This window comes from Lynx canadensis, chromosome D4, assembly GCF_007474595.2.
Source record: "Lynx canadensis isolate LIC74 chromosome D4, mLynCan4.pri.v2, whole genome shotgun sequence".
Lineage (NCBI taxonomy): Eukaryota > Metazoa > Chordata > Mammalia > Carnivora > Felidae > Lynx > Lynx canadensis.
This window is the reverse complement of record NC_044315.2, coordinates 73,770,745-74,058,399: the sequence shown is the minus strand read 5'-3', so window position 1 is coordinate 74,058,399 and position 287,655 is coordinate 73,770,745. Positions and strand designations below refer to the sequence as shown.

The 287,655-nt window shown below is 49.4% G+C and overlaps 3 protein-coding genes across 7 annotated transcripts; 2 read left to right on the top strand and 1 right to left on the bottom strand.

Moving 5' to 3' along the window:
* Positions 1-45,636: 45,636 nt before the first annotated feature.
* Positions 45,637-53,429, top strand: KIF12 (kinesin family member 12). 5 transcript variants are annotated; one of them, XM_030293640.2, is made up of 20 exons: positions 45,648-45,821; positions 45,892-45,957; positions 46,066-46,144; positions 46,333-46,460; positions 46,551-46,626; positions 46,991-47,125; positions 47,293-47,428; positions 47,806-47,859; positions 48,502-48,593; positions 48,773-48,920; positions 49,666-49,784; positions 49,872-49,976; positions 50,563-50,665; positions 50,746-50,836; positions 51,046-51,132; positions 51,511-51,601; positions 51,673-51,777; positions 52,377-52,477; positions 52,573-52,691; positions 53,021-53,429. In XM_030293640.2, exons 1-20 carry the CDS (start codon positions 45,796-45,798, stop codon positions 53,146-53,148), a joined length of 1,989 nt encoding a protein of 662 aa, XP_030149500.1. In that variant the 5' UTR covers positions 45,648-45,795; the 3' UTR covers positions 53,149-53,429. The 5 variants fall into 5 exon arrangements, with proteins under 5 accessions (XP_030149502.1, XP_030149496.1, XP_030149500.1 ...); XM_030293639.2 differs by having other exon boundaries at positions 45,654-45,821; positions 53,009-53,429; XM_030293642.2 differs by lacking the exon at positions 47,806-47,859 and having other exon boundaries at positions 45,637-45,821; positions 53,009-53,429.
* A 9,200-nt stretch (positions 53,430-62,629) lies between these two features.
* On the top strand, positions 62,630-76,670 carry LOC115499554 (alpha-1-microglobulin/bikunin precursor). Its single transcript, XM_030293643.1, has 10 exons — positions 62,630-62,867; positions 64,121-64,263; positions 65,960-66,036; positions 66,867-66,983; positions 67,450-67,551; positions 68,299-68,345; positions 74,041-74,122; positions 75,188-75,355; positions 75,677-75,850; positions 76,520-76,670. Exons 1-10 carry the CDS (start codon positions 62,751-62,753, stop codon positions 76,549-76,551), a joined length of 1,059 nt encoding a protein of 352 aa, XP_030149503.1. The 5' UTR covers positions 62,630-62,750; the 3' UTR covers positions 76,552-76,670.
* A 3,322-nt stretch (positions 76,671-79,992) lies between these two features.
* On the bottom strand, positions 79,993-278,620 carry ZNF618 (zinc finger protein 618). The gene is made up of 18 exons (XM_030292839.1): positions 278,524-278,620; positions 265,351-265,433; positions 164,030-164,073; positions 145,624-145,883; positions 136,165-136,260; positions 132,684-132,761; positions 132,031-132,069; positions 126,559-126,648; positions 125,605-125,640; positions 125,435-125,512; positions 118,544-118,603; positions 117,940-118,029; positions 106,613-106,852; positions 102,614-102,697; positions 100,553-100,597; positions 99,497-99,574; positions 88,555-88,656; positions 79,993-87,886 (listed from the first exon to the last, which is right to left on the bottom strand). Exons 1-18 carry the CDS (start codon positions 278,618-278,620, stop codon positions 86,370-86,372), a joined length of 3,117 nt encoding a protein of 1,038 aa, XP_030148699.1. The 3' UTR covers positions 79,993-86,369.
* Positions 278,621-287,655: the final 9,035 nt, after the last annotated feature.

Sequence of the window (287,655 nt, the reverse complement as noted above, 5' to 3'; positions counted from 1 at the left end):
CCCGCACACACGATTCACACGACTTCACGTGCACACATCCCACATACACACCCCAAGTGCACATGCGCGCGCGCGCACCCCCGCTTGCACACTGCTCTCCGCTAGTGCCCACCGCAAGCGTGCACGAATGCACTCACTCCCCACGTGCACCCCCCCTCCCCGTACGCGCGCACCTTTACGAACACACACCGCTACCCCAGAGCTCCAGGAGCCCCGGGGCACTTACTGGGTCCCTAGCTGCGAGGCTGGACGGTCGGTCCTTCCTCGGGCGCCTAACGGCATTTGTATTCATGGGTCCCCGCAGGGGCGGGCGCGGGGGCGGGGGTGCGGGGTCCCTTCCCTAAACTGGGCGCGGGCGCTCGGAGCGCAGCGGCACCGGGAGGGGCATGGGCGCGCGGGGCTGCGCCGCCGGCCCGGTCCGCCTGCGCTCGAACTTCGGCCGCTCTGCGTCCTCGGACTCCGGCGCGGGCTCCGGGCGCGGGGGGCGGCTCATAGGTGCGGGGCCGCGGCGCGCCCGCCGGGCCTTTTGAAGTCTCCGCTGGGGGCGGGGAGGGGGCGCTGAAGGCGGCCTTTTAAACCGTGGCTGCACGCGGGCTTGGTGGAGCAAGGTGTCTGGTTTCAGCAAACTTTAGGAAAAGTCCCAAGCCGAAGCAAGGGAGGAGGGTGGAGGGGGGGGAGCCAGGCAAGAAAGAAAAAGAAGCGGCGTGCTGTGCGCTGCTTCCTGCAGGGGGCAGAGCACCCACGGCTGCCAGGAGGGCGGCCTAGCGGGGTGCTGGGGAACCCGCAGACAGCTGGCCGGCGCGTGGAACCACCCCCCACCCCTGCACCCCCAAGTTGACCCGGCGTTCTTAACCGCCACGTGGACGAGCCCCAGGGGTGCAGGAACACCCCAAAACGGCCCAGATGATGCATGTGGGAGCATTCTTCCGCGTGCGAGGGGCCACCGGTTTCCCTCAGGATTTCGGAAGACCATAGCCCTGGAAGGTTGAGAACTCCCAGTTCACTCACAGCTCATGGTTTTTTTGAGCTGCACACTTTGTGCTAGGAGGATCCTGTCCTCATTTATATTTTTCGATATGTTGTTCATCATGGATTTTTTTTTTTTGGCATTAGTTTTGACATTTTTAAAGTATTGCCTTCATATATTATGTACCTTGATTAGTTAGGGGTTTTCTGGCAGCCCCTTGATTCTAAAACTCCACTTCTGAGACTTGTTTGGGGTCCTGCCAGCATGTGGCCCCGGAACCTGCCTCACCCTAGCCAGGTGCAGCACTGTGCTGGGTGTCACCATTTATGGGAGGCCCTGCTATCAACGTTTACAGGTGAGAAGCTGAGACTCCGAAAGACGAAGTAGCTTTCCTGAGGTCACCAAGCTGGTAGGTGGTGGAGGTGGGATTGGAACTGAGGTTGTCTGATTCCTGTCTTCTGCAGCTGAACGTAATGATCCCGACCTTAGCCTTTAAGGGGTTCGGAGCAGACCCCTGTCAGCCTCCCCGACTTCATGGTGTGCCCCAGAGCTCCAATCTTTCTGATGCCCGGACCCAGGCTCTGGACAAGCTGGGCTACTTCAAGGCCTTGTCTGTGCTGTTTCCTCCCAGTTTCCCTCCCCGCCCCCCCCCTTTGCTGCCTGTTCACGGCCTCTCTGTCTTTCCAGTACAGCTTAAGCTCTGCCCCACACCCAAGTCATAGCACACATCACATGGTGTTGTCATTGTCAGATCCATCTCTGTGTCCCCACACCCAGCATGGAGCCTGCGACACAATAGAGGCTCAAACCATTAATAATTTAAATGAGTTTCTTTAACTCCTACCGTGTACAAACCCCTGTACGAAACTGAGGGAAGAGGGTCTGCCGCCACGGGAGGGAAGACAAAGAACATTGCACATGGTCCTGCTTTCTGGGCACACGTGCATTTGTAATGTGGACAGAAGACATGCCCAGCAGCTTGGGGCAGGTAAAAGGGCCTGCATGGGAGCCATCAGACACTGCCATGCAATCACGTGAAGATAACACAAGGGGGGGGGTGATAAATGCTATCGACTAATTGAGTTGTCAAGCAGAACTAAGGGGTGGGAGGAAACCAGAGAATACTCCCAGGAGGAGGTGGCCTTTGGCTCATGGAGCCATGGGGGAAGACAATTCAAGTGGAAGAGTCGCCAAAAGGCCAGGAGGGTAGGAGTGGATTTCAGGCAGGTTTTAAAGGAAGAGTTGAGGGAGGCTGGTAGAGAAGCTATGTAACTAACTCCCCCCAACCCCCTGCACTGTGTGACTCAGTGGCCACAAAGCCATTTCCAGGCAAGGGGATGCATTTCCTCAAAGGTCAGGCTGTGGGTCAATGGCTGAGCACCAAGGTCTTTCCAAATCTCACTCCCAAATGTGAGTATGCAATGTTGAGCCCCAGGGAACCATGCTCCACTGAGGGCTGCTGGAAAGACCCATGGGAGACCTCTCAGAGCCCATAAAGATCGACGGTATCTTCTTCCAGAACCTCACTCTCTCCATCTGTAAAGTGGACACATCAATCATAGTAATCTGCATGGATCCTTGAGCTTGTGAGTCTGAGACTATTGTTTAACAATAATTCAATTCACTAGATAATTACTGAGGGTTAACTGTTTTGCTAGGTTGGGAGGGAAGGGAGAGTCGTAGTCTTCCAGGAACTCATGGTCAGCTGGAAAGAGAAGTCATGGACACTGATAAGAATTCTTGGGGAGAGACCTTGCTTCCTGCCTCTGCCGCCTCTTCTAGTCTTTCTGCCAAGTAGGTTCCTGGCACCACACCAGTGACTGGGCGTAAACAGCTCGATGGAAGTTGGGTCCAGAAGACACCGGGCCACTGCCTATTCTGTGAACAGAAAAGGGCACTCACCAGCCAGCCAAAAAGGGGCCATCTCTGTGGGGCAGAAGGCAGCGAGACTAGAAATGGGGCGGGCAGTGACCGCCAGGCCCATGTAGCATTTCAGGCACAAGGGAGAAGAACAGAGATTCCTGGCCTGGTGGGGACTCAGAGACCACATGGAATTTACTTCCCCCCAAGCAGATCAGCCATGGACCCATTGCTCTCCAAGGCACATCTGCCTTGAGTAAAACTGTTCATCTAAATGGTTTTGCTGGTGGACACAGAGTAGGTGCTCAGTAAGTATTTGTGAAGGAATCACTAGTGAAGTCTTAGCCTGCTGAACAGAGGTCTGCACACGGCCCAGGTACCAATCCCTGTCCATCTATCCACCAAGCTTTTTCTGAGAACCCACTGGGCGCCAACCTGTGCCTCCTGCCCTCCGCACGTCTGGTAGAGGATACCAGAAGGAGAGACAGGCAGAAAATGCAGGTCAGGAAGGCATGCTTGCTCCCCCGGTCTGCGGAACTGGGAGGAGAACTCAGATCCCTATTCCCCCGATGCCCTGCTCTGCTGGGCACACCAGGACAGGTCTCTCTTTCACACAGCAGGCAGCATAGGATGTGTGCACACGGTACGTGCCTAATAATAGAATCATTTAATACAGTCATTCATTCCCAGGTCACTCGGCCAATCAGGAGATGCCGCTGGACATGGAGCCCTGAGCGGGGCGCTGGTCACAGGCAAACAGAAGCCGTGGTCCTCACTATGCGCACATCTCATTGCCACGCTGGCCTTCGGACACCAGCGTGAAGCACAGGAGGAGTAGCCCGGCACGTAGGAGATAGTCCAAAGGCGCCAAGTGAAGAAAGATGGAATGAAGGAAGGAAGGAATGCATGAGTGAGAGTAAAGTTTGCCTGATTCCACCTAACGGATTAGCTTTCCTGCTACCTGCTCCCTCTCCTGTATCGTGGCCCTCATCCATCAACAAACATTTGTAGGGCACGTGACAGGCCTGATGCGAGGCTGATCCCGCTCCGCCCCACTCATGCCTGTGTTCCCAGCAGCGAGGATAAAGCATTTCACGAAAGGGAATTTCACTGCACATCAGGCTGGAGAGAGAGAGACGGCTTCCCGCTGTATCCCCTCCCACTGCCCCCTCCCGGCAATACCAGCCCGGGGCCTCTCCCCCGGTGAGGTGGCCGGAGCCAGTGCTGGCTGTTAGCATGACCCAGGGCTTGGGCTCTGCCTGTGAGGCCGCGTCACTGTGGCCTGGTGACTGCCAAGGCCCCAGAAACAATCATTTCAGCAAGAGGAGGGAAGGCTGAGGCCAGGGAACCCCCTGGGCCACTATCCAGGAGGGCACATCCTCTGGGCATGTGATCCTCTCATCTGGGCAGCCCAGACCATCTCTCAGGCCTTCTCCTCCAACCCCGGCCTGGCTTTATTTCCTTAGGCCTAGACCAGTGGTAGAGGCCAGTGAGATATCCAAAGTCCACTTTACGGTGCTGAGACTAACCCACATGTGGGGGGCCAAAAGAAATTCAGGCCTAGAAGAGACCCTAGAGCTGCCCAGCCTAAATTCCTCATTTTACAGATGGGGAAACTGAGGCTCAGAGACATTGATGACACAACATCAATGGGGAAGCTGGGGTAAGAAGTCAGGCCTCCCACGTCTATGCCTAACTGCAGAGTCTGACCTATCTCCTCCTTCGATCCATTCAGTCAGCCTTGGAAGAATTAAGCCCATTTTCCAGATGTGAGAGCTATGGCAAGTTAAGATCTCTGGATTCACCCTGAAGATGCGTCTGGAACCAGTGGCTTTACCAAACAGGCTACTAGTAATGGATTTGAGTCACCCTTACAGCCGAGAGTGGAGACAGCAGCTGAGGAGCTCAGAGAGCTCCGGGCCTTCACTCCTGTGACCCCCTCGCTCTGGGATGTCCTTCTTCACTGGCCCCCCTCGTATCCTCACAGCTGTACCGCAGCCTGCCCCCCATCCTGCCTGGCATTTAGCACGCCAGGTCCCATCATGGCATATATCTGCCTTACATGCCTACTCAACTGGACCTCCTCAAGGTCATAGCTATATCTTATCTTTGTAGAATCCCCAGGGGCCTCCCAAGTACCAGCCCACCGTAGGCTCTCAGTAAGTGTGGGATGAATGAGGAGGGAAGGAGGGAAGAAGGGAGGGTATACAGGCAGAGCCGAGGGCTAGCTGACCGTCATCCCGGGATGTCCCCGTGACATGGCAGACCACTGCTGTTTCATCTTTGCTGGCAGAATTCCGTCTTCCTCCACCGTCTTCCAAGTAGTCTCATCCTTCAGTGGAGACTGTGTCCTCCAAGCCTCCAGGACTGGATCCTGCTTAGACTGAGCTCACCGTGGCGGTCTCCTTCCCCTAGCCAGTGAGTGGTTTGGGTGTGGATGTAAGATACAGACCAGCCTCGGAGACGGGAGAGGAATTATATATGCTTGGGCCCTCTGAGAAAGTTTTCCTCACTTTTATAAGCGGACACACACCAGTGATACACCCCATTTTTCTTTCTGAACATTGTTGAATGATGATGTGCTGTTGGAGAGGCTGCAATCATCTTGTCACAATGAAGTGACGATGAGGTCCGTGGCCCACAGACTGAGGATGGCAGAGAGAAAAGGAACTAGGGCCTTTAAGACATTATTGAGATGTAGGGGCGCCTGGGTGGCTCAGTTGGTTGAGCGTCCAACTTCAGCCTCGGTCGTGATCTTGTTGTTCCCAGAGTTCGAGCCTCACATCGGGCTCTGTGCTGACAACTCAGAGCCTGGAGCCTGTTTCATATTCCGTATGTCTCCCTCTCTCTCTGCCCCTCCCCACTCATGCTCTGTCTCTCTCTCTTTCTCTCTCTCAAAAATAAATAAAACATTTTTAAAAATTAAAAAAAAAAAAGACATTATTGAGATGCTAAATCAGGCACTTGGGGACCGCCCTTTCTCAAATCAATAGTGCTTCTCATTGTCAAGGCCACTTTCAGGTGCTCTTCCTGTTACTAGCAGCTGAAAACGTCCCTGCTGATGTAGCAGAGGAATAGGAATTTCGGTCTGTACCAGATAAACCAGGGGGTGGCAATGACAACAACAGTCACAACCCCCTGTCAGTTTCCACTCAGCATCTCTAGTTTGGAGATGAAGAACCAGAAAGGACTTGCCCAAGCTCACCCAGCAGTAAGGACAGAACCAGGGCTAGAACTCTGGTCCCAAATGCTTCTTTCAATACACCAAGCCCCGCGTGTGGGGCAGAGTCAGGGGGAAGTTTCTTCACAGCTCAGGGAGTGGCCAGTCAGAGCCAGCTGATGGAGAGACGCCCCCGCCCAAGCCAAGTAAATTTCAGCAGGTTGAGAATTTGTCCAGTCCAACGCCCGGTTCCACGATGTCCCCAGGTGGTACACGTGTTGTTAGACACAATGGCGAGATAGCCGTGCTGGGAGTCATCATTTCCCCACAATCAGCTAAAACTTGCACTCCAAGCCTAGCTGCCTCAGTACCCCACGCCCAGACCATGTGATATGCTACACTCCTGCTCGTGTGTGGTTCCCGGGAAAGCTAGCCAATGCAATGACTTTGGATGCTTTTCCTTGTCACAAAGTGAGGACAGGGGAGCAGCACACGCACCACTCTGCCTCCCCCATCCGAAAAAACTTTTACAAAGAGCTCTTTACTTGTATCTCCACGGATTACCATGCAAAGCCCCTTTTACAATGGTTATTGAGAACAGCAACTCTGAAATCGTCTAAAGCCTGGCTCTGTGGCTGAAATCTCTCTGAAAGTAACAGCCCCAACCCCAAGGCATCCTTTCTCCAGACCCAGCCGTCTTACTTCCTCTCACCACTGCTCATCTGGTACCTATTTCTTATCTTCCGGCATTGTCTCCTCCAAAGGCTTTGCAGTTTTTCAGTTACCTAACTGATGCCAGTGACCACAGCAAAGCTCAAAGGTTCAGGTGGCATCTGATGAACAGAGAGTGGAGCAGACTCATCATCTCCCCTCATGTATATTCTACGCTCCTGTTAATACAACCTGGGTGCCTATTCGGTTTTTTGGCACTTACATCATAATGTTCACACTAAGTTTATGACCATCAAGAACCCCTAAGACTTTCTCATGTGCCTCCTCTGAGGCAATAAAGGTTTTTTTTTTCTTTTACTGAGTGGAGACCCAGTTAAATATGCTCCACTTTTTCAGCTTCTCTGAATTGTTACTTGTTAGATATGCTTCTCTTGTCTTTAAGGACCCGTAACTACAGGACATTGATCACTAGTCATACTCATAGCCACAATGATTAATGGTGTTGCTCCGTACCCATGGAACTGAGGCATTTCAGGGTAGTTCATACCAAACTGTCAGCATTGTTTATGGTTAACAATGAGTCGAAAGATGGCACCTGCTCTTGGTGAAACCCGCGGAAGCCTCCGCTATTGGGGCTGGTTTCCCAGCAAGACTATGCCTGTGTGACTCACCAGGCATAAGACACCCCAACCGAGTCTCCATTTTGAGTCCCCTGGTTTTGAGGCGTTCTGTGGTCGGTCTCTGATCTGACAGAGGAAGTGAAGCCTGGTACGGCCCTGGAAAGGGATGACAGTTGGAGTTCATACCTGTCCTCTCCAGATCCCTTGCTTTGGCTGAGAAGAACATTCTTACCTGAGCGAGGCTGCTAAAGAGCACCTGCCATGAAGCACAGACGCGTGAGCACTGTCCTTTTGAGTCCTGTGAATCTTCTTTAGCATCAAAACTTCTTTTGATCAAACCCTGTCTAGCCGCTGCCATTCGTGCGGGACCCTACTGCAGGCAGAGGCGTCTGCTCCGGGACATGGGACACCGTGGTCACTGCTCCAGTAGGTCATCAGAGATGGGTAGTTACCACTCTTGTCTTCTGGACATGGGCAATTTATTCACTGAGGGGTACTTTTCCATATTTTCTGTACTTTCTCAACCAGATCCTTGTTTGGGGTCTCGCCTATCTCGATATCTGGGAATGGCTGTGATTTGATATGAACCCCAAGCCTGCCCGGCCCCTGAAGCTGGCTGCCCGGTGTGGCCATGTCGATACCCTGGGACTCATGTCACAGCTCCACCTTATGTGAGCACGGTGGGACTTCATGGATTCTCTTTTCCCTTCAGTGAACTCATCTGTGAACTTGGGGGGGTTGGCATGTGCCTGCTGGGTAACTCCCTTTCTCCCAACCTCATCAGCCCTTGTGACGTGAGCCACCTGGTTACATCCAGCTGGTCTTGGCTTGATGTTCCCCCCAAGTTCACGGGGTGTCCTGCAGTTGCCCTGGGCTGCAAGGACACATTCCTTCTCTCTTGTTGCCCTTGTGAACACGTCGGTAGTGGCTACCAGCAAATCCCAGGTCAGATCCCTAGCCGCGTGGTTTGGGGTATGCCATTTAACCTCTTTGTGCCCACTTTTCTCCACCTTGTGAATTGTGGTAACACTAGCACCCTCATCCTTTAAGTTGGTACAATTCTATTGCCTACCTTGTGCCCCTGATCTGAGAACTGAATGAATGAGCGTGTACAGAGCACAGAGACCAGTGTCTGGAACATGGCAAAAGTGCAATAAATATAAGTTGTTCGTATTACTGTTCTTTTACATGTATTTATACATATGTATTACTGTTATTCTTTTATATTCTCAGGTTAGGTGCCAATGGTTTTATAATAAAACAGCGCTCTTGACGTGACGAGGATGCGGAATGTTGGCCTCGGGCTTTTCTTTTCCCAGGGCAAAAATCTCTCCGAGAATCTTGTTTGCTTTTGACTCTCTCATGTCCCGGGGACTCCTGCCTTATTCCGGGAAGCCCCGTAGGGGCTTGGATCCATGTCCCCGGCCACAGGGGATCGGGACAAAGAGCATCTCATGATAAAGCTGGTCGGGTCTCTCAAGTTGGGAAAGGGAAGCCCAGGAAATCAGGCAGCCCCCATCCCCAGTGAACACGCAGCAAGCCGGGACCAAAATCTCTCCTCCTGGCGGCGTGCTGGAGTGGCCCGTACCTGCTCCTGCTGGCTCATGAGAGCAGATGGTTAAGTTTTCAGGAACTTTGCTGCCATTAAGCCATTATTAAAAATTAAATGGAATAAACTTATAATTGGATAAGTTATATGAAAAGCAAAAGCGGGGCCCCTGGGTGGCTCAGTCAGTTGAGTGTCCGACTTCGGCTCAGGTCATGATCTCGCAGTTGGTGAGTTCGAGCCCCGCATCGGGCTTGCTGCCCTCAGCACATGACTCGCTTCAGATCTTCTGTCCCACTCTCTCTCTGTCCTTACCCAACTTGCACACTCTCTTCTCAAAAATAAATTTTTTAATGTTTTATTTATTTTTGAGAGAGAGACAGATTGTGAGTGGGGGAGGGGCCAGAGAGAGAGAGGGAGACAACAGAATCCGACGCAGGCTCCAGGCTCGAGCTGTCAGCACAGAGCCCGACGCGGGGCTCGAACTCACGGACCGCGAGATCGTGACCCTGAGCCAAGTCGGGCGCTTAACCGACTGAACCACCCAGGCGCCCCGAAACATTAAAAAAATTTTAAAGCAAAAGTAATTAACGCTCAAAACTCACCTCTTTCTAGTTACCCTATTACACTTTACTGTTATCTGTACTCTTGACGTTATTTATTTCTATTGTGAGTGGATGGTGGAGAGGCCGGCTGTACAATGGTGTGCTCGTCAGCATCTCTCCTCAACGTTCAGTTACACCATGTAAGTAGCTTGGGATTGGCCATGGTGGGATTGGCCAATGCTGTAAGTCAGAGCTCTTTCGGCTTAGAAATCCTGTTATGAAACGTTTATGGCCTCACCACTGCTGTCTCTTACCTGGTCTGGTAGTCAGGACCCCGCGGAAGTATGAAGTACCCTCCTCCTACAGATCTGCAGTCTTGTCCCAGAGCAGAGCCCCCGAGCTTGCTCAATCTCAGGGCATCATTTGGTGCCATGGCCTTCTCTGCCTTCTGGAAACTTCCTTCTTCTGCAACATCACTCATTCCAGCTACACTCAGCTCCTTGCTCTGGAGCTTTGCATACTGAGTTCCTCATTTGCAGGATGTCCTTTCTCTTCTTTTCTAGATTCTTATTCTGCAAAATTCAGAAGGCTCTGGGAACTCTTTCTTGAAGGCACTCGCGCCCCAGTGCAGGCTGGGTACAAGGATGCACTGATAAGTATTTAACAACCAGGTCTCCAGAAAGGATGGGGGAAAATCCTGATTTTTAGCATCTGCCCATCACCAGGGTGTAAATATTCCCATCATGGCCAGTTTCAACCTACCAGCATGCAGTCCTGAGCGAGGAGCTGGGAAGAGATGTGCAAGCTGATGTGAGTCAATTTCTGCACACGGCTGGCCGGGTGAGATGCCTGCCTTTCCTGTCACACAACAGCTTGCACACATCCTCATAACACAGTGTCATGCCAAGCCATATCAGAGCCCGAGGCAAAAGGAAAAACTCCGTCATACTGATCCTGTCTTCGTTTGTCCGTGCTTTTCTGGCATTAATTTTTCAGTTTTAAACAGTACTGCAGTAGGGGCACATGGGTGGCTCAGTCGGTTAAGCATCCGACCCTTGATTTCTGCTCAGGTCATGATCCCGCAGTTCGTGTTTTCAAGCCCCATGTCAGGCTCTGCGCTGGCAGTGTGGAGCCTGCTTGGGGTTCTCTCTTCCTCTCTGCCCCTCCCCGGCTCGTGCGTGCGCACACACGCGCACACACACACACACACACACATTCTCTCTCTCTCAAAATAAATAAACTTAAAAAGATCTTAAATAAATAAATAAATAGTATTGCAATCAATTGCTACTTATTTCGGTTGCTGTGTTCTTTGACACTGCATTAAATTTCGTTCCTGAAATTCTGTTCACCTCACCCTGGTCTCGGCCCTGGCATAGAAACACCTATCCCACCGTTGATATAGATGTCTCCTCTACCAGACTATGAGGCTTGGATACAGGAATTCATTTCCGTGTTCCTGAAACTTGGCACACGGTAAGTGCTCAATAACTATCGCCCAGCAAGCGAGTGGATGAACCGATGGATACATCAGTCTCTCGGTTCTTTTGCCCACAAAGTAAGACAAGCGTATGAAGGACACCTTCTGCTCTTTAATTAGGGCGGGTTTTGAGCTTTACATTTTCAGCTCTCCCAGCTCAGTAAAAAACTAACCCCCTGCCCTTGACCTGGTGAGCAGTCTCTGGGCTGGGCATTTTCACCAGACCAACCTGCAGGTGCCTCCCGCCTGGGGCAGAGAGGGAAGGAAGTTGAATCTGGAAAGTGGAGACTGTGCTGGGACCAAGGATGGAAAGTCACCCAGCGGCAGCTGCTCTGAGATCCCGGGAAGGCTTTTCTATTGGTTTGTGTGAGCTACCCTGAGAAGTAGAACGTTCTTGTCTCTGGACACGTCCCAGAAGGACTGTCGTTGGCCGGATCAACCGAAAGGAGATCCAAGCAGTAAATACTTCGGAGTAAACTTCCAGCTCTACAGTTGAGGGGTCATCTGCCATCTGAGGACATCAGGGCTTGTTCCCATATCCAGGCCCTTCTTAGCCTGAGGACCACCAACAAGGGTCTTCTAGGACGTACCCCATAAGTGGCTACTAAGGCATCTCACTGGACTCCCGCTGGGTGGGAGCTGGGGTGGAAATGTGGGCTCTGTTTCTGTGAGATATGGCCATGGCCTTCCATTTTTGAAGCACTTTATATGTGCTAGGCCCACTGCAAAGAGCTTCACATACCTTAAAGCACTGATTACTTACAATCCCCTCTCCCAGAGCTAGGCATTAGTCTCCCCATTTTACAGATGCAAAACAGAGAGGTGTGGCAACTTGCCGAGGTGACACAATGGTAAGTGATGGAAACTGAAATTTTCACCTTGAGCCATCTGATTCTAAGAGGCCAGGATCTTAACACATCTAGGCAAAGAAAGGGAATTTTTAAGATAGGCCCTTTTGAGTACTGGTGTGAGGGAAAGTAAAAAGGGGTGAGGGGATGGGCAGATGTAGCCATTTTTGTCCTTCTTCTGACCCTGGCATTGTTATGCTCAGACATGTTCGCTGATCTTCCAGCCCACCCATCACAGAAGCTCCCATGGCTTTCCACTCACCACCATGTCCTCCTTTCCACTGTCTCCCAAGAGGAGCTGTGTGTTCCAAATGGGGAATCTCTCACTCCAGGACCTCATAAACCCACATCTCCAGGGGGCAGGAGTCGGGGAAACTGAACAAGCAGTGAGTGTCTCTCCATCAGGCTCTATACACACATCATCCACCCGTCTCACTGTGTGTCAAGGGGACAGGTGTTCTCCTAGCTTCACCTTTAAAGGCCTGCACTGTCCACTATGGTGGCACCAGACACATGAGGCTTATTTAAATTGAAATTCCTTGAAAATAAAAGATTGTGTTACATTTCTCAGTCCACGAGCCATATTTCAAGTGTTCGCGGCCACGTGCAGCTGGGGCTACTGCTGTATGGGACGGTGCAGTTATAGAACATTTCCATCCTCAGAGGAAGTTCTGTGGACAGACTGTATCGAGGAAAATGGGGACTCTGAGAATGACTCATGAAGCCACACAGCGAGTTGTAAACGGCAGGGATGGGACCCATATTTCTGCTTCCCAAGTCCTCTAGTCCCAGAGCCTGGATATATTTGCCACTGCCTGGCTCCAGAACAAGGAGGATTGTTTGCCTGGGATGGTAGTCGGCTTGGGAAACCAAATAAGAGATCAGAAAGACTGTGGGTGAATACCAAAGTGGAGAAAAGGAGCCAGCTGTTCTGAGGTGCTATTTTTATCCTGCCCAGATATCCTGGGGAGCTGCCCCCCTCCCTTAAGCTATTTTTATCTCAAGAGCTGGAATCAGAATGCTGTCTCCCTTGGATGGCTGGGGCGATCCACTGACACATAATTCTAGCATCAGGACCTCCCTCTGCCTGCCAATTTCCAAGCGGGGTCACATCCGTTCTCTAATGCCATTCTCCACCAATTTGGGAGGCCAGCACGGTAAATGGGGAGTGCAAGCCCCACATTATAGATGGGGGTAATGAGGTTCTTGGGGGACACAGTGAGCTGTTTCAGCAGCTAGGCATGGTACAGTGGGATTTAAGCTTGGGCGAGTCGGGTCCCCTCCTTCTGAGCGGGTGGTGGGTTTTACACAAGGGCTACCTGCTGAGTGCTGGAAAAAACAGCCCGAATTTGTTGTTGAACCACACACAACACCCTTTTCTGGATGCGTGGGAAAGTGCTCAGCATCTTTGAGTCTCTCCCTGGTCCATGGTATAGGAAGTTCCAGCCTTTTTCCTGCCTCCTCCACAGTCTTGCTGGGAATCTGGCCAGTGAGAAAGCTTTTGTTAAATTGGAAAACACCCCAATGCCCAGAAGAGATGTTTTGTTCTCATCACTCATCACCAGCAGCAGCGCAGTGAAATCTTTAATTGTGTGCAGTCCTCCATCCTGTCCCCCTCTTTGGGCCTCAGTTTCCCTGTCTTGAAACCTGAGCAGTTTGGCCCGGAGGATATCCACGGGGCCTCTCCTTCCAGCTCCGGCTTGCCATTTCTATGACCCATTCATTCAGTCAACAAGTGTTTATTGAGTTCGAGCAGCCTGACACGGTGGGGAAATGAAGGACTGGCTCTCCAGAAGGCTCTCTGCCCAGGCTGTTTCAGCCACATACGCAAATTTCCTTGTGTTTTCAAAAGGCAAATTATGGGAAACATGTATTCACCCTAAACACACGCGCCCCATCTCTCAGGGAAAAAAAATCCCTCCAACCCCACCAAGAACTAAGCTACAGAGGACAGAAACCCACCCTTGTTCCTCTGGGCAACTTTCCAGAAGCTCACGTCCCTGTTGAAAAGGGGAAACTGTATGCGGGCCGCGTCTCTCTGGGACGCTGTAGGCCTTGTAAACAACCTGTGTTTGCCCAGCTCCCTCCATCCTGACAGCATAGCCATGGCCAAGGAAAAAAACAGCCCCATTCTGTGCCTGGCCATCCCCAGAGTGAGGAAAATGTCCATAAATATTTTTATCTTCATGGTCACCAAGGGAGCTGAGAGGAAAGCTTTGATTCTCCAAGCCCCTGGACCACTCCCTTCCTCTAGGGACCCCGTGGTCAAAACTGACCTGGGTGTCCCATCTCCCACCCCCAAATTACAGGCTGCTGCCATGCCGCCTGCCCCCAGGAGGTGGTGGGATTACAAGCGGGACCACATTGTACACCATGGCCAGCCCCGGGGGCTGTTGGGATCGCCTCTCCCAGCCAGCTGGTTTCCTGCCAGGAGCTGGGTGGTCAAGGCAAAGAAAGGCATGGGGTGGGGGCGGGGGTGGGAGAGGGTCCCAGGGCTGGGGCAAAAAAGAGGCCCAAGGTTGACATCTGGATCTGAGTCACCTTGCTCATCACAGGGCTCTTGTGGAAGAGGCCCCCGGAACATTATTGACCCGGAAAGTAGTTGACGGCAAGCAGATCCTTGGAGACGAAGAATTTTCACGACTCAGAGAACGAATGGCGAATGGTAGATTTTTCAAACTCTAAAATGTGATACCGCTGACAAAGACGTCCGGACTAGAAAGCCAAACAAGAACTCCTAAAGTCATCCCACCTGTGTCCCACCAGAAGCCTCCTGTATTCTCCTTCCTCACTGGAAACCCCCACGCCTATCCGAAGAAGACTGTACCTTCTGGAACTTTCTAGAAGAGAACACAGCATCACTGCACTGAGGAGTACATCAGATTCCCTAAGGGCCTAAGGGTCATCCAAGTGCAAGGTCTATGATTCTGTGGTCTAGATCACTTGAGCCATAAAATTTTGTGCCCAAAGTGTCAGGCTTCAAACGCCTTTTGATGCCAAGCTCTGAGGCTCTAAAATCCTGGAATCTACCTGGCACTGACTTTTGGCTTCTATGATTCTATGCTTCTGAAGCTAAGATTTCTGCGATCCTTCAATTCTGTGACCTACTTCAGGACAGACAAGGACCTCACGCAAGGAGGCATTTCATGCCCAGCAGTGATTACATGTGGAGGAGGGCCCTGTGAGGCCAGCTGACCTCTCCTCTGTCTGTCAAGGGCAGCATTCCATGGCTGGAGCCTCCTGGAGCCCAGCTTGCCTTCTGACCTTTCCCTGACCATACGCTCACTTGGCCGCACTTACTCCCACCCCAGCCCCGCACCCAGCCCCTCTCGGTCCTCGTCACCAGGTTGCAGGCAAGGGATGCCACAGTAGCGGGTGCAGTGCCCTCCCGTCAGCCCCCACTTCCATGGGTTAAGAGCAAAGGAGGCAGTACCCATGCTTGCTTGGGAGGTATATCCCCAGGGACTCAGAATCGGAGCGACCCAGAGAAGGGGGCTTGTCCCTAGACCCAGTTCTAGCTGTTTCATCCTGAATTACCAACTTAGCACCAGAATGCAGTGCCTGGGTGACTGGAAGTTCCCATCAGACTCAAAATATGTTTTACCACGGCCTTCCTTTGTTGGAAATCACAACGTTTAGAGATGCTCCCTTAGATGACGGTCTCTGGAAAGAGCGTGCTAGCTGGAGGGAAAGGGGTCCCCTTCATTCCTCTTTCATTGTCCAACATGCACAGAGGATAAATCTCAGTCCGCAACTGAGAGCATAAGAAAGAGGACCTTCCTTTATTTTCTTTGAATACGCTAAATCCAACTTCACCATGCTGGCAGGAAATACAGTGTTTGTCATTACTGAGGCTCCCACATACGTCCCCCCATCCATGGTTCTGGTCATGCAAGAATAACATTCTGAGAGGCCTCTCTGTCCTGCTCTCATCTGTGGCCATTCAGGTACTCACTGTCTGTGCCGGATGTCCCTTTACATCCAGTGACCTGGTGTCATGCTTTGCACACAGGAAGCTGTGACACTGATGTGTGGGGCCCCGCCTCCCTAGGGACACCCTCTTGAGGCTTTATCTGTTCCCCACCAACCTGAGGACTCACTAATGCCGGAGGACTTCGCCTCCTCCTTGCCTTCAGAGGCACTCGCCTCTACCCTTTCCCTCTGGGACCCCGAGCCTCGACCCCTCTCTAAGCTTACACAGGACTTAATATCAAGCAGCCCCAGATCTCAGCTTTTCCAGAAACTTCAGCGACCAGAACGTCTTGAGGGCTGACCACCTTCTTGAACTGGGATGAAGAAGAAGCACACAGACCACAGTGCAAATTGGCACCTCACTGTCTCACACACATTTGTTTGCACCGATCTTGGAAGATTTATTGGAGCAGCTGGCTGACGCTTTGCGACAAAGATTGAGAGTAAAAGCCTGCAGGAAGGACGTGGGTATGGTTGTGAGGTCAGTGAGGAAGGCCCCCCCGAGAAGTTAAGCTGGATGTGGCATGTTGGGAGGGAGGGGTTTGAAAGGAGTATTTGGGGAGGACTCATTGGCTCCGTGCTCCCTTGGTCCTGGAAGGGTCCTGAGAATGGCTGGGGACGAGAGAACAGCCACACCTTATGAGGAGACATCTGGCAGCTGTACAAAAAAAGCCCCTGGCTTGAAATCTGGAGCCCTGACCTCTGGCCCTGGATCTTGTGAGACCTTGAGCAAGCCCGTCCACCCCCCCCCACCTTCAATCCACACCTTGGTTCTCCGTCTGAGAATACGAGCATTGGGCTTTCCCTCCTGTAGGGCCAGGTCCTGAGTAGCTCGTGCGATGACTGCACCATCTCCAACTGTGGGTCTAGAAGCATCCTTGACTTTTGGTCTCCATTGAGCCCCTCCTGCCATCTTGAATACAGCTGGCGGAGGGCTGCTATCTAAGAGGAATCTGGTCTGGAATCACAGCTCAAGATGGTTGGGGATGGGGTGGGGCCCAAACCCATTAGAAGTGACTGCATCTTGGGGCGCCTGGGTGGCTCAGTCAGTTAGGCATCCGACTTCTGCTCAGGTCGTGATCTCACAGTTCGTGAGTTTGAGCCCCCCGATCAGGCTCTGTGCCGACAGCTCAGAGCCTGGAGCCTGTTTCAGATTCTGTGTCTCCTTCTCTCTCTGCCCCTCCCCAGCCCGTGCTCTGTCTCTGTCTCTGTCTCTCTCTCTCAAAAATAAATACAAACATAAAGTTTTTTTTAAAAGAAGTGGCTGCAACTTTGTTGCAGTGGAATATTATTTGGCCACGAGAAAGAAGAAAATCTTGCCATTTGTGGCAACAGAAATAAATCTTGAGGGCATTACGCTGAGTGAAATAAGTCAGAGAAAGACAAATACTGTATGACCTCGCTTACATGTAGAATCCAACCCTCAAAACTCATGGAAAGAGAGAACAGATCGGTGGTTGCCAGAGGTGAGGGGTAGGGGGGCAGAAGCGGGCGAAGGGGGCCAGAAGGTATAAACTTGTAGCTCTAAGATGAGAAAGTTCCGGGGAGGTCATGCACAGCAGGGCGACTATCGTTAACAATGCTGTATTGTATATTTGAAAGTTGAAAAGAGTAAATCCTAACAGTTCTCATCACACACACGCAAACTGGAGCTGTGTGAGGTGATGGATATGTTAACCAAACTGACTGCGGTAATCACGTTGCAATACGTACATCTAGAAAAATCATCACTCTCCACACCTTCAACTTACAGAATGCTATGTGTCGGTTATATCTCAATAAAGATGGAGGGCGGGGGAGAAGTGGCTGCGTCTCCTGGCTCCTTTTTTGCCCAGGAGTGGGGGCCACGCGGTAGTCCCCTCACCTCCACACACACACATGCACCCACATGCGCCCAGAGCCTGGGCCTCCGGGGAAGAACGTACATTGCCTAACAAGGAGGTTAGCCAAGGACATGATGCTATGGAGCCCAGAAGGCCACTGTCAAGGTATCTTGCTCCCCTATGGGCAGCGGGCCCTTGGTAGTCCTGTCACCAGTCCCTGTCTGTGGCTCCTAGCGGCCCAGCCACGCAGGGTCAGGCCCAGCTGGGGGCAGTAACAGGAAAGGAGAGAAAGAGGCAGAGAGGCTGAGAGACAGAGGTAGGAAAAGATAGAATTAGAGAGAGACAGAGACAGAAAGGAAACTGGGAGCAAGGGGAGGGGCAGGGAGAGGGACGCCAGAGTCAGACAGAGAAAAGAGAGAGGGAAATGCATAAAGATAGAGAAAGAGCAAGACAGATGGCCCTGAGACAAGATTTGTTGTGAAGGGAAGAGAGAGAGAGAGAGAGAGAGAGAGACCACAGGAGAGAGCAAGACAGGGGGCAGAGAAACTGAGACACAAGCAGAGAGACTGAAAGAGAGATGGAGATGTGGACAAGGACGGGGAGAGGACACAGTCGTAGATGCACACATATGCACACATACGGGCACACACGTGGTCACATGTACACGCAAACACATAGCCACACACACACACACACACACACACACACACACCCAGGACCGGCCAGGAGAGATGCTGGACGACGCAGGGACTGAATCTCTGGCCGGAGTGCCCTTCGCACTCACCAGACCCTGGATGGCTCCCGGAAGCCCCCGTGGAGCACCAGCCGCTGCAGAGCCCCGTTAGCCCAGATCACCTCACTGCAATGCCGCCCCCTTTTCCTGCTGTGCACCCACCCTAAAGCAACACGAGTCTGCTGGCCTGCTCCAGAGTGCTGTCCTCGGAGGCCAAGCCTGCTCTGCGGCTCCCGCAAAGCCTGTGTGGGCTCCCTGGGCCTCTGAGCCTCAGAGCCCACGTCCGCTCCCCTGGCCCTCTCCCGCTGCCCTCCCTGCCCTCGCTCCACCCCAGGTGTTATCAGTAAACCACACACATCTGAGTCTCTCTCTCTCTCTCTCTCTCAGGTTGAAGACGCTCACCTCTGGGCTTCAGCTCTTTCTGGAAATAGGGATAATCACACTTACTCCTGAGGGTTGTTCTGATAATTAAATGAAAGGTGATATGCAAATCACTAGGTATTTGCATAGCGGAGCCTGCATTGAGTGAGTCCTCGATAAATGCTTTTTGTTAGGGCCCGTATGGTCGGTCATCACCACCACCATCGCCACCACGGAGGGGTGTGGGGAAATGGGGAGACAGGCCGGGCAGGTCCCTCTGTCTCCCACGAACTCCCTACCCATCTTTCCAACTCCCCGCGGGTCTTCCCCAGCTGTCCCTTGGACACCACAAATTCAACCCATCCAAAAAGGAACCGTCACATCTCTCACCCCAACTCGCTCCCCCACAAGTGCTCCTCTCCTACCTTCTGCCCCCATGAAGGATAAACACTTTGTCATTTATTGCTAACTGATGACAAGGACAGGGTCTGGAGCAGAGGTGACAGTCAGTGCATCCGCGCTGAATGAATGAAGCGCGTACAACACAGGAAACGTCAACAAGGAAGGACGTGACCTACCCCCAAACGCACCAGACGTGGTGCAAACGAACCCAGACCCCGGCCTCTTGTCACAGCCTTCCACAGGTAAAGCAGGCAGTAGGAGCTGCCGTGGGCCAGCCTGAGGCAATGTCTGCCCCATCTTGGGCCCTTTGAGGCTCTTCCTGCCAAGGCCCAGCCTCCCAGATTATGGAAATAGTGAGCAGCACCAGCGGAGGCCCAGGAACGCTCACGGGGCTCCCCTAGGGGGCTGGCGGAGCACTTCCAGCCACTTCTGCCTGTTCTACCCGGGCACTGAATGCTCAGGTAGGCTCCCTGCAGGAGGGATGCATCTCCTGTTGTGTGTCCTTGAGGCAGACAGCTGCTGGACCTCACCTCACCGGGGTTCCAGGGCTGGAGGACCCTGGGCCGCTCCCCACCGCGCAGGTAGGAAGACGGAGGCCGGCGGGCTCTCCCAAGATCACCCCACGGGGTGGCACAGTGCTTTGTCAACCACGTGTCAGAAATAACACTGCAATACGGCGCTTTCCCTCCCCCAAGCACCGTGCTCTGGCTGTGAGATCCGTTCCTGGGTGTAGGTCTTATTACCTCCATTTTAAATACAGGGGCAATGTGGCCTTTCAGGCCGAGCGACTCACTCAAGGTCACACGGATTCAGGTTCAGGCTCTGGCAGCTCGGGGAGTCAGCTGTGACACAGGCCCTGCTCCCCGTGGACTTGGCCCTCGCCCTGGGGGCCTGGGCACAGGTACCCAGCTGGTGCTGGGTGCAAAGACTCTCTCTTCCACAGCCCTCACCCACCGGCCCTCAAAGCCCCTTTCATGGGCCTGCTCCACACCCCACTGGGGAGGCCAGACAAAACCGCTAGTGTTGGGATTATTTTTCTATTTCCAGATGGATCTGTTTGCTGGCTCCATCCAGGGCCTCCCATCACTGCGTGGGGGCTGGGGGCCCTGCGCCAGGTTAATATTAGGAGGCAGCAGGAAAAAAGGCAACCCAATGCAGCTCCTCACAGAGTTCTGGGCTGTTCTACCAGGGCAGCCTCTGAGGAATATTCCTGGGGCATTTAAGGGGGCCTGGCAGTCAGGCCGGCCACGAGGAAAAAAAAAAAAAAAAGAATTTTAAAAAAAAAAATGTTTTTCAGGGAAGCTTTTAAATGTCTCATTTTGGGCCGGGGGCCAGCATGGAGTCCCCAGGTGATCTGTGAAGCTGAGCTGGGCTCTCTCCCTACTCGTGCTGAGCTGAGGACAAGATTTTAAAATTCAACCAGTCAGTCATTCACGTAACCAACCCTTTCTGAGCACCCATTATTGTCGGATGATGTGCCACACCCAGAGGAAAACAATAGATTGGACCCGGGGAACTCATTGGACACCATGATCAAAGCCGAGGGTATGAAAAAGTTATCTCCAAAGCTAATGAGCTATTTCTGTCTGTTAATCCCAGTCCCGTCCCCCTCTTGGTCTCCAATGCGCGGGAGCAAAGTCAACAGATGTGGACAGACCAACGAATGTCTGGGTGGGATGTTCGGGCTGTGTGAGGGTCTCTGTTGTCTGGGTGGCCCGAGAGAGATTTCAGTCCTCGCCAGAAAGGAAGTTGTGCAGGTTCAAACAACGAAATGGCAAAAGAGGCAGGTGGTAAAGAACTGGTCCTGGGGTGCAGGGCACGGGAGAGCAGGGAAGGGGGAGCACAAGCAGGAATCGATAACTCCTTGGCAGAGAGGCTTATGGGGAGACTTCTTGGCCTGGTCAGGGGATCAGAATCCAGGGCCAAATGAGGTCTACAGATGTTGTCATACTCAGGATCCTGGCAGGAAACCGTGCACACTAAGGGGGCCAACTGAGACAGCATTTACTGCCCCAGGCAAAAAAGACCTAGTAGCTTATAAATACTGCTACTACCGATGATGATGATAATAAAAAAAGATTAGAACCAAACTTCTCGGTGGAAATACTCAAAGCAAGGCATCTGCAGAGAAGAGGCCGGGAACCAGCCAGGGCTGGTGAAGTCCCTTGGGCTGGGGACAGGGAGAAGTCTCTGCCATCCCAGCCTGAAGGGGCCGGGGAAGGAATAAGTTAGTGGAGCCAGGCAGGAGCTGTGGCCTTAGGAAAACAGCCATCGCTAAAGCAGGGCCGGGCAGGGCAGGAAGAGAACAAACACCCCACCTTCTCTCCCCTCCTGCCCTCCGATCGGCTGGTGCCTCCCACACACCAAACCCATTCAGGGAGAGGGAGCCAAGGGAGCCAGGGTGGAGTCGTCCAGCCCATAAAGGTCAGCTTCCCAGGGCAAAGGGCAGGACAGGAAAGGGCAGAGGGAGGACAGAGGACCCAAGATAGAGAAGAGAATAACAAGAATAAATGTGTTATAATTGGTTGTTCAAACGTGTCCACCTTTAAAAAAAAAAATGCCTAGGGTGGTAGGGTGTGCAATTTCCACTTGGCCACAAGCCTCAGCATGCCCAACTGCCTTCTAGTTCCGTTGGCCCAGTTTGGACATATGCTCCCAGCTGGCTCCTAGGGGTATCTGAGTATGTGACCTCCAAAAAAGACAAACTCAGAGGTGCCTTCCAAGCCCCCTCTGACCTCTTGTTTCTCGGGAGAAAAGAATCACTCATTCAACCTGTACCGAGCCCCGTCTCTGTGTTGGGGGCCTGCTGGGGTTCCAGGGACCCGGTGATTGTCAAAACAGGCCAGTTTTCAACCTCATGGAGCTTACAGTCTGATGGGGAGACATGAATTTCTTCACTGAACAAATACCTGAAGGGCACGGTTAGGTGTTGTGGATACAGCAACAAACCTCGATTCTCCTGACCTTGTATTCTAGTTGGAAGAGACAGAAAATAAATGAGGAAACCCATAAATGTATAATATAATTTTATAATACTGTGGGGAAAAACAAAGCAGGCTAAGTGGTTTGAATAGCACGAGGAAGATGGGGCTTATTAAAGCTATCAATTGCTGTATAAAAAGTGAACTGATCGGGCACCGGGGTGGCTCAGTCGGTTGAGCGTCTGACTTCGGCTCAGGCCATGATCTCACAGTTTGAACCCCGTATCTGGCTCACTGCTGTCAGCTCAGGGCCCGGAGTCTGCTTCAGATCCTCTGTCCCCCTCTCTCTCTGCCCCTTCCCCACTCATGCACTCTTTCTCAAAAATAAACATTAAAAAAAATTTTTTAATAAAAAATTAAAAAAAAATTTTTTTACAATTTTATTTAAATCCAAGATAGTTAACATACACTGTAATAACGGTTTCAGGAGTAGAATTTAGTGATTCGTCACTTACGTATAACACCCAGCGCTCATCCCAACAGGGATGCCCTCAATGCCCCTTGCCCGTTTAGCCACCCCCCCCACCACAACCCCTCCAGCAACCCTAAGTCTGTATTTAAGTGTCTCTTATGTTTCGTTCCCCTCCCTGTTTTTATATTATTTTTGCTTCCCTTCCCCTATGTTCATCTGTTTGGTATTTTAAATTCCACATATGAGTGAAGTCCTATGATATTTGTCTTTCTCTGACTAATTTCTCTTAGCATGATACCCTCAGTTCCATCCACATGGTTGCAAATGGCAAGATATCATTCTTTTTGATTGCCGAGTAATACTCCATTGTATGTATATACCACATCTTCTTTATCTATAGTGCTGCTCTAAACATTGGGGTGATGTGTCCCTTCAAAACAGCACACGGGCATCCTTTGGATAAATGCCTAGTAGTGCAATTGCTGGGCCGTAGGGTAGTTCTAGTTTTAATTTTTTGAGGAACCTCCATACTGTTTTCCAGAGTGGCTGCACCAGTTTGCATTCCCACCAGCAGTGCAAAAAGAGATCCTCTTTCTCCACATCCTCGCCAACATCTGTTGTTGCCTGAGTTGTTAATGTTAGCCATTCTGACTGGTGTGAGGTGATATCTCATTGTGGTTTTGATTTGCAGTTCCCTGATGGTGAGTGATGTTGAGGATTTTTTCGTGTGTCGGTTGGCCATCTGGATGTCTTCTTTTGAAAAGTGTCTGTTCCCATGTCTTCTTCCCATTTCTTCACTGGATTGTTTTTTGGGTGTTGAGTTTGACAAGTTCCTTATAGATTTTGAATACTAACCCTTTATCTGATATGTCATTTGCAAATATCTTCTCCCATTCCATTGGTTGCCTTTCAGTTTTGCCGATTGTTTCCCTCGCTGTGCAGAAGCTTTTTATTTTGATGAGGTCCCAGTAGTTCATTTTTGCTTTTGTTTTCCTTGCCTCCGGAGACGTGTTGAGTAAGAAGTTGCTGTGGCCAAGGTCAAAGAGGTTTTTGCCTGATTTCTCCTCGAGGATTTTGATGGCTTCCTGTCTTACATTTAGGTCTTTCATCAGTTTTGAGTTTATTTTTGTGTATGGTGTAAGAAAGTGGTCCAGGTTCATTCTTCTGCGTGTCGCTGTCCAGTTTTCCCAGCACCACTTGCTGAAGAGGCTGTCTTTATTCCATTGGATATTCTTTCCTGCTTTGTCAAAGATTAGTTGGCCATACGTTTGTGGGTCCATTTCTGGGTTCTCTATTCTGTTCCATTGATCTGAGTGTCTGTTCTTGGGCCAGTACCATACTGTCTTGATGATTACAGCTTTGTAGTATAGCTTGAAGAACGGGATTGTGATGCCTCCTGTTTTAGTTTTCTTTTTCAGGATTGCTTTGGCTATTTGGGGTCTTTTCTGGTTCCATACAAATTTTAGGATTGTTTGTTCTAGCTCTGTGAAGAGTGTTGGTGCTGTTTTGATAGGGATGGCGTTGAATATGTAGACTGCTTTGGGTAGTATCGACATTTTAACAATATTTGTTCTTCCAATCCATGAGCATGGAATATTTTTCCATTTTTTTTGTGTCTCCTTCAATTTCTTTCATAAGCTTTCTATAATTTTCAGTGTATAGATTTTTCACCTCTTGGGTTAGGTTTATTCCTAGGTATTTTATGGGTTTTGGTGCAATTGTAAATGGGATCCATTCCTTAATTTCTCTTTCTGTTGCTTCACTATGGGTGTTTAAAAATGCAACTGATTTCTGTGCGTTGATTTTATATCCTGTGACTTTGTTGAATTCATGGATCAGTTCTGGCAGTTTTTTGGTGGAATCTTCTGGGTTTTCCGTATACAGTATCACATCATCTACAAAGAGTGAAAATTTGACTTCCTCCTGGCCGATTTGGATGCCTTTTATTTTTTGTGTTGTCTGATTGCAGAGGCTAAGACTCAATACTGTGTTGAGTAACACTGGTAAGAGTGGACCTCCTTGTCTTGTTCCTGACCTTTGCGGGAAGCTCTCAGTTTTTCCCCATTGACGATGATCTTAGCGTTGGGTCTTTCATATATGGCTTTTATGATCTTGAGTTATGATCCTTCTATCCTTACTTTCTTGAGGGATTTTATCAAGAAACGATGTGGAATTTTGTCAAATGTTTTCTCTGAATCTATTGGATCATATGGTTCTTGTCCTTTCTTTTGTTGATGTGATGAATCACGTCGATTGTTTTACGGATATTGAACCAGCCCTGCATCCCAGGTGTAAATCCCACTTGATTGTGGTGAATAATTCTTTTAATGTATTGTTGGATCCAGTTGGCTAGTATCTTGTTGAGAATTTTTGCAACCATGTTCATCAGGAAAATTGGTCTGTATTTTTCCTTTTTAGTGGGGTCTTTGTCTGGTTTTGGAATCCAGGTAACGCTGGCTTCATAGAATGAGTTTGGAAGCTTTCCTTCCATTTCTATTTTTTTGGAACAGCTTCAAAAGAATAGGTGTTAACTCTTCTTTAAATGTTTGGTAGAATTCCCCTGGAAAGCCACCTGGCCCTGGACTCTTGATTTTGGGGAGATTTTTGATTACTAATTCTATTTCTTTACTGATTACGGGTCTGTTCAAATTCTCTATTTCTTCCTGTTTCAGTTTTGGTAGTGTATATATTTCTAGGAATTTGTCCATTTCTTCCTGATCGCCCATTTTATTGGCGTATAATTGCTCATAATATTCTCTTGTTATTGTTTTTATTTCTGCTGCGTTGGTTGTGATCTCTCCTCTTTCATTCTTGATTTTATTTATTTGGGTCCTTTCCTTCTTCTTGTTGGTCAAACTGGGTGGGGGGTTATCAATTTTGTTAATTCTTTTCAAAAAATGTGAGCTGCAAGTTTAGTGGCACGGAGCAGCAACCGTTCTGCGCTTGCGGATCCTATGGGCTTGGAATTTGGGCAGAGCACGGAGGGGAGGGCACAGCGGGAGAGGCTTGTCTCAGCTCCGTCAGGTCTGGGGCCTCAGCTGGGAAGATTCAAATGACTACATGGGCACTAGAATCATCTAGAAGTATCTCCATTCACGTGTGGTAGGCAAAAGAATGTGCCTCCACCCCACAAAGACGCCCTCATCCTAGTCCCCAGAATCTCCAGATACGTTATCTTGCCCAGTAAAAAGGATTTGCAGATGTGATGAAACTGAGGATTTTGAAGTGAGGAGAGTATCTTGGACTCTCTAGATGGGGCTGATGGGATCATGGGAGTCTCTATAAGGGAAAAAGGGGAGCACGATAGTCAGAGGAAGAGATGTGACAAAGGAAGCAGGGGTCATAAGCTCAGGGCCTGCTTAGGATTCTCTCTCTCTCTCTCTCTCTCTCTCTCTCTCTCTCTCCTCTCTTTCTCCCCCTCTCAAAATAAATAAATAAAAGCTTTTTTTAAAAAAAAAAGGATGCTACTCTGCTGGCTTTGAAGATGGAAGAAGGTCAAGGAAATGGACTCTCCCCACCCAGGGCTCCCAGAAAGATGGCTGGCCAGCACCTTGTTTTTCGCCCAGTGGGTTTGGGGTAATTTGTTACAGCAGCAATAGGAAGCTCATACAACATGTCTTGTCTGGCGCCTTGGCTGAGGTAAGTGAAAACGGGGCTCAGCCAGGACCACTGACCAGGCGCCCACACGTGGCCCCTCTCTCCGTGTGGCATGGGCTCCCTCACAGCACGAAAGCCTCAGGGTGGTTGGACTTCTCACAGTGGTTCAGGACTCCAAGAACAAACAAGGCAGAGGTTCCACAGCCTTCTACTGTGAACCTCAGAAGTCCTCAGTGTCACTTCCACCATCCACGATTGGTCAAAGCCGCCACAAACCCACCCAGATTCCAGGGGAAGGGACAGAGGCACCGCCTCTTGCTAGATGGAGGGTCGGTGAATTTGCAGCCCTGTTTTAAGAATGACCACAAGGCCAGTTTACATAGGGTGGTCAGGGAAGGCCCCTCTGAGGAGATTTGAAGAGAGTCTGGATGAGGTTAGGAGGCAGAGCAAACCCAGGGGCAGAAAGTCCCAAGGAGAGGAAACGGGCCAGAGCCCAGGGGTGAGCGTGAGGCAGGCAGATATCAGTGACCCATAGGGGCTCAAGGGGCTATGGGAACGCGGGCTCTGGACCCAGCCTGAGAAGGTTCCAGAAGGAAGGGACATGTGAGCAGAAGGCTGGTGACTGAGGCTGAGATGACCCATGAGGGAGAACTTAACAATCCTTCTCAAGAAACTCCCTCCCCACCTGGTGGGGGATGGAAGACCGGCCCAGGAGCTTTTCACTCTGGTCCCACTGGTCCCGGAACCCCCATGAGCCCAAGCAGATCTCGGTAAAAGCCTCTACTCCCTGGGCCTTGGGTCGGCTCTCTTTTTTGTGACCCATGGGCCTGTCTTTCCTCGCAGATGTCCTTTCATTGGCTCGACTACTTAAATTCTTACCCAGGGCTCGACAAGTACACTTTCTCATGAAGGTAAATAGAGCCAGTGGGGAACAGCGTGGCAGCGTGTTCCGGGGGTGCCTGCCTCTGGAACTGGATATCCCCCAGGCCCGCCCAGCCACCCACCTTTCGGGGCCCAATCAAAGCTTTCTGCCCTCTGCGCTGCAGCCGGCGAAGCGGGAGGAGGCCCAGGTCCCGCCAGTCAGGAAGCGGCAGGAGAAAATGTTTCTCTGTCCCTCAGGGTCGGCACCAGGATTCCAGCACACAGCGTGGGACCTGGCACATAGAAGGTGCTCAATAAACAGTCCTCGAGGAAAGGAAAGAAAGGAGGGGTTTCCTCTCTGACACACCACAAAGGTGATGAAAAACACAGGCTCTTGTTTCTTACAGCCTTGCGTTCAAATCTTGGTTCGGCCTTTCACTGATTTACCGCAGGTCATTTTACCTTTCTGGGCCTCAGCTTCCTCACCTGGAAAATGGGGGTAATCGCACCAAGTTACAGGTTAGTGGGAGACGTCAACAAAAAGGACCTCCCAAAAAGGTTAGTGGGAGACAGTCTCCAAAAAGGACTGATGAAGAGGAGGAGGATGGGGGCTAGCGTATCTGAGCCCGCAGCACATGCCAGGCCCAGCTCTGGGACCACCCTACGCATCAGCGTGTCTCACCCTCACGACTCTAGAAAGCTGTTACAGATGAGGGTACTGAGGCACAGAGAGGCTAAGTAACTTGCCAAAGGTCACACAGTTGATGAGCCTAGCGGTGGGAATTCAAACCCAGGTAATGCGGGGTTGAGCCTACGCCTTGGCCGCGTTCTGTGGAGCCCAGTATGCAGAAGGAGCTCGCCAATGGGCCCGTCACTCCTCTGCCTGTTGAGCAGTGGTTTTCTCTCCCTCACTGGGCGCTGAGCGCCTCAAGGCTGCAGATCGCTGCTTTCTGCCTCGCAGCTCCCGGCACTGGGCTAGGCCTGGAGGAGTGTCGCCTGCATGAGGGTGTCGTCAAAACACTGTCGCTCTTTGGTGGGGAAAGAGTGCTCTCGAGTCAGGCTGCCTGGAGTTGAATCCTGGCACCGCCGTTGACTGGCCCTGAGCCTCAGTTTCCCTGATTGCCAGCGGGGAGAATCAGGATGCACGATGCTAAGTAGAACAGGAGCTGAGAGCTCGGGGATGCCGGCCATCCCTGTCATTATCTGGGCTGTTGTTCCACACACCTCGCTGGGCCCCTGGCTCTGCAGGGACCAGGCCACCCTCCCGGGCAAAGAACAGTTAACCAGCCTCTTTCTGGAGACAGGTAACTTAACTCCCATCTCAGAGGCAGAGGCGGAGGCCAACACAGAGGTGAGGCTGGAATGCGAGATGGGCCCCGGGCCGCGTGCTCCCCAGCGAAGTGGCCAGAGCTTTGCCGAAATTCTTTCTTCTCCTGCCTTCCAGAGCAGTGGTCATAGATACAGTGAAACGAGATCCGTCTCCGGTGGGACTGGGGTTGGGAGCGTGTTGGGAGCAGGTGGGCTGAGGGGGTGTAATACGATCCCTCTCCATGTCCGTTCCAGACAACACTGAATCTGCCCTTTGACTTCCCCCAGAGGCCCAGAGAGGTTAAGGTCCCAAGGTGATATCACACAGCTCATTTGGCAGCCAGTTGGACTCTCTGAATCTGGAGGTCCCTAATTCTAAAATTCTGTGACGCCCCCAAACCCAGCCCAGCCTGAGGTCACCTCTTGGGGGACAAGGGGGGGAATGATGGGGGTTCCTGGAGCTTTTCACATGAGTCTCAGACGGGGAGCCGGGCCAGAGCCTCCAGCGTGGGGAGGGTGGGGAGCTGTCAGGCAGCAGGATCGAGTACCGGGCCCCGTTCCTTTTGCTCCCCTGGGAGGATCAGTTGCTCAGAGGATGGGAGGAGGGCTGGGACTCCAGAGATGGGAGGCACTGGAAAGCCATTTCTCTAGCACAGGCTGAGGGCTCTCCCAGCCTCAATATCCTTTGCCCTCTCTACCTTGCTCCTTGCTCTGGCCCTCTCTGTCTTCTAGCCTCCATCTCTGTCCCTGTTTCTGCCTGCCCTGCTCTGCATCCCTCTGTCTCTTTCTGTTTCTCTCTCTCCCTCTCTCTCACTCCTTGTGTCTCCATATCTTATGTCCCTGATCCCCCTTTTTTCTTCTTTCAGCCTCTCTCCGTGTGTCTTTCTGCTTCTGCCTCTCCTTTACTCTGACTCTGCTTTCTTCTCTGTTATCCAAGGTATCTCGCTCCCCTTTCCTGTATCTCTCTTGTTTCTGTCTTTCCTCCTCTCCTTTCCCCTCTGCCTTCACTGTCTACCCTCTGCCCTATCACCCAGCTCATCTGGGTAGAGATAACAGGCTTAGGGGAAGAGAATGGCACACCAGGGCTAGCCCGGGGGCGGGGAAGGCCGGGGCAATGGACAAGAGGCTACTGCAATGGTCCGGGCAAGAGTTGGTAAGGTCTGAGCCCTGTGAAAGCTATGGGGTGAAGAGGACAGGATGGCTGTGACAAAGATAGCAAAGTAGGGGCCATGGTAATGTAGGGCCTGGGAGAAGGGCCAGAGTCCAAGAACACTTCCAGGAGGGGAGACGAAAAAGAGCACCTCAGCGAGAGCATTTGCAAGGGGACTGTTTAGGCTGAACTCAGGCCTGTCAGGAGAAGGTGGAGTGAGGGTGGGCAACAAGGGGCAGATGCTAAGATCTGGAGTTTCAGCTGTGGTCAGCTTGAGGAGAGCCTTGAATGCCGACCCCGAGCCTGGACTTCAGCCCACGGTGTGTTGGCTTTTTATGTGAATGTGACGAAACTCCGGAACTCTCCCCAGACAAATGTATATGCCCAATGTTTGGCATGCCATTCAAGGCTTCTGGGACCCTCTGAAGTTCCCCCATGAACCACAGACACCACAGGGTACAAAGCTGGTTCCAGGCCCCGGGGAGCCATGGAGGGTTTTTGAGCTGAAGAGATAGCAGACTTGGAGCTCACTTCAGTTAGGTGAATCTACAAAGGTGTGGCCTTAATTTTTAGGCATAGAGGCCTCTAGCAGCCTGGCCCCAGGGGCTGAGGCTTCTAAGAGTGTCTTCTGGGTCCTGGAGACCCTCCAGGGCCACTCGGACCTAATGCGAAGGAGCAAGTCTGAGCCCTGAGCCGGGGGAGTGGGGGGGTGCTGCCCTGGACACCCGGCCTCAGAGGGAGGAGCTGAGGCCTTTCCTCACTGCTCTGAAGGACCCTTGATCCTGAGCGCCTGGGCCTGGCCCGAGAGAACTAGTTAGGCCTTCACAGCCTTTTGGATGATCAGCCTGGGGGGCCTGAGACAGTATCCCTGCTCCGCCAGGCCCAGCCCAGCCCCTTCCCTCCCACCCACCCACTCATCCACCTCTTGCCCTGTTTAGGTGGGGAGCAGACCCAGTTTGGGTGCTGTCCTGGCCTTGCCGGCAGGGCCAGCCTGGATTTGCTGCAGTAACCTCAGTCCTGCCACCCCACACCCATTGAACAGATGGGGAACCCGAGTCCTAGAGAGTACCAACACTTGCCCAATTATTCCCTAGCAAGCCGGTGACCCGGGAAGGCCACCAGGCTTCCAGCTCCAGGTTTCTTCTGCCTGTGCTCAAAGGCGGGTCCTCCAGCTCCAGCGGCCTGTGCCCGTTGACTCCAGAGTTCGAGTCCCGTCCCAGCCACGCCCTCCCCTCAGGCTGTCCTAGACAGTTGGAACAGAAATCGTTGCCATTGCTGTAGCTGCCATTTATTTTGTGCCTACGACGCACCAGACACTTGACATCGTGCGATCCTCCCGGTGACCCACCGCGTAGGTGATAACGTTTCATTGTAGAGGTGAGGAAGTCGAGGCTCAGAGAGGTTAAGGAACTTACCTGTGACCATCTCGTCAGTAACTGACCGAACCAAGACTGGGACCCAGATGGATGCGCCCAAGGGCAAAGTTCAGGCCTTTCTCCTAGGCGCCCGGAGGGCCACGCCAGCCCGAGTGCCTGCGATTCCTTGGCTGAAAGGAGATGTCTTGGTGCCCTCTGGGCAGAAGCTTTGCCAAGCGAAGGGTTTGGCATGCCATCTTTGCCTGCTCTGTTCGAGGGTGACTGTCTTATTCCAACAAGGAGCCACCCCCCGGGTGGCCCACTCCAAACCCCAGTGACTCACTTACGGAGTGAGGGGCAGGCAGGCGGGAGCTGTCTCTGTGGCTCTTGGCCTCAGGCTGAGCCCACGGGCCCACGAGCCCACGCCGGGCGGGAACTTGTCAACCACTGGCTCCTATAAATCGCAGGGCTGGGACAAGGTGGGACTGTCAGCCGCCCTCGGAGAGAAAGCTCAGCCTGTGTGCTCTGGGGAGGTGACCCGGGGGGACCCTGGGCCACTGCTCGGGGGCGTTAATGAGAGCTCCATCTGGTGCCATCCTCAACCACGGGCTGACGCTGACACAGCATTTCGGCGGGGGGAGAGAGAGCGTGTGTGTTCCAAGGCTAGCAAGGCTCACTTTTTCCAATCCGGAAAAATCCGTTCAAAGAGAGGAAAATTGAGGATGCAGAGCCGAAGATAGCCCGATTCGTGTTTCCTCGGGCCGGGACTTGAATGGTTCACAGAAGATTATCTCCCTCGAGGTCTAACTGGGGAGACCCAGGCTCAGAGAAGGCCGGGCCGCATGGGCCAAAGTAGAAATGCGACCTCTTACCCCCCCAGCCCGAAGGTCTGACCGTTCCACTGTCCTGCCTCCCTCGGGCAGAAGCCACCTCTGCCCCGGGCCCCAGTGCAACGTACACCCCGACTCCCTGACCCTGATTTGGACTCAAGGTCTCCCCGTCTCTGAGATCACAGCGTTATCCGACATTTTTGCCAGGAGGCACCCCAGGTGGGGCACCCACAAGCCTGCCTTCAGAGGGCATATTGTCCTTTTCAGAAGACGGGGCAGTTTGGAAGTAAAAGCAGATAAATGATGCTTGTCTGGTACTTACTCTGCAGTGGGCACAGTCCTGTTCTAAGGGCTTTTCATGTTTTAACTCAGTTAATCCTCACAATAACCTATCAAGTACCGGCTGGGACCTACGTTACAGATGAGGAAACTGAGGCACCCAGAGGTTAAATAAATTCCCCTCAGTCACAAAGCGAGAGGGTTGTGTACAAAGGCAGCCTGGTTCTTGAGTCCACACCACCAAAGAAGACATCGTGTGGCAGGTGTCAGTACTTCCTCTGTGCCAGGAATCATCTTCGGTATTGGGGATCCAGTGATGGAGAAAGAACAGACAAGGGGCTGCCCTCAAGAAACTTGTCATTCCTCCTTCGTTTACTCATCCATCCGTCCATCCGTCCATCCATCCATCCATCATCTATCCATCATCCATCCATTTATCCATCCATCCAGTCAGCCAGCCAGATGTCTATCTGTCCATCCATCCGTCCGTCCATCTATCCATCCATCCGTCATCTATCCATCACCCATCCATCTATCCATCCATCCAGTCAGCCAGCCAGCTGTCTATGTGTCCATCCGTCCGCCCATCCATCCATCTATCCATCACCTATCCATCACCCATCCATTTATCCATCCATCCATCCATCCACTCATCCATCGTCCCTCAATCAATCGATGAATCCATCCATCCACCTGTGTCTATTTTTACTCACTTTTGGATCCCCCATGCTCAGCACAGCACTTGGCACATAACAAGCCCTGAACCAATATTTGCTGAACGAAGGAAGAAATGAAGACAGATTTGGGCCCTGAGAGCCCTGGGTTCAAGTCCCCTTACCCTCTCCCAGTCTTGGTGCAATGGGCAGTAAACACTGCCCTGGTCACTTCACAGGATTCTCGAGAGGCCCTGATGGTAAGTAGGCAAGTGCTCTGCAGACTGTAAGGGGCTGTGCAGGCACAGTCAGCCATCAGGCCGCTGAGCTGGTGTGCAGCCGCTGAGGCCCGCAGGACTGTGTCTCTCGGGTCTGGCTGGTGAGACCTGTCAGACACTTCCCCTCGGCCTGCCAAGAGGCCCAAAAAGGAAAGGAAATTGACATTTAATGAGCGTCCACGATGTGCCAGGGCCTTCACACACTTTAACTCTCTCTTCTCTTCTCTTGGACAGATCAAAGAAATGGAAGCTCAGAGAGGTCCGTCATTTGCCCAAGGTCACACAGCCAGCGAGGAGCAGACCCTAGCTTTGAACCCTGGTCTGTGAGCCCCAAAGACCACGCTGGTGACCAGACCCGACACCCCCTTCCGTGCGGGCGACTTCCCCTTTCCAAATCTCCTAAAGTCCCCACTGTTCAAAGTCACACAGCAAACTCCTGGCAGAGTCTTTTTAAAAATGTTTCCATTTAGTTTTTGCATTGATTATTTCCTTTTTGCTTTATAGGAATTTTCCCCGCTTTTTATTTGCAAAGAAAAGCCAATGTAAATGTTCTCCCCGCACGCAGGTTAACCCTCGCCTGACAGAGGCGGGTTCTGTGCAGCCATCTGGGGAGCGAATGGAAGGTCAGCTGCTGCCACAGCTGCCTGCAGGGCCTTTTTGCAGACCCTCGTGACAGTTCACACACCCGCGTGGCCGTGCCATCTAATGCCACCGGCGGCAAAAGCCCCTGACCCCCAATTTACCAGCTTCCTATGACCCTCGGCACAGGCCAGACTTCTAGGACCCACGTAGAAACCACCCTCTGAAACCCACAGCTCAGGGAACAGTCTTCCTGGAGACCTTACCCTTGTGCCACAGGCTGGGACAGGAAAAGAAATCCCATGGCCACTGTTCCTGGGCCACCCACCAAGGGCCTGGCACAGCACTGGGCACCTCACCAACACGCTCTCACTGAGTCTTCTCGATGGGAGGGGCTGGTCTTGATGACCCCATTTTACAATGGAAAGAAGAGTTGTGGCTCAGAGAAGCAAAATCACCTGCCTGAGGCCACACAGCTGGCCCGGGGAGGGGTGGGGCGGGGGACAAACTGGTTTAAGACCAGACCCTTACTTATAAGTTGCTCTAAGTCCGGGGCTAAAAATAAGACATCGTGCATGTGAAATGACAAGGTGCTTCCTCTGGGTCAGGCACCGTGCTCAGTCCTGGGGACCTGACCCAACAAGACATTGGTGGGAACAAGTCCCAGTTCTTCTGAAGACTGGCTGAGTGACCTTGGGTTGGTCACTCTCCTTCTCTGAGCAGAGTTTACCCTATGTGAAATGAGTGGAGTTGAGCATCTCAGTCTCTTGTGCTCTTTCTTACCTGTTGTTTGGGCAACAATTTGCAAAACAGAACCTAGCAGCTGAGAGAAGAAGGCTGGGCTTTGGGGAGCGGCACTGTACGCCCGCTGAGAGTCACTACCAAGCCCTCCTACTGCTGCCCAGAGACCCCGTCACCAGCACCCGCAGAGGCAAAATTCGCCCGAGGAGTTAGGGTGCGCTGGGACTAAACGGCCCGGCAGCCTCGCCCTGCTCCCGCCCCGCACCACTGAGTTGGGGGCCAAACCGAGGAATCGCAAGCCCTGGGCCAGACACCACGGAGGGAAGGGGGGGCGGGCACTGGGCCTTCCGCACTGGTGGCCCGGACTCTCTCTGAGCGCCCCTCTCGGGTGGCTCCTCCCCCCAGCCCTTCTCCCTGAGCAGCCCCGTGCCCCCAGCCCCAGCCCCTCCGTGCAGGCTCCTCCTGGACTTGGCTCCAGCAGGCCGGCCATTTAAGGCTCCACCTCACCCCTTTAAATTCTATTTTTTCAAACCACATTCTTGAACTTGGCAGATAACGTGGCAGCCCGACAAGAGCCCTATTTACTCGGAGAGCCGTGAATGGGCCCTTTATAACAAGCTTCATTAATATTTCTACCTATTGGCCAGCTCTGCGTTTCCTCCCCCTATACAAACAGATTCTCCACACAGAAAGACTTTTCAAATGCTCTTGTTGACTTTCCCCAAACGGGGAGGGCAGCCTGGCCGGCCAGGGGTGTGTGAGTGTGTGCGAGTGTGTGCGCAGGGGAGGGGGCGGCCGTGGGTGCGCGCCGCCCGCCCGGCCTGGTGCAGGAAGGAAAGAGGCCCGCTATTCATGGGCAGGGGCGGGCGGTCCGGGTGAGCTCAGGTATGCCGCGCTTCACAAAGGCACACTGAGCCCGGCCTGCGCCGTGGATTCCAGAGCCCTGGCCTAGGGAGTCAGACGTCCCCCCTCAGCCCCTGCTGACCGGCTGGGTGACCCTGGGCCAGTCCCTTAGTCACTCGGGGCCTTCCTGCCCTCCTTTGTCAGTCGGGTCTGCACCCCGTCTGTGCACCGGAAGCAGCTGCAGCACCTGAGAGCCGGCGAGTGGTGCAGACTTTCTGCCCGGATCTGCTGTGCCTGAGTCTGCACCTTAAGATCCCTGGGAGATGCGTGTGCACGATAAGGTTTCAGAAGCATCGGATGTGCCCCGTGGGCCCCCCTATCGCCATCGGGGCTGTTCTGCGGCTCAAAGGCCATCACAGGCCTTAAACATCATCCAGAAGGCAAAGCAAGGCTCTTTCGCTCCGCACCATGCGACCACAGGCCGGGCCCGGGGTTGGTGTTCAGGAAATAGATGAATAAACAGAAAAGCGCGCTGCCAGAGTCTGCAGTCTCACGCTAGTGACAGAAATCCGTCCTCTTCAGCATGCGAGAAACTGTGCAGAACACTCCATTCTGTCGTTCAGAAGGTCACAGGGCTCTGGAAGGGAGCTTGTAACATCGCAACGCATGGAGTGAGCTCCCTGTCCTCGGGAGACAGGCAAGCAGACGCAGAGGACTCGCGAGGGCAGTTGGAGAAGGCGCTGAGCCCCATGTGTGAAGGACATGCCTCTGGGCTGAGGAAGAAACACCGAAGGGAGTGTGGCGTCACCCCTGAGCTTGCTCACAGGGGGCATGGAAGCACCTTTGGAGAAAGGCGGGGCTGCGTTCCGGTGTGGACAGTGCCCCTTTCCACAAGGAGGGTGTGGACGAATGCCTTCATTTTCCTTTCATTTGTTCGTGGGATAGACATTTACTCTATGTGTCAGATTCTCTGCTGGAGCTTGGGGACATGATGGTCAATAAAATAGACTTTGTCCTTTTCCTCATAGGGGAAAGACACAAACAAATAAATTTCAAAAAAAACAAAAACAAAACCAAAACCAAAATGATGGAAAGGAAGCAGAGGAGGGTGACAGAGACAAGGTGTGTGTGTATAGGGGCCCTGGGGAACCTATTAGTCAGGGGAGTCAGGAAAGGCATCACTGAGAGGTGACTTATTAAACTGAAACCTGAAGGCAGAGGAGCCAATCATGTGAAGAGCTGAAGAAAGGGCATGTACAAAGGTCCTGAGGCAGAAAATATTTGATGCTTTGAAAGGCGATCAGTGTGGCAATAGCATTCTTCATACAAGAGGGAAAGGGACCCTTGGGGGCGGTAATTTCCACCTTGCACACTTGCCGGGAGGTAGGATGGCACAAAGTAGGTGCTCAGAGCATAATGTGTTTGCTTTCACCTGATCTTCAGCCCCCTGTGGCTGCATCTGACCCCTATCGGGACAGCTGCCTGCTCTTTCTATCTCTCGGGAGCAGCAGGGGGAGCACCTCAGCCTGGGCCATGGCCCAGGACAGGGTCAGCTGAGCCGGAGGGGGTTGAATGAGCTGCCTGTGTGCATCTTGGCTACCTACATCATACCTTTTTGGGGAGGGGGTGGCCTGCCCTCTCCTGGGACACCCGCCCAGCTTTGGCTAGCCTAGGCGGCTTGGACAGATCCCTGACCCCCTGCCTGGCTCTCATCAGCCATACCCTCTTGGGAGCACAGAGTCCTCTGGCCAGCCCACACCCCACTCCCTGGCCAGCCCTTAAGTACCAGGCTGGAAATAACCAGAGCTCTCCACCCCTAGGGGTTGTGGGCTCGCCCACCACAAGGACCAAGGTGGCTGGGCAGAGTGGGGCAGGAGGGCTGTCCTAACAGAGGCCACTTGGATTCCTCCAGCTGGGAGGCCCCTTCTCTCAGGCCATGGCTGGGGAGGGGGATACTGTATTGGTTCAAATCCTAGATTTGTCACTGACTCCACGGGAGCCCTTCAAAATCTGCCTTAGCAATTTGAGCCTCAGTGATTTGACCTATAAAATGGACTTGATCACCTTTCCTGAGGGGTGTTGAGAAAATGAAATGAACTGTCACTATAAAGTAAATTGTGAAGCCTAAAGTACAACGCACATGCGAGAGTTTGTGGGTGGGGCGGGCGGTTCATGTATTTGAGGTCACGGAAAGACAGTACTGGTGCACAGCCCCATCTCTGCCTCTGGATAGACCACAGCAATTCTGAGAGTCTCAGTTTCCCCCGCCGTAACATGTGGGTCCTCGTCCCGAGCTCGAAAGGTTGTTAGGATCTATTAATTCAAACACTGTATGTACCGAGCACCTATCATGTACACTGCTCATGACATTCTAGACATCTTGCAAAAGTCAGGTCTTCTTTCCTTTTTTTGACCTCAGGGAATCTCTTCCCGAGAACTCGTGATAAGCCGAGATTGTGCTCAGAAAACCAGACAAAGGACAGAGGAGGAGAAGGACTCTGGGTCTCAGGCGTGGACCCGCTTCGGTCTCTTACCGTCCCTATGACTTTGGGCAAGTTACTTAGCTTTTGCAAGCCTCAGTTTCCCCGTCCCTAAAACAGGGAGAGTATTTGTAGCACAGAAGTCTGTTGCTACGATCCCACTGCATCGGTGAACAGAGACAGCTCGGTCCTTGGCTCACTTGTAATTCACAATGTCTGCTGCTATTAGAAGTAGCCACAGACAGTCATTCATCGTGGCTGTAGGAGCAGAAGTATGATTGTAGCTGTGTAAATACCAGGAGCAGCAGTAATGGCGACGGCGGTAGTGGAAGTAATGGGAGTACTAGTTGTCCTAATAAAGAGTGGTAGCGACAGGAGGAGGAGGAGGAGGAGGAGGAGGAGGAGGAGGAGGGGGAGACACACCAGTATGACCACAGTAATAGCGTTGCCAAAGCGGGCACATGAGCCAGGGGCGAGGTAAAGCCAGCAGACTTCAGCCCCTTTTACCACTGGGAAGGAGGGACAGGGTCCTATTCATGGAAGTTGGAAAGGAGAGGGGTCCCCGTAGATGGAGTCGGGAAGAAATGAGAGGGCGCAAAGCCCCAGAAACTGGTACCGACCAAATCCTTCTGGTCTTGGCGAGAATATGACTCTGTCTCTGGGACTGAGCCTTGGGGTTATGGGGGCCGCATCCCCCCCGCAACCTCTCCCAGGGAGGAAGGAACAGTGTTTGCTCCCAAATATCGCAGGGCCCCGGGGCAGGCAGGGTCCTGGGTGCCTCTGGTTCCCCATCCTCCTCACTTACGCACGGGGACACGGAGGCTCTGGGTGTGTGCGTTCCGGGGGTGTCATCCCTGGGTCACAGAACAGGGATGATGACGGACGCTTGGGAGCGTGCTTTCTGTTGCTCCAGCGTGACGAGCTTGGCTTATGTGGAAGCCCCAGCTCCGTGTCCCAGCTCCTCAGCTGCCAGAGGGGCGAGTCAGCAGTGGGGCCTGGCACCCACCCAGGCCTTGGGAACTCAGTGTCCTCTCTGAGGATACAGTGGGCAGGGCTTCCTGGGAAGAGCCTGAATTATCACAAGGAGGGGACAACGGGGCATCCCCAGGCCCTGCTCATCCAAAACAATGACTAAAGACAAGCTCTTAGCCAAGACTGTTGCCAAGACTTCCAAGGAAGCTTCTGTCTTCCTTGGAGTTTGGAGTATGGTCCCACCAATCTTCCTGGCTTTCGATCCCACCAAGCAGGAGTTTACTCCTCAACTTGCTCTGCTCCTGGGCCTTTGCTCATGCCATTCCTTTTGCCTGAAATGCTCTTCCTCTTGCTTCTTTCTGCCCCAATTTCTACCCATCTTTTAAAGCCTGTCCCAATGACACCTCCTCCAGGAAGCCTTCCCAGATTCCCCAGCCCTTGCTCTCTGGTCAGGATTCACTTTCCTTGCTTGTGCTCCCATGCCATTTGGTTCTAGCTGCTATGAGTGTTCACTTTAACACACGTGCCCTGAGCACCTACTCAGATTCACTGGTCAGTCCCTGCCCTCAGAGAGCTTAGAGTTTTCTGAGGCAGACAGATGTTGACACCCCACCCCCACCTTAGCCAAATGGGTAAAGGTCAGGGGGTTGGTAGGTGTGGGAGTCTGTAGGTCCTCAGAGGAGTCCTCCCAATCCAGCTGCATGGAAGAAACCTAGGAGGAAACCTAGGAAGAAACCTGCATGGAAGAAACCTAGGAGGGAAGAAAAGTCTGGAAAACTCTTAACAGATCCCACAGGCCCTGCCTGCAAGGCAGTTCGGCTCTGTTTGGTTTATGATTTCTCAGTGGATCCCAACGTAGAAATGAAAAGAGGGAATCTGAGGACTGCAGCGACAGGGCTCATCAGGCAGTTTGGTCCCAAGAGAAAGGCGGGTGTACTAGAAAAAGCTAACACGAGGTCTCAAAATGCCCATCACAACCCGAGAAATCACTCTATCAGTATATAGGCCGACACACGCATTAGATGGGATGGCTTTGGTCATCGGGAAAAACTGAAAGCAAACTTGTCAACCCTGCTGTGCGTTAGAATAATCGGGGGTGCGCTACGACTGCTGATACTCAGGCCCCACCTGCAAACCAATTAATCCTGGGGGGTGGGGATTCTGATGCCAGGGGCGGAGCTCCCCGGCCCTAAAGTAGCACTTGACCTTCCCCAGGGACGAGGGCAGAGCAGCCTGAGAGCCAATGTGGGAGCGTGTTTCAGCAGAGAGGACTGAACGAAGGCGAGTTGTGTACTTAAAAGGTCAACTTCAGTTATCCAAGTTCAGCTTTGCAAAACAGCTCGAAGGAAGGAAGCTGCAGAGAGCAGAGGGCGGAACGCAAGCTCTGGAGACGGACGGATCCCCGCTACGCCGCTTAGCGGGCACGTGACCGCGGCAAGTTACTGAACATGCCTGAGCCTCAGTTTCCTCATCTGTAGCGCCAGTCCTAGAGGGTCGCTTTGAATCTGAATTATAAACTGAAGTAGAAAAAGTGTCCAGTGTTCAATAAACACTAACTCCCAACCCTCTGACCCAGAAGGTTCCAGACGCATGAGGCATCATTGTGCAACAGATGACACTTAGCGCCCCTTAACACTCTGGCATGTCGACATTACTGTTTTTAGATGAAAACACCCAGCTCATAGGTAAGTCATTCCTGGATGAACAGTGGGGTAGACTGACTCAGGGGAGGCTGTTCGTTGTGTTTCAGGGAGAAGAGCTGGGGTCCTGGAGACGACAGGGCGTTTCAACCACCCTGGGTCCTGGGATTTCACAACTACCAATAGAGGCTCCTCTTCACCAAAAGACAGAGCTTGGTTTCCGGGGGCTTTATTTCCTCTTGCTGGACCCTCATGTGAAGTTTCGGAGGAGAGGAGACAGGTATTTAAGGGGAGAGAGTGGTGGCCCGCGGGTGCCGGGGGGTTACTGTGAGTCTCTGTACCTCGATCTAAAAATCCCCGTTCCTCACAGTGCCTATACTGGCCCCCTCTTCCGTCTTCCCATCTGTACCTGGGGTAGGGGGCCAGATAGAAGTCAATTCAATAACCTCTGAAGGTCCCCGCTTTGGAGACTTTTGTGGAATGAGTCCTATGGCCCACATTCACATCTTAATTAAAGATTACATCAAGCACTGTTTGGAAAATTTCACAACAGGCCTTGGACCCATCTGGCTTTTCCTCCACGGGGGGGGGGGGGGGGGGCGGTTACAGGAGGAACAACGAAAGATGAGTGTGTCATGTGATAAAAGGAGAACTTTCTTCCTCACCATCTTCTCACCTCTGGTCCACCTCCATCCAATGCTGATGCAGGGTGAGCCTCAGACCGGGCCGGGCCGCTTCTACAGGGCCTCAGTCTCTGCACCTGACAAATGGGGATGAGCCCTCCTCCGTGAAATGCGTCAGAAACAGCAGAGGGCGTTGACACTTGGGCTTCCCAGGGCCCAGGGGAGCCTGTCCCCCACCCTCCGGGAATTCTAAATTTGTAGCAGATGGTCGGGTCCGAGAGGCCAGCTTGGCAGGGGCTGAGAGAATGTCACTCGGCTTCTGGGCACATTTGAGAGCAGTTTTGTGGCAGGAGCTGATGATCTCCATGATAAATGAGTCCCTAAATGAATCCTTACATCGTGAAGTAGAGTGTTTGTGGTTAGCCTTGCTAGAAGGACGGGAGACACAGAGGTTAGGGAGAGATGCAGGGATGCACCCAGCAGCCTGTGCACCGGCCTCCCCTCCTCCTTCCCTCCCTTCCACCAACATTTGCTGAGCTCCTCTTGTGGGCAGGGCCCCTGTGCCTGCTCAGAGACCACAGGGGTGAAGCCAATACAGTCCCTGCCCCCCAGCAGAGAGTAGGGACAATCCAATGTGATCAGTACCATAACAGTGGGAAGCCAGACCCAGGAGGCCGTGGGGGACAGGGTGGCTCTAACCTGACCTGGAGGGTAGGGGCTGGGGGAAGGCTTTCTCTGGTAAGACTTGCAGGACAAGCCCACCAGGTAGAAGTGAGCACTCCTGGCAGAGGGAACAGCAGGGGCAAAGGTTTAGAGGAATCAAAGGGAAGTCTAGGGAAGCTTTGGGCTGGAGTGTAGGAGGCAGGGGTGGGGGTGGGGGGGTGGGAGAAGAGGACAGCCAGAGGGGTCAATAGGAGATAGGGCCCGAATGGCCTTACGTCCCAGCCTAGGGAGCTCAGACGTTATTCTGAGGCTCCAGGGAGAGTCAGGGTATTCCCAAAGGGGATGTCTAGGGCTGAAGTGGGGAGAGTGGATCCAAGGGGCTGGTAGGAGGAGTAGGGGTGTGTGGAGGAGGGTCCCTGATTGCTCAACACTGCTTTTATTTACTCCCCCAAGGAGCGCTTCTTGAGGGCCTGCTCACCCCCCTCCATAGCAGCAGGCCGGCTAGCCCCTCCATGGTGCACACGCTCTCTCCCCACCCTGCCCCGCTCCGAGAAACATAGGGAGAGAGCAGGGCCACGCTTGACAGAACTCCTTTGTGATGAGCCCCCCCCCCCCCCCCGCCCCCGGTTGGCACAGTGCTCTGCTGCCCTCTAGCGAGGCCTGGAGCCGCACCCCTGCAGGGTCCCGCCAGCTTCTAAGATACTCTGAGTTCCAACCCCACTACCTCCTACCCCGCCACCCCCACCAGCCACCCGCCAGACCTTCCTTCCCTCTGTCCCTCCCTCAACTGCAAGAGTCCCACTGCTTCTGGGGAAAAGTTACAGTTCAGGACAGGCCCAGGACAGGATGAGGAGGGGAGGGGGACAGAGATAGACTCAGCCCCAGCCGTGGGAACAGGCAGCGCCGTGGTCCGTGAGGGGTACCACTGGGTGGGGGCCAAAGCGTTGTGTCTTTAACTTTCTCAAATGAATAGACCGAGGTGGTATTTCCTCCTGTCACTAGCACGATGGTCACAGCCATGACGACGGTGGTGATGGTGGCGGTGTGGGCGGGGACTGCTATTTCTGCAGCTTTGGGTGATGGTGGTAGAATTTGGGTGGGTGACAGCGACGGTAACGAGGACACCGAGGGAGGCAGGAGCAGTGGTAGTGGTAAGGGAGGTGGTGGCTAATACGGCTGGATGTCCTTGGCCCTGGCCTTGGTGGAGTGTGCACTCAGCTCCATTAGGCACACACCCAGGAGGGGGGGATTCCGGACCACCGGATAAGCACAAGTTTAGCTTACTAGATAAGGCCAGTCTTCAGAAAACTGTTTGTCTTTACACTCTTACCTGTAATGGGTGGGAGTTCCAGATGTCCCAGCTCCCCACAAAAACTTAGCAGTGTCTGTTCACTAATGTATCTCAAGGACTGAGAAGCCTAGTGCATAGAGGAGGCTTTATAAAAATCTGCTAAGGGCTCCTGGGTAGCTCAGTTGGTTAAGTCTCTGACTCGTAATTGCAGCTCAGGTCGTGATCTCAGAGTCATGAGATTGAGCCCCATGTTTATATATATATATATATATATATATATATGCACATATATATATACATGTACGTATATGTATACATATACATACATATATGTATATGTGTATATATATACATACATATACATATACGTATATGTATATGTGTGTGCATATATATATATATATATATATACACACACATATATATAAACCTGCCGAACGAACTCACAATTTAAGGCTAGCCACTGTGCTTACTCACTGTTAGAGAACAGAACTAGAACGTCACTCTTGCTTATGGACACTGAGTGATGTACACATTCTGACCCAGGTTGGGAACCCCTGTGCAAAAGTCACGCCAAACAGCCGATCACACCCCGTCCCGCGCATATCCCTTGTCTTGGCATTTCTCTTAAAATCCCTGCAGTGTGGCTCATCTCTGTCGAGCTTGAAAAGGGATAGCAATTGGATTAAGCCCAAAGCACACGAAAATGTGGAATGACTGGTGGTCCTTAACCCTTTTAGGGACATCTTTTTAAAGTTTGTTTATTTATTTTGAGAGAGAGAGAGAGAGAGCGAGCATGTGCGCAAGCGGGGAAGGGGCAGAGGGAGTGAAGGAGTGAGAGAGAATCCCAAGCAGGCTCTGCACCATGAGGGCAGAGCCCAACACGGGGCTTGAACTCATGAACCACGAGATCATGACCCGAGCTGAAGTTGGGACGCGTAACCAACTGAGCCACCCAGGCGTCCCTTAGGGACACTTAAAGGAACAACTTGTTCACTTACTGCGTTTACAGCAGGAAAAGGCAACCTGTCGTAAAAGGCAACCAGTGCCAGCCAGTGCATAGTTCAGGGTCGTACTCGGTCCCGCCATTCACAGCTGCTTTCCCCTTACACTGCTTCCCCTGCCCCCCTCTCTTCTTCCATTTTCCCATCTGTAAAACAGGAGTAGTCATTCTTTTCCTTTCCACCTCAAGGATTTTCTAAAAATGTAACAGATTAAGGAACTTCACAGTTGATATAAATCTTGGAGATCATCTGGGGACTTTTATTTTTGCTTTTAGATAATTCTTTACAGTTTATGAATCACTTTCATTGACACTGTCTCACTGAAACCTCAGAACAACTGGGGCGTCTGGGTGGCTCAGTGGGTTGAGCGTCTGACTTCGGCTCAGGTCATGATCTCATAGTTCATGAGTTCGAGCCCCACGTCAGGCTCTGTGCTGACAGCTCACAGCTTGGAGCCTGCTTCAGATTCTGTGTGTGTGTCTCTCTCTGCTCCTCCCCTGCTCACACACTGTCTCTCTCTCTCTCTTTCTCGCTCTCTCTCTCAAAAATAAATAAAGATTAAAAAAAAAAAGAAACCTCAGAACAACTATGGGAAATCATCAATCTCTTTTGATAGGGAGGAAACAGGTTAAGAAAGCGGGAATTACCTTTTTTTCTTTTTTTTATGTTTATTTATTTCTTTTTGAGAGCGATCCAGAGCGAGTGAGCACAAGCTGGGAAGAGGCAGAGAGACAGGGAGAGAGAGAATCCCAAGCAGGCTCTGTGCTGTCAGCACAGAGCTTGATCTGAGGCTTGAACTCACCAACTATGCGATCATGACCTGAGCTGCAATCAAGAGTTGGCCGCTTAACTGACTAAACCACCCAGGTGCCCCAAAAGGGGGAATTACTTGCCAAAATAGAGCTGGGGGCAGTCAGTGGCTCTTTGCTCTACCTAAGTCTCCCTATAGATCCAGCTAGAAGGCCCTGTAATCAAAAGGTTGACTAGTTCTTGATTGTACTCCCCCAGTGCATGGGGAGCTAGCTCACTGCCACCCGAAATAAACCGTTCCTTAGTTGGGTGGCATTGATAGCTGGCTATCACTGTGGAACAGAACATGTTATATTGAAAGGAGGGGGTGACTCTTAAGGCTTTCACCCTAACGTGTGCCAGACAGAAGAGAAGTTTACGGAAATAGCCAGAATGGCAATAACAACAATGCCCACCTGATGGTGTCACTTCCCTGGCTATAAGCCCTTCAGTGGCTTCCTGGTTCCCTGCAGAGGGAGTCCGGGCTCCTTGATGTAGCCTCCCTGAGCTTGGCCCAGCCTCAGACCACCTCTACGTGCCTCACACATCTTCCCACCCCACCCCAGCCTTCCTGCAATGTGCTTCCTCTGCCAAGAACACCCTCACCTACCACCTTTACCTCCCTGCTCCTACTGGCCTCTCAACTCCCCAACCCCCAGAATCCCTGCATACTAGATTGTTCTCACTTGCCTCCCTAACAAGACTACGGGATTCCTTTGCGTGGGTGCCCAGCATGGAGACTGTCACTGAACTGGCGATTGCCCCACTCCGGCACCTACGCAGACCCCTCTGCTGCTCCAGACAGCCAGATCAGCAGAGGGTTAAACGACTGCTCTGGCCTTAAATCGGCCTTGGCACTGGAGAAGCAGGTGGCCCAATGGTTAACCAGATTCTTTCTGGGCCTGTTCTCAGTTCTGCTCAGGAACTCAATCCAGCCAGGTCTTCCCGGAGCTGAAACCTGGGCCCCTCTCACCCCTTCAGGAGCGCCCCCCCCCCCACCAGGGCCCTCCGATGCCAAGTAGCTGGAACTGCCAGGGAGGGGAAGCGGGGGAGGCAGAGGACAAAGCTGGAGGAGGCGTAGGTGGACAGTAGGAAGGACCTGGCCCATGCTCTGCCAGGCTTGCCGCTCCCGTCCCTGTCTCCCTAGCCCCATCTGTGTACCCAGGAGGCTGGCCTGGGTGGTCGCTCCTGATAGGAGTGGACAAGAGCAAGGGACCCTCAGACTCCAGAACCCCCTAGCTAGGGGTCCCCTTGCTGGAGAGGGACTTTTTTCCACCACAGGTAGGGGTGGGTAAATCTTTAACTAGTTAGCCCTGGGCAGGCCCAAGCCTTTCCGGATGGCTGGATGCCTGAGAAGGGGAAAGGGGGTGGGGGGTGTAAGGCGTGTATAGCCAGTCCCAGTGTGGTGGAAAAGGGAGGGTAGCGGGAGAGAAAGGAACGAGACTCGGGCGGAGCTAACTCCGGGTGCGAAGCTGGCCATGGAGGAACGCGGGTCTCCCGACGGGTAAGGAGAGATTCTGGGAGGTAAGAGGAGCCGCTGGGCTCAGGGATGGTAACTCACGTTGCGGCCACAGGGACCCCGCGCGGAGCCTGGAGCAGGGGCCAGAGGGGCCAGAAACGCCCATCCAGGTGGTACTCAGGTAGGTATAGGTTGGTTGGGCGGGAGCGAGGAGCGAGGAGCGAGGGCGATCGAGGACGGGGCCGATGGCGTCATCGGGATGGACCTCTGCCTTCCCACCGGACCCCAGAGTGCGTCCCATGAGCGCGGCGGAGCTGCGTCGAGGGGAACAGAGCGCGCTGCACTGCTCGGGGACCCGGACTCTGCAAGTGAGGAATCCCTCCCACCCACTGACCCCCAACCCCCCCCCCCCCCGTCAGAAACCTACCTGGAGACCCCTCGGTCCTTTCCGGGGCAGCTGGGTCCCAGGCCCCAGCCTCTGCACCCCCCCCCGCCCCGCCCCGCCCCGCCCCGCCCGCCCTGGCTCCGCCCCCAGAGTGCCCCGCCCCCTCCCCAGGTGAGCCCCCCTGGCGGCGGCCCCGACGTGGCGTTCCGCTTCGGCGCAGTGCTGGACGGGGCGCGCACGCAGGAGGACGTGTTCCGGGCGTGCGGCGTGCGGCGTCTGGGCGAGCTGGCGCTACGCGGGTGAGTGAGGCCCCGGCACGGCCCCCCGCCCCCCCACCCCCAGCCCTGCGGGCCGCCGCCGGGGTCCAGCCGCGCCTCTGCCGCCCGCAGCTTCTCCTGCACTGTCTTCACCTTCGGCCAGACCGGCTCCGGGAAGACCTACACCCTGACCGGGCCTCCTCCGCAGGTGGGCCGAGCGCAGATGGAGCCCCCGAGGGTCGGGGATGGGGGTCTCGCAGGCGGCGCGGACTTCCAGGGGGAAGGGCCTTCGTGCGGCCCAGCCCCCTTTATTTGCAGACAAGGAAACCGAGGACCGGAGAGGTAGAAGGCGCTTGCCCGATGCGGAGCTACTTTTGTCCTCCTAACTTAGTAGCTCTCGGTTTTCTTCATCTGTAGACGGAGGCGAATCGTTCTGATTCGATATTCTACGGGAACTTGGTTCCTGGCGCAGAGTAGGGCCGTCCTCCACAAAGGGTAGTTATGACTGGTTTTGTGTGGATGTGCCGGGATGATCGTGACCCACCCCCTGGCTCAGCTGTTTCTGCTCCCAGGGCGAGGGGGTGCCCGTACCCCCCAACCTAGCCGGCATCATGCAGAGGACCTTCGCTTGGCTGTTAGACCGGGTGCGGCACCTGGGAGCCCCTGTCACCCTCCGCGCCTCCTACTTGGAGATCTACAATGAGCAGGTGGGGGACTGAGATTGAATAGACAGCCCTCCAGGTAAAAGCAGTATTTCTCTCCAAGGAGCTGGGGACAAGGGACAGAAGAGGCTGGGGGACTGTGTCGGTAAGGTCTGGGGGTTGATGGAGCACGGGCTCAGGGCCCCTGCCCTCACCGGCCACCCTCCTCTCAGGTTCGAGACCTACTGAGCCTGGGAGCTCCTCGGCCTCTCCCTGTTCGCTGGAACAAGACCCAGGGCTTCTATGTGGAGCAGCTGCGAGTGGTGGAGTTCGGGAGTCTGGGGGCCCTGATGGAACTGATGCAAATGGGTGTGTGCTGCTTCAGGGGCGCTTTGGGGTGTGGGGGCGCCCGTTCCTCAGCTGTTCACTGATGGTGCACTCGGAGCCCCTGGCCGGAGCTGTGGGCTGAGAGGACCCTAGTGGGGGAAAAGGGTCAGCAGACCACAATTCAGACACAGCCCAGGGATGTACCCCCGCCCCACCCCAGGCCTGGAGATTCTGCTGTCCGACTGCCGTTCGAACTCTTAGAATCCTGATGATGGGGTCATGATTGGGTAGAGTGGAGTCCGGGTCATGGTCTCCTCTCCAGCCCAGAGTCTCTGCCTCTGTCAAGCCCCATTTTTGCCCCTTGAAGAGGTCTCCCCACCTCAAGGCTCTCCCCTTCCAATCTCTTCCCCTCCACACAGCAAACCACATCCCTCTGCCCCTTCGGACCTCCAGACCCTTCCAGCTTGTTGAAGGTAAAGGTCATATCTCTTAGGCTAGCCTGTGGTGCCCTTCTGTTTCAGCCTCGTTCATTTATTCATCAAATATTTATTGAGCACCTACCCTGTGGCAGGCTGCGGGGACACCGGGACTCTGGGTTCTGGCCCCAGAGTTGTACCATGCCTGGTAGCTGATCTTTCTGCCTGAGTTTCTCTCCCTCCCTCCACACAGCAACAGAAGAGATGTTTATAAAATGTGAACTTGGGGCGCCTGGGTGGCTCGGTCGGTTAAGCGTCCAACTTCGGCTCAGGTCATGATCTCACGGTCCGTGGGTTTGAGCTCCGCGTCGGGCTCTGAGCTGACAGCTCAGAGCCTGGAGCCTGTTTCGGATTCTGTGTCTCCCTCTCTCTGTGACCCTCCCCCGTTCATGCTCTGTCTCTCTCTGTCTCAAATATAAATAAACGTTAAAAAAAAAAAAATTTAAAAAAAATGTGAACCTGATGGACGTTCTTCCCCTCAGTTCTCTCCATCTTTCTTTCACCTGTCCGTGCTGGAGGCAGGCCTGTGTGCCTTTGCATGGGCTGGTCCCTCTCCCAGGATGTCCTCACTGCTTTTTCTTTATTGGTGACCACCTGCTCCTCCTACCAGGTCCAGCTCCTGCTGTTTTCCTCCTCTAGGTCTTAGCCGTCGACGGAGCTCAGCTCACAGCCTGAACCAGGCCTCCAGCCGAAGCCATGCCCTGCTCACGCTCTACATCAGCCGCCAAACCGTGAGTGTCCCCACTGGGGGAAGGAGCTGGCCCAGGACCACCCGGCAAGGGTCTGCCGCCGGGTGTATAAACCGACCGGGGTGTGTGCAGGAGATAATAGTGGAAACCCTTGGCTTTGTGACTCCGATGGGGACAGCCCCTCCCAAGTCCGCATCGACCCTGATCCTCCTACCCCACAGATGCCTCCAGTGGACCCTGGGGAGCCCCCCGTTGGTGGGAAGCTGTGCTTTGTAGACCTGGCCGGCAGTGAGAAGGTGGCGGCCACGGGATCCCGTGGGGAGCTGATGCTTGAGGCAAACAGCATCAATCGCAGCCTGCTGGCCCTGGGTGAGGCCTGGGGCCAGCTGGACTGACTTCCTGAGTCCCTCCTCTGAGTCGGACCCAGAACCGTCCACAGTGGGGGAAGCCAGGGGAGGCGTAGTAAGGGAGGCGTCGGAGAGGCGTAGGACGGGAGAGTCAGGAGCTGTGACCCAGGAGCCACACGCCTCCTCCTGGCCTCAGCTTGCTATTGACTGGAGCCTTCCCTCTTAGCACTTTATTCATGAGTCTATAAATCCTGAGGGTCTGTAAAGGCACATTTTAATTGGGGAGGTAGAAACACTCAGGTGCAGAGTATGAGCCCTCAGACATTCAGCCTGTCCCATGTGCAGTTGGGAAGACTGAGGCCCAGTGAGGGGAAGGGAACTGACCTTCCCACCCCCGCCCCAGGTCACGGGGCCTTGGGAGCCTTCAGGGCTGGGACGCCAGCCTTCCTCTGTGGCATGTGTGGGGAGATTTTCAGGAACTCTTCTTCATTCAGCCCACTTGTCAGATATTTCCTGAGCCCCTGCCGAGCGCCAGGCCTGTTGGTCAGGTTCTCTGGTGGCACTGGGGATCAGGGGCGGACAGGGTCATCTGTGCCCTCAGGAGCCCCAGTCTGGTAGCAGAGGCCAGTCTGACTGAGTGACAAGATCTTGGGAAGGAGAGATTTTCAAGTCACACAGGCCTGGGCGGAGATGCCGGCTCTGTGTGAAGCGGCTGGGTGGCCTTGGGCAACGGGTGTAACCTTGCTAGCCTTGTTGTCCCCACCCAGGTCACTGCATCTCCCTGTTACTGGACCCACAGCGGAAGCAGAGCCACATCCCCTTCCGGGACAGCAAGCTCACCAAGCTGCTGGCGGACTCGCTGGGGGGACACGGGGTCACCCTCATGGTATCCGAGAAGGGCTGGCAGGGAGGGATGGCTCCTGAGGGAGAGGGTCCCAGAGAGGAAGGAACGCTCAGCGGCAGCCCTCCCCAGGTGGCCTGCGTGTCCCCTTCAGTCCAGTGCCTTCCCGAGACTCTCAGCACCCTGCGATATGCAAGCCGAGCTCAGCGGGTCACCACTCGGCCACAGGCCCCCAAGGTGAATGGAGGGAGACCGGGCAGGGGTGTGGGTCGGGGAGATGGTTGGGGATCAGGCAGTAACGGGAGCCTGAGTCGGTGTCGTGGGAAGTCTGGGATGAGTCACAGTTGGGATTAGAGTCAGAGTCCTGATGATGGGGTCGTGATTGGGTGGGGTGGGGTCAGGGGTCATGGTCAGGATTAGGGCATGTCTAGGGGTGTGGTCTGACTTGGAATATGATTCAGGGTATAGCCAGGATCCCAGTTGGTACCGTGATTAAGTCTGAGTTGACTTGGGGTCTGACGTAGTGTCTTGTTTGGGGTCAGAATCTGGGCCATGGCCTGGACAGAACTGAGTTTAAGGTTGGACTTGGAGCAGGCCGCAGCTCAGAGCAGGCCCTCCGGGCACACGGCTAAGGCTTCCTGGTACTTTGACACCATTAGGGCAGGGTGCCTCCTCCAGGTGGATGTCGCCTTGTGCCAGGATGCAAGGCTGGCACGTGAAGCATGGGCTAGATCTCAGGCTCTGCTCACCGCCCCCGGAAGCGCTTGTACAGTGCACAACTTGTACAGCCGTAAACAGCAGTTCTGGGCCTCTTTCTGGGCAGTCACCTATGGCAAAGCAACCCCAGCATTTGGAGATGGAGATACTGCAGCTCCAGGAGGAGAACCGCTGCCTGCGGTCCCAACTGGGCCAAGTACACCCCAAGGGTATGAGCTCCCCAGGGGCAGGGGTGGGGTGTGGCTGGGGCTCCCATGGATCCAGCCACCGTGCCCTTCCCCCCCGACAGCCTCAGGGCTCAGTGGGGCCCGGGTGGCCTGGGCCCAGCGGAACCTCTATGGGATGCTGCAGGAGTTCATGCTGGAGAATGAGAGGCTCCGGTAGGCTCCCCCTCAGCCAGGGGGACTCTGTGCCCCGCCCCTCACTTCTATGCTGCTTCCGCCAAGCTGCCCCCCTCCCCGGGTCCTTGGCTACCCTCTGTCCCCGCTTGTCTCCTGGGGCTTGTACTCCACTGCAAAGAGAAGGGCTGACCCGTCCCCCTACTGGTATCTCTGCCTCCTGTCACCTTCCTGGGGCCTGCTCTTCCCAGGAAAGAAAAGAGCCAGCTGCAGAGTAGCCGGGACCAGGCCCGGGATGAGCAGCGGGTCCTGGCCCAGCAGGTGCACGAGCTGGAGCGGTGAGCACGGCTGCCAGCCTGGAGGCAGGCCTCGGGACACAGGGCAGGTGGGAGGAGGTGGCTCCGTGAAGCGGTCAAGAGTCTGCCCTCTGGGTCCGGACCACCTGGGTTCACAGTCCGGCTCTGCCGCTTACCAGCTGTGAGACCTTGGCTACTTGTTTTACTTCTCCCTGCCCGGCCTTCTTCCTCTTCTATGAAATGGGGCTGATATAGGTCCTACTTGGTAGGGTTGTCTTAAAGTTTGGATTGAACGAGTTCATACGTAAAGCACTGAGAACGGTGCCTGGCACGGCTGAGTGTTGGCTAAAAGGGGGACTCGGGGACCAGCCTCGTGGTTGGTTTTCAGACAGCAGGCATAGACCCCACCATCCTTTCCAGGCGCCTCCTCTGTGCCTGCTCCCTTCACCTGCCAAACCCCGGCCCAGCCCCACCGTGTCCCTGTGTGATGGCACCAGCTCGCCCCTGCCACGTGAGTCTCTGGCCGGCCCGGTGGGGTGAGGAGCAAGAATGTCACAAAGCCTCTGACGTGCCCTGTTGCAGGCCCTGCCGCCCCTCTGCTCCTGCCCCTGCTGTCACCTGTGCCCCTTGTGCCGAGCACCGTTGACCCACTGGGCCTGCCCACACAGGGGGCTCCAGCTGCCACAGGTAGGAAAGGCCAAGGCGGGGGAGGGAAGGCTGGGAGAGCTGGAGACTGTGATCCGGGGGGTCCGTGGCCTGGGAGGCTCCAGAGCTCCAGGGTCCCCGGCTGGATCGTTTGGGTGAGGGGCTGGCTTTGGGCTCCCACCCAGGGTTCAGAAAGTCTGTTTGCTTTGCCCGCCCCCCCCCCCCCGGCCCGCATCCTGCCTTCTTACAGGAACTCACTGTCCTGCTCGCTTATTCATTCACTCGCACGTTACTCATTTCCGTGTTCGCTTACTCACGCGTTCACTCATTCAGTACCTGTCCCCTAAGCTCCTAGCTTCATGCCAGCCTCTGTTCCGGGCACCAAAGATTCAGACATGACATGGGATTCGAACAGACATGGTTCCTGCCCGCAGGGAGTTCCTCATCCCCAGAGAGGACATTACAAGGCCTGCCCACTGCCCGCAGAGAAAGTGACCAAGACCCTGCACTTTGACGCCCACCTGACATTCTTGGTGTCCCGTGGGGCATGTGTGGCAGGGATGGTGGCGCCATGATGGCACCAGGAAGGTGGAGCACATAGAGGCAGGGTCGCCCAGTGCGGGCTCTGGTCTTTCCTGCAGGTGTTTGGCCCTAAGACCCCAGGTGGCCTGGCTCTGTCTGCCCAGCCCCCACCCTGGACACCCCCATGCAATTCTGACTCTGCCGAGTTCCCGAGAGAGAGGTAGGCCCAGCCCTTGGGCACTGGGATGGGGGAGGAGGAGGCTCGCCTGGGGAGTCGAAGGCTCACCTCCCACCGCCCAACCCACCCCGGGCTAGGAGTCATAGCGACTGGACTAGGACCCGAGTCCTGGCGGAGATGTTGATGCGAGAGGAGGTGGTGCCCTCTGCGCCGCCCCTGCCCATGGGGCCTCCAGACGCGTCACCAGTGCTGAGAGGTGAAGGAGAGAGAGAGAGCGGGGCCCCTAGCGTTTTTGGTGGTCTCGGGCCAGAACTCACCCTGTCCAGACCTCAGTCTCCCCCCTTCTGGAACAGGGTGTGTGCTGCGAGGCGATCCGTAAGATCCTTGCAGTTTCCAAACTGGAGTTCTCTTCCTAGGGCCACCTGGTCGTCCACACGCGTGCAGGAGCCCGTGGTGTTGGTTGAGGGGGAGGGGGACCGCCTGAGGCTTCCTCAAAGGGTGTTAGGGCACTGAGGGGTCTGGGTGGGGCGGGCCCGGGGGAGCACAGGCCTCGGGTCTCACTGTGCTCCTTAGGCGGGGCTGCAGTTCCAAACCTGGCCCGGAGACTGGAGGCCCTCAGAGACCAGATTGGCAGCTCCCTGCGACGCGGCCGGAGCCAGCCACCCCCCAGCGAGGGTGCACGGAGCCCCAGCCGAGTCCTCCCTCCCTGCTGAGGGCAGAACACACCCCAGAGACCCCCGTGTGACCCTGGTCTGGGCTCTGCGCTCCTGGGTTTCAACCTCCCCATCTGTGAAATGGGAACAACGGCTGCCGCTTCCCTCTGCGACTGAGCTGGGCAGGGGAGAATTCCTCAGGGCTGCGGGTGGGGGCTGTGGGGCAGTTTGGGGGAGCAAGGGGAGGGTGCCACCCCAGACTGTGAGAAATGTGACTGGATCTTGGAGAAACCAGGCTGCAGGTGGTGAAGTAGACGAATAAAGAGAGGTGTCCGCTCCAAGACTGGTCGGTCATGTCTCCGGGTGGCCAGGCACTTCCGTGTGGGGGGTCACAGAGAGGAGGGGTTCTCAAGAGAATCTGAGGAGGAGGCAAGGACTTGTGGCAGAGGGGTGTGCCCCTCTGATCAGGAATATTCCAGGTTCCCATCCCCTTCATATACAAGTTTTAATTGAGCTGCTACTACATGCTGCTGGGCAGATGTGGGGAAATCGGATGGTGAGTGTCTCCACGAAGGAGGCCTGAGGGACACTGGTTCAGGCTCACTCGGCTGTGTATGTGCCGGTGCTGGAGGGATCCTGAGGTCTGAGTTCTGATGCCATAGACTTGCTGAGACCTTGGGCAGACCCTGAACCCTCCTTGGATCGTTTTCTGGTGTTCAGCCAGTTAGATGGGGCGTGAAGCTCCTTGTCTGTTGAGTTCAAGTGCGGGTTAGGAGGTGAAGGGTATCAGGATTCCTGGCATAAGTACTCAGTAGGATGCAAAGGGGCTCCAGTTAGGGGGAAATCCATTTTATAGTTAGGGAAACTGAGACCCACAGGGCTCATTCCTTCCTTTGTTCGTTCATTCATTCATTCATTCATTCATTCAGCACTACTGGCCTCAAGGCATTTCAAGGTGGTGAACAGGACTGACAAGGGATAAGCCGGCTTTGCCCAGGAAGCTCACAGGGGCCAGATGAAAGGCAAGACGTGTGACTGGGCATTAGGGGTGTTCCACAGTGGAGACTTAGTGGAAGGCCAGCATTCACGGAGGCAGAGTCCAGGACGGGGGGTAATAACCAGATGCCACAGACCCCCCGGGCTCCGCAGGGGGGGCCGTGGTTAGGTTCACGCATAGAACCACACACGTTCAAATCTCGCCTCCTCACTTAACCACGAGTAATCCTGGGCAAATGACTTCACTGCCCTGAGCCCGAGTTGTCTTATCAGCAGAATGAACACGATAATAGGACCTCCTCACTGGACGGTCCTGGGGATTAAGTCCCCTGAGAGATGGCAAGAGTGACAGCACAAGGCTTTGCCTGTTACAGAGCACTTAGCCGAAAACAACTTTCAGTCACTATGGGCATTTGATGAGATGGACACCCTGGGTTTGGAAAAAAATTCGTTCAACAAATACCTACCAAGAACCCACTTTGGGCCAGCCTTGAACAAAGCATAAGAATCCTTACCTTCATAGAACACAGGAAACAAGAAAATGGGCAAAAATGCATGGGAACTCGGTGATCAGTACCACGGAGCACAATATAGCCGGGAGGGCCCTCTACCAGACTGGGTGCCGTTCTAAAAAGGGGGATCAGGAAGGGGCTCGTGCAGGGAACATTCATGCAGAGACCTGAAGGGGGGCGGGAAGGTGAACCTGGTTAATGCCATGAAGTCACTTTTCTCTACTCTAGGTAATTTTGGTGCCACCTCGGCCCCGGGTGGCTCGGCAGGTTCGAGCCCGGGGTTCCTCCCCTCCCCAGAGCCCTTATCTCACTCACTGTATCATCGGGGCCTGCTTGCTGGGAGGCCTTCAGCCCCAGGCGGGGAAGGCCCCTGGCACTGAGCATGAGAACCTTCCTCAGCTGCCTTGGGAGGGTGGACAGGGACCACCCAGGGGGACCCTGGCTGTTGCTGGTTCATTCATGTTTGGATGATTCCTCCTCCTGCTGGAGCCAGCCGCGGTTTTCCAGTCTCCTAGTCCAGCAACCCCCGCACTTCACTTTCCCAGAAATAGGCTCAAGGGGACCAGTGTCCAGCACCCCATCGAATAGGCCACGTATCCGTCTCCCGGTCAGTATCCTCACTCGAGAACTACCACTTGTCCAGAATCCCGAAACCCGGGAGGAATTTCAGAGGACCCCAGTGATGTATCCAGACACGTCACATCCAGGGGTCCTTACTGAGAGCTTGAGGACTCCAGAGGGCACCTCTGGAACCCTGAAAGCTATAGGCCTTCCTCAGGATGCTAGAATTTGGGGGCGGTTCTCTGGCTCCATGAAATAGGGTAGTCATTGTCCAGAAGCTTAGAAGGTCTCTGGTACATCAGAATTGAGAGAAGCTCTTGGAAACCCTGAAGCACTGTAGGAATTTTCCAGAATCCCAAATCCTTAAATGACCCCTTGGAAATTTTAAAACTTTGTGTAGAAATTGGGAGGGATTCTCTGCACTCGTCGGCTTGGGGTGGAGATGTTCAGCAGAGCTGGCAAACCTAGAGATCAATCTAGGTGTCTGGAGCCCTGGTTGAATTCTCCAGGTCCTTGGGGACCCCACCTGTCAGCCAGTGTGGGAACAGGAGCACGGCTGGAGGCATCACTGGAGGACAGGCTTTAGGAAGAACATGCGTGTGGGTCCTTGTGTTTCAAAGGCCGTGAGATCTCCTCTGGGCGATCCACCCCAAGATGGACCCCGAAAGGTGCAGAAGGCCTGAGAGAGTGTGAACGGCTTCTCACTCCTGTCTCTGTCTGCTTTGGCCACACCAGCCTCCCATCACCTCCCAGATGCGTCCTGCCTTGTCTCAGGGTCTTTCTTCCCTTTGTGTAATGACACATTTTCCCCATTCAGCTTTGTAACAGCAGGTTGATGTCGGCCCCTGTGAGGAGGGATATTTTGTGTTCCCGTAGGTGGCTTTTCCCATCGTCCTCTCCTTGTTGAGCTTCCAGAGATTGCTCTTCTTTTGTTTTAATGGTGGGGCAGGGCTGTGCAGGCGGGGGCGGTCTGGCTGTGAGACGAAGAGTGGCAGCCACTGGGAGCTGTAGACAGGCCACGAGCTGGCTCAAGACCAGGACGGGAGTCAGGAGACGGGGTTTGCAAGCCTGCTGTGCAGCAGACCTACTGTGTGAGCCACACGAGCCCCGCCCTGGCCATCGCTGGCATCTGCACTGGCGGGCCAGCAAGGAGGCCCTTTGCAGGTTGGCCAGCAGTGTTGTCCTCGGGAGCCTTCATTCAGCCCGGGGCTCTGATCACACGGTCTCTCACTGGTCACCTTTACTAGGTCCTGCTTCAAGGCCGGGCCTGCTTTACCGGTGGCCAGGGTGGAGGTCCGGGCGGTCTCCAGGCTCCTGAGCATTGGGCAAACCCACCCCCTCTCTCCACTCCAGTCCGCCCAACTCGCAGCTGTGAGAGCCTGGGCAAGGTGGGTGACCTCTCTGGACCTCAGTCTCCTCCTCTGTAAAGTGGGGGTAAGAGTGATTTATCCAGTGAGAAGTTAATGAGTGCTCATAGAGGAAATGATACGAGGACTAAACGAATCCATATAAACTGGGACAGAGCTCGGCACATGGTCAGTGCTATGTAAATGCTAACGATTATTACCGTTATTATTAATAGTGGGTGCTCTCGGCACAAACATGCAGCGTTCCTGTACTTGCAGGAGAGGAATTGTGTCAATATCTGCTCTCTGGTTATTTCAGACTCGTGAACTTGTTGATATTCGTTCTCCTGCCACCTTCTTACAAGGTGACCGATTCTTCTCACGTGGATTCTTGTAGGGAGAGGGTGGCCATTCAGGACCGTTGCCCAGTGCCAGAGCCGGGGAGGAGTCCTTGTTGCCCCTTCCCGGGGGGAATTGAGAGAGATTCATTCGTCTTCATTGAGTAAGGGCCAGAGGGACTTTCCAGAGTTCAGCTTGCCTCGAGGTTTCGGAAGAGAGCTATTTTAGTCCATCTGAGGACATTGGGTGACATCAGCTCAGTCAGCCGGGAGTCGGGGCAGGTCCCTGGAGGTCCTGCTTTAATGGACAGATAAGACCAGCCTCCAAAGAGCAGGAAAATGCCTGTGTCCTCTTCCTGGACACGGGCAGGTCTTTGGAAGTTCACTCCTTTGGGAAAACCCTTTCTTCAGTGGGCAGACAGTGGGCCACAAACAGTCCCCTGGACCTCAAGGACACTCAGCTCCAAAGTGTCTCACTTTGAGAGCCACTTCTCCAGGCTAAGCCCACCTCCTCCACAAACAGGAAGCTAGGCTGACAACATCCGAGGGCTCCCTTCCCTCCGCTCTCTTCATGGAGCGAGAACACCACGTGTCCCCTATTATTTAATCTCCCACACCCCGTGAGCTCTGATCAACCCCATTTAAGGGAGGGAAAAACTCAGGTCCAGAAAGGTGAAGTCACTTAGGACCGAGCAGGGAGGCAGGGGGCGCAGCCGTGACCGGAACCCAGGTCTGTCTGGGAGCACAGTTCACCTGCTTGACCACCACTCTGCTAAACGAAGCTTGGGAGTCCTCCCAGCCATGATACACAGACTCATTCAAAATCGGGGACACAAGGAAAAGCCACCACAGAGCAAAGGCTCTTTGCTTTTTGGACGGTGTCTCCCAGTCACTCATTGCCCATTATTTAAGGACTTGGAGTAGTGATTCCAATTTTCCAGGCTCCCTCAGCTGCCTTCTACTTGGGTGGTCCTTCCTGGGGTCTGACGTACATTCTCCTTCACAGTTTTAAGTGAGCCCCTCGGCATATGTTCACTGAGCCCCTGCTTAGTGGCCAGCATACTGCTAGGCCCCAGGGAGGAGGAGACGGGTCAGGTCTTGGTGTGGCAGGCACGGAGCATGCTCTTGGCTGGAGAAGGGAGAAGCAGGCTCGCGTGGGCCCGACTCCTGCAGTGAGGAGTCCAGTGAAGGGAGATGACCCCACCCCTCTGCTCCAAGGGTCTGAAAGAGCATGGCCCAAGGTCCTATTTATCAGGGGACAGGGTCTGGGAGGCCCTGAGAGTGATGTAGGTGTCAGGGAGACAGATCTGCGTTTGAATCGCTACTCGTTGGCTGGGTGACCTTTGACACCTGTTTACTTGAGCTCTTAGCCTCAGTTTCCCTATCTGTAAAACAGCAACCATTGTCGTAAAATGATGGAACCTGAATAGGATTCGTTAAGATGTGCTCGCGAGGCGCTCAGCATGGGGCCTGCTACCTCCATAGGAATGAAATCAGCCTTTATGGTCTAGAGCAGTGGTACCCAGGCTGGTTCACTGGGAGAATCTTTCAGGAACCGGTTTCTAAAAGGGCCCCACCTAAGCATCCAGCTCTATAGCTAGGCTGGGATGGGCAAGGTAGAAGCTGAATGCTTTACACTCCCCAGGGGGGGTTAAGCGGCCTTGGGGCAAGGCAGGCGGGTTCTGGAGCTAGTTCTGCAACTTCTGTGGGCCTTTGCTCTAGGCCTCTGGCTCCTGGTCTCTATGGAGCACACCAGGGTGGTCTTTCCGGAAGTTCTCTGCTGCCCTCTAGTGGACACGGGGCACTCGTGCCTTCCAGCAGTGTAATTCCTGCCACGTAATTCACTAACGCTGTGCTAAGTGCCTGTGATGACACGGGTCCCTCCAGTGCGTACACTTGGGGAGCAGGAAGGACTTTCACAAATGTCCCTCACTGAGCTCTTATTTCAGCTGTGTCAAGCGAGGTATCATCTCCATTTGCAGGTCTAGATGAGGAAGGTGGGGCCGAGGAAGGAAAGGACTGCCCCACGGTCACCCAAGCAAGTCACAAGGGCTGGGACTCGTCTGTAGGTGGCCCAGCTCTTTGGTGGGGAGGAAATAACAAAGCCTAGAAATGGGTGAGCAGTGAGAACATCCCTTTTCCCGATGGCAGGTTCTGGGGTCCCGGGTGCTGCCCACCTCCAACTTCACCATGAATGGACAGGTTACACTCTGAGTCCAAGGGAACTGGATAGAGTCAAGTATCTGGGAAAAGGTCTGGGGCTGGGTACCTCCTCGTGGGGAAGGAAGGTCACCCTGCCATCCCCTTCCCCCGTTAGCAGAAGAAGGCCCAAACCTTGACCACGCCCTCTGGTCTGAGTCCCAGCCGGCGTCTCTGATGTCCCTGTTGGTCCAGTCACCGGGTCCTTCCTTCTTCCTGGAAAAGCTTGTAGGGAGTTGCTTTCTGGGCCTCCCCCGATTCCAAATCTGACCGGCCATTCCCTCCTGAAAACCTGCCGGCACTCCCCACACGCTCCAGACTGACAAGCAGACCCCTCGGCCAGGCGTCACAGTCCTGCCTGCTGGGCCTCGGCCCCCTCCCCGGCCTCGCTCTCCCCACTTGTCTCTCCCCCCAAGCTCCAGCCCCGTGGTTTTGATGGTTGTGGGTTGGCTGGTTGTGTTTTGTTTTCCAAACGCATCTCTGTTTCTCTCCATTGGCCTCCTCTCTGGCTGTCTTCGTCCCTCTTTCCGGAACACCCTCTTCCCTCCTTGGGCCCCTGTGCGCTTTTGTCTGGCGAACCCCTCTCTGGGTTAGACTCCCCTCCCCTGGCCGCTGCTCCCCGACCCCTGCAGGGACCATCTGTCTCCCCATCCTTTCCTCCCTCCCCCCCCGCCCCCATGGGGAGTGAGCACAGGGAGGTCTGTCATATGCTGCGTCATACCCCCAGCGCCAGGCACAGAGTGCGGACCTGGTGAATGAAGGAGTAAATGAGTAAGTGATGGAGGAAAGCCTGGGCACTAGAGTCAGGCCCATGTGGCCCCCAGCTCAGCCGTAAGCTGGGTGACCTTGAACAAGTCCCACTCCTTCCCTGAGCCCCAATGTGTTCATCTGAAAATGACCTTCCATTCCTGCTGCATGGGGCACATCTGAGGCGCTGAGGCCTCCTACGTGGGTAGGTCCTCCCCCTGGTTCTGGACCCAGGGCTCTTGGGCTGTGTGTGCGCCACAGGAGGGCTCTTGGGTTCTGGGGCCCCAGGAGGGCAGGGGCCCCAGAGCCTCCACCCTCCTACCCTGATGGCCAGAGGCGGAAGAGGGGTCAGCACCCCCAGACCACTGCCGACCTTGCATCCTGTGGCCCAGGGTTAATTTTTAAAAAGCAGCTCAAAGTCCAGATGGGCTCTGGAAGAGTTTGCTCTCTCTATTTGCTGTGGTTAATAATCTCAAGAGGGTAAACATCCCCGGAGGCAGGCGGAGAGATCGACATCCAGGCCTCTGTCCTCCCCCAGGAGAGGCCGTGTGGCTGAATGAACAGTCCCCTCCAAAAGAGACAAGGATTTGTCTCTACCTTTGTGTGCCCCAGCCTTCCCGGGGGGCCTGGAGGGTCGACAACCCTGATGCAGACCTGCTGGGAAGGTCAGATGAGCCGTGATGGTGCTGTGGGCAACCTTCAGGGGAGGGCTCTAGTCCTATCGAGTCACTGTTATTTTTTCATTTTATACCAGCTTGGTTTCTCCAAAAAGACACCTGGAGCCCATCACGCATACAGGGCAGTTTACAGAGCACTTTCACACACTGCCTCACTTGACCTCTTGGCAGACAGAACAGGGACTGTTATCTTCAGTTTACAGATGAGGAAAGTGGGCTTCAGAGAGGGAAAGTCATGCACAAAGCAGAAAAGAAGTTTTGGGTTCCGGAAGCTCAGGGCTTCCGGTTCCCAGTTCTCTGCCTCTGAAGTCAGACTGCCTTCTTACCACCGCCGCTAGCCAAACCATAAAAGACTGAGAAACTTTGTGAACAAGAGGGAAGGTAATTGTCCCAGAAATCTAACCCGAGACGGTTGCTGTGGCTAAACTTGGAACGTGGCTTTGAGCTCCCTGGCAGCTAAAGCAAAAAGGAAATGCCATCAGTAGCCAAGCTGTCAGTGATGGAGCAAAGGAAACACACTCGCTTAGGAAGGGAGACATCCTTGTTCCCGATCCTGGTCAAAGAAGAGGTAGTGAGTGGGTGGCTCTTACAGAGGGACACGACATACCATTTGTCGGTGCTACTGTGCGGGGAAGAATTCCCGGATTCTCACACAAGCGTGGGTCTTGCTTTTGGAACCCCCTGTCTGTAGGGGCCATGCCCAGCTGTAGCAGGGGGCCTAGGGTGAGTATGGAATGTTCTACGCCAAGAACAGGGAGGACGTGAGGACAGCAGCTCTGACTGCTGGGAAAGAGATCTTCAAGGAGAGGACCTATAGTATCACTGGCAAGAGTCTGAGCTTTGGAGACAAACAGACCTGGGTTCTTTAATACTCTCATTTAAATGGTTTCATGAACCCTATATAGTTTCCTAAGGCTGCCGTGAACAAAGTGTCACAACTGGGTGGCTTAAAACAACAGGAGTGTAATCTCTCACAGGTCTGGAAGTTAGAAGTCTTGACACCTGATTGTCAGCGGGGCCATGTTCTTCCTGAAGGTTCAAGAAAAGAATCCTTGCTTGCCTCTCCCTGGCTTCACACGGCCATCTTCCCTGCAGGTCCCTCTGTGTCTGTGTGTCTGAGTCTCCCTCCCATGTCTCTTATGAAGACACCAGTCATTAGATGCAGGGCCCGACCCCACCTTAACTAATCACGTCTGCAAATGAGGTCACGTTCTGAGGTTCCGGACGCACGTGACTTTTGCAGGGGACGCTTGTGTTCAACCTGCTATCAACACATTCAGCTCTTACCATGTGCCAGACATTGCCCTAGTGCTTTGCCAGGCGTAATGCCCACGCCCTCCCAACCGTGCTCTGAGCCAGGACCTGTTCTCTCCGTTCACTGATGAGGAAACCAAGGCGCTGGAAGGGAAAGTCACTTGCCCAAGGCCAGCAGGGATGCAGTCTGCCTCCTGAGTCCGCGCTCTCGACCACCAGCCGCTGCCTCCTGTCCCAGCAGCGCTGCGTCCCAGCAGAGAGGCCCTGGGCAAGGCACCTTACCTCTTGGAGACTCAAGTCCCCCCGTCTTTAAAGGGGAAAAACAGCACCTACTTTCTAGGGCTGCGGTGGGGATTGAGCTCAGTTCTGCGGTGTGTATGAAGTGTTGGAACAAAGACGGCACACAGCAGGTTCTCGGTGAACGGGAGCTGCTGTCATCATCATTCCTTCTGTTATTTGCTCGGGGAAGCCAGGAGTCAGACGGGGAACTCTGGGGACAGGATGCCTGAGTTCTCGTCTGGGCTGTGCCTTAGACCTCCCTGCGGTCTGTGCTACGTCATTTCTTCCCCCTGGGTCTCGTTTCTCACATGAGGAAGGGGCCCAATCAGGCTCATCCTGCCGGCTCACGGGGACGTGAGGTCCAGGTGGGATGAGCGGAATGAACGACCCAGCGGGCGAGGCTCGTCTTCCCCTGTGGCAGGTGGGGAGGTCTCTCCAGGAGCCATTCTGGAGCCTGAGCCCGGCCCTGGGCTGCATCTGGGCCACGTTGTGTTTGGTCAACGCCTCCTCTGAAACAGCCTCCTTGACCCCTTGGGACTACTGACCCCGGGGCAGGGCGCTACAAGGGATCGATCAGACCTGGCCTTGGGGCCCTGATTGGTTCCAGCTGAGCGGGGCAAATACCAAGGTCACCTACAGGCTGCAGGCCCCCTCCCCAGTCTCAGTTCACAGCTGCTGCAGGCAGAGAGACGGTGGCCTCTCTGTCCCCAGACTGAGCTTGTGAGTGACACCGAGGCAGAAGAGCCCAGAACCATGCGGAGCCTCAGGGCTCTGTTTCTGCTGCTGACTGCCTGCCTGGCGGTGAGTGCCAGCCCCGTGCTGACGCCGCCTGATGACATCCAAGTGCAAGAGAACTTCGACATCTCTAGGGTAAGGCTGACCTCTCAGGCGGCGATGCCGGGGTGTCTGAGCAGGTGGGCCTTGCAGGGGGGCCAGTCTCCCAAGCCGAAACTCGGGGGCTGGGTCCCCAAGGGTCCTTCCTGCTCAGACCGCCCGGGATTTGCCGAAACTACAACTTTGTGCACCTGCCATTCTGTTGGGCCTCTCGTCTGACGATCTCTGAGTCAGATGCCCTCACGTGTGAACCTGCCTTCTTGGGGGCGCAAGGGGAATCCGTGCTTCAGTTATAACCCAGCCTGGAAAGGCTTCGTGCTGTCTGCTGCCCCTGCAGCCCCCTCACAGGGCTTAGCTTTTCGTGACCTCCTGCCCCCCTCTCCCCGCCCTTCACCTTTCGGCCCCTTCCCCCCCCCCAACCCCTGTTACCATCCTGGGCCCTCTGCCCTTACGGGCCTGGCTGTGGACAGAGGTCTGGGTGGCACAGGGCAGACGTGAGGGGTAACGGGGAGCAGAGAAACAGGACGGAGATCGGGCCGGTGGAATTAAGAGGGCCGGCTGTTAAGTGCTATGTGGGAGAGCCCCAGGACCACTCTCCGACCCCAGTTCTGTCACCAGTCACCAGGTGACCTTGAACAGGACCTTGCCCACCCAGGGCTCAGTGTCCGCATCGGTATGAGGGGCTCTCAGACCCTTCTGGCTGTGGATTTTGTCTATGCTAGAGACAAGCAAGGGTTGTGGGTGGAGGGGCCCGGAGGAGCAGGGTCCTGGGGTCATCTGGGGTGGCGAAGCATAGGAGGCTCCCCGGGGTCTTCGGGGGTGTGATGGCTCTTTCCACCCTTTGCCATGTGGGCGGGAGAAGGGGCGGCAGGCTTGTCCTGAATTACTAGTTCAAGGAAAGGAGACCGTTTCTAACACAGAGCTACTGGCTGCCTCCAAGGCGCCGAGCTCCCTGTCCCCAGAGGAGTGAAAGACGGGACTGCTCCTCTGGGGGCCGTGGTTAACGATGACCTTCAACCACGGGGATTTGTGCCTCATCCACGTGAGCAGCACAGATCCTGTGCCTAAGCAGGGTAAGGCCTTCCCCCCAAGCAGCGTGGGACCCCGTGCACACACCCCCTTCCTAGGCTTGCCGCGGTAATGTGGGGCCACCGTTAGGCCCCATCCGTCCTCGAAGCTGCGTGGCCTCCGGTTAGCTACTGGACATTAAAGCTTATCCTTGGCGTAGAGAGGAGGGAAGGGAGCAGGTGTCTGAATCCAGATCCTCGGAGCTTGTGGCTCTCTCCTAGATCTACGGGAAGTGGTTCCACGTGGCCATGGGCTCCACCTGCCCGTGGCTGAAGAAGTTCATGGACAGGATGTCCATGAGCACGCTGGTGCTGGGCGAGGGGGCGACGGACAAGGAGATCAGCATGACCAGCACTCGTTGGCGGTGAGAACGGGGATGGGGTGGGAGGGGCGAGGGGGACCAGGGCCCATCTGCCACCCCTGCCCGGCTTCAGTCACCACCCTGTCCCGGAGAGTTAAGGTCTCTACCTCCAGCCGGGACCTTGCCTCCGAGCTCCAGGGCCCTCCGCTGCCCTCCACCACGCAGTGCCCTGACACATGCCTATTTTGCAGCCTGGTTTGCAACTCGATCCTGCGGTGTCCCTTAGCTCAGTCAGGGCCCTGCCAACCCCCAGGACCCAACCTGGAAACGTGGGTGGGAGGGAGGCATTGAGACTCCTCTCTCTGCTGCCACAGGCTGTTCAGTCCACCGTCAAGCCCTGTCCATTCTCCTCCTAAATCCCTCCAAGCTGCCCTCTGCTCCCTTCTTTACCATCCGCACCCTGCCAAGCCACCTGCCTTTCTCTCCTTGCTGTCTACGACACCCCGTCTCTACGCTTCTCCCCACCTCTAATCTCCAACCGTTTACCCAGCAAACAAAAGACCTCTTGAAAACTCGCATCTGCTCAAACTTTTCCATAGCTCCCTACTGCCCTGGGAATAAAGTTCAACTCCATTAATAGGGCCTTCTAGGCCCTTCCCAGGACTCACCAGGTATTCGGTGACCGACCCAAGTAGACTTTCAGCTCCTGAAACCCTCCACCCTCTTGCACCTGATGTTCCTTCTACTGGCGAAACGTCTCCCCACCTCTCTGGGCTAATTCCTATGGATCCTTTAGGACTCAGGTTCTAGGTCACTTCCTCCAGGAAGCCATCCCTGACTGCCACCCTCACCCCCACCCCCACCAAGGTTCAGGTTACATACCTTCCTTTGTGCTCTTGGAGCACCTCATGCTTCTCCCCACTTGGCACACTGATTGCATCTGCCTCTGGTCTGCCCATGGGCCCTGCTCAGTCCTGAGGTCCATGAGGGGACAGAGTCCATCTTGCCCTCCTCTGTATCCTCAGCCTGTCACACAGTGCCTGGCTCGATATAGATGCTGCTCGATAAATGTTGATAAGATAAATAACAATCATCGTAACAACAGCTAGTATGTGCATAGTGCTTACTCTAAGCTGTTGTGGTTTTTTTAATGTTTATTTTTGAGGGAGACAGAGAGCAAATGGGGGAGGGGCAGAGAGATAGGGAGACACAGAATCCAAAGCAGGTTCCAGGCTCTGAGCTGTCAGCACAGAGCCTAACGCGGGGCTCGAACCCACAAACCGCGAGATCACGACCTGAGCTGAAGTCGGGCGCTTAACTGACTGAGCCACCCAGGCGCCCCAAAGCTGTTTAATAGTATCCTGTTGGATCCTGACAACGGCAATTTGAGGTGTCATTATCCCCCTTTCACAGAGGGACCTGGGGCCAGAGAGACACAGAGTAATAAAGGAATTAAAGCATTCATTCATCACTCCCCCCTACCCGTGCGTCAGTCTGATGTGCAGATTTGGTTCAGGAAGCTGATGTTTAGGGCTGGCTTTGCCAAGGGGCAAGATTAGTCCCTTTTTCCTCTGTCCCTCTGTTCCCTTGTATGTGCGTGGGTCTCCTAGGACTGGCATGAGGATTAAACAGGATGTTTGGAAGTGCTACGTTCCAAATGACAAAAGGAAAACATGTGAAGAGGACCCCGCAGGAGAGTGGGTGTGGGGACCACGGTCTCTACCAGCGGTTACCTTTCTTTTGGTTTGTGCATCTCCAGGAGAGGCACCTGCGAGGAGATCTCCGGGGCTTATGAGAAAACAGACACTGACGGGAAGTTCCTCTATCATAAGCCTAGTAAGTTGAATTGGAGGCATCCTCCGCAGCTCTCTCCCCTTTGCTGAAAAAGACCTTGTGGTGTCTTAACCTGTTTTTCCTTCTGCCTCACCTCTCCGTGCCTCCAAAGCCTTCCCTCCCATTTTTCTGAGATGTCCTCTGGGCTTTCTGTATGTATTCCTCCTCTTTCCCTTCTCCCGCCTCCTCTCTCGTGCACTCATGAGCATTCAGAATGAAAGGGGTGTCACTGAATTCTGAGGATGACATCGGGAGTTCGTCAGCATTCATGGTGGCCATCTGCAATCAGTTGATAAAAATTATGCTAAACATCTACCATGTGCAGGGTGCATGGTGCTGTCACAGAAGGAATTTATTCCTTCTGGACGTGAATTTATTCATTCACCCAGCAGATGTTTATTGACTATGCTCTATGTGTCAAATAACTGCGCTGGAAGTGGAACCTATGAATGTTTGGGTAGGTGGATGTTTGAATAAATAAATGAGAAAATAAGCAAATGATTGGTAAACGAGTGCATATATGGATGGCAGATAAGTGAGTTAATCAGTCCTCTAACAGATAAATCGATGGGTTAATGGGTGGAGGAAAGAGGGGGGGAGAGAAGGGAAGGGAGGTAGAAGGGAAGGAAAGAAGGAAGGGAATGGTTTGACGTATGGAAAGGATGGATGGGTGGGATGATGGTGGATGAATTAATGATAAATATATGGAGGAGATGGATGGATAGATAGAAGGATGGATGAACAGATGATGTACGGGTGAATAGGTGAAGGAATTCAGGCTAGAGGAGCCTTCTGACAACCGATGCCTTTGGCCTCCTGCATCGCCCATGCAGGATGGAACATCACCATGGAGTCCTATGTGGTCCACACCAACTATGACGAGTACGCCATCCTTCTGACCAAGAAATTCAGCCACCACCATGGGCCCACCATTACCGCCAAGCTCTATGGTAACGGCGTGGAGCTAGATAAGTCCGCAGGAGTTGGGGGCGGGAGGAGGCCAGTGATTTAGGGACAGTGGAGTGGGGAGGAGTCGGGAGTTCTGCTCCATCCTTCTGATAAAACTGTGGTTGAGGGAAAGGTGGAAACATTTACTCCCCCTGGAGGAGGTGGAGCTCAGTCTCCCGTCTGAGGTAGAATCCTTTTCTTTTGGTTTTTGATTCCAGAGTTTCCGGGTCTGTAACAGAACCAGCAGAAAAAACCACGCGTGGGGATTTGGGAGACCTGGGGTCGGAGGGAGTCTGGGAGGGACGCCTCTTCTTCTTGTGGAGCCAATCTTTCCATAAGTGTATTGAGGAGATCACACTGGGCTGATAGCTTCCAGCTCCTAAATGACAATCACTGGGCAAAATAATCCCAGGCCTTGCTAGCCTAGGCACCTGGGGTTCGAGGCGTCTTCTCTGCTTCCCATTGCAGGGCGACAGCCACAGCTTCGAGAAAGCCTGCTGGAGGAGTTCAGGGAGGTCGCCTTGGGTGTGGGCATCCCCGAGGACTCCATCTTCACGATGGCCGACAAAGGTAAATGCGACCCTGCCCCGCCCCACCCCAGCTTTCTGTCTCCTCCTCATCCTTCACGGTCCTCAGAGAGCATCTTCCCAGGCCCTGGGTCTTTCCTGTAACCCTCTGAGATACATAGGATTATAGTCCCCCTCCCCTCTTTATAGAGAAGGTAGCCGGGGCCCCCAGATTTGTTCCAGGTCACACAGCAAATGTGCTTGGTAGAGCTGAGACTAGAACCAATTCAGCATTCAGCCTCGTGCCACCGTGATAGCCAGAATCCACAGGTAGCTCGCAGAGGGCAATCCAGTATTGGGGTCAAGAGTATGGGCTCAAGGTAGAGTACCGAAATTCAAGTTGAGCTGTGTGGCTTCTGGCTAGTCAACCTTCCGGAGCCTTATTTTCCTCATCTGTAAAATGGGGCATCATACTGCCTCTCTTATAAGTTGCTGTGGGAAGTCAGTGAGAGGAAGCCTTTAAATACGATAGTGCTGTGCCCAGTGTCTAGTAAGTGCTCAGTAAGTGTTAGCCATTGCTGTTCTTCGATGGTGCTGCTGGCGATGATGGTGCGGCCGCCAGCTTGTCGCTTTTCCAACGAATGACCTTCAGCAGGCCACGTGAGTGGAGCCATTCATGAAGTGGGCTAATGCACAAGACAGTTCCCAGCTGAGTGCCCACCCGGCACACAGTCATTAGCATTATGACAGAAACAAAGCCCTCTCTGGGTCTTGGCCCTCTTACTCACCTCTCTCTTCTGTCCTGGCCTAGGTGAGTGTGTCCCTGGGGAGCAGGAACCAGAGCCCTCTCCACTCACGGTGAGCACCTCTTTTTCTCACCCCATCCCCACCCTGCCTGCTTGATTTTTGCTGCCCTTGCTTAGGTCCCCCTGTGGTGGTGGGTGGGGTCATTGAGAGAGGTTGAGAGAAGGCAGTGGTAGGCATGGGGTCTTGAAGTCAGAACCCTCCCCCCACCCCCCGCAGGGCTCAATCTCAGATCTGCCATCTGGGCCAGTTGCTGCCCTATCCAGACCTCACTTTTCCTCATCTGTGAAATGGGGTGGTTACACTTACCTTCCATGGGCTAGAATTCAGTGACATATTGGAAAAATTCTTAGCATAATGCCTAAAGCCAGTGAAATACTCAATAACGAAATGATGATACCCAATACTTAAGAAATAAAAGACAAAGTCAATTGATCTCCAAAAAACCAGCAAACCTGAGAGCAGGCAGCTTCTCAATCAACTGCTCTATCTACTATTCTGCCTTTTGATGTTCTGGGCTTCCTTACTCTTCTGCTTTATTTTCCTGCCTTTACCATATCGATTAAGCTTTCTTCGTTTTTTTTTTTTTTCTGAGATTATTTGGAAATTATATATCCAGATTTATTCTACCAACGTGTGTGTGCATATACATGCGTGTATACATGTATAAATTTTCAAGGCTATGTTTCTGAACAAATATATATTATAAATATATTAGAAACATAGTCTCAAAAATTTTTTTAAAATACAAGAAAGTAAGAAAAGAGTGTCCTTATTCCTACATAGAATCAACACTGTTAACATTGTTTGCTTCTGTGTTTTTAAAGAAAAATTATCATCGATTTTACGAAAACCAACGTGTGCTCGTTATACAGAATTAAAATTAAAAACGATAAAAATAAGATAAATAAATGAAAATAAAGAACTAAAATCATGCTGAAAAGGATACAGAGTAAGAGTTTAAAAAAATGCCACCACCCAAAAACTACCAATATTCACATTAATCCAGCAATTTCGGCACGTGCACATGTGGAGGGAAGGACAGATAGAAGGAATGCACAGATTTATGCACAGATTCAGGCATACTGTTATTAAATGGGATGATATCGCAGATGCTATTTTGAGTTTTAAAAAGCATTCTTTGCAGTTTTTTTTGAATTAAGAAAAAAACAACGTGGTTGGACTTTCTGAACTTCAAATAAGCATCTGTCGCCATCTTTCCCAGTCACTTAGTAAAAGTTCTGGAATGGATTCTACACTCACTCTTGGTGAATATAACCACAGCGTCTCCATTCCTGAGTTACTTATTTCTATCAATCTCTTCATTAGTGCCTTCACCAAGTGGTGTTTACAAGGCGGGTTCATGGGTGTTTTAATCCTTGGATTCTTCCGTTTGAGAAAAGTCTGCCCATTTCCTTCATACTTGAATGGCATTTTGCCTGGGCGTCACATTCTTGGGTCATGTTTCCTTCCCCTCGGAATGTTGTCTGCACTGCTCTGTTCTCAAGCGCTAATCATCACTCTGGGAAAGCCTGAGGCCAGCCTGCTGTTTCTTCTCCTTGTAAGCAATTTGTTTCTTCTGCCCAGATGCCAGGACAAACTTTATCCTTGAACTCTGTATCTTTTTTTTTTTTTCAATTTTTTAAAGTAAGCTTTAAGCCCAATGTGGGGTGTGCACTCACGATCCTGAGATCAAGAGTCACATGCTCTACTGACCGAGTCAGCCAGAACACTCCACAGTCAGTATCTTAACAAGGACATGTCGGGGCGCCTGGGTGGCGCAGTCGGTTAAGCGTCCGACTTCAGCCAGGTCACGATCTCGCGGTCCGTGAGTTCGAGCCCCGCGTCAGGCTCTGGGCTGATGGCTCAGAGCCTGGAGCCTGTTTCCGATTCTGTGTCTCCCTCTCTCTCTGCCCCTCCCCCGTTCATGCTCTGTCTCTCTCTGTCCCAAAAATAAATAAACGTTGAAAAAAAAAATTAAAAAAAAAAAAAAACAAGGACATGTCTTGGTGTTGAGAATTCCATGCCAGAATTTCCTGGAATACAGTGTGCCCTTCCCATCCACAGATTACATTTTTTCTGTGGGGTTTTGCTACTTTGGGAACACTTGTTCTCTCATCCTGCACCATCTTTGTCTTCCACACATGCTAGGTGTTCTCAGTTGCTTTCATCTGTATTCACTGGGCTTCTCCCGGGATTCTCACTCGCCTTTCTTCTGGGACAGTCATTCCATTTAGCAGCATCTATTCTGTTCCTTGCTGTTTCTGACTTATTCACTAGCTCTGAATGTATGTTGTCTTCGTTCTCAATTTTTTATATCTAGGCCTGAATTTTGTCTTTTATTGTATTCTGAATTTTGTCTTTTATTTACCACTTTGTCTTTGAGTCTTGTTTCAATGAATATATGTTTTCATTAAGCAATTCTATAGCTTGAGGCCACTGAAGGATTTCCTTCAGCTTGTTGAGTTGTATTTTCTTCTACATTGGTGTCATAGGTGGGGTTTCCTAGATCAACACCTGTAGAGCAGGTGTGAAGGAGGAACTGGGCAGGAGAAGCGGAACTGTGATGTGGTCATGATGCCTCAGCCAACCCTGTGGGAGCTCTAGAACTGGGGGGGGGGGGACCTTTGGAGTTGTCTCAAGATGGTGCCAAGGGGTGGGGCCTTAATACCCGGATTTTGATCATGTTCTGGGGATCAGCCTGGGGGAGGAAGCATGACCCTGAGTGAGAGGGGTCCCCTTAGCTGAGGCAGTCCCAACGGGCTGACAGCTCAGGCTGGGAATGTAAGCCCACTCCTCAGGGGAGGTCTAGGCAGTTCATGACAGGAGCCACCACAGTCGGGCTCTTTCTATAGTGCGGCCTATTTACTCCTTCATCTCAGAAATGGGTCTGGATAGTCTCTGTGCCATTTCTTTTTATCTTGTTCCTGCTCAGTTTTAGCCTGTCTTCTGTGATATGGTGGGGTGGGGGGTTTCATTTATTCCTTGGTCATTTCCCCCAATAAAATTGAGCTGAGCCCCCTCCTACCCAAATGTAGTCTAAGGCCTGGGTATTTTGTGTTCCGTCGACTTTTCTGAAGCCCAAGGAAAGGGTGGGAAGGAGCAGGGGTGGAAGAGCTTTCCTAAGGCATGCCATCTTGGCTGGAATACCCTTGCTTGCTTTCTCTTTTGAAGAACTACGTGGGGTTCATTCCACCTGGTCAGGGCAGTGACATCTGTCTGCCCCATGTCAATACCCCTGGTGCATTAGATCGTGTAGTCCCAGAACCTTCACTTAGAGAGAGAAGGCCTCTAGTCTGTTTCCTCTTTACTTCCCAGAAGTCGTCTTCACGACTTCTCTGTCAGAAGAGGAAAAAGAAAAGGTCCCTCAATTTCCTTCTCTCAGGATTCGGGAGTCTTAGGGAGAATAATCAGAAATTTAATGACTTGGGAGTTAGAGGGCAGAGTTAGGAGTTGACCATCCTGTTCAGCTCCAAAATACTTGATTTCTTTCCTTGATCAACCATTTTACTTTTTGCTTTCAACTATGCCCCTTTCCTTGACTGAGCCATGCTGATGAACATTTGGAGATTGATATTCTGAATTCATTTTTTTGCTGTTAGGAATTGGAAAAGGCGATTTTGAGGGAAATTTACATCTGCCATCTTCATCCCCATCTCGATGGAATCTGTATTTCTTCGTCACTGTCAAGAATGAAACCATAACTGGTGTCTCCCCTTGCAGAAAAGAAAAATGGAGCACACTTTCCATTTCTTCTTTCCAGGCTTCCCACATGTCTGTTTTTGTGGATGTAATCTGAGGTTGACATTTATATTTTCCACCTTTTGTTAAAATTTTTTTTTAATGTTGATTCTTGAGGTAGAGACAGACAGACTGTGAGTGGGGGGAGGGGCAGAGAGAGAGGGAGACACAGAATCCAAAACAGGCTCCAGGCTCTGAGCTGTCAGCACAGAGGCTGACACGGGCTCGAATTCACGCACTGTGAGATCATGACCTGAGCCGAAGTCGGATGCTTAACCGAGACACCGAGGCACCCCTCCACCTTTTGTTCTGAGAATTACTTTTAACGTTTACATTATGTGACCATTGTAACAACCATTTAACCTCAACTCTGTTTTATTGGCTTTATAGTTTATCATAATTTCTTGCTATTGCATCATCCTTTTTTTTTTTTTTTTTGTACTTAGATTCCTCTCTCAATTGGTGGGAATATTTTTGTAGGTTTAAGATTTTATTTTTAAGTACTCTCTGTACCCCACATGGGGCTCGAACTCACAACCCAAAGATTAAGAGTCACATGGTCCACTGACTGAGCCAGCCAGGTGCCCTGGAATATTTCTATAAGTAGTTTTTTATTTTTGTTTTTTTCTGAATAAACACATGGGTGGCAAACTACTGGATCCTTGCGTGTTTGAAAATGTGTTTATCACATGGTCAACAGCTTAGATGAGTACGGAATCTTTTCTCTCTTATAAACTTCAGATGTTGCTCTGCAGTTTCTGTCATCTAATGCTGCTGTTTACTACACGGTCCGTTAGGCTCTTTATCCTTTGTCTCTAGGAAGCGTCCAGGTGGGGCTCTTCATTAATTTTACCTCATTCCCTTTGACCCCAACTTATAATTGGACAACTCAAGTCTTTCTTCAACTCAGAAAAGTTTTCTTCTATTATTTCTATATTGATTGCCTCTCCTAGAATTCCTACTATGTGAATGTATTTCTTATGATCGTTTAGCCAGTTTATTATCTCTACGGTATGGTTAAATTAAACAAAACCCTTCCCATCTCCAGTAACTTCCTTCTTTCATTCTATTCATTTCCGTAACCGTTGGCCCCTGTGATATTGACGCAGTGTCATCATGAATTCATTGATGGTTTAAGTTTTCTCCTGTTTCCTGCTGTCATCCTGCGTGTGATGGAGGTATTTCTCCTGAGCAGCTGCATTATTTCAATTGTTCCATGATTTTTTCTCTCTTCCTGCATCCTCACCAAGGAAGAAGGCCTATGTGCAACCAGCTTGAGAGACAGTTGGGAGTCCCTGATCATAGCTTTAGTTGCACCTTAAAAGGAGAACGTTGAAAGTTACCACAGATTTACTTTTTCAGATTCTAGTCTCTCCCATCCCTGCTGGCTGGCAGTTTCCCTGCTCATCCCTTTTTTAATGGCCTTGGGATCCTGCCTCAGGGGACTCTACACTTAGCCTTTTGCCAGCTTTGGCTGCCTGCCCCGCTCTTTAGTCCCCACCACTCCCCACCACCACAGCTAAGAGTGTCAGGGTCAGTCTGGGGTCCCTTCTCCATACCTTCTAGGTGGCTTTTCCTTTGCGAGCGACTGACAATGATAGTCTGGTCAGCCCTTCCTGCAAATCATTCACACCCATACTCCACCGTGTAGAAACACCTTCAAGTTTCTGGCACGGAAATGCTTCTCTTCCCCGGTTTCCAATTCAGATGGTTTTTTTTTTCCCCTCACTATTTTATTCCTTTGGGCATTTCAACTAGAATTTGGATACAGGGGTGTTGTTCTACTCCATGGTTCTGATTTTCCTTTCAGACTAGAAACCTATCTTGTGATGCCCATTCTGGGGTTCAGGTTGATACTTTTGGGAAAACCAGTCCATTAACCAGTGTAGTAACTCTGCTTCTATCTGCACCCTGATTCCCAAAGCAAATGGTTTTTATATATTCCAGGGGTACAGGTGAGCAATAGTGGCGAGGTCCCCACAACAGCTTCTCTTTCTCTCCACCCCAGAGAGCCCGGCGGGCTGTGCTGCCCCAGGAAGAGGAAGGATCAGGGGCCGGGCCGCTAGCAACTGATTTCAGCAAGAAGGAAGGTAATGACCGCTCACCTTTCCACCCGCTTCTGTCACACTGCAGAGAGGAAGGGCCCATGGGTGGCACACACAAGCTGCCCTCACCACCACGAAGTCTTTCTTATTTGTCTGTTGGTCAAGGACTGGGACTAGGAAAGGCAAATCAAGGCCTCTGCGTGGTGCCAGGGGTCGTGAGGGGAGAGAGAGGAACATAAGGTGTGGCCCCTGGGCTCAGGAACTCTCCGCTCCATGATGAGAAGCACGTTCTGGCCCTGTCTGTACCACTGTGTGGCCTCCTAGCCTACGTTTCCTCCTCTCCGCAGCGGATAACAGCCTGCTGTGCTCACGATCAGGGCTTCTGTGGGAGCAAGTTGGAGCAGGACGTGAGGTTGCCCTGCGTGGTGGACAGTGTTCACGAATGACTCACCCTCCAGCTTGCTCAGCAGACGCTCAGCCCTGCTCCGCCCTGTGCTGGGTCCTGGGGGTCATCCAGACAAACCCGTGCCTTTTCCGAACTTGTGGTCTGGTAGGGGAGGCAGGCAGAGAAGCTGATGGACCCAAAAGGCAGGGTCAGCTAAGGGGGTGGGGGAGCTCAGAGGAGGGAGGAGTCAGGGGATCTAGGAGGACTTCCTGGATGAAGGGGAATTCGTGCAGTGTCTAGGTATCCAGGCAGGGGTCTATGGAGGAAGGTCCTCCAGGGGCCGGAGCAGTGGGAGAAAAGGCATGGGTGTGGGACTTCAGGGGAGAGGTCAGGCCGGCACGGCTGCTGTCGTCGAGTGCACCGCCACCTGCTATTAGAGTCCCTGGATGGACAAGACCAACACGGGACGGTGGGCCAGTGGGTCGCTGGGTTATGGCGTGGAATGGGCACGGATCTTGGAGCCCACGGGGTTTCGAATCTCAGCACTCTGTGATCCTGGGCAGGTCCCTTTACCTCTCAATTTCCTCATCTATAAAAATGAGTTGACAATCCTTCCTGTGAGTGTGGAGGGGAAAACTAAACTAGATGGTGCATGTTAAGCGTCCAGCCCGGTGACAGGTATACAGGAAGCACTCAGTAAGAGCTGCTGTTCTGCCCCTCTCCAGATGCCTGCCAGCTGGGCCACGCAGAAGGCCCTTGCCTGGGGATGGTCACGAGGTATTTCTATAATGGCTCATCCATGGCCTGTGAGACCTTCCAATATGGCGGCTGCCTGGGCAACGGCAACAACTTCGCCTCAGAGAAGGAGTGTCTGCAGACCTGCCGAACCGTGGGTGAGCACGGGCCCCTCACCTCCATGCATGCTGCACCCCACACCCTGTCCTCCCAACAAGACACCTGCCAGGTGAACAGGGAGCTAAGAGAGAGGCGGTTCCAGGGGTAGAATTCTGGGGCAAGCTTCCTGAAGTCACAGGAAGTGCGCATCTGGATGTGGGTGCCCCAGGCAAGTGACTGGTTTCCATGGGTCCCAGCTTCCCAGTCCGGAGGAACCAAGTGCTCTGGACGAGCAGGGCAACCTGGTTCAGGCCCTTTGCCGGGTGTGCCGGGTCGGCCGCGCAGAAGGACTGACGCTCCGCGCCCCCCCTTCCCCACAGCGGCCTGCAACCTCCCCATAGTGACCGGCCCCTGCCGAGGCTACAGCCAGCTCTGGGCATTCGATGCCGTCCAGGGGAAATGCGTCCTCTTCACCTATGGCGGCTGCCAAGGCAACGGCAACAAGTTCTACTCAGAGAAGGAGTGCAGGGAGTACTGTGGTGTCCCTGGCAACGGTAGGAGGACCCGTGGGTGCTACTGGGTCCAGGCGGGAGAGCCCTGGTAGGGAGTGGGGGTCCGGAGAGGTGAGTTCTAGACTCCACCAGATGACCGGCCCATCTGCTCTCTGGGCCTGTTCCCCATCTGTAAAAGGGGGTAAACCCTTACCCCAGCTGGGACGGGGCACCAGGGAGGCACAGGCCAGACCTGAGCCTGGCAGAGAAGGCCTCTGCTTCTGGGGCTGCCACCTTCGGGCTGGCCACGTTGGGCGAGTACCAGTTTGAGCCTCATTTTGTTTTCTTCTGTAAAATGGGACAAAAGTACCCACTCGGATTTCACAGTGCCTGGATGGTGAGGACTCGGCTGACGGCAGCCGTCACTGGTCCTGATGGTCATGCTGTGATGACAACAGTAATAGCATGCCAGGGGAACAGCAGCCATTTGACTTCTGTGCCGTGTCTCCCCACTGGGAGAAGAGGCCAAAGACCAGATCATTCTGTGGGATGCGCTTTGGAGACACCAGGTCATGCAGCAAGCAAGCAGCAGTTTCTGGCCTCAAGCTCAGGTCCCAAGTCAGCCCAAGCTGCCTTCCCTGCTCCATGAGGCGTCCCCATCCCGACTGTCCCCATCCACAGACGCCCTGGGTGAGCCCCACACCTACTTGCCGAGCTTCTCTGTGTCCACAGGTGACGAGGAGCTGCTGCCCATGGCCAGCTGATCGGCCCGCAGGCCACACGGTGGCGGGGAGGGTGCGGGCCGTGTCTGTTCCGGCGCCCCACGTCAGGCCGGGCCGGGTGACCCGGGTTCAAATAAAAATGAAATTGTGGACTCCTGAAACTCCATGTCGTGACTGTTCATTGTCACGATAAAGCATAAGGGGTAGCAGGGAGAGGGGGGAGACAAAGCCAGGGCAGGCGGGAGTTACCCCAGCTTTCCCCGGAAGTGAAAAGCGTGTTGGAAGTGTAATAGAACTGTCCTCGGGCCATGAAATTGGCTGTGCAGATTGAGACCCAAATCTCAGTTCTGTTTACTCCACAACACTATCAAATGGGCCTGTTGTTTTCAACCCAGAAAAGGAGAGAAGAAACACCTCTGGGGACTTGTTTGTGGGTGAGGTTCGAATAGGGTTCAGAAGAGAGGACCGTGCCCTCTTTGCCCAGGTGCCAGGCGGGTCACGGCCACCGGCCCACCGTGCCTGAAGCAACAACCCCTGCCCTTTGCGGCACCAACACCCACGCCACAACCATGTGGCCGCAGCCATGTCCCCAGCACGAGCTGCCAGGGGCCAGAGAGCCTCGGGCTGCTTCTCCACGAGGCCCTGGAGGTCCTGTCTCCTGGGATCGTCACTCTGACCCTCTGCCCCGGAAGGAGAGGGTTCACTGACCTCTGCATCGTGTCTGGGACCATCAGCGAGGCACTGGACCCGAGCCGGCAGCCCTCGGCCTGGCCTGGCTTGTCCTCCCTTGAGGAAGAGGACAGGTAGGCTGTCCAGGGTGGCTCGGTCACCAACTTAGCAGAACGTGACTCCCAGAGCTTCCGAGAAGAGACACGCTGACACCTGACCTATAAATCTCTCTTGCGCGCTCCATCCACACAGAACCCTGGCCGGTGCTGCTCCCGCTGCTGCCTCTCACACCCTCAGCCCATTTGCTTAAGAGACTCATCAGGAAGGAAGAAGGGAGGGGATGGATCCAGATGCAAGGGCTTGGCTGTAGGAAGACCCCCGGCTTCTCCCCCAAAGTCCCAAGCTTGGGGCTTGCGGGTTCCAACGGAGAGGACCGTCCTGAGGGACGAAGTTTGTGGTCACGGCCCGGACTCTCTGGGCAGGAGTGGGTGGTGCAGGGGCAGGGACACAGGTGACTGTTCAGGGAGAAGGGACAGGCTCTCCGGCCTGGAACGAACCAACGTCATCGCGTCCTATGTCCGTATCTTGCTTCCCTGCACGCGTGCCTCACGTACCAGGGCTGGCCACTCATGGCGGCTTGAAGAGGGCTCTTCTGAAGTGACCTAAAGGACAAATGCCAAAACCAGAGGGAGCAAGCCGCAGGTAGCAAGGCCAGCTGCAGCTGGGGGACGGGATGTGGGCTCATCAAGTTATTTTTTATGAGCCACTTAAAAACAGGCCTCCCGGGGGCGCCTGGGCAGCTCAGTTGGTTGAGCGTCCCACTCCTGATTTCCTCTCGTTTGTGAGAGGGAACCCCATGCCACATTCGTGCCCACGGTGCAGAGCCCGCTTGGGATTCTCTGCCCGCCCCTCCCCCCCCCCCCCCCGGCCCCACTCACAGGCTCTCTCCCTCTCTCTCAAAAATGAACATTAAAAATGACCCTTCCGTTAAAAAATCCAAGATTTCTTGATCCTCTTGAAATCCACCCCAGCAGCTCACCACGGGGCAGGCACTGAGGGGGGACGGTCCCTCGAGATGAGGCCTCCCCTGCAGTGCCCCTGCTGGCCTGCCAGGTCCTAGAGACAGGTGCGACAGATGCGACCAGGTTGAAGCACGTCTGTCACCCTGAGTCAGGAGCCCAGGGTGCTCGTCCCAGACGGCAGCACATTCTCTCTCAAGTGGCTGCCTGGAAAACTCGGGTCTTAAATAGCCTCACCTCAAATTTTCTCCTACTAAAGATCCTGGTCACATCTGTCACGCGATCGACGTGGCTGGTCAGTAAAGAAACATACCCCCCTTTAAAAAAAACTTTAAGGGGGCGCCTGGGTGGCGCAGTCGGTTAAGCGTCCGACTTCAGCCAGGTCACGATCTCGCGGTCCGTGAGTTCGAGCCCCGCGTCAGGCTCTGGGCTGATGGCTCAGAGCCTGGAGCCTGTTTCCGATTCTGTGTCTCCCTCTCTCTCTGCCCCTCCCCCGTTCATGCTCTGTCTCTCTCTGTCCCAAAAATAAATAAACGTTGAAAATGTCACCTGGCATTTTAAAAAATAAAAAAATAAAAAAAATAAAAATAAAAAAAACTTTAAGGGCGCCTGGGTGGCTCAGTCGGTTGAGCATCCGACTTCGGCGCAGGTCACGATCTCGCGGTTCGTGAGTTCGAGCCCCGCGTCTGGCTCTGTGCCTGGAGCCTGCTTCGGATTCTGTGTCTCCCTCTCGCTCTCTCTCTGCCCCTCCCCCACTCACAGTCTGCCTCTCTCTCAAAAATAAACATTAAAAAACAAAACAAAACTTGAAAACCCAGAGACAGGCCCTTGGGCTGTACGAAGGCTCTGGGCCATGCCTGGTCCCTCTGCGACCGTGACATTCAAAGCATGGGGGAGGGCCCTCAGCTACAGTGGACTCAACCAACTTGTTCCAGCCGCACGGAAACTCCTCGATTAAACGTCCATCAGCCCCTCTGGGGAATGCCTACTCGGTACACTTCACAGGCCGCTCCCACGTGACGGTTCATGAGGGCAGGGCCGACGGCCCAGCTCGGCAGCCCACTCGCGATGCTCCACGGGATTCGGGGGGGGATTTGTTCGGCCAATCCGCGCGCCACCTCCTCTTCAAGGGCAGCACCTCGTCATCTGGTTGAGGCAAGGATAAAGCAAGACCGCGTTTGCCTTCGAGCAGACCCCTCACGGCCGCTCACCCTTCTGGCTCACCCAGGCCACGCTGCTGGCCTTCTGCTGGCGTCCTCTCTCCTTCCACTCGCTCGCCCTCCGCCTGACTATTCATGGCGGGCAGATTCTAAGTGTGTGGACAGTCACACATGCCCTCAGGAACTCGGCAAAGCCACGGACACTCTTCCCCAACCTGAGGGTGATACAACACACAGTCACACATGTCCCTGGGGAGGCCGATGTTGCCGGGCTCGGGGTCACAAGAGGCACACAAGTAACCACTGGACAAGGACACCCGGACGTGGCCCTCGGGCACTGGGCTTGTAGGACTCAGATGAAGTCCCTCCTTCTTGTGAGGGACAATGCTCCTTAAAGCAAGGTCCACACGAGCCCCTTCTTTCCCTCATTTATCAACACGTCTGCCGCGCTGGGTCTCGTGCCGGTTACGAGTAACGGACTCAGGTAAGGAGCTGACAGCTGACACCCCGACCTTACTCCGGCTGTGTCACCCCCGGGATCCTGCCTCCGGCCCATCTCTACTCACCAGGGCCCTGCTCCTCACCGGATGACACGGCCCGACGCCAGACCCAAGAAATGACACCACACACCGCCATCTTCCTAAAGGTTGTTTTATTGTAAAACCATAAATACAACACTGACATGAAATCATTTAAGTAACTGATCCTCTCTAACCATTAAAAGGATGTCTTTTTGCCTTGGCATCAACCAACTGGGAAATAATGTTGCAAGAATTCGGGGGTAGGGTGTGAATTCTGGGCGGGGGCTTTTGGCGATTTAAGGAACCAAGTGGAACCTTCCTCTTCTTCCTGGGAATGTCCCACTTTTGGACAAGAACAGACAGGTAAAAACAGCAACATTGAAACAGCTCAGTTTTAAATTTTATTACTTTGTAAAAATCTTTTTTTTTTTTTTTTCCTGTTCCTTTCCTCCATTTCACATCAGAAAAAGTTTTAAACATCACGAAACGGATTTGGCTGTAAATGGAGATACGGTACCAAAACAAAGTGAAACGAAAATCCCAAAGGACGAACAAAAAAACCCTAAATAAACCCTCAAGTTTGGTCTCGGGGGTTTACGTATCACAAGAACCGTCAACTCAACCCCCATGCAACGTGACTCCTTGGAGAGCTGTTGGATCCACACCAACGACACAGGAGACCGCGAACAACGTCTTTTGTTAATTAACACAGCAAGGGTGACACTAGGTAACTTTTTTTTAAATACAGTACATGGTACGCAGGGTCCCAAGATGGCCCTGCATAAACCCCTCGTGGAGACTGGAGCCAAGCACTGGCTGTTTATAAAAATATTGTGTTGCTACAAAAGTATAAATTAATGCTACCGGTATTAAGAAATATTAAACACATAAAACTTATAAGGATTAAGAAAAATATTCATTAATACCTGTAGAAAACTCTGGCCTAAAAAAGATATTTTTTTTGTGTTTGTTTTTTTGTAAATTTTTTTTTTTGTATTTTTTTAAGATGACTTGAGTTTCTTGTACTCGAAGAGAGAGACACAGTCAGATGTGCCTATGGTATTGCCTAGAACGTCTTAACTACTGAGAAAGGATGGGGTGCACGCACGTGGTTACTGAGCGGGGCGCAGGGAGGGAGGGGCACCAAGGCTTTCTCGAGATTTACCTGATGTGAAAGAATCACCGATGCGAAGTTGCAGGGAAAAGAAAAAGGCAGGATCAGAAAACAACTGAAAATAATTTACGCTTCTTAAAAAATATCTCTGCTTCGGGTGGTTGTACAAAATGATTTCCTGATGCTTGGGATCTGAATGGCCCCGGACGCGCTGCCCGGCGGGTCCTCTCTCTCCTGGCTGGCGAGTCCCAGCCCCACGCCAGTCCGCGAGCTGGCTCGCCGCCTGGGAACCCGACCCCCCACCCCCACCCCCCGGCTGGGCGGGAGGAAGGGCCCCAGGCGGGGACCGGCTGGCACCTGGGTTGTGGGAGGAGGCCTCCTTCCGGCTGGCCGCAGACCCCACGGTCTCTGCCGACCTGGACTTCAGGAAGCGCCACAGGGATCCCAGGCCCCTGAGGTTGCGGACAAGGCTGGGCTGTGCCCCTTTAAGGAACTTTGGTTCGAAGAGTCAAGGTGCCCGGTGGGGACGCACGGGTGGGTAGGACCCTCGTGGGTCCTGATGCTGACGCCCAACTGCAGACCTAGCGAATCCTTCTCTGGAACAGGAGCTGGATCTTTAAAGCGACACCCGTGGTGGTGGCCGGTGGCGGCCGTGGGGGCATGAACAGAAGCCAACGGCGACCTAAGGACCTTCCCCCTCATCAAAGCGGGAGCAGGTGCGTCTTCACACAGAACCCACAGGCCCCTTCAGGGAAAGGCAGGCCTCTACTGACCACCGTCCTCAAACCCGAATGAGAGAGGAAGAAAAACAATACCACCACCACCAAATCCTCCAGAAGACCCTGAAGAGGGGAAACTGGGAGGGAAACATAAGAGGACAAGACACTGTATCATTGGTTCACCATAACTGGCCTAGCAAACGTTAGCCACAGTGAAGAGAGGGGCAGGCCCCTTCCCAGTCCTTCCCGCGGCCCAGCTGGATCCGGGGGCCTGGGCTGGGGCCGGCAGGGCTGAGGCGGGAGACCCCACCGAAGGTCTCCAGGGGACAGCCGGAGCCTGACTCAGCCTCTCTGTTCTACCTAAACCAGCAGCCTTTCCGGGAGCTCCCCGTCAGGTACGCCCCGGGGACACACGCCGTGCTGTGAACTCACCCCAGCTCAGCGGGGCGGGAGACCGCTCCCGACGCCCCGTGTTACCTCCTCTTCCGGTCTCTGCGAGCACAGCCATCCTGACGACGGCTCCCAGGTACTGCCCCTGTCCTGGGCGGTCGCTCACAGGAGCCCAGCTCCGTCCGCAACCCAGCTTTCCTTCAAGCCTTTCTCGTGAACGCGTGGCCCCCGAGAGTGCGTGCTGCATCCCTGACGTCTCCCCAGGTTGCCCCTCGCATAAGCACAGGGGCCTGCTGAAGGCGAGATGAGGCTTCACAGTGGAAAACACGCCTTGCAGAGTTTTTCCCTGGTGTTTCTTGAAAGTGCAGGAGATAAAGAGCAAACTCAGGGAGAGATCACTTGCCAGCCAATGGACCAGATGTAAAAAGAAAGTCCTTCCTCGGATGGTTCTCTCACCAGGAAACCTTTGTACCCTTCTCCCAGCCAAGGGCCGGTCCCCGGCAGCCAAGCCAGAGGCCATCAGGTGGGGACGGTGGCAAAGGAACCTCGCTGGCAGGTACGGCCCGCAGCTTTCTGCACCACGAACCCCCAAGGTGAAGCGCAGGCAGGAGCTCTGCTCGCGCGGCCCCTCCGTTTCGCTTCCCGGCTTTCAGCCCCCATCTGAGGGGGGCCTGGCTGGTGGACCCGGGCACAGGGAGGGAGAACGGCGTTGGGACAAGAGCAGCCACGCCCAGGCTACTCCATCGACCACCCGTGAGGCTGCAGTCCTTGGCCCTGGCTTTGGTGGTGAAGCCCAGTGGCCTCACGGGAGGGGAAAACACCCTGCAGAGGGGAGGCGCGTTCTCTCCACCTCCCCCCGGGCTCCATGGATGTCAGCGCCAGACCATTTCTGTCCTGGGAATCGCATGGCTTGAGGCAGGCCGTGTCCGAGTCAGCACACGACCACCTTGAGTGGTCGAGAACATGACAGAAATGGCCCTATTTCCTGCTCTGCCAGCAACCAAGGGCCTGTGGTGGAAAGTCCCAAAGTGGTCACAGAACGGGGGTGCAGAAGACAGAATCTTTCTGAAGGTCGATGCCAGGGGAGGTGCCGGGAGACGAACTGGAAGAGTCTACCTCAGTCCTTTGGCTAAACTAGAATGTGGGTAAGGTGGATATTGCTGGAAACGAGGGGCCAGTGGCTGAGCCTGTGAGATCTTTGGATTTTACTAAGCTGTTCACTGCAGCAAGACGTGCACTACGGGAATGGCCTGCGTGAGAAAGCCGACTGAAGGGGCACCTTGATACAGCCTTTCCTGTTCGCGACCCCAGTTTCTGAGGAACCAGTGGCTGCAAGAGAGAAAGGACCACCTGCCACCTGGTCACCATCCTGGAGGAGGCAGCCCCTGGAGACAGCGTTGAGAGTGTCCAGTGGCATCCACCTTAAACCTGCAGAGCAAGCCAAGCCCGAGGGTTGGAAAAAAGAACAGAACGGGGCGGGGGGGGGGGGGGGCACATAGGACTTCATACCTAAAGTTTAGTTAACTAGACTTCCTCGAATTTTCACTCTGGAGGGCAGATATCCCCATGTTCCAAAGAGAATGTGGAGTGCTCTCAACGCATTATCTGGGCTTGGTCTCTGATGGCTTTGCAAGAGAGTAAAATGTCTGTTTTCTAACTAACTGGCCCAAACACGGGGCAACGGTGTAACCACTCTGCCTTCAGTAGAGGGAGGACGGGCTCCGAGGCCCTGCTCCCACCAACCACACCAAGTGGGCAACTCTGATCCTCCTCGTGCGGTTCAAAGGGCCAGGTCGCGGACCCTCCCCCAGCAGCAAAGCAAAACCGGAGGGGCCTTCTGCTGCAGGATGCATCTGTCACTCTTCAGCAACCCTGCAGCCGCCTTCTGGAATGTCCTCAAAGCTCCGATCGTAAGGTCTGCTGATGCTCCCACGCGCTCTAGAAAGCGCCATCCGGTGACCGTCCAGTGCAGATGGAGGCTCTTCTGGTGATGTGACCCGATTGGAAATGGGGGGGAAATACCCAGAGCTTCTCCAGGAGAGGAAATGGCACATTGGTTCCCGAGACCACGGCTTGCTGGAGCGAAGCTTCGAACGGCCCACTTTGATGCGTTTTAGTACATCCAACACTTGGGAGGGGAAAGCTGGGTTAGTTCTCATGAGGGGACGTGAGTGGGCTCGGCCCCCAGGGACACTGTTCTGGCCTATAATCCTAAGCCTTCTTGAGTCTCTGAACCAACTCGACTTCCCCATCTGCTACGGACCCGGGGATGGGGATGTTGTACAGTGCTTTTTGGAATCGAGGTATCTCACGGCTAAGTAATGCTTTATTAACAGGAAGGGACGGAGTGGAGTCAACCCTCAAAATGGTAAAACGTGCCTTTGCAAAGAGTCCTCCGTGATGGTGGTCGTTCTTCGCCCGAAGCCCTTGGCGTAACCATCTGTATCCTACAGGCGTGGGCACCGGGGGGACAGGCGGCCACCGGCACGTTACTCGTGGAGAGGTGGGGTGGGGGGTGGAGTACTGACCGTGACAGACCACCTCTTGTAAGGGCAAAGGGGCCACCCTCTTGCCATATGGACTGAGTGTGTAAAACGTAAATTCCTCATGGAGAGAAAAGCCATCTTTCACAGCCTCAAGGGGAGTGTGGTCTGATAATGCCATTCTACCTTCAAGACATCAACTGTTAGGCCCACAAGGCACCGTGCTGAACTACTGTCCTGGAAGGAGGGCTGAGGCCCACGTGGGGAACCCCAGGCTGCGGGCAATGGAACCACCGGAATCCCTGGGGTCCTGGGGAGGGGGGAGGGGCCGTGGGTCCGAGGCGAGACAGACGTGAACATGGGTGGACTCAGGAGTCCCTGCGGGGCCGGAAGTGTCAGTGATGGGGCAAGTAGTGTAATGCACTCTGGGTATATAAATCAGACATTCGCAGTACCAGACACAGCGAACCAGGAGGGCGGGCCTTCCGATTACATTCAGGAACACTCCCAAGCCACATGCTTCCCTATGGCTTCCACCGAACCCCACCTCTGTGAAATCCGTGACTCCAACCCCACTCCTGGTTCCCAAACAGCCAAGCCAAGTACGTTCATGGTCTTGGCTGTTCAAATACATGAAAATGGGACTGTACAGGGAGGGCTAATAAAAACCTTAGGATACTGAGTATACCACTGAGATGAGCTAGTTTACAGTGTGATTTGAGGAACAAAAAGGGCAACTGGGGAAAAAAAAAAAAAAAAACCTCCAAAACATAAGTTACAGACATTCAGTGCCTCCTAGCAGAGTCTAAAATCAAATTTGAAAAAAAAAAAAAAAAAAAAGGTAAAAACTGCTAAAATGTTAGGAAAAACAATTATTAAGGAGTGGAGACGGTATCTATACTTCTTTAAAAAATGTTTTTTTTCTATCTTATATTAAAAAGCAAAAAGTCAGCTTTATATTCTTAAAGTCTCCTTTCCTGATTTGGGGAGATAGATAGATGTGTTTCTAAGGCGGCTGCCCTGTGACACCCAAGGGTATCTCGAAGGCAACAGCTCAATGCCCTGAAGGTGAACGAGAACAAAGTCCAGTGCAGAAACTGTCCATCTGATGCAGTCTGGAGAATCCATGGCAGAGCAGCCGGGGAGGGGTGGGTGCATGAGGGTCAGGAGGGCATGGAGGGGGGAGGGGGGAGGGGGGAGGGTCGGGAGGGATGGGTGGGGACCACGGGGTCAAGGACAGAGAGCGTCAAGTCACTTCAGATCTCAGCTGCCTGAACGTTTTACGACATCAGCTTTCTACCAATCTGCACACCTGAAAACGGAGTCTTTAAAGCCCCCTCACTGAGAAAAGGAGGTGAAGCGTCTTCCCTCTTTCCCACTCAGCTTTCCTGACACACCCAGTTTAATGCACACGCGCCCGCGAGCAGGCACGTGCACATGCACCAGGGCTGTGTGTGTGTGCATGCGTGCACAGAGCTGCCGTGGCTGCGCAGACGAGCACGGGGCCCCCACGCCCCACACCCAGGGTGCACGTGCTGGGACACGTCCACATGTGTGCGGGTGTGCACACACATGCACACACACACTGAAAAAGCACTTAAGTTTCCAGGGGGCATTTATAATGAGGTCCACAGTGTTTAGAACTTAAATTCCTTTTCTTTGTTTGCGACAGTGTTGTGTGTGTGTGTGTGTGTGTGTGTGTGTGTGTGTGTGTGTTTTCCTAATGTTTCTCTTCTCTTTTTCTTTTCTTTTCTTTCTTATTTCTTTTTGTTCCGAAGTCAAGTCTTAAAGCATGTTGGATTTCAGAAACATGAGTTTGTTCATATCTTCCGGACTGAGCAGTCGCCTCCTTTTGATTAGAAGCGCTTGCTCACACATATTTACACACCCGCTCCTGGCCCCCACGGCCGGGACCGCGAGCAGCCAGAAGGCCAGCTTGGCGAGTTTCGTGTGCTTTTGGGTAACGCACGACCAGTACTGGAAGAGATCAGGGGTGGCCTGGAAGAGGGGCTCCTGCAGGTAATCGTACACTTCATTTTTCCCAAGCCGATCGTCTTCCTGAGCTGCAGGGTTCTCGCCCGCGGCGGAGCGGGGCTTCTTGGCGGAGGGCTCGAAGTCGGCCTCCTCGGCCCAGGACTCCTTCACCTCGTTGATGAGCTCGCACACCTTGCCGATGATCTCCTCGTGCTGGTAGGGCGGGACGGGCCGCAGCTTCTGCTGCGGGTCCAGGATCATGGCCACCTTGTGCGCCGGGTGCACTTTGAAGTTCTCCTTGAGGGCCTCCAGGAAGAGGTGACACAGCTTGCTGACGGTGCCCGCGTCATTGGCCTTGGCCGTGAACAGCTTCTCCAGCCTGACGTAGGTGGGCAGCACGAGCTGCAGGGTGGGCTGGCTCTCGTTGCTCAGCTCGATGACCGCCTGCTTCACCGGCGTCAGGATGGCCGCCAGGTTGCTGAGCAGGTGCTTGTTGAGGCTCTGGATGAGGTTCATCTTCTTGGCGCGGCTGTAGAACTCGCAGATCTGCTCGTAGCGCTCGTGTACCAGCAGCAGCGAGTCCGTGACCGAGTTCCAGCAGGGCGGCGGCGAGGTCTCCTCGAGGGACCCGAAGGTCTCCTTGGCCAGGCCCGTGGAGCCCGCCAGGTCCTCGCACACGTTGAGCAGCTCGATGACTTCGTGCATGCTGCGGGCCTGCAGCGTCCGCTTGCTCAGCACGCTCTGCACCACCGAGTTCAAGGCACAGGCTGAGCAGCGAAGGCACATGCCGGCCTTGGAGAAAGCGGACGCGCTCACCCGGCAGTCGGTCACGTACACTGTCCTGATCTCGGACATCACGAACTCCGACAGCACGTTCTGCACCCAGTGGTGCACCAGGTCGCCGCTGTCGCGAATGTCCGCGCCCTTCACGCCCAGCACGTAGCTCTTGATGTGGTTGCCCTCGGCCTGGTAGGCTGTGAGGATGTAACAGGAGTCGGGGCCGACGCTCTGCGAGTGGCAGGTGACACCGATGCCCAGGCAGGCGTTGCTGCCCAAGGCACACGTCACCTTCACCTTCACCTGGTTGTACATGCGGGGCAGGTGCTTCAGCGCCAGTGTGTTGAAGTTGCCCAGGATCTCCGTGACCGAGAAGGCCCCGTAGCGGGCACCGCTGTCCACCAGCGTCTGGGCCAGTTTCAAGAACTCCTTCCCACTCACCACGCTCAGTGCGCCCAGGTCGGCGCACATGACCCTCAGCAGCCGCTCTGCGATATTCTGCCGCTCCTTCTCGGGGATCATGCTGTTGGGTGTTAAACCGCCGGTCATGGCTGGCAGGGGACACAAAGAGAGACGAAATTCAACTCGGCATCTGAGGTTCCTTTCCCTGGCAGCAGCCTGCCACTCTAGGCATCTAGTGTTTGGAATTACGAGTAGGTTTGCTCTGGTACACAAACTGGCAGTGCTGGTGGCCTTTGATGTGTGACGGTCTCACGGGAATAATGTTCTAGGATCGATTAGTAATGTCTGCTGTGAGCACGGGAACAGAATACAGCAGCATGTGTATGACACACGTGCTACATGTGTGATTCACCTAGACCTTCGAGGCCAACTAGTCTACCTTCTTCCTCCATACAGGAATTGCCTCCAGTAAAGGGATCTCTAGTGAATAAAAACAAGGAGGCCACGGCATCAGGAAAGAGCAGCCAGCAGAAACTGAGGCGACTGTGATTCCAGTTCTGACTCTTATCGCTATTATGTGCTCTCTGACCACAAAAAGATCACCTCCTCTCCCTGGGCTTCCTTCTGCCCATCCCGTGAGGCCACGATTCCCACAGATGAGGTCTGAGGTGTGTAAGAGCTTCGGATGCGGTCTTGCATCATCAGGAGAGGCACAGGTGGTGGGATGGGGGGGCAGAGGGAAACGATGGGAGCGGGGACTAGGGGTGCCTGGGGCGACCTCTGCGAGCCCCTGGGCTCTGGCCTGGGAGACACCTACTGTTGTTGGCGCTGTTCCTCTGGGCCTGCGGTTTCCACTTCTCTTCCACAACAGCAGGTGGCGATCGAGACTGGTTGGAGGCAATGTTGTTCTCGTTGTCCGCTGCAGGCACAAAAGGGGACAGCGTGTGACCCTGAGGTGCAAGAGGCTCGCCAACTAACAAGAACTACAGCGTGGCGGGTGAAGTAAGTCCAAACCAGGCTTCTAGGACTCAGGCCTGGGTCCAAATCCTGGCTCCTGTCCAGACAATCATCTTGTTGTCCACAGAGCCTCACAAAGCCTCAACTCCGTCACTTGAAAGAAAGAGGATGAGCACAAGGACGTGACCCATGTGCTGGAGGGACTAACCAGAGAAGACGCAGGGAGAGACCTGAGCACAGGGCTGAGGGCACATCAGGTGCACAGTGGGCGGGAGTCTGTCCGGGAGGCCCCACACCCACACACAACACGCATTCGAGCTCAGAAATGTGCGAGGGCAAGGGGGCGCCTGGGGGACTCCGTCAGTTAAGTATCCGACTTCAGCTTAGGACGTGATCTTGCAGTCTATGGGTTCAAGCCCCGTATCAGGCTCTATACTGACAGCTCATGCCTATTCTCCTCCCTTCATGGCTACTCCTTGCCATTTTCATACAATAAATTTTTTTAATGTTTATTTATTTTTGAGAAAGAGAGAGACAGAGCCTGAGTGAGGGAGGGACAGAAAGAGAGAGGGAGACACAGAATCTGAAGCAGGCTCCAGGCTCTGAGCTGTCAGCACAGAGCCCGACGTGGGGCTCAAACCCACGAGCTGTGAGATCATGACGTGAGCCAAAGTCAGATGTTTCGCCGACTGAGCCACTCAGGAGCCCCTATAGGGTAATTTCTGAGTGGAAAAGGTCTGAGTAACATGCCTGTCATTACAAATGGCCACACAGTCTTCTGTCACATGATATACAATAGGTTGCTTAACTACATACCACATGCTGAGTTTCTGGGCTGTTTCCAATATTACTGTTCTGCTATGAACTCACCTGCCTAAACTGATATTCTAATATTGTTTCTCTGTGCTTTTGTTGTTGTTATGGGTTTATTTCCCTGAAATATCATGTTACAGGTAGAATCACAAATCTGAGGATACGAACGGGTCAGTGACACTTGTTCAAGGTTGCCGGACATCTTCCATCCTTCTCAATTAAAGGCATCAGGCCTTGGAGGCCAAGGCCACAATTTTCATACTGAGAGAAGAGGATACCCCAATATCTATGTGTTCAGCCCTGCAGGGCTAATTAGGAAACTCTAGGACATCTACTGGAAGGAGCGTATTACAATCACTAGGGCAGGTGGATGTGAAGACTGTTAACAACAAGGGAAAAATGCATAATGAAAAGGGAAGATCTCATCACAGTTTTGTACACATTATTCATATATGCATTTGAGACTTGCAAGTCAGGTAACAAACAAATCTATGCATCAAAAATAGATGGGGAGGGGACTTTCACTTCCACCCATTAAGGACGACCTGCTGTGGTGGTGGTTCGATACAAGCAACTGTGAATGCTCATACCACTGCTTTCAGACAGGTAAGCCGGAAAAAGAAGAACAACTGTGGTAAAGCAATAGGATGGCCCGGCTTGCCTGAACACCGTTCCCAAGCTGCAGCACAGGGACAGGGAACTGGCACAGAGCCCAGTGGTCTTGTGGATTTGAAGAGGCAAAAATCAATGTTTAGAAGGCCCAAGGGAGCTAGAATTTACAGGGAAAAGTACCAGAGAGGAGGGAGTTACACATAGAAAGCTCCGGAGACCTTCAGTAGGGTTCCCTGGAGTCTGCTCAATACTCACCTGCCCCAGCATAGGGTCAAATTCCGTAAGACTGGGGAAAGAATCACTAGAAAGCAGGGAGTGGGGGGGGGGGGGAGAAGGAAACAAATTGCATTCTCTTAACCAGAAAGGAGACCTCAATGCATAAGGAATAATGAGGGTCCCCTCATTATGGGGCAACATTAGCCATAGATTAAGGGCGCACTAGACCTACCCTAAGACGAGTCAGCCTCCAAAGTACCAAGGTGGTCCTAAGTAACTAAACTGTAAACCAGAACAAAGTTCAGTGCTTCTTCAAAATCTAATGCCTAACAATATAAAAATTCACAGTGTCAATTATCCAATGAAAAAGCATCAAAAAGCATCTGAAACAGCAGGAAAATATGACCTATCGCCAGGAGAAAAACCAATCAGAAGCAGAGCCACAAAGGACAGAGATGGTGGAATCATCCAGTAAGGAGCTTACGGCAGCAGTCACAAATATCAGAACTGTGCTCAAAGTCATGAAGGAGAACATGAATACCATCAGGAGAGCAACGGAAGATGTGAAACACCCCAAACAAAAACTAACCAACCCAAGTGGAACTTGGAGATATACAAATAAACTGTATAGTTAAAAAACGCACAGTATAGGATCGGGGGTGCCTGCATGGCTCAGTCGGTTAAGCGTCCACTTTGGCTCAGGTCATGATCTCGTGGTTCATGAGTTCGAGCCCCACGTTGGGCTCTGTGCTAACAGCTCAGAGCCTGGAGCCTGCTTTGGATTCTGTCTTTCTCTCTGCCCCTCCCCGGCTCACGTTCTGTCTCTGTCTCTCTCTCAAGAATAAATAAGCATTAAAAAAAAAAAAAAAAACCAAACATACAGTAAGAAATAAAAGATCAAGTGCCACAGAAGAAAAACTCAGTGAAGAAAGAGCAAGAGAACTACCCAACATGAAAAACAAAAAGGGTAAAAGGCTTAAAATAAATGAACGGATCATGGACACTATCAGTTTAGTATATATATGTAATTGGGGTTCCTTTTCCTGGGAAAAGGAAAATAGATAAATACAGAAGAGAAAAATAATGAAACTAAAAGCTGATTCTTTGTAAAAATAAAGAAAATGGATAAAATTCTAAGCCAAAAAGGTTAAAAAAAAAAAAGAGGGCACAAATTATTAGTATCAGGAATGAAAGAAAGAGATAGTAATACATACACAGATATCAGAAGCATTAAAATGATTATGAACAAACTTATGCTAATAAATTCGACCACCCAAGTGACACAAACACCCTAAAAGATACAAAATACTCAAGTTCACTCAAGAAGACACAGATAACCTGAAATAGTCCTATATCTATTACAGACATTGAGTTCATAGTTAAATAACCAGTCACAAAGAAAAATCCCATATGGGTTCACTGGAGAATCTGACTAAACATTTAAGGCAAAAGCAATACAAATTCTACACCAATTATTCCAGAAAAAAGATAAGAACATCTCTCAATTCATTCTATGAGGCTGGCATTACCCTGATCCTAAGCTAGAAAAAAACACTGCAGGTGAAGAACTATATATAACCCAATATCCCTCATAAACATACACATAAACATCCTTAACCAAATATTAGCAAACTAAATACAGCAATATAAAAAATAATATATCATGACTAAGTGGAATTTACCCCAGAAACGTAAGCTGAGGTTAAAAAAAGAAATCCAATCAGTGCAATTTTCCACTAAGAGAAAGTAAGAAAAGGGGCGCCTAGGTGGCTCAGTCGGTTAAGCGTACGACTTAAGCTCAGGTCATGATCTGTCTGTGGGTTTGAGTCCCGCATCAGGCTCTGTGCTGACAGCTCAGAGCCTGGAGCCTGCTTGGGGTTCTGTGTTGTCTCCCTCTCTCTCTGCCCCTCCCCTGATTGCATTCTCTCTCTCTCTCTCTCTCTCAAAAATAAATACACATTAAAAAAAATTTTTTTTTAATTTATTTTTGAGACAGAGACAGAGTGTGAGCAGGGGAGGGGCAGAGAGAGAGGGAGACACAGAATCCCAAGCAGGCCCCAGGGTCTGAGCTGTCAGCACAGAGCCTGACATGGGGCTCGAACTCACAAACCATGAGATCATGACCTGAGCTGAAGTCGGATGCTCAACTGACTGAGCCACCCAGGTGCCCCCCAATTTTTTTTTAAAAGAGAAAGTAAGAAGAAAAACAACCTCCATAACCTGGATATACACGCACAGTAAAATGTGACAAAATTTAATACTCCCTCAGGACACAAACTCTTAGGAAACCAGGAAGAGAAGGAAACTTCCTGAACCTTGATAAAGGAAATCTTAAAATAAAAAAAAAAAAGTTTGCTGACTTGATAGATACAAAAAAGATTTTAAGGAAATACTACGAACAATAGTATTCCAACAAATCAAATAACCTGGATGCAACAGACAAATTCTTAGAAAGACTTAAACTACCAAAAACCAACTGAAGAAATAGAAAATCTGAACAGACCTAAAGAAGAAGTTTGATTTATAATCAAAATACTTCCCACAAAAAGAAAGGAAAGCAAAGTCCAGAGTCAGAAGGTTTCACTGGTGAATTCTCATCGTATGTTAAAGGAATTTGTCACAAATTCTTCCCAAAAATAGAAGAGGAGGGGATGTTTCTCAATTCATTCCATGAGGTAAATATTATTCTGATACCCAAATCAGACAAAACAATTACAAGGAAAGAAACCAGAGGCCACTATCTCTTATGACTACAGACACAAACATCTTCAATAAAATAGAGCAGACCAAATCCAGCAATATATATAACAGATTAAACATCATGAACAAGTGGGATTCATTTCAGGAATACAAGGTTGGTTCAGCATACAAAAATGAATGGAATATGCCACATTAATCCTAACAAAAAAACAAAAAAAACCATCATCATCTCGAAAGATGCAGAAAAGGCATTTGACAAATTCACTACCCTTTCACGATAAACATTCAGCAAACTAGGAATCGAAGGAACTTTTTCAACCTGACAAGGGGCATCTATGAATAACCCACTACTAACATCATACTTAATGGTTAAACACTGAACACTTTCCCTCTAAGATCAGGGATGAGACAGGAATATCCATTCTTATCTCTTTAATTCAACATGTATCAGAGATTCCAGACAGAGCAAGTAGGAAAAAATAATAATAATTTAAGAAAGCAGCCAGATTAGGGGCACCTGGGTGGCTCAGTTGGCTGAGCGTCCAACTTTGGCTCAGGTCATGATCTCACAGTGCATGAGTTCAAGCCCCACATAGGGCTCACTGCTGTCAGCGCAGAGCCCCTTCAGATCCTCTGTCCCCTTCTCTCTGCCCCTTTCCTGTTTATGCTTTCTCAAATTAAAAAAAAAAAAAAAAAAACAACAACCAGCATCCAGATTGGAATGAAAGAAAAAAATACATCTCTATCTGCAGATGACGTGATTGTGTGCATAAACAACCCTATGGAATCCGCACACACACAAAACTATTAGAACCAGTAAGTAAGTTTAGCAAGGTTGCAGGCAACAAGATCAACATACGTGAAAAAGAAATCAATTTTATTTCTTTATACTAGCAAATGAGCACCCCCTAAAATTAAATTAAGAAACGAATTCCATTTTGTAATGGCATCTAAAAGAATAAAAGTTAGCAATAAATTACAAAGGAAGTGCAAGATTTGTACACGGAAAACTAAAAACACGATTGAAAGAACTCCAAGATTTAAATAAATAGAAAGACATTCCATGTTCGTAGATTGGAGGATTTAATACTGCGAAAATGGCAATACTCCCCAAACTAATCTAGATTTAACACAATCCCTATCAAAATCCTTGCTGGCTTTTTTTTTTTTTTTTTTTTTACAGAAATTGACAAGCTGAGCCTAAAATTCATGTGGGAATGCAAGAGATGCAGAAGAGCCAAGTCAATCTTGAAAAAGAACAAAGTTGGAGGGCTCACACTTCCTGATTTCCAAACAACTGCAAAGCTACATTATTAATCAAGACAGTGTGGTACTGACACAAGGACATACGGACTGACGGAACAGAATTCGGATTTCAGAAATAAACCCTCACACATACGGTAAACTGATTTTTGATAAAGGGTGCCGGGACAATTTAATGAGGGAAAGAACAGTTAATGGCGGTGGGACAACTGGATATCCACATGCAAAAGAATAAAGCTGGACCCTTCCCCTCATACCACATACAAAAATTAACTCAAAATGAAATATAGTCATAAATGTAAAAGGTAACACTCTGGTTTCTTAGATAAGACACCAATTGCACACACAGTGACAGAAAAAATAAATGGGGGCACCTGAATGCCTCAGTCGGTTAAACGTCTGAGTTTGGCTGAGGTTATGATCTCACGGTTCGTGAGTTTAAGCCCCACATCAGGCTCTGTGCTGACAGCTCAGAACCTGCAGCCTGCGTCGGATTCTGTGTCTCCCTCTCTCTCTGCCCCTCCCCTGCTCTCTCTCTCTCTCAAAAATAAACACACGTTAAAAAAAAAGTGGACTTCACCAAAATTTAAACTTCTGTGCTTCAAAGGACAATATCAAGAAAGTAAAAAGACAACCCACAAAATGGGAGAAAATATTTGCAAATCATGTATCTACAGAGGTCTTGGATCTAGAATAATGCGTAAACGACACTGACAATTCACTACTAAAAAGACAAAAAATTTAAAAATGGGCAAAGGATCTGAATAGGCATTTCTCTACGGAAGATATCCAAATGGCCCATAAGCACGACAGAACGTTCCAGGTCATTAGTCAGCAGGAATATACAAATCAAAATCACAATGAAATACCGCTTCCCACACACTCGGATGGCTAAAACAAGGAGTCAGGTAACTGCAAGTACCTTGAGCGAATGTGGAGAAATCAGACCCCACGGTCTGGCAATTCCCAAACACGAGTGATCATGTGACCCAGAATTTCCACTCCCAGCGATATACCCAATAGAGATAAAAAACACATGTCCACACAGAAACGTGTATTTGAATGTTCACAGCAGGTTTGTTCACAATAGCCCCAAACTGGAGACAACTTCGATGCCCATCAATTGGTGACTGGATAAACAAACTCTGGCATATCTAAACAATGGTGTAGTACTCAGAAATAAAAAGGAATTACTGATAACACAGAACATGGATTGAACTCAAAAGTACGCTGACAGAAGCCAGACACAACAAACGAAATGCCATATAATTCCATTTATATAAAATTCCAGTAAAAGCAAAACTCTGGCAAGAGAAGCAGAGAGTAGTTGCCAGGGCTGGGGTCGGGGAGGAAACTGGCTACAAGGAGGCAGGAGGGAACTTGTGGGGTGGATGGTGAACGTGATACATCTTGATAGATTCAATGGCTACCAGTTGTCAAAATGATCAAACCGCACTCTTAAAACTGGTGAATTCCATTCATGCACATTATATCTTCATAAACCCAGTTTTTAAACGACGTTAAAGAAACCCACTGAAAGAGTAACAACAGCGGTTAAGCTCTGAGTAGTGAGATGATGGCTGATCCTTCACTTGCCAATTTCCCTGCCAGGTTCCCAATTTCTTTTAATGAGCAGATATTGCATTTAAAAGGGGGAAACACAAGTTTGAAAATGGAAACCAGCAGCCGTCCTTGTGGACTCTCTCCACCAGGGGACAGGGGTTTGAAGGCCCCAGGTGTGAACCCGGCTCTGCCACGGCTGTGGGGTGTGAGCTTCAGCTAGTCACTTCAACCCTCTGGGCCTCAGTTTCCCCTCCTCTTCCAAAATGCTGAGGTTGGGGCAAAGCCGCAGGGTGATTTCCTCATTCTCTGCCTTTTTGCAGGACCTGGAATCGAGATTACTCAACCTAGCAGTGGATAACAACGTCTGGTACTAGTTGACTAAAAAAACTTTTTTCTCCATATCCCACCAATACTGCTCCTGACATGGGGGAGGTACTTGGCAAATGCCCCCCCAAAAGCCTTGATTTATAGCTTGAGCTGAAAATAAGGTGGACTCGGTGTGGCTATCCCCTAAGTACCACAGACGCACATGCACATGTGTACCCGCATCTGCTCGCGGCCGGGTGCCAAGCTGGAATCAAGGTCATATCCCGGGGAGGGACCACTGCAGGAAGGAGAAAGCAGTTGTGCCCAGCAGAGGACAGGAAAAGAGACACCTGTGGTTGTTCGGTAGCCGCGAATGTACCACAACCCTCAATATTTGACATATGTCACACCTTCAGAACCCTCATGCAGCCTGTGAAGGCACTGATTAGCCCACTTCACAGATGAGATGCTTGAGGCCCAGGGAGGTGAAACAACTCCAAGGGTTCCAGAAATCAAGGGTAGCCATTCCCAAATCCTAACCCCCCCAACGGCCAACCTGTGTGCTGCCTGGGGACGTCCCCGTGCCTCTTCTGGCTTAGGTCCTCCTGAACTACTTTAAAAAGAGGCTGGCAAAGGTGACCTCTGAGAGGACTTCCATCTCCGGGAACCTTCCACGTACCCGGCTGAAGAGAGTGGTTGTCATGAGTACAGGCTCTGGAGCTCACCGCGAGGGTCACAATCCCTGTCTAACACTGTGGCTGCACAGCTCTGAGTAACTTACTCAGCTCTTCTGTGCCTCGATTTCCAGATCTCTTGAGTGGAGCTAATAGGGACACTTAACTCAGAAGGCTGTTCTGAGGAGTAAATGAGCCAACATGCGTGAAAGTCTTAGAATAAGGTCTGGCACCCAAGGAAGAGCTCAAATGATGTTACATTTTACAAGCTGTTCAACTCTGGGCCGGTGATTATGTTCTGTGAGCCTCAATTTCTTCACCTATATAGTGGGGATGATAACGTCCTCTTGTTCAGGAGATGGGATGAAGTCACCTTTTTGGACACATAGTAATTGCTCACTAAATGTTAGCGATCTCCGGTATTACCACTGCCAAAACATGCTCTTGAACTGTCACCAGGGGCAAGACAAATTTTCCTACAGCACAGAAAAGAAGTTTATTAGGGGGAATTACCCTGTGCCATTCAGCAGGCTCTTAATGAGATTGGTGTTATTCGAGGCTGATCCCCCTTATCAGCGACACCGTGAACTGCACAGATCATGACGCTTAATTTTTCTCTATGGAGTCAATCCTTTAATCCCGACTCAGCCTGGCTGGGATTCAGGCTGGCTTTGCACCGGATTGCCAGCGAGGTATTCTCTGCCAGCACTGGACCAGAACAAAGCAGCCCAAAGCTCTCCCTAGAAAACAAGTCGGGATGCTTGGGAGACACAGGGCCACCGGGCACAGCCTTGATTTGCATTTTAATGGCCTCCACCCAACTGCCTGAGGAATGGGGAAGGGCGGCCTCCCAGACTCTTCTCTAATTAGCCTCAGCTTCCCAAAGCTGGTTGGGGGTGGGGTGGGGGGACAGGTGGAGGGTCTGGGTTTCAGAAGAGGAATACACGGACCCTGGACTGTGGGAGTCTCAGGTCCAAAAGGTACATACTGTTACTGATTTGCACAGGGTCGGGTCTGAAGGCCTTCAGCTGGCACTCAAGACCTTCCACGGCCAAGGACGGTTGATGGCAAAGGCAAACAGGAGACGTGAGGCACCCGAAGACTTCCAGGAAGGCAGCCAGAGATCACAGGTTTGCATGCCCTTGTTTTTGAGATGGAGAAGGCTCAGAGAGGGGGACGAGTTTCCTGCCTGGGTCACGTGGCAAAAGGAGGCACACCAGAGCTTGTAGCTCACGGGTCCTAGCTGCCAATCCAGCTCTGTCTGCTTTTAGAGGAGTTCACCAGAAATAAATAGTAACTCCCCCCACCAGAGAGCATGTGAATGAGCGCCTGGGGGACAGCACACACCCAACGAAGAAGTGAAGAAATGAATGAATGCCAAAAAACGAGAGGTCTCACCAAGAGAACAGTCCCTAGCCGACATGAGAGTCCAGTCCTGTGTTCCTCTGCGCAAGTCAGGCCAGACCTGAGAGATTCTACGAAAGATGTGCAAACCCAAGAGAGGTGCAAGCAACGGTAATAACTGTCGAAACAATAGCAAACTACCATCACTGAAGCGGCACATGTCAGGCACTTTTCTCTCAGCGGTTCCAATGCCTCCCGAGGACTACCTGGGGCAGGGGCGGCAAGGACAGCTGGCTGCCTCCCTCAGGTTCATGTTTCCCTTTGCAGAGCGCCAGGCTGTCCCTGGACAGTGGCTCTGGGCGTGCTCCCGCCTCTGGAATTTGAGCACATATGACATGTGTCACTTGTGATCCAAAGTGGTAAAGGAGGAAGTGTTTCTCTCCCCGCCGCCCAGTCCGAGAGAGAGGCTCTGAGGAGCCAGGGGAGGACAGAGCCATGCGAAGGAAGGAACTCTGCTTCCGTCCCAGAATCACTGTGTTCAAGGCCACCCCACCAGGCCACTTACATTAGGCTGTGATGTGACCCGAGAAGCAAGTGATTATGTTAAACCACTGAGCATCTCCTTAAGACAGGAAGTAGAACAGAAGTGAAGGCGCTACAGTGAAAAAACCCTACAACGGGAGGCTTGGCTTTGAAGGCAGGATGGTTTAGAGAAGGGGGCCAATCCCACGAACTTGGAAGGTGGCAGAAGAGCTGAAAAAACGTCACCTAGACAGCAAGTCACCAGCCTGCAGCCCCGCACCAGTGGTTCTCCATGTACTCCCTGGACACGCGGCCTGAGGACCTGTCACAGGTGCTGAAACCAGGCCCCGCCTGGGACCTGCAGACCCCGAAATCAGGGTGGGGCCTGTCAATGTGCACCCTCCCCGCCCCTCCAGGGGACCGGGGTGTGCCCCATCAGGACGGCGGCCGTCAAGTGTGGGACAGTGTGACGGCGAATGCACCTCTCCTGCCTCTGCTCGCCCGAGATCTCAAACCACACCTTGACGTCTCTCATGGTCAGCTCCTATCTGGCGTTAAGGCTCAGCTCAAGAGCTGCAGCCTCCGGAAAGCCTTCTTCAGCTCGTGCCCCTCTGTGTGCACTCACCTCCCAGGTACACACCTCCCCTGTGAGGCCCCGGGGCCCCCTGAGGGCAGGTCCCATGTCCTGTGGCCACTTCCACTTCCGGGAAAGGGGGCCTTCGGGCAGGCCATGACGGAGGGGACTAACGGGGACAGCACCCGGGGGGAGGCGGCTGCCGGTTCCCTTACCTGCGTGGGACTGCATGTGCTCCAGCAGGTTGTTGTAGAACTGGAACTGGATCCCACAGGCGCCACAGGTGTAGGGCTCTGGGGCGGGAGGGGGAGAAACGAGGCCGTGTTAGGGGCAGAACCACCTAGGATGCCCTGGAAATGGGAACCCAGACACACACTGGGGCTCTGGGCCCCGCCTGCCTGCCCCCGTCACTGACTAGCGAGGGACGGGCTTGGGGGCAGAAGCAATGCCGAGGGGGACTTGCGGATAAACAGACTGTCTAATCCAACCAGGCAGACATTTATTGAGTGCTTACTGTGTGTCAGGCACTGTTCTGGGCACTGGGGACGGGGAGGGGGCGACACTAACGGACCGAGTGCTCTCCGGGGACAGAGACCATGTCTCGCGTGCTCCACAGCCCACCCTCTGCACAGACGTCGCCGTGAGCCAACAAACGAGTATATGAATGAATGAAAACAAGGCAAAGAACACAGAGGGCAGTAAAGGGGGCGGAAAATAAGCGAGAGCCAAAGGCGGAAAGTGGAGAAAGCCACAGAAGAGGCAAGAGCAAACAGGACAGGGTGAGGACCGGGAAGACAGAGCAGGCAGGCGGGAGGGACAACAGCACACGCGGGAACGGGACCACACAGGCGGGGGGGAGGGGGGGGGGAACCTGAGCTTCCACCTCTGTCCCCAGCACTCAAGTCAGCGCCTGACACAGGGAAAAGAGGGAGGAAGAGGAAAGAAGGGGGAAGAAGAAGAGTGACGAAGAGACGCACGGGGAGGCTGAGATGGGCTCGGAAGAGGTGTCCTGAGGCTGCCCCCTGGGTTCCTGCCAGGGCCGGGGTGGCAGAGGCAGGCTGCTCAGGGCTCCGCCCGCCCCCCGTCCAAACTCCCCCTCCCCGCTGGGGCTGGGCCCTCCTCCTGCCTCTGCTGGCTGTCAGGTCTGCCCGAGGGCGGCCTAAGGGGCAGGTGCTCTAGGGAGGTCCGGAGTGTGCAGCTGGGTGCGGCTGGCTGAGATCATTCCCTGCCCTGCCTTGCCCTCTCCAGCCCCCCATGGGACCATCACTTACTCTGTAGGAGAGGGAAAGGATTGGAAATCAGGGGACTTGCAGTTTCTGCAAAAGAGAAACAGTTTAGCTAAGTCTCTTCCCGTCCCAGTGCTCTCAGATAACTGTCATCACTTCTGTTCTTAATAAGCAGTGAGCCACTGGGGCTCTCAGAGGAGGAGGAATATCTGAGAGCCAGGCTCACATTCGGGGCTGGTGCCGGGGCACCGGGCAGGGCAAGGTCAGCCAGGGCCATGCCTCGAGGACGCCCTCAACTCCCAGAAAGTGAGCCCACAGCACGCGAATGAGAAAATGTCCGTATGTGGCTGCTGCAAGACAGGGAGCTGGGAGCTGCTTCTAGATCCTGGCACTGGACACCCGAGGAGCCGCAGGGAGGGCTGTGCCGTGCCTTGAAGGGTTCTGCTTGCTGGAACTTTCCCCTGTTTCCTGGTGTTGTCAGGTGAGCCTCAAACGCAGAGGGCAGCAGGGGAGGGCCAGCGGGACTAGGCCTGGGATCCCAGCACCACCCCTCGCATACTGGGAACCTGGGCCAATGATCAACCTCTCCTGAGCCTCAGTTTCCTCATCCAGAAAATGGGGATCACAATTACACTGACCCTCCTCCCCCAACACCCAGGGCTGTGGTAAGGATGGAAACAGATAAGACACATACAGCTCTGAACACACGCCAGGCACGTAGTAAGCGCTCAATAAATGCTGGCTGCCGGCGGCAGCAATTCACCCTTCAGTCCCCCGCCCCAGTTCTGAGAGACTGTTCTGGAAGACAGAGAGGCAGGGGGTGCAGCCTGACTGCGGAGGAAAGGCTCCCTGGGAGGTGGCAGCTCCAGTCCTGGCTCTACCTCTTCCTGAGTGGCCTGGGGCAAGTCACTCCGTCACTTCTGGGCTCACCTTTTGGAGACTGGAGGCCATGTCCCAAAAGGGTGAGCAGCTCTCCAGGGTTTAGGGGATCACGGTGATCTTCTCGGGCTCCCACAGCACACCCCCCTCCTTCTCCTCGGGGCACCCCACGTACCACCTGGTTCACTGAAGACCACCACCACCATCCCACCCTACCACGTGAGCACGGAATGTCTGTGGGGCACTGACCGTCCGCCACCACAGGGACGTGTGCGCGATTGATTCCGCCTTTACAGCGGAGGAGAAATTAAGAGGCTGGCCCGAGTCACCAGCTCGCAGGTGGTGCAGCTGGGGTTCACACTTGGACTACAGGTCAAAGCTGGAGCTCACTGAACTGTGCAGAAGCCTCCGCGTTCTTCTGGGCTCCTGGCTGTTTCATAAAGGCCCGGACTGACAGTCACCTGGGCCTCGGCGGTGACAGACCAACACCTATTCTGGTGAATTCAACTTCAGCTGTGCAAGAAAGCAAGGAGGTACCCTGCCTTAACGTAACCAAAGGATCAGAATTCTTTTCTCATCTTGCCCTGGTTGTCACTGTGCAGGCCGGCTTGCTGTGCCTTTTTTTGGACAGGGGCTGCTCGTGACCACCCACGGCTCTAGCTAGGCTTCCTGTGGGTCCACTGGGGGAGCCTTTGGCTGCTCTGCTTTAAGGTACTTCGGGGAAGCCACCAGGGGGCGCCAAAACACCACCGGGAACCTCAGACAAACCTCCTCGGGCAGGTTGGGGCCTGAGGGGTACCTCTGGAGGGCCTCTGGTCTAAAATGGGGCCAGAACTCAAGAGTCTCTGGCTCTCAGGCTATAGTTCTAACTGCACCCCCGTTGCCGCTCCTGGAAAGACCACGTTCACCCTAAAAACACAGCAACAGCGGTCTTACTCCTCCGGGGCCATTGGAGCCAAGGCTGTAGTCTCTGGGGTTAGGGGGAGGAGGGAGAGACAAAGAGCCACAGACCCCTGAGATGCTCCTGAGGCCCAGAGGGAGGCCCCTGGAAGAAAAGGTCCTTCCCACTTCTGCCTCACCCTTACCCCCTTCTGATTCCCCACCCCCAATCTCCTCCCAAGAACGCCAGCGTGGACCATGAGGAGCCCAGCCCAGAACACCCGCCGCCACCGTGGGCAGGAGGGTTGGGCGCCACAGTGCGCGACAGCCGTCACAGGGCACACTCACCGCTGGAGTTTTGGGAACTGCTATTTGTCTCTTCGAAGTGGTTTTGTGCTTTGCCTTCTACTCTCCGACTGAAAGCGCTTTCTGCTGGGTAGGGACAGGAGAGAGCAAGAGAAAGCAGCGGTGACTGGTTAGTGCTACGAGGGCCAAAGGGAAGGGCGTGACAGGGGACGTAGAGGCCAGGGTACCTCGGAACCGCCCTGGCACGAGGGCTGGCAGAGCCCGGGGCTTTATGCTGGGAACCTGCACGCTGAGGGGCCCCAGGAGCCCAAACCAGACCCCAGCTCCTCAGGCTCACTTGAGTCGCCTGATCCCTCGTCAGGGCCCCAAGAGACGCCCCCCACACTACCCAGACGGGGCAGAGGGCCAGGCACGGGGGCGTGCGTGCGTGACCCGTCCCAGCGCGCACGGATGAAATCCAGCTGAGCGGGCACATGGCAGGTGGGCCTGGGTCTCCCACCTTTGGCTCCTTAGGAGACGCTCTGGCGACACTGAGTAACTTGGACCTGCCGCCCACCACTCGTTCTGCCAGGTTCTGCTGCCTCAGGCTCCACACACGAGCAGGCAGTGTGACAGACGGTGTCCTGGTGGAGGCCCTGGCAGAGGAGGAGGGCCAGATGGCCGACCCCAGCTCCCCAAGCCAGGCGGAGGGTATCCTTAGAGAGGAGGTGTGTCGGGCAGAGTGGGGGCAGACCCACAGCCTGGGAGCCCAAAGACAGGTGAGGCCTGGTCAGAGTTCATCCCGGGGAAGGGACTGGCTCCTCCAGTGATTCCCGGGGCACCTCCGCGTACAGGTGGCGCCTTTCCGGTGCTGCCTGGACACCCTGGGGTGAAGACACGGGGTCCAACCAGGAGGACACATACCAGAGTCTAGTCCCCAGCCCCACCCCTGAGACAGAGTATCTGAGCCAGAAGGTAGCTCTGCTTTTCCCAGTTGCTCTTGGCACTAGGGCTGCTGGACGTTCCAGGAGATAAAGGCTCCTGAGAGCAAGTCAAGTTGGGACGAGCAGCTGACCCAGTCCTTAAGGGGAAACAACAGAGGCTCTGAGAAAGCTCCACCAGAAAGAGACCCATTTAGTTTTGTTTGACCCAACCTTCCCAAATACATTTAGCCACCGAAGCCCATTAAAAAAATAGCAGGTAGGGGCGCCTGGGTGGCGCAGTCGGTTGGGCGTCCGACTTCAGCCAGGTCACGATCTCGCGGTCCGTGAGTTCGAGCCCCGCGTCGGGCTCTGGGCTGATGGCTTGGAGCCTGGAGCCTGTTTCCGATTCTGTGTCTCCCTCTCTCTCTGCCCCTCCCCCGTTCATGCTCTGCCTCTCTCTGTCCCAAAAATAAATAAACGTAAAAAAATAAAAAATAAAAAAATAAAAAAATAAAAAAATAGCAGGTTTCCTAGAATCCCTCAAAAATGGCGGTCCCCGGAACCCACTTTGGGAAATGCCAGTCACCCAGACCACCCTATGTCAGAAGGGCAAGTGCCCAGACCCTGGGGTCCAGGGTTCCCGAAGATGATGGGGTAATGGGGAAAGAAGCCACAGGTGGCTCCTACAGGCCCTGTCTCCTGAGCCCAACAACACTTCCTGAGATGGCCTCCTTTCTGCGGAGGCTATCGGTAACATCACAAGGGAGACCCACTCTTCAGAAGGTATCTGTAAAATGCCTGGGCTGACAGCTCCCCAGCAGCCCATCTCAAGGTACCATCTGTACATCGGCAAAGACCCTTAAGTCTTTGTCTAGCGGAGCGGGGTGGGGGGGACTCTCATTTACTGAGCACCTGCTACGCACCAGGCATAGTCCGCACACCTTACGCCTGTGGTCTCCCACAGTCCTCCCGACAGCCCTATGAGGTTCACATTGTCATTCCCACGCTATAGATGAAAAGACAGGGAGGTGAGGCCATCCAGTTCCGGGGCTGGGTGTGCTCCTCACTTCTCCGATGGCAGAATAAGGAGAGTTCGTTCCTGAGGCAGATGCATCGTTCTCTTTAAAAAGATCTGGGGGTAAGGAAGTGATTCCTTTCTTCACCTTCACCCTTATGCATTCAATGGCTACCCATCTGTGGAGGAATTTCACGCAGCCTCACCAAGGTTACCCACTCCTACAATTAGTCCCCTTTACCGCTCAGCCCATGCTGCAGATGCAAATTTTGACCAGCGATCCCTGCGTCGGCACCTCTGGCCTGGAAACCAGAGGGTGGCGCTGTGGGTCAAGTCCCACGCACAGGCACGCACGTACACACAGAGCACGGCCTTCTACCATGGTTAAGGGCGAGGACAACTTCCAGCTCTGACATGCAGATTCCTGTTCACAACCTGACCTCCTCTGCTCCGTGACCTCCACTGCAACTGTCCCAGGTCACACGAAGGCAGCCAGAAGCACATGCCATAGCTTGCTGGACACTTATTCTGAGGCGCTGAGGTCTGATGGCCGACACAGACCACGCGGCCCTTGCAGGCAATTTTCTGCAGAAACCGCAGGTGTAAAAACTCCCAGCCACAAGGTCAAGAGCAAAAGCAAGATCTACCAGAAAGCCAGGATCCCATTATTGAGTTGAGCCAATACTTATCATCAATGAGCCCACGACGGCCAGTCTGTTTCCAACCAATTTATGACTACTGTTGCAAAAAATACAATGGCTATTGGCTTTTCTCAGCACTGTACCTGGAAAACCATTACCTTCAAGGTTGACTGACTGCTTACTCCTCTTTTGGATGACCCTAAGCACAATAAGCCTATTTGCAAACGTTTTTAAGAACCAAATCTTTGCCCAAAATTAGCCTCCTGAATCAAAGAGTAAAGGCAAAGGACAACCACTTGGCTATTTCGCTCATCCAAGCTACTGGTTCGCGTAACAAAGTCCTGTTCGGTCGCTTGTGTATTTAACTGATGGCTTTGGTCCTCTTGTGGGCAACGAAAGGCCCATAGTCCCAGAAGGACCACATCATCATTCTATTCTACACCCCACACATTCTGGCAGTCAGTCCAAGGCTCATTCCACCCAGATACGAATCAGGAGTCCTGACAGCCACTACTCAGCATCCAGTGTGTCTTAATCCATTTTCCCGGGAGCAGTGGCTGCTGTGTACCTTTCACTGCCTGTCCACCTTCTGGAGCCAGAGCCCCTCTCTGCATGGACTCAAGAAAACACTGGAGCTGGCATCCACTGGTTTGCTGCCAGGCTATGGCCCAGGGAGGGGCTTCCCAGGTAGTACCAGGCAGGGGGAGGCTAAGAGAACAGAGCTTCTGGTCAACCACTCTGCTTCAAGGAGAGCAGCTCTTCCTAGAAATGAGTTTTTTAGACTGGGTTTTTCAGAAAGTTGGGGGATGCAAATTCATGCCAGGAGGGTCCAGGCAGGCAATGTAGATGGATGAACCGGGCTGAATGCAAGACAGACAACAGTGTGATCACAATGAGGAATGACACCTGCCACGCGGCCACTGTGTTGGGGAGGCAGGAGGGAGTGGTAAGGACTGCGGGATACTGGACAGCTCTATTCAAGGGGGCCGCTGTGGCTCCGCCCAAAGCCAACTGTTGCCCTCCAGGGGAGTGGGTCCAGACCTTCTGGAGGCAGAGCCCCTTTCTGCATGGACTCAAAAACACTGGAGACGGCATCCACTGACCTTCCAATGTCAGCTAGAAATCAACCGCCTTATGTAAAATCTCCTAATGCTCAAATGTTGGCAATTAAAAAACAATTTAACACCTTGGGCCATGACTTTGGGAAAAATATTCTCCTACCCAAAAAAAAAAAAAAAAGCTTGCAAACCATCATATACAAACCCTCTGATTTAGGGTAAAAAAAACCTAGCCTCAGAGAGGCTAGGTGGCTCACCAGGGTGAGAGCCAGCCAGAGGCACAGCTGGAACCCAGATCTGTCCCAGAGAGCTACGGGACCGCCACTCGCTCTTGCAAGGGAACAGTGACCTCGGGCACAGCTGTGGCAGGTGGAGAGAAGGGCAGGGAGTGGAGGAAGTGTGAAGGTAACATAGGCCATTGGTACCTGCAGTTGCCTTGCTTGCCGGAGATCCCGAATTTGGAGTGCGGAACGTCTGGGTTTGGGTGGCTGGAGGGGTGCGGTGTAAGAGGGTGGCGCATCGGACCACGGAGGCCGGAGCTTTTTTCCCCGACTGGTTCGTCTGGGTCTTCGCTGCCACGAAGCGTGGAGATGGGGAGACCTCCGGATGTGAACACTCAGAGCCCGTGTCTGGATCGTCCGGTGGCTCCCACCCAGGGGCGGTACCTGAGAGGGTCATGCTCTCAGTCCCCGTGGGCCCTCGGAGCTGGCTGAGTGAGTGGCCTCTTGGGCCACAGAACCCCACGCTCAAGGTTCAAAACCTCTTCTTCGTCCACAGGGTAGAGGACGTCACTTCTACTCAAAAGCCTAAGAAAGTCCAAGATTCTAGAACCTTCCCCAGCTTCTCCTAGAGGGAAGCCTGATCACCAGCTAACACTCAGAATTTCCCAGAGGCCACTGACCAGCTCAATGGGAAGTTCACCCATACCCTTGACTCACCCAAGGCTCTCAGCGTCTATGAACGCAGCCTATGACCTGTGCTTGGGGGAACGTGAATTAGTCAACCGGGCACGAGAGCATTTTCTAGAACGCTGGCTCCTAAGCCAAGGCAGCCTGGCTCAGAAGTAATGACAGAAAGCGAACAGGCAGGGACATGCTGGAGTTGACTGGTGGTGGGGGGCGAAAGCAGAGGGGCTCAATGTCGCCTCAGGATTTTAGGGGAAGAGGCTCTGTGGTGCCTCCTGGGCACTGACGGTATTGTTGCCTTGGGGACACCGCTTAAGTGTACCCTGCCGCTTTAATTCAAGTAAGGGCAGCAGTTCCCTGGTGGTGTTTTGGGAAGTCTGGGTCACCATTTCCCAGAACCCCTGCCTCCCTCACCTGAATTCTCTGCAGGAGCTGGAGTCACTGAGAACCGGGGGCTGACCCCTCGGTGGCCTCCACAACTGCCCTGGCCGTCCTGGGCGGGCAATGGTCTGCCTCCTTCGCACTGCCCGGGGCCATAAACTACCAGGTGACCAAGCCCTGAACCTGGCCACACCCCCACATTTAAAACGGACAGGAACGGGGGCGGGGGTCTGCTCACTCAACTGCAATTCTTCCTCCAAAGGTGAAAAGGTGACCAGGCAGCATGGGAAGGGACTGCTTTGGTGCTGGCCAGGGGGCTCATAGATCTCACAGGAACTGGTACACACAACATCCCAGCCACAGCAGAGCTGCCCAAGAAGGCCGCTGTCACCACCCCCCTGCATCTGAGGGTGCAGGAGGGGCTTCATTATACCCCTACCCGCAGGACAGTATCCATCCATCCTGGGCTTCAGCCACTCCACCCACTGCTTTCAGAGCCAAAAAATAAAAAGGCACTTCCTGGGCCTCCACCGTCGGCCATTCCTGGCACAGATGAGGAAGCCCAGGCCCAGAGAAGCAGGAAGCAGGAGTTTACCCAAGGTCACAAGGGAAGCCAGTCTTCGGTGCTTCGTTCACCACCCTGAGACACTGAGACGAGCTCAGAGGATGGAGGCTGCCCCCTTGGAGGGTCACCTCCTCCTTCATTCAGTGGTGGCCACATGCCAGGAGCTGGGGGACCCTCCAGTCACAGCCCCCTAAAGCAGGCCCTCACCCGCCCGTCCTAGGAGGAGTCCCCAAGGCCGCAGCCCGCAGAGGACACAGGTCTGTCCACTCTCTGCACTCCCATTCTCCAGAGTCTGGCTTCCTTAATCTCAAACTACAGAGGTCTGGGTGGGGAACGACACTTCTTTATGTTTCCTCCTTCTCTCTCTCCCTTTTGGAGTCAAGGACCCTGGAGGTCCCGGAGTCCAATCAAAAGAGCGGCTCATCTCACGATTCCCAAACAACCTACACATCAGACTCCATGGCATGTGTCCAGAGTCGTATCTCTGAGTTCCCTACTATCTCCCTGAAGCAGTTTGGGGACTAAGTATGGAGCAAAGTGAAGCCCCCTCTGCATCCCAGATCCCTCACCTTTGGCCTCTGAGGTCTTGGGACTCTTTACTTGCCCTCTCTTGACCTTTGTACCCCACCTGTTCCCCTTATGTCCACCAATAAAAGTGAGACACCCACCTCTGTGCGACCAGCCTCACAGAGATTTTGAGAGGATCCAAGAACACCCAAAATCACAGAAGTACCTTGAATGGTAAATGGCTCTTCAAATGTGAACAGCTGTTACTCGCACTTTTTAGGAATAAGGAAACTGAGACCCAGAATGTTTAATAAGTTTACAGTGGCATAGGAAGTCCATGCCAGGATGGGACAGGGGCTCATGTTTGCCAGCTACTTAAGGAGGCCTCTGCACAAGGCCATGTGGTCCCCTTTGGCCTCAACCCACACATGCTGGGAACCTGGACACAAGGAACAGAGAATTTCTGAGCAATACACTTGCCTTCTTTCTTAGGCCCCAGACTGTACCCTGAAGGACTGTTTTTAGGAGACCCTCTGATCAGACCTTTCCATGGTCTACAATTCCTGATGTCAAAATCCTGGCCATTTCTGTGAGAGACCCCTCGTTCCCTGTGGCAGGGAGCTCAGGGACACCCACGAAGCACATGATATAATAAATCTTCAGGCCTGGGACCTGCTCATCTCTTGTTTTCCCATTCTAGGACACCCTCTGTGTCTTCCAAGCCTCATGGCCTTTGCACATGCTATTTCCTCTGCCTGGAATGATCTTCCCTCCAATTTTTGCCTGGGTAACTAGTGCTGGTCCTGCATACTTCCACATGAGCATCACTTCCTCTCGTAACTGTCCCTGACACCTCACCTGGTCATTTTCAGTCCCCTGTCCACTTCCCTTCTAAGAACTGATCACCACCTATGATAATGACACATGCTGTGGTCTTTTGATTGGGGTCTCTTTCCCCATTAGCCTGAATGCTCTGTGAGGACAGAGTCTGACAGTTAGGCCCAACCATGTACTCAGGACCAGGCACATTCCCTGATACACAGGAAGTGCTCAAGAGGTATTATGGAATCAGAGAACCAATGCCTCAATGTCCAGAAAAGCAAAACTCAGAACCACACTTAAACAGACCACAACAAAGAAGGGATGCCCAGGAGGGGACATGAGAAGCTACCTCATGTGTTACCCTCCGGTTGGCCACAGGGGTCTATCTAAGGCAGAGGGGCACACGGAGCTCAGAGAGGTATAGGCACCACTCCAGGGTCATACAGCAGGTACGGACCAAGCAGGATGAACTTCCCAGACTCCTAATTCATTTCACTCAGCAGTTTGCTCCATCTGTTGACCTTGTCACATGGAATGTTATCAGGCTGGAATTCCTACCTGAGCCCTCACTGGGAAAAGAACAAAGAGCTTCAGACAGACTGGCTGACTGCCCTTATGAAGAACACACGTGAGATGTTCATATATAGGAGACATTTAAAAATAACAGCACGGTGGTCTCCCCTTTCTGTAAAATGAAAAATTCAATGGGAACAAAAAAATTAAGAGATTGTAAGGATTCAAGAAAAGTAACCACATAGACCAGGTGGTCTCCCTGAAACCTTCACCAGGCAGAGGAGGGTGAAGATGCATCTGAGGCAAATGGGAAGAGCATGTTCAACGGCCGGAGGCGGGAATGAACGGACGATGTGGTGCAAAAGGAGTCTAGGTTGGAAACGCTTTCTCAGGGATTTCCGTCTTCGAGACAGAACCAGAGAACTTACACTTCCGGCCGTGATGGACTACCTGTGTAGGGCTAGTTGTCCTCCTTCAACTATAAAGCTGGACAAAATACATAAAACAACAGTTTTCAGACGCTGAACAGGAGGCAGTGCAGGGTCGTGATTTACGACAGAAGACCTGATGGGAGATCACTCCAGTCTCTGCCTGGAGACCTTCTGGACCACGGCACAGGGGTGGAGCCCAAAGAAGGCACTGCAGTCTGGGTGAACAGAGGAGACAGTGATCAGGGTTCAGGGATTCTGACAATGGCTGGAATTGGCGGGACAGAATAACAAAAAGGGATGAATTAAAAAAAAAAAAAAAAAAGACCTCCAGAAATATGCAGAGGGGCCTCTTAAAAGCGTCTGATGGGTGCCAAACTGATCTGTACAGAATGAACCTCTGCACAGCCTGGAAGGTAACAGCTTCTAGGGGGGAGTGAGCCGAGAACAGATTCAGAAGTCTCACGAGAGTAGGAGATGTCTGAGTTCCCACCTGCCACAGCAGACAGACCTTGCTGAACACCTCAAGCATTTAGTTGAAACCCAGAAAGCTCAGGCCTTAGGATTACTCTAACCCTAGAATAAGAACACTCTAGACCCACCCTAACAGTTTACACACAAGCCTCTGAAGTACGAAGCTGATCTGTAAGTAAATTAACTGCCTGCCAGAACAAAATTTAACACCTTTCAAAGAAAGATAACAAAATGCAGATGCTCAACAAATATCACAATGTGCAGCACAGAATAAAAAATTACTTGTGAGGCGAAGCAGGAAAATGTGACTAAATACTCAAGAGAAAAATACCAATCAACAGAAACATACAGAAAGGACAGGAATGATGGAATTTGTGGACAAGGACCTTTCAACAGCTTTCATAAATATGCTCAAAGATTTAAAGGATAATATGCACATAATGAGAAAAGACATGATATAAAAAGGAACCAAATGGAAATTACAGAGATGAAAACTAGGATAGCTGAAATGATAAATTCGCTTGATGATTTGCTAATAAAACAGACTGCACACTAGAGAAGAAAAGATCAGTGAACTTGAAGACAGGATACTAGAAACTATCCAAATTGAAGCTCGAAGGGGAAACAGGGATGGTAAGCTGAACAGACCTTCATCACCACACAGTTTAACGTACATGTAAACAAAATCTCAACAACTGAGGAAAGAGAGATTGAGTAATAAGAATATTTGCAGAGGGGCACCTGGGTGGCTCAGCAGTTGAGTGTCCGATTTCATTTAGGCTCAGGTCATGATTCCAGGATCATGGGCTCGATCAAGCCCTTGTGTCAAGCTCCACACTCAGTGTGGAGCCTGCTTAGCATTCTCTTTCTCTCTCCTTCTGTCCCTTTCTCTGACTCATGCTCAATCTCTCTCTAAAATAAAAATTTAAGAAAATATATTTGAAGAAATAATGGCTTTAGTTTTCCAAATTTGATGAAAAATATAAACCCACTGATTCAAAAAATTCAGTGAACCCCAAACAGGATAAACACAAAGAAAACTACACGCCATAATCAAACTGATTAAAAAAAAAAAAAAACAAAAAAAAAAACAGTAATATGTAGATATATTTGAAAGCACCCAGACAGGGGCGCCTGGGTGGCTTAGTCAGTTGAGTGTCCGGCTTCAGTGCAGGTCACGATCTCGTGGTCCATGAGTTCGAGCCCCGCGTTGGGCTCTGGGCTGATGGCTCAGAGCCTGGAGCCTGCTTCTGATTCTGTGTCTCCCTCTCTCTCTGCCCCTCCCCCATTCATGCTCTGTCTCTGTCTCAGAAATAAATAAATGTTAAAAAAAATAAAAATAAAAGCACCCAGACAAAAAGACACATTAAATATAGAATCACAATCAGAATGATCTCTGACTTCTCACCAGAAACATAAACCAGAAGATAAAAGAGTGACACTTTTAAAGTGCTGGAAAAAAAACAAACAAACATCTCAACCTAGAATTTCATATCCAGAGAAAACATCCATCGAAAGAAACAGGTAAAATAAAAACATCTTCAAGTAAGAGAATCTTTCCCCAACAGACCTACAACAGAAAAAATGTTAAAGGAAGTTCTTCAGGGAATAAGGGAAAATGATTATAGGTGGAATTCAGATTTATTATACAAAGAAAGGAAAAGCACAGGAAATGGTAAATGTGTTAGAAAATATAAAAGGCATTTTCTCATTTCTTAATTAACAAATAATAGACTGTTTAAAGCAAAAAAAATTATTGGGCTTATAACTTATGTAGACATAGATGTATGGTAAGAACATAAAGGACAGGAGAGTAGTAAATAGAAGTACACTGTTATAAGGTTCTTACGTTACGTGTGATGTTATGAATTAAATTTATGATAGATTGTAATACATTAAAGATGTATATTATAAACCACAGAGGAACCACTAAAGAAAAAGGGGGTACAGCTAGAAAGCTAACAAAGGAAATTTTTTTGGAAGTTCTTGATTAATATTAAAGAAGGCAAGAAAAGAAGAAAAAATGAACAAGAAGAGATGGGACAACTAGAAAAAAATATGAGGCAAAATATACAAAATATACAAAATATGAACTACAAAACACAAAAATCCAACCATATCCATATATAATATTAAATGTAAATGGATTAAACACTTCATTTAAAAGGCAGGGATTGTCAGCCTAGAGAAAAGAGTGAGAACCAATTATACGTACATACTTCAAATAGAAAGACACAGAAACATTAAAACAAAAAGATCGAAAGAAATACACCATGCAAACACTAATTCTAAGCAAGCTGCAGCAGCTATATCAATATCAGATAAAGAAGATTTCAGGACAACAGGTATTACCTGTTAAAGAACTTAAGAAATAAATAAAGGTACTGAACAATTTTTAAAGGGTCGTCAAAACATAATGGTCCCAAGTGTGTGCACCTAAAAGCAAGGTTTCAAAACACATGAATCAAAAACGGACAGAACTAAAGGGAGACACAGCATATCCACAATTACAGTTGCAGATTTTAATGTCTGTCTCTCAGTACTAGATAGAATGAGTGTATTTTTTTTTTCTAAAGCCTGAAAAGGTGTAGAGATTTGATTAACCAGCTTAACCTAAGTGACACTACACTCAGGGAATATTCTTCCCAACTCATTCTAAGAGGCCAGTTCTACCTTGACACCCAGCTGAGACCAGGACATTACAAAAAAGAAATGTACACTACTGGTTGGAATGTAAACGGCATAACCACTTTGAAAAACAGTTGGGTTCTTTCTTAAAAGTTAAATACACACGTATCATATGATCCAGCTATTCCACTCCTAGGTATTTATTCAAGATTAATGAACGCATTTGTCCATACAAGGACATGTACACCAATGTTGAGAAGCTTTGTTTGTATTAGCTCTAAACTAAAAACAACCCAAATGTCCATCCGTAAGTGAATAAAGGAAACTGTGGTATCTATATCTATCCAATGGAAAGCTACTACTCATCAATTAAAGGGAATGAACTACTGATAACATGTAACCATGGATGAATCTTAAATCAATCCATGGTGAGTGAGACAAGCCAGACCCTCCCCCCACACATAAAAAGGGTACATACTCTAAGATGCCACATATGCAATATGCTAGAAAATGCAAATTAATCTATAGTAACAGAAAGAAAATCAGTGTTTGCCTGGGGATGGGAAAGTGGTGAGTAAGGGATTATACAAAAGCACAAAAAACCTTTAGGGGTGACGAGATGCTCATTATCTTAACGGCAGTGATGGTTTTGTGAGTGCATACATAGGTCAAAACTTATCAAACCATACACTTTAAATACAGGCACTTTAGGGGTGCCTGGCTGGCTCAGTCGGTTGAGCGTCCGACTTCAGCTCAGGTCATGGTCTCGCAGTTCGTGGGTTCAAGCCCTGTGTCGGGCTCTGTGCTAACAAACAACTCAGAGCCTGGATCCTCCTTCAGATTCTGTATCTCTCTCTTCCCCTCCCCTGCTCATGCTCTGCCTCTGTCTCTCAAAAATAAATAAATGTTAAAAAAAATTAAATACAGGCACTGTATTGTGTAACAATATGCCTCAATATTGTTTAAAAAAACTTCACCGGAAGAATTTTATTTTCTTGATTATGATGATGATCATCATCAAACCACTGATTGAACATGGGGCTCTGCTAATTCTAGGACTGTAGCTCCCTATCCTTGAGAAATCAGTTGTGGGAGTGATATTAAAAACCAGGTGAAATCCTAGGGAGTTTTAGATAGGAGTGATCAGAAAATATGTTCTTGAGATCAAATAACTCTACAAACTACCCCAGGTCTTAAAATAATTCAGATGCCTTTCCAAGAAAAATAAGTTTCAAAGAAGAAAATCACTCTCCAAACAAAGAGGAAACATTCCAACATTTTAAGTTTCTTCAGTTCGTTTCAGAGTTGGACTTTCTGATACTCTTAATGTGTTTTAATAAAGTATAGGCATTGTGACTTATTTAAGAACAATGACAATAAATCAATCCATGTAATACACATTATCAGAATAAAAGATGAGAATCATAGAATCATCTCAACAGGTACAGAAAAAAACATAAAACACCTATTTATGACAGAAGAGTTCAGTAAACTAGGAATAAGAGGTAACTTCAACTAATAAAGGGCATTTATAAAAACCTACTTCAGCTAATATAATACTTAATAATGAAAATGATCATCCTTAATGATGAAAAACTGAACCTTATGATTATGAAAAAGGCAGAAATACTCACTGAAGTTTTATACTCAACATTGCACTGGAAGATCCTAACCAGTATAGTGAAACAACAAAAAAAATACAGACTGGAAAGAAGCAAAGTTATTTATTAGTAAATGACATCAGTATGTATATAGAAAGTCCTAAGAAACTCGTAAAAATGTTATTAGAACTAGTAAGTGAATTTAGTAAAACTGCAAGATACAAATTCAATATACAAAAATTATGTCTTTATGTAATAGCAATAAATAATTGGAAAACTGAAAATCATAATAGTGTCAAAAAACATGAAGTACTTAGAGATAATTTCATGAAATATGTACAAGATCTCTACTCTGAAAAATACAAACTACTGCTGAGAGAAAAAGACCTAAATACGTGGAGAGATATACCATATTCATGGATTGGAATTGCCAATATTATGATGATGTCTATTTTCTCTAAATTGGTCTGTAGATTCAGAGTAATCCTAAACAGAATCCCAGTTGGATTTTTTGGTCGAAATTGGGAATCAGAAACTCCCCTAACATTTATATGGAAGAGCAAAGTTCCTAGAATTGACAAATATTCTTTAAAAAGAGCAAAGTCGAAAAACCGAGAGTACCCATATTTAAGGCTATAAAACTCCAGTAAATGAGACTATATTGGCATAAACATAGATAAATAAATCGACAGAACAGAAATAAACTCATACATATTTATGCATTCAACTGATTGTCAATTCAATGCAATGCAATGGGGGAAAGGACAATCCTTTTAACAAATGATGGAACCACCAGATATCTGTATGGGATAAAATTAATCTCAACTCCTACCTCTCACCATTCACAAAAGTTAACTTGAAAAGATCACAGACCTAAATGCAAAGGCTAAAATTTTAAAGCTTCCAAAAGATAATTAAGGATGCTCACAATCTTGAGGTAGTTAAGATATTCTGGGTAGGACCCAGAAAGCACTAGCCATAGAAAAAATTGCTAAATTAGACTTTATAAAAATTAAAAACCACTCATCAAAAGATACTGTATGAAAATCAAAAGGCATGTTGAAGACTGCAAGAAAATATTCATAGTACATATACCTGATACAAGACCTGGCTCTACAATGTATAAAGAACTCTTACAATTTTAAAAAAATTTTTTATTATTATTTTTTGAGAGAGACAGAGAGAGAGAGAGAGAGAGAGACAGAGAGAGAGCAAGCAGGGAAGGGGCAGAGAGAGAGGAAGACACAGAATCTGAAGCAGGCGCCAGGCTCTGAGCTCTCAGGACAGAGCCCAACGGGGGGCTCAAACTCATAGACCGCGAGATCACAATCTGAGCTGTAGTCAGCTGTCCAACTGACTGAGCCACCCAGGTGCCCCAAGAACCCTTACAATTTAATAATACAAACAACCCAACCACAAAATGGGCAAAAGACTTTAGACAATCTCCAGAGTAAAATACACACATGGCCAATATGCAGAAGAAAGCATGCTCAACATCATTGGTCATCAAGGAAATACAAATTAACACCACAATGACCAGTAAGCACTCACCAGAACAGCTAGAATTAAACAGCCCATCGCCTACAAACTCTGGCAAGAATGTGGAGGAAGTGGAACTCCCATATGTGGCTGGCGGGAGCGTAAGATGCTACAGCCATTTTGGAAAATGGTGTGTAAGTTCTTAAAGAGTTAAACACACTCTCCCCTATGACCTAGCAATTTTACTCCTTGGTATTTTACCCATGAAAAATAAACACATATGTCCCCAAAAAGCCTCCTACAAACACTTTCGGAGCAGGTTCAGTCACAAGAGCCTAAAACGGGAAACAACTGAAATGAACAAGCAAATGGCTAAACAGGGGTATTTTCATACAATGGAATACTGCTCAGCAGTAAAAAAAAAGAAAGAATAACTGATACATACAACGTGTATGTGTCTTACAGACATTATGCTAAGTGAAAGCAGCCAGGCGCCAAAGAGTATCATCAGATGAATCCATTTGTAAGGACTTCCTCTGCAGTGAGCACAGACCCTTCTGGATACTCTCACCAGACCCAGGGTCCTCAAGCCCTAGCCCTGGGTACCACCTGATGAAGCCATCCAGTTCAGCCCCTAATTCTACACAGAACCCATCGGCACCCAAATCTCTAGATCCAAAGCCCACTGGAGGGGCTGTTTCAACCTCAGCAAACTAATCCTCTGTTGGATCTAGCCTAAATCTCTCATATCCTCCTAGCCCACATATCTGGGGATCTAAGGATGGTGCCCCCTCTGACATCCAGGAGGGAAGCTGGGAAGTCAATCAGTGGTATCAGGAGAGTTGGAAGGCTGGGATGTCCCAACGGAAGGGCCCTTAGAACTCTTTTCCTCCCAGGCCAAGGGAGAAGGGAGAGATTGAGGGCCAGAAACAGGACGGGGCCCGCCCAAGGTCACGCAACCCTGCAACCCAGCTCATTAAACCCAGGGCTTCTGAGTCTTGACTTAGCATCCCTTCCCCCTTTTTACCTTTTCCACCACCGAGGGCAAAAACGGAACTGTCCTGTCTAGTTGGCCATCGCCTAGCCTGGGTTAGGCCATGTGTTGGTTCAGACTGAAGCTGTATCACGGGTCACTGGCTCCAGAGTGGGGGGGGTCTCAGGAACCACAGGATTCAGAGGTGCTTAGGGGTGGGGCCACTGGAGGACTTGGATGAATGATGCCCACCCTGAGTCTACCGAGGGAGACTCAGGCTTTCCTGGCTGAAGGGTGGGGCTTTCCCAGCTAATCCAGCTACTGCGGTAAGGTGGCCCGGGTCAGGCCTGGACACCTGGAGGCTGCCCCAGGCCAAGCCCACCTGTACCTCCACCCTGCCCTGGCAAAGCCTCGGCCTGTGGCTGGCCCGCCCCTCCCTCCAACTCCTCCAGGCCCCAACCAGAGAAGGTACTCACTGATGGGGGCGTGTAAGGCCACGTGCTCCTGGTAGGGCGTGTAGTACTTGTACTGCTTTCCGCAGAATTCACAGGTGTAATTGCCAGTTTCTGTCCAAGGAGAGGCAAGTGTGGGAATGGGCACGTGACCCCCAGCAAGCAGCAGCAGCATGCTCCCTCCCCTCCGGCTCCCCTCCTCCTGGGACCAACTACAACCCTGAGCCCACTGGAGTCAGCCTGCCTGGGTTCAGCTCCCAGCTCCTCCTCCATGTCCAGCCGTGTGACCTCGGGCAAATCTCTTAACCTCTCTGTGCCTCAGTTTTCCTATCTATAAAACGGGGGTAATAATCGGACCACCTTGTAGGATTGCTGTGAGGATTAAATTTATACGTCAAGTGCTTAGAACAGTACCTGGCACACGCCGTTTCTCCGTCCACACTCCCCCCCCAGACCCTGGTGCTCAGGAAATGTGTGGTGACCAGTGCCAACCTCTCGCTCAGCCCCTCTGCGATGGCCACGCTTGGGTCCCCTCGTCTCCAAGACCTTCCCCGCCCCCAGGCACCCCCATCCCCCCGGCAGAAGGGGTCACGTCTTCCTCTCAGGCCCCACCAGACTTTATCTTTACCTCTCTTTGGGCACTGCCTAACTTCTTTCTTCTTAAAAATTTCTGATGTAATATTGTTCACTGGGGGAAAATTATAAAATACTGATAAATACAAATACAAAACTTAAAGAGTACGAGAAATTTCAATCATCTGTCACCCCCAAACAAAGAGCAGCAGCTGCCCCCTGGGGTGGAGTGTGCAACCTTGCCATCCGCCCCCGGGGCCCACCCCTCACTCCCATCTCCTCCGGAGCGGGCTCCTCTCCCTGACATCAGCTGTCTAGCTCTGGTGGGCCTTGAATTAGCCAGCCCTGATCCGTATCCTCTTTGTAACCTGGTGTATTCAATCGACAATACTTTGTGGACATCTTGCTCAATCAATAAACATCGATCCCTACTGCATTTATTGGCTGTATGGTTCCCTCTGGACTTTGAAATCTGCTGAGCCAGTCTCCTGCACCAGGGGATGTTCAGATCGTTTCAAATTTTTTTCCCTTACCAAAAAAAAAAAAAAAAAAAAAAAAAAAAAAAAAAAATGCAGTGATCCACATCTTTGTAGAAATGTTTGCACATTTGCTCATCATTTGTCACATCATTGCAAAGTAAAGATTATTGTGCATAATCTTTGCTCATTATTTCCCCAGGATAAATTGTGGGCATGCATTTTTAAGGCTTTTGATAACCACAGCACCAACTACATATCAAAAGGTTGGGCCAATTTTTATCCCAATCAGAAAGCTGTGCCTTATCGGGAGAATTCTATTGCACTGCTGGTTTTATTTTCCATTCGTTTTGAGTTCTAAGGAAACTGACTATTTTTCATGTTTAATTAACTGTAGTTTTTCTTTCGTGACTTTCCCATTTGAGTTTACAGCCAATGTTTCCATAGGCGTATTTACATTTTTTAATTGCTAAGAACTCTGCAGATTAAGGATATCAACATTTTGCTCTCTATGTCACAATTTTTCTCAATTTTTTAAAATTGTTTGTGGTCTTTCTCTCTCAATACGGATTTAAACTTTTTCATAAATAACTTTTATAACCGATTCATGAACACTGGAAAAGACAGACGATTTGCTATTTACAGGCTTCAAAGTTGTTAGTTAGGTCAACCGTATTAATTATATTATTCAAGCCCTACATGATCCTGTTTGTCTACCTGCTCTCTCCAAGACGGTCATGATCAACCTTTCCATTTTGTCATATTCCTAAATGTATTTTGTATTTTTAGATGTGATGTTGTCTGCCGCATTTAAGGCTCACGAAATCAAAACTGTCAGTGTTAACTAACTAACTAACTAACATGACACGATTTTCTAACACGGTGCTTCTCAAAGGGTGGTCCCTGAGCCAGCAGCACCGGTATCGTCTGTCAAACCGTTAGAAATGCATATTCTCTGAGACTTATCCAAGACGCTGAAAGCAAAATTCTAGGAATGGGATCTAGCAATCTGGGTTTTAACAGTCCCCCTAGAAAACTGTGATGCAGAGGAAAGTTTAAGAACCACTGCTCAAACTTCTAATTATAGTCTTATATTAGTTTGATGGACATTAATTCCGAATAGTTACTTTCTAGGATCTTTCTTTCTACTTGTCTGCATGTGCCTGAAAACACTTCCCTAAATTGTCTTGGGAAAATTCATTAAAAAGATACTTTGCTAAATGTCAGCCAAAAATGATGAGCAAAAGCAGTCATGGTTCCTGCCTTCAAGGAGCTTACAGTCTGGGAAAGGAGACAGAAAAATCAAATAATCACACAAACTTAACACTGCAACCTCAAGAGGGGCTCTTAAAGGAGACACTTACAGTGCTATGAAAATCCTAACAGGGAACTCAATTTAGTTAAGGAAGTGAGAGCGAGTTCCCTGAGAAAGATAAAAGATGAGGAATTAACTAAGTGTGTTGCTAATAAGCCATTATTTCAAATTAACCTGAGAATCTCTGTCTTCTAATAAAAGAGATTATGCCACTTGCTTTTATTTAAAGCTATAATTGACTTGGTTTTACGTGTTTTATATTTTGTTTCTTTTTTTTCGTGCTCCACCTTTTCTGGTTTCCTTTGTTTCAGTTGTTTGATGAATGAAATCTTCTCTCTGCTTTTCCATTATTCTCCAATATTCCATTATTTTCCAATATTCTCCTTTGTTTTACATAGCATGTAAGATACATCTGTCTGTTACAGTTAAGCAGAAAATGGTATTTTCAAGTCTATTGCCATTGAGAAAGGCAGTTTAACTCCATGCTTCTCACACTTTTGCATGTTTAAGAATCACCTGGAAAGATGGTTACAACACAGATTGCTGGGCTCCACCCCAGAGATTCTGAATCCGTGGCTTGGGGGTGGAGCCTAAGAATTTACATTAAAAAAAATTTTTTTTAATGCTTATTTATTTTTGAGAGAGAGAGAGAGAGAGAGAGAGAGAGAGAGAGCACAAGCGGGGGAGGGGCAGAGAGAGAGGGAGACACAGAATCCAAAGCAGGCTCCAGGCTCTGAAGCTGTCAGCACAGAGCCTGACACAGGGCTCAAGCCCACCAACCACGAGACCATGACCTGAGCTGAAGTAGAACACTTAAGCGACTGAGCCACCAGGCGCCCCAAGAATTTACATTTCTAATAAGCTTCTATGAGATGCTGCTGCTGCTGGTCTAGGGCCCACACCATGGGAAGGGCTGGTTTAACCTACCTCTACTGTATCCTTCACCTATTCCTTCCTTCTCATGTTTTTAAAATTCATTTTTAGTATTTTACAATGATCTTTGTCCTTTGCATTCAATTTTATAATCAGAGTCCAACATTTTAAACTTAGCTTCTAGCTTATCTGGTTTGACCATTTACCACCAGTCCTCCCGAGCTAGGACTTCATTCCCGACAATGGACTCTTCAATGTGCTCTACTGCTTAGTTCCCTGGAGTGTGTTTTTTAAATTTTTGGAAGATGGGTACATAGGAGAAATAGTGGGTTTGGGGGCCCTCACTTTCCCCTTTACTCCTAAACTGTCAGCTGTCTAGATACAAAATTGTTAAGATTACAACCTTTTCCCTTCAAAACGTAGTGTCGTCTTCTGACATTTAGTACCGTACCCAAGTCTGAGGCAAGTCCCCCTTGGGTTCATCTTGGATAACACCTGGCTTTTCTTATGTCTAGATGCCTGTGTATTTCTTCTTTATACTTACAGTTTAAAAAATCACTAAGATCTATTTAGTTATGGGTCTCTTTACATGGAGACAGGTTACACCACAATCATCTGTCATCACCTGAAATACAATGAGCCCTTAAATCTGCACACACAGGTCTTCCTTTAGCAAAATTTTCTTCTGTTGTATCTTTGGAGTATTGCTTCTGTCCCACTGGCACAACACCACTAATTATCTGAAACTGGCTCTCCACGCTCTGTATTTAGCTTGTTTTCCTTTCCCCTGGTTATCTTGATCCGTTCAGGTTTCTCATCCCCATAACTATTCCACTTCTGCAGATCAATTCTGCTCTTTACTATCTAGACTGTAGGTTTTAATTCTGCGCTTCTATTCTCTGTTTCTCTGCAGTCCTTTACGTCACTCTTTTCTCTCTGCCTCTTCGTTCTGTCCTGCTGCTCTGTCACCACACTTCAGGATCCTCTTTCACACGGGTCATGCTGTGGACTGAACCGTGTCCCCCTAGCTCCCCAAATTCAATTGTTGACGCCCCACCTCCCCAGGTGATGGTGTTTGGAGACAGGGCCTGTGGGAGGTAACTGGGTTGAGATGAGGCATGAAGGTGGGGCCCTCACGACTGGATTGGTGCTCTTATTACAAGAGACACCAGGGAGCTTGCTTCCACTGGTCTCCCATCATGTGAGGGCACAGACAGAAGGTGGCCATCTGTGAGCCAGGAAGAGGGTTCTCACCAGAACCATGACCGGGCTGGCACTCTGATCCTGGACTTCTAGCTTCCAGAACCGTGAGAAAATAACTTTGCTGAAGCCATCCAGTCGGGTATTTTGTTAGGACAGCCCAAGGAGAGTAAGGTAAGTCATATTTTCTTATACTTGATTATGGTTGTCACAGAATGTTCTTCTAGATTTTGTAGTAGGGTCATCTTCAGAGGTATGCTTGTCCTCAGAGTCTCCTAAATTCTGTGGAATTTTCACAGATTCATGGTTTGGGGGGTTTTTTTAATTTAAAAAATTTTTCAAGTTACTCTTCCTTATCCACATTTTAAAAAAATCAAGTAAACTGCAGATGAATTCAGACTTACTGTTTTCGATAGACATGAGTGAACTGTCCTTGACCCTCCCATTATCATCGTAGTCATGAGCATGGAAGACCACTGCCATGGTAGTATTTCTCAGATCTGCAGCAGGAGAGCAGCTGACATGCAAGGCCCCTAGGACAAACTGTCTCCTTCTAGAAGGGTTCCTCTGCTCTGTCATAGCTCCAGCTTCTTCCTCCCTAATTCTCCAATTTGCTCAGATGATGCGGATATGGAAGGTGTACTTCCCAGCATGCACTGCTTCAGGGTCCCTCCTCTTCCCGGACCAACAAAACTCTATTCATGGTGCGGTGTGCCTCTCATGGCTCCTCTCACTCTATGCCTTCTCATTTTTAGAGTTCTGTGGCCTTGGCCTGCTTGAAACCCAAGCAGCAGCGTTCTTACCTCATAAGGCAGCTCCTGAGCGGTGACGGGAGATGGTCACACTATTTTGGCAATCTCCACTCCATAACGTCAAGCTGGGAGCATTCAGGGAGCCAAACCCAGTTCCCTTTGCTCAGTGCAATTCCCAACTGCTTATGGTGTGTGACAATTCCACCGGCCGTCTGTCTGACTCAGTTACTGATCTACAGAACAAGTTTCATCTAGTTCTGTACCTTCCTGGGTAATAGGCACCACTTATTTATTAATGCCTTCCGTGTGTGCATAAAAGACTACGCTAATTCCTGTGCAAACATAACCTCATCTCATCTCCACGACAATCCTGAAAGAACTGTCACCACCCCATTCTCGAGTTAAAGAAAGCGTAGATTAGGAGATTATAGAGCATGTACGCCCTCACGCAGGTATTAAATGTAGAGCTGGGGTTCATAGATGGGGTGCTCTAAAGCTCTTACAATTGGCCGTCTCTCGACAACACCACTCATGTGTTAAGCCCTGGATGCGAGCCAGGTGCTGGGCCAAACACTTCCTGCAGGCATCCTCCAACAGCCTTACAGAACAGATAGATGCTCTCGTCCCCAGCTTACAGATGAGTCAAAGGACACTCAGAAGGGGGATAAGTAGCTGGCAAATTGGAGATGGCAGCATTCAAATGTGGGCCGGATTCCAATTCTACTTTCATAATTATGATGCTGCAGACAGAAGGGCAGTGCTACCCCGGGGCGGCTGGCAGACAGTACTAACATGGCAGGTCACAGACCCCACTGTCCCCGTCCTGTATCTGTCTACGAATGTCCATCATAGAACGTGTCTGATTCCCATGTAGGTTTCCCCACGGTTTAACTTATAGCGGTTTCAGTGTTGAGGGTTTCATCATTTTCTGAGGGAAAAAGAAAACGTGTCATATGCACGGTAAACACATGACAAGCGCTATGCTAACCGCTTCGCAAATACTGCTGCCTCTCCCGTTTCTGGAGTGCTTTAAGAGTTCAAACAAAGCAGGCTCATCCTCTACCACGGAGGAGGAAGGAGGGAGAGACAGGATGGGGACCGGACCAACGGCTTCCAAGGGTCAGGGCCAAGCTCCACCCTTTGAAGAGCATCCCCAGCTTCCCTGCTTCAGCTCCTCGACTTTCCTTGCCTTGGATTTCCTCATCCTTTCATTCAGTGTCTGTGTGTCTATTCTGCAAGCTACCTTCAATCCTTATTGTAGCGAGGCAGAGTCGACAAAGGCCTTTTCCTGTTGGGTGGTAAGCAAGGAAGGGGAATGTGAATTCCTGAAGGGCTGGGCCAGACCCCTCTCACTCGTGAGACTCTACTCAATCCATTCTTCTAGAAACAGCCAAAATAGTCTTCCTAAAGTGCAAATCCGATCAAATCCCTTCCCCATGTGGTAAACTCTCAGGCTCCTTGTCCCTCAGAATGAAGTCTAGATGCCTTCCTCTGGCATTCAAGGCTCTCTCTCAAGACTTCAACTCAGAATTGATTTGCCTTTCAATTCCCAGAACAGGCGCTGCTCTCCCACTTCCGCCTATGACGCAAGAGCTCATTCCCCACCCTCGTCCCCAAGCAGAAGCCTCCAGGATTCCCGAGGCTGGCCAGGTACTGCGCCAGCCCCCATGGCTCCTTGCACTTCAGGTTATGCTGGAACTATCTGCTACTGACCCACTGCCCCCTCCCTGTACCCAAGGGCAGGGCCACAAATGCCCCGCCCACTGCTGTGTCCCCACCACACTCAATGCAAGTATGCTGAGAACAGGCAGGCCGCTGTGTGACTCCTGCCCTCAGGGGTTTACTTGGGACAAGGACAGAGTGTCTACATGTGGCTCCCCTGGACAGCTTCATTTGCTGAGGAACCCCTTCAGATGACGAGAGTTATTTTCCGAGCACCTACTATGTACCAGGCACTGTGCTAATAGGTGATTTACATTCACGATCTCATTTAATCCCCCAACAAACCTTCGGGGAAATGTCATCCTCATTGACATGTAAGGAGCCGAGGCTCAGGACGGCTAACAGACTACCAGGGCACCAAGCCTGTGCTACTTTCACTGCCCTGACCATGACCCTGTGCTGTTCTGCTGCTCCTCAAAAGCTAAAGTCCTAAGACTGGCCCATTAGACAGGTGGGCAAGGTGAGGTCTAAGGAGGTCAGTGGTCACTGGCCAGCACCACTGTTTCAGGATAAGTGATGCCACCCTCTTCCAATGGCAAGACTTAGCCCTCAGCCAGTCTCCCCCCACCGGCCCAGCCCAGCCCAACCCCAGAGAGAGGCCCGCATACTTGGCCCGATTTTCTGGAACGGTTCCGGGGGTTCCTCCTTCACTTCGTCAGTGGCCACGACACCTTGGTCAAAGGGGTCTGTGGGAGAACACACAGCCCTTAGCGCCCTGGCAACCAGGTCTTGGGAGTCCAGCTGGGCACAGGGAAGTGGGCAGCCACCAAGGACTTACCTGCCCGATTCTCAGGGGCCCCTTCCACACTAAATACTGCACCCGGGCAGGAGGCAGCAGCCGCAGAAGGAAAGAAGCAAACGGGAGGCCTGTTAGTCCCTGCCCACAGCTGCCTCTGCCCAACGCTCCCAGCCTCTGGGGCCCAGGAGAGCCTACCCTGGCCAGCATGGAGGCCCCGGAAAACCAGGGGCCACAGGAGGGCACATCCCAACTGGGACACAGCCTGTGCCTCCATTCCCCATCCACCCCACGGGCTAGGGTCCAACCCAGAGGCGGGCAATTTCTGCCTGGCCTGTTTCTGGGTCGCCAACAGCTACTTGAGGGGCCAGGCCAGGAGAAAAAAAGGAAGAGACCAGTAGGAAAAAAAAAAGGCGATGTGAAAAGGACAAGGACAAGCCAGCGGGAGTGAGTGGCAGGGCCTGGTTGTCACAGCCTGCGACGGGCTGGGGATGTGGGGCTGGAGTGGGGGCCCCCCTCCATCCTTTCCAGGCCCAAGACCCTATTTCTAGGATTGAGATTCTAAAAATAAATTACCTAAATTTATTGTTCCAATTTCTAACTCTATAACTGAAGACACTAAAATACCATCATTCATTTTAAAAAACTGGTTTAATTTCATCAGAGCATGTGAATACTCAGTATGAAACTGTAAAATGCATCGATATGAAATTGCTAAAATTCGACGGATTTTGACCTACAAAATGCAATTTCACTTGGGTTACCCTAATCAGAAGTATGTATGGAGTAGGACGGGGACCTTCTCTCTCCCAGAATCCTCAGGGTTCGGTCACTGCCCTCCTGGTCTGACTGCCCTCTGACCTTCCTCTGGGTGGGAGGAGGGCAGGGACAGCTGGTGGGTGGGGTGGCAGGGGGACAAGCAGCCCTGGGGGCGGTGGGGGGGGGGTGCTCCTCTTTATCTGACTCTACTTCCCGGCAGTGAGGGGCCTCACTCACCATCCACCGCGTGCAGGTCCCGGTGCTCTTGGAAGCAGCTGTAGTACTTGTATTTCTTCCCACAGATGTCACATGTGTACCTGAAATTGTCTGCGGGGGACAGAGAGACAAGTGTAGTTACCAGGACTTCGGTCACTCGGGTGGGGTTTCTTTGGGCCAGATCATCGGCTTCACGACCCAAACATGAGACTAGCCCAGACTAGCCCCAGCTGGTGAGCCACAGAGAATCAGTGCCGGGACGTTAGGGGTCCTCTCCACAAGGAGACTGGAGGGTGCTGAAGCGACTTTCAAACCAACCTTCAATCCCACTCTGTGAGCTGAGACCTTAAAAGGGCCTGACCCCACCTCCCTTCTCGAGGCTCTGCATGTGCAAGGTGCCAGACCAGGCACTTCCTGTCTTTCCTCCATTGGTTCTTGTGACTGAGGGGGAAGAAGTAAGCCATTAAAAAAAAAAAAAATTTTTTTTAATGTTTATTTATTTTTGAGAGAGAGAGAGAGAGAGAGAGAGAGAGAGACAGAGCATGAGCCAGGGAAGAGCAGAGAGAGAGAGAGGGAGATACTGAATCCAAAGCAGGCTCCAGGCTCTGAGCTGTCAGTACAGAGTCTGATGCGGGGCTTGAACTCAGGGACTGAGAGGTCATGACATGAGCCAAAGTTGGACGCTCAATCGGCTGAGCCACCCAGGCGCCCCAAGAAGTAAGCCATTTAACACACAGGTAGGCTGAGGTTCAGAAGGGACCTGTCTGTCCCAAGCCCCACAGTTAGGAGGTCCTGTGGTAGGCAGCTTCCCAAAGACCCTGGCCTCCTGGCGTTTACCCCCTGTACGATCTCTTCCCCTTGAGTCTGAACCGGATCTAGTGACTTGCTTCTAATAAAGAGAAGGGAATGAAGTGATAAGATGTCACTTCTGAGATCAGGTTACAAAAGCCCGCGACTTCTGTCTCTCTCACACCGCCTGCCTCTTGCTAGCTGCCATGTTGTAAGCTGCCGCAGAGAGAGAGCCACACGGGAGCCTCTGGTGAACAGCCAGGGGGGGGAGTGACACCCTCAGTCCAACAACTTGGGAAGGATCCTGCCAACAGCCATGTGCGTGAGTGCGGAGGTTGGGCCTTTCCCCAGTTGGGCCTTGAGAGGAGACCACAGTCCTGGCCAATGCCTCACGTGCCTCATGAGACCATAAATCAATGTTTGTTTAAGTCATTCAGCCGTGGGGTGGTGTGTTCCACAGCAATAGATAATGCACACAGGGCCAGAGTTCGGATGATCCCTACCTAGGTCTATCCAAATTCTGGGGCGGGACTCCCTCAGGACATTGCTCTCACCACGCACTAGCACAGACATCCTGTGTGTCTTCCTTGGGCAGATCTCGGGATGACCCGCCCACCTCACCTTCCGGACTATGTCCAGCACAGGGAGACAGAGTGGCTTACTCAAGGCTGCACAGTGGGGCGAGGCATAGCCAAGATTCAAATATTCACTCAGCTCCATGCCATAGCTGAATCAGGGCACATGGCCTCTCTCTGCCTGGATAAGCCCACCTTCCGCTCCTGACTGAGGCACCAGCCTTCTGGCCCTCCTTCTGCTCCCCAGCACTCAAATACAGGATTGAGGAGGCTCCCTCCATCCCGACGTTGCAATGCCAGGAAATTCTATGGGAAGGTTCTGGTCCCTGCTTAGCTGAACTCAGGGGCACAGATGACATCGGCCATCTCCCTGCCTCTGCCCCCACCTCTTAGACTGCACCTGTGATCTCCCAAAGTGCCCTGGCATCTGCCACAGAGCCTAACTGGTCCCCAAGTGAGACGCACACAGCGTCAGCACACACAGTCACTCTGAGGGTCTGGGGACCCGGCATGCCACCATCCCACCAGGCCCTACCATTTCTGTGCCCACACCTGAACCAGCCAGGCAGTGGAGGGGAGTGGGGGGAGAACAGGTGGAAAGCAGAGGAGGAGAGGCCTGGTCCTGCTCTGCCTCATCCAGACTGCCAGCAAGGGCTGACCCCACCTCAGGATTCACCTTCGGCTCTTTCCTCCCTAATGTGAGGGGACAGGAAGGTAGTAATGAGCTGATTCCCAGGGCCTCTCCCAGGCCGGCCATTCTAGGATTCCAAGCCTGGCTCAAGTTCCGATCCAGCCTCGACAATAACCTCCCCTCTTCATGTCCCATCTGGACCACAATCCTCTCTCAGTGCTGGATACTGGGGAGCAGGTGGAGAAGTCAAGGGCATCCAGGATCTGCTGGTTCCAGATGGGGCCCCGCCCCAGAAATTCCTCTCCCATACCGGCCAGTGCCAGTGGCACTCCGCAGCCGCCGGCCACACTCGTCTCACATCTGCTCACATGGCCCCTCCTACCACCTCCAATAAACGGTGAACCCCCCAGCTTTCTGCCACTGAGACGCGCCTTCGCCCTGCTCTGTCGAATCCCGTACCGCGACCTCTTCTCAATACGGGTGGGGAACCACAGTGCCAGGCCTACCTAAGACAGGAGTAGATGAGAACCAAAGAGTTATCCCCACAGGAAGAAAGGCAAAATAATTTTCTGTCAATGAAACGACACTTTCAGAGCCTCCAAGAGAGCTCAGAAATGTCTCCCGGAAGGGCACCACGAATCCATCTGGAGAGACAGACTCTGCAGTGGGGCTGCATGACTCCAACCCGACTCGGATGCCAATAAGCACAACTAACGCTGGACACACTCCCTAACCCGGGCGCCTTGGTCTTCTCATCTGCAAAATGGGAATGAGACGGTTCCTTCATCTCCGAGTTGTAACGAAAAATGAACAGAGCACAATGCCCAACCGGCAACAAATACCTGGTAAATGTTGCCTAATATCGTTTTGGAAAGGGAATCAACGTAACGGCTGCAACAGAAGTAGACACGGAGTTAAGCTTTTCTTTTCTTAGTTAGGATACGGGTGAGCGCATATATGCCTCCATTTATGATTATATAATTTTTCTAACAGCTAAATGAAAGACCCCTGGACTAGAAGGCGTGAGGCCTGGTTTCTATGCCCACCTCCATTACTAACAAGCTGCATGAGTTCTCTCTGGGACTCAGTGTCCCCATCTGCAAAATGGGTAGGCTGGACTTGGTATTCTCAACATGATGCTTTTGGCTCCAGGACTCCACGGTCAGGCTCCTGTCACGAGGCTGGTGTTGTGAGGATGCCAGGCTTTCTAAGCAGGCACTGCTGGCTTGGGTCAGGATAGGGGTGCAGGACTGAGAATAAAATAAAGCACAGTGGCCGTGGGGAGAAAATTCCCTTGGGAGGAAGGCAAAAGTAATGGAAGGACTAAAAATACCCTTGGCTACAGAGTCCTCAACAGCCAGGGGGCCTCCGGGAACCACGGAAGCCAGATGGAACACAATGGATCATTGAGGGGCTGCCGGAGAGGCCAGGGGCCCAGAATAGCTAAGGAAGGAAAGACAAATAGAGAAGATCTTTAAATGTGTGGCTGACCACAGGCAGACCATGGGAGCCGGAAGAGAAGGAAGCTTTTGAAGAGGAAGGGAGCCAGGGGCCAGGCTGGGGCAGGGCTCGGAGAGGAGGGACAAGCATTCACTGCCTCCTAGCCGTGACCCTCAGGCAGGTGTCTGACCTACCTGAGCCTCGAATGTCTGGAAAATGGAAGCTTAGCCTCAGCACTGCCTGCCTCTCACGTGCTGTGGGAATCCAAAGAGAGAATGGATGGGAAATGCTTTTTGGACCCAGTGCAATTAAGGCCCTGCTTTAGCTCATACACCTCCTCAAACTGCTTTGTTTTAGACTTTTTTTTGTCATGTCTATAATTTAAAAAAATAACTTTTTTTTTTTTCAACGTTTATTTATTTTTGGGACAGAGAGAGACAGAGCATGAACGGGGGAGGGGCAGAGAGAGAGGGAGACACAGAATGGGAAACAGGCTCCAGGCTCTGAGCCATCAGCCCAGAGCCCGACGCGGGGCTCGAACTCACAGACCGCGAGATCGTGACCTGGCTGAAGTCAGACGCTTAACCGACTGCGCCACCCAGGCGCCCCAAAAAATAACTTTTTTAAGCTGACTTATTTTGAGACACAGAGAGAGCAAGCAGGGGAGGGGCAGAGAGAGAGGGGGAGAGAAAGAATCCCAAGCAGGCTCCGCACTGTCATCGTGGAGCCTGATGCGGGGCTCAAACTCACGAACTGCGAGAACCATGACCTGAACCTAAACCAAGACTCAGCGGCTTAACAGACTGAGCCACCCGGGCGCCCCTGGGCATGTTTATTATTTTTAAAAACCTTTTATGGCAGGAGGAACAGGCTGACGAACTATGGGCTGCCCACCCTCTGTTTTGGTGAAAAATTCATTTCTGTCTGTCTCTGGCTGTGTTCATGCGGCATGGCATAGCTGAGTGGTGGGGACAGAGATGCATGGCCTGCAAAGTCTAAAACATTTACTATCTGGTCCCCACGGAAGGGTCCGCTGACCCCAATGCAGAAACCTGTTCAGCTCCTCCAGTTTTCATAAACCAAAAACACCTGTGCCATGAGCACCCAGAAACCCCTGCCCACGATTTCTTCCAGGACGAATTACTTTCCCGATCTTGTACTGCCCGTGCACAGACGTTAGAGGAGGAACTCTGTGTCGGGCTTCTTTTGCTGACCGTGTTTGTGGGTAATCCGTGTGGCTAGGTGTGGCTCTATGTCTTTCTCCCTCGTTGCTTCACGTGAACACGCCACGACTTATCTGTCCACTCCGAGCACTGGGCACTCGGGGTGGTTTCCAGTGTGGGACTGTTGCAAACACAGCTGCTAAGAATACCCGAGTCACCGTCTTTTGGTGGCCACGTGCACACAGTTCGGTTGGGATACACCTGGGAGGGGAACTGCTGGGTTCTGGAACTCAGGTTTGTTGGCTGGGAAGAGGTTCCGCCCCAGCCTACACTCATCTGGCTTCTTACCAGGCCCGTGGGTTTAGACCTGGGGGCAGGGCGAGCAGGGCCCACGAACAGCAAAGCAGAACACTGTCCTCAGCTGGCGAGGCCCTGTGGCTCCCCAGGCGCTGCTGGGATGGCACACCCCAGAGACGAGTGCCCGTGGGTGTTCGTGAGATAACTCTCCGAAGTAGCATTTCCCAAACATCAGCCATGAAGCCCCAGGCCCATCCAGGAATTGGGAGTCAAAAGAACAGAGGAGGAGATGATGCACACACTGGGTTCCGCACGTGAGTGCTTGCCCGTGAAGGGTCCCGAGAAGTCCACAGCAAAGAAACGTGTTCATCTGAGCGGAACCCAAGGCTGCCCTGGGTTATGTGGCCAGAGAACCCTTTGCTGATCGAACACCTATCTGCCGCCCTAGGACGTGGGCCGTGGGACACACCTTGGGAAAGGTTGTTCTGAGGTTGCTACAATTCCATAAAGACCCTGTGGCCGGCCCCACAGCCTGAACCACAGCAACGTGTCTCCCAGAGGGCAGTCCTGAGGGACAAGAGCGAGGGGAAATACTCACTGCCTTGGGAGGCTCCCTCCCCTGAGGTGGCTTCAGTGTCTATAAGAGAGAGAAAATGAGAGGGAAGTGAGCGGACTGGACCCATGGCTGGGCCGTGCCAAAAGAGCGAGAAGAGCAAGGGCAGGCGGTCCACCCACCACTGTGCCCAGGACGCTCTCTGCGCATTCAGGATGCAGCGCACACAGCCTCACAGCCCTTCTCCGTGCCCCCTGACCCAGCGCCCTTCCTCCTGGACCATCTCTCCCGTCCCCTCAGCCCTCTCATCTTCATAACGGCCACAGCGCCCCGCCCCCGCTCCCGGGGCCGCCTCGAAGAGCACACCAGATGGACCCGCGAGCACCTTCCCTGCAGGGGCCGCCACACCAGGCGGCACTGAAGCATCCTGGGGGGAAGCGGGCCCGCGTGGGGCAGGCAGGGGCACTGGTGACAGAAGTGTGGTGGCATGACCTCCCGTCCCCTCTCCCCCCCCAGCCCTGTGCGCTCTCCCAAGTTAAGGAGGCCTCTCCTGTCCGCCTGGGTCTCCTGCCTGCTGCAGAAAGAGGGAGAGGACTGCAGCTCTGGGGGAGGGGGGTCCGAGGTCATCCCCAAGGGGGCCCAGGGAGAACACCAGACAGAGAACGGAGAGGTGCGGCCCTCAGCCCTGGCCCACTCACCTCGGTGTGCCCGTACGTGGGTCTGGAAACAGTTATAATATTTGTACTTCTTGCCACAGATTCCACACTCATAGGATCCTGGACAACAGAAAAGGAAGGGACAGGTCAGTCGGTACCCAACGTGCAACCATGAGGTCCCAGGACCCGCAGTGATGTCCCCAAGCAGCAGGAACTCTGTGACAAGGGGTCAGGGGTCATCCAACGGGCTGTCTCGTCCCCGGCAGGCAAAGGGGCAACAAGGACCAGCAGAAACAGCACCGAGCTGGAGGTTGGGAAGCCAGGGTCTCGTTCACAAGTTTTTGCCCCAACTCTCTAAGTGAACTTGGGCAAATCACTTCCATCTCTGGGCCTCAGTTTCCAAATCTGTAAGGCGGAGAAGGCAACTCTCATACTTACTCCTTGAGAGGAAAAAGGAAATGAACACAAAAGTGTTCTTTCAGAATAAGGAATAAATGGCATCCACGGAAGGAAATCAACACGCATTCAAGTAACTTCTACCTCCGCTGCCTACCGGGATGGGACAGAGGTTAAGAGGACAGTCTTCGAATCACATGGATCTGGTCTCTGTCCCTCTTCTGCCATCTACCCACACCGCGACCTTGGTAATTCCCTTAGACACACTAAGCCTCAGTCTGCTCACGTGTCAAGGGGCTGGAAGTACCCACCTCACAGGGGTGGCCCCACGATCCCCTTAGGAAGCGCCCAGCCCTCCCACGGATGTGCCCTCCGCATCCGGGGAGAGCACAGAACACCGGGAGGCGGAGCAGCTTTCTTGTTCTCTCGGGCATGCGGAGACCCACACGGCGTGATTGCCTGACTCCAGCCCTCTGCAGGGCCCTTTTCCCGGGAGTGGGTAGACTGAAACGGCCGAGTTGCCAGCAGGCATTTCAGACAGGTTAAGGTGGAGCCCACCCACACGGAGCACGCGGGAAAGGCCCATGGCAGGAAGCTAAGCAGAGCCCCTCAGACCTAGCCTGGCAGGGGCCCCACGAGCAGAGGCCCTGACCAATCCCTCACATAGGCCCGCTAGCACCTGGGCTCAGGCCGCATCCTTCCCAACAGAATGGCCAGGAAGCTCGCACCAGTAGAGGCCCTGGCCCCACTCCGGGTTAAGTGCGCTGGAATGGCTGGGGCTAAGGGCCTAGGAACCTGCCTTTTTCAAAAGGGTCCTCAGAGGATTCTGACTCCCAGCAATGAGGTACGGGAAGCACTGGTTTCAGAGTAAGGCAGGCCTGGGAAGGAATCTCCACTCTACCATTTACTGGCTGAGCCTTAGTGTCCTCCTGGGTAAGGTGTGGACAATGCAACAGCATCGAGTGAAGACTGAAGAAACCTCGAGTGTTCCTGCCGTGAGCCCAGATGTTCGGTGAGTGTAGGCATCACCAGTTCCTATTGTCTTCAGCCCCTCCTGGGGGCAGAGGCCTGTTTACGTGTAAACTCCAGGTATTAAGTCACAAGAGCACTGAGCTTGGAGACTGTCAGCTCCGTTCCGCCACCCCCCCGCCCCCGGCTGATCTCAGGCACATCCCTCTTCTGGTCCGAGCCTCAGCTGCCTCACCTGTAACACAAGACGAAGATTCCTACACCTCATGACTGAGGTCAGGATTAATAAGACACCACATGTGAGACGGCTGCCACACTGACAGCCTCGCCACCGCACTCCTGTGGGTCACTAAAGGGGACGCTGTCATCCCAACACCAGCATGAAACTTAGCAGTCTGTCATCCAGTGGTTTTCTATGTGTTACCCTGGTCTCACAGGGGAAAATACACATATGTGGAGCAAAGATCCAGTTGTGTATTTCTTTGTTTTTAGCCCCGTGATTGGCACACAATGGGGGGGCTCAATAAATTCAGTGTCCTGCTGTTCTCCTCATCTGTCCCTGAGTAATAATGACCCTGACTCCCCTCCTATGGCTGGCTATGACCCACTCTTCAACAGTTTCTGCCAGTTTCCCTTCAACCAACTGAGAATTTATGGAGCATCTTAAACATGCCCGGCACCGGAGCCCCAGCCGTGAGCGAGAGTGTGAGTGATCGCTGCCCTCTGTCTGCCAAGAAGCAGACAGGCCACTAGGCAAGGGGATGGGCAGGGTGATGGGGTTACCATAGTCAAGTGCAGGACGTGGTGGGCCCAGTGCAGGACCCTAGGTCAGGGGAGTGAACAGAAGAGGCGGAAGGAAAGGGGGAGATGGACGAAAGGTGCCCCAGGGAAGGTGGAGTCTCTCCCCAGAGGACTGAGGTCACAGCCTCTGACAAGGAAAGACTTGGTTCAGACTTAACCCGCTTCCAGGTGAGGTCTCTATGCCCCAGCCCTGCCACAGCCCTGGGCCTCAGTTTCTCCAACTGCAGTCAATGACCTAAAGACTTTTTCAAGCTGTGTAATAACTGCAGGCTGCAATGGGTCCCCCCACTTGCCAACCCCCTTGATTCTGTTCACAAGCAGGCCAGGTCCCAACCGGCTTCGTGGGGTTTTCCCTCAACCCACAGAGGGAGCTGAGGATCTGTGCAGCCTTGCTCATGGATCTCAACCCACACAGAGTCACAGCGGGTACGGTCATCAGTCTTACATCCTCGGCTGGCTCCCCAGGGCAGAGCGGGGCCCTCGCCCAGTGCACTCCTACGACTGAGTTCAAGGTCCTGCCTGCCTCCTCACCGCCACTCACCCTAAGACCTCAGGCTTCAGGTGCTGTGTCTGCAGAGGGGCTTGGTGTGCAGACAGCTGGAGGGTGAGGCATGAGGCAAGGGCACCAGAGTGGCAGCCCCACTGGGCAGTGGTGCCAGCAAACCTGGGCTCAAATCCTGGCTGACCACATAAGCAGCAAGAGGTCCCGGACAAGTCATGGAAACACTCACGCCTCGGGCTTCCTCTCTGAACACAGGAAAATGGCACCCACCTCGGGGGGCGGCTATGAGCAATAATACTGTGGCTACTTAGAGCACAGTACCCAGTACAAAGCCAGCATTCAGTACAGAGAAACTGCTGTGACGATCAGCATTTTCCAAAGTTCTTTACAACCCAACTTCCTGAACGCACCCCGGGAAAGAGAGACCCACAGTCAAGCTGGTGGGAGGCATGGCCGTCTTGGGGAGGTGCAGTGCACGGGAACTTGGAGAGGTCCTGCACTAAGCTGACGGTTTAACCCAAGCTCTTCTAACGCATTTGGCCACAGAACTCCTTTATACCCGTGGCCTGTTTCAGAGTTGCAGCCCATAGCAAGTGCAGCCAGAATGTTCCCGATTTCCCGATTTCCACGTGCTCTGTCGTCCCTCTAACGGCCAAGTCTTCCAGGGCCCCTGGCGGGCTCAGATTTGCTGCCCTGTGGCAGCGACAGGGTGGAGGAGGGCGGCCCCTCACGGCCCTGCAGATGCTATAGCAGGTTCAACTTATCAGGGGTCTGCAGGTGGCGGCTATGTCCAGCCGTGCCCCCACCCTCATGCCGGCCCCAGTCAGGTCCTCCTGCCCCTCAGCCCTCACGTACCAGATGCATATCTCAACGCTTGGTCAAAAATCCAGGTCCCTGAATAGCGGCTTCGCACAGATCCACCGTGGGGGCTGCCTTCGGGCGCTTTTCCATCTGAATTACGTAAGAAATCAGAAAGAGCCCTTAAAGTTGGGGGTGCCTGGAAGGGTGGGGAAGGAGCCAGGTGAGGAGGGGCTCCAAGTCTCAGGTCAGCCAGTCACCTGAGCTCCCGGGGCCTTGGCTTCTCCATCTGAACACGGAAGGGTGATCAAGATCGTGCTGTCTACATTTTCACTAAAGAACTTGTCCCGGCAGGGGACATCCACACATTCCGCTGGGAGGCTGGCCTATGGCAGAAAGCAGCGGCTACAGGCCCAAATCCCCCCAAAGTTTTGTTTTCTCTATTCTCTGACTTAATATAACATAACATTATTCACAGTATGGTTATAATGCTTCTCCCCAGAAGCCTTCCAGCAAAATGAGCCTACAGGGAGACCATGCCCCGTGTATGCCGTGGTCTTATGTCCCCCAGCCCACAGCCACTGCATACCCCAGTGTGGCGCATGGGGCCCTGACCAGCCTTCCGGGGGATTCTCAGCTCAGACCGTCCTGGCCAGATGCCTGACTCTCTGCCAGGTAAGCTTCCTCACTCTGCGGGTTCCCCAGCTACCCTTTTGTCGTCACCATCATGGTCTACTAAATGCCAGGTGCTCTAACACTTTTCATTCGAGCCTCTCTCACGTCTCCGCACAGGCTTGGCCTCTGAGCCCAATGCACAGGCGAGGAAGCAGAAGCTGGCCGGGTGTGCGGTGACGTGCGCAGCTCACACAGCCAAAGAGGGCAGGGTGTGGACTCCGTGCCTCGGCACACATCAGCTCAGCTCCCCATCACACACCCAGTAAGACAGGTGATTATCATCCCCACTGTTCAGATGAAGGAAGCGAGGGCTGGAGGGACACATATGGCCAAAGGCTGCCCAGATCGACCTTGATCCAGAACCTACGTGTGTGACCACCACACCTCTGGGAAAGCACCAAAAAGAAATGATGCCTGTTAACATGTACCATTTGCCGACTGCAGTCAGGTCTCATGCCCATCCTCCATCCTTCCAGAAGTCCTCGTGTGGTTGGGACAACTCAATACCCATTTCGGTGATGCACATGAAAATTCTAGGGACCAGATGGCCCACGGTTGGGGCTACCCATAGCTAATGTCTGGCCAGCCTTCAGGCCTCCAGAACCATCCTACTGGCACGACACCAGGTCACCTCCAGACGCCAAGGTGATTCCCCTTCAGTCCCGGGGCTCCCCCCAAGTGCTGCCGGGCAGCAGATCCCGCCCCCACCCCCACCCCGGCGCCATGTCTGGTCCTACCACAGGACCCCTGGCGTCCCCTATCCCCTATCACGGCTGCCAGGAGCAGCTGATAGAGCATGCCAGCACAAGGGAACCAAGCCTCTACCTCTCCCCAACCCTGCTGTTGCTACTGACACAAGAAGCCACAGGTGCTGAATAATAGCACCTTTCCAGCATTTTCCAGAAGCACCTGGCAGAAAGCCTGGCTCCTTTCCCGAGAGGATGGGACAGATCAGGTGAGGCCAGCTGAGACCAGAGGGGTCTCAAGGGGGTGGCAGTGCCAAGGAACACCCAGCCCTCTTGGTTCCGGGACCCAGCATGAGTTGGGCCCACAGCCTACTGGGGGACAAAGGACCTGGAGAGGTAGTAAATCATGGACAAGTGGGTTTCCTGAGCCTCTCAGGGCTTGGACTCAGACCAAATGTCCTTGGGTCCAGGGTCTTCCAAGCAGAGTACAAATCACCTGGGGATACATGAGCAGTCAGTTTTAAGAGAGTCAATACCCCAATCATCAACTTTCAAATGTATTCTTCCCTAAATTCAATGTGCTGGAGACGTGGCAGTGGCTGGGGAGGCCCCACGCAGCTGGCCCTCCTTCCTACTTCCCTCCTGACCCCACCCTTATGCACTACAAACAAGGTGGTTCCTTCGTCCCCCATCCCACCATGGTGCCCCCCCCCATGGGGGCTGCCCACCTCAAGGCTCCAAGCAAAGAGGGAATCCCAAGTTTAAGAGCAGACCTAGAAAGTGGGTGAAATCTAGGGAGCAACGCCTTCAGTGAATCAGGTGATTCCCAATCCTTTGCTCTTAGCAAAACTGAAGAAGCATCTAATGGGGCTGTCAGCAGAGAAACCATGAACAACAGCGTCTGATGACAGACCCCGTGCAATTTTCAGTACACAATTTGGAAAGAGTTCCAAAAATTGAGTGACGCTCAAAACTCCATCCATCCCTGGTGCCTTGTGTATGTGATTAAGCTTTCTAAGTATTTCCGCGCATGGAAACCAAAACAGAGGAGTTAAATGAAAGCTGAATGTTGTCTCGTGCAACAAGAAGAAATACTAATTCACTGAAACAGCAGCCAATTGAAAAGAAATGAAGCCCCATCCATTTCATTAAGAGGTGCATTTTCAATTAATTGTTTATTTTTACATTTACTGTTTATCTGAATTTGTTTTTGACAAACTGTATACTAATAATAACTCGATCGGGGGGGGGGACGTTTTAAAAAGTACAGTTTTATGATCCCAACAAAATTTTTAAGAAATTTCTATTTCAATTTATGTACATCTTGTTGTGGGAGATGACTGTAAAACAGTGATCAATAAAAGACTCTCAAGCATAAAAAATATATTACATTAGGATAAAATCCTGCGAGGGAAGTGGACTGGAAATATGAGTTCAAGGAGAGAAAGGAAAGATGTAAAATTTCTGACTGTTGAAGACGAGCTTGTTCGTATGTTTTTAAAATGGATGATGGCAGATATCAAACCGCAGTGGGTTTGGATTCTCTCGGATACATTTAAAACAATGGTTTCACGGTTATATTTCCAAAATGACACTTTTTTTTTTTACACAATACTCCAGAAATTATATCCTTTGAAATTATCTAAACTCTGGATAAAAATGTGAGACGTCAACTCAAAAATATGAAAGAACGTACGATTTCTCAAAATTCTTCTGGGAGGTAATGAACAAAAAGAAGCTGGAAAGCCGTTGGCCTTTTTGGTTCCTGTCTCTCCAGATGTAACCCCAGATATGTCAATGTCCTGAGGCTTCAGCTAATACTGCTGGTATCTGCTTTGCATTTTGGGTCTCCCGCGTAAAAACGCTTTCATACCTATTACTTCACTCTGCCCCCAACAAGTCTACTGGAAAGACAGGCGGATGTCACTACACCCACCGATCGATGAAGACAGTGTGGCTCAGAGAGGTTAAGGATCCTGTCCAAGACTCCACAGCGGGGCAGGTCCTGGGTCTCCTGGATCATAGTCCGGGGGCCCTTTCCCACGGGGACGCTCTAACTAGGACCCCTGCCCACCTTGAACCAGCAGATGAAGAGCCAGTTGCAGAGATAAGACGTGCCCGGGAGGGCAGCCAGAACTCCCCTACTCTCTGCCCCGCGCTTCCCTGGTGGCTGTGGCAAAGAGCTGAGTGTTGGTTCTGGCAGGCTCAGGTACAAAGCCCTGCCAACAACCTACTGAAACAGGAAACTATCAGCTGGAGCCACGGAGCGGGACCTGGCACCCCTGCCTGGGTTTGTCACAGACCAAAACCCGTATGGCCGTGTCTGAATGATGGCCTGCTCCTTCCAGAGCCGTGGCTGAGCCGCCGCCTCCTTTCCCTGCGCCTCCTCCCCGGGCAACCCTGCACGTGTGCAAACACCTCTACCCCTTGATGCTCAAAGCTCACTGCCTAGAAACATCCATGTAGTCCCCCATCTGAGCCTTCACTGTGTCTCCTGCATCCCGTCCAGAGATTTCCAGGACAGAACTCTCTCCCTCACAGGCCTATATCCAGTTCTAAACAGTTCCCACAGTCACAGACGCCTTCCTTTTTACAGAGCTGAAATCACCTCCTGGTGACGGCCCTGTATCGGTTGGAGCTCAACATTCTAAAGAATGTGTCCGCTCCTTCCCCTCCCTCTCAAATGCTTCAAGTTGTGAATACTTATCCCCCATCATCTCCCCCACACCCCCACTGGCCCTGCTCCCAGTCTCTTCCTCCCCAGGACAAAGAGCCCTTAGCTCTTCTTTGGGGCTCCTCCCCACGCCAAGAATGAACTCTCTGGATATAACCTGGTTGGCCCACACCCCGTATCTGAGGAGAGCCCAGCGGGGTGCTTGTTCCCTTCATGGGCTCCTGCACCTGCTACTCCTCCTGGGCTCCCTCATGTGCAACTTCCCCAGGATTAAGGGCCGATGCTCCCACCCCACAGAGAAGAGCACCCACTGCTTGGTAGTACGTTCTGACCACGAAGATCATGGCCTCTGAGCATCCTTATCTCTCAGGAAATGTTCCGGGGACTGAATGTCCTGACTGTTGTAAACTCCGCTTGCCTCCTCTTTACCATCTAGGACAAGAAGGGCTAGCAGGTTTCCACTTCGTATTTTTCAACTCTGGCTGACTGGCAGTGACGTCTTGGTGAGCACTGTGTTGAGAAGGATTCTGAAGTGCACTGTTACAGTGTGCAGGGACCAATTAGCAATGCCTGCCACGACTGTGGACCGAGGTGTAACAACGGGAATACCTTGTGTTCAGAATTCTCCACGGTGTTCTTGAAACCTCAAGTGTGGCTCTACCATTCCTCGCGCTGCTGTGCAGAGGTCCGCCTGCAGCTTGACAGGTGGAAACGGGAATCTGTTGCCTCACTTCCTTTCACTTCTGGTCTTATCCAATAAAGTCATCAAGTTCAATATTACGATCTCTGCTCTTCTTGCTGAAAACCCCTGAGTTTCCCCACACTGGCTCCAGTGGCAGTGATGTTCTTTCTAAGAGTGAGAGATATCTTTCTCAGCACGGGGAACTTCTGGGCAGCTGGGAAACGGCAGCCGACACTGTAAGCTTGGCAGCCAGCCTCCTGGGCACGGATGCCCCTCCCGACTCTCCCAGCCTGGGAAGCTGCCAAGTGCCACGCACGTGTCCAAGCCCCAGCTCCTCCATGGGAAGTGCCTCAGATGATGTTTGTGTCATTGGGAACACTGTTTGTTTGATGGCAGTTACAGGACCATTGAGGACCCGGGGGTGGGGACAAGGGGGGATGGAGCTCAGAGGAAAGGCAAACGGGAGGTTCCCGCATGGCACAGCACGGAGTGACCAAACAGGGACGCTATTCTATTCGGCTACAGAGGCCGGCTCTGAGCCCCGAGCGCGGCTGGGTGAGCAGGGCGCTCCGGAGGCCCTTGGCTCTGCAGAACCTCATGCTTCTCTGCCAAGTGCCAGGGGAACACGTTAACTCCACGACACCCGGCCACCGGGGCACGGAATGCACACCGTGGCAGGTGCACATTTAAAGGGATGGCTCTAACCGGCATTCTGCCCCTGGCCACATCCCTGAGAGGGCTTTCCCTCCTTGTTTTCCTTCCAGGTGGGAGGGGTTTGCTGTGAGGGGGATGGACCCTTCAGGAAGTGGAAGGAAACATCACTGACTTGCTGTGTGGCCCAGGGCAACTCTTCCTTTCTGTAGAATTGTTTGCCCCTCTATAAAATGAGGGGATAAGGGGGGTCAAATCTATGGCACGTATACCCCACTGACCATCTCCACGTCCATGGCAGACATCAATAATCAATCATGCCACCCTTTAGAATTGTGAACACGGGACTCCTTATAAACAGCAGCAATTACTTGGCCCACAAGACAAAATCTAGTTGTCTTGAGATGAGATGAATTCAAAAAGCTCAATTCTAACTATTTGATTTTTTTTTAATGCTTTTCTTTCCTGGCACTGAGGCCAAACCAGATTTCTCTGAGCCTGACCGTCGGTAGAAACTACACCCTCGAGGAGGAAGGTCTGCCTTGATGGATGTGAGATGAGCCTCCATAATGAGCAGGAAGTGCTCCCAGGCCCTGCGACAGTACAGGCTCCAAAATGGCGGCTCCACTCCCGACTTGCGGGAGTGGCTTTATTCCTTTTTCTCTTTTTTACTCCTCTGACTTGTGACTTTACTCCTTTTTCGTGAAGAGTTTGCCAAAAGCAGGTTACTTAGAAATGTCCCTGGATTCTAGGGAGGGAGGACTAGAAGGGGCCCCAGGGATAGGACAGATTGCCCTGTCCAGTCCTCAGATGAGAAAATGGAGACTCAAATTAGACGCTCAGTTAGAGCCCATGTCTTCTGACACCTCATCCAGGGCCAGCCTTTTTCCCCACCCCATTTTTTTTTTTCTCTACACCACACTGGCTTATTTCTTAGGCTTTAGAAAAAAGCAGAAACTATTACCACTCTTCCCCCTTGAAGTGGTACTTCAAAGAGGTACTCTTCCCCCTTGAAGAGTCACGCTAATACTACTGATAATAATAGCAAATCATTTACGAAGTACAATGCTGAGTGCTTTATGTACATCATCGTATTGAATCTTCACGGAACCCCAGGAATTTGCAACTGTGAGAACTGAGGCACAGAGAGGTCAAGTAGCCTGCCTGAGGTCCGACAGCTATTACGTCAGAGAGCCCGGATTCACTTCCGGACTGAAGACCCAAGCTCATTCTCTCTGCACAATGCTGTCCTCCTCCACCGCCTCTTTTGATTTGCACACCCATGAGGTGGGCAGGACAGGGAGCATGCCTCACTGGATAGAAGAGGACACTAAGGCACAGCAAGGCCAAGGACCCTGCTGCTGAGCAGCCGCTGAGTTGGAAATCACCATCAGAGGCTGGCACGAGGCCGTGGGGCCTCTTGCTGTGCAGGCAGCTGGCCCAGGGAGGACTCCTCCCAACACTTGCCTAGCATGGCTGCTATAGGCCTTCCCCACCAGATCCTGGCTGCTGGCTCCAGCCCAAGATTCAGATACAACTACCCTTCACTGGCCATCTCCAGGTGAAGACACATATATATATATATATATATATATATATATCTACTGGGCCCCATGAGTCTCAAAACACACACCCCAAAGTGAGGAAGGGCACACCCTCTCTTGGGGTAGCTAACACCAGTGGCTAACACTGGCCTTGGCTCTGGGAGAGTGAATACTGAGGGAAGAACGACAGACATGGGCTCCTGATAAGCCCCTTCTTCCACTGGGCACTGAGCTAAGTTACTCCTGCTCTTCACCAAATACTTCTGGTTCATTCCAATTCTGTCATGAGGGATGATGGCATTTCCCGGCCACCTGAGATTGGGAGGGGCCATGTGACTAATGAGGCCAATGACAGAGAACTTAACTTTTCTCCTTTCTGGGCTGTAGCAGGTAATAGCTAGTGTGAATCTCTCCAGAGCTTTCTCTCCCTCTGTCCCTCGGCTGGCAGCATTTCATACAATAGCTGCTTTTAGCCTGGGTCCAGAGCAGAGCCCCCAGATGACCCACAATGGGCACGTAATATGACTTAAGAAATAAACCTTTGTGGTTTTGAGCTACTAAGATCTCATCACTCTCAGGCTCGTTTGTTACGGAGGCATAACTTAGCCCCATCCTGACAGTTATGGCCCCAATGTCAATACCGCTCCCTAGAAGCCAGTCCCTACTAGGCATTGTGGGGTGGCAGCAGGGAGCACAGAGGCACGGGTCAGAAAAGTCCAGGGGCTCCTAGTCTCGTGGCAGAGGTAGGCACAGGCAAGGCCCCTCTAATTTAAAATAGATAATGGGAAAGCCGCCTGGGTGGCTCAGTCGGTTAAGCGTCCGACGTGATCTCGGCTCAGGTCATGATGTCTTAGGTTTGTGGATTCGAGCTCCGCGTCAGGCTCTTCACTGACAGCGCAGAGCCTGCTTGGCATTCTCTCTCCACCTCTCTCTCTCTCTCTCAAAATAAGTAAACTTAAAAAAAATTTTTTTAAATAAATAACGGGAAGTACTCACGTGAGGGGTAGGGTATAAACGGAACTCTGACCAGAAGAGATTAAAGAAAGGTTCTGGAAGGTGGCGGCACAGGAGCCGGCCTTCAAAGATGGGCTGGATTTGGGCATGTGGAAATGGACAAAGGCTTTCCAGGGAGAGGGAACGGTATGAGCAAAGGGCAAGAAATGCTGCATAAAGGCAGAGTGTGCTAGAACGAAAGGTCCAAAAAGATCATAAATAGGAAAGAGGGATCAGGTTACAGAGGATCTTGATACTATGGGCCTTGACCTGACACAGCGGAGTGGGAAACCCCAAGTTTATTAGCAGGAAGTGACATGGTCACAGATTTGTTTTTGCCAAGGCCCCTGGCAGCCAGAGTAGAGGGCAGGTGAGGGCAGAAAGACACACAGGCATGGCTGTCAGTGGGATGCCGCAACGACCCAGATGGGGCTGACAGGGTCACAAGGAAACGCAGAGAACAGCCGGGAAAGGGAACACGAGGTTGAGCCTCGGCAGCTGGGAAGAAAAGGCAACAGGACTGGAGCATAAACTTGGGGACACGCAACAGGGGAATCTCTGCACAAGGCCCTGTGTGCCAGACATGGGACGTGAGCCAGAAGTCAGGAGGAAGCGAGCCAGAGCTGGACCAGGAAGGACAGGCAGAGGGGAGGGGGGGCGGCAGCGTCTAAGAACACACTGAGCACGGGAAACGTGGAGCAGCGAGGATGAGAACGGAAGTCTGGGAACAGGCGAGACAAGTCCTCCATGGCAGGCGAGGCACTCGGACTTCACAGACCAGGGTTTGCAAACCTGTGGCCTCGGAGTGACTCCGACCCACAGACAGGTTTGTTTTGCTTGGCAGATTTCAAAGGTCAGATGAGTTGCCAACATTTAAAGCCAAAAGAATTCACCTCAGATTTCTCACTTCTAGCGTGTGGCACGTCTACACTGAGCCCGTCTCCCACCCAGTTCCGGCAGCAGCTGAGGACCGAGCCCCTCTGTGTGTGTTTTGGGGGAGGCCTTGCGGGCATCTGGGTCTGTGAGCCCCGCCGGGTGCAGGTGGCCCTGAGGGGAATCCCCTGGCTCCCGCTGGAAAGTGAGGGGGGAGAGAGAATTTCTAAGAAACTCATTTCCACAGAGCTCCTCGGAACCTGACCCGGACCAGAAGAGGCAGGGGAAGGTGCCAGTCTGTCATGAGTCCGGTCCCAAGGGGGCCTGTTCCAAGCAGGACGTGCACTGGGAGCTGCTTGCAGGAGCCCGCGGTGAAGCCAAGGAGAAAATAAATGCAGACAGGCATTTAGGACAACGAGCGACGTGGTGGTGCTAGACCTACCTGGGGCACGGGAGCCCACGCCATGAGGGATTTGCCACACCTACAGAAAGTTCCGGGCATCTGACCCGAGCAAGTCTTAAAGCACAGATAGGGCTCTGGCATGTCAGGGAAGGAAAGAAGAGGTCCAGACTACAACTGTCCAAGCAAGAGGCAGGTCTAAGGAGCCTACGTCCTTCCCCGAGGGCAAAGCAGAGCCACCTAAGGTTCTCTCAGCCAAGGACAGGCAGGACTCTTCTCTCCAGGACTCTGACCCCACGCCCGGGTCCCGGCCCTGACCCTCACGGAGAGGCACTCACCGAGGGTCTGCTGGTTACGAACGCCACCGATCACCACGCAGATCTCGGCGGGCACGTCGCCTGGCCCGTCCTTGCTGACCACCTTCTTCTCCTCCTTGGCCTCCCCCTGCCAGATCACCTCCTGGATGTAGTCGTCAGGCAGCTCTGTCTTCACCTTCACCTCCGTCATCGTTCCCTGCTCGGCGCTCAGGGAGGCCTCGGCCGGCGCGGGCTCGGGCCCCTCCACCTTGGTGCTCTTCTGGCTGCGCTTCAAGCGCTCCCTGGGAAAGAAGAGAGTCTGTTCAGCGTGGACCCCGTGCCAGCCCCCAGACCCATCTGGGAGCCCACCAGCCCAGGGGGTTGCAAAATGTTTAGTGACAGACCCATTTCTCCGTGAATCTCACCTTGAAGCACCGGCACCCATGGCGGCCCCTATGGGTCCTCCAGGGAACCCCAGGGCTCCGAGGAACACCGTTTGAAAACCATTGGGCTAGTATGGCTCCAACGCCACTCATTTTACAGATCTAAAGAGGTCTAAACGTGCCCAGTAACTCCTGTAACTGGGGTTAGAAAAGACCTACTAGGGCAGCTACGGGTGGTTGAAATCAGTTCTTCTCCAGGTTTGATACGCACATCAATCAGCTGAGAATCTTGGTAAAATGCAGATTCTGGTTCAGCAGATCTGGGGTTTAGCCTAAAACTCTGCTTTTCTTGCTTTCTTTCTCTCTTTCTCTCTCTCTTTCTTCTTTTCTTTTCTTTCTTTCTTTCTTTTTCTTTCATGTTTATTTATTGTTGAGAGGGAGAGAAGAGCATGAGCAGGGGAGGGACGGAGAGAGAGAGAGAGAGAGAGAGAGAGAGAAACCCAAGCAGGCTCTGAGCTGACAGCAAAGAACCTGACACGGGGCTCAATCTCACAAACCGTGAGCCAGGCGTCCTGAGATTCTGCTTTTCTACCAAGCGTGCAGCAAGGAGGATGCTGCTGGTCTTCGACCTGCACTTTGGACAGCAAGGGTTTAAGTGGCTTAATGGGTACAAAGTGCCCAGTGCTGTTCCCTTCCCTCCTTGGTGGAAGGGCTGAAGATTCATCCAAGCCCCTCCCTGTTCCATCTCACGGACGGGAGACTACAAGCCAAAAGCCTCACTCAGACCTTACCATTCTGGCTTCCACGTGGCTCTGCAAATACCAGAAAACATTCTCAAGGTAATGAGCTCAATACTGAGGTGGGCAGGGAGGGCACAGACCACCGAACCTCCTTTATGGGGGGGCACACTGTGGCCCAGAGCACAACTGGGACTTGCCCAGGGCCACACACAAGACAGGTGGCAGGCCAAGGCATGAAGCCTTGACATCTCTTGAACACAGCGGTTCAACGTGACTCTCTGTGTTATCATAAGGGGGAGCCTTCTGGCAAGGGGATCATCACGATCACTCCCACCTCTGAGGTACTGAGGCCAAGGTGTGCCACACTGGGAGATCACATCACGTGCCAGCCCAGGGATGCCACCCTGTCACATCCGGCCCTCTCCACTGCTTCAGAGAAGCTTCTGGACTGAACTTGAAGGCCCACACTTGAAGCACACTCAGGCAAGCCCACTAGCATGCCAACCGAGCTTCGTGGAGGTGCCAGGCTGGGAGGCAGGGACCCGGGTTCTGACCCTGGATCTGAAGTGGGCTTGTTGTAGGACTTTGGACAAGACTTTTCTCTTCTCTGGGCTTCAACAGCTCCATCTGTCACAGGAGCATGAGTTTTTATCACATTCACTGTCCCTCCCAGCTCTGAACTTTCTCGCAGGTTGGTGACTGAGCAAAGAGAGGAGGAGGGTCCCAGCTAATGAGGAGGGGACAGCAAAAGGCCACTGGGGAGGTCCTAGTATGCACTGAACTGTGTCCCTGACCTGCCCAATTTGTACGGTGAAATCTTTTTTTTTTTTTTAATGTTTATTTATTCTTGAGAAAGACAGAGAGAGAAAGAGAGAGCAGGGGAGGGGCAGAGAGAGAGAGAGAGAGAGAGAGACAGAATCTGAAGCGGGCTCCAGGCTCCGAGCTGTCAGCACAGAGCCCAACGTGGGGCTTGAACCCACGAACTGTGAGATCATGACCTGAGCCAAAGTCGGACACTTAACTGACTGAGCCACCCAGGCGCCCCTGTATGGTGAACTCTTAATCCCCAACACAACTACAGCTGGACACAGGGTCTTTAAGAGATAATTAAGGTTAATAAATAAAGTTATAGGGACCTAATCTGACAGAACAGGAAGAGAAATCTCTGTCTCCCCACCACGTGAGGACACAGAGAGAAGGTGGCTGTCTGTAAGCCAGGAAGAGGGTTCTCACCAGAACCCAACTGTGCTGGCACTGTGATCTCAGACTTCCACTCTTCAGGACCGTGTGACAATATATTTCTGTTGTCCAAGCCACCCGGTCTGTGGTCTTCTGTAATGGCAGCTCGAGCTGACTACTGCTCAGGACTCAGATGGACCAAGCCAGAGTGAAAAGGTAGGCTGGGAGTGGCCCGGGTGACTCAGTCAGTTGGGCGTCTGAGTCCTGATTTCAGTTCAAGTCATGATCTCCTGGTTTGTGTTCAAGCCCCGCATCGGGCTCTGCGCTGATGGCACAGAGCCTGCTTGGGATTCTCTGCCTCTCTCTGCTCGCTCTCTGTCTCTCTCAAAAATAAATAAACGTTAGAAAGAAAATGTCTTAAAAAAAGGCAGGCTTGTGGGGAACCAGCCAGGAGCCAGGGCTGTCCGGTCAGGCACCTCCCTGCTGTGTGACTTGAGCCACCAGCTGCCCAACCTCCACGCCCCAGTTTTCCCATCTGCAAAATGGAGCTAACAGGATTGGCAGGCAGATTTCAATCAACTAACAAAACACTCAGCATAGTGGCTGGCCTGTAACAGCTATCAAGACATGGTCATCATTACTATTCTTAATAATGACGAACTGTTACGGCATCCTTCGCACTCAGTGGGCCCAGTGACGCCTCCTCCCGGCGTGTGCCACATCAGGGCCACCATACACTCTTTGGGTTCTTACCCTTCTCTGCATCAGGAAACACAGATCGGGATGGTTCGATCGCCTCAGTGTTCATTTCTTTTACTTACTGAAGAAACACTGAAGTTGCTTTTTATGTGCCGGGACTGTTCTAATATACGGACTCTTTTCATCTCTTTCATCTCGGTTAACAAATGGTGAAGAAGTCCTGGGATTATCTCTGCTTTACAGATGAGGAAACAGAGGCACTGAGAAAAGTGACTTGATCCAAGTTACACGGGTAGTAAGACATGAAACCAAAATTAGACGTAGGCATCTTGGGTCTTAGCCACGGTGCGCTGAGACTCGGGGAGAAACCTACAGAGGGAAGCCTGCCCAGCTGCCTCTGGCAGCTCCCACACCACCCACTCTTTGACCTTCTGCATCTAGAACAGTCCAAACCGTGGTGCTAGTGGGTAAGCCAGAGGAAGGCAGACTGCCTGACTTTTCTGGCTGCTGCTTCCTCCAAGGGGGTATCTTGAACCAGAGCCCCCTTGCTGAGGACCAGTGCCCCTGGGAAGGGATAAGCCTACCCACTCCCTGCTGTGTTTAAGAGTCATCACAGGACAAGGGCACCTGGGTGGCTCCGTCGGCTAAGCATCCAACTTCAGCTCAGATCATGAGATCATGATTTCACAGTTTGTGGATCTGAGACCTGCGTCGGGCTCTTTGCTGACAGCTCAGAGCCTGGAGCCTGGTTCAGATTCTGCGTCTCCCTCTCTCTCTCTGCCCCTCCCCCGTTTGTACTCGATCTCGGTCTTTCAAAAATAAATAAATGTTAAAAAAAAAAAAAAGTCATCACAGGACAAAAAAGCCTCTTAGTTCAGTGAGGCCCCAGGAGCCACGGGAGCCGCAGGTCTAAGAAGTGACCAGGGAATAGCTATGGCTTCAGGAAGGGAGGACAGTCTGCAGCCAGCCACAACAGAAGGGGATGTCCTGGGAGCGAGGTCTCCCTGGTGCTGGGGCACCAGAGCAGAGGCGGGCAGAGAGCCTGGCAGGAACCCCATGTGACGAACTAAGATGGGAGGTTCTGAAGCTGGATGGTCCCACGGCCAATTTTGGAACCGCCACCACCAAGCTGTGGGTTCCTGCACAAGCGACTCCAATCCCCTAAGCCTCAGTCTTCACACCTGTACGATGGGGATAAACACAGCACCAACCTCACAGCGCTGTGAGGCAGAGACAAGGCAATGTCTGCAAGGTGGCCCCAGTGGAGATGTCCTACACATATCTATGGTCTTATGTAGGGGTGCAGGGGAGGGAAGCATGCAGAGGACACAGGGGAAGGGTCTTACATGGCACAGACGTGCAGGGGCTGTGGAGGTAAATCCACAGGGGTTTAAATCCCATCACCATCACATCCCAGCTGGTGACCCTGAGTGAGCCCCTGACCCTCTCTGAGCCTGTTTCCACATAAGTGATGTGGGGAGCCCCGTATCGGCTCAAAAGGTATTGTGAAGATCAACCACAAAAATGTAAATCCAGGACCTCATCTAGAGTGACTCATACAGCAGAGGTGATCATGCCCATGGGAACCGGTGACAGCTGCTGATGTCGCTGCTCCCTGACAGAGACGGACCACGGGGATGCTAACCACCAATCCTGCTGGCTCACTGGGCACAGGGGTGGAGCTCGGGGACCCTGTCTGAACCCGAATGCCAGCCCGGCAAGAACAAAGCCCGTGGGTCTCAGGGGGGCTGCTAGGCAGGCTGGTAGCTGAGGATTCCCTCTGGCTTGGCCCTGGCTGGTCCTGAACCTGCCTGCACAAAGGGTTAAGCCCCAAGCACAGGGCAGATGTGTTCCCCAGGACAGCAAAGAGGCCCAGTGGAGATGAAGGGTCCAGCCTGCTTGTGCTCCCCACAACTGAGGTCACGGAGAGGGAACAGAACAGACCCTCCCCCTGAAATACCCTCAATTCACTGCCGACACCTGGAAACTCAGCCTGAGAACTACGAATGCTTGTCCACCCACCCAAACAGACTCAGTGTCCTTTCCTGCTCTTAGGCACCCCTGCCAGCATCAGGACGTCCTGGTGGGAGGGAGGAGTTGCTGGAATCAGACAGGCTGGGCATTCACACGCCCTGTGACCTCGGGCTGGGCTCCCCCTCTGAACCTCAGTTTCCTTGTCTGTTAAAGAGGGACCATGATCCTTGCCAATGTGGGGGTGAGAGATGAGCCGGGGAGCTGGGGCAAAGTAGATTTCCATATATGGCACCTGCCATGATGATGACATCACTGATTCATGAGGACATCCTCACCTCTGGGAGGCCTTTCTTATCTGCTGGAAGTGGAGTCAGACCCCCTTTCTGAACGCCCATCCGCCCCCACACAGGAGACTCTTACTCTGCGAGCTACATGAGCTATCCTGTCCCCCAAAAGGCACTCCCTTAAATGGGATATCCCCGAGCCCTGGAGGTACCAAGGACACTGGCAACTTCTCCCGGGGCTCCATGCTGTAGATTTACAAGCCCAAATGTTGCTTTTCTCGGGTGCTTTGCATTTAATTAGGTGTCCTAATAACAATGGAATCACCGAAGTACTTATATCACTTTGAATTAGTGGTGTAGTATCTTCTAACTTCTTTAAAAATTTTTTTTTCATATATCATTTTTTAAAATAGAGCTCATTATTTTAATTATATCCATTTAAATGTACAGTGGAGCCCTTGGATATTCTCAGCACGAATCATTAGGTATATTAGTGAAAAAGCACTCGGAATCTATCTACATGCTGACACTCCATAATCTATTCTATTTGTGTCGCTGTAAAATAGATTTATATATAGATAACTACAAAATAGTTGCTCAAGATATGCTATGAATTTTATATTTAACCTGAGTCACACTTCAACATAAAATCTAAAGTCAGGCACTAAAAGGATATTTCTCGGCAAGAATATACCGTCTGTGGTCACTGGTTACTGCTCATGCCAGAGGCCAAGAGAGAAGCCAGACCAAGTGGCCTCCTTGCCCCCTAAGAACGGTGACCCCTCATTAGAGCAATGGTTCTCAAAGTGTGTTCCTTGGAGGCTTAAGAGTTCCACAGCAATGGTCCAGAGGACTGAATGAGGCCTGAGTGAAAAGAGTGGTGTTGAGTGGGCTCCAAGACCCCTACTCTCTCTTTGATTTTAGCCTGATGTACTACATATACGTGCTTCTTTCTCTCTGTAGTGGGGTAAATGGTGCCCTCCCCCCCCCCCCACCTAAGATATGCCCACATCTTAATCTCCAGAACCTATGAATGTGACCTGACTTGGAAAAAGCCTGTTTGCAGATGGATGTATTTAATTTTAGGACTTTAAGACGGGATCATTGTGAATTACCTTAGGTGGACCCTAAATGCAAGGACCAATGTCCTTGTAAGACAGACAGAAGAAGGGACAGTGCAGACAAGAGAAGGCAACATGACCACCAAGGCAGAGATTAGAGAAACGCAGCCACAGGTCGAGGAAGGCTACAGACACGAGAGCTGCAAGAGGCAAAGAACAGATTGTCCCCTGGAGCCTCCAAAAGTGTGAGAGAACAAGCTTCTGTTTTAAGCTCCCCAGCTTGTGGTAATTTGTTACAGCAGCCGCAGGAGACTAATACCCTCCCTGTGTTAGACTCTGAAGAACCCGCTCCACCGCAATTAAGTCTGCAAACCACCGCCCTCCACCACCCTCAGCCTTCTTCTGCTTCGTTCTTACTCATCCCCAGCGCCGCGTGCGGCCGGTCCAATGTGCCCGCAGAGCCTGCCTGGGAAAGTTTCAGAAACAAATCTCTTCCTCTGGGTTTTGCCAGATGGCTCTTCAAGTGCTTGGGCCCGCCCCACCCCATCTGGCATCCACAAGAGCCCTGCAGCCAGATGCAGACACTGAAGCACAGAACGAGGCCCAGCCCCGGCACCGCCGCCCCGTGCGCCGCAGCAACTCAATCAACACTGTGAACGAAGGGCACGCGCGAGGTCACGCACCTTCCAGTGACCAGAAACAATTTTCCCGACTCCTATCCGGGTGCTGTTCCCACGAAACCCTGCATCAGTGGACCGGGGACCCAAAGGCCATGCCATTTCTGGCCGTGTGGGAGGAGGAGTTTCAGATGACGTCATGTGCCCAGGAGTCAGACAACTTTGCTTGCTTGCGGGTATAATTTCTTCATCATTCCACCAAAAATGCTAATGCCTGAAGCTCTGCCAGGTCACGGTACTTACGAGGGATCCTCAGCACACCGGAGATCAGTCCTACCCCTGCCTGATTCGGTTTTCCCACCTGCATGACGAGGGACTCGGAATCTAAGGCAGCGGTAGAGGCTGGACCTCCACCCAGCAGGGTAAGGGTCTCCTCGCACAGGGCGGGGAGCAGTGAATCCGTGTGCCCTGAGGCTCTGCCTGAGGACCACCCACCTCCTGCAAAGGCCACTGCCTCTTCACTCTGGCACTTGAGCCACCGGAAACAATGTTAAGGGTGGTGGGGGAGGGGGCGGATCTCTAATCAGTGTGTAAATAATGACTTAGTTAACTCCCTCTAGAATAAAACTTCATTAAAAGACTCCACTCATTAGGAATGAGGGTTAAGTAGCCTCAAGCTGAGCTTAAACACACTCTCCACAAATGCACGGGGTGTTAAAAGAATTAATGCACATCCAGCCATGACTTCAGGGTCAGCATTTACCCTGATGCACGGGCTGACCGCTGACCAAGTCCTCCTGCGCTACCCAAGTGCCTACCTACCGATGATCTAAGAGCAAAGGATTCTTCCTATTCGGGAGTCAGCAGGGCCCTCCTTGGCAATGCTTCCAAGTCCAATGAGGCTTCTGCCTCCCCCGTTCCACCAGGGCTGTTCTTCCCAAGGCCCCTGGTGACCTCCATGCTCCTGGAGCCTACGGTCCCTTCCCGTCCTCAGCGACCTTGTCCTCTGTCAGTAGCCCTGGACGAGCTCCTCCCTCTCTCCTCTGTCCAGCTCTTTGTTCCTCTTGGCTCTGTGCTTGCCTGGTGGCCCCTCCTCTATCTTCTGCTAATTCCTCTTCACCAGCCCAACCCTTATATACTGACATGCCCCAAGGATCAGTTCTAGAACCTCTTCCATCTTTATCCACACTCACTCCCTAAAGTGATCTCATCCAGACTCATGTTTTTAAATATTAACAATGCGATGATGAATCTCGAATTCTGTCTCCAGCGTGGACTTCCCCCCAAACTCCAGACCTGCACACACAAAACTGCCTGCTGGACACCTCCTCCTGGATGCCCCACAGGGACCCATATTTAACAGGCCCCAACTGAGCTGTTGTAACATACCTCCCCCCAAGTCAAGACAACTATCCTTCTGACTCCCATCCCACTACAGCTTGCAGTCCACGATGCCACCATCAAATAACTGCAGACTTTATTTCAGTTAGTAGCAATTACATCCCTCCAGCTTCTCGGGCCCCGGCTCTGGAACTAACCTCTACTGGCAGATCCTGTCAACTCCCCCTTTAAGGTATGTCCAGAACCTGGCTACTCTTTCCCAGCACCTGACCACCCCCTGGTCCCAGCTGCCTTCCCCTGCCTCCTGTCTTGCTGCCATAACCACACACAACCACACCCCCATACCTCACAGCCCGTCTCCTGCTCCTACCCCTGCCCAACGCCCCGATGTCGACGTTCAACAGAGCTGCCAAGGCGACCCCGTCCAAACAAGCCAGGTGATGTCACCTCTAGGCCCCAAACCCACTGTGGTTCCACATCTCAGCCGGAATAACAGCCAGAGCCCTCGTCCCAACCCTCAGGGCTCCCTGCGACATGCTCCAAGCGCCCGCTGGCCTCATCTGCTAACACACCCCCTTGCTGGCCACACCGGACTCCCTGCTCTTCTCTGAGCACACGGGGCCTCCAGTTTTGTTGAGATATTGCTAACATAGAAGACATGAAAGTCCAAGGTGCACCAAGTGATGATCTGTCCTGCAAAATGACACCTGCTCTTGAGGCTGCAGGGCCCAAGATGGGGCGCTGGGCTCCCCAGTGGCTGCTCTCTCTGACATCCATCAGGGAGCCTGCAGCCTCAGCCCTGTGGTTTCTGAGAGTGCCCCCTCTGCTTCTAAACGGCTCCTGCTCTGAATGTGCTCTCTGATTCCACGTGCTTGGGAGAGACCTCCAGGGGTAAGGGCTCTACCCCACTGCCATTTTGTATCCCCGTGCCCGGCTCCCAGCAGATGACAGCTAATGTCTGCTGAACGACACAAGCAGACAATCACCGGAGATAGATACGCCAGCGTGAAGGTGGAGGTGAGAACGGCAACGGTACCACAATGAGGGAGTGAGGACAAGGGCCCCTGTGGCGTACTGGGTGGCTGTGACATGCCAGGCATGGTGCTTCACACCGGATCCATGCACCGTCCCACTGATGCCAGGCATATCACAAGCGCCTGACAGGCCGGGTAGTTTTGCTTTAAGATAAGAAAACTGAGAATCAGAGAAACAGAGTGACTTTTTCATGGCCACACAGCTTCCTAGTGACAGAATGGGATTCAATCAGATCTGCCCAACTCTAACGCCTGGGCTTTGAATCACTTGGAGGACTTCTGTTTCTCTTCTCAACATTTATTTATTTTTGGGACAGAGAGAGACAGAGCATGAACGGGGGAGAGGCAGAGAGAGAGGGAGACACAGAATCGGAAACAGGCTCCAGGCTCTGAGCCATCAGCCCAGAGCCTGACGCGGGGCTCGAACTCCCGGACCGCGAGATCGTGACCTGGCTGAAGTCGGACGCTTAACCGACTGCGCCACCCAGGCGCCCCCTGTTTCTCTTCTCAAAAGAAGAGACGACTAAAAACAACGACAACAAAACACCTGTTGAATGAATGAACAAATTAACGACTGATGGACCAGAAATTCCAAGAGACGAGTACATCCCCTCATCTCCTACTGTATCCTCAGCATCCGGACAGACAGGGGTACATGTTAAGATGCTTCAAACAGCAACATAGAAACGCGATAAAATTAAGGAACGAGGAGTTCCACGTCTGCCACAGAGAAATGTGCTTGGGCTTTTTGTTCACTGTTGACCTCTAACTCTCCTTGAAGTCTTCTAAAATGGCTGCTGTTCACATACGGCCTTTGGACACAGGGTCTCCTGCTTTCAGTGACGAGGACAGGAATCGTAACCAGGTTAGAGACTGCGGCTTCCACCAGCCAGGAAGGACCAAGAGAGAGACCCCTAGAGCAAAACCCCAGTTTCCACAAACCCTGATAACGAGGCCCGTGTGTTTACTATTCTACCCGTGTTTCAAATCTTCACATCGCCCATGCCTTAATAACCCTCAGAATTATCTGTGCTTCCATTTGTCATGTATCACTGATATATTTTAATAAATAGTCAAGCAGAAAAGATTAGATTAATAGATTAAAACTATTAACCTATTAAACAACTCTTAACAGTCTAGAAATTCAAAATAACCTACAATGCATAAATATATCATTAGTTTGAGATAATTCGTAGGCACTTAATTTTCTTCAATGTATGTTGTCAGTCAGCCACGACGCTGGGTAATACTGCAGTTCCGAAAGACAGCATGAAGATTTAAATATTAAGAGTTAATTCCCTGGTTAATTTAAACCTAAAATAGAGAAAAGCAGGAGTCTTGAGCAATGCTGTCAAGTCACCAACTCCGACATTTAGCAGGATGGGGCCCTCCGGGGACAGCTGGGAACTTCTTTTACGGGTGTCATGGCACAGGGAAGGTTGGCCCAGGTCATTAAAAAGAATTACTGCTAACAGCATTTTAAAGAGACACGCTGCATTCCTCGTCCAATGGGTGTAGCGATGGTACAATTCGGAACCGTGAGCAAGGTGCACTGCTCTCCCAAGACTCACCTTTCTGAGTTTCTCCTCACCCAACTGTCGGGGACACTGCAGACTCAGGATTTCTTACTCGGACAGCATTCCCTCCGCTGGCAGGTGGGGAAGGGGGGGGGGGGGTCACAGCAGAGTCCCTGCCCGCAGTCCTGCAGAGACCCTCTGGGGCACCTGCAGGGTCCCATGCAGACCCCAGAGAGCAGCCGACTCAACCAGCGATGACCGAGACGACTCCTACGTTGGTCGTCACGCTGGCTGATGTGAGAACAGAGAAAAATTACGCTCCCTCTGGCACCGATATGATTCCCTACTGAGGCCGAGACTTAGCTACTATCTCTCTTTCTCTCTGACGCCGAGCTCCTCTGGCCACTTTCTCCTTGGAATGAAAGGTAAAGAAGCTTCCCAGCAGGACCCCTCTGCTCCAACATCCTGCCCACACTGACAGCTGATGCCCGGAGCTGCCCTTCGGCCGCCAATGTGCCCCTAACGTGGTCCACGTCTTCCCAAGGTGTTCGGGGGTAATAAACTAGACGCTGAGCCGTTGCCAAGCTTTCTAACCTACTTACGCCCTGCTCTCCTCGCATGGAAGCTGGTGAAGTTAATGCAAACCACTAAGAGTTGTTTAGAAGATTCAAGGACAGAGATGTACACGAGGCACCCAACACAACACCTCACACATAGTGGGGCTCCATAAATGTTAGTTCTTTTCTCCCAACCTTACCAAGTACTTGCCAGACAAAAACGTGGAAAGTTTGGCCAAACTATGAAAAATATCAGCTCGTAGGCCAATGATGGAGTACTCCTAACTGAATGCAGAGGGGCGATTTTTCAGCCCCAGAAAACAGAAGAAGTGGTGGGCATGGCCGCCCCCCTCCCCAGGCAGCAGCGATGAGGAGGGGGAGGAGGACACACTGCAGCCCAGTTCACTGCAGGATGCGAAGGCGGCAGTGAGCAGGAAGGTAGGTTTGGAGCATAAGGGCATTCTTAAGCATCACGCTTTGCATGGAAAGCTGGAGGAAGCACAAGCTAAGGGTGAGAATTTTTCTGTTCCGTGAGCAGAGCCAGACAAACGGTGAGGCTGTGGAAACTTCCTGAGCTGTTTTCTCAGATCGAGGGCCTTTGACATCAAGGGGCTCAAGAACCAACCGGGTTGGACGATCCGAGTTACCCTTCTCAAGATGGCGCCTCTTCAGGACGAGGCGAGACTTCTGAATGCCCTGAAAGGGTCGGGTCGGGTCGGGTTGGTGCAGGGGTGCCACTTACTGAATCTGTTCAGGCTCCTTCTGGGTGCGTGCACTGAAAACTCCTGGGTGCATGCACTGAGCACAGGGCTCCCTAGGGACCCCAGTCACCTCCCTCTGCTCGACCACCGCAAGCCATTTGGCAAAAATGATTCACCGTTTTCGATGCGCATTAGTTTGCATTTCTGTGGCTGTCTCCAGAGGGCAACCTAAGGACGTGCCTGAATTTTCCGGAATCTGCCCTATCTGCAGAGCCTAGGTTTAACAGTAACTGATCAGGCAGACAGGAAGCCCTGCCCACCAAAAAAGCACTGGCCTCGTGGAATGGGTCCAGGGTCCCCAGAGTCAGCCTGCAATTTTACGGCATTTTGTGGCCCGACTTCGCCCCAAGTTTGGTATGGTGAGCATACACATTTCTGGAAACCAAATCCGAGCTCCAATAACTGCACCATAACCTAGAATCAAGATAAAGATGTGCCCTGGCTAAAATATACCCAGCATGCTCTAATAATCCATTCTGCTAATATCGTACTGGTCAGGGACCACCATCGGGGCCAACTGCTACTGTGAGTTTTTTGTACAAATGAAGTTAATTTGTTCAGGGATACTTTGATTTTACTGCTGAAAACCAAAATGCGAAACAACAAGAAGGTATTCTTTAAAAAGTAATAATAGGGGCGCCTGGGTGGCGCAGTCGGTTAAGCGTCCGACTTCAGCCAGGTCACGATCTCGCGGTCCGTGAGTTCGAGCCCCGCGTCAGGCTCTGGGCTGATGGCTCAGAGCCTGGAGCCCGTTTCCGATTCTGTGTCTCCCTCTCTCTCTGCCCCTCCCCTGTTCATGCTCTGTTTCTCTCTGTCCCAAAAATAAATAAAAGTTGAAAAAAAAAAATTTTAAAAAGTAATAATAATAATAATTATGCGGCTGCACACACGTGGTGATCCGATTAAGTAATGGTCCACCAGTGAGAAAGCTTGGCCTGAAGGACCGAGACTCAGCTACGTCCAAAGCTATTTTACGACGTGTGTGACCCTGGACAAGCCTATTCCTCAATTCCCTCTGAGGAGGAGGGACAGTATCACTACCTCAGAGGGGAGGACCAAAGGAGATCTGTGCGTGACTGGATGGGGGTCAGCCCTTGACAAATGTGAGCTCCACCCCCACCCTTGTCCCTGACTCCAGTCCTCTCTCCAGGGTCCAGACTCAACAAGAAATCAATCGCCATCCCACTGTCATCTCCTCCTAGGAAGGGAATCCAGCACGGCGGTGATAAAAATAAACGTTTCCTGAACACCTACTATGGGCCAGGCATTGTGCTAGGCATATGCATATTACTATTTCACTGACAACACTATGAGGGAAGGTCTAATATAATTCCCATTTTCCAGATGAGGAAACTGGAGATTGTGTAACTAGCCCAAGGTCACACAACCAGGCAGTGGGTAGCCCTGGGACCTGGACCCAGGCAGTCTGGGCTCCTCAGCACGGTGCTAATGAGCTGCTTGGCCCTCAGCGGGGCTAGAGAGAAGGTGAGGAAGTGACCTGGCAGACCAGCCATGGAGAAGTGTGCATTATCTGGATTCAGAACTCACACAATGCTTTGCTGAACTGGATTCCTCGGGCCTGAGAAGATACAGCCTTCGGAAACTCACTTCCAAGGCTACCTTTTAAGGTCCTGCCTGTCCTGAACTCTTGGCGACACCTCTTTAATCCTGCCTCTTACTGTTTATTCACCTTCTGGCAGCCAGAATGATCCTTTTAAAACCAAATCACATCATACCATCCCTCTGCTCAAACTCTCCAGTGGCTCCCCACACCTCACGTAGGGTAATGGCCAAAGTCGTGATGATAGCCTCCAAAGCGCTATCTGCCATATCAGCTTCCTTGCTCCTGCTCCAACACAATCTATACATCACTGCCCCAGGGCCTTTGCACCTGTTGTTCTCTCTGCCTGAATGTGTTTCTCCCCAGTGACTGCTTGGTTCAGTCCCTCATTTTCTTCAGATCCTTTCAAATGTCACCTTCTGGTGATGCGATACTCCTTCTGGCTCTCCCAATCCCCATTCTGCTTCTCTCTCACTCCCATCACTGTTTAGCCTATGACATACCACACATTGTATGTATTGATTACATCGCCTCCACTCTCACTAGAAAACGAGTTCCACAAGGCCAGGGATTTCTGTTTTGTTCCAGCACCCAGATCAGATCCTGGCCCTTTGTAGGCGCTAAGTATTTGCGGAATGAATGCATGAGATTTGGTCTTATCACCAACCCCCCACTCCCGACCAAATCTCTCTGTTTACAAGATCCTGATTGCTTGTTAGGCAACCGGTCTACACAGCAAGGCAATGAGTCCCTTAACCTCTTCTATCCCTGGTTTCCTTATCTGAAAATGAGACAGTTACTCCAGATTATCTATAGAGCCCTATCAGCTCTAAAAACCTTCAACTGACAAAAAAGGCATAATTCTTCATTACAGCAACCCTGTAGCTACGTTTACTTGGTTACAAAAACTGCATTTTCTTTAGAATTTTCCACAGTTAAGGCCCCACAGCCCCCACGCCTCTCAGAATAAGTGAAGTCTGGCTACAGTTGTGCTATGTGGTTTGTAACCTGCACACCAAGTCAGCCCTGACCTCAAGTGCAGGGATCACCGGTCCTGTAAAATCGACCCAGGTTGGGTTACAGAGAAGTAAACCAAACCACATTCGGCTGTTTCTTAGGATCAGAAACACCACCTCTCCTTGTCCCCCTCAATTTAACACTAATTCCTTAGCAGTCCGTGCTGTTGGTTTTGGGGTTTAGCCAGAGGCCCTCTGGAGAAGTAACAAAATTAGGCGTTCTGGGCCAAAAGACAGGCGCTGGGAAGAAAGCAGACCTTGGCATAATAACCGAGTGCGCCGGGACCCGGCCGGGACCTGGGGGAGGAGGCCCGGGTCAGAGGGCCGGGGCTCCTTCTAGGTCATTCCTGGCCAGGGTGGCATAGCCTAACTCTGACTTCAGGGAGCCTCAGGCCTTTGTTTCTCCATCTGAAACAGGGACTAAATGTGTCTAATGCTCTGCAAAGTGCCGAGGTGTCTAAACCCCACCTGGCCGATCTAACGCAAGGCCAGGGTCAAATTCGCAAGTGGCCTCAGCTATGGCCTGCATTAATATTCTCCTGATATTTAACGCATAATTCACTTCTCAGACTGAATGCTGGGTCACTATACAACAGCACTGTTTGGGTCTCTCAAAGATGCTCTATTAGCTTTAATTATAGAATCAATATAAACTCACTGGTTGAGCTCCTTCAAAGTCCCTGGCTTCTTGACAAGCACCTAGCCAATGGCACAGCCCCCAGCCCCTAACAGGCTCCTCTAACATCTGTTAACTGACCACTTCATCCTCACAAGTGGGAGGGAACAGTGGTTAAGTGTACCTATCAGAGAAGTGAGACCTGGGTGGGCATCCCGGCTCTACTGCTCACTTCCAACTGGGCAGCCTGAGGCCCGTTAAGCACTCCATGCCTCAGTTTCCTCTTCTGTAAAGTGGAAATAATAAGAGTACCTCCTTCATAGGGCTATTATAAAGATTACATCAGTTAACAATAATCTAATATATGTGAATCACTTAGCTCAGAGCCTGACACAGAAGTGCTGAATGAATGCTAGTTGTTACCACTAGAAATTTCTTCTTTAAGTCACACATGACCCTAAGACTTGAGCTGGCCCTTCCTGGTGCATATTCTGGCACTGTGGGGATAGCGCTCTGTCACAGAGTATGTGCAAGCCCAGTCTACTGAGGCCGGGCAAACTGATGGTACACGTGCCATCCCCCCTTCCCCTTACCAGGCCAGGCACCTCTTCTCCTTCTGACGGCAGCCTGAGGCTGGTAAGACTCAATTCAGAACTTCAGGCAGCCACTGCTGCTATGGGGAAACCTGCCTGCGGCCTTCTGACCTGGTGTGGGAGAAACTCATGCATCGGAAAGTGACGGCAAGAGCTACACCTGCATGAAAGTCCTGAGAAACAGATGGAGGCTCGTCCTCTGTCCACACTCAAGAGTCTGCTGGATGACTACTTTAGCATCGAATCCGTCTGAGTTCTGACACACGGCACTGGGCCTAGCAGAACAGCTGCTCAATAAACATGGGGGTCAGTGGGAGAGGCTGGCCAGACCCTCACTCCAGCACAGCACTGTTGAGTGGCGAAAGCACCCTGCTTTAGCAGGTTCGAGGCCTGACATCACTTATTCATCACAAGACCCCGAGCAGGGCCGTCCCTCCCCAAGTGTCCAGGGAGAGGGTGGGACTGGACAAGCTCCGAGGCCCCTTCCAGTCGTGACAATCCAATCCAGGAAGCACTTCCAGGCACCCCCAGTCTAGGGACTGCCGCCGCCCCATGTACTGCTTTTACACGAAATCCCACGACCAGGGGCCCAGCAGCCAAACACAAGGCGCTGGGCAGCTGCCGGCCACAGGTGTCACTGCCAGCGTTCACAGGCCTGAGCCTGGTGGTCTACCCCCCACCCCCACATCATCCCCACATCTCCCATCTCATTCGGGATATCCGTCCCCCAAACACTGAGCGCCTGCTAGGGGTTTCTGCCTATGGATCTGGTACCCTAAGGGGAGAGGCAGAGAAAATTACACAAATACGTGGGATAAATACAGAGCGTGAACAGCCTATGAGGGACACAGGCCACAGGCCACAGGCCCTTGAAGGAGAGGTGCAGGGAAGGTTTCTCCCAGGGGAGGATGGAGTCAAGACGTGAAGGAAGATCAGAGAAAAGTACATTCCAGCCAAAGGGAACAGCAGCTGGAAAGGCTCTCAGGCAGGAGTCAGCTGAGGCCAGGGGTTGGCAAACCACAGACTGGGTATTTATGGATCACCTATGGTGCTTTCACAGGCACTGATGGGACAGAGAAGTTGCCAGAGAGACCTATGGTCTTCAAACTGTAAAAATATTTACTATCTGGCCCTTCACAGGTAAAGCTGGTCGACCCCTGATTTAGGGGGGTAGATAAACTGAGAGGAGGTCAGGGGGAGCAAGGGGGAGCCGGACACATGAGGAGACCGGGGAAGTGGCTGGGAGCCGGGCCGTGCTGGGTGGTGTGGGTCACGGTGACCTCCGGCCCGGTATCTCTGCCTCCATTCTAGCCGCCTCCAATCCACCCTGCACACGGTTGCTGGGGTGATCTTCCCAAACCACAGAGCCAAGCATGTGACTCTTTCTCAAAGAGCAATGGCTCCCCGTCGTTTCCCGAAGTGCGTTCCAAGGAACCCTTGCTCCACAGCCAAACTTTCAATAAAAGGGTTCCACAGTTAAACAACTTGGGAGAAATACGGAATTCTCATCCCAGATGTTGTCAGGCGCACACGTGAGCAGGTGAGAGACTGAAAAGGACCCACAGCAAAGAAATCTGTTGCCTCTGTTGAACCCGCTGTCCTTCACACTCACTTGGCCACAGACCCTCTCTTTTCTACAAAAATCTCTTAACGTTCTAAAGAACCAGTTGTGGACTAAAGGGAAAGTTCCTCTGCCTGGCGTTCATACTCTGACCCCAACTCCAGTAGGTAATCCTAGAGCCCGGTCCAGATCTGGTGTGTGTGGCTTGGAGAGCCAACTCTCGTCAGTCCCTCGCCTTCCTCCTATCTCCAGTGGCCCCCATAAAGGTCATTTGGCCACTCCAGCTCCGCCCTCCCTGAGGGAACACGGCGACAGCAGAAACAGCGCTGACATGTACCAAGTGCCTGCCTGTGCCACCACCAGAGGCAGACATCTGCAGCGTGGGCCTATCCAGCATCTCTTCCCGCCTTCTTCGGGAATGACCGCCCAGCTTTCCTTGAGGGACCCCCCCCCCCCCCGGTCCAAACTCCTGCCAGCTCCCAGGGTGAGGACACAGCCCTGGTCTGGCTACGCAGAGTATCCCCTCCCCCTGCTGTGGGGGGATGGGGGAGCAGTTCAGGGAGAGGAGCACAGGACTCAAGCTGGGCCACGAGTTCCAGACTAGGATGGGATGGGCAGGCTGCTCTGGAGGTCACCGCATGGCAGCCAAGATGGGATTCGAGCCCGGTCCTCTGCCCCAGCTCGAGCGCCCAAAGGCCAGTTCAGAACCCAGTCATCCTTGGTCCATTCGTGGCTGCTCAGAGAGGGTACCGGGGGCTGGGGCGGTGGGGCTCCGAAGTGCTGACCACGACCGCACATCCTCCGGGGAAGTATGGATACTTGCCAGCAAAGGGAGCTGGCCTGGACCACCCACCCCCTTTCAGGGGAAGGGAAGGACCAGAGAGAGGTGGCTGTCAGCTGTGAAACGGGGAGGGGGGGCAGGGAAGGGGACAGCCATGGGCACGGGGAGTGTACCTGCTCGCCGTGCTTTTCCTTCCAGCTGCACTGGCTCCGTCAGCCTGCAAAAGAAACCCAAAACACCTCCATCAGCCATGGGGGAAACCACAGACCCTACCCACTGATGCCCCACCAAGCTCCCCCTCGACACCCGCCTCCAGACGGAAGGGAGAGCTAGCACAAACCCCTGCTCCATTCTTCCAGGTGGGGAAAATCTGCCCCTAGTGGTAAGAGGGAGTCAGACCACCCACCCCACCCCCCGCCCCCACCCCCGGAATTTGCTTGGCCCTTTAAATCCAGAGGAGCACCCATTGCCAACACAAACCCAGCAACCACAGGGCCCTGGGGACTCAGTGAAAAGTAAGTAACCAGCTAAATCTGAGATTGAATTGCACCATTTTTATTTTCATCTGGGATTTCCAATAAAACAGTAGCCGCAGATTTATTCCTACCAACCGGAGGGGGAAAATCCTATTATGTTAAAATATTCTGTCCCCCAACCCTCCTAGCAGGGAGAGACAAGAGAGTACTGGTTCTTAATCTCTTTTTATTTGGGGGTGGGGGTGGGGCAGGGGTGGACAGGGAGATAAGGCTGACCAAATGAAAATTTCAGAAATCATAAAGTTCTGGTTCAGATGGAGAGACCCAGGGCCTGAGCCAGGAGGGAGCTGCCTGAAGTCTCATGAGGACTGAATGACCAATACCTGGGGTTCCTGACCACTAGGCTGGTATTGGGGGGACCTCTATGCAGAAGCTGAAGTAGGCTGCAGATATGGGAAGGACGCACTGGTCGAAGATGCGTTTTCCTGGCTTTGTCAAAGCATTTACAATAATAGTAATCCTACTTAGAATACTGCAGGTTCAAAACTCTGGCACACATGTGTTTCCAAATTCAGAATCCTTCCAAGTTTAGGAAGGTAATGTAGCGCATGTGTTCTGTATTTTGAAACACCCTGGCAGGGTCTGGGGAGACACCCCACCCCCTGACCCCGACTCAAGCACACAGTGATACTTCCAGAGTGAAACGTATGCGGTCAGCCCTACAGAGGCTCAGTGAAGACGCAATGAGTCTCTTCTCCCTTCGGGCCAACTTGTGCCACCTCACCGATTACAAAACATCTTTCTGCTTTCAAGGTTTTTGAATTTCAGGATTGTGGACCTAAAAGAAAGACAACAGCAGCCACCTTTGGATGAGCGTGCTTACTAAGAAGTTGCAAACTGGCAAAACCAGATGGTGGACTTCAATGCGGTCAATATGTAAAAACACCAAGGATTTCACCCAAAGAAGGCTGGATTTCAGCATGTGTAAGCAGCACTCAGGCCCACATGACCACAGCCAGCTAGGGCTGCCATACCTGGTTTTCCACAGTGCCCGCTGCTCCGTCTTGCCTTACGCTCGGCCCTCCTGCCTGGCCCCCAGGGGTGTCCAGACTCCCTCCCCCAGCTAACTTCCCATCAGGCGCCAGTGTCCGCACATTTAATGCTTCTTATTCAGTCCTCCTGATGGGTCCCCCAACATACATACACAGTATCCCCATTTTACAAGTGAGGCAACAAGAGTCCAAGAATGTAAGTCATTTATCCAACATCCCACAGCTACAAGCCTAGGTCTGGGTCACTCCGGTGCCCTCTTTGCTCAGCTCTGGAATATTTTATCTCCCGCCAACATTCAGAAGAAGAGCCAATCGGGAAATGAAGGAAACCCACACAGCCCCCACTGCCCCGACCGGGGAAATGCAAAGATGAAGGACAAGTAAGGAGGTAGAAACGTGAGACCTGGGAGGGAGAAATTAATGGGATGCTGGTGTATTACTTCAGTGGAAGAAACAAGAAAGCGGAAAATGGTTTGCATATTATTTCACTGGGAGCAAAAGAATGGGATCAATTACAGCCTCTTTCCGACATCTTGCATTCCCCAAAACTTCTATGGAAAGTGAATGGGAAGAACTTGTTTTAATCTTCATATCCTAAGAGGCAGAAGTGGTAAAGGGTGGAAATTCTGCCCCAGAGAGCTTTAAAACATTATAAAATCCCAAATGATCTCTCATCTTTCAGACTCAACTCTGGGCCATGTATTTCTAGCATTTCATACATATTTTCATGTTGTCTTTTTTTTTTTTTTTTTTTTTGGTCCTTTTCCTTCCCCGTTTCACCCAGGGTTGATCACATGAGGACAGTGAACATGACACCAGGTAGGAGAAAAGATTCTGTCTCTGGCACACCTTATCATCTCCACCTACGTTTCCCTTTTAATGTTTGTGTTACTTGTGCTTTTGCCACCAATAGCAACTCTCAGTTTTGTTTTCCACCAATTTTTATAAAACAAAGACAAAATGCTAAAAATGTTCAGCGGTCCAAACAAATCCCTGCACAGAAACTCGGGCGGTGCGGCAGAGGAAACGCAGCCGCTGGAGGGCCGAGGGCCACCTGGGCAGATGTGACATGGCCGCTTACCGGAGCTGATGCGGGTGGGCGCATTGGTGGACGACAGGCGCAAGGCAGAGATGTCCGAGAAAGCATGTGTTCATATCACAGCTCCCGTCAATCATGGCACTTGGGCCTGGCTGAGTCCAGACCAGCCGTGAGGGGCCCTCCCAGCCCCAGCGGGAGCCCACAGTGCTGAGGGCGCCCACCTTCAGGTGGAGGGATCTGTGAGATGCCAGGCGAGCTCTTACTGCTTGAATTAAGCTGAACCTCTGAACCTCTGAACCTCTGACAGTCATTTTCCAAATGGTCTAATACCAGCCATTTCCTAAGATTCAACCTAAACCACCAACTAACTCACTTTTACCCAGGGTAACCTGACCTGCTTCTCAATTTGCATTGAAGGTGAATGGCACGGGGTCTGGCGTCAATAGACAGTCTTCAGTTTGGAGCCCCGCTTTTGCCATTTCCGGGCTGTATGATTCTTGGTAAGTCACCTGCACCCTCAAGGCCTCAGTTTCCTCAGGTGCAAAATGGCAATATGCCACCCCCAGGACTATCTCCTAGGACTGGCGAGACTTCTGATAAATAAGGTAACTCGTGTAAAAGTACCTAGCACGGACTAAGTACTGATTGCATGGCAGATGAGCGAGGGGCAGGGCCGACCTGCTCTGCTCCAAGGGTCTACCCGGCCTGTCTCAGGGAGTGATCCAAATCCCATGCTACAAGCCAGCATCTCATTAGCATCCACCAGACCCCACAGCTCTGAGGCTTCCTCTGAAGGGCTGGTCAAAACGATACCAAATACACTGAGTAGTAAGTACTTAGTACTTGTTAAGTACTAGGTACTAAACACAGGCCAGGTATCTGTAGTACCCGCTTGAGCAATGGAAATCCAGCTGCCAACGGACCATGTGCTCCTATAGATGCAGCTTCTGTCTGGCTCCCACCTTGGGCAGGCTCCTTCCTTTTCAATGGACCTGAGGTTCTCATTGGTAGAAACAGGACGGGAGGCATGAGAGTTAAATCAGGTCTCCTGCCACCCTTCATCTCTGTTTCTCTGTATGGAGCTGATCCAATCTTAACCAAGCCCCTCTATGGCAAGTGAAATGGGGCGGGGCACAGTGGGCGCATGAGAGACCCTCCTCCTCACGCTTATAAGGTGGGTACAGGCATCCACACACCCCCCAGCTCTCCACAAGGGCACCTGGCCCCCTTTGCCCACCCCATCCATTCCTTTTACACCAGTTTCTCCTTAGGACCCGGGCAAAGCTATTTTCGGTTTCATTCGACCCTCCTCTTCCCTCCCAAATGAATGTTAAGTTGTTCTTTTCCATTCTCTTATTAAGGATTTTCTTGGAAAGAAAATATTATTCCAAACCCAGAAATTTTATTTCTGAATTTGTGCAAATGTAAGTTGTAGGACATTAGCTGCATTTCACATTTTGTGCAAATGGCAGAAACAGGCAATTCGTGTGCTACGGGATGGGGGCTGGCCAACGATTTCGATAAAATAAACCCTTTTTTAATTTAAATGCTAATGCACTGAATTAAAATTTAATAACTGAGGAAATTGAAAAGCCGAGCAGGAATATTGGAAATAAATCCAAGCAGAAACAGCTGAAATTAAAAATTCTAGAGAGTAGGAGGATAGCAGCTAAGCTGTCTTATATGATTACATTTTTTTTTTCAGAATGAAGCAAAAAAAAAAAAAAAAAAATCCTATCTCTCGCTGGCTCTAGGGCAGTAAATCCACAGTGCTGTGATTTATTGCTCAATTTTCCTGAGGGAAAAAGGCTTTCTTTCATGCTGAAATATTTCATAAATTTCAAGCCAGCATAAATTCTTAATTTAAAAGTTATGGAGGTCACATTTAGTGCACTGGTACGGTTCCAAAATCTTAAAGGAATAGCAGCAACCCAAAAAAAAAAAAAAAGAAAAAAGGCAAAAAGGAGGGGTAGAATTTGCTCCTTTTTTTTTTCTTTTTCTTTTTTTCATTTTGGTTTTAATTCACGAGTTGAAATTTCATTATTAAAGATTCCTCCTGGATGGATAGAACCCAAGCACATGGGGAACTGGTATGTGTTTGGAAATCTGCTGCAAAAGATAAAGAGATAAAGATTTAATTCAATTATAAAAGGGCATTTTTTTTTTTTTAAAGCCACTTGAGGAATTTCTGGTAAAAATTTCCTCCCTTCATTGCCCGGGAAGGGGTGAGGGTGGGGGAGGGTGGCCAACGTAATTGCTTCTCTTAGATCTCCAATCTTTTGTGCACACTGATATATTCATTTGTTATACAGCTGTTCAGCGGCGGAAAGAATGCTGGGGCGCCCATAATTCTAAGCAAATCAATCAAAAATTAATGATTTGTCATGCTTGCACAATGGAGGAAAACAGCTCCTTGGGTCCTGGCTGCCTGATCTCGAAGAATGAAATGCCTTTCTGCGATAAGAGAACCAAGCCAGAGGCTCAGCAAGGCTGAGGTACCACTGCGAATGTGGGTGCTCATGGTCCCCTGAGCCCTGAGAGGATGGAGGAGGGCCGCCATCTTGGAGAGGGCATCTCCAAAATGGTGCCTCAGCCAGTTAAGCCCAAGACAGACCCGATACAGCACATTCCCATGGTGGTATAATTAGGATCTTGCCTTCTCCCTCCCCTACTGCAATGCAAAAACTGCTTCCTCTTGGGAGACATCAATGACTCCCATCTCCCCCGCCAGATGTGACGTGTCCCTATTCACTGTTCCCCCAACACTCCTAACACTCCATCACCAGCACTTCTTACCAACTCTATGGGATGGGATCCACAGTTCCTGGAGCACCAATGTCCCCCAGGCCGGGCGCTCCTTCTGGACAAAGACCATATGCCACACGTGGCCATGACTCCAGCACCCAGCTCGGGGCCTGACACATGGCAAACATTCAGCAAATATGGTTGAATCCATTAGGTTATCTCTCGGGAAACAATGACAATGAAGTTGCTTAGATGAATAAATGATCTGCATTGGCAACTAAGATGAAGTATAACAACTGATCTTAAATAATCACTCACTCCTTTATTCATTCAACAGATATTCCTTGAAAGCCTACTGTGTTCAGCTTTGGGTGGACAAACTCAAATCCACTGATGGACAATTCCAAATACCCAACATTTACTACTTCTTGGCTTTCTCCTCCCTTGGAAGGGAAAAGTGAATGTGAACTCAGGAGAGAAAAGAAGTTCCCCACATGCCCAAATGCCTTTCAAGTCTCATCGTCTCTCTTAATTCACATGAATGTTATATTCACAAGTATCAAATGCACATTACTCCAAAATAAGCCTGTACTTCACACGTGCATATGTTTGAATATAAAAATACTGTTTTATATTACTAACAGGTACAACTGACCCTGTAGGAAGACGTTCAGCCTCAGGACTGAGGGAAGCCAAGTGCACTCAACCTGGAAGCCTGGAGGAGGCACTGCACTTATGAGTGAGAAGCAGACCCTGCCTAGAGGATCATTCTACATCTCCTAACATTCCGGAGGACAGGAGGACAAGTGGGTTCCAAACAACTTGAGCCTCACTTACACACCTCTTTCCTTTCCAGCAGCCGTGGATCCCCAAAATTTAACTTGGAATTTCCTGTCTGTCCCACTGAGGCACAAGACTCAAATCAGGAGAAAGTCATTTGTTCACCCTGTGAGTATTTAATGAGCTCCTTCTATATACACTAGACATTGTTCTAGGCAGTTGGGGTATATCCCTGCCCTCACGGCGATTACATTCAACTCGGAGGAGACAGAAGCATTAAGTGTAATCAATTAGTAAAATATATCATGCTCGAAAGGAATCAGTTCCGTGAGGGGAAAACAGAGAAGGGGAAGGGCAGTCAGAATGCTGGGCCAAGGGAGGGGCCACAGGCTGCAATTTTAAGTAAGGTGAGAAGAGCAGGTGTCATTGGGCAAACAATGGAAGGTAAGGGAGTTGGTATCTGGGGCAAAGGGAATGACCAGTGCAAAGACCCAAGGGCAGGAGTGTGCCTGGTGTGCTCCAGGAACAGCAAGGGTGCCATGAGCAAGGACGAGAGGAGGAGAGGTACGGGAGGCTGGCCCACGTGGGGTCTTGGCGGCCACTGAAGGCCTCTGGCTTTTACCCTAGAGTGCCACCGGAAGGTTTTGGCAAAGTGACATCATTTGACTTCCATTTTTACAAGATCCTTCTGGCTGCTAAGCTGAGAATGGACCAGGGGCAAAGGTCGAAGGAGGCAGGAGGCCAGGTAAAAGACGGTGTGGCTGGGACCAGGGGAGTGGCAGCAAGGGGGTAAGGAAGTGGGTTCTGAATATACTGGAAGGTAGAACCAGCAGGACCTCCTGACGAACTGGACCTAGGCTGTGACAGAAAGTAAGAGTCAGGGAAGACACCAAAAATCTTGGGCCTCCACACCAAGAAAACAGGAATCGTCTCTCCGGTACATGAGAAGATGAGTCACACGCCTGACACGGATCGTCACGCGACACCAAATCCTCCCCCAAACCCTGCTCAGGAGACACTGCAGTTTAACTATCCCCCTTGGCCCAAGAATTAGCCAACGACCCAGAGGGGCCAAGTGACTTGCCCAAGGCCACACAGCAGGTCCCTGACTTGGCCAGGGCTCACACATCTTCTCACCCCAGTCAATGGCCATTTCCTCTACACACTTGGCCCTTCAGGTCTAGAAGCAACAAGGCAAACCTGGCCCAAAACAATGTAGATCAACTATTCACCTCCTGAACCATTAGGCCCCAACTCAAGCAAAGGCCACCCCTGCTTTTTCATTCTTGAAAAACATCTATGAAGGGTGACTGTGCCAACACCAAACAACAGCTTTGCATGTTACAAAGAGGATACCGCTCCCAGGAAACGAAATATATTCTAAATTCCCTAATTAGACCCTGTTTCTGACATCACGTTCAGTGATACACTTCTAGCACGTGATGCCTGGTTTTTAATTCTGTATTTGCTTTCTACCTGAACGTGGTCACTCAAAGCCACAGACCACTCAGGGATCCGAGCTGGAGGGGTGGGAGTTGGCTGCCTGAGAAGGCTCCGAGTTCAAAGAAGTGCATCTTTCAATGGGTATTCATAGAATGCACAGCAAACATGTGATTCTGAGAAAGGCCGTGGGAAACTGATGCCGAATCAGACCTCATTCTTCATCATTCACCCCGATACGAGCTATTAAGTGCCTGTGTGTGCAGGACACCGGGGTTGTTACTGGGGACACAACAGCCACAAGAACGGTCAGGGAGATGGGCAGTGATTGCTTAATTATTTCACACTATCAACTTATAATTCCCAACCGAGATATGTGCTCTCAAGAGAAAGGCCTAGGTTCCCCAAGCATCTTTGACAACAGGATCCAAGGAGACTGCAGGGTCGGAAGAGCTTCCCCAAGGGAGGGAGGCTGGAACAGGGCACACAGAGCTCTGGCTCAATAGGGAGAATGTAGTCTAGATGCAAATGAAGCTAACACAAGTTGAGTGCCAGAGGGCGAAGAGAAGGGTCCCATGTTGCCCAGCAGGGAAGCCTGGGTCACTGAGGCCTGCAGGGCCACAGCCTTCTCTGAAGGCCTTACCCCTGGACAAAGGGACCAGCCCACTGACATGCCCAGGTTCACATAGGGAACTCCTGATTAGACCCCGGTCCGGAGCCCAGAGGCCAAGGGAGGCCCAGACATGTCATCAACTGGCCAAGTTTCCAACCACCAGGGAGAACAAAGAGAAATGACCAATGTCTTTATTCCTCTTCGTTACAATGCCCTTCTGCCCCTCCCCAAGCCCTTGTTGTCTGAAGTCATGTGGTCAAGAAATAAATCAGATTTCCTAGGAATGGAACCAGTACAGTTTTGTTCCTTTCACAGTCACTGCCAGGTGTAGGCAGGTTCTTCTCCCTCTGGTGGACAGCCAGACGGACCAGAGGACCCTAATGCTGACATCGTCATCATCACTGCCACCACCTCGTCATTACTGTCCCCGTCATACCGTCAACAGCTGGTGATTACTGAGCACATGCAGACCAGGCACAGGGGTTTGGGCTTCACTCCAAGGCTCATGGGCTTTCCTGAAGGTTCATGCACCTCCAAAAGCAACCACTGGCTGCAGGATGGAAGCAGGGAGCCCAGCATGGAGGCCACTGTCATCTTCCAGGGAAGAGATGGCAACAGCTGGGGACAGCAGTGGAGGAGAGAAAGCTCTGGGTCAAAGGATTGCTGGGAGCGCCAAGGATCACCTAAGTGTGTGGAGAGCATGTGGGGCAGAGCTGGCACACAGCAGTCACTCAATAAATGGCAGGTTTAAAAACATACAAATAAAGGCAGCTATTGAGGAACCCTGGTCTGTCTTCGACTGTGTGCAGAGGACCTGATCTCTGTGCACAGATCTGGGCACCCGGGAGAGACAGAAGTGGGGTCTGACCCAAGGACCTTAGAAGGAGGGCAGCGTCCTGACGTCAGACAGGACAGGCTGCAGCCTCCCCCAGGCGGCCATGCGGGACTCATGCCGGACCCCAAGACTCGGTCTCATCCCAGGGCACTGGTGCCAGCACAGCTGGGGCCCACAATCCACACATGGATCTAAAGGATCCATGAGAATTCCTGGTTGTTTAATGTATGCAAATTCTATTCGTCCAGCAGGGGCAGATCACAAGTTCTAAGGCCACATCAAAAAAGGTAAAGCTGTTCCTGGGGTCAGGTCCAGCAAGGTTATGGGTTTTTTTAAATAATTTTTATATATGTTTATATTTTTTATATATTTTTTAATTTTTTTATATTAAAATAACCCTGTAGGGGTGCCTGGGTGGTTCAGTCGGTTAAGTGTCCGACTTCGGCTCAGGTCATGACCTCGCAGTTTGTGAGTTCAAGCCCCGCGTCAGGCTCTGTGCTGACAGCTCGGAGCCTGGAGCCTGCTTCCGATTCTGTGTCTCCCTCTCTCTCTGCCCCTCCCCCGCTCACACTCTGTCTGTCTCTCTCTCTCTCTCAAAAACAAATAAACATTAAAAAAATTTTTTAAATAACCCTGTATTTATAGGAAAGTTACAGAGAAACTATGGGGAGTTCCCTTCCACCTCTCACCCAACACAAAGAGCTTTAGGCAGGGAGAAACAGGGTCAGAGTTGTGTCTGCAGAAGGCAGCTAGAGCAGGCAACATGGAGGCATTAAGACCCGACAGGGGGCTGATGCCAGCATCGAGGGAGGGTGAGCTGAGGCCTCAGCCAAGGCCAGTGAGGCCTGGTCTCTCCCCCCAGGACCAGCAGTCAAAAAAAGCCTTCAGGCTCCAAGACTAAATTGTGAAGAAAAACATCAGCAGCGGTGGTGGCGGTCACTGGGAGTCAGGTGGGACACAAGCCCTGCCACTTGCTAGTGGGACCCTCGCCTCTCAGTGACTTGACCTCTCAGTGCCTCAGTTCCCTCCTCCGTAAAATGGGTGTGATGCTGGTGCCCAGCTCATGGGCTATTCTAAGGACTAAGTGAGCTAATCAGTCACATGCTTAGGGGAGGGCCTTCACAGCCACATAGCGCCAGCTTGTACTATTAATCCAGCATAAAGGGCCTCCAACAGGGACAATACTAGTGATCCCGGAGCAGCCAGCGTCTATTGAGCACCTCCTGTATTCCAGCCCTGGGCTCAGGCACGGGGTATACCGTCTTGAGTAATCTCCACAACCACCCTGGGTGGTAGGGACAGTCCCCAGTCCCGTGGGCCAGGTCAGGTCCCAGAGGCTTGCAGGGTGCAGGGACCAGTTGAAAGACGCTCGACCAGGCCCCAACCCAGATGCTCTGATTCCAAGTCCGTGTTCTCAAACCCTATGCCATGCTGCCTCCAAGGCCCGGCGGGGTGACCTTGGCGAGTGACTTCCCCGTCTTTAAGAGTGGACACGCTCCTCTGGGTGCATAAATGCTGCTCTGTTTGTTTTCTTTTCAAAAAAGAAATGCGTCTCAGTTCTTTACAGTCACACAGTTAATCTCTCAATTTACAAAAGAGTGAGTCATGTGACTGGATTCCACAAAAATTCTCTCTCCAGGTTTATGATTTTACAGAAAACTCCAGGGAAAACCGCCTGGAGCGAGTTAAAACCAGATCAGCCATAAACCATGTCCTGGTACAGCCTCACCAAGCCAAGACTCAGATTACTCATTAAATATGTGATAAATATTCGCTTCAGATCAGCAGGAAGTGGTGCGGGGGGGGAGGGGGCAGTTAAAAAAAAAAAAAGAAAAAAGAAAGACTTTTTTGCTTCAAGAGAGGAAAAAAAAAAAAACTATTATAACTAGAGAGAACTGCAAGCTCCAATTATTGAACCCAGAATTGGGGGACAGGGTTTTTCAAAGTCGCCTCCTTAGGTATTTTTAAGTAAGTCAGTAAAGGAAAAGGCTATCCTCAAACCTCTTCAAGGAGGACCAAAGGGCTTGGGCCTCCTGTAACAGGGCCACGGTGACACTGACATGCCCAGAATAGCAGCATCCTCACACCAGGAGACCCCTCCCCCTGAATGCTGGCATGGGCAAATTCTGCCCTCCTCCCTCCGTCCACCTGTCCAGGGAGGCTGCTGGACTGACGGCCTCTCAGAAGCCTTCCAGCTCTCACATCTGGAGGCAGGCAGCCTACGTTCAAATCCTGCCAGGATGTAGCTCCGTGACCGGGCTCAAGAAACATCACCTCACAGCCTCGGTTTCCCCCGATGTAAAACAGAGGAAAAAAATCCCCATGAAACACAACTGCTGGCTGGATAAAAAGGTATAAAGTCTGCAAAATTCTCAGCTAGTGTTAACAAGGCTACCTGAGCCACAGATCTGGATGATGTCATTATGATTACCCTGATGGTGGTGAGTAAAATTAATACATTCAAGAAACAAAGAAACCCAAACATATTCTGATCCCTTCAGCAGAATTTACTTGGCACAGTGCCTCCCTGCATAGAATCTGGAGCTGGATGGCCTGGGTTCAAGTCTCGACTCCACCACTTACAAACCACGTGACAGGGAGGAAGTCACTTAACCCTCTGAGTGAGACTCAGTTTCTTCATCTGCCAAATGGGGATCATGATACTACTCACCACACGAGGACACTTTGGACTAAATCAGTTAACATTTACAAAGCTCCCAAAACAATGCCTGGTAGATAGTAAACGATATATAAATGTTTATAATTAAAATGACTTAGCATGTATTGAACTTTAGGTATCAAATTATCATTTATTAAAATGTGGGCAAGTCCTGTTTTCCTCTGAGCCTTAGTTTCCCTACCTATAAATTGGAGAATTTTGACCAGATGGATTCTGAGAACCCTCCTACTTCTGAAACTTGCTGATTCTGGTGTTTCTGTCTTTGCTCATGCTGTTTCACCACACAGACTGTAGTCCACTGACCAGCTGGGTCCCAGGCCCTGCCCCACGAAGCCATCCTTGGCCACAGGGACAACCTGCCTGAGCACCTGGGAAACATCACTCTCTGCAGCTTTGTTCCCAACCAAAATTTCCACAAGGCAAAACTTCTACAAGGCTAGCTTTTCAAGGCTCCTCTGTGGCTCCACAGCTCCCAGGGCTATGCTGCATACAGAAGGGGCTTAATAAAGGTCAAGCAGTTGGTTTAAAACATAAAGGAAACTTATTGCCAATAATCAGAGAACCGTGGTGATGAATGGGGTCTAGGGAATCATCTAGTCCAAGAATGGCAAACAGGTTGTATTTTCAGTGTCAATTCTATTCAATTAGTAGTGGCCCCTGGGGGGCAACGCGTTGAGGTGGATTCTGGGGCCACATCAGAGCTCAGGTGAAGACAGTACTGTGACTGATTACGGATGTCTGCAGTGAGCATGGTAAAGCTGGGGATGGTAGCTAGCTTGCCCCCCTAAACTATTCCAACACCCTCCCTTTAAAGAGAAGCTGGGGTCTCCTGGCCCCCAAAGCACCCTTTATCGGGTACCACGTTCCCATTTGCAAAACAATCCCTATATGAAGGAGGAGCTGTGGCCTCTTAAAATTCAACGTAAAGGGATACCAAAGAAGACAGAAGACCAGAAACAAAAGAAATACACACAAGAAACTAAGAAGGAAGGAAGGAAGGAAGGAAGGAAGGAAGGAAGGAAGGAAGGAAGGAAGGAAAGAAAAAGAAAGAAGGAAGGAAGGAAGGAAGGAAGGAAGGAAGGAAGGAAGGAAAGAAAGAAAGAAAGAAAGAAAGAAAGAAAGAAAGAAAGAGAAAAAACTGCATAAAACACTGAACTTACTTTGGTTGTGAAACAAAAATAATTATAGGAGGGCAAAGTGGATGCTCCAAGAAAGACTTTTCTCTTTTTAAAGAAAGAGAAGTCTGGAACACATGCTCGAAGTAGAAATCTTACAAATTCCTATTGCAAAATAACTCCTGGTCAGCCAACCACAATCTCTATAAATATATCACAAGATCAACAGCCCAGGCAAATAGGGGGAGGGGGAGAATGACTGCATGAATTTTTCAAAAATCAAAATAGTCCCTCACATAGTTGGAAAGGAAGGAGCTCATGCATTTTCCGACCAAATGAAAGGCCCATGAAGAAAAGAAAGACTGTAATTCCTCACATCCCAGTGGGTGCCTACTGAGAAATCTACACAGCCAGATTATTCTGAAATTATTCTATAATTCTGTTTTCTTTGCAAGGGGAAAAGAAATCTGGTACCCTAAATTCATCAGCACAGCCATGATCTTACAATGGCTTCCATGGGATTATTCAGAGTGGAAACAGTCAAATACTCTAAGGGACCTGATCTGGGTGGTAAGGTAGGTCCTACAGGGTCTGACCTAGAAAAAGAGAAGGCCATCTAGGTATTTAAAATGGAGGCAATTTAATATAGAGATTTGACACAGGTGATGAATGGGCTGAGAAGTCAAACAGGGGACAGGAAGGCAACCAAGGAGTAGCATGGAGAGAGAAAGGGAAGAGATGGTGTTACGGAAGTCGGGGCTGTTCAGCAAGGGCCGCCCAGTGGGAGTGGATCCCAGAGGTAGCTACACAGAAGACACTGCAAGAGGCAAGAGCGAGTGGGGAGAAACAGCCTGGGCTTGGCCCTTCTTCCCACCTTCCAATCTCCTTGCTGGGCATCCTTCTGGCCCAACTACTTGAGGTCCGGAGGGCGAGGGCACCTGGGAAATGCGGCTCCTTATAATTCAGAGCACAGCAGGGGCAAGGCAAGGATGGAGTCCGGGTCAACCCAACAGCGGAGCAGCTCAGATCAGGATGCTCGGGGAGGACACACAGCTCAGCAAGGGGTCTGTCCCTGAGTCTAGCTTCCCATATGGACTGTAACTTCCTCAGGGCAAGGACTGCCTTCCCTTGAGTTGTGTCATCTTCTGCACTAGCCAGCAGAGTCACAACTCAGACCTGAAGGGACCCTGAAAGTCTGAGAAATGGACGTCCAGCCACCCAGTCCCAGACTCCCAACGCGTGGGATGTTTGGGTGGCCTTCCGGCATATTCTTACTTCCAGTCTTTGCTCAGAATCTACAATGGACAGCAAATTTATGATGTGAAGGCTAGTTTTTCCCAGCCCATCACTCAGAAGACCCAAGCAACCAGGAGACACTCCAGAAGCATCTCCTGACCAGATCTGGAACAATGCTCACGGGGGTCAGGAGTGGAGGCTCTGTGGTACCGAAGTCTGAGGCCAGCTGGAGGGCTGAGATGGAAATGCTCCTAGGGCACCAGAACTTTCCACCTTCAGGGCCTCTATTCGAAATCCACACTGGAACTTCATGGTGTTGCTTTCTTAACCATTATCACGAAAGACAAGAGTGCCCCTGTTCCACAGGGCACAGACTCAGCCTTACGAACCTCTTTGTCCTGGCTGTGGCCAAAGGCTTGCTTTCAAAGTACATTCTGCAAAGGAAGAAAGGGCCCTTCCCTTTCATTGATGGCTCCATTCCCGCCTCCCAAGCCACAGGACCAATCTCCCTCCCCTGTTTTCTTAAAGCACTTATTGCCTGGGCCATTCAAATGGTATTGATCAACCAGCTGGTACACTCAGTCATCTTTTTATGACCTGTCTTCCAGGCTGGAGCATACATCTTCTTCGGGTAGGAGCCATGCCTCTGGATTCCCTAGCGCCCAGCACACGGCCCAGCACAGAGAAAACATCTACGCAGCATCCTTAATGGGGAAAATGGCTCAGGTTCCCAGAAGCCTGAGTCTGGGGTGAGGTAGGAATAACACATCCTATCAATGCCTCACATCTGTTTAGTGATCAACAGGATTTTTACATCCATTACTTCATTTAATTCTTTACAATGCAGGAGTCATGATTTCCATTTCAGAGGAGAGGGGGCAGAGGTGAAGGGACTTTGCCCAAAGTCAGTAGTTGCTGGCAGGGTCAGAAGTCAACCCCGTGACTTCTGCTAAGACAAATAGTAAGTTTCTTCCCCCTCCTGGCTCTCATCTCACTTTCCAAGATTCCATGTCTGGCTTCTCTTTCCTGAAATGAATTGATTTAATGAAATCATGAAGTGGTAAAAAGAGGTAATAAATGTAAGGCACTTAGAACAGTGCCTGGCACAGTAAATGCTCCGTAAGTAACGGCTGCCACTGCCTTCATGGTCACTGTCATTTCTCCATCACCACAAGAGTCATCTCAAAAAGTCGATGCACCAGAGTACCAACAGTTAGCAAACCTCACAGCCAAATATGGATATATGGAATATGGAAAATGGAAAATGGAATATGGAAAATGCCTATATTTAGTTAAAACAGAGAAATTCTAGAAAGTCAAATGACTTATCAGTTAAGTGGAGACATGTAAAGATATCGCACAATTCTCAGAAGTCTACCCAAAGCACTGACCTCCCCTATACCAGACAACCACCACCATTTTATTCAGAATTAGGCTAGACTCTCCCTTCCTGACTTCATAGAGAACATCTGCAGTACATAACACACAGTACTTTCTCATCACTGCACAGTCTTTTGAGCCGGAAGTCCTGATATACAGAGGGAAAAGAAAGGTCGGGGTGGAAGGAACAGGTGCAAGGTCACGTGTGTCTGAATACAATCAACAAGCCCCTTTCATGAGTGTTGGTCTTATCGCTCCTTTGTTGGGTCCGGCGTGGGGTTTCGCAATCAAGGGGCTGAATGTGTATTTTAGGCGAGGCACACACAGATCAGTATTCCAGCTTCCAGCTCATGACTCGGCCCAGAGTCTTTGGGCAAACGAAACAAGCAGCAGCTACAAGCCTCGGCTAAGACAGAAGATGCGAAGGCAGCACTGTGCATGTCAACTCTCCCAAATGGGGTTCTTCTACAAGAATCTCCAAAGCAGCCGTGTGCCCTCAGCTGTCACGTCCGCTGCTGCCTTTGTCTAACTGTGTTGCCAACTCTCATATCCTTTGACCCAGTAATCTGCTTTGGGGAACAGATTCTATGAATATCATACAAAAGAAGGAAGAGAATTCATGCCCAAAGAGGTCCACTGCACTATTTATAATAAAACCCGGGAAACGCTCTATACATACAATGTGAAAAGGTAACTATTTACAAAGCCATCAGAACAGATGTTCATGAACGATGGAGAGCTGTAAGAAAGATACTTAGGTACCGAAGCGAAATGCCAAGAATAGAACCAAAACTCTCTGTATAACTTCACATACGCTAACATGACATACATATATGGTACTTCCCAAGGCACTTGCTCTGAGTGGCTCCAAAAGGTTTCCTCCTTTCTGCTTAGCTTTCTATCATCACTGCTTTTGAGGAAAAACTCATCATACTTGACACATGCCGCACATCTATGAAGCAAGGTACTGGGAAAAGGTGGGATGCTATCCTTCCCCAGAATGAAGACGTGCGACTCTGCGAAGACATCGTTTACAGTCTGTCCTCGAGGATGAGATCACTTGCATAGACGTGGTGGCTAAACCCAGGTACACACCCATCCCCTGGGAAGTTCAAGCTCCCCCTGAAGCTGCTCAGCCTACTGCCTCTTTCATAGAGCAGACCCTGAGACTGAGGTTTTTACACTGTACAGAGCTGCAACCACAACACCCCCACGACTGCTGCTGTGTACTGAGATACTATTATGTGCCAGCAACTCTAAAAGGCTTGTTAAGTATGTTTGAACTCCTCCAACATCCTCATTAACTGGGAATTATTCATCTACTTTACAGCTGGGGAAACTGAAGCCCTGAGAAGGGCAGTGATTTGCTAGGCTAGGGAAGGGATCCAAGTGAGAATGTTCAGAGGAGCAGTCCCACCGCACGGCACGGTCTGAAATGTGCGTGTAGGCCACGGATCATTAGTAAACCAACCTGTTTTCTCCTCACCACTTAACTGTGCAGTGAAGAATACTGTTGCCATTTTTCTGGGTCTTTCCCAGAGTTCCTGATACTATTGCGATTTTATACATCAAGACACTGAGGCTCAGAGAGGGGAAGTGACTTGACCAAAATCACACAGCTAGTTTAAGCAACAGGGCCGGTATTCGAAATCAAGCTTTTGTAGCCCCAAAGCCCACACACTCAGCCATCCTGCCGCACCTAACTCTGCCAAAAGGAAATAAAATGAGAGAGCTGTAAGGAGTCAAACCACACCACCATATAAGAAGTATGTTCACAGCCAGAGTTTGCCCAGAAGTGGTGGGCTCCCATGGGGAGGCATGCCATAAGAGGGTGAACAGCCACCTGGTGAAAAAATAATCAGCAGTTATAAGGAAAAGATGGATGAGCTACTGGGGGTGGGGGTGGGAGGGCTGAAAGAGGTGTTCCTCCCCACCAGGAGATTCCAGTTCTGGATCCTTCAGGAAGATACAGCACTTCCTAACACTTCTTCAGACTGGCCTTAATTACCTAGCTTTTTTTGTCCTCCGTATTTAAGGGCCACCATCTTTTAGTGAAAGGTTGAGGACCAAATATTTCATTTCCTTTATTCCCCTCTTCCTGGCTTCACAAGTGTAGTAAAAAGTTAATGAATCTATAAATTGCTCACTGGCTTAAAATGAAAAAGAAAAAAAAAAAAAAACAGTTAATGGAAATTTTAATGAAAACGCCCCATCCGCATAACTGATGGCAAACCCAGGCCCAGAACACCTGGCACTGCATGGCCCAAACCGAGTGCCGCAAAAGCTTGAAAACATTTACTGGAAGAAAGTCTATCAGCACCGGATAGGAGAAAATCAAACAGTCTCCATTTGCACATGACATGAGTTTACATATAGAAAAGCTAAAGACTCCACCAAAACACTACTAGATCTGAATTCAGTAAAGTTCCAGGATACAAAATTAACAGACAGAACTCAGAAGCATTTCAGTAAACTCACAACAAATTTTCTAAAAAAGGAAGAAATCAATCCCATTTATAATAGCATCAAAAACAATGAAGCACTTAGGAGTAAGTGTTAACTATGGCATAAAATAAAAATTTATACTAAGGAATAAATTGAACTAAGGCAGTGAAAAACCTCCATTCTGAAAATGACAAGACATTGACGAAAGAAATCCAAGGAGACACAAATAAATGGAAAGGTATCCTGTGTTCATTGATGCGAAAGAATTGATGTTAAAACTTAACCCACTTTACTGCCAAAAACATTCCACAGATTCAACGCAATCCCTATCAAGATTCTAATGACATTTTTAATAGAAGTAGTAAAAACACTCCCAAATTTTCCACGGAACCACAAAAGACCCCAAATAGCCAAAGAAATCCTGAGAAACAAGAACAAAGCAGGAGCCATCAACTTCCTGTTTTCGAGCTGTATTATAAAGCTATAGTCATCGAAACAGTGTGGCACCAGCATAAAAACAGACAAATAGGCCAATGGAACAGAATCAAGAGCCTAGAAATAAACCCAAGGATGTACAGTCAACTAGTATTTGACCAGAGAACCAAGAATACTGAAGAATAGAAAAAAAGACAGTAGTTTCAATAAATGGTGCTAAGAAAAGTGGATATTCACACATAAAACAAGGAAACCAGACCTGTATCTTATACCACCCACAAAAATTGACTCAAAATGGATTAGACTTAAAAGCAAGACTTAAAACTGTGGATCTTCTAGGAGAAAACATACATAGGATAGGAATAAAGCTCCTTGACACGGGTGCTGGTAATGATTTTTTAGTGAGGATACATAAAGCACAAACAACAAAATCAAAAACAAACAAGTGGGATGACATCAAACTAAAAACCTTCAAAACAGAAAAAAAAAAAAAAAACACCACCAACAAAGTGAAAAGACAACCTACAGAATGGGAAAAAAATCTCTGCAAAACATACATCTGATAAGGGGTTAATATCCAAGACATATAAAGAACTCCTATAATTCAACAGCAAAAAAAATAATAATAATAAATAATAATCCAATTTAAAAATGGGCAAAGGACCTAAGAGACATTTCTCTAGATATACAAAAGGCCAACAGGTCCATGAAAAGATGCTCAACATCACTAGTCATCAGGGAAATGCACATTAAAACCACAATGGGATATCACCTCACATCTGTCCAAATGTCCACCATCGAAAAAGACAAGAGATAACACATGCTGGCAAGGGTGTAGAGAAAATGGAACCCCTGTGCACTGTCGGTGGGGATGTACATTGGTACAACCCCTAAGGAAAGCAAAATGGAAGTTCCTCAAAAAATTAAAAATAGAACCACCATATGACCAGCAATTCCACTTTGGGCAATATATCCAAAGGAAATGAAAACTCTAACTCGAAAAGTTATCGGCACCCCATGTTCATTGTAGCATTATTTACAACAGCCAAGACATGGCAACAACCTAAGTGTCCACTGATGGACGAATGGATAAAGAAGCTGCAGCATATACATACAAGCGAATATTATTTGGCCATTTAAAAAAAAAAGAAATCCTACCATTCATGACAACACAGATAGACCTTGAGGGTATTAAGCTAAGCAAAATAAGTTAGAGAAAGACAATACTGTATGGTTTCATTTATATGTAGAATCTGAAAGAAAGAAAAGGAGGGAGGGAGGGAAAGAAGGAAGGAGAGAGGGAGGAAGGGAAGGAAGAGAGGGAGGGAAGGGAGAGAGGAAGGGAAGGAAGGGACGAAGGGAAGGAAGGGAGGAAGGGGAGGAAGGGGAGGAAGGGAGGGAAGGAAGGGAGGAAGGGAGGGAGGAAGAACCAACCAAACTCAGAAAAAGAGATCAGACTTTTGGTTACCAGAGCTCTGGAGGGGAGGGGGAGAAAGAATTGGAGGAAGAGGGTCAAAAGGTACAAACTTGCACTAGTAAGACAAATAAATACTAGGGATGTAATATACAACATGAGGACTATGGCTGACACTGCTATATGGTATATAGGAAAATGAAGACAATAAATCCTAAGAGTTCTCATCACAAGAAAAAAAGTTATTTTCCTTTTTTTCTTTTTCTCTTTATTGTATCTATGTGAGAAGATGGATGCTGGCTTGAACCTATTGTGGTAATCATTTCACAATGTATGTAAATCACACCATCACGCCATATGCCATAAACTATACAGTGATGTGTGTCAACGGTTTCCCAATAAAATTGGGGAAAAAAAACGAAAAAAAAATTAAGAACGAAGTCAGGTTCCAAGCTCCTGGATGTCTAAAAGATGAGAAAGCCTCCAGGCTTCGAAGTGGCATCGTGAGTTACAATTACCCTAAAGGAAACGTTGTCAGCAGATTCGATCAGCAAACTGGGAAACCCTGTTTCTGAGAAAAAGAAAATGGCACAGATCCACGCTTGTTCTGAGGCGTGAAGCCGGAGCCTGGGACTCAACTCCAAAGATGGAAAAAGTCATATAACTGAAAAGCCACCTCCTATTGCTGGGATTCCCAAGAGAAGTCCATCAACGCAGGACCGCCGGAGGTCCCCTCCTCGGTGACTTGCTAGAGTTGACAGGAGAAGGTACTGTCTGTTTTGGAAAAAGGGTGCCCGGCCATCCAGGTTCATGTTCCCTATTCAAAAGTACTGTTTTGATGTCTGTTCTATGTCGGGCACTGGGCCAGACCTTTACACGTTTTGCTTCTGATATGCCCCCTACAACGTGGAATATAACTATGACCATCCACACTTTACTCTGGTAAGGAAAGGGGGCTCAGAGAAGTCAAGTGACCACCTTGAAGTCACACAGCTAGTCCATCTGTATCTTGACAGGCAGACCCTCAGGCAGTCAGCACTCCTGAAAAGCCTCCAAACAGACCTCCATCCAGCCTCTATTCGAGGCCCTCGGACCAAAGAACCCCCACCCATAGCCTATTTGGTCTTTCTAGGATACAAGTCTGACCCTATCATTCCTCTCTTTTGACCCTTCACTGACTCCCCTCCTCCTGCAAAGGTAAAAACCATGCTCCTTCTCAGCTCCCGTTACCTACTGCTCCGGCCACACCAGGGCTCCCTTGCTCACTGCCTGTTCACTCTCCTCCCCATCTGCTGGGGCCCATCTTAGAATCACTTGCACCCAGGAAACTTCCTGACATCCCCAGCCACCCTCCTCCACCTCCCAGCTCCACCCAGCTACCCAAGGCAGAGTCGGATCCCCTCTGAGGTCCCCCGCTGCCCAATGGCCCCACTGTTCAATTACCTTCCTGTCTCCTTCCCCAGGCCGTGGGTGGCCCCGAGGCAGGGACGGAGACCTGTTCACCAAGCACAGGGCCTGGCCCAGAGAAGAGACTTAGAAAACACTGAGAACAGGCAGGGTGGCAGGAGATGTCTCCCTGCAGCACCCTTGTCGCAAAACACCCTCGAACCCCGGGAACAGGTCCGGCTCTGCCCAGCCTTCCCCAGCACCCCCCACCCCCGAGGGAGAATCACACGGACCAGAAGCCACGTCACTTCCTCTAACGCTTTCGACCTCCTCGCCTGTTCCCTCTTCTCTCAGCGGCTCTACCAGGATAAACGTGGTTGAGACACGGAGTCAGAGAAATGAGGCCCAGAAGCAGCACAGAGGGACAAGGAGCCACGGCACAGGAACGGGAGGGCCACAAGCACGTGCTCAGGGGAGCGGAGACGGGCCCGCGTCTGTCCGACGGGCGGTCTCGGTCAACGGCAAAGCCACACGGATGCTGACGCCAGCCCGCCAGCCACCCGGGCCCTCGGGGACAAGAAATACCTGGAAACTGTAAAAGCCGCTTTTCGTTTCCAGAGATTTTTGAAGCCTCTTTCTCTTTGTTTTTCCCCTAAACCAGTTACAATTAGCATTGAGGGATATAATTACGTTGTTAGTCTAATTGCCTGTTTGAAGCAGGATCTACGGGGGTTTAATGGAAGATTTGAGGGGGAGGGCAGATAAAATAAAAAGTCGGGATAATCACAGAAGAGATGTGTCATGTGACTTTCTTCCCAGGTAGAGACGAGGCCTGAACTGCGTCAGAGGCCGGGGAATTGCCTCCTGCGCCAACTCCCTCGCACGGCTGGGCGGGCAACGGCACTACCAGGCGGCGCGACTCGACTGGAAATTGATTTTGGAGACGCTGACCTAATTAATCAGGAAACGATCCTAGAAAGGCCCTCGGATGTGGAGCCTTTGCACTATTATTGTCACTGACACACTTACACGTCGCCGGGCAGTATTTTCCCAGGTGGAAGGAGCGTGGTGGCAGCTGACAGGGCCGGGCCGTTCGGAGCCAGGAACCTGCCCTTCCCTAGGGAAGAGCGGCCCTGTGCAGGCGGAGCACACGCCTCTGGGTCCTGGGGACAGAACGCAGGGGGAGGCAGCTCTGAGCTCGGGATGAAGAGGAACATTCTCCTCTAGGGAATGAGGACGACTGAGAGGCAGTGAGCACCTTGACAACAGAGGCATCCAAGCGGGACGATCTTGGGGTGAGGAGGCAGAGGAATCAGCTATGAGGAGAAACCAAATGCCTCTGAGGGACTGTACAAACAGCTCCTGTCTCCAGACCACAGAGAGAAAGGGGATCTGGAGGAAGCGTGGAGGGAAGAAAAGTCCTCTCCGTGTCAGGGGAACTTCCCGCCTTCCAGCACTGACCCCTTGAGTTATGGGATTTCTACTCTGAAGACCCAGCCCTTATATCTGGGTGGCGATGGATATGCTCCTTCTCTAACTGCTTTTTTCCAAATACAGGCAGCCATTTGCAGGAACCAGAAGCTACCTCCAGTGAGGAAAGGGAAGCTCCAATGCCTAAGTCAAGAGCAAGGCAATCTCGAGGGCAATTATGGCCACCACGATGGCCTTACACTTCCAGGGCCTTCTCCTCGCCATCCTGTTTAATACATACACAACATCCAGCCTGGGGACGGAGGATCCCCAGCCTGTATCCAAACCTCATCTCTGCCACTGTGAAGTTGAGCAAACAGACAGAGATGCTTCCCTACCAAGCTGGGAACTACAGAGATAACTTCACCAGACGGGTCTGACCTTGTGTACATGTCTCATCAGTAAGAGGGCACTGCCCTTCTAAAGGTGTTGCCCCTGTAGCCACCACAACGCCAGAGACTCCCATGCGCTCACCCCAACCCGGCTGGCTCCTGGCACGATGCCTGGCACATCATGGGCACCAAAATTATGTGGATGGATAATGCCACAGAGGGGACACTTAACTGGCTGCTCCGAGGTCGGCTTGATGAAATGACACGTGTCCTTTTAATCCAGTAAGTGTTGGTCTGAAATATCTCAGCTTCAGGTTCAGAGAAGAGGGCCTCCAGATTCCTTCCAGAACCTTCCACTTCCCATGGCCACACGCCCCTCCTCTGAACTGACAACGGCACAGCTGTAAGCCCTGGGCGCCCTCAGCAATTCTCTTTAAGAGTAAAGTGTCAGGATTTGGGTTTCCAGGCGAAGATGGACACTCGGGTGCCACGGAGTTGGGCGAGGCAGCCTCTGCTTGCCTCCCATGCCGCACCTTCTGACTGGCTTGTTCCCGTAAGCAGAACTGTCATATTCCAAATCTCAGGGCTGCCTGGGAGACATGAGTTCTACCAGGTTTTCCGCATTTTCCTCATTCAGGGTTGACAATGGCCATGGAGTGTGCTTGAGGCCCTCAGTACAAAGGAAGTGAAAATTCCACTGTGCCATTTATGAGCCTGCACTGCACATATGACCCAGAGCAGAAAGACTCATTGAAATCCAATAAAGATGAGGGGCGGGGGCGGCTCCTCCGTTCCTAGAGAGAGGCCCACAGCATCTCCTTCCACACAATCCGCCTGGCTCCGCCATTGACTGAGGGAAAAACAAGCTGCCATTCTGACGCTCTCTGTCAACAGCAACAAGATGGCAACTAAGGGGACTTCCTGGACTCGCCCTTCTCCCCCACATTCTTCCAGGCCTTCGATTTAAAGGCCTTCAAAAGTCTGAGGCGGCTGTGGTTTTCTTGGGAGGGAGTAGGGGGAGTAAAAGTTTATTTACAATAAACATAAAAATAGAGCCGTGGAACTTTTTTTCTAGCAGAGACCATCGCTGGCTGTCTTCACATTCTAAAAGGCTGACAGACCTCGTACCTGCTCAGAAGCCTCCACGTCAGGGTTGCTTCCAGCCGCAGACAGCAGCCAGGGAGGTGTGGAAGGCCTGGTCCCAAATGCGGACTCCCAAAGGCCTGACCCTGAGCTTTGTAACACAGGCCAGAATTCTCAGTTCAGTCTGGCATGTGGTCACGGGAATCAGAAGGTTCCAGAAGGAGTTTATGTGTCAATCCCTGCTCTGGACTTGATGGATACCTCAAGGAACTTGCCATCTGGGAGGGCCAAGATGGCGTCGCATGGAACTCATCAATGTCGTGAGAATACTATTATCATTTGTACCACCTGCGTGTTCGCTGGGTGTGCAGCTGATGTAGTAAGTATTTTACACACATCACCTCTTTTAATCCTTACGATAATGCTGCGGGGTAGGTATTCTATACCTCAACTGTCTAGACGAAGAAACAGAGATGACGGGGATTGAGCCACTTGTTCAAGCAGAGGAGCCCAGGTTCAAATTCAGCTCTGTGTGATTCCCAAGTTCCCTGAATGATCCCAACCAACCACTGGAGAAGGATTCACTAAAAGGTTCCAGGACAGATTCTTTGTCAGGAGAGCCAAATGGGCATGAACTTGCCTGCTTCCTTCCTTCCACAAAGGTGCCCTGAGCCCCTCCTCTGAACCAGACACCCTACCCACATGACCTGAGGGAAGAGAGGTGTGGGAACCAGCAGGCCTCCACTTGGAAGAGGACAGGAGCAAAGCCACTGATGTAATCCTCAACACAGAACAAAGACGGGAGAACCAAGCTGGCCAGGAGGAGGCAGGCCTTTCCAGAGCCATGAGCAACAGAATGAACGGGCTGTAGGGAAGAACTGGAGATGGCCCATCGCCGGAAACCGGCAGCTCCTGGTCAGGAAGCCTGGGGCACCAACAGGTGCCTGGGGAGGTTCCCCTGGATAACCCGCCACTGGTCACACCTTCGGTTCTGTGAGTACAGAAGAGCATGAGGGTGTGAGACACCCCCCCCAGCCCGCACACTGTCACTAACACGGCACATTCGAACACCCTGTGCCATGCGCCTGGTCCCCACCATGCCCCTGCAAGGGGTATTTTCACACCCCACTCCAGAGAGGAGGGCCTGAAGCTCGCACACCCTCCCTCCTTGGCCCACCATCGGTAGAGATGGAAGGGGCTCTGGCGATGATTAACATCCCAGCCTGCCCCCACCTCGCGTAAGTAATTACACACTGGGTCAGGTCTGCAGTCCCTCCCGGTAGGTACTGTGTCTGCAATCAGGGGAATGAAGGTGGGGCGTCTTGAAGGAGTGAAGGGCTGTCTGTCTCCGTGAACTCCCGTGAAATCCCAGGACTCCCTGTTTCCTTGGAAAACAGTTTCTACACTTGTCACCTATAAATTGCCTGAATCTTTCTTTCTTTTTTTTTTTTCTTTTTAGAAGGTTTCCCCTACTTCACTAATTGCTTTCACTGCCTTTTGCTCCGTAAATTTAATTAACCTGCTATGTGACCTTGGGTTAGGCAGGCTACCACCCCTCTTCAAACTCAGTTTCCTGCTCTGTAAAATAAGAGTGGGAACCTCTCGGAGCCCTGACAGTGCAACCATCCAGGATTCTGTGACCTGGCTCGGGCTAAGCACGTGACCTTGATGCTCCTGGCTGCTTTGGCCTGGAGCTTCCCAGAGCGCCTGGACCAGCCTGCTCTCAACTTCGCCTGGCCCTGAGTCAGTGGCGCTAGCTCTCAAGGCCTTGCATTATCCGAGATGAAAAGGTAGGACGGCCTAACTTGGCAACGTCCCCTCTCTGTCCCTGATGGACCCCCAGAGCTCAAATTTGCCTCTAGCATTTCAGCAGAGCTGCGAGTCCCTGGGTGTAGGAGAAACTCCAGATCAGGGGCTGGATCAAGAGCAGAAGCGTGAGGCTGAAATTGTAATAATAATAACTGACATTTATATCACGCCTTTCATCCCCAAATCCCAAATTAATTAACTTTTTACGAGACATTTTTAAACTAGTGCCATTTAATAAAATTCTATTAGGAGAAGTCTTTTTTTTTCCCCCAGCCCTATATTTTTATTAACAGCCACCAAAAATATAATTTACAGCCAACCTAAAGCCAGTCAAGAGAGAGACAGGGAGTGGCTGATTCTGCCAGCGAGAAAGCAGGAGAGACCTAGCACGGGCCACTGGAGCTGACCCCTTGGCCTCGCCGTTAGGGGTCTGGGTCCTTGGGGGGAGGGGGGCCAGTGCAGGCCCCAGTGACTCTACAAGACTGAATCTCAGCCCTGCATCATTCATCGTGTATTTATTGATCATCTATTTTCTGCAGCCACTATAGGAGCTGCCATGCATAAATCAAGCACACAAAGCACTCTGGTCCATGCATTCTTGGGGCACACAACCTAACAGGGTAGAGAGACATGAAACAACATCTCACTGATAACTAGATAACTGTAACTGTGCCAGGTGCTAAGCAGAAAGAGACCCTGCTCTTCCTCCCTGACAACATCAAACAGGGAAACGTAATCTAGCCTGGAGCTGGGGGCATGAGGATCAGGAAAGACCCCCCTGAACAAATGATGCTGAACCTGAAAAAATGACTTGGCATGAGCTAGGCAAAAACGTGGGGCTAAGGGAGGGGGGCACAATCCAGGCAATGGGCACGGGACGTTGTGAGGGCTCAGAGGCTGGAAGGTGTTGGCATGTGTAAGGAAGGAAAACGAGGCCAGCCTGACGAGGCAGAGGGAAGGAGGGTGCGAGGTGGGGACGGAGAGATGACAAGGCTGGTGGGACCCCATCCTGAGAAGGACGGAGAGCTGACCAAGGTTCAAGCAGAGGAGACACATGATCAAATATGTCCTTTTAAATAACTGGGTCACAGCTGACCTGTATACTCTCTTGTCTGAAGAATACCACCTTTTTATGTGCACTGGTTGTATCTACACCGTCCAATAGGCTTACCACCACCCACATAGGACTGCTGAGCATTTGAGACATGGCTAATCCAAAAAGAGATGTGCTACGCATGGAAAATACACACCGATTTTGAACACTCTGTATGAAATTTAAAAACTGTATGGCAGATTAACAGGAATTTTTATATTGGCTATGTGCTGAAATGATAACACTTTGGAGATACTAGGTTTAATAAAATATTAACATTCATTTCATCTGTTTCTTTTTCCTTTTTTTACTGTGGCTACCATTTTCTAGTACCCACAGTAAAAAAAAGTTTAAAGTTATATACGTGGCTTGCGTTCTATTTCTGTTGGACATCTCCATGTTATGTATTTAAGAACAAAGGATTTTAAATAAAATATTCATCTACCTTGGGGCGGTGGGGGGCGCGGATGAGCAATCATGGCTACTATGGTTAGTGTGGGCCCAAGAGCGTACTTATCTGGTCCTCGCTCCATTCTCCAACAAACTAGAAAAGGAGGGATGGAAAGGGCAGGGATTCCACATGGGATCAGAACTGTGCAGGGTGGGAGCAGAGGGCAAGAGGAGGCTAAATTCTAAGAGGCCAACCACCCCAACTATCACCATCACATTCCCCATCCAGATTCAGTTTTAGATTTAAAAAAAGGAGTTAAAAAAAAATATCTAAAAACCCAAAACTCGTGGGACTCCCCACTCCCCAAGTCACAGTAAAATAAGGTCAGGAGAAGATCAAGGTTCTCCAGGGTCACCACCTGGACTCTCAGAATTCAGGACCGAGCTCTCTTTCCTGACACTGGCAAGGGACGGGACAATCAAGGCCGGGTCGGGGGACCTAGGCCACTCTTCATCCTCGCTTCTCCCCATCCTCTAAGTTTCACAAACTAGTGACCTGGAATGGCTGTTGGGGGGAGGAGGGGGTTCACATTATTTAAAATCGTTTTCTAATTAGTGGCCATAATTTGAAATTTAAGAAATCTTCCACAAAACTCCAGATTCAGAACGTCTCTTGAAAAAAAGAAAGAAAAAAAAAAATCTGAAGATCTGGCCACACCGGGCCCATGTTCTGACACGGCCACGATCAGCTGCCACGATCAGCTGCAGCTGAGTGGCAACAGCTCCCGTGAGATGGAGGGGAGGGGCTCCCAGTCCTGCAGCATGCTGGTCTGCGCCCCGTCCAGATGCACCTGCATTCTCGCGGCAATCAAGCTGCTGAGCACATCACACATGCCTGGGAACCTCTGTACATGCGACGTCTGTTGTTCAGAACACCCTTCCCTCTCCCATCCACAGCTAGCTCCTTATCCAACACTGTTCTCCCAACCTCAGCGTCTCCTGACGCCTCCAGGTCTCCTGTGTTGGGCACAGAGTTCACACTTCCCATACGCTACTGCAATAACGCATGCCCATCCTGCTTCTTCCACTGGGGGCTGCGCCATATGAGGGCAAGGATCGCATCCTGTCTCATCAGCGCCAGGCAGAAAAGATGCTCAAAAACGTTCGCTTTGTGAACCCTGCCAAGAGGAGAGGAAACACACTGCAAATCACACCCTACCCCTGTCTCCTCCCCAGCCGCATTTCTTCTGGTGACGTTTCCAGATACATGTGGGAGAGTCGTCAACCTGGTGAAACCAACCTACAACGCCCCTCTAAATAAATTATACTTTCACCAATTACCTTAGAGGCCAAAAAATTCATTAGAAGTTGAAAATTATATGGAGTCTGGGGTGACTTTGAACCCATGTAACCACCCTAAATAGTTCTTTCTGTTGAGCAAACAAGAATTTCTTGATTGCCCTTTTTGAAGTTGCCAGAGCCCTGTCTTGTTGCTATTAAAATGAAGTTTCACAATGGTCCTAAACCAGTTCTTCTCGTTTTCCTGAAAGAATGAACTGTCATTCAGCCACAAATAAAATCTTTTGTAAAACAGCAAATGCAAGGGACCTGCCCGGTGAAGAGAGAAGCAATCCTTTCTCCACACAGGAAAAATGGAGCACTGGTTCATCTGCTACTCCATAAGCATTTCCCAAGCAACTACTGTATGCGAGACCTGGGGATGCATGGTGAGTTTATAACCCAACAGAGTGGCAACAGACACAAAGGAGACATCAGAGGACATGCCAGATCATGCACAAGGACATCTAACTTCTCATTTACTCCATCAACACAGACACAGGTAGGCAAGTATGCAGTCCATTCTCATTAGCAAATTAAAGGCTTTCTGAGCCCCTAGATCCTGCCTGCAACAAAGTGACATCAATCAGGAAGACAAAATACAATGGAAAAAAGAAGAGACTTAAGATTCAGATGTGAGAAATGATCTCCCAAGCCATTCCTTTGTGTGAATTTAAAAAAAGAAAATACACAAGAAAAGTTAACTGTACCTAAAAACTTATCAAGATCCATCAGCTTGAGTAGGAGAATGAGGCTCAGAGAAAGTCCTATACTGTCTGTCCTCAAAGTCTCACTCAAGAGACCACTCAATTCCTCCACCTCCGATACCTCCAAGGGTTCTAGAAACAGAAGCTCCCATTACTGACTACTTACCCCATGTCGGACACTGCGCTATGTGTTCTATTAGCTGTCTACTTCATTTCCCAAACGGTTCCTACCACAGAGGAGCTGTTCTCCTCTGCTTCTTCCAGATGGCTTGAAGAGGGTCGACCGGCTGTCCGGATGCATCTGCATCCCAAGCAATCTGGTCGCTGTGGCCTCGGTGGACACCCAACACTGGCTCGATATTCACTCATCTCTCCAGAGCCAAGAACAGAACAGAAATAAAAACTGGAGTTTTCAGAGCATAAGATCCAAGGGCTGAGGAGGAGAAATGAAATGAGACCCTAGATACACCCTGATCCAATATCCCAGCCCCAGGAACAAAGAGGAATCCTAAATGCTTCCACAGCGGGGATAGTGCAACAAGGCGGTCTAGCACTACACTGCTCATCCGCAAGGGCCAGAAGGAGGCAGAAGCTGCAAGGTTCTGGGTAAAACGACCCTGAATCTAGAACTCAACTGCAAACCACAAACCCATCATTCAAGAGCGAGGAAAAGCGATGACCTCTTTCAATATACAAAGATTTGGCTGCTACCCCAGCACCTTTCCTGAAAAACATCACGGAAAATGAATCCAAAGAAGATGACGTTGGAGAGAATTTGAAAAAGAGAAAGAAATCCAACAAAACAGGGTTACATCTGAACAACAAACACAGAGCTGTGATGCTCCAGGCAGCTCTTATGAAATACCCCAAAACAGAATGCATATTTTCTTAATCTGGAAATAAAATTCCATATCATATTAGCCAAGAACAGATTATGGAGGGAGGTTAAGGAATGTATAAGTGCATTTAGGGACCAAATATTTAGGGGGGTGGGGGGGGAGAAGCAAGGAGCAGAGAGAGGGATTCTTTGAGGGTAAAGATACGAGTTAATTCTTGCCCGTTTAAATGTTTGTTCAAATTTAAGTATAAGTAAGAAACAAGAAATAGGATCATGACTTCTAAATCAATAAGGGGGAATGACAAGCAGCAGAAGTAGGAATTTAAAAATAGAAAAAAGGAAAAGAGAAAACTAAAGAAAACTCGGGCAATCCAACAATAAGAAGGAAAAAACATGGAAAACCAAAAGCAAAATAAGGTGGCAGAAATTGAAACTTAAACAAGCAATCACAATAAATGTGGATGGTATATAAATCCCCTCACTAAAAACCAAGGTATCACAAATGGGGGAGGGAGGATGCAGGATAGGTCAGGATGGAAACAAAAAGACCCAGGAAGGCTAAAGACAAAAGGGAAGCGAACGTAAGATGTTACCAATGAGGAAGCCGGGCAGCGGGCACACGGGAGCAATCCATATTGATCTTTATTTAACTCCTTGGGATGTCTTAAATAGTTGCAAAACAGGAAGTTTTTCAAAAAATAAGGGATTCACAAAATGACACCAGGCACATGTCAATAAAAAGCAGAAATGGCAACAAACTCCAAGAAAAAAAAAGACAAAGAATTACAAAAGACAGAAAGTTTTTTAATGGATATAAAATTCCACCACCAAAAGGATGTGCAGTAACGACCTTTCACATAGCCATACAGTACACAGAGCAAAAATTGCTGAAAATACAAAGAGAAATGGAAAAAACAATTGGTTATAACAGGAGATTGCAGCATACTTCCCCAAAATGAAGAGATCATAAGGATTTAAGAAAAAAAGAAAAAGAGGCAATAAAGGACTTGAAAGACACAATAGGCCAGTTTGATATATTTTTATGTGTAGTTACAAGACAATGTGCATCTTTTCAAAAATCCATGAAACAATTACAAACTGATCACATGATTGGCCACAAAGAAAACCTCAATAATTTTTTTAAATTAGAAATTACACAGGCCATATTCTCTGACCACGAAGCAATAAAACTAAAAATTAAACAAAAAGAGCCACAAAAAGTTTAACCACTTGGAAATGTAACCCAAAGGTTATTTAGAGGAGTTTCTTTTTTTTTTAAGGAATTAAAACAAACTGCAGACTGTTTAAAAAATGAACAATGAGAGCACTATATAGCAAAACCCATGGGACACTTCCAAAGCAGTCACTCAAAATAAAAGAAGAAAAAATCAAAATAAACCAAAAGAAAGTACAAAATGAACAAAAATAATTAGAAGCTAAAGAAATAAGAAAACAAAAGACCTGATAATAAAAGAACCAAGTCCTTTGAAATTACTAATAAAATAGCTAACACTACCCCACCCCACACACCCATGCGTCCAGCGAAGAAAATTAAAAATAAAGTATTAAGAAATGAGAAGGTGGCTGTAACTACAGAATAAGAAGAAGGGACAGAGGAAAAGGGAGAGAAAGGAATACATTATATATTTTTAAATTTTACAATTATATCTTTTAATGCATACAAAAGAGATCAGTGTCTAAATAATGAAAATTACCCAAAATTGACTCAAGAGGAAATAGAAGACCTGAATAGATCAATAATCAGTGGAAGGAATTTGAATTATAAAGTTACTAGGTGTATTCAAATAATTTTACTGGCAAATCCTCAAAAAACAGATCACATCTACATTTTCTAAATTGTTGGGGGGACAGGAGCATTTCAATTCTTACTACAAAGGAAACATACTTGTCCTATTAAAACTGGGTAAGGATATTTTAAAAGATAGAAATTTGTAAGTGGGGCACCTGGGTGGCTCAATTGGTTAAGGCTCCAACTCTTGATTGCTGGTCAGGTCAAGATCTCACGGTTCGTGGGATCAAGTCCTGCGCTGGGTTCTGTGCTGATAGCACAGAGCCTGCTTGGGATTCTTTCTCTCCCTCTCTCTCTCTTCCCCACCCCCACCACTCGATCTCTCTCTCTCTCTCTCTCTCTCTCTCTCTCTCTCAAAATAAATAAACTTTGAAAAGATCATTCTTTATTTAAAAAAAGAAAATTGTAGATAAATCTTAAATAACTACAGATGCAAAATCCCTATGTAAATGTTAGCAAATAAGAGAGGGCACTAAATTACAAGAGTAATCAACTTCCAAAAATAAACATCAACCTAGGTAGTGTGAGATAAAAGAAAAAATACATAGTTCACTAGGAATTTTTTAAAACCTCTGCAAAGGGTTCTCTCTCTCTCTCAAAACCCCTCCTCAATCTTAATATAATGCTAGCACTACCCCAATTACAGTTAAGAATCATCAAGAATGCTCAGTGTCACTACCATATCATTCAAAATTATTCTGGAGATCCTAGTCAATGTAGAAAGAATGGAAAAAACAACCAAGAAGTAGAATTACTGGAAAGGAACAGACAAACCTATTCTTTGCAGATGTGATGGTCTACATAAAAACTCCAAGAAAATCAACTGAAAAACTATTAAAACAAAAGAAAATTTAGCAAAGTAACCAGACATAGGATAAATATTCACATCAATGGCTTTCTTACACACCAACAATAATCAGTTAGAAAACATAAGGGGAAGGGGCACCTGGGTGGCTCAGTTGTTGAGAGTACAACTTCGGCTCAGGTCATGATCTCACAGTTTGTGAGTCTGAGCCCCGCGTCAGGCTCTGTGCTGACAGCTCAGAGCCTGGTCCAACTTCGGCTCAGGTCATGATCTCACGGTTTGTGAGTTCGAGTCCCGCGTCAGGCTCTGTGCTGACAGCTCAGAGCCTGGAGCCTGCTTCGGAGTCTGTCTCCTTCTCTCTCTGCCCCTCCCCCACTTGTGCTCTGTCTCTCTGTCTCTCAAAAATAAATAAACGTAAAAAAAATTAAAAAAAAAAAAAAAGAAAATATGAGGGGAAGAAGAGTCCCATACCCACGAGCAACACAAGTCATAAAACAACAAGAAGCAAACCTAATATGGTTTGAAGGTATAGTAGTTAAAACAGCTGGAAAAATGGCACAGAATTAAGTAGATTGATCAATGTAAAACAATAAGGTGTCTAGAAGCAGACCCACATATACGTGAGCATTTAGACAATGGTGACTGTGTCATTTTGGATCAGTGGGAAAAGGACAGACTATTCAAAAAGGAACAGGGCCTTATGATTTGACGTACTGGGAAGGTTGAGCGTCACTTCTAAGTATTCCTGCAAAATACGCTTAACCTGAACCTAGCAATAAGGAAACATCAGATAGACTCAAACTGACGGTCATTCTATAAAATAACTGACCCACACTCAAAAAAAATGTCAAGGTCACAGAAGACAAAGGAAGACTGGAGAAGTGATTAAGATGCAGAGACTAAAGAGAAAGAACAAATGAACGCAGTTTGTGATCCGGGGTTTTCTCTTCTTATAAAGAACATTACAGGGCGCCTGGGTGGCTCAGTCGGTTGAGCGTCCGACTTCGGCTCAGGTTATGATCTCACGGTTTGTGAGTTTGAGCCCCGTGTTGGGCTCTGTGCTGAGAGCTCGGAGCCTGGAGCCTGCTTCCGATTCTGTGTCTCCTCTCTTTCTGCCCCTTCCCCGCTCTGTCTCTCTCTGTGTCAAAAATAAACATTAACAAACAAACAAACAAAAAGAACACTACTGGCAGGAGGCCTGGGTGGCTCAACATCCAACTCTTAATTTCGGCTCAGGTCATAATCCCAGGGCCGTGGGATCAAGTCCCAAGTCAGACTCCTTGCTGAGCATGGAGCCTGCCTGAGATTCTCTCTCTCTCCCTCTGCCCCTCTCCCCCACTCATGCACACTCTCTCTCTCCCTCTCTGAAATAATAAAAAAGAAAACATTTTTTTAAAAAAAAAAAAAGAACATTACTGGAACAGATGGTGAAACAGGAATAAGGTCTGTAGATTTGCTAATAGCATTCCATCCATGTGAAGTTCCTGATTTTGATCGCAGTACTGTGATTACATAAGTAAACGTCCTTTTTAGGAGGTACATTCTGAAGTATTTAGGGGTAAAGGAATAGCATACCTGCAATTTTGTCCCAAACGGCTTAGAAAAGGAATTACATAGAAAGAATTGTCTATATATACAACTAAGAGTGTTGCAGGGGCAGAAAAGAGACAGGGAATGTGGAAAATGTTATTGTTTGGGGAATCAGGGTGAAAGCAATACAGGAATTTTTTGCACTATTCTTACAAGTTTTCTGTAAACCTGAAATTATGTCAAAGTAAGTTTTTAAAAAGGAAAATGTGACTTGCAAGATCCCTTGGGATAGTTGTGGTTTCATCCACATATAGCATTATTAGAAAACACGTTTTAGAATTATAAACACCAAATTCTCGATTGTCGTTACCTCTGGAGAGGGAGGAGACTGAGCCTGGGGAAGGGGGTTTCAACTCTCTGTAAAGTTTTATTAAATAAAATCACATGTGGCAAAACCAAATAAAGAAAATTTATAAATATGAGTGAGACACCTGGAAAAATACACAAAAATAAATGCCAGATGGATTAAATAGCAAAATAGGAAAGAAAAACACTAAAAAATACTAAATAAATATAAAAGAATTTTTAAAAAAAATATTAGGATGAAGAGGTAATTCTATGCATCTTCAGAAAACAGAGAGTAATGACAAAAAATAATAGTTACCAGTATGCCAGTTCCAAGCATTTTATATACATATTATCTCAACTGATCCTTACAACAACCCAGTGATACAGGTTCTATTACTCCTAGTACATAGATGAGGTTCAAAAAGAACTTTGTCACAGGCCCAAGACACCTTCCAGACTCCAAGTTCTGCACCAATTCCCATCCTTCTTTGCAGCTCATGGCAGAAGGTCCCCCAGTTCTTCGAAATTCCCGCAGAGTAAACTGAGAAAACTACCCAGGAGCAGCCAGATTCTAGAAGATTCCCATTTGCTCTTTCAATAAATATTTACCACTCATTTTTTAAAAATCTCCCTTTTTTGGCACCATAGTCGGCACTTCCCTCGTTTTATCTATTCCTCACACCATCATGAGGTAACTTTCCCTATACTTATTTTCAAGCTGAGAGAACAGAAGCTTAGACCCCAGGTTGTTACTCAAGGTAACAGTTGAATCAGGAAGAGCTGGGATTTGAACCCAGAGCCTGGTCTCTGACCATTAAGCTGCGTCCCTTTTTCTACTACACGCTCAATATGCCAGGCTCTGCAAGAAACTTCCTCTGGAGAAGGAGAAAGAGCCTACCCTGTGGTTTCAAGCCAACAACCCCTGCCCCCGGGATGCTGGGAAGAACAGGCCCAGTCTGTTTCTGCTGCAGCAGCCCAGCCTCCAGGTGACGACGTGCACGGAGCTGCAAGTAAGCAAACATCTGTTGAGCAGCTATTATGTGCCAGGTCCTGGGCACACCGTGGGGAGTAAGAGAGACTTCACCCCATTATCAAAGAGCTTGCAGTCCAGAGAATGGAATATCCAACCGCCACAGCTAAGGATGAAACCAATCAGGAGAGGCTGGGGGTAGGGCAGAAGGGGGAAGGAGGCTTCACAGAGGCCCCCATACTCCTAACGAAGGCCCAGAAAAAAATTATTTGTTCAGAGGTCACACAGCCAGGAAGCAGAGACTCATATTCAAAGTTTCCAACTCCAGTTCTGGGGCAATGCTCCTTCTCTGGGGTGAAATAACACAAAGACACTCAGGGCACAGTGCTGTGTGTTTCCAGGGCCAGGCAGAGAGTAGTGGTGCTTCTGTCCCTGTGAATAACTCATCCCAACGCAGCCTCATGGGAAGCTGGCCAGAGGGCACTGGCTGTGCCCTCTCCTGGACCTGCCCCTCGACTGGGAAGCTCCCACTTTAGCTCCCAAAATGGCACAATTAACCTCGAGCCGGTGCTCCATTTAGTGAACCTGCTGCATTTGGCCACAGTGTAGTCTGAGAGGAAGGGTCCGTCTGTTTCCATGGGGTCACGAGCCTGAAAGGTCAGAGCAGCCACGGTGAGTCTCTCCATCCCAGGGCCTGGGCCACAAAGCAGCTTCCCACCCAGCAGGGGAGCCTGGCCACAGCCCCACGCCAGCCACAGGGGCTCCAGATGGGCCACCCGTACACCCCGTCATCCCTGACCAGTCAACCAGCCTGGTGGCCATTCATAAAATCAGGCCCTGGGTCTCGGGCCAATCGCGCCTGCACTTGGGGAGGGCTTTTGAGCATAACTCAACCGCTTGGAGCCCCATTCTCCTCCACCGCCTGCCACAGCTGCACGGAGTTGCCGTGGCAAATGAGCTTAGACAGCATAAAGGGCTATACAAATAGGATCCTCCAGCAGCCCCCGGCCTCTCCACGCTCCGGCCAAGGCCAAGCATGTCCTCATGCCCAAGGTCTCCCCGACTCCTCACATCTGCCCGGAACACACACAGCTCGGGAATTAACGTAATCCGGCTTGTACCATTTATCTGTCTCTTCACTCTGTGCCCCAAGACCGGTGCTTAACCAACAGGCCAGAATGCGTATGACCCACAGGATGGGTCCCCTTCGGAGTGCCCCTGGGGAGGCTGTGTGCTCATTCCAGCAATCCCATTTGGGGGAAGACATCTGCAAATCCTTATTTAAGGATGGTTCGGCTCTGGTGAGGAGCTACGAGTCTCTGGGTGCTTACCATAAGCCATGCTCTGGGCTTATGCGTGCTCCGTGCATCAAGTGGGTGTCCCCCTCACTACTCTGCCAGCTCCGAGCACTTTCCCTCTGGCCGCCTTGGAAAATGAGAGCAGTGGAACGAGCAACCCATTCCAGCAGCCCCCCTGGGGCACCACCTACAGACGCCACCCGCTGAAGAGTTCACCCCTGGTTCACCGTCCTTCCCTCATCCTTCCCTCCACCGTCACTCTGTCTTCACTTCCAGCGACAGGAACAGCTCCCGTGACTCTGGCCACTCAGCTCTTGAATCTCCTTTCTTCCAGCGGCCTTCCTGTCTCCTCCACGCCACCTGCTCAACCAGACACTCTCATATTCACACCTGGACCCCGCCCTCGCCAGTGACACAGCTCCCCCATGACCTCCACCTTGAGCACCCCGTCCCCAGCCCTCTCCCCCTCCCCCCTCCCCGCTACCCCTCACCACCACTCCCCTTGGTGCCCTCTGTCAACTCTCCAGCTCTGCGATCCTTTTACTCCCTGGCAAGACCCCAAGTCAACTCCTTGCCTACGTCGTGCTGGAGGAACATACGCAACCACGCGGATGGTCTCACTTTAAATTTGCGACCACAAACCTCAAGTGGGCCCTTAGTACAGCCCAACCATTTCCCTCCTCCATTCCCTCTCCTAGGTGAGTATTTGAGACTTTCCCCTTTCCCCTCAAACCTCAAACAACCTGCTCTCCGCTGACGGCTACTTTCCATGAGAAAATAAAAGTGAACAGAAGAAAGCAATTCACCATCCCCTGCACCCCCCACCCCAAATCCAAAAGCCAACTCTGGCTGTACCAAGGAGGCCCTCTTCCTGCAGGTCACACTGCCCGAATGTAACCCCCACCCAAGCCAATGCCTCTCTTGGGCGCTGGGCCCCATCCCCTCTTTCCAGCCCGAGGTTATTGCTCTGGTGAGTCCCCCCCTCCCCCCCAACATCATTTTCCCTCCTCCACTGGATCCTTCCTGTGGCAAGAACAGGTGGCTGTTCCAGCACCTGTCCATGCATGTCAGATTCCACTCCACTCCAGTTGGCCAACCCTGTCCCCGCACAGCACACAAGGTCACCAGCGACCCACCCTCTTGCTGCCATACCCAGTGGACAATCCTCAGTCCTCATCTTGGTTGGCATGCTTGATCTCTCCTTCCTTCCCAAGACTCCCTCTTCCTGGCTTTGAGGACCCCTCACCTCCTGAGCTCCTCCCACCTCGGCCCCATTTCTTGGTGGGGTCTCCTGTCTCTTCCTGGGTCAGGGGCTCATGACAGGACTCCTCTCTACCCACACTCACATCCTGGGTGACCTAAGCAAGTCCCACAGAGTTGAATGTCCTCTATGTGCTGATGATTCACTGATGTAATATATTCAAGCCTGGCCACGGCTGGCCTGGGCTCCAGACTCTCGATACCCAACATCCCACTTATCTTAGAGGCACCTTGCACCTCGCACGTGTAAAGTTTCACACCAGCTCCCGCTCCTCCCTGAGCCTTCCCCTATCTGGCAAAAGTGTTATCAATCGATCCCCAGGGCTCTGGCCAGCACCTAGGCTACAGAAGCCGTGACTCATTCTGCCTTCCCCACACTATACGGCCAGCCTGGTGGTGGGTCCCATTGGCTGTGACACTGAGCCCACATTTGGTCCCTCCTTACTGTCCCTTCCTCCCAGCCGGTGTCACCTCTCTCCTGGACCATCCCTAAGTTTCCCAAGCATTTCTTTCCTTTTTTTTCTCCTAACAGCAGCCGGAATCCTTTTAAAACATCAATCGGCTTCTGTCAACACCCCTGCTCAAAACCTTCTAAAATCCTCCCCCGCTTCACAGTGGCCTGCAAGACCCTCCAGGACCCGGCTCTGCCTCATCTCACTTTGCCCCTCCCTTCATCCAGCCACTATGGCCTCTTACCATCCCCTTAACACACCAAGTCCACTCCTACCTCAGGGCCTTTGCTCTACTATTTCCTCCACCTAAAATGCCTTTCCGTTTCCCCACCAAGCACGAGGTATGTCTCCTCATTTCACTCAGGCCTCTGTTTGCCAGTGGCCTTTCCTGACTCCCCATCTCAAACAGCCCTCCACCCCATTCCCTGTATTTTACCACTATATCCCAACTATGCTTCCTTTATCTTCATGGCACTTAACATTACTTAAATTCCATTACTTATTTAGTTGTTCAGTCTCTGTGAGGGCAGGGGCCTTGTCTAACTCACTCCTGTATTCCCAATGCCCACAACAGTTCCTGGCCCACAGCAGGCCACCTATGGTTATGTGCTGAAGAAACGAATTCACAAATGAACGAATCAGTCACTATACTAACTAGCTTTCCATCTGCCACAGAGTGGAAAACAGCACAGTCGAACAGAAATGTATTGTGAATCCCATATGTGATTTTAAATCTTCTAGTAGCCTCATTTTAAAAAGCAAATCTGGGGCGCCTGGGTGGCGCAGTCGGTTACGCGTCCGACTTCAGCCAGGTCACGATCTCGCGGTCCGTGAGTTCGAGCCCCGCGTAGGGCTCTGGGCTGATGGCTCAGAGCCTGGAGCCTGTTTCTGATTCTGTGTCTCCCTCTCTCTCTGCCCCTCCCCCGTTCATGCTCTGTCTCTCTCTGTCCCAAAAATAAATTAAAAAAAAAAAAAAAAAAAAAAGAAAAAAAAAATAAATAAAAAGCAAATCTAATTTTGTTAATATATTTTTTATTTAACCTAACATATCCAAAACGTTAGTTCAACATATCCATATTGAAAAAAGTATTAATGATATACTCTACCTCTCTTTCTTACCAAGTCTTTGAGATCTGGTGTGTATTTCACACTTAGAGCATGTCTCAATTTGGACTAGCCACCAGTCAAGGACTCAAAAGCCACACGTGGTGAGTGGCTGTAGAACCAGAGAGCACAGATGTCAAACGTGAACCTGTCCAGGTCTCTCCTGAACCAGAACGCTGCCCTGACACTTCCCCGCTCTCAGGATAAAGTCCCAACTCCTCCGCCATGCATGAAAGGCCCCCAGTGACCGGCCCTGCCGAGCTCTCAACAACCCCCCGGACCGAGAACACCCTCAGATCTCTGAACGTGCCAGCTGCTCGCTCGCCTCTGAGCCTTGACCCACGGTGGCCCTTCTGCCTCAAAGACTCCTTTCCTATTCACCTGAAGACCTCCCACTCTATCTTCAACACCCCTTCAGTCAGCATGCCTTCACTGGCAATGTAAGCTTGGGAGCACTGCCCTCCTCTGTGCTCCCAAACCGCCCATCTGCCCAGAATGGGTGTTCCCCAAGGGCTGGGGCTATCTTGTTCATCTGCGCTGAGCGCATAGCAGGTGCTCTGTGATTACCTGTTGAATTAAAGACTGAAGAAGGCTCCCTCCCCATCAGGTCATACTCCATTCCCACTTCTGCACCCCATCTCTCGCTGTCTCTCTGCCCTTACTCACCAAATAAAAATAGAGCCACAGTCCTGTTCCCAAGTCTACAACCTCTCCCTATTTCTTCCAAACTCAATCATTTTCCTTGAGTCTTATCCTCAGAAAGCAAACTTCCATATACTTCCCCCAGGATTCTGATTGGGGGGAAATGATGAACACGCATTTTAATGTAAAATATATGCATGGGCTTATTTGGCTTTTCTTTCCCTTGATCTCTCCTTCCTTCCCAAGAGTCTCTCTTCCTGGCTTTGGGGACCCCCTCACCTCCTGATCTCCTCCCACCTCGGCCCCATCTCTTGGTGGGGCCTCCTGTCTCTTCCTGGGTCAGGGGCTCGTGATGGCACTCCTCTCTACCCACACCCACATCCTAGGTGACCTCAGCAAGTCCCACAGAGCTGAATGCCTTCTATGTGCTAATGATTCACTGATGTAATACATTCAAGCCTGGCCACGGCTGGCCTGGGCTCCGGACTCTGATATCCAGCTTCCCACTTAACTTAGAGGCATCTCATCCCTCGCATGTGTAAAGTCAAGTCCAGGCAAGAGAAATAATTTTATGGGAAAACTGATCCTGCCGGGTCATTATCAGTCCTGAACCCAGAAAGGCGCCGGTTCAATACCGACATCAGAGGCAAGGCGGCCACCACTGTTGCCCACAAGGGGCACCGTGACTGTCACAAGAGAAAGATGAGAGGTCTGACCGAGGAAGGCAAGGACTCAGAGCCTTCTTTGCTTGTGGGCACGTTCTTGTCAAGCTTTGATGGACAGAAATGTAGACCTGTTCCTCCACTCACTAGTTCACTCAACAGATACTAATGAGCACTTCTTCTCAGGCACAATGCCAGGTGCTGGGAAACGGTGAAAATTACACCTGAGTTTGTTTTTAAAATGGCAGTAATTTCTTTTCCATTTAAAGACCAATCTGCTTCTTTTGAACAGGATTCAAAGAAGGAAGGAAGGAGAGAGAGGAGAGATAGAGACAGAGATAGAGAGAGAGAGAAAGAGAGAGAGAGAGAGAGAGGAAGGAAGGATGGATATCCCTGAACCCACAGAGACCAGCACCATGAAATTCAAGACATGTCCAAAATTATAAACATTTTTGAAGGAATTCGCGAATATATCTGTGATAATGATTTAAACTGTAGTTTTAAATGTATGAGCCTTTTTATGAGCAAACAAAACATGTGCAATGCTTTTCCTGCCCCTAAATAACTGAAGTGACATCCTATTCAGGAAAATAAACAAAAGATAACCCCAACGTATATTTCAGCTCCCCCCCCCCACTCCCTCCCCCCCCCCCGACACACACACATTTTGGTTTCCAGAAGGAAGGCAGTTCCACAAAGTTTTGGCTTCAGAACCTACAGAGGATGGGTTACTGGGTCTCCTCTGCAAACGAGGTTGAATGAATGAAGGCAGCTGGTTTACCCCACCCTGGGAACACTCTACTCTTCTCACAACACGTGGAAGTCCCGTAACCCAGGCCTGATATCAAAGGAAATGCTTTTTTTAAGATGCACTCATCCTGGGAAGAAAAGTCCAAGATAAACACACTCTGGGTCACTGACTATTCATTTGCCCTCACGTGACTGCCATTCCCACTGTTCCTACTAGGAAGCCATTTTATTATTTAACCACATCAACAAAGACAGAGCTGGCATCTGGAAATACTCTCATAAAACACAAACTCATTACAGAATCCCTCCCTCTTCTCTGATGAAGCATCAACTTAGTGTGGTGGTATTCTCCAAAGAGCACAGAGTGCTGGAAAAGCTTCCACTTCCCCTCCCCTACGCACAGATGGAAAAACTGAGGCCCAGAGAGCACAGCGTTGACCTGAATGCAAGATGCCCAGCCCAGCTTGGTTCACTCATTCCGTCTCCCAGATGAGAGGCAGGAGTACCACAATCCACAGACAGGGACCAGTCTGGCCAGCCAAGCGGGGAGGGGGAAGGCAGCAGACATTAGGATAGGCCCACACCCTGGCTGCGTCCCCATCTCCTGGAAAAGCGAAGGGCGCCAAGCCCCCCGGCACAACCAAGAAAGAGAACACCAAAACGCACCAGGGTGAGGACTCCGAGTTTCCCGTCTCACACGCAAAGAACACAGAAGTCATCACTCCAGTCCTCATGACAAAAGAGAGCTGAATAAACTGATTATCAACTTCTCCCTCATGGGAGAATGGAGGTCACAGTCTGAAAACTGGAGAGGCCAGTGCAGAGAGCAGAGCTTACTGGGGACTAGGGCAGAGAAGCTGCAGCCAGCAAGCTAATGACAGGTAGGAACACTTAAACCCTAACTGCCCGGGTGTGAGAAGCACAGCGTGGACCAGCTTGAGAACTCGCCACTCCTGGGGACCCAGTCTTGGGGGAGCCACCACCGCACTTTGTGGGAACCTCAGCAGGTCTGGGCTTCAGTGTGGAGGGGCGGAGGGGGAGAGGGGAAAGTGACCAGTCCAAAACAGTGCAGGGCATCCTCTTCTCCAGAACAGAAGCCTGGGCTCAAGGGCAAACATCTTATCATAGGCTAATCTGACCTGGGGGAGAAGTAACTGGAAGCCAGCCCCTCGAGCCTCCCCTGTCTCACATAAGGGGGGACAAAAAGAAAAAAAAAAAAGGAAAAGGCTCAGAAATGCTTCCATGGGTCACATCCCAGGGACTCAGGCCCACTGAAAAACCCTGAGATTTAATCGTAAGAGCACAGACCAATTCCTCTCCCTAATATCCTCCCACCGCATGAAAAAGGCTAGAGTGTAACAACAGCGGATTCCGACCCAGAGCTAGCTGCAGGACACGGATTCTGTTTAAGAAGGAGTTCTTAGGGAAACCCAAAGACAACAGGGAGATGGAGGGAACACAAAGGAGGAAGCTGAAGACCTGACACCTACAGCCATAGCTATTTAATGGCTCTTAAACGTGGCCCGGAAACATAACAGACACAGAAACACAGTGCTTCACAGTAAAACCCTCACAGCCTCGCGTCCATTGCTAACATCATGTCTGACTTCCAACAAAAAATTACAAGGCATGCTAAAAAGCAAAAATAAAAACCAAAACAAAACAGAAACAAAAACAAACACCACACAGGCTGGAGAGATGAAGCAAGCAGATATGACCAGACTCAGATATGACACAGACTTTGCAATATAACTTAGAATAACTATGACTGATATATTAAGGGCCCTAACAGAAAAATCAGACAACATGAAGGTGGGCAGCATACGTGAGAGAGAAACTCTAACGGAAAAAAACAGAAGGAAATGTCAAATATGCAGCAACAGAAATGCAGAATGTTCTTGATGGACTTCTCAGCACAATGACCACAGCTGAGGACAGACTCACTGAGTTGGAAGAACAGATCAACAGAAACCACCCAGAAATGCAAAGGGATTAAAGAATGACGTGATATGAACTAGTTTCCACTTTGACATGCAAAGAGTTTGGAGGTCATCGCTCCCATTCTCACAACAAGAAACACACAGGACAAGCCAAAAATCAACAGTCTGTGTTAGGCCCATCAGAGAATTGAGGTCACAGGGCAAAGCACTGCCTCCAGAACTGAAAAGACAGGTGAATAAAGAAAATCACCATGAGCGGAAGTTGCCAGCAGAGCCAGTAACTGGTAGGAACACTTAGGGTAAGTGCTGGAGAGAGAATAAAAACCCCTGGGTGTCTAACTCTTTTGTAAGTTTTACTTCTGGGAGCCTCCGTAGCTTCTCAAGGTTCTATGATGGAAGAAAAATCTCCCCCTGGTTCCAGTGGGGGGAAGGGAAAGTAAAAATGTTGAAATGCACCCAGAGTGTCCTGTTCTGTTCAACAAAGACCAACCCTCGACGGAAACTATGTGCCAGAATCTAACCGAAAGGGGGGTTAGACACAGCCCAGAGGCACAGGTCCACTAAAAGACTCCGAACTAATCATCAGACTCTAAAATGCTTCTCCTCCCCTGACACCATACTAACACATCAATAGGGCTCCTGGGTAATGACAAAGGACTGGAGCAGAAAGACCTGTAAGGGCTCTGACTCTATTTAAGACTTCTTGTAGGAAACCCCAAAGACCACAGAAAAGACAGGACAGCAGAAGAAATTTTAGCCTGTGACACAAATGGCTACAGCAAAATGTTAACACAGCTTAACTCCTAGCCAGATAAACATCAAACCTTGAACAAAACTGCCGACTACCTCAGTTCCTATTTCTAGATGTATCAGGTCTGGCTTTCAAATTTCAAAAAAGTTAGAAGGCATGCTAAAAGGCAAAAAACACACGGCCGGGAGAGATACAGTGGCATCACAGCCAAACTCAGGTATAAAACACAGGTTGTGGAAGTTCCAAACCAGAAATTTAAAATAACTGGGCTTGATATGCTAATGCTCTAATGGAAAAGGGGGACAAAACGCAAAAACAGATGGTAAATGTAAGCAGAGGGATGGAAACTCTACAGTTACGAAGGTGTGACTATAAATTATAAAAGGGGCAAATTCTGGAAATACCAGAAAGAGGAGGAGGGAGAAAAAAAGGAACAGAGAGATGTTTGAAGTAGTAATGGCTGAGAATTTTTCAAAATTAATGACAGACACCAAACCACAGATCCAGGAAGCTCAGAGAGCACCAAGCAGAATACCAAAAAAATATACACACATCATATTCGAGATGCAGAAAAAAAAAATCAAAGACAAAGAGGGAATCTTGAAAAAACCAGAAGGGAAAAAAAAAGTATACCTATAAAGGAACAAGAATAAGAATTACATTAGATTTCTCTCCAAAAACCATGCAAGCAAGAAGAGAGTGGAGCAAAATATTTAAAGTGTTCAAAGAAAAAAAAAAAAAAACCATCAACCTAGAAATCCACATCCAAATTATTCTTCAAAAGTGAAGGATAAATAAAGACAAAATTTGAGGAAATCTGTCACCAGTTGACCTGTCCTGCAAGAAGTGTTAAAAAGTTCTTCAGCAAGAAGGAAAATTACATAGGTCAGAAACTCAATATACATAAAGAAATGAATAGTGTTAGAGATGGAATAAATGAAAGTGAAATGCAATCTTCTATCTTTATTCTTAATTTGCTTAATAACAGTCTATTGAAAACAGTAATATACTGATGATCAGTACTGATCATCAGTACTGAATATACTGATGATATAACAGAAATATACTGGATGATCATAGCTTATAGGTTAAGTGAAATGAATGACAGCAATGTTATAAGTAGTAAGAGGGAACAATTGAGAATACTCTATTACAAGTTTCCTGCACTACCTGTGAAGCAGTATAGTGTTATTTGAAAATGGACTTAGACTGTCTATGGCCATGCCACCCTGAATGCACCCAATCTCATCTGAAAACGGACTTAGATTAATTGTTCATGTATACTGCAAAGCCTAGGGCAATCACTAAAAAAGTTTTTTTTTTAACTTTTTTTAAACTTTTTTTTTAAACTGAGATGCTATGAAAGGGGAGAAAATGGAATCATATAAAACACTTACTTAAGACCAGGGAAGGCAGAAAAAAGAAAGTAGAAGACAAAAAAAGAAAGAATAAGAACAGCAAATAGAAAACAGTTTCAAATATGGTAGATAGTAACACAACTATATCGATAATCACTTTAAATGTGAATGGTCTCAATATACCAACTAAGGAAAAAGACTATCAGCGTGGATTAAAAAAAAAAAAAAAAGAGCAAGATCCAACTATACATTATGTACAAAAAAATCCACTTTAAATATAAAGACAGATATATCTGGATTAAAAGTAAACATATGGAGAAAGATATACCATGCTAATGCTAATTGTAAGAAATCTAGAGTAACTATATTAATTTCAAAGTAGAACTCGAACCAAGAAAAATTGTCAGAGATAAAAAGTGGCATCACATAATGTCAAAGGGGTCAATTCTCCAACACGTAACAATCTTTAATGTGTATGCACCCAACAACATAGCATCAAAATATGTAAGGCAAAAACTGACAGAACTGCAAGGAAAAACAGACCAATCCACCAGCAATATCCTCTTACCAATAACTGACAGATCCAGCAAGCAGAAAATCAGTAAGGATATAGTTAAACTGAACTGCCTCATCCATCAACTGAATCAAACTGACATTTATAGAGTCCTTCACCAAACAATGGCAGAATACACATTCTTCTCAAGCTCACATGGAACATTCACCAAGATAGATCACATTCTAGGCCATAAAACACACCTTAAGAAGCTTTAAAAAAGAGAAACCATACAAAATATGCTTTCAGATCACAATGATTTTAATTAGAAATAAATAACAGAAAATTGTGTCTACATTTCAAACTATTTGCAGGGCGTATTGCTGGAGAACTCTAAAGTATTTCAAAATTAAACAACACACTTCTAAATAACACAATGATCAAAGCAGAAGTCTCATGAGAAACTAAAAATATTTTGAACTGAAAGAAAATGAAAATACAGTTATTAAAATTTGTAGGAAGCAGTGAAGGCAGTGCTTAGAGGGAATTTTTAACACTGAATATATATATTAGAAAAAACAAATATCTAAAATCAATAATCTATACAGCCACCTAAAGAAGAAAAAGAAAAGCAATATAAACTTAAAGCAACCAGAAGAAAAGAAATAATAAAAATTAGAAATTGCAAACTAGAAATCAACAGAGGAAATACATGAAACCAAGGGCTGGTTGTTTTGAAAAGATCAGTAGAATTGATAAAGCTCTAGCCAGGCTAACCAAGACAAAAAAACCAGAAAACACAAATTACTAATAATATCAGAAGTGGAAAAGAAGCCATCATGACTGATCCCATGGAGATTAAAAGGATAATAAAGAAAAAACAACACAAAGACAAAAAAAAAGGACAACAAAGGAATATTATGAACAGCTCTTTGTCTACAAATTTAAGAACTTAGAGAAAATGAGCCAATTCCTTGAAAGATACAATCTACTAAAACTCACACAAAGAGAAACAGATCATCTAAACATGCCTGCATATCTAAAAGAAATTGAATTAATAATTTAAAACCTTTCAAAAAAGAAAGCACCAAGTAAAGGTGGTTCCAGTGAATCCTAACAAACACTTAAGGATAAAATGATACCATTTCTCTACAATCTCCTCCAGGTAAAATAGAAGCAGAGAAGATATTTTCTAACTTGTTATATGAAGCCAGCATTACTCTAATACAAAATCCAGATAAAGACCTAACAAAAAAGGAAAACCACAAACTAATATCTCTCCTGAACACTGATACATTAACAAAATATTAGCAAACCGAATCCGACGATGTATAAAGAGCCACGTACACCACAACCAAACGGGATTTATTCCAGGCATGTTAAGGCTGGCTCAACATTTGAAAATCAATTTATAATAATCCATCATATCAAGAGGCTGAAGAAGAAAAATGAAGAAGACAAATCACATTACCATATCAAGAAATACACATTTGACAAGATCCAATACCCATTCACGATAGAAACTCAGAAAACTAGGAATAAAGGGGAACTTCCCCCACTTTATTTAAAAAGTGTACAAAAAAACCCTACAGCTAACATGACACTTAATGATGAGAAGTTAGATGCCTTCCCCCTAATATCAGAAACAAAGCAACGTCCCCTTCTCACTACCCCTATTCAACATTATATCGAAGTCCTAGCTAATGCAATAAGACAAGAAACTAAGGGGTAGACAGATTAGGAAGGAAGAAATAAATAATGGTAATAAATATGACCATCTATGCAGAAAATCCCAAAGAATCGATAGAAAAGAAAAACTGAAACTAATAAAGTGATATTAGGAACGTTGCAGGAGACAAGGTTAATACAAAAAAGTGAACTGCGTTCATATATAACAATGAATAACTGGAATTTTAAATTAAAAACACAATACCACTTATATCAGCACCAAAAAAAGCAAGCAAGTAAGAAAGAAAGAAAGAAAGAAAGAAAGAAAGAAAGAAAGAAAGAAAGAATTATTTCAGTACAAATCTGACAAAATATGTACAGGCCAGATGAAGGAAACTACAAAACTGTTGAAAGAAATTAAAGATCTAAATAAATGAAGAAATAAATATTCCATGTTCATGGACGGAAGACTCGACATTGTTAAAATGTCAATTCTTGCCAACTTGATCTATAGAATCAACACAATCCCAATGAAAATTCCAGCAAGTTATTTTGTGGATATTAACAAACTGGTGCTAGAGTATATATGGAAAGAGAAAAGAGCTAGAGTGGCCAACACAATATTGAAGAACAAAGTCGGACAACTTATACTACTGACTTTGAGACGTACTTTGAAGCTACAATAATCAAGACTATGATGTTTTCAAAAGAGAAGACAAAGAGATCAGAACAGAGCAGAGAGCTCGGAAGAAGATCCACACAAATACAATCAACAAAAGATCCACACAATACAATCTTTAAAGGGGAAAAGGCAATTCTGTGAAGAAAGACGGTCTTTTCAACAAATGGTGCTAGAGCTGAACAGCCAGCCTGCAAAAACCTCTCTGGACCCAGCATACAGATGCCAATCATTACCCCTTTCCTTGGGCAAGATGTGTCTGTTCTCCCAGCAGCTTCCGACTTAACCTTCCCTCTTGCCCCATCTAGCGCGTTTCACGCCTGAGTCTGGTCAGAATTCCCAGAGTCTACGGCAACTTTCACTATCAATTCCAGGCCTTTCCTCAGCCCTAGTACTACTCCAGTATCTTCCCTTCCTTTGGTCTACATAAATTCCATTCTGGAGAAACTGAGTATCTGTTTTTTTGGTCCCTGATTCCTCTCTAGCATTGTGCACACAGTAGGCACTCAATAAACACTTCCTACGTGAATAAGCTTTTAAGTTATGTCCATGTCACATGTCTATTGAGTACATACATCAAAATAACAATGTATCAATTATCAACACCCAGAGTGATTATCTCTGGGTGGGAAGGTTATGGGTGATTGGGGTTTTTTATTCCTTTTTTGCTCATCGGGACTTCCTAACTGTTCGAGAGTGAACATGAACTGCGTTTGATAATAAAAATAATAATAGAAGCAAAAAAAAAAAAAAGAGCAAGAAAACACAACATAAGAAAGGTCAGGTTTATACACGGGAAACACCAGGAGTGATGATTCACTATATGGAAGTCACTTTTGGGCTTTGTAAAAAGCTTTGTCATAAAAAGTCTTTTATGTGAGGAGTAGTCCAAAAAAAGGATTTGATTTGCAGGAAACTTTTCAGGATTGTGTGAAGTTCAGAAAGTCCCCTTTCCCCTGAGAAGAATGAAGAAGCTCTTCCTTCTTCCTTCTTTCTAGCCTCTTCTCATCAAGGGAGGTCAGGGCATTTTCCCAGTTCTTCAGTTCTGAGCTCGGCGACTCCTGGCACCATCAGCCTCTGGGGGTTTCTCCTTCAGAGTGCGGGTGTTTTGAAACTCCAGAAAGAGACTGGATTCTCAGCTGCTATAACCAGGAAGGGGCCTTCAACCAACTGGAGGGAGACCGAACACCCTCAGCCTGACAAGTGAAAAGGCCAGAGTACTTCTCTGCACCTCTGGCCTCAGAGCAGAACCCACGTATGTAACACTAACCCGATCTGACAGAGGAGGAAACAGACCAGAGAGGTGAAGTAATTTCCCTACGGTCACCCAGCTGTTAACTGGAAAAATCAAGACTCAAGCAGCTTTTTTAAATGGCAAAGGAATTGAGTGCCTGATCTGTGCCAGGCTCTGAGCCAAGGCCGCCACGGAGAAAGCCACTGTCCCTGCCCCCAGTGGAGTTTGTATGCTAACAAGGGAAACCCAACATACAATGCCTAACAACCACGCAACTGACTTCTGCCTGTGAAAACGGGCTACCCAGGTAGAGCCTGTGCCCTCAGCCAGCTGGAATGCAAACGTGTTGACTGAACAAAACTACAACCAGCCATGTGGCAAACGGCAGAAATCTCCACTGCTAAATCTTACTAATACTACCACACTGTCACCGTTGTGGCTCGTCCCAGGTACCCGGCACTGCACTTCATATCCAGTATTTCACTTAATCCTCATGACCACCCTGTGATGTTAGCTCGTTTATCCCCATTTTATAGGCAGGTAAACTGAGAGTCTGAAAATCAGGGAAAAGTCAAGAGCTACTTCTCTTACAGTATGTTCTTAAAATTTTTTTTTTAACGTTTTATTTATTTTTGAGACAGAGAGAGACAGAGCATGAACGGGGGAGGGGCAGAGAGAGAAGGAGACACAGAATCGGAAGCAGGCTCCAGGCTCTGAGCCATCAGCCCAGAGCCCGACGCGGGGCTCGAACTCACGGACCGCGAGATCGTGACCTGAGCTGAAGTCGGACGCTTAACCGACTGCGCCACCCAGGCGCCCCTCTTACAGTATGTTCTTACAGTACCTTCTCCCAGCAAAGAGAGAACTGCCCCAGCAGTGGCTGTGCCCTGCACAACCCCCCCTCTCCCCCCACACCACAGCCAAAGAGCCTCCTAGCCTCCAAGGAGCTCCACACTAATGTCTTCTCTTGAGGCAAAATTCCCCAATAACCATGAGGTTAGTTCTGCATCATCATGGCAACTGGCTGACCAAGGCCTGTCAGGAACATGGTGATACAAGGGGCTCAAGGAGGAGAACCCCAGGCCTGGGAGCTCTTCCGGCAGAGATTCTCCATTCTGGACCCAGGAGCTGCAGAGAGGCCCCCAGGCCCAGCCCAGGGCCCCACTGGCTCCCCAACTCCAACCAGGTATCAGGACCCTGCCCAGTGAGGATGAGACAAGACCCTGGCCACAGGCCCTTAGCACCCTCGTTGACTCAGATCTCAATAAGACTGGATGGCAGGGGTGATGGTAAGGTTTTGGCCCAGCTCTGCCACGAACTGACCATAAATACTTGGCTGTGCTGTCCCTCACTGTGACATCAGGCACATAAACTCCAAACTGGCTCTGCTACCCGTCAGTAGAGCAACTTCAGAGCCTCAGTTTTCTCATCAGTAAAATGGAAATAATGATAGCACCGACTTCATGGAGTTGTCCTAAGAAATACATATACAGTAGGGACAAGGGGCGCCTCCTATACATCCCTAGGTTTCCAACACGACAGCACGTATCCTACATAATGTACAAGCGCCTGTTTACCTGCAAACCCCACAGGGCAAGGGACCAGCTGTCTAATTCAGCCCAGTGCCTAGAACAGCACCTGGCATACAGACAGCACTCTGTGAACACTTCTCAGACAGGCGGATGAATGATGGGCAAGAATGCAGAATGGGACCCTATTCTGGGCTGCAGACCCTGGAGAGGTTGGATATGCAGAGTGCTAAGCTGGGGCATCCCAGGCCAGGCGAAATGCTTGGCTCGGCTGACGACTACATCCCCAGGCTGAGCGAACAGGCCTCACCAGAGACTACAGAAGGCTCCTTGTCCTTGGCAGGTGGTCTCCCAACACCTGTCGGAATCTCTCCACGCCCTTGCCCCAGTAAGTATCACACAGTAAGTGCTCACCAAACACGGGTTCAGGATAAGCTCACACTGCTCTCTCCCTCCCAGGTGGCCTGGTGACCTGTCCCAAGTAAATGTGGTTCCTCTTCCTGCTCCTCCCTCTTCTCCACCAGCCACATACACCTTCGCTGCTGCCCGCTGAGGGGCGGGCAGCTGGTGTTCAGGTGTCCCCTGTGGCTCCGAGTACTGTGACTTCTGTTCACAATTTCTAGACCCCTCAGCAATAATGGAAAGGCACTCTCCCCTTTTTCTGGGCCTCAATTTCTTCTTTGCAGCCTGGGACAAGCATGCTTGCCTGGCCTGCTCCCATGGACCACCACACAGAATCAGCAAGAACGTCAAGACGTCAAGGTGCTCTGCGAATCTGAACTGCTGAATCAAGGAGGTATCTGTATCCGTATCCATAACTCCTCACAGAGAAGGTTCCACCTTGAGAAGGGGCCAGTGCCATTCTCAGAGGACACCAGCATCAGCAAGCCAGGAGCCAGCCGGGCCCCTCTGGACTATGAAAAGGCTGCTCCTTGCCAAGTGTGCCTGGCATACCAGTCTGCCGGAATGGATGGCAAGAAAGCCTGGCAGCCAGTTTTCCTCTTCAGGGGCGCACACACACAATTCAACTCATAAATAAAAATCTGATTATCACAGGCTTTTCCAAAGCCAATGTGACTGAGTTTTAATCTTTCATAAAGAAAAACTCATAAAACATTCAAGCGAAGCCTGCATGTCTCAGGAGACGAGAAGAGGCTCTCAGCAGCCCCCGGCCACAGACATGCCAACGGGGGCCCCAGGACCTCTGCCATCAACCACTGGAGAGCACCTTGCCGGCCACGGCTGGTGTCCAACCAAGTCATTAGCAGTGAGCGCGTGAGTCCGGGCCCTTCCAGCTCCAGCTAACTCTCCCGCCAGCCTGCTCTCCTTGGATGCTCTCCACGCTCCTGGCTCTTTCTACTCTATGAGATCGGGGATGCCCTGGGCTCCTTTTCAGACTGTGCCATGCTGAGAATAGGCTGAATGGGACAAAATGCGACTATCAAATCTTTAAGGTGCACGAGGAGAGGAAACAGGGAAGAGAGGCTCCCCTCCTATCACTAGTTCAGGCTCACCGGGGGGGAGGCTAGTACCAGCATGAACTTCAGCATCTGTAAGCTGGCCTAAGGAATCTTCCTTTCCAGGGTTCATTCACTCATACATTCAACCAAAAATTACCTGCTGTGACCTTACTATGTGCCAGACACAGTGAGCACTATGAATCCAACCTCGTGATGGATACAGACAAAAACCCTTGCCCTCCTTCATGGAGTAAGGGTTGATTCCAGAGCCGGGGCAGGGGCAGTGCAAGATGAACCTGGAGTATCTTGTAGAGCATAAGAAAGTGCTCGAAGAACGATGGGGACCTATCAAAAGGACAGAGGACCCTGCACAAAGGGGCTGCCACTGGCCAACTCCGGAATAATTTGAGCAACAGAATGATAGTGATGGATTACAGCCCGTAAAATAAGTAGCCAGGGGTCTAAACAGATGTAAATAAATAAGGGAATAAATGAATAAATGGGGGAGAAAGGAGAGTTGTTTCTACAGTAGAATTCAAATTAATAAACATAGACGGAATGATGGAAATAGGAAATCAATATCTGGCAAACACCACAGTGGTAACTGTTGCAGGCAAGAACCATCCGTGGATGCTAAAATTAGTATGATGAGAAGCAAGAGATCTGCACAGTTGCAAAGTGCCTCCCCACAAAATACGTATTGGTGCAAAAAGTAAGAGAATAGAAACGGGACAGGTACCACCTTCACCAAGTGTTCAAAATTAACATCCCCAGTGAGAAAGTCCCAGCAACACCCAGTAGCCCCTGCTGAGATGCTCTGGGGAAAGCTTCACCTCCAGGCTCCTACTGCCAGAAATGCAGAGCCTCAATCAGTGATCCAGTAAACATCCGACACGCCCCAAGGGGCATTCTAAAAAATAACTAGTCAGGACTCCTTAAAGGGGTCAAGGGCATGGAGTTCAAACAAAGGCCAAGGATCTGTCCCAGATGAGCAGAGACTAAGCAGACAAGACAACCAAATGCAATGTGGGATCCTGGGCCAGAAAAAGGCCATTAGTGGGACCAGTGGTGAAATTTGACTAAGGTCTGTAGATTAGTTCATACTATTGCATTACCATTAATTTCCTGTATTAATATCAATTTCCTAGTACCATTTGGTCATGATACTATGGCTATATAAGGTGTTAACACTTGAAAAAGCTGGGTGAAGGGTAGATGGGAACTCTGTATAATTTTTGCAAATTTTTATGTCTGAAAGTCTTTCCAAATGAAAAGCGGAAAAAGAACTTTTTAAGCCCTGTCTTCACAAAGTTTAAATTCTTGGAAAGGAGGGTGGGGAGGGAAAGGAAGTACAATTTTTTAAAAAAGGTAAAATATATACTGTTAGATGGCAAAATAGTATGGAGAAAAACAGAACAAAAAGGGGGATGGGATGGCAAAGGGTGTAATTTTTTTTTAAGTTTATTTATTTTGAGAGCCGGAGGGCGGGACAGGGGGTGGCAGAGAGGGAGGGAGAGAGAGAATCCCAAGCAGGCTCTGCACTGTTCGTGTGGAGCCTGACATGGGGCTCGATCCCATAAATCATGAGATCACGACCTGAGCTAAACCAAGAGCTAGACGCTTAAGCAATGGAGCCACCCAGGCAACCCGCAAAGGGTGTAATTTTCAACAGTATGGTCAGAGAAGACTTGCTGAGGAGGACATATCAAAGTGAGGAATGAGCGAAGAGAACAACTGGGGAATGAATTATGTGCAGAGGAACAGTCAGTGCAAAGGCCCCGAGGTCACAGCCCCTGGTGCGGCAAGCGAAAAACAAGGCCAGAGTAAACCGGAACAATCTCTCGGCTCCATCCCTGCTTCCAGGGGAGCCAGCCACCTCATTCTAACCTCTCCATGCCCCAAGTTCCTCCTGAACAAGCTGCCAGATGGGCTACCTGAAAGTAAGGCACAGTCACATCTGCGACAAGATTAAGTCCTAAAGCAGTACGTAAACCTGAAATCTTACAGTTTAAAGTACCAATCAACTACTCCTTTGGAAGGCACCATGCTGGAGAGTCTGTCCTCCCATTTTCCTAGAATCCCAATGGCCAGTTTGTCCTCCAGAGCTGGAACAGAGCAATGCTCCTCTGATGGAGCACTAAACGAAGATGTTGGCTTGTATCACGGGATCATGTTGTGCAAAAGACACACAGCCTTGCATCACGACAATCACAGTCAGCCAGGCAAGGTGCTCTCGTTGTGAGTGACCAGAGAAAGGTAGTTCTCACCTCCCGGTCATCGCCCCCCAGGGCACCTGCTACCTGCACAATTCCTATTCTCCACAGTTAAATGCACATCTGGTGAGATATTGTTGATTCTCTTTCCTCAAATCATGTCCCTGCTTCAAAACCTCCTCATGGGACAGTTTCCAGGCTAGACTGGTACACTTTACATCTACAGCTAAACACCTGTGGGCATGTCCTAATGGCAAGAGAACTGCAAATTGGATTTACCATTAGGCTTCTCTTCTATAAATTTTCTGCTGGGACCTGCTACCTCCTACCTGCAGCTGAGCTTCTCACTGGTACCACGAAGGAACAAATAGCAAGGAACACTAGCAGAAGGACAGAGAACCGACCAGTCCTGCCTCCACTGTCAGCCTTCTTCGTTTTCTAGGCTGGCTCGTGGCTGTGATTTTTTATTGCAGCCATATAACATGGTCATATTTTCTGCTAGTAAAATTGTCCCTGGGTCATACAATGGAATCAAATTGATCAATATTTCACGGCGCTGTTACAAAAAAAGCTTTCTGGCATCCCTGTGCCTCCCCCTAACACAATACACACACACACACACACACACACACATGCACGCACGCGCGTGCGCCCAAGAATGGCCCATCGTCATTGGCGCAAGAGGACAATACTACCTCCTCATAAGGCTGTCATAAAGATAAATGTGATAAATACCGACTAAGTGCCTTCATTCACTCACTCAACACATATTTAATAAGCATTTACTATGTCAGGCCCTTGCTGGGAGCTGAGGACACAGCGATCACAAGAGATACGGACTCTGCCCTGGTCGTATTCACTTCCGTGGTTAGCAAAATTCTCCACCTGGTTTTTAGGGTCCTCCACAAAGACACCCAATATCTGCCTGTCCATCCGTCCATCCATCCGTCCACATCTTTCTCTCCCTGTTCCCCCCCACACACCCCTTCCATCCCACCACTCCCAAATACTCTCTGTTCAAGTAGACCACCTGCTATTTTCAGCCTTCCTCAAAAGATATTTTTAACCACTGTGAAATAGCATTTGCATATAAAACCTGTGCTAATTATAATCTTTCTACCTCTTTATTAGTGCCTGGGATAGCCTCTTCTTTCCCCTCCGCCTTTCTCAATATTAAGCACATCACAAGGTCACACTCCTCCTCCAGCAGGTGTCCCTGACCCTCCCCGAGCCCCACCAGTCCCCCTACCCTTTCCCCAGACACACACCTCGGCATCCTCAAAGCACAAAGGACTTCTCAGGAGCTCGCCTCGCCCTTCATCTCGTCTCTCGGACAACAGTAGGTCAAGGGCGAGGACCACCTTCACCATTCCGAATCCTCTGCCCCAGTTCAGCACAGGACAGGCATGGCAGAAGCCCTGGGTGACACCTGGAGGGGGCTGCAAAGCACCCCACGATGGCACCGTGGCAGGCAGCCAGCTCTGGAGGGGTAGGGATACGGTTTTCCTCAGCACCAACCAACTTCCAGCACTTTGCACAGAGCCCGATGCATAAAATAATGGCTGGCTGGTGTTGAAACTGCTAATCTCTGAAAGTTTTGCTGAACAAGGCAGAGCACTTCCTCTAAGGCCAATGGAGAGGAAATGAGTGATTATATGCTAACTGTGCTCTTAAAATATTGGGGAGAATTATTCTTAGAAAGGCAGGGGCGTGCTCTGCAACAGGTCAGGGGCCATGAGAAGGTCGCTCTCACCGGTTCCTGCAGACTGTCACCAACGGGAACACACGCCCGCCACCACCTGCGTGTCCCGCCTGTCAAACCGGGAAGTGGGAAAAATCTGAATTTTTACAGTGTTGTGGCCGGTGTTTCATCCCAGGTTTAGCCTCTGCTCAAACACTCCTTCCCCTCCTCCACCGAGCCCATCGTGTTTACACAAGTTTTGAACAGAAAAGGTGTTTTCATAATTAGCATCGTGTTTATATTCCAAGAGGAGTTTTCGAAAGAATTAAAAATAGACTGATTCCTTACACACCTTAGAGTTCCTCTCCCCACCAGAGATCTTGTCTACACGAGCATTTTCCTTCGCAAACCTTCTTTTGCAAAGGTCAGCTGCAGTTCACAAATTCTTAAAGTGGCAGCTCCGAATTACTGGGATTTTGTCCTACTCATTTAGACAACTTGCAAGCTGTACCACGGGTTCCTCTGCAGCGTGGTCTGAAGTGCAGAGGATGGTTTCCCCCAGGATTTGCAAAGTGCTCACCAGGGAACCCCAAGCAGGGTGTATTACAGACCTTGAGGACCTCGCTACTGAGAGCTTCTGGAAGCAAGAGAGGCTCCTGGCACTTGGCCAGGCCTCCAGGAGCCTAGAATAAACATGGACTTTTTAGCTCAAGAAAACCCAACTTTGGGGATTCAGACACCGCTTTGCTAAGGGCTGGCTTATCCAAGTTACAGAGAGGGTGTTCTCGCGACAGAAAGCACCAGCAAAGCGACCACCTTAAAAGGCAGGTCTCCCCGAGGGTAACATTTAAGCGTTTCCATCTCTTCACCTTAGCCAGCAGGTCATTAAACAAAAGATGTGCTTGGAGAGCGAAAGAATGGCCGAGTTGGGGGAGGCTGGGTAAACAAAATTAATCTCTCTGCTTTACTGAGGGACTTTTCAGAGCCTGTAAAGGTCCAGCGGCTGCTCTGGATCTCGAAGACAGAGTATGCTCCACTCACAGGTGTATCTGGTGCTAAACTCACGCTCTCCCCCTCCCTTCTGCCCCTCGCCCTGCAGAGCACCCACGGGGCACTGCCTTAGCCACCATTCAAAGATGCGGGAATCGAGCCTAACTTCTAGGATTAGGAAAGTAGGAGCCACAGCTGATTAATGACTGAGGCTGCTCTGGAACCCAGGCTGGCTTAGCTGAAGGGGATCTGATCTGGCACAAGACAGTAACCCCAGTGCCCACACACCAAGGAGCATTCCTGCCCATTTCCCTGCCTGCTCTCATCACAAACTGATGCTTACGTACCACCAGCGACAAGGACGTCACCCTGTCTTTTGGGTTCCTCACGTCTGGATACTGGCTAGAGAAAAAGAACATGCCTGGTGTTTTCTTTCCCAAGACTGCAATGTTGCACACTGCAGAGTTTGTCTGGGGCGGGGGGGGGGGGGGGGGGGCGGCTTCATGTTAAAGACATCTGCAGAAGAAAGCGGTCACCCACAGGGACTCTGAGGCACAGCAGCTCTGAATTCAAATCTCGACTCCACCAGTTACTTGTGGGTAGATCGCCCCGATCCTGGGAGCCGCGGTATCCTCACCAGTAAAAGCTGGGGACACAACACCCAGCCTGGATGGGGTTGTTGCATGAGAAAGTACACGGCTGCTGGGTGAAATCGGCTCTGCTCACTCCCATCGCCAGAGCTTGCACCTCCCCTTGGGCTCACCTATCCGCACAGCGGCCCCAAGAAACTGCCCCAATGAACTTGATGTGGAGGGAGGGTAGAGATCAGGCAGCGCGTCTGCAGGAACAGCTGCCCTTGACCAGAAGGGGCTGCAAAATCCTCGTAACTCTGGTGCCAAAGGGGTGTTCAAGATACAGTCCATCACTTAACAGTACAGATGGGGAAACTGAGGCCCAAGGGCAGTGGGATCTGCCGCAGCACGCACAGCAGGTCGGTGGGGGCACCAGACGGGGCTCCAGCACCCATGCTTCCCTCCTCTGGCGCATCCGCTCCAGGAGGGGGGGTGGGGACGAGGGGAAAACTCGAGAAAGGTGATGCAGCATCCCCAAACCCTCATCACGTTCCACTGGGTTTTTAATAGACTTTAACAATTTACTGACACCAGCGGAGCTTATGAAGGAGTTTAATTGAATTAATTAGGCAGTCACGACTTACTCCTGAGTTCCCCCTTTGGCTCCGGGGAGGCTGTGCCAGCCGCCTGCTTAACCCCTTGCATCCTAGGGTGGCTGTCACTCGCTCTCGCTTACACAACTCACTGTGGACTTCACCAGTATCGTTCTTCCAGCAGCCCTCACCCTGGGCCCGCGTGCATGCCGACGCTGGGCATTCTGTCCTCCTGTGTGGCCAGAACATTCCGATGGGCCAGGTTCCCTCAGGTGGGCGAGTGCTGCCTTCCCCCGCAGGGTTCCCAGGCAACAGCGGCGGCAAGGGTGGGGGGTGCCCCATCCCCGGCCTGGCCCAGGCCACGGCCAGCCCGCCCCCCGTCTCCTTAGCCTCAACTTCCCCCAACACAAAGGAGAGGCTGGTTGATGGCACTCTGTTTCCCGAACACCAGCAGCAGCCCGCCCCGGGGCTTGTCAGAATGCAGACTCCAGGGCACCGCCTCACCCCCCGAATCAGGGCTTGGGGGGCAAAGCCTGAGAGCTGTGCTAAAACGCCCTCCAGGTGATGTTTAGCACATGCTGAAGGAGAGAAGCGCTCTGGGTGATCCCTGAGATTCTGGAAGAAAAAGTCTGGGAAACAATCCAAAACAGGAAAATCAATTCACTTACAAGATATTCTTCATGGCATTATTTATAATAGGGGAGAAACAGAAATAGCAAAAGATCCCCAAACAGGGCACTGCTGGGAAAACCAGGATACCGCCACGTCATGGAACACCGTGCGGCCCAAACCACAGGGTTTACAAGAAAGTTGGGAAATGCTAATCTTGCAACGTCGAGCCTTTTTTTTCCTTTTAAGCAGGAGAGATCTGTATCTACGAGGGCACCTGGGTAGCTCAGTCAGTGAAGCGTCCAACTTTTGACTCAGGTCATGGTATCACAGTTTGTGAGTTTGAGCCCATCAGGCTCTGTGCTGACAGCTCAGAGCCTGGAGCCTGCTTTGGATTCTGTGTCTCCCTCTCTCCCTCTCCCTCTCCCTCTCTCTCTGCCTCTCCCTCACTCATGCTCTGTCTCTCCTCTCTCAAAAATAAACAGTAAAAAAAAATTAAAGCGCGCGCGCGCGCACACACACACACACACACACACACACACACAGGACACCTGGGCGGCTCAGTCGGTTAAGCATCCGACTCTGGATATCGGCTCAGGTCATGATCTCGCAGTTTGTGACTTCGAGCCCCAAGTCTGGCTCTGCACTGACAGAGCCTACTTGGGATTCTCCCTCTCCCCCTCTCTCCCTCTCTCTCTCTCTCCCCCTCTCTCTGCCCCTCCCCTACTCATGCTCACACTCTCTCTTCAAAATAAATTAAACACACACACACACACCAATTAGAAGGAAAAGGATCAAAATGTCATAGGTGTAAGCATCTGCTAGGGGTCTACAGGTGACTTCCTTTCTTCCCTCGTACTTTCCTGCATTTTCCAACTTTTTCTATAAAGAGCATTTGCTGCTTTTTACAATGAAGTAAGACAAACTGCTTTAAAAAATTTTTTAAAAAGCAAAGAATCTATGAGAAAACACTGCTTGGAAGGCAGAAGGTTGCACACTGACTTGGAATTCACTCAGCATTTGGGCTTATCCCTCACGCCAGACTCTCGATGGCTGGGACAGGAGTGGTCCTGCTCTCGGTAGGTGTGAAGGGAGGGAGAATGGACAGATGGATGGAGGGAAGTGGTTTCCCATAAAACACTCTATGAAATGGACTTTTCCCCTGGCATATAACTGGATGAGGTATTTAAGTGAAAATGTAATGCTGACAGGGGCGCCCGAGTGGGTCAATCATTTGAGCGTCCAACTTCAGCTCAGGTCATGATCTCACTGCTCATGAGTTCCAGCCCCGCATCAGGCTCTGTGCTGACAGCTCAGAGTCTGGAGCCTGCTTCAGATTCTCTGTCTCCCTCTCTCTCTCTGTCCCTCCCCTGCTCACACTCTCTCTCTCCTTCAAGATAAATAAACATTAAAAAAAAAAATTTTTTTAATGTAATGGTGACAGAGAAAACAACCCTGAAGAGCCAGACCCAAGAGAAAGGAAAATTCATCTGTGCCCACGAAGATGTCCTGTCCAGCGCCCCCACACGCACTCCCGCTTTCTCCTGCACACCCCTGGCAGAGACACGCTCATTAGGCCAGCAAGAAGTGACTGTTTCCAGAAACTTCTAAATCCCTGAAGCTGGCACTCGGGTGGCAAGTCCACTCCAGCTGGCTCATAGTAAGTGGACGCGGCAGGAATCAGTAATTACAAAGCAGAGAGCAGAGGCCAGGTGAGCAAATGGCAGGCGTGGCCCCGAAGCTGGTTGGGCAGGATGCTCCCCCATTTAGAGGCCGTGACAGGGACTCACCCTGCACCCTCTCTTTCTGTGGCCTGGGAAGCCATCACACCAGAACCCCGCAGGAGAGACAACATGTACCAAGTGCAGGGGGCGGAAATCACAGTGTGCTTAGGACTGCCACTTAGTATGGCAAGGACAAGAGGTGACATGGAGCAGTCTTAAGTCATAGAGCAGCCAGGCTGGGCCCTGAGCACCATGGGGGCAGGGTATGGGATGAAAGCACCCCTTGACCAAGTACCAGAGCCTAGGGAGGCTGGACCAGAGGGGAAAAGGGAAGAAACAGTCCCATTTTGCTGTGCCCAGGCCTTGGGGACAGCAAGCCCCAGGGAAAAAGCAGGTCACCAAGCTGAACTTGCTAAGCACACAGCACCATGAGGGCACTTAGACAGCTGGCCGCTGAGCTCTGGGACAGCCAAGTGCGCCTAATCTCAGGAACAATGAGCAGTCAAGTGGGGGACAAGGACCGAGCGATCATCCAAAGCCACCTGAGCGGTCCCCTTCCTCACCCCACACTTTCTCCACGTCTGTTGTCAAGGTGTAACAGGGTCTCGGTAGGGGGACAAGCAGCCTCTGGCCCCTGGCCTCCAAGCAAGAGCCGACAAACTCTCTACCCCGAGCTGTGGACAGCACCTGCCGAGGACATGCCTCAGTTTCCCTTTCACATCACACACTGCATGCATGACAGCACCATCACATCCAACCCACTCCCTTCCCAAAACAAGGTACCTCAAGGTCAGAGAGGAGAGTGTCCTCCTGCAGCCACACAGCAACAGAGGGGCAGCACTGTACCTCAAACCCCAAGCTCCTGGACTCCCTTCCCAGCTTACCATGGCTCAGGCCCTTCAGGACTCACTGGCTTAAAGGACAAATAGCGATCAATCCAGGAGCTCACTAGGTACCACAAACTCCTACAGAAGTGGACCAGAATGGAGAACGAACACAGGGTAATGAGTTCCCTGTCCCTAGAGGGGTTCGAGCAGAGGCCAGACAGACGATCACGTGGCAGGAATGACACTTACGAGACTTTAGGACAAGGGGCACCTGGGTGGCTCAGTCGGGTGAGTGCCCAACCCTTGATTTCAGCTCAGGTCATGACCCCAGGGTTATGGTATCAAGCCCCGTGTTGCTAAGTGTGGAGCCTGTGTGAGATTCTCTCTCTCTTCCTCTGCCCCTCTTCCCTGCTCGAGCTCTCTCTTTATAAAAAAAAAAAAAAAAAAAAAAAAAAAAGGAGAGATATTGAAGAACAAGTCCTGGGTTGCAGGGAGGGGGGATGGGGACAGACAGAAATGACTTTGACATTCCACCCTTAAATTGGGATACCTTACGATTTTTCTTCCCCGGGGAGGCTGGACAGTGTCTGGTAAGATACAGGTGATGAGTCTAAACAAAGTCTTCAAACTGGGTTCCCCTCTTCCAGCCTGCCTCAGGGGGCCCCCCAGGAGTGGCCACACAGGTGGGGCCTATTTGCTCAGGGCTGACCTCCCCATCAGGCAGAGGAGTCATGGCACCCAGGCCCCACATACCTTTAAGGGCCCACAAAAATATTTTCATTTATTTTTAATGTTTATTTATTTCTGAAAGAGAGACAGAGTGCAAGCAGGGGAGGGGCAGAGAGAGAGGGAGACACAGACTCCAAAGCAGGCTCCAGGTTCTGAGGGTTCAGTACACAGCACGACACGGGGCTCAAACTCATGCACTGTGAGATCATGATGTGAGCTGAAGTCAGATGCTCAACCAACTGAGCCATCCAGGCGCCCCAATACTTTCATTTCTTTTAAAATCAGACTAAAAAGGGGCACCTGGGTGGCTCAGTCGGTTAAGCGTCCGACTTCGGCTCAGGTCATGATCTCGCGGTCCATGGGTTCGAGCCCCGCATCGGGCTCTGTGCTGACAGCTCAGAGCCTGGAGCCTGTTTCAGATTCTGTGTCTCCCTCTTTCTCTGACCCTCCCCTGTTCATGCTCTCTCTCTCTGTCTCAAAAATAAATGTTAAAAAAAAAAAAAAGAATTAAAAAATAAATAAATAAATAAAATCAGACTAAAGAAACTGAACCCTCAGGATGGAGAAAATGCTGAACATATAATATTAATACACTCATCTTCATACCAATGCAGCCATAAAATATAATTTTTAATATTTCTTATGGAGGAAGGTGCCCACAAAGGCAAAAGTGCCTAGGGCTCACCAAAGTCATAAAGTGGCCCTCCCTCCCCAATTAAAAAAACTGCCTTTATCTCTTCAATATACTGAGCTCCTATATAAGATTTCATCTATGAAAAGGTTCTTGGCCTAGAAAGAGTTTTGAAATCTCGTAGCAGGTGAAAATCATGCTTTATCCTCCAGAGTTTCAGGGTCTTGACTTAGGAACAGATGAAATGTGGAGTCAGAGTAGTCAACTGAGCTTTTCCAAGCCAAAGGCTCCATTTCTCTGACACATCTGCACCTCCCTGCTCTCATGACCAATCCTGACAGGTCACTGGCACAGTCACCACCTCCTGGTAAAGAAATGTAGGGGGACACCTGGGTGGCTCTGTTGGCTGAGCATCCAAACCTTGGTTTCGGCTCAGGTCATCATCTCGCAGTTCATGAGATCAAGCCCTATGTCAGGCTCTGCGCTGACAGCTCGGAGCCTGCTTGAGATTCTCTCTCTCCCTCTCTCTCTGCCCCTCCCCCCCCCCCCGCACACGCACACTTTCTCAAAATAAGCACTTTAAGGAAAAAGTAACGTAGGCACATTGTGTGTTATCCTTCCTTTGCATGCTATCTCCAGTGGACGTCTCGAGACGTGCAAAGTGCCAGATGGAAAATAATACTGCTGAGCTCTTTAGAAAGGGATCCCACACATCAGATTCAACCCCAAGCTCAAATGGTGATGCTTCCTTTATCCCGAAAGGAGCAGTTCGAACCTGAAGGAGGGAAATCCTGGAAACTGGATAAACTTATTAACCAGTCCCATCAGGAGAAAGGAGAATCCTTTAAAGAAAATCCATTCAAGGAAAACAGCGAGTTCAGGGACAGTCGGTCACCTAAGTGAGGCTCTCGGCATGTGGCATGTGTCAGCAGCACTCAGGGAGACAGTTGGAACCTCGGACAGGGAGACATTTGGAACCTCGGACTTCCGACCTCCCCCTCCCCCAGGACTCGGAACCAGCATGTCTGCTGATGGGGGTTGCACCTGCTAGCTGCTCTAGTGCCAGAGGTCCTGGCCCACCCTCGGAAAAGTGCTCACCTACTGCTGGTGACAGATGGGGTTCGGGGGTGTCCCCAGACTTCTGGGCCTTTGTTTCTGGGTACCAATGCCTGGTAAGGTGTAACCTCACAGGGCGTCTTGTGCAGCAGCCTCAGAAGTAGAATGTGCCCATCGTGGTGGGCTTCCCTCTTTTACATGCAACACAACCTACCCTCCCCCCGCCCCACCCGACACACAATTCCTCTGTTCTCCCAGCCTCAACCACACCCCCAATGGCTCATCCCCATCCTTGTCCTCACCTGCCCGACATGCTAGCAGAAGAGCTGATGGTCAAAACCTAGGACGGCACAACGCCACTTCTCAAACGAAGGTCAAACGGGAGAAACCAACACTTCTGTCTCTATCTATTCAGCATCCCTTCTTCCAAAACAGAACTATCTTACCCTTTCCAGAACCCATAATCGAAGTGGCTTCAACGGGCTGTCCCCAGACCCCAACTCCAAGACCCACATCTGTCCAATCCAAAGAAAACAATCCTCTTGGCACCGTGACTGGCTCAGGGATGAGCCTGTGGGCCAGTGGGAGCCTCTCTTGGGCCTTTTCGGTTGAAATCCTTGGGAAACAGGTACTCTCTTTCCGCCGGGCTTAGAAATCAGCCTGAAGATGCTACCACCACCACCGCCACCACCTGGGGAGGGGCTTGCATGAAGGGTAGGTTAACCCCGGGAAGGAAGAGCTGAGACATGGAGAGCAATGCATTTCTAATGCGTCTGGATCCAGCCCTGGACTCTTCAGTAGGCACGCCAATAAATGTCCCTTTGGGCTTATACAAATTTGAGATGTGTTTCTGTCACCTGCAGCCTAAGGGGTCTTGATAAAATGGGTGGTCTGTTTTACGAACTGGCAGACTTGGTTTAAAGGCAGAAAGAATCCATGCTTTGCCGGGAATTAGCTGTATGACACTGGGCCAACCATGCCACCTCTCTGTTTCCATTTCGCCCCCAGCTCCCACGGTTGTGGGAGAGAATGAAACTATATCACAGTGACTGCACGTAGCACTTGAAATGTTATTTAGCGTCTGTAGGTGCTCAACAGACGTCAGGAAAGAAAGTAGCAGCCTAGCAGAAGCTCCCCCCCCCTCCCCCGGCACCCCTGAGGCTAGCTTGGCAGAGCAAAATGGCCATCAGACACCCAAGTCACAAGAGGAACAGCTAGGGGAAGCCCTTTTTTAAGAGTCATAACCCTTGGCATGCTGCCAACCCTTTACAGGGCTCAAAGTGATTCCCTATCATCATCTACCCCCACAACCCCTGCTACTAGAACGAGACTCTCAAAAGCACAGTGGCACAGCCCTTACGAAGGCCAATTTGCAGTATCATTAAAATGCTGAATCTCTGGGGCACCTGGGTGGCTCAGTCAGTTAAGCGTCTGACTTCAGCTCAGGTCATGATCTCGCGGTTGGTGAGTTCAAGCCCCACGTCGGGCTCTGTGCTGACAGCTCAGAGCCTGGAGCCTGCTTCGGATTCTGTGTCTCCCTCTCTCTCTTTGCTCCTTTCCCACTCACACTGTGTCTCTCTCTCTCAAAAATAAACATTAAAAAATTGTTTTTAAAAACGCAAACTCTCTTCATGAAGCCTCTTCCAATATGCTATCTTCCAAAAGTACTCTCATAAATGCAAAGTAATACAATGTAAGTGGCTTCTACTCCTGACCGAGCAAGAGGGACCAGATTTACCGCCCACCTTAAACAACCAAGTAACTGGACAAAACATACAAAACAATGATCTCTAAGCACTGGACAAAAGGCAGCACGGGACAGTAATCCCTAGGAGAGGAAAAGCAATTTCTGGAGGATTTTAGGCTGGAGAACTTCTAGGCTGCAGTGTAGGGATGGAGAACCAAAGCACACAGAGTTCAGGGGATTTCCCCAAGTTGAGGGCACAGTTTAGAAGTGGGGAGGGCAAGGAAGCTGTGATATGCAGGGTAGAGTCAGAGAAGAGAGAGGTGCCCAGGGAGTACACTCAAATTCTTCCGTTGCTTTCGTACAAATCAGCACATGCACACACGGAAACCACCTGAGGCCAGGCCAAGAACCACCAGAAAGAACCAAGTAGAAAAAGTCTCAGGGCTCACATAGAGCTAAGAATAGTTCCCATTCCCAACAGCCAAAGTAGGGAAAATATAACAACTAATGGCACTGGGTTGAGTACTCAGAAAGGTATGATGACCCCCCCCCCCTCAGACCAGGGGCCGGTACACCTTAAAGGCCAGTCAATATTTTAGGCTTTGTGGGTCACTGTGGAATGAAACTAGCCATAGACAACACAAAAATGAATGAGCATAGCTGTGTTCCAATGAAATTTTATTTACAAAAACAGGTGGCAGGCCAGATTGGTCCCATGGATAGAGTATGCCAAACCCTGCTCTATGGTAAAGAGTGCTCTGGTGGTCCTACACAGTGTAACAGCTGTAGCCAGAATGATGCGTCCCCCTCAAGGTCTCCACATCCGAATCCCCAGCACCAGCATATTATGTCCCAGCAGTGGACATAATGTTAGGATATAGGCAAATGGAATTAAGCTTGCTAATCAGATGACCTTGAGGTGGGGAGATTACTGTGGATTATATGAGTGGGTGCAAGGGTCCTGCTAAGTAGAAGACAGAACCAGAGAAAAAGGCAGCACGAGGACTGCGCCCAACACTGCTGGCTTTGAAGACGGAGAAACGGAGCCACAGCCCGAGGAATACGGGCAGCCTCTAGAAGCTAGAAAAGGAAACAGATCCTCCCCTAGAACTTCCAGAAGGAACACAGTCCCGCCAACATCTTAACTTTAGCCCAGTGAACTCCAACTTGGACTTCCAATCTCCAGAGCTATAAGGTAATAAATCTGCGTGGCTGTCAGCCACTAAGCGTGTGGTAGTTACGGCAGCAATCAGGAGACAAGTACGACAGCAATAACGGAATAAACCACAAAAATACTTAAAGGGAGACTAAAACATCCAGCACTGAGCAATGCAAAATTCACAACATCTGTCAGTCAAAAATCACCGGGCATGAAAGAAGCAGAAGAACCCATTAATAGGAAGAGACCCAGAAATGACCTAGACGACAGACTCGAAGGACATTGAAAGAGCTATCATAAACATACCCCGTAAATTCCAGAAGGGAGGAAAAACATGAGCATGTCAGAAAGAGACACAGGAGATTTAAAGAAGACTCCTTCCAGGGGCGCCTGGGTGGCGCAGTCGGTTAAGCGTCCGACTTCAGCCAGGTCACGATCTCACAGTCCGTGAGTTCGAGCCCCGCGTCAGGCTCTGGGCTGATGGCTCGGAGCCTGGAGCCTGTTTCCGATTCTGTGTCTCCCTCTCTCTCTGCCCCTCCCCCATTCATGCTCTGTCTCTCTCTGTCCCAAAATAAATAAAAAACGTTGAAAAAAAAATTTTAAGAAGTAAAGAAGACTCCTTCCAGAGATGAAAAATGCAATGCCTGGATGAAGAACAGATCAGACACTAAAGAAGGAAAGGCCTGATGAACTTGAAGACACAACAAGAGAGACTGCTAACAATGAAACAGAGAAAAAACAGGGACAAAAATAAACAGGGCATCATGAGCTGTGGGACAACGTCAAAAGACCTAAGACATATTCAACTGGAGTCCCGAAAAAAGAGGCAAAGAGAGGGAGAGGAGAGAAAAGGTTATTTGAAGAAATAATGCCCCAGAGTTTTTAATCCGGTGCAAAGTACAAACCCACAGAACCCAGACGCTCAATGAATCCCAAGCAGAACAAACACAAAGAAAACCACTCTGAGGCACATCACAATCAAACTGCTTCAAACCAGGGATAAAAAGAACATCTAAAAAGTGGTCAGGAAGTTTAAGAAGACATAACATACAGTGGAACAAAATAAGAATTAGTCACCTCCTCACCAAAAACGTTAAAACATAAGACAGTGGGGGTGCCTGGGTGGTTCAGTCGGTTTAGCATCCGACTCTGGATTTTGGCTCAGATCGTGATCTCACAGGTTTGTGAGTCTGAGCCTGGCATCGGGATCTGCACTGACAGCATGGAGCCTGCTTGGGATTCTCTCTCCCTCTCTCTCTGCTCCTCTCCAGCTTATTCTTCTCTCTCTCTCTCTCGCTCTCGCTCTTGCTCTCTCTCTCCCCACCCCCTCTCTCAAAATAAATAAATTTTAAAAATGTACAAAAATAAAAATAAAAATAAGGGCATCTGGGTGGCTCAGTCACAGTTAAGTTTCTGACTTCAGCTCCAATCGCGATCTCACAATTCCTGAGTTCAAGCCCTGCGTTGGGTTCTGTGCTGACAGCTCAGAGCCTGGAGCCTGGAGGCTGCTTCAGATTCTATGTCTCCCTCTCTTTCTGCCTCTCCCCTGCTCACACTCTATCTCTCTCTCTTTAAAAAATAAATGAACATTAAAAAAACACAAAAAATAAAATAAAACATAAGACAGTGGAGTAACATCTTTTAAGTACTGAAAGAAAAAAAAACACCCGTCAACCCAGAATTCGATAGGTAGCAAAAATATCTGTCAAAAATAAAGGACTGTATCATCAGCAGACCAACACCACAAGAAGTGCTGATTTGGGGATTATAAGGGCCAGAAAACTGGCAACACCCAAAATACCCATCAGAAAGGGGCTAGTGACATAAACTATGGCAGACCCTTAAAAGAGAATAGTGAACACTGATAAAAACTGCAGCAGACCTATTAGGGCTGACATGAAACGGCGTTATGACATCCTACGAGGTGAGCAGAGCTACGTACGACAATATGAAAGGTTCACATCTGTGCCTGTAAACGTATAAAAAAAGACCAGTATGAGACACTCCACAGTCACCAGTGCTTACCTACCGGAAATAGGGCTGAGGAGGATGTGGGGTCAATGCGAAGGGGCTCTTTCCATTTCGTTCTTTATACTGCTTACTTCTGCGTCACCTGAATTGCTTTCAAAGAGCAAGTTCAAATATAAAAAACAAAAGCGGTCCTCAGCTGGGATTCAAGGCAAGCCCAAGAGACAGTCAACTTCTTGATTGGCTAAGTACTATTCATGATTTACTCAATTTGGGGTATGATAACATCTATTCCTTTTGCTTCTTTCAAATATCCTCTTTTTCATTCTATCCCAAATTCCACACCTGGGTACACATCGTAACGAAGGTCTCACTGAAGTCCACGTGGGAGCACGGACAAGGATGCTCGTCGCAGCTTTATTTGGGGTGGGGGCATCCGTCCCTGAGCGGAGGATGGGTAAAATCCACCCAGCGGCTCAAAGTAACACGGTGGAGCTCAAACACTTAGAGCTGAGAGGCAAAAGTGAGAAACAGAATGAGATCTGGACACTAGAGCGCTGATGGGACACTTTTTCAACATGCACACAAACGACAGCACACATTTTGCAAGAACACATAAACAAACAAACAAAAAAAATGCACGTTAAATATATAGAATATCGGACAGAGCAGAGGAGCAGAGCCAGGAGAATGGATAAGGATAGAAAGAAATAACTAAATAAAGCAGGGGAAGGATTGTAATGAGCCAAAAATGATCATGCGCCCTAAACTGGGTATATTAACTCAACGTGTTACACATAAAAGTTAAGGGGCAGGGCAGATGACATTTGAGCGACCGTGTGCCAGTTGCTTTACATGTATTAACGCGTCATTATTAACTCTCTCATAAGGTTCTCTGAGCTCCAATTTATTATTTAAAAAAGTTTTAATGTTTATTTATTTTTGAGAGAGACAGAGACAGAATGAGAGTGGGTTAGGGGCAGAAAGAGAGGGAGACACAGAATTTGGAACAGGCTCCAGGCTCCAGGCCGTCAGCAGAGCCCGACGTGGGGCTCGAACTCACAAGCTGTGAGATCGTGACCTGAGCGGAAGTCGGACGCTCAACCGACCGAGCCACCCAGGCGCCCCAATCCGAGCTCCAATTTATAAAGAAGAAACTGAGACACAGAGAGGTTCAACAACTTGCCCAAGGTCACACAGGGAGGAAACAGCAGAGGCAAAAGACTAGAATTGAGAATGGCTGGCTCCTGAGCCTATGGTCTTCCCCCCACCGGGCAGCCACAGCCGCTCCCGACCCGACTTAACAACGAGAAAACAGAAGCCCGGCCTTTTCTTAGAATCCAGGATATCAGAATTAGAGCCTGTATCACACCTTATCAGACCCCTTTATGCAGATACAAAACAAGGCCCCAAAAAGGCATTGCAGGAGCCCCCCGGAAGCCAAGAAAACCCAGGCCAGTTTCTTCCTGCTGGGGCACACTTCCTTAGTCCCACTGCTTCTAGATCTGCCGGGAAAGCGAAGAAATGAAACAAAACAAACTTCATCTGTAGAATATCAGCTTGGAACAAAAGACCTGAAAGGTTAGAGATCAAGGGAGGGGCAGGAGAGAAGACAAAACTCACTTCCAGGTCTGTGACCCAGCCCTGAGGATACCCAGAGAGCCTGGGTGCAGCACCACACGAGGTGGCATTTATGAGCCACGAGACCCCATGAGAACCCCTAGCCCCGGCGGGGCCCGCCACTCGGCCAGGACGGGGACTCCGGCCAGGGAAGAAGGGACCTCGCCGCGCCGGAGTTTTCACATCCCGGAAAAGCCCGTGAAGCCCTGGCACGGGCGCTGATGTATCAGCTAATGTCTCACTCAAGTTGTCAGCATTTTGTTAGAGCCAATTCAGCGGGTAATTAAGGAAAAAGTTGGGACCAGATGGGGAAGCAGATGCTCACTCAGCCGCGAGTACACTTCCCTGCAAGTGTCTGCGAAGCACCGGGCCGGCCACGGCGGGGAGACAGGGGCTGAAGCGACAGCCCCGATACGAGTGGGAGAGAGGGGAGGCCCATTTTAAAGATGAAGAAACTGAGGCCCAGAGAGGTCAGGGGACTTGGGGCTGCTGGAAGAATGGCAGGCAACAATGAGAGGAAAACCAGAAGACTGAAAAGAAGGAGTGTTTCTACCCTGAGGCAGAACTGCACACAAGGCAGGACCCCCCCCCCCACAAGCAGAACGAAGGAACTCCAGAAACGGGGGAGAGGGCCTGGATCCCAGCCTCAACCCTGCCCCTTCCTTGCTGCCTCCCCTCAGATAAGTCACTTTTCCTCTGTCGGGCTCAGTTTACTCATCTGCAAAATGGAGGAAAAGTACAGCCCACTCAAAGAAATGACGGAGTTAATAAGCACTGGGCACGGGTGTTGAGGATGGGAGTCAGGATGCCTGGGTTCGGTTTCTGGCTTCCCTCCCCATCAAATGTGTGACTTGTTTCACTCGGCCTCAATTTCTCCATCTATAAAATGGGAGTAACAGTGCATACCTCACAGGTACGGTGTGAGGACTTAAAAACAGGAAGACTTAGAACAGTAGAAGGCACAGTGTAAATGCTCCTATGACCCCCCCCCCACTACCATGGAGCCAATGAAAAATGACCACCAGACATTCCTGCAGCTGGCCAAGAAAATACTGACGTTTCAGTGTTAAAGGGAAAAGGCAGGGCATAAAACTGTATGCACTATGATGATAGCTATATTACACAAAGGATAAAAGGCCACCTAGAGAAAAGAGAAAGTTAACAGAGAACTGCTAATCGTGATTACAAAGTGACAGAACAAGGGATCTACTTGCCTCTAATTCTCTATATTTCAAAATTTTCATATATGGATAACCGCTTTTGTAACAAAAAGGAAGGGCTGAACACACTGAGTTTTAGTTCTTTTTAAACACACTGAGCTTTCAATGTTGGGGCTTTTTCACGGGGCTCCTAATGTAGAACACTGGCTGGGCAAATGAAAACAAAGACCAAAGGCAGTGGCCAGCTAACCTGACAGTGAACTCCAGAGCCGCAAAGGGGTGAAAGGGGAGAGTCCTGTGTGGCAGAGGGCGTAGGGACCACCAATGCCTCCTCTCCTCCCCACCCTGAGAGACTGACCACAGGGATATAAAAATAGGAGGCACTATTTATACAAAGGTCTGGACCAGGTAAACCAGTCTAATGTGAAGGTGATCACAACAGCCACTGCCTCTTGGGGGAAGAGGTGGCGACCGACAAAGGACCCAAGGAAACATTCTGGGAGCTGGAAATGTTCCACGTGGCAACAGGGGTAGGAATTCCGTGGGTATATGCACTTACCCAAACCTTCAACTATGACTGTCCCTGTCCATTTTCCTTATGTGAGTTTTCCTGAAACAGCTGTCATAACATAATAACCAGCATCCTCGCGGAGTGGGAAGTCAGTGGAGGTACAGGTAATAAAGGAAGAACAACATGTCGATGGCGGCTGAAGCTGGACCATGGGACGTGGTGGGGCACGACACAACTCTGTTCATTCAGCATACTTCTGAAACTTTGAAGTTTATTTTTACCTACTCTGAGACAGAGAGATAGAGAGCAAGCGGGGGAGGGACGGAGAGAGAGGGAGACAGAATCCCACGCAGGCTCTGTGCTGTCAGTGCAGAGCCCAACGTGGGGCCCGATCTCACAAACCATGAGACCATGACCTGAGCCAAAGTCAAGAATTGGACGTGTTGGGGCGCCTGGGTGGCGCAGTCGGTTAAGCGTCCGACTTCAGCCAGGTCACGACCTTGCGGTCCGCGAGTTCGAGCCCCGCGTCAGGCTCTGGGCTGATGGCTCAGAGCCTGGAGGCTGTTTCCGATTCTGTGTCTCCCTCTCTCTCTGCCCCTCCCCCGTTCATGCTCTGTCTCTCTCTGTCCCAAAAATAAATAAACGTTGAAAAAAAAAATTAAAAAAAAAAAAAAAAAAAAATTGGATGTGTAACCACCACCCAGGTGCCCCGTATTTTTTTTTTAAATAGGAGGAAAACAGTTATGGTGGCTTATCAAAAAATCAAACATGTAATTACTGTACGATCCAGTAATTCTACTTCTCGGTATAGACCCAAAAGAATGGCAAGCAGGATCTCGAAGAGACGTTAGTACACTCACGCTCACGGGAGTATTCGTGATAACCAACATGTAGCAGCGGCCCAAGTGTCCGCCGACAGAGGAGGGGATAAACAAAATGACATCTGCACACACAGTGGAATCTTATACAGCCTTGAGAAGGAAGGAGACTCCGACACGGGCTACAACATGGAAGAGCCCCGAGGACACGATGCCGGTCACAAAGAGACAAATATTGTATGATTCCACTTGTAGGAGGTACTTAGAGAAGTCAAGTTCAGAGACAGAAAGTAGAATGGTGGTTGCTAAGGGCCGGGGAGGGGGGCAGTTCTTTACGGAGAGTTTCCATTCCACGAGATGAAGTTCTGAAGATGGGCAGCACAGCAATGTATGCGTACTTAACACGACCGAACTGTATACACAAAAATGGTGAAGATAATCAAGTTTGTTATGCGCTGTATTTTAACACAATTAAAAAGTTAAAAAAAAAAAAAAAAAAAAAAAGAGGTCCTGAAATCTAGAAAGGGATTTCACATACAAACCCACCCGCCAAGGAATTTCTGTTAGATGTTAGGGAGGTAAGGATACGTGGAAGGGCGTCGCGATGACCCATCTCATAGCCGTCATCCTTGAGATTCTGACACAGAACTGGTAAGATGAAAATCAAATATGTCACCCCTGGGGGTGGTGATAGGACCAATAGGGAATCCCAGACATCACAGTGGTGGCTTACCTTCTACTTTCCAACTCAACCCTGACCCCATCAGGAAAGCATCTGGGCAGAACCACTGGGCACTTCACCGTGAAGCCTCACAATGATGGAACCCAGACTGAGAAAACCTACAGCCCCGGCCCGGCCCCCTCAAACTCTGGCCGCCGTGTCGCCCACCCATCCTGTACACGGACAACACCTGGCCCTCCCCTTTCAACCCAAGACCCGAGGAAGCTGCTGCTGATATCACTGTAGGGTCTACACCACACTAAATCATACCTGCCTTTGTTTAGAAGGATTAAAGGAAGCGAGCAGGGGAGAGGGCAAATGCAACAAAATTGCGTAATAAAAAAAGGAGAAAAGCGTTCTACTCGAGATTCAGGGAAGGAGCATGTGTAAGTTTTACTCCAGGAAGCTAAAATAAATTTTAGACAAACTCTCCTTTGCATCCCCAACAAAATTAAAGAAAACAAGAACAGAGTAAAACGAAGGGTTAGCTCAAGGAATTCAGAAGAGAATACAAGGAATCAAATAATGGCACAGCGGAATTATAATGAGCATCAGGAGCAGGGACCAGCAGAGTCGTCAGCACAGAAAACAGAGTTAAGGCAGCCAAAGGATACACTCGAGAAGCACTTACAAACCTCAAAAGAGAGAAATAGAGGCTCAAATAATCAAAACAAGAGATAATGCAGAAAACAAACAATAGGGATATATGGATATATACGTGGATAACTGCCATTCCAAGAAGAAATGAGCCCAGTGGGACACAATGGAACAAAAATGTTCCTATTATTAAGAGCTAAATCTGTAGACAAAGTACATTCCGTGCACCTCGCAAACTAATGAAAAGACACCAAAACGTGGATATTGCTTGGAATATCCCTTGAATTTCAAGGGGGAAAAGAATACCACAGGCATTCAGGAAGGATGAGGGTGAGAGGGTGGGGGAGTCGACCATCAAAATAAAATACCATGTGGCCTCTGAATTATCCAATATTAACAACATAAGACTATAGAGCATCTACGGAGTACTGAGTGATAAAATACGTAACCCAAAATGCTCTATTCATCCAAGCTGCCATTCACATGAGAAGGAATCAAAAATACCTTCTCAGTTATATAAGTACTTAGAAAAGAGAACACTATAATTAGATGAAAGAAGTTTAAAAAAAAAACAGATTAGGTATTATAATAAATATAACTTGGGGTAAGCTCCATATTAAAAGACACAGGCACTCAGACTCTGAATTTTTAAATATAAAAAACCTACATGCTATCTGAAAGAAATACAGCTATTTTTCTAAAGGGCACAGAAAAGTTAAAAGAAAAAGTAAAATAAGAAGTTAAATGTAAAATTATACCAGGTAAACTCCAACAACAGAAAGCAGAAAGTACTTTATAAAAATCACTGGAATTAAAGGTGAAATCAGGAAATGCTTTATAAAAATGAGAAAAACTACAACTGAAAGCAGAAAACATAGAACAGGTCAAGGAGGACCTATTTTTACAGATTAGGAGTACAACCCATAATAAAATGTGAGCAGGCAGACATATATTTCTGTTAAATAACCCAGCAATAAAATATATAAAGTAAAATAAAAAAAGCAAAAGCTAACACCAAAAGAAACATTATACTATTGGAAGACATTAACAGATTCTCAAATTCTTGAAATAATAAGTGGAAAAGCAAAATTATTAGGGCTCGTGAGGGAATCTGAAAAATGTGATTAATGTCCATGATATCTGAAATGGAGAAACAGACGTATATGTAGCAAACAGTAAGCCCCAAAACGGAAATGAAATATTTACACAAACTGATATTTGAAAAAAGGAATCCAAAACTTTCTATAAATTAACAAAAGCAAAACCATCGTTGGCAACAGTCTCTCACAATTAACTAAAAATGAATAAACATAAATACTAATGTAAAAAAAGGAATCACAAAGATTTAATACTTTTAAATCATCTTTAAAGAGAACATCGGGGCGCCTGGGTGGCTCAGTCAGTTAAGCGTCCGACTTTGGCTCAGGTCATGATCTCACGGTCCGTGGGTTCCAGCCCCGCGTTGGGCTCTGTGCTGACAGCTCAGAGCCTGAAGCCTGCTTCAGATTCTGCGTCTCCCTCTCTCTCTGCCCCTTCCCTGCTTATGCTCTCTCTTTCTCTCTCTCTCTCTCAAAAATAAACACTAAAAAAATTTTTTAACAGAGAACATCAAAACTAAAACTATGGTATGGAATATTTAGAAGAGAAAATAGTTATGACGCGTCAGAGTAGGTTTATAGAATGTGACCAAAAATGTACTCAGAGGAAAATTCATTGACTAAGCACTTTCATTACTAACCAGAGAAAAAGAAAGAGCTTAAGGACTCAATTTTTTTTTAACATCTCAAGAAAGCGAAAGGAGGGGGTTTAACATAAACATAATAATTTGGAAACGTTTTAAGTAGTCAGAGGTGACAAATTACTTCAAAGTTTTAAGAGGTGGGTAAAATAGGCCTGGATATTAGTTTTCTTTAATTTTTTTTTTCAACGTTTATTTATTTTTGGGACAGAGAGAGACAGAGCATGAACGGGGGAGGGGCAGAGAGAGAGGGAGACACAGAATCGGAAACAGGCTCCAGGCTCTGAGCCGTCAGCCCAGAGCCCGACGCGGGGCTCGAACTCACGGACCGCGAGATCGTGACCTGGCTGAAGTCGGACGCTTAACCGACTGCGCCACCCAGGCGCCCCTGGATATTAGTTTTCAACCAAAAAACATAAGGGAGAAAAATCAGATTAGAAAATATAACCAGAGGACATTTTTTTTTTAAGTTGTATTCTTTCTATGCAAACATGGTTCAAATTCTTGATGAAATGAATAGATTTCTAATAAAATACAAATGACTAAAACTATTTTCAACCAGAGCAAGAGCAAAAAAATTACTGAAGAAAGGGTTACAGTGGAAGAGAATCATCTCCAAAAGTATAACAAGATAGAGTTTTAAAGGCTAGTCCTTTTAAACTTTCAAAAGATAGATAATTCCCATGCCATATAAATCATTCCAGGCAGAGACTACAAATAAACATCTGGCATGCATGCTTAAACTCTCATTTCCTACACTCGTACAAAACACTAAATTGTTTACACATGACAGGACCTCAGAATCCTTCTCAACACAGCCATCTCAGCAGCTACCAACAGGTACACAATTTGCAGTGTATTTATCCACCTTGTTCCAGATCATTGAAAGTGATGGAAAGCTTCCCAATTTATAACCCACTGTACTAGCATAATCCCCATTTTAAAAATGACAAAAAGAGCACGCCAAAAATAAAACCACAAGACAATTTCACTAACGGAGATGGACACAAAATGCTGCAAAATGGATCCACAGTATATTAAAATAATGGAACACCATGAACAAATGGGTTCCTTCCAGGATGGTTAATATTGGGAAATCTATTAATATAATTCACCGCATCAGCAGATCAAAGTTAAGAAAACCATACGGTCATCTGGGTATATAATGAAAGGTATTTGTTTAAAATTCATCATCCTTTTCTCCCCTGTTATTACTAACCAGTCTTACAGTGGGGGAGGGGATGATTCACACTCCACTGCAAAAGAAAAATTCAAACGCGGAAGAGCTAAAAGCACCCCTAAATCGTACCACTCACCTCCATCTTGATAAAATTAAGAAAAATAAAAATAAACTTAGCAACTCAGAAGATGCTTACTTAATAATAAAGAATATGTAACAGGGGGCGCCTGGGTGGCTCAGTCGGTTAAGCGTCCGACTTCGGCTCAGGTCATGATCTCACAGTCTGTGAGTCTGAGCCCCACAAAAGACTCTGCTGACAGCTCAGAGCCTAGAGCCTGGAGCCCGCCTCTGATTCTGTGTTTCCCTCTCTCTCTCTGCCCCTTCCCTGCTTGTGCTGTCTCTCCCTCTCTCTCTCTCTCAAAAATAAACATTAAAAAAATTTTTAATAAAAAAAAAAAAGAAAAAAGAATATGTATCAGAAACCAAAATAAAACTTCAGACTTAATTAGAAAATGCTAACATCCTTCCTACTAAAAGAAGAAACAAGACAATACAAGAATACATGTTATCCCTGCTACTATTCAAACTGCCTAGAAGGTCTAGTCAACCTATAAGAAAAAAAAAGGACAATGTTGTAAAAGAAGGGAAATGAATATTATCTGCATCTATTACAATCTATCTAAAAATCACAAGAAACCACTGGAATTAAGACGACAATATGCGGCTGGGGTGTGCCCGGGTGGCTCAGTTGGTTGAGTGTCTGACTCTTGATTTGGGCTCAGGTCACGGGATCAAGCCGAGCATCCGGCCAGCTCCATGGAGACCACTTAAGATGCTCTCGCGCTCTCTCTCTCTCTCTCTCCACCCGCAACCCGCTCCCATCCCCCACTGGTGCTCGCTCGTGATCTCTCTCTAAAAATAAAAAAATTAATATTAAAAAAACAATATGGTAAGTTATCCACTAACAAAACAGCCACATAAAATCCAGTAGCTTTTCAATGTACTTGAATTAATTAGGCAAAGTAACACAATGAGGGAAATTATCCCCCTTACAGTCAAAAATACCAAATACCCAGGAATATACTTAAAAATACATGTCCAAGGGGTCCCTGGATGGCTCCATCCATTGAGTGTCTGACTCTTGATTTTGGCTCAGGTCATGATCCCAGGGTCATGGGATCAAGCCCTGCACAGGGGACCATACTGGGCACAGAGCCTGCTTGGGATTCTCATTCTCTATCTCTCCCTCTGCCCCTCTCCCCAGCTCACATGCTCTAAAATAAAATAAAGTAAAATAAAAGTCCAAAACTTAGGTGGAAAACTTTAACGTGGGTCATTTAAGGGAACATGAACAAAGAAAGAGACAGACCACAACCTTAATGGGCAAAAAAACATTATACTGTTAAGAACACCCTTCTATTCAATTAAATGCATACATTTAACACAATTACCATCACAAGGCAATTTTTACCTTTAAAAATGATTCCAGCATTCATCCACTAGAATATGTGTGAGACTAATGAAAATTTTGAGAACAGAATAATATGGAAAGACATTTACTAAATATTACAATATTTTTAAAGCAAAAATAACCAAAACAGGGTGGTACGGGAACTAAAGTTAACACACATAGTTGGATGTGTTGGGTCTGTTTCTGCACTGTAATCTATTAAATCTATCTGCCTGTATATGCCTATGCCAGGTCAACCCTCGTTCAGTTACTATAGCTTTAAGATATTTTAATACCTGCATTTAGAAAATACGGACTCAAATCCACCCAGCTCTTGGTGGCAGTACTAGACAGCCAACTTCTCAATCCTTTATAACCCTTCAAACCACCCAGCCATAGATTAAGTGGGGCCCACGAAGCCATCCAGCCCAGGAGCAGCAAATGTGAACTAGGCTACCACCACATTGCCTTCCCAGTGGCAGACATCACTAATCAATCTCAGCATCTTGCCCACCGTGGCCTATCCATGGACCCAATAACCAACCACAGCTGGAATTCGTAAGAAAACATGGACATCTGTGAAGTCCAATCTCTTCATTTTATGGGTAAATGAGTTTCCATCCTCATGACAATTTTGCAAGGCAGACCAAAAAAGCTCATTATCTCATATTCTAGACAACAGTGCTTCCAAGAGGGAAAATGACACGGCAAACTCAGCCCGGGCCTGATAAGGGGCAGACTATACAAGGCCAGGTCTCTTGCATCCAGCCCTACGGTCCTTCCATCCTCCATGTCCTATAACCCACATGGGCTCAGACACAGGCCTAGTGAGCCTACAGGTAGCTGCCATTTTCTGTGCAAGAAAAAAAGAAGCATCCAGATGCAACTGGCCAGCTAACCCTTATATAGGACTTGCTATGTGTCAAGCACTGTGCTAGTGTTTTTAATATTAACCCCGCTAATGCTCACCTCTGCCCATTTTTGCAGATAAGGAAACCGATGCTAAGTAATATGCCCAAGGTCACGTGGTCTGAAGGAGGCAGATGTGGGTTTTGCATCCCAGAAGTCTGGCTACAAAGCGGACATCCTTAGCCACTTTGCTGTCCCACTTTTCAGAGCAGCCATGTAAGGACTGTTTTTCCTGGGGGCATCACGTGTGCCACAGCACCTAGACCCACCCTGCACGCTCCCGCCAACTCACGCTGGGCTTTGGTAAAATTACAGCATAAAGAACATCTTCATATATAAGTTTTTTTATATTTTAAAATCCTCTCCTTTAGATATATTCCCCAAGAGGGATTGCCGGTACTAAGCTTTGGGAACTTCTGTTGATCTGGAAAGGAAATAGAGTAAACTCTTTTAAAAAGCGTTTTGTTGACTCACTTTGTTATTATGAAAGAGGTTCGTGTTCCATGAAGAAAACTTACTATATGCAAAAGAGAAAAAAAAAAAAAAAAAAAGACCCATAATCATAGGCCTCTCCAAGTTCATCTCTATTAACAGTTTTGCTCCCTGGGTGTCACTGGAACCCCTGAGACCTCCAGTCAGTCGTCTGTGGGGAGTTGCTCCAAGCCCACGTCCAAGTTGAGTTCACCAACTCAGGAGCTCCACGGCTGCCTGCTTTGTGCACTCGTATCTTCAATGGGAAGTAACAAAGATCACTATTTATCACGAGGATGAGGGAGCCAAGCAGGCAGGACATTTCTGATCTGTTCCTTACCTGCTAGACAGGAGGTTTAGGTAAAGGGGCTCTGGGTTCCACCTGCTCAGGACAGCTGGGAGGTCCTGGCAGGAAAATCCAGTAGACAATTTAATGAATCATAGCCAGCAATTTTTTTTTAATAAAAAAAAAAAGAATTAAAAAGCAGCAGAATGCAGGGGTGCCTGAGTAGCTCAGTCAGTTGAGCGTCCGACTCTTGGTTCAGCTCAGGTCATGATCCAGGGTCGTGGGACCAAGCCCCATGTTGGGCTCCTCAATGAGCATGGAGCCTGCTTAAGATTCTCTCTCTCTCTCTCTCTCTCTCTCTCTCTCTCTCTCTCTCAATCTCTCTCTCTCTCTCCCCCCCTCTGCCCCTCTCCCCTGCTTGCATGCGCACTCTAAAATAAAAAAAATAAAATTTAAAAATTAAAAAACTATATCAGAAAGCATCACAAGTAGTTAAGTGTAAATATTGTTCTCTGCTTTTGCTTTACCTTTATGAGTACATGCATATGAGACGGTGATATAAAATGTATTTCTTCCAGTGGGTCAGTCATGAACATTTGCTGCTGCCCAGCAGGGCACAGGCCCTGCAGAGGTCAGTTCTGTCAGGACACCAGGAGGCAGGAGTGAGATCGCATCTGCAAAAGCACTTTACAGCATTAAGCACTGTTCTGACTTCAGACCAGATCACCGAAGACTCGCTTTCTTCCTCTCATTTGCCCTAACCTTTATTCCCCTCTAACTCCCCACCTACGTGCACCCCCTCAGAGACAAGAGTTCCGATACACTGAATATTCTGGTGGGCTCCCATGAAGGATAACGACATTTGGGCAGAATTTTGTGAGTCATCAGCTTTCAAGGAATTAGATTTATAATAATAAGTACTCAACGCTAAAAATTCACTGAAGTTCATCTTTCTTTGATGATTCATCTAATTTCATCAGCCCAGAATGCTCTATTCCAACCATTTCCTCCCACAGACCCATCTTTAGACCCTCAAATCCTATCTGTCCTTCAAACTCACACTCAAATACCACTTCCTCCAGGAAGTTGCCCTGGATTCTCTTTACCAGGATTCAACTTTCCCTCCACTAAATACCCTCAGCAACCGGTCTTAGAACACTGAACATTTTCTACAGCACGTTGTATGTGACTATGAACAGAATCTGTATTGTTTCATCACCTTGGTGCCTATCAGGAGTCATCAGCCATAATTAGGACAATTATTTAATGGATAAATAAATTCAGAAGGTGTTTAGGATCTTGAAAGAGGAAGGATCATCACCCAAAAATGTTTTATCAGCATAAATGCAGAAAACCAAGTTATTAGAGAATTCTGGCTAATAAAATGAGATTAAAAATAATTTCCTGAAAAATTAATACGTGTGTAAGAAGTAAAATATGTAAGAACAGACGTGAAATTAACACAGCTATCTCGGAGAGGTATGCAATTATGAAGTCTTTTTTACATATATGTTCTAGGTTTCCTCACTAAACATGAACCCTTTTCATAATAATAAAGTCAATGAAATTTTTTTTAGAGAATCTGCTATATTTCTTTTCCAAATCAACAGAGATTCCCAAAGCCTGGTACCAATAATTGTCCCAAAAGGGGCAGGATATATGGAAATGTATTAAACTAATATCTACCCTTGATCCAGTAATCTCTCTTTAGGAATATATCCAAAGGAGATGGCTTTAAAATATCAGAATACTCTATTTATGAAAATATTCGTTACAGTGTAACCATATTAAAGAGAAATTAGAACCAACCTAAATGTGCAACAATAGAGTATGGGTTAAACAAACTACATTCTTTTCTGTGACTATTATGCAGTCTTTAAAAATGACAATGAGGAAGACAAAAGATGGGGGAAGGAAAAGGCAGGAGGCGAAACTAATACATTATGATTCAAATAATAAAAATATGCTTGTAAAATAACTAGAAGGAAATACACCGAAGTTTTAATAGGGAATATAAGAGGGCTGGCATTTATTTACCATAGTCTTTTTATTTCCTTACTTTCTGATTTCTCTGTAATATCATTAGGTTACTTTAATTATTTAAAAATTAACTTATTAAAACAAATATCAGCAAACATCTAACTGCGACCAGGGAATAATCTGTTTAGGAATATCTGTTTTGAATAAGCCATGACTACTGCTTCCCATCCCATTCAACAAGCACCTATTAGCACCGTTCTGTGCCAAGGTACGCATGGTCCCTAGGGAAAGACACCTGAGCATCCCTGAGATACAGCGCATTGTGAAAAGTACTCCACAGCCCTAACAGTTGGACTCAGGCTCTGTCACCTCCCAGATGTGGTGAATGAGAACATCAATTAGACACCCACAGCAAGTTCTCTAATGTCACTGAACTTCAGTTTCTGCCACTGTAGTGGCACTGAGGTCAGTCTGGATAATAAAGAGCGTCTGCCCGGTGAAAAAAACACACTAGAAAGCAGCCCAACCTGGTGAACAACATACATGCTATTCTACAGGTCAGTTCTGAAGACATGATTCCAGTGCTCAGGTTTATCTGCAAGTGATCAAGTCAAAAAGAGTGTTATACCTGTACACTCAGAGAACACCAGAGTCCAGAAAGAGACCTAAGTACATGGAAATTTAATATCAGAGAAAGACAGCATTTCAAATCCAGAAGGAAAAGGTGGATTATTCAATTCTTGGCGTTACAGCAAGAAGCTAGACATTTGGAAAAAAACAGAGCCTCATCTCTATGCCCCTCCTCCAAAGCAAATATATTCCAAAGAGATAATCAATTTAAATGTAAGAAAACAAAGCATATACAAAATGAAAGAAGAAGTAAGGATGAATTTTTTTTTAACGTTTATTTATTTTTGAGACAGAGGGAGAGACACCATGAACAGGGGAGGGGCAGAGAGGGAGACACAGAATCTGAAACAGGCTCCAGGCTCTGAGCGGTCGGCACAGAGCCCGACGCAGGGCTCGAACTCATGGACCACGAGATCGTGACCTGAGCCGAAGTCGGCCGCTTAACCACCCAGGTTAACGACTGAGCCACCCACCCAGGCGCCCCAGGATGAATTTTTTTTAATTCTTTTTTTGTTTCCAGGTATTTGATCTTACAAATAATTGTGAGCACTCACGCGTGTTTCACATGGTATACAGACACACCTATTCCTTCTGTGAATGTTCCTGGAAGACGAATTGTTGATGTGTTCAATAACATACATCAATGTTCAAGTTGGTCTTTTCCCCGTCACGGCCATTTTTTAAGTGTACAGTTCAAGAGTGCTAAAAGTACATTCACGGTGTTGTGCAACAGATCTCCAGAACTTTTTCATCTTGCAAAACTGAAAGTCTATACCCACTAAACAACATCTCCCCATTTCCCCCTTCCCCTGGCAACCACCCTTCTACTTTCTGTTTCTGCCAGTTCGGCTACTTTCGAGGTCTCACGAGGAGCAGAATCAGACAGCATTCGCCTTCTTGTGACGGGCTGGTGTCAGTCAGCATAGTGTCCTCGAGGTTTATCCATATGGTAGCATGTGACAGGATTTCCTTTTTTTAAGACTGAATAATATTCCATTTGATGCACAGACCTTATTTTGTTTACACACTCATCCGTCAATGAACCTGAGTTACTTCCACCTCTTGACCACTGTAAATAACACTGCAATGAACATGGGTGTATAATCATCTCTTTGAAATCCTGCTTTGAATTCTTCTGGATATACACCCAAAAGTAGGATTGCCAGATCATATGAGAATTCTATTTTTAATTTTTTGAGAAACTGCCATACTGTTTTCCATAGCAGCTGCACCAACAGTACACAGGGTTCCAAATTTTCCATGCCAACACTTACTTTCTGGGATTTTTTTTTTTTTATAGTGACTATCCTAATAGGTGTGAGTGATTTCTCATTGTGGTTTTAAATCACATTTCTCAAATGATCAGTGACATTGCATATATTTCCATATGCTTGTTGGCCATCTGTGTACCTTCTCTGGAAAAATGTCTGTCCAAGTCCTCTGCCCATTTTTAAAAAATCAGGTTATTTGGTTTTTGTTGTTGGACTGTAGGGGGTTCTTTATATATTCTGGAAACTAACCCTCATTCAGATATATGATTTGCAAATATTTTCTTCCATTCTGTAGGCTGCCTTTCACTATAAATTCTTAACGTGGGGAAGTCTTTTTAAGTGTGACACCAGAACAATATAGTCAGAATCCAAAACACAAAAATGTAAGCATTTTAAAAGTAAACATTTTATTGAACCACCACTAAACGGTGCTTTAAAAAAAAAAAAAAAAAGTCCAGGAAAAGAAATACTTGAAATCTAAACAGCAAACAAAGAGCCAATATCTCTAAAATCCAAAATTTATTGAAAAAATAAAGGAAGTGTGCCTTGGCAGCTCAGTCAGTTAAGCATCTGACTTTGGCTCAGGTCATGATCTCACGGTTCGTGAGTTTGAGCCTCTCATTGAGCTCTCTGCTGTCAGCACAGATCCTCTGTTCCCCTCTCTGCCCTTCCCTCTCTCTCTCTCTCAAAAATGAATAAACATTCTAAAAAACAAATAAATAAAGGAGCTTCTGGGTGGCTCAGTCAGTAAGCATCCAACTTTGACTCAGGTCGTGATCTCACGACTCCTGAGTTCAAGCCCCGTGTCAGGCTCTGTGCTGACAGCTCAGAGCCCGGAGCCTGCTTCAGATTCTGTCTCCCTCTCTCTCTGCCCCTCCCCAACTCACGTGCACGCTCGCTCTCGCTCTCTCTCTCTCTCTCAAAAATAAACATTAAATAAACATTAAAATTTTTTTAATAAAGAATAAAATAAAGACTAAAAAAAAGAAAAGAAAAAACAGACCACCCCAAGCGAAAATCAGCCAAATGCTTGAAGAGACAATTCACGTAAGAAGAAATGCAAGTAGTTAATAAAAGTATACTAAGAAATGTTCAACCTCATTAGTTTGCCCATCAGGACATCAATGATTAAAAAGTGGCAATACAACATGATGGCCACAATGTATAAGATGAGCACTCACAATCTCCTAGTAGGAAGGAAAACTAATACCACCTACAGAATGCAAATACGTTATGATTCAGCAATCCACCTTTTAGAGAGTGATGATAAAGAGATGACCACGTAAGCTAGAAACCCTGCAAGTAAAAGGTTTAGAAATAACCAAAATCCAATAGGGCACTGAGTTTAGGGACATATACGCACAATAGAAATACAACGTAGTCAATAAAGTAATAGGGACACATATACAATAGAAATACAATGTAGTCAATAAAGTAATAACAAAGATCTCTATTAACTGATGCAGGAAGATATCCAGGAGTTTAAAAAGAAAGCTGACTCGGAACAGCATGCAGAATATAATCCCATTTGTATAAAACTGTAATCGTATATATTTAAATATGCCGAGGGATGACTTAAATAATGCTCATCAAATGTGAACAGTGGTTGTCTCTGGGTGGTAGGATTTGGGGTGGTTTTCTCAAATAACAATCATATTTCTTCTATACTGCTTTAATGTTTTATGTAATGAATGTATTATTTTATAACTGGGGGTGGGGGGGGGGGAAGAACCTGTTTTCACTTGGAAGAAAAATAAAAGTGGAGAACCAACTCTTGGACAGCCATCTCACACTCAGAAACCAGAATGGAGACAGTCTAAAGAATGGAGTCTGAGTGAGGACTCTGACACTAATTAGCTGAATGACCCCTGGGCAGGTTAGCTTCTCTGCACCCTGGTTTCCTCACCTGTAAAATAAATATGATGAAAATTCTATGTCATGGAGTTATTTGGGGGGGATAAAGAAACTAACACTGGGTAGGTTCTCAATAATAATTAGTTTCAGGGCGCCTGGGTGGCTCAGTTGGTTCAGCGTCCAACTTCAGCTCAGGTCACGATGTCGCGGTCCGTGAATTCGAGCCCCGCGTCGGGCTCTGTGCTGTCAGTTCTGAGCCTGGAGCCTGCTTCAGATTCTGTGTCTCCCTCTCTCTCTGCCCCTCCCCCACTCATCCTCTGTCTCTGTCTCTCTCAAAAATAAATAAAATATTAAAAAAAAATTTTTAAATAATTGTTAGTTTCATCCTTCCCTTTGAGCTCATTACTAAAAGCACCCTAGCTGGGGCGCCTGGGTGGCGCAGTCGGTTAAGCGTCCGACTTCAGCCGGGTCACGATCTCGCGGTCCGTGAGTTCGAGCCCCGCGTCGGGCTCTGGGCTGATGGCTCAGAGCCTGGAGCCTGTTTCTGATTCTGTGTCTCCCTCTCTCTCTGCCCCTCCCCCGTTCATGCTCTGTCTCTCTCTGTCCCAAAAATAAATAAACATTGAAAAAAAAATTTTTTAAAAATAAATAAATAAAAGCACCCTAGCTGTATCTAACCCATATTAGGTACTCAAAATGTGTCAGGTGATTGAATGGGGTAGATGGATGGATGAACAGATAATCCTAAGAAAGACATCTGAAGGATAGAAAGATGATAAGGGGAAATGGGTGAGTGGGTAAAATGGGTGAGATGGACGGATAGGTGAATAGCTAGACAGATGGAATGATGAGCAGACAGATGGAATGGCAGCTTATATTTTCAAAGATGACCACGCTAATATACACACCCTCCAACACGTTTGATGTCACACTGACACAACTCCATAGAGGAGTGGGGCTTACGGCTCTCCTCTCGAAATGGGACATGTCTTTGTAACTGCCTCAACCCATAGATTGCGGTAGAAGTTACGCTATATGACTTCTGACACTAAATCATAAAAGGAGACACGGGGTCTGCTTGACTCTATCTCTGTTGGAACATGTGCCTTGGGAGACTCAAGGTGCCATATAAAGTCAGGCCATGTATGAAGCCTCCATGTTGGAAAGACCCCATGACATGGATGGATGGATGGGTGGATGGATGGATGGATGGATGGATGGATGGACGGACAAACGGATGCCCAAGGAGTTCTAACTTCTTAAGTCTTCCAAATCCTGGCACCAGATATGAGAGTAAAGAAGGTCTGAAGATGACCCTGGCCACCATATGACCACAGTCACAGAGAAACCCTAAACCAGACCAACCGATGGACCTACTCCCAAATTCCCGACCCACAGAAACCATGAGAGACAATAATCAGCGTTGTGTTAAGCCACTAAGTTTTGGGGTGATTTGTTACATGGAAATTGGTACCTGAGACAGATGGTGAAAGGAGTCTGAGGCTGAATGCATGACCTCTCTATGCGGAGCCCCGGAAATCAGCCACATCTTGTACTAAATACCAGGTCTTGTACACTTCTGCTGTCTGTTCCAAAAGCCTCCCGCTTACCTTTCTATTCCAAGCCTTTCTCACCTCCACTATTTATACTTCCAAAAGCCAGCCCTCCTCCAAGCTCTGACTTGGATCAACTGCCCTCCTGCCCCTGAACAAACTAACAGAACATGCTTTCTGAGCAACTAGTCCAAGCCCTGACTGTATAATAGGGCAAATGGAGGCCCAGAACAGGGAAAAGAGATTACCCCAGGCTCTGGCTGAGTTAGAAGCAGGGCTCAGACTTGAGACTATGGTTCCTACCGTGAAGCCCGGAGTTATTTCTCCTCCAACAGCCTGTGGGCTCCAGGTATCCCCAAGTTCGAGCTGTGCTTCCACTGCTTACTGCCAGTGATGGTAGTCCCATCGGGCAGCCAGCATCGCCGCAGGCCCTGGCTGGGACGTGCCAGAGCTCCTGGCTCCAAGCATACCTTACATCTGTCTGGGCATAAATTTGCATTCTGAATCCAGGAGGCCCCGGTTCCAAGTATGTCAAATGTAATTAATTACAGCAAACCTTCTGCAACTGTTTTCAAACGCAGTATTAAAGGCTCTGTGAGCATGAAACACACAAGCCACCGGCCGGCCGAGGAGCACGGGGAGCTGGGGAATGGGGGACTGGGAGTCCCAGATCCAGGCCCCATGGAGTGGGGAGGGCAAGTTCCCGAGACCCCAGGGTCCAGTTCAGCCCCACTGCGAAGGGGAGGGCATCCAAGGGAACTGGCTTCGAGTCCTAGCCAATCACCGATGCCACAACTTGGACAAGCAACTTCACCTTCTTCGACCGGAAGCGAGAATGTTTAAGACTCAGCACCTCAAAGCTGCTGTGAGCCTCGTCTGTGGCCACCATCTGAAGTTGGAGCCGATCACCACTACCAGCTGTGTACCCTTTCACCTCTGATTCTCAATTCCCCAATGTTTAAAAAAAAAAAAAAAAAAAAAAAAAAGCCTTCCTTTCCAGGGTGACTGTATTCACTGACGTATTAATAGATGTTAAATGATGAGCCCGGTGCCTGGTATGTAAGAGGCACCTGGCAAATGTGCCATGATTACTATATTTTCAGGCAGAAACATTCTATTTTGCAAAAATCAGGTGAGATGAAGAATGCTCAACTTCAGCCTTTTGACAGAAACAGATCCTGAATAAAAATCAAAAATTTGTAAGGTTGAATTTCCAACACATGGCTCAAACCTCCTTTCAAAAACACTGACAGCCAGAGAACTAAGTTACAAAGGTGGAGACTTGTGTTCGAGCCTAGCCGAATCTGCCGTCCTGTCCCGCCCCCCTGCCTGCACCAGGTTGGAAATCAGGAGAGCCGGATGACCTCCTCGTCCTGCCAGCTCCAACCACTACTACAGTGTGCCCTCTGGTCTTCCAGAAGCCTTGCTTCCCAAATCTCTACACGGAGCACACATGACTTAGCGAGAGAATGACTTGTGGCCACTCAGGTCCCTAAATCCATAGCCCCTAATGTGACCTGGGTTTCTAGGCCCAAACCAGCCCACAACTACGCTCTGATTCATAAACCCTGGTTCAACCCCAAATTCTAAATAGACCGGAATTTTCTGGCAAGTGGCGAGATCGCCAGGGGTAATCTTTTAGATTTGTTTTTGCTTGTCTTGTTAGATATACTTTCTTCCAAAGTATTTAATTAATGTTTAGGGGAATGGATAAGCAAAGTGGAAAACAGTTTAAGTTTTCCTTCGTAAATTACCAATCTCTTTCTCTCTCTGTCCTAAGTTCCCTCCATTTAACCACCTAGTTATACTGATGCCTACACCATTACATCATCCTTCTTCCCAATTCCAAACTCTGCATTCTTCACCAGTTACCTGATGAAGCCGGGTGGGGCGGGGGCAGACTTTTAGAACTGTAATACAAACCACATAGGCAATTTCAAATCTAGAAGCAACATTGTTTTTGAAAAAGTGAAATTAACTTTATTAATATATATTCTTTAACCTAGTATATAAAGGGCTATCATTTTACCTTGCAATCAATATTTTAAAAATTATTACTGAGGGGCGCCTGGGTGGCTCAGTCAGTTAGGCATCTATCTGAGTCTTGACTTCGGCTCAGGTCGTGATCTCACATTCATGGGTCCAAGCCCCGCATCGGGCGCTGTGCTGACAGCTCAGAACCTGGAGCCTGCTTCGGATTCTGTCTCTCTCCCTCTCTCTCTCTCTGCCCCTCTCCTGCTAGCGCTCTCTCTCTCTCTCTCTCTCCCTCTCAAAATAAATAAACTTACAAAAAAATTATGACTGAAATCTTTTACGATCTTTTTTTCCCTATGAACATTTCAAAATCCGATGCGGACTTTACACTTACAGCCACATTTCAACTGCTCAACAGCCACAGGTGGCCAGTGGTTACAATACACACTGGATGGCACAGACGTAGATCATCTCTACAAACCTTTTAAGCCCTAGACTCCTCAGATCCAAAAAGACAACTAGCCTTACAACAAATTCCACTTCTAGCCAGTAGACCCCCAGGGAAGTGACCCGTCCCTGGGGCCTCGTTCCAGGCCAGTTTCAGTTTTATTTCAGATCAGTTTCACTTTCCACTTTTTGCCAGTATACATTATAAGAAACGCCCACATAAACACACTTAAATTTTTACTTATATTTCCCTGTTGATGAAATTTAAAAAAATTTTTTTTAAATCTCCGGCATCCAAAGATGTGATCTATTCCAAGTACCCTGGCTATGTCCACTTAGCTAACAAAACCCTGAGCCCAAAATAAAAGAAATGCGAACTCTCCACAAAATTTCACCTGATAAAAATCCCCATCCTTAGTTCTCTACAAAAATGCTGGGACTGGTGAGAATTAGTCCAGCAGAGGGTCAAACCTGAGTGATAGAATGGCTAGCCCCTCGGGCATGCTGTCTTGGATAGTAACACATCCACTAAGCTTCTGACTCTGAATGTTACCAGTAAATCCCAAGCCAGGGGCTTGCCCAGGGACACTCCAGCCTCCTCCGCTCTGCAGAAGTCATTTCTACCCATGGGGTGGAGATGGCAGACTTCTTCCTCCCTGGATCCCCCGACTCCCCCAAAACGAGGGCTGGCCCCAGGGAATTCAAGATTCCATCCCTGACACAGAGCTCAGTTCGCTAGAAAGCAGGTTTTTCTGGGTTTTCTATAGCAGACTAGGGGAACCAAGCATCACCTGACTCCATCTATTCTCTTTAGCTCATAGATGAAGCCTCCTTCTGCTTTGTCAGCCAAAATATTTATATCATTTTTCTGTCGACTCAATACCATCCTCACCTTGGCCTCCCTCCTTTCCTTTTTCTTTCTCCCTCTTTTCCTTTTTAAGAAAAGAAAGGAGTTGTCGCTAACATGTTTCTCCAGTTCTTCACTGTTTATAAAGCACTTGTAAATCCATTAACTCACATGATGCTTGCAGGAAGCCTATCAGGGAATATACAAGTGAACTGTTCTCCCACTTAACAGATAAACAAACAGAGGCTCAGCGCCCAGTGCCTTCCGGGGCTGGGCAGGTCACATTCGTGGGAACTGTCTGGAAAGGCAGAGTACATACCCTGTCCAAGGCCTACAAATTCCAAACTTTTTAAACCTGCAGCCGGCATATAAAACGAAACAGGATAAGGTGCCTTTGTGCGCACCCATCTATGACTCTGGGTTTCCACAATTTCCCAACAGGGCACCTACAAATAATGACTGGTGCTAGTTATAAAAATCCATGTGTAAAAAAAATAACACATATGTAGGGCTTCAGTCTCAAAAGCATTTTCAAGGAGGCCTGGGTGGCTCAGTCGGTTAAGCATCTGACTTCAGCTCAGGTCATGATCTCACAGTTCATGAGTTCAAGCCCTGCAAGGGGCTCTGTGCGGACAGTGCGGAGCCTGCTTGGAATTCTGTCTTTCCTTCTCTCTCTGCCCCTTCCCCGCTCCCTCCCCACCCCCATCTCAAAAATAAAGCAATAAACTTTTAAAAAGATACTTTAAAAATAAATAATAAATAAAAAGTATTTTCAAAAAAAAAATAGAGACAGCATTCTCAAGAATGTCCTTTCATTTGATTCTTGTGGAGGATTATTTCCATCCCATTCCCCAGATGTAGAAATTAAGATTCCTCAGGGCTGAGAAACTTGCCTGTGGTCTTAAGTTATGTGCAACAGCAAACGTGTTACATACCTAGGTCTTCATCCAGGAAACCGGGGGCCTGCCTTGCCCCTCTGCCATGTCATCTATACTACACGAGTGGGGGACACTGCCCAACCCAGTGGCCCAACCACCAGCATCTCCCCCTTTGAAATCTGATCACTCCGGGATCAGGCAGAGAAGCAGGTCACCCAGCCCTGCTTTGATGAAAACCCCAAGGGTATCTAATTATAACAAGGAGGGAAGGGAGGAGTCAGAATCCTCTATTTCTCAAGACCAAATTAACTTTAATTTCATTTGACACAGTGTATGTGCTAGTAGGAAAGGCTCTGGTTGAGGAGTTAGGAAATCTAAGGCCTGAAGTTTCATCTCTGCCTATTCACTGAGGTTCTGGGCAAGTAACTCCACCTCCCTTCCTGTGTGCGTGCGTGCGTGAGTGTGTGTGTGTGTGTGTGTGTGTGTGTGTGTGTGTGTGTCTGAGGAACTAGATCAGCAATGACAAATGACAAATTGGCTTCATGTCCCATACTAAACTCAAGGGCTGGTTGCATCATACTAAGAAAGAAGGACTCTGAGGTCACTGGCCAGACTCCATGGAAAAGACTGCCAAGATCGATTAGCAATGTCTGCCACAGGCTTGCAAATGGCGGGCAGCGGTATGTAGATTACTCACTTACCCGCCCTGGACTAGATAATGAACAAGTAACATGTTGCAAGTGAAAAACAACTCTGCCCTTTACAACTCTTTCTTCTCACAACCCCTCACAACTTTTTGTAAGGACCCAGTACTGCAGGCATCGTCACCATCATCCCCACTTTACACATAAGGAAACAGCACAGGTAAATGAAGAACTTTGGCAAAGATAAAACCGTTAAGCAGCAGAGCAGGCAAGGGAGCCAAGCCTTTTCCCTTCAATTTCGACCTGTTTGCTCTACCCTTGGAAATGTCAAAGTGGTGCCCCACCACAGGTGGAAGATACTAAGCCTCCCTCCCACACACTACTTTCAGCTTTTAGACAAGGGGCACAGCAAAGTTACGAAACCCATCCAAAGACATGGAAGGGAAGGGGTGCTAATTCAAAGTTCCAGATGCTTCTTCCCAAGGCCAAGTCCCACCCTCACTGCACAAGTGGAGAAGCCAAGCTCAGAGCTAAGTGAGGTAAGCAAGAGAATTGGAAGTCCCTAATGTCACAGTCCACCCCAGCAAGAATATGACACCCTATCTCAATTCTAAGATGCCTTCTACTATTAAATACACCATTGCACCGACAACAGCTTTCAGTGACGAAGAAAATGAAAGGGAACGCACTGACAGAAAACATGTATTGTTAAGACCACCCCAATTTCAGAAAATTTGAACATGTGCAAACATAACATCGAGGAAATATGGTGTCCTTCAACCTGGGACCCTGTGCTCCCTTGCTGGACACCAGCATTAAAAGTGACTGTTTTAGGGGCACCTGGGTGGCTCAGTCGGTTAAGTGTCCGACTTTGGCTCAAGTCATGATCTCACAGTCCGTGAGTTCAAACCCCGCATCGGGCTTGCTGCTGTCACCCAATCAGCACGCAGCCTGCTTCGGATCCTCTGTCCCCCTCTCTCTGCCACTCCCCCACTTGCACTCTCCCAAAAAAATAAGTATTTTTTTAAACGACAGTGTTTTATAAAGCTTAAGAAAAAAAAACAAGCAAATATACAGAATGTCCTCATATTTCTCCCGTTAGGTTTTCCTTGAATCTTTGGCATCTGCAAACCATCATCCCACCATGGATAAGATCTGACTGAACATCAAATCACACATTTAGCTGCCACTCATTTAAGGTGTTCCAGGTGTGCTACAAACAGCCCCCCCGGTGCCCCGTTCCTGGGCCCATGACCAAGACAACCAGCCCCTAGAGCAAACACACAGGGTACCAGGGTACTACCCAGCCCTTCTGCCTCAAGGCTCTCCCCATTCCCTCCACCTCAGAACTGAGTCCATTCGCCATACCTGCCCATCAGCCATCTGGATGACAGCCCCACCTGGCCCCCTATCCATTTTAAAGAAATAGTTTCTACGGGAGGAGTGAAGAGGGTGGAAAACTCTTTCAAAACTACCCGAAACGTGTAAGGTCAAAGGAGTGTTATCACTTTCCGAAGAGTCCCTCCAATGTATTACTCCGTATGACTCCAAAGAAGGCACGGGCTTCAGCGCCAGCTCTAGGAACATGTGCTTAGTGCGTTTCCTAGTAAAAGAGTGCTTTCGACCAAATAGCCAAACCCAAACTGGTCATCTACTCTTCACTAGACTCAAATCCAACAGATCTGAGCTATTTCCAAAAAAAGTCAAATTAAGTCATCAAATCTTTATTGAGCTGCTGCTCTGTGCCAGACCCTAAAATGAATAACCCATGCTCTCTGCCCTCAAGGAACTCACAAGCTGGCTAGAGAAACAAAAAGGCAAACAATTAAGTCTCATCTGGGGGTCTACGGTATCTGGGGAGTACTGCGGGGTGGGCACAGATAAACTCCACCTGGGGTCGTGTGGGGACTCCACAGAAGGAGAACATGCCAGTGGTCTTGGGGGTGGGGGGGGTTTGGTTCCTCAGAGCGGAGATGATGAGGGGAAGGGCACTAGAGACAGGAGGCCCAGCAGAACAGAAGCTCGAAGGTACACAGTTCACCCGGGATTAAGATTCATCCCTTTTAAAGACTGTGCCACAGGCTTTGAAACGAATCCAGAAATATTCAGAGGAGCTAGAGCATCCCTGGAATGAACGCATTAAGAACACTTTTGACAAGAAAGACACGCAAGGTCTAAGAAATGTCTCATCCCCGTGTTTTAGAGCAACAACCAAAAAAGTGGACCTTTTCTAATGTTACCTAACTCTGCCCAGTGAAGATAAGGCCCCAGGTTTCCAGAACCAGAAAAACTGTTGTCACTGCAACTCAGTCTCCCCAAATGGAGACCCACTGGCCACTGGGTCAACAGGTAACTGACATGTATTGACCACCTTCTAAGGACCACCTTCCTAGGACTGGTGGGTGTTTTCACATGTGCTGCTTCACATCATCGTAAAATGGCCCTTCAAGGTCGAGAATATTACCCCCTCTTTCCAGATGTAGAAGTTGTGGTCCAACAACCAGAAGTGACTTTCCCAAAGTGACACAAAGCTAACCATGCCGTAAGGCTGGATTCCAAACTCTGGTCTGGTTGATTTCAAATCCCGCTTTCCATTTCACCAACTGGGAGGATGTCAGAAAATGTCTAGCTTCTGACCTAAGGCCCTGAGGTCTATCTGGGGCAGTTCTCTGGCAGTCCCATGCTCTGCTCGGAAACGGACACCACTGACAGACCATCTTTCCCCCTAATCCCCCTCCTGTCAGATCCCAACCCTGGTCCTACGCACCTGCTGTCTTCCGATACCTTCATCTTTCTTTCAGGCAATACTTTATTTAAAACCCATCTATGGGGCGCCTGGGTGGCTCAGTCGGTTGAGCGTCCGACTTCAGCCCAGGTCACGATCTCGCGGTTCGTGAGTTCGAGCCCCGCGTCGGGCTCTGGGCTGATGGCTCAGAGCCTGGAGCCTGCTTCCAATTGTGTCTCCCTCTCTCTCTGCCCCTCCCCCATTCATGTTCTGTCTCTCTCTGTCTCAAAAATAAACATTAAAAAAAATTTAAAAAAATAAATAAATAAAACCCATCTCCTACAACTGTCTCCTGCACTTGTACTTCTCAACTTCAAGGGCACACATGCTGAGACACATCATCCTGGGGTTTCTAGCCGTCATTTGTCATTTTTAACTAAAGCATTCTGGCCTAATCCTGGCAGAAGACTGCTTGGGGACAAATAAAAGAGAGATGTGGACCACTTCAGCCAGAAGAGGCTAAATGGTGGAACTCATCACCACTATAGGCTGAAACACCGCAGAGTATCTAGGGCTCAGGAAGGAAGTCCCACCAAAAAAAACCAAGAGCTTTGAAAGATGTGTCACTAACCTTCTGAGGCCACCCTGTAACAACAACTAGATGGAACACTGGTCTGGCCCTGTGCTGTCCAAGACGGAAGCCACTAGCCACAAGTGGCTAGTGAGCACCTGAAATGTGGCTAGTCAATAAAGACTTAATACCTCCCAAAGAAAGAATATAAAATATCACATCAGCAATTCTTTATATGAATGAGATGCTGGAATGATGGTCTGGTGGATACACTGGGTTAAATAAACTATATTATTAAAATGTATTCCACCTGTTTCCTTTTACTTTGGGAGGGGTATCACTAGAAAGCTTAAAATTATGTGTGTGGCCCACATTTGTGGCTCAAATTGTATTTCTACCGGATAGTGCCAGTCTGACACATGTTAAAAGATGAGAAGACAAAGACAGCAAATTCTGGCGTTTCTAGGAAGCGCATACACAAAAAGATACTCCCAGAGTCCGATGAAAATTTAAGTACGGCACCAACACAAAGTCTGCGGTTCCAGAAACATTCTTCTGGCAATCTGAAGTAAACGTGCGGAATAAAAGTAAGCGTGGCTGCTCTCCCCCGCACCAAGCCAGGTATGCCGCACTTCTTCCAAGTCTCCTTTCCGGCAAGAGAACGTGCCAGAGATGCTGCCTTCACCCTGGCACCCGTCTTTCCAGGCTTCTCCAGGGCCAACAGGCTGGGGTGTGTGCCCGACCACCAGGCAGCTGAGACTTCTTCACGGGGCGGGGGGAGCGTAAGGCAGGCTCAGCCAGGGGACAAACCACACACCTACTCCGTATATCTACTCCACAGGGTTCAGGTTAAGTCAACTGGGATGGTAAGTTAGAAAAGCGTTAAGTGGGGAAGTGCGGGCTGTGTGCAGCGTATCCAGATGGATCTGCAACATTGGTCCAGTACCTTGCTGACTCCTTTAACTGTGACTCACAGTTGGGAAATTACACACATAGGTGCACACGCCTATCGGCAAATACAAATCAAACCAAGTTTCGCGAGACCACGCTCACCTTCCACATCGCACTCTGCCTCTGCTATTTTGTGTCCTCCTATACTCGCTTCCATTCTTTTCTCTAGGTTTATGCCAATCGCGAGCCACTAATTTCACGGTCATGCTTCACAACCTAGCCTGGGTGTGGTGAATAACAAGCGTACTCTTCACTCTGTGATGGACGCTGCACCCCTCTCTCCAGAATACGCGCATCCAGATGTGACCCTCAGGATCCTTCTCAACACAGTGATCCAGGCAGCTACAGCCAATCGCTGAAGTCAGAATCAGAGATGAAATCTATTTTTGATTATTCTTGTTCTGATCCAAAACTCTCAAAAACTGAGGCTCAGGAGGAAAAAGTGATTTGTCCAAGGTCATATGGTGAGACCTTGGGTGAGCCATGGCACCTGTGGACCCACAAAGCCACTTCACTTTACATCACCAGGGAGGAGACACAACTGACACAAAACATTACGAGAACGTGGAAAAAATTTAAATTTTCACCATGACCATGAAAAGCTTATACATCCACTAAAACACGGCAGGGAAGTTCTTATCACCCCACCAAGAAGAAGACATGAGGATTCTGAGGTCAGAGGAAGCAACATGCCAAGAGCTGAGTCAAAGGTTGGGGGAAAATCTGTATGTGACAATGGAAGAGTTTTGAAACTCTGTTTCTCAAATGAAACAAACCATTGGCTGTTTATTTTCTAGAACCAGAGAGAGGTCAGCCTTCCACTGACCAGCCATCTTTGTTGCTTTTCTTCTGCAAAAGCAAGAGCCCTTGTTCAAGTTCACCTCTGTGCAGGGCTGAAAGTATAAGCAAACCCTTTTTCCTAGCTTGGTCCAAAGTCAAGCTATAAAGCAGGCCCTTGAAATTTCAAACCTTATTAGAAAAAAAAAAAAACCTCCTTAGGCAGAAAAGCAAAACATTAAGTAATAAGAGTCTCTACTGTGAAACAGTATAAATGATCTTTCACCAAAATAACTCAGCCCATCATCAAATTACCACCCCTCAAGTCCAATTTGCCAGATTTTTTGCCCAATATTACAAGAGAGTTTGGTGAACAGACATAGGCTAATAAAAATTAACTCATATATCCATTCTGGTCACACTTCCATCTAAAATAGGAGGTGAGAGAGGCAAGGCCTAGGTCAGATCTCAGTCCTGGGAGACGCCAATAGAAACAAAAGAGAACTGACCCCGCCCCCAACAGTACCATCATGCACCTCTATTTCCTTTACAACAAACATGATCAGAATAACCAATTTTTTTTAAAAAGGAAAAAACAAGTCTACAAAACAGAAATGATTTTCAAGTCCTCACCAGGGGTTCCCTTTAAGCCATAGACAACACGTCGAAATTTCAGCAGAATGGAACTGAAAATCTGAGTTGTGTGTCAGGAGACCCAGGACACACAAAGGACGTGCTGCAATATTTTTATTCCTTGCACCAGAAAGAACCTGTTGTCTACAACCCTGACTTTTTCTCAGATGCCCAGTAGGGGTGCCCACCTACCCCTCCCAGCCTGGGGTATAGCTCCCCTCCAACACTTGCTGAACTCAGGCCTACTGTCTCATGAGGCCTCCAGAGCCCTCGGAAATTATAAATTCTTTGACCGTCCTAGGCATCGGCCTAAATAATTCAACAGGAAAAAAATTTTTTTTTAATTATGCTACTTAAAAAAAAAAAAAAAAAAGCTCATTCCAAATATGTCAGAATATGGCCAGTCAGCCCTGAAGGATTTCGTTACTAAAAAAATAAAATCTCTTAAATGCAATGGCGATGATGGGAAGTGTCGAACCTCTGCCGCTGTCAAATCTATTTCACAGAATTCACATCCCCTCAGAAATTTGAATCTCCACAAAACGGGGTAGGAATGCATGAACTGGGGCCACCATTTTTTCCAAGACCAGCTGGTGGCTGGCGAAAGGGACAGAGGGTTTCCTGTCCTAGCCCTGTGTGACCCACCATCAGCCCCCACGCAAGGTCCCACCAAGATTTCCCCCCCCACCTTTGGAGAGAAAAATTAAAACTTTTTTTTTTTATTCAAAATCCCCAGCAAGTTCAACCAGATACTAAACCATCACAAATAACCCTTCAACTTTGGGTGGGTACCTTATTTCCATCTGTTAAATTTTAATTCAGCCAATATTTGTCTTCTAAAAAAAAATTTTTTTTGTTTTTGTTTTCCCCTTCATGTGATTTCATTTTAAGGCCACAAAACTACATCAAATACTGTTTGCATTTGCGTTCCCATGTTCCAACATGTTCCAAAGGCAAGTACGTTTGGGTTTAGCTTTTGTGTGTATTTTTTTTTTTTTTGCCTTTAAAAAAAATTAAATTTTGCAGCTAGAATCAGCCGAATTGGTGTTTTACTCCATTTTTTTTCAGCAAACTTAAGTGTTCCACTAGAAAAGATGGATAAGAATCAGAATTTTGATCTCCTCTCTGTCCTTCCCTTCTTTTATCTTTCCTTCTTAAGTCAGTAAAATTTGTGTTTTTAAAATCACAACCCCCCCCAAAAAAATGATCAAAGCTAATGGATTTTCTTTTCCCCTTTGAAAGTAATCAAATTTGTGAAAAATACCAAATGCTAATAAACTACCAACCCCACATCACAATCAAAGAGGCCTAAAACCAATCTGGATTTTTTTTTTTTAAATAATAAATTTTTCAAATTGGAAGAGTAAGCAAGCACAGAGAAGGGAAAATTCTCTCCTACCAAGGATTCTTCAACCCTTGTCTTTATCAATTGATTCAGTTGCATGTCATAAAAAATGAGCTTCTGTGAATCCACTGTTAGTTTTTTTCATAATAATGTTAATTATGCATATCTTATTTTAATGGCGGTCTCTCCTACAAATCTGTGGGCTACTCAATTTGTATAATGTGATGAATTTACATTTTTTTCCCCACTGAATATTGCTAAAAAAGGTTCCTGACATTTTCTGGATAAAACAACAACAAAAAACGAAATGCCTAGACCTTTCAGGAAACAAAATCAGAAAATAGTCTTAATTATTCCATCAAAACAAAAAACAACCAAAAAAAAAAAACAACAACAACAACACAAAACCCAACAAATCAGGGAAAAAAGACAGGATTTCACTAACTTTTCCAGTTTCTGTTTTTCTTTAGAACCTTGGGATTTAAATGCAGGAAAATGTAAATGCGAAATTAAAAAAAAAAAAAAAAAACTACAATTTTTGGGTGTGTCCAAAGCCAACATTTTAGGGTCTATTTTCTCTTTGAAATCCTTCCCCCTCGAAAACAGAAAAACTTTACATATTACCAAATGGTGAAATTAGTCTTTTCTGCCCGCTGGGCTAAACAAGTTCCAAATTACAATGAAGTACAATTTCTAATTGCTTCATAAAGCCAATTCTCCCAGTTTTCTCTAAACTCAACAATTTCCCTCCTTTCCTCATTCCAATTAGTTTTTTTCTCAAACTAAAAGGAGTTGGAAAGCCAAAATGACTTCAGTTTTGGGAGGCTTTCTCCTTTCTCCCCCTCAAAAACTGAATTCATTCAAATTCCAGCTTAATTTTCATTTACATATTATCTGGATTTGGCTTCAGAAATAAAAATTGTCTCCATGCTCCCAGAAAGACCAAAGTGAAAATTTTCACCCCCAAAAAGAAAAAAAAAGAATCCTTTCCCCCTCCGCTGCCTTAGAGTGCAAACTTTTGAAAAAATAAGAAATAAAAAATATTTCTTTTCAATTTTAATTTCTTTTTTTTATTTACAAAATAGTATCCTCTAGGTGGCGTCGTTTTAATGGGAAAAAACTACCGTTTGAAGAAAAATTAGAAAAAAAAATTGAGAAAGGGAAATATGGCCTAAAAAAAAAGACTGTTGCAAAGATGGGGGTGCCAGAGGGGAAAGACCTCCCGGGGGGGTCATCAGGGACCCCGAACGCAGAGGGGGTCAGGGGGAAATTGCAAATTTGGGGGGGAGGGGGGAGAGCTGGAAGGGGTTGCATTTTTGCAAAATGTGAATTGTCCAAACTGAAATGGCTGCTCTGTTCTCTCGCCGCTTGTTTTCTGGGCTCCGGTCCGAGCCCGGGGCTGGAGGGGGCGCTGGGTGGGGGCCCGAAGAGACCCCCGCGTCACCCCCAGCCTCCTCACGCCCGCGGCGTCCGGGGGGGGCCTCCCCAGACCCCGAACCCCCCGGTTTGCGCCCACAAAAAGCCCGCAAACGTGCCCAGACTTTGCATTTTGCAAATCTTGCAATGAAGTGGCGCAGCGCCCCGGGCCCCGGCCCCCCGGGGTCCCCCGCGCGGTGCATGCCCCCGGCCCCCCGTCGTACCTGCGGAGCCGCCGCGCCGCCCGGCTGTTCATGGGTCCGTGCGGGAGGAGCGGGCCCCGCGCGTCCTGCTCCTCCCGGCCGGGCTGCTGGTGCCGCGCACAATGCCGCGCCGCCGCCGCGCCGCCGCTGCCGCCAGCCTGCCGCCGCCGCCGCTCCCTCCTCCTCCCTCCCCGCTCATTCCTGTGGTGCTGGGGCTCTTGTTGCGCTCTTGTTTGTTCTGCCCTGTCCCTATCCCCCCCCCCCTACCCGCACCTTCCGTCCTCCTCCTCCTCCTCCACCCTCATCCGTCCCCTCTTCTTTTCCTCCTCCTCCCCCCTCCTCCCTTCCTCCCCCTTTCCTTCCTCTCCTCTCTTCCCTCTCTCTCCTTTCCTCTTCCATCTTCCTCCTCTCCTCCTTCCTCCGCTCCTTACACCACATCCTTCCTTCCCCCTTTCTCTCCTCTCCTTCCCTCCCTCCCTCCTCCCTTCCTCTTCTCCTCCTCCCCCCCCCACTGTTCCCTCTCCTCTCCCTTCCCTCCCCTCTCCCCCCTCTCCCGCCCCCCGGCGCCCCTCTGCCCGCCCCCGGCTCGCCAGCCCCTCGCAAAGGTCATGTTCGCGGTTGAAAAAAAGTTTGGGGAGCCGCCTCTTGACGGAAACACAAGGGGTTAATGGGAACTCTTCTGCTCCCCCACCCACCCCCCAAAAATCAGATTGATTTTTTAAATAAAGTTTGAAGAGCTGGCCTTATGGAAGAATCGCGAGGCTCGGCGGCGATGCTCTTCTTGCCCCTGCCTGCCCCCCCCCCCCTCCAAAACCCTCTAATGTCATTTAAAAATAAAAGTTTGAAGAACTGGCCCGGGGTCAGACAAGAGAGGTTAAGGGGACTCTTTCTAGCCCCCCAATCAGATGGATTTTAAAAATAAATATTTGAGGAGCTGCTTTTATGTGAAATGCGGGATGAAGAGAATTATTTCTGTCTACCTTTGTCAACATCTTTTTAAAGAACAGATTTATTTTAAAAATAAAAGTTTGAGGGAACTGGCCCTGGGTGAGACACTAGGGTTAAAGGTTAAGGGGGGCTAGCCCCCCTCCCATATACCCTACTCAAGTTGATTTTAAGAAGAAAAATTGGAGAAACTCTATATGAAATCGATGGTGAACAAGAATGTTTCTGTTCAACACTCTAAAATACCAGATTTTTTTTTTTTTTTTAATTTGAGGAACTGCCTCCTTATGACTTGGGAAGGTCTAAAGGGGATTTTTTTTCTCACCCTCCCCCCCAAAAAATCTGATTTTTTTTTTCATTAAAAGTATGAAGGACCTAGCCCATAACAAGACAAGGATTACTGGATCCACCCTACATCTTCCACAGATGATTGATTTTTTACAATAAAAATTGAAGATTTTACATATATGAGATAAGAGAAATCTTTCTTTATGCCTCTTAAGAGAAAAATATATAAGGATACTTTTTAAAACATACAAGCACTGGAAATTAAGAGTAAACAGGTGTCTTTTCTCTGTCCCCACCTTAAAAGATCAAAAAAGTTTTTCTAATGTTTAAAGACTTGAATCGATAGGAGATAGGAGGAGTTACAGAATTTTTTTTCCCTGCACCCCCAAGGCTATTATTTTTTGAATGTCAGGAAACTAAGGAACTTTATAGGAAGACAATTTCTCTCCCTGAAGAAGGAAAATATGGAAATATAACCCTACAGAGGAGGCAGAGAATTAAGAGGCGCAACCCTTCCCCAGACCAAATACACAGATGAAGTTAAAAGGGATCTTCCAACCGTCCTCTCCTCCATGAAAAGTTGGAGTCATTAAAAATAAAAAGTGGCCATTTCCCTCCCAGCCAGCCTGGCAAGTATCTTCCTGGCAGAGATTTGCCATCCTCTGCCAAGGCTGCTGTAGGGCAGACACTGAGGGGGGCAGGGCAGCCTGTGAAGTTTGGCAGAACTGGGCTCCCATGAGCCCTGGACATATGTGATGGCCAGGCAGCCCCCTGCCCGCCTGCCCCTCATTCGCCATGTGGTTGAGGCCTTGCTACCCAGACAGATGCTCCAGGTTTGATGCGTCTCTGGCTCCATCCCCGTGTGAAGATCTCTGGGCACCTGCCTCAAGCCTAAGCTGCCTCCTCTGCCCAGCAGAACCAGGCCAAACTTTAGACCCTGGAGTAGAAAGGAATGGGACCCAAAGAACATGAAGTGTCAGTCACCACGGCTCAAAGCTGTAGGGTGCCAAAGGAAAAAACAAATTCTGCCCTCTCAATCAGGAAAACATGATGCATAAGCATTCACTGAGCACCTACTATGTGCCAGTCATGTTGCGCCTAATAAGGCAGACACGCCATCGGGAAGAGGACGGCTTGCAGCTGGTCTTCTCAAACTCAGACAAGCAAATCACCGGGAGGGCCTGTTGAAACAGATATATTGGGCCCCACTCAAGTTTCTGATTCAATCAGTCGGGAGTAGGAACCAAGAATTTGCATTTCTAACAAGTTCCTAGGGGATGCCGATGCTGTTGGTCTAAGGACCGCATTTTTGAAACTCTGGCAAAGTGGTGCCAACAGAGAAATGCACAGGTGCAGGACAAAGAAGGGCTCAAACCAGCCAGGCTGAGGCAGGGGGATGGAGGGGGTCAGCAAAGATTCCAGGAGAAATTAACATCCTGCTGGAAGGGTGGGTAGAAGCATCCTTCCTCTCCGGATCTTAATCAGATGGCATTGTCTCTTTAGGTCAAGGATTCTTAAATCCTTGGATAGCTTTGGGGATCCGTAACTAAGCGATTTTATGTATTAAGCACATTTATGTCTTTATGTGCTTTGGGGGGGACAAAATCTCTGTTCTTCACCAATTTCTCAAAAGGGTCAGTGACCCCAACCTTGAATGATCTGCAAACCTAGAATGATTTCCAGGTAGAAATGCCTGGAAAATCCTCATGGGTCTTTCTCAGCCTTCTCCTTCTGGAATCAGTGCAAGCCCTTTCTGCTTCTCTACTACCCCCAGACCACAGGAACTGGGCTTCCTCTCCCATTAGCACATCCAGACAGAGAGCCCATAGTGCACTGAACACCACCTAGAGAGGCATATCCTCAACTGGGGTACCAGGTCTGGAGGGGCTGCCCCTTCTTCACTCTGTCTCTGCTGGGCCATGAAGGGTATGCTAAGAACGCGAAGATTGAGCCTGATGCCTTCCTGACAAAACCCAGTTTCTAAATGAACACACAGTTTTCCCAACCCTTAGTGGAAACTACATGGTCACCAAGAGCTCTGATTTATCCTTGCTCTGAAGGTTAATTAAGGGTAGACTCACCACAAGCAGTGATGGAACAGGTGCCATGATATCACAGAGAAGGAATGGCATGAACATTGGTCATAGCTGCTGAAAAACACATACATTCGTTGGCAACAGTCCAGTGGGATCTCCAAAGGCTTACCCATCCTTAAGGGTCCGTCATTCAATTAAAATCACGTGTTCCTCAATTTCTGAACACTTCTGACCCCATCCATGCCCAGCCCACTTCCTCCAGAATCAGCATTGCCACACCAACACCTATACAGCATAATTATTAAAAGCCCAGGCTGTGGAGTCAACTGCCTGAATTCTGAGCCAGGCTCTGGCCCTCACATGCTACGTGATCTTGAGCAGACAACTCAGCCTCTCCTGGCCTCCAATTCCCCATCCTTCAAATGGTGTTGACAACAGTACCTGCCTCATGGGGGCGCTCTGAGGATGAAATGAGATGAGACATGTAAAGTCTTTAGAAAGTGCCTGGTATAAAGACAGCATCCCATACGCTTCTGACATTAGAATCACACAGACATGCTTCCCACTTGTGCCACCAACCAGCTCTGTGGTCCTGGGCTCATGGCTTCATCTCTAAATCTCAGTTTCCGGCTCTATGAAATGGGGGTCCCCAAACTTAAACCAGTCTTATCAACACTCTTTTAGTTGTAACCAGTAGTAATGAAATAATGCTAAACTTAACAAGGGGGTGGGGGGATTATCTTATTAAGTTAGGAGATAGATCATGGTACCCAAGGGCAGGAAATGAAATAAAGCCCGAAGAGGATTGGAGCCAGGAATTAACTCAAAAGTCATCAGGGACTGGGCTTGCTTTCTCCCTCACTCTGGGCCACAGATCTCTCATCCCTAATTCTTTCTCTCTGTCTCTCTCTCTCCCTCCCCTCCTCCCCACCTCTCTCCAGGTGGGTACTTGTGGCTTCTCCGAGCCCACAGTCAAAATGGCCACCCCACAGTCAACTAGGTGCCAATAGGTGCTGACTGGTATCTCTGTGCTCCAGCCCAAATTCTCAGGGCAGAGAATGCGATTGGCTCAGACACGACCAGGAACGAAGCATCTATGCCCAAAAGGAGCAGGCTCACATAATGCCCATAAACTTCTGGGACCCATCCCTGAGGGAAGAGCGTGTGGAGGGTGGGCAGACCCCTCGAATGTTGATCTTCTCAGAGGGCTGTGAGGATTTGCTGAGATCAGGAGTGTAACGGTGCCCAGCTCAGGGTCCAACAGGCAGAGACACTCAGAAGGTACGCTTCCTCCTGCTGGAGTCTGGAGACATTTGGGAAAACCAGGGGTTGAGGATAGTGAGATTTTGTCAGGTGTCAAGTTTTTGTTATGAGCAGCTGAGGGGAACAAGGAAACGGGAATTTTCCCAGACATCACCTTTGGGTCCCAAACAGAACCTGATGCTTGACTAAAATTTTGTGGATAGATTTTGGTGGAAAAGATGATTTTGGAGTGAAACAGTAGGTTCTCAAGTGCGTAGAACAGAAGGAAGGCAGGGACTTCACGAAATGGTGTCTTCTTCCCCAAAGCCTAAACTATGAAGGAAGTGCTCTTTTGTAACAGCCCAGCCAGGGAGATCCGGGCTCCCTGAGTCTCTACTCTACTCAGTGGAAGAGAACCACACAATCCAGTCGTATAAAATCTCTTAGCAATGTATCAAACAAGACGGTAGCCTTATCTTACTTGAACTGCTACTTCTCTGGAATGGGCAAGGAAGGTACAATCAGCCCCATTTTATTTTCCTAAATTTTATTTATTTTTTAAGTATGCTTCATGCTCAGCTCGGAGCCCATTGCAGGGCTTGAATTCAAGACCCTGAGGTCAAGACCTGAGCTGAGATCAAGAGTCGGACACTTGGGGCACCTGGGTGGCTCAGTCGGTTAAGTGTCCAACTTTGGCTCAGGTCATGATATCATGGTTTGTGAGTTCGAACCCCACATCGGGCTCTGTGTTGACAGCTCAGAGCCTGGAGCTTGCTTCGGATTCTGTGTCTCCCTCTCTCTCTACTCTCCCCCACTCGCCCTCTGTGTGTTTGTCTCTCTCTCTCAAAAATAAATAAACACACACACACACACACACACACACACACACACACACACACAAAAACAGTCAGATACTTAACCAACTGAGCCACCCAGGGCCCCACCCCCATTTTAAAGATGAGAAATTTGAGTCTCAAGTCCTTGGCCAAATCAGCCAGTGGCAGCCCGGTCTGATTCTCATGCAGTGCTCTCCCCGTTGTGCTCCCGCTGCCCTCTTTGGAAGTTTCTGGTGAATGGGATCAAAATCAACGGATTCTTTAAGTCATCTTGCCTCGGCTCTGGAATTTTCCTCTCTTCCTTCCTTTCATACCTCTCTCACCCGTCCCTCAAGTTGAGAAGCTGTGGCAACGATCTGCTTTCTCAAGAGAGGTCCTTGCAAACCATGGTGAAGCCTCCGGAGAGGTGGGTATTTGAGGCCTTGGCAATCCCCCAGGGTGGTGAGTCCAGGAGGGAAAGTCAGAGAGAAGGAGGACCCGGGACAGGAGACCAGTGAATCAAAAGAAAGAGAGATCATGCTGATGGCTCAGACCAAGAATCAGAATCGGGGCCAAATATGAGTGTTCCGACCCTGGATTCAATACCAAATGTTTATTATGTACCTACCACGTCCCGGCATGTTTCATACACCTGTTCCACGAGCCTGCCCTCCCACAAAGCCTAGAGGTAGTCTAGCATCCTAGGGAAGATGTCGCCTCATCCCTGCAGTCAGACCTGTAGGAATCCCTGCCCTACACTCACCAGATTGTGACCTTCGCCACCATAAAAGCTTCAGTTTCTTCATCTGCAAAATGGGTAGAATAAGGTACCTCACATGGAGGGTTATTTAAAGGATTAACTCACGTTATGCACTAACCGCATGGTCGTTTTCTTGTTACTCGTCCCAGCCCATTTCCACTCTAACATATATAAGGAAATGCAGGCACGAGGCGGGAGGGAAGGCAGAGTCACCCTACGGGAGCTTATTGGTTATCCAGCCGAGAAGAGAACAAAGTCCGTTTTGGAGGCAGCTGTCCCAAGGCCAACAGGCTATGGCCCCGAATATGGTATCAATCCTGATTTCAGTTTGCTGGATCTCAGAATGGAGAAAGACCCAGCCGGAGGGAAGGAAGGGGGAGGAATGAAGACGGCAGAAGGCGGTTCATCTTGTTTTCTCCTAATGCCAGTTGGGGCCCCCCAAAGAAGGCTTTAATCTGTCCTTTCTGCCATTAGGGGATTAGCGGACAGTGACAGTCAGGCTCTGGACTCAGATCACAGCGGGCTCAAATCCCAGCTCAGTTCCTTTCCAGCCGTGTGAGCCTTGGTGCCTCACACGACTATCTCCGAGCCTCCGTTTCCCTTTCTGGCAAATGGGAGTAACAAGAGATACACACACGCTTTCTATGAAGATTAGGAGAAAACAATGAATGCCGGCACACGGTAGGTGTCCTAGATGTTAGTGGTGATGACTCATCACGACAAGACCTCAATGGCTTGGATCTGCACAAATGTCCAGTGGGTGGGACGCGTCTGAAGCGACAGCTCAGCCACGACACCATTCAGTTCTGCTCCTCAGCTCCGTTAACAGACGAGGAGAGTGAGGCACGGAAGGTAAGTGGAAAGTACTTTTACCAATAAGTGGACAAACGGACGTGATGTACCTCCTGATGTGAGACACCGGGAAGAACCAACAGTGCTTCCATCGAATTCCTGCCAAAAATGCATAACCCAAACCTAATCATGAGGAAACGTCGGACAAACCCAGATCAAGGGACATTCTGCAGAACAACTGGCCTGTGTTTTTCAATAATGTCCATGTTCTGAAAGACAAAGAAAGGCTGAGAGACTGTTTCAAATTAAGGGAGCCTACAGAAATATGACAACTAAATGCAAAGAGTGATCTGGAATTGGACCCCAGGGCAGAGTGAAAAACATTGCTACAAAGGACATTGTGGGGACAACTGGTGAAATCTGAATATGGTAGGATATTAGATAGTAATATTTGTGTTAAATTTCTGGGTTGGTAAATGTTCTATGGTTGCATAAGAGGATGTTCTTGCCCTTGGGAAGTACACAGTTTTGTTGTAAGGGACATGATGTCCACAACTCTCATGGTTCAAGAAAACAAATTTTATATCTATGTATCTATGTATCTTTGTATCTATCATCTATCTACCTTACTATCTATACCTACATAAAAGTATGTCATATACCTATGAGATAAAGCACTAACATAGGACCACATATTCACAATTAGTGAATCTGGGTAAAGACAATGTAAGAGTTCTTTGTACAATTCTTGCAACTATTCCATATAACTTTGAAGCTATTTCAAAATAAAAAACTAAGAAAAGTCATACAGTGGGGCACCTGGGTGGCTCAGTCGGTTGAGCATCCGACTTCGTCTCCGGTCATGATCTCACGGTTCGTGGGTTCGAGGCTGCATCGGGCTCTCTGCTATCAGCTCAGAGACTGCTTCGGATCCTCTGTCTCCCTATCTCTCTGCCCCTCCCCCACTCGCTCTCTCTCTCAAAAATAAACATTTAAGGGGCGCCTGGGTGGCTCAGTCGGTTAAGCGGCCGACTTCGGCTCAGGTCATGATCTCGCGGTCCGTGAGTTCGAGCCCCACGTCGGGCTCTGTGCTGACAGCTCGGAGCCTGGAGCCTGTTTCAGATTCTGTGTCTCCCTCTCTCTGACCCTCCCCCGTTCATACTCTGTCTCTCTCTCTGTCTCAAAAATAAAAATAAAAACTTTAAAAATAAATAAATAAACATTTAAAAAACAAAGAAAGAAAGAAAAGTCACATATCTGAAATGTTTGAAAAAGCCAGAAGCCTACACCAAAATTACTTTCACCAGAACGAACTCTTTTTTCATTGTATATTTGACAACAAAATTTCGCTCATTGATCACTGGTTTGTCCACATCAAAATCTGCCGATTACTTTTTTTCTAACAACATGAGTTTTCTTTTGTGACCATTATTCCTACAGGTCCAATTTTCCCAGGCAAATTTTGTGACCTAAATTTTGTCAGCCAGACTTAGGATCTTCCATCAGTTGTTAGTCAATAGCAACTTTTACCACGTGCAGCATCAATCTTGGTCAGTTTTTTTTCCCGTTGCTTATTTCTACTAAGTGAAAATTTTTCCAACGTTTGCGATTTTCAGTGTTATCGAAAAGATTTAATTCTGCAAACAGCTTTTTTTCCTCCGAATATTAGTTTTACTCTGTGTGGTTTAGTGGGATTCTCAACCTTGGCTAGGCATCTGATCACCTGCGGGGCTCGTGAACAAGACAGGTTTCCCAGCCTCTAACTCCAGCAACCCCAAGATTCTGAATCAATAGGTCTGGGATGGGACCCAGATATCTGTATTTTTAACTGGCCCCCACCTCCCACGTTTTTAGCAGTCAGTGGCCCATCGCTTTATCGCGGGGCCCCGCTTACCTTGTATTATCGGTAGTCCAATAATTAAACTCTCTGGGCCTGGCTAACCTCATTTCATAATCCCATTACCCTAACTTGACTGTGAGGCTCTTGAGGAGAGGGAACAGGCTGACGGTTTCTGAATGGCCCGCCTAGCCCATTACTTGTCAGGTTAGGCAGCAAAAACATTAACTGAATTATTGCTGCCTCAACCCAAACCTTGAATATCAACAACAAGAAAAGGAACTTCTTTTTCTTACTGTAGTAAATGTATATAACATAAAATTTACCATTTCAACCATTTTTAAGTGTGCAGTTCAGTGACATTAAGTGCATTCTCATTGTTGTGTAACCATCACTCACCGCTGTTCATCTCCAGAATTTCTCATCTTCCCAAACTGCAATTCGGTACCCGTTAAACACTCTCTCCCCACCCCTTGACTTTCCCCCAGCCGCAGATGAACCATCACTCAACTTTCGGTCTCTGTAACTTCACAATTCTAGTTACTGCATATAAGTGGCATCATACTGTATTTGTCCTTTTGTGTCTGACTTATGTAGCAGGTGTCAGAACTGCATTTCTTTTTCAGGCTGGATAATATTCCATTGTATGGATGTACCATTTTCATTTATCTGTTCACAGTTTAGTGGACATTTGGGTGGTTTCTACTTTTGTGCTGTTGTGAATAATGCTGCTATGAACGTGGGTATATCATATATCTGTTCAAGTCCTTGCTTTCCTGTCTTCTGGATGTACACCCAGAAGAGGAATCATTATATTGCCACTCTACATTAATTTTTTGAGGAACCATCATAATAGTTTCTACAGCAGCTAACAAGAAACATTTTTAAAGCTGCTTTATTAAAGGTAGAACAATGATTAATCCTTTCTGATGTTTATTCCAAGTCTATTGAGAAACAAAATCCATATATCTAGCTTTAGCAACTGCAAAGGATCATGGGATGCTACATTTCCCCTTTCGTTCTGTGGTAGACTGATTCCAGGAAAAGCCTCAACTCTGCACACCTCTCTGCGCCTATCCCTCTCTGTCATGTGACTTTGCAGTTCTTCTCACCCAAAACCTGAGGTCTATTTTCTGATCCCTTGAGTCTGGATCTGATTACGTGACTTGCTCTGGCCAATGGGATGTTAGCAGATTTCACGTACGTGGGGGCCTGAAAAGTGTTTAAGAACTGAGTTTGCATTTGTTCTTACACTTTTGCCTTCCCCATGAGAATATGCCCAAGGTAGCCTGCTGGAAGAATAGGAGAGAACGGTCACCCCATCTGACCACCGAGATGTGTGAGTTCCAAGCCTACCACTAGCCACCGCCACCTCCCAGAATGTGAGAGAGCTCAGAGGAGATTAGCAGAGTCATCCAGAGTGAACCCCCATCAGCCCACAGACTCATGAGCTCAACAGATGCATATGGTTTTATATCATGGAGTTTTGGGGCATTTTGTTACACGGCAGTATTGTGGCAACAGGTAACTGATACATCTCCCCTCCTCCTCTGTCAACCTGCTGCAGGTTCTGCATCGTCAAAGGGTGATGAAATGACTGCGTTCCCTGACTTCACAGAACTAACATGAGAGGTAAATGCCAGAATTGGAAGGTCTAGCATCTGACAGTTACAATCTAAAGGCTGATTTCTCTTCCCTCTTAAAGATTATCCTCCTCTAGTTTATTGGGAAAGAGAGCCATAGAGAGCATCTCTTCTCCATTGCCCCTCATTCTAGTGATGGGATCTCAATGTTCCTTGGAGAACAAGATTTCTGCCCTGCTTAATCTATGTATTCTGGGTAGAGTTGCTCTATTCAGCCCTGAGTACCATCAACAAATGACCCAGGCCTGGCCAATCAATGTATGCCATCCCCTTGGCCCCGCATTGATTCGGGGATGGTCACATGGTAAGCCAAGCCAATGAGATTCAGTCGTAAGAATGTCAAAGCAAAGTTTCCTTTCCCACTGAGATTACTGAGAGGGTATAGGTTAAGTCTAGAGGAACTGATGAATAGCATGCGGAAAAAGCTTGCCTAAATATAGCTAACACAGAGAAAAGCAAAATCCAGAGATGGGAGAAAAAACAGAGCCTGATGACACAGTTAGAACCCCTAGATCCAGCCATGCCTGAAGCTGTCTCCTTTGAATTTTTGGTTACACAAGTCAATAATATTCTTGTTTTGTTTTGTTAATTTGAGAATGGACTCTGTCCCTTGTCACTGAAAAAAAAAAAAAAGATTTTTCTTGCATTTCTCCTGGATCACCTCCCTGACTTCATTGATCCCGATCACCATGGGCTCCTCCACGGTGCTCTTAGCCCCACTGAAGAGCCACTGGGCTTATCACTGCTGGTCACCACCTGAGACTCCAGGAAAAGTCTACCCAGTAGAGTGATATTTCTTCCAAACAGGCTCCAGGAGCAGGGAGAATTAAGGCAGGTCTGGGCTGACCTGGCATCCTCCTTTGCCCTGAACAGCTCTGATTTATGCCTGTTGTCCCAGCATGATTACTAATAGCACTCCCTTGCTATTGATAGTGTCATCGTTTGGATAATAAATTATAGGGTTCCCTTTAGCAGGTCACACTTCTTTTTTATTGTGTCGTGCCTTTATTCTCCACTGCCCCCCACATAAAGCTGAACAGTAGTTTCAGACTTTACCAAAAGCTTGAAATCATAGCACAGGAGGTGTGGCAGAATCCAAAGATGGCTACAATATCTGCCAACCCAGTGCTCTTCTACAATGTGACCTCGCCTCTCCCCTTCACGAGCTGCAATCTAATTCCCCTCCCGTTGGATTTGGGCTTGTGACTGCTTCATCTAGTAGATCACGGTACAAGCGATGTTGAGTCGCTGCTTAGACTGAAGTACAGAAGACAGAGTAGCTTCCGTCTTCTTCATGAGAATCGCTTCTACTTGGAGCCCTGAGCCATCACGTAAGTAGTCCAGCTCCCTGGGACTGCCACGTTGCGAAGAAAACTAAGCCACACTGAGAGGCCATGCACAGCCACTCGAGTAGGCGGCCTGGTAGACAGACTCGAAGATGGCACCCGCCTCTTGGTGTTCGACCCTTGCATAATCCTCCCCCTGGAGTAAGGGCGAGACTTGCTTCTAATCAGGATACCGATTAGGGGATGGGCTCCAGAAATGGCTTTGTTACAGAAGACTGTAGCTTCTGTCTGTCTGGAGGACTCTCCACGTTGCTGGCTTCAATGAGGCACGTTGCCGTGTTAGGGAATTTCATGTGGCAAAAAACTGAGGACAGCCTTCAGCCAACAGCCTTCAGCCAACAGCCACTTAGGAACCTTAGCCCTCAGTCCAACAACCCAGAAAGAATGGAGTCCTGCCAACAGCCTTGCGAGTGAACTTGGAAGTGGATCCTTCCCCAGTTGAGCCTTCACTGAGACGCCAGCCCTCGCTCGCAGCCTCACGAGAGACGCAAAAGCAAATCCCTGACCTACAACAATTATGAGATGATAAATGCATGTTGAGAATTGCCTCCCCGTGCGGCAAAGTTTTAATTCCAGTAATTTGAAGTGGAAATCCTTCCCAGCTTCTTAAACAGCGGATAGCATCATTCCTGCGTCCTCTCCTGAAATCTCACATCAAGCACTGCCCCAAGCCTAGTAAGAGCAACTAACTGAGCCGAACATATATTTGCACAACAGAGTTTTCCAAAGGAAATCAGTTGTTTTCCAGATTTTGGATACCTGTTGAGTGTGCATTCGGTTCTTTAGAAGTCATTATCTGACCGTATGAAACGAGAAACAGCCGGCTATGATCCAAATGTATCCTTCTACCAAAAGACAAAGGTACTCCCTGAAGTCCCCCAGGACTCACTAGCCTGTGGGGATACACGAGGTCACACTCTATTTATTTATTTAACAAATACTTTCCTAGGGCTCGTAATGAGCTATTCTAAGTGCATTGAAACCATCGGGCCTCCGTGACAACCTGATGAGGTAGATGCTATTTATTATCCTCTCTGTTTTACACATGAGGAAACCGAGGCACGAAGAGGTAAAGTAACTTGCCGAGGAACATAGAGCTTCTAAGCGCATCTGGGCTTCGGGCTCAGGAACCTGACTGCAGAGGCTGCACTTGTATTTACTTTGCTATCCTGAATCTCCCTGAGTCTGATCCCCACCTGCATGGCGGAAGCATTTGAAACTCCACAGTAAGGTTCCTTCCTTCCTCTGTCAGTTTCCAGAGGCCTTGGGAGGTGGTGCAAGTGGGCTCAGTGTTCCTTTGGATCCTGTCCCGGGAGGGCCAGTCTGCCACTAGCTTAACCTCTCAGCTATCAGTTACCACGACACTACATCACAAATGGCCCACGACTTCAAATAATAAGCATGAATTTAGTACACAAGTCTGCGGGTCAGCAGAACGGTTCTGATCTTGGCTGGGCTTGTTCATACGGCTGGTGTTGGCTGCCTCTTACCTGATCTGTGTTTGGCCACGGCTAGGACAACCCGGGCCACACGACGCCGGTCTACCCATTTCTCATCCTCCAGCAGGCCAGCCTGGGGCGCGTTCATTTGGCAACACCAGGGTAGAAGAGCAGATAAGCCCAAGGGTGCAAGCACATTTCCAGCTCCTGTTTAAATCCCATGCTGAACATCCCGTTGGTAGGAGTAAGTCCTGCCCCGAGTCCAAGCAGGAGAATACGGCACCGTTGTGTGGCACAAGGCCTGGGGACAGGGAAGGATAAAGAACTGGTCATTAAGGCAATCAGTGTACCACCCTCGGCACCGATTTTCTTTCTTCTCCAAAAACGTCAGAACAGAATTTAAATTTCAAACTAAAAAACCCATTTCGATGAAGCTGCCAAAGACTCCATAAATTAAAGTTGTGCTCTGAGAGGCGGTTGAAGAAGGGATCCCAAACCAGGGGCAACGTGCACAAATGGTTTCTTTATGAAGGGAAAACAGCGGCGTTCCTCTGTATCAATAGGAAATGAAACCGAGAATTCAGAACTCAGCCAGGGGGGCCCACATTCTAGTGGCAAAGTGGCAGTCGGCAGGGTAGGCATTGTGCGGGCCTGGTGTCTGAGCACTAATGTGAGCACAAAAGTCACATCAGAGCAGGCCTACAGCAAAATTGACTCAGTTAGCAGCTTCTTAGCATATCAATGTCTTATTTTGTTTCTCAGGCAGAAAGCTCAAATATTGGCTTGCCTGATTCAAAATTGGCCCGTAGGCCACCCCAGTTTTTTCCAAGAGAGTATAAATGAATGTATACTTGATTCCCATTCCTGGAAAGCAGAAGCTGTCATTTTCTGGGCTCACACAGCCTGCACAGAGCCTGGTTATAATTATTTCTCTGAGACACGGAGGAGCTCTTGTTAGACAGCCGCACTGGTCTCCAAACCTACCATTCCATGGCCCCTTTCTTCTACTGTAAGAGTGCCCCGGAAATATCAACCTCCCTGAGGTGGCAAAGGTCAAGGTCTGTGGACAAATATCAACTGATGCTGTTTTGGAAACATCCGAGGAGACTCAATGGACAGTAAAACTTACCAAAAGAACAGACCTAAGAGCCTGGCACATTCCATGTTCCGTTACAGAGACATCAGGACTTTTGCAATGGCCTTAAGATGGGTTTAATGGTGGAAAGCAGATCGTACCCAGCAGGTCCCCCTTCCCAGACTGCAACCCTATGAATCTGTTCTGGATATACTGTTTGCCATACGCCGGGCGGTTTTCACACATCACCTCAAGTGATTCTTAAAGAGCGGTACACATCCCTATTTTGCAGATGAGGAAACAGAGGCACAAAGCTTCAGTACGTCGCCCAAGTCACACAGAATGTTAGTGTTGAGGCGCTGTGACTTGAGAACCAGCCCTCGTAGACATGACCCTACGAAAGCTGTCATTCAGTACCATTCAGATACCATCAAGCCTGTGCCTTCAAATTAAGAGGGATACAATTTCCAAGTAGTTGATGCAGAGTTTTATGAAAATCCATTTCTAGGTTCTTAACTGCCATATGCATTACTTCCTTGCATGGACAACTTTGGGTCAGGGGCAGGGAGGAGAGGGCACCGAACGGAGGGACGTTTCCAAATATTGGGGAACGGAAGTCCCTTGAATAGGACACCACAACCCTTCTCCATCCATCTCATTAAGAGACAAACTCTAGGGGCACCCGGGTAGCTCAGTCGATTACGCGTCTGACTCTTGGTTTCAGCTCAGGTCATGATCTCACGGTTTCATGAGTTCAAGCCCCGCACTGGGCTCTGCACTGACAGCGTGGAGGCTGCTTGGGATCCTCTGTCTCCCTCTTTCTCTGTCCCTCTCCCACTCACACTGTCTCTGTCTCTCTCAAAATAAATAAATAAACTTAAAAAAATTTTTTTTAAAAAGAGAGACAAACTTCTATTACTTTTACCTTTTATGTTTAACAATTATACAAATTTTGATCAACAGTATCCTAAAATTAATCCAGAAACATGCTTATTAACCCATAGTGCCTTATGATCACTGGAAATAGAAGTATTTTTAAATTTCCACCTATAATGATATTTTCGATTTAGAGACTATTCTGAGATGATCTGTATGAGACAAGCAGAAAAATATATCACATTCCTGTAAAATTCTGTGGGGAAGTGGAATGGAAAAAGTGATTTAAAGGAGAAAAAGGAACATTGCAATATTTCTAGCTGTGAAGAGCCTGTTCTTCTATTTTTTTTAATGGATGACAGTGGGTATAAAATCACTACTTTAAACACTAATATTTACAATATGCAGGACATTACATCCTTTACAACTATTTAAAACCGTGAGAACAAATTTTTTATTTATATGATTATGTGAATTTTCAGAATTCTTCTGGAGGTATATGAGAAAGAAAGAAAGAAAGAGAAAGAAAGAAAGAAAGAAAGAAAGAAAGAAAGAAAGAAAGAAAAAGAAAGGGAGAAAGGAAAAAAGGAAGGACAGAAGGAAGGAAGGAAGGAGAAGCAAAGTCCTCTGATCTTGCCCAAGATGAGGCATTTGTAATCCAGAGAGTAACAAGGATTTACCCAAGTTCACACGGAAGAACAGCACCTGAGCTAGGACCAAAAGTAAAGCCTCAGGACCCCCAATACCTCCCCTTTTCCTTATCCATGCTGACTTACTGTGCCATTCAGAGCCCCGGCAGGTCCCAGAACATGAAAGCAATGAAAGGCAGGAAAAGTTGATCAGGTGTCTATTTACAGAGGTGAGGGCAGGGCCAAGGGAAGCCACAGGGGCTGGCGAAGGACAAGGACTAGCAAAGGTGCAAAGCCATTTCCACCCCTGGACTGGAGGAGCAAAGAGCAAGAGACCTTACCTGGACCCTGCGAGGCCTGTAGCTGGAGGAGAAGGCTACCAAGGGGAGGAGCATGTCTTAAGCAGAACGGGATCTCGGGCACACCACAGCTAGCAGGGAGAGAGCTGGGGGAACAAATGCAACGATCTCTCTTCTCCTGCATGGCTTTCCTGCTGGATCCTCTCGTTGGTCGAATCTATCAGAAACCAGAGGGCAAGGGAACTGGTTGACACATTTCTTAGAGGTCAACCTCCTACGCACAGAGCAAAACAGAGGAGGGCAGAGTGTGGGTCTGGAGGGGCAACCAGAAAACGTTCACAACGCTTTCCATTTTGAACTTGACATTTGTATTTGAACAAAAAGATTGGGCTTTCCAGTCAAGGTAAGCCGCAGCAAAATAAAGAGATCTGTCCCCAGAAGATTCCAAAAGCCTATATTTATGAGGCAGGAGGAATTTCAGGGACGTTTAGAAGAATTTATATTTTTCATTTTGTAAATATGATACACAACAGATATCTACTTATTTTAGTACAATAATTTTTTTTGGCATCTCTCTTCATTGGAAACTGATCTTTATTTCTCTAACAATTGCCTTGTTAAATCCCCATTCATGGATGCTTTCATAGACTGCTACTAGCTCCAACTAAAACCTGGGAGTTGAGGGAAAGTCCCTGAGAAAAGTAATGCAAGTGGACATTTTAAATAGAATTATATCATTAAAGATAACAATGTAAATTATTAACAGTCGTCTATTAAAGACAGATTAATCCCGCTATAATCAGATTGAAAGAATGCATGCAATTGCCATAATCCAAAGTGCTATAAATTTAAATCACCTTTCACCGGCAACCTGTAGAAAGAGCAGCGCCATCTAGGGGCAAGGAGCTTCAATGACCTAATGCCCTTTGACCTGTGTTTTTCCCCGTTTTCAAGTAAGGCCATCAAAGGAGGTGGCGCTGGGTGGCTCAGCGTCTGTCTGACTCTTGATTTTGGCTCAGGTCGGGCTCAGGTTATGCTCAAGTCATGATCTCACAGTCAGTTCATGAGATTGAGCCCCACATGGAGGTCTGCACTGACAGTGTGGAACCTGCTTGGGTTTCTCTCCTCTCTCTGCCCCTCCCCTGCTCACACACGCATGCGTGCGCGCTCTCTCTCTTTCTCTCTCTCTCTCTCTTCCTCAAAATAAATAAACTTCTTTTTTTTTTTTTTTTTTTTTTTTTTTTTTTTTTTTTTTAAAAAAGAGGACGTGTTGGAGCACCTGGGTGGATCAGTTGGTTAAACACCCACTTCGGCTCAGGTCATGATCTCACTGTTAGGGGGTTTGAGCCCCATGAGATCATGACCTGAGCCAAAGTCGGAGGCTTAACCACCTGAGCCACCCAGCACCCCTGGATCAGTTACCAGGTTTAAAACTATGGCTACAAATTTAGGGTTTTTGCCACAACTACATAAAGAGATGAAGAAATACATATATTTGAAGAAATGATAGCAGTAAACTCCAAATTTGAGGAAAATATTAACCTAGACATCCTAGAGACTAAATGAACCCCCAGTAGAATAAATACAAAAGATCCATACCTGGACACGTCATAGTCAAACTGCAGAAAGATGAAGACAAAGGAAACATCTTGAAAGTAGTGAGAAAAATGAATTGGCACAGACAGGAAAGCATCAATACCTTCAATTACTGACTTTCCATGTGAAATAATGGAGACTAGAAGGACATATGAAAAGCACTGAAAAAAAAAAAACAAAACAAAACTGTCAACCAAGAATGCTGTGTTAAACAAAACGATCTTTCGAAAATGAAAGCTAAACAAAGACATTCCCAGATTTAAAAAAAAAAAACATGCCCAAAAGAATTCATGACTATCAGATTGCCTTACCAGATACTATAAAAAGTTCTTTGGGCCCAAAGGACTTCATACCAGAGGGCAATCTGAATCTACAGGAAGAAATGAAAACTACCAGAAAAGATAAATATGTAATAAGAGTTGAAATAAGAGAGATAATATAAGAATCCATTTTTTCTTATTCTCTTAATGTTTTAAAAAGACACAAAATTGTATAAAACAATACAAACACTGTATTGTTAAGTATATAATATATATATGACAATAACAGCATAAAGGAAAAAAGTAGGAATAGAGCAAAGTTTCTGTATTTCATCAAAATTAAGTTCATATTAATTTTAAGTACACTTTGATAAGTTAACATGTGTATTATATTCCTAAAGCAACCAAAAGAAAATAACTATAAAAATAAGAGTTCAAGGGGCGCCTGGGTGGCTCAGTCAGTTGAGCGTCCGACTACAGCTCAGGTCACGATCTCGCGGTTTGTGGGTTCGAGCCCCGCTTCGGGCTCTGGGCTGATGGCTCGGAGCCTGGAGCCTGCTTCCGATTCTGTGTCTCCCTCTCTCTGCCCCTCCCCCATTCATGCTCTGTCTCTCTCTGTCTCAAAAATAAATAAACATTAAAAAAAAATTTAAAAAAAAATAAGAGTTCAAATAGCGCACGGAAATATTTAATACAAGATACGAACTAAAGGAGAAACAGAAGAACAAAAAAGATAAGAGATCCATAGAAAGCAGAACGGCAAACATAAATGTAAATGGTACAGTCACTTCAGTTAAAGGAAGAGATTGTCAGATCACGATCCAACTACATGGTTTCTAAAAGAGACATACAGGGGCACCTGGGTGGCGCAGTCGGTTAAGCGTCCGACTTCAGCCAGGTCACGATCTCGTGGTCCGTGAGTTCGAGCCCCGCGTCGGGCTCTGGGCTGATGGCTCAGAGCCTGGAGCCTGTTTCCGATTCTGTGTCTCCCTCTCTCTCTGACCCTCCCCCGTTCATGCTCTGTCTCTCTCTGTCCCAAAAATAAATAAACGTTGAAAAAAAAAATTTTTTTAAAAGAGACATACAAAAATATGACATGCACACAGTAACCAAAAGAGAGCTGGAGTGGTTATATTAATATTATAAAAGTAGACTTCAAGATAACAAGAAGTACTAGAGACAACGAGGGACATTTCATAATAATATAAGGGCAAATACATTAGGAAAATGCAACGGTTTTATATGTACCTTGTAACACAGCCTCATAATACATGGCACAAAACTGACTGAAATGAAAGGAAAAACAGTTCAGCAACAATAGTGGGAGAATTCAATACGATGCAAGGCCTAATCCATTCACTTGGAAACCTTTACCCCAGCCCCATCTCCTAACTACCATGACCCCCCCAAACCAGTCTTCTTCCATTGCCCCTCTCAAGTCATTTTATATACCACTTGGGAACACCCCTCAATTTCTCCAGAAAGCTTCATTATGTGAGTAATAAACCTTTTCCTACCCTTGCTGGTGCATGTGTGGCATCATCAGATTCAAATGCAAAAATCCTCAATGAGATACGAGCAAAGTGAATTCAGCAGCACTGTCAAATTATTAAATACCATGACTTAAGTGGGTCTTATTTCAGAAATGCAAGGTTGGTGGGGCGCCTGGGTGGCATAGTCGGTTAAGCGTCCAACACTTGATCTCAGCTCTCAGGTCAGGATCTCATGGTTTGTGAGTTTGAGCCCCATATCAGACTCTGCATTGATGGCACAGAGCCTGCTTGGGATTCTGTCTCTTCTTCCCTCTGCCCTTCCCCCACTCATGCACACACACACACACACACACACACACTCTCTCTCTCTCTCTCTCTTTCTCAAAATAAACAAATAAACTTAAAAAAAATGTAAGGTTGGTTCAACACACAGAGATCAATCAATGTGAAGCATCTTATTAATAGAATAAAAAGAAAACAAACACACAACCATCTCCATAGACGGAGAAAAATCACTTGACAAAAATCTAACAACTGTTCATGATAAAAACCCAACAAACTAGGAAGAGAGAGGCATCTACAAAAAACCCGCTGCTAACATCTTACATAATGGTGAAAGACTGAATGCTTTATCCTTAAAATCGGGAACAAGGGAAGGATATCTACTTCCTCACAACTCTTCAGCATTGTACAGGAAGTTTCCACCAAGTGCAATAAGGCAAAAACAACGACAAACAAAACCAACAACAACACAACATACAAATTGAAAAGGAAAAAAATAAAATCACAAATGACACAATCCTTTATGTATACAATCCCAAGGAATCTACAAAAGAGCTACAACAGCTAAGAAACAAGTTGAGAGAAGTCACAGGATACAAGTTCAGTGTGTAAACAATTATATTTCCATATACCAGAAATGAACCATCCAATTAAGTGATTCCATTCACAGTGAAAAAGAATAAAATACTTAGTGATAAATTTAACAAAAGAAGTGTTAGACATGGAGACTACAAACTATAAAACATTTCTGAGCTGGGTACTTGGGTGGCTCAGTTGCTTAAGCATCTGACCCTTGATTTTGGTTCAGGTCATGATCTCATGGTTCATGGGATCAAATCTTGTGTCAGACTCCATGCTGACAGCACAGAACCTACTTGGAATTCTCTCTCCCTCTCTCTTTGTCCCTCCCCTGCTTACTTTCTCTTTCAAAATAAGTAAATAAACATAAAAAAAAAAAACAAAACATTTCTGAGAGAAATTCAAAAAAGGGCTAAAATTGGGAAATATCCAATGTTCATGGATTGGGAAACTCAACATTGTCATCAATTCTCCCCAAATTGATCTGTAAATCCGTTCTCTTTTTGAGGAACTTGCCTAAACCCTTTGAGCCTCTTTCCTCATCTGCAAAATGGACACAATAATCGCTTCTTCACAAAGTAGTCATGTGTATTAAATGAGATAATGTATGTCAGGTGATTAGCATAGTATCTGGCATAGAATAGGAGCTCAATTAAATGGGAGGGGAAAGACAGGGATATCCAGATGGTACTTCTGATGGAGGTCTGAGCTATTTTAAGGAGTTGTCTGCATTTCTGTTTCAATTTTTATCACAACTTTTGCTTTTGCTAAACTTTATCAGATGATTTTCATTTCCCATTTCACAGAACCCATCGTAATCTGTACAACCAAGTTGAAGGTACACCGACTGGCTAAGAAATTCACGTCTTATTGAAAGATATTATCTCAGACCACTTTTTGGTTGACATCCAGGAAACTTTTCTACTGAGAGGATGGGCATTGAATTCTCTCTTCTCTTTCTAATTTTTTTAACATTTATTTATTTTTTTGAGAGACAGAGAGAGACAGAGCATGAGCAGGACAGGGGCAGAGAGAGAGGCAGTCACAAATTCTGAAGCAGGCCCCAGGCTCTGAGCTGTCAGCACAGAGCCCAACGCGAGGCTTGAACTCACAAACGGCGAGATCATGACCTGAGACGAAGTCACATGTTAACCAACCGAGCCACCCAGGTGCCCCGGGCACTGAATTCTCTTGCAGGAATGTTCATTTATTCAGCAGCATCTATTAAGCACCTACTAAGTGCCAAAGACTGAAAGTATAGCTGTAAAAAAGACATTTTCCACCAAGGAGCTCACAGTTTAGAAAGGGGGACAAATGATAAACAAATACATATTAAAATATCGTTCTATAAGTATGTAAACACAAAAACAAATGTGTTTGTGGTAAGTGTTATGAAGGAACACAAGGCAGGGTGAAGACACAGAGAGATATGGGGTGCTATTTTAGCCAGGGGAACCAGGAAAGTCCTCTGAGGAGCCAACATTTCATCACAGACCACACAGAAGGAAGGGAACCAACCACCTTAATGGTTCTTTTCATTCGTTTTTATAAGGTTGTATTCCGTGATCAAATAAGTTTGGAAAATGCAAGGTCAATGTGAGTTGACAGGTTCCTTCCCAAGCATTTCTCAGGGGTTTTATGGTGTCCGTTTGCCACGAACATCTCTGTGAGGGCAATACGGTTTGCACTTCCCAAGGTTCCCGCCCACGGCCATCTCTATCCCAGAGTCCCTTGCGGAACCACCTTTCCACCGGGCAGGGAAATGCTGGACCGGGAACCTCGGAGGATGGGAAGCAATGATCCTTACCAGCTGCGGCTGTGGTTTTGCTGGAAGCAGACGCTGGTATTCTGACACCCCAGCATGCCGTGCTCTGGGTTCATAAGCCACACGAAGGTGATGGCAGGCTTCCAGCCGAGATGCATCTGTTTCCTGCAGAGAAGGGGAGCCCGCCTCTGCCAGCTCTACAGCGAGCCTATCCGGGGTGCGCCCGTGTGCGGCGGCTGAGCCAAAGTTAGCCAATGTAAAACACGCATCGGCGAAGACCAGCCGGGCCTCGCCACCCACTAATGGTGCAAAGACAGCTGCGCCAGGGA

Excerpts from the sequence above, each read along its gene's own strand:
- KIF12 (XM_030293636.2), top strand. The coding sequence starts at position 45,796 with ATGGAGGAACGCGGGTCTCCCGACGG. Across the intron at positions 45,822-45,891 it reads GAACGCGGGTCTCCCGACGG|GGACCCCGCGCGGAGCCTGG; the intron begins GTAAGGAGAGAT and ends TTGCGGCCACAG. Across the intron at positions 47,860-48,501 it reads ACCCTTCCAGCTTGTTGAAG|GTCTTAGCCGTCGACGGAGC; the intron begins GTAAAGGTCATA and ends TTCCTCCTCTAG.
- LOC115499554 (XM_030293643.1), top strand. The coding sequence starts at position 62,751 with ATGCGGAGCCTCAGGGCTCTGTTTCTGCTGCTGACTGCCTGCCTGGCG. Across the intron at positions 62,868-64,120 it reads AGAACTTCGACATCTCTAGG|ATCTACGGGAAGTGGTTCCA; the intron begins GTAAGGCTGACC and ends GCTCTCTCCTAG. Across the intron at positions 67,552-68,298 it reads CTTCACGATGGCCGACAAAG|GTGAGTGTGTCCCTGGGGAG; the intron begins GTAAATGCGACC and ends GTCCTGGCCTAG.
- ZNF618 (XM_030292839.1), bottom strand. The coding sequence starts at position 278,620 with ATGAACGCGCCCCAGGCTGGCCTGCTGGAGGATGAGAAATGGGTAGAC. Across the intron at positions 118,604-125,434 it reads GTTCCAGAAAATCGGGCCAA|TGAACAATATTACATCAGAA; the intron begins GTATGCGGGCCT and ends ATTTTCCCCCAG. Across the intron at positions 88,657-99,496 it reads GCACATGCAGTCCCACGCAG|CGGACAACGAGAACAACATT; the intron begins GTAAGGGAACCG and ends TTGTGCCTGCAG.